General features: G+C 53.3%; 8 protein-coding genes, 3 long non-coding RNA genes and 1 other non-coding gene across 30 annotated transcripts; 6 read left to right on the top strand and 6 right to left on the bottom strand.

Moving 5' to 3' along the window:
* Nucleotides 1–9,621: 9,621 nt before the first annotated feature.
* CRTC1 (CREB regulated transcription coactivator 1) lies at nt 9,622–89,241 on the top strand. 9 transcript variants are annotated; one of them, XM_035702540.2, is made up of 16 exons: nt 9,623–9,800; nt 53,182–53,298; nt 54,517–54,564; nt 56,121–56,258; nt 57,270–57,331; nt 59,079–59,173; nt 61,620–61,705; nt 66,342–66,382; nt 66,896–67,116; nt 72,407–72,540; nt 75,538–75,690; nt 75,799–75,849; nt 77,943–78,047; nt 81,088–81,174; nt 81,787–81,967; nt 83,659–89,241. In XM_035702540.2, exons 1-16 carry the CDS (start codon nt 9,675–9,677, stop codon nt 83,868–83,870), a joined length of 1,857 nt encoding a protein of 618 aa, XP_035558433.1. In that variant the 5' UTR covers nt 9,623–9,674; the 3' UTR covers nt 83,871–89,241. The 9 variants fall into 9 exon arrangements, with proteins under 9 accessions (XP_035558435.1, XP_035558433.1, XP_048954042.1 ...); XM_049098085.1 differs by having other exon boundaries at nt 72,407–72,501; nt 75,538–75,849; XM_049098086.1 differs by lacking the exon at nt 77,943–78,047.
* On the top strand, nt 61,914–62,019 carry LOC112667009 (U6 spliceosomal RNA). The gene has a single exon (XR_003141004.1). It is a non-coding gene; the product is annotated as a U6 spliceosomal RNA (small nuclear RNA).
* Nucleotides 89,242–89,686: 445 nt separating the features above from the next.
* LOC112666762 (cartilage oligomeric matrix protein) lies at nt 89,687–97,361 on the bottom strand. The gene is made up of 19 exons (XM_025458120.3): nt 97,208–97,361; nt 96,883–96,968; nt 96,475–96,526; nt 95,853–96,022; nt 95,038–95,175; nt 94,682–94,756; nt 94,429–94,587; nt 94,217–94,321; nt 94,022–94,129; nt 93,635–93,794; nt 92,937–93,055; nt 92,669–92,721; nt 92,388–92,569; nt 92,047–92,225; nt 91,894–91,942; nt 91,360–91,556; nt 90,557–90,729; nt 89,966–90,105; nt 89,687–89,876 (listed from the first exon to the last, which is right to left on the bottom strand). Exons 1-19 carry the CDS (start codon nt 97,284–97,286, stop codon nt 89,830–89,832), a joined length of 2,271 nt encoding a protein of 756 aa, XP_025313905.1. The 5' UTR covers nt 97,287–97,361; the 3' UTR covers nt 89,687–89,829.
* Nucleotides 97,362–97,441: 80 nt separating this feature from the next.
* LOC118351582 (uncharacterized) lies at nt 97,442–109,119 on the top strand. Its single transcript, XR_004807232.2, has 3 exons — nt 97,442–98,505; nt 98,612–98,672; nt 103,555–109,119. It is a non-coding gene; the product is annotated as an uncharacterized LOC118351582 (long non-coding RNA).
* A 2,000-nt stretch (nt 109,120–111,119) lies between these two features.
* LOC112666764 (uncharacterized) lies at nt 111,120–128,534 on the bottom strand. Of its 2 annotated transcripts, XR_007404277.1 has the most exons (5): nt 127,218–128,534; nt 120,138–120,382; nt 116,441–117,037; nt 112,679–112,932; nt 111,120–112,194 (listed from the first exon to the last, which is right to left on the bottom strand). It is a non-coding gene; the product is annotated as an uncharacterized LOC112666764 (long non-coding RNA). The 2 variants fall into 2 exon arrangements; XR_003140959.3 differs by lacking the exons at nt 120,138–120,382; nt 127,218–128,534 and adding an exon at nt 117,414–119,325.
* Nucleotides 128,535–132,838: 4,304 nt separating this feature from the next.
* UPF1 (UPF1 RNA helicase and ATPase) lies at nt 132,839–169,584 on the top strand. 4 transcript variants are annotated; one of them, XM_049098081.1, is made up of 24 exons: nt 132,839–133,331; nt 146,816–146,958; nt 148,584–148,673; nt 150,893–151,060; nt 151,419–151,599; nt 153,181–153,342; nt 153,997–154,114; nt 154,266–154,364; nt 154,854–154,962; nt 155,130–155,289; nt 155,405–155,523; nt 156,011–156,175; nt 156,277–156,391; nt 156,836–156,979; nt 157,794–158,007; nt 161,103–161,220; nt 161,607–161,763; nt 162,476–162,618; nt 163,773–163,947; nt 164,514–164,595; nt 166,183–166,344; nt 166,455–166,696; nt 166,992–167,114; nt 167,707–169,584. In XM_049098081.1, the coding sequence occupies exons 1-23, from the start codon at nt 133,101–133,103 to the stop codon at nt 167,109–167,111; spliced, it is 3,417 nt and encodes a 1,138-aa protein (XP_048954038.1). In that variant the 5' UTR covers nt 132,839–133,100; the 3' UTR covers nt 167,112–167,114; nt 167,707–169,584. The 4 variants fall into 4 exon arrangements, with proteins under 4 accessions (XP_048954038.1, XP_048954039.1, XP_025313911.1 ...); XM_049098082.1 differs by having other exon boundaries at nt 132,840–133,331; nt 153,997–154,081; XM_025458126.3 differs by having other exon boundaries at nt 132,841–133,331; nt 166,479–166,696.
* Nucleotides 169,585–169,935: 351 nt separating this feature from the next.
* GDF1 (growth differentiation factor 1) lies at nt 169,936–171,709 on the bottom strand. Its single transcript, XM_025458129.3, has 2 exons — nt 171,372–171,709; nt 169,936–170,765 (listed from the first exon to the last, which is right to left on the bottom strand). The coding sequence occupies exons 1-2, from the start codon at nt 171,694–171,696 to the stop codon at nt 169,981–169,983; spliced, it is 1,110 nt and encodes a 369-aa protein (XP_025313914.3). The 5' UTR covers nt 171,697–171,709; the 3' UTR covers nt 169,936–169,980.
* A 240-nt stretch (nt 171,710–171,949) lies between these two features.
* Nucleotides 171,950–188,853, bottom strand: CERS1 (ceramide synthase 1). 2 transcript variants are annotated; one of them, XM_049098083.1, is made up of 7 exons: nt 188,580–188,853; nt 186,063–186,222; nt 181,903–182,083; nt 180,126–180,287; nt 179,666–179,813; nt 179,312–179,422; nt 171,950–172,082 (listed from the first exon to the last, which is right to left on the bottom strand). In XM_049098083.1, the coding sequence occupies exons 1-6, from the start codon at nt 188,838–188,840 to the stop codon at nt 179,312–179,314; spliced, it is 1,023 nt and encodes a 340-aa protein (XP_048954040.1). In that variant the 5' UTR covers nt 188,841–188,853; the 3' UTR covers nt 171,950–172,082. The 2 variants fall into 2 exon arrangements, with proteins under 2 accessions (XP_048954040.1, XP_048954041.1); XM_049098084.1 differs by lacking the exon at nt 171,950–172,082 and having other exon boundaries at nt 178,077–179,422.
* A 2,948-nt stretch (nt 188,854–191,801) lies between these two features.
* Nucleotides 191,802–208,238, bottom strand: COPE (COPI coat complex subunit epsilon). 2 transcript variants are annotated; one of them, XM_025458137.3, is made up of 10 exons: nt 208,051–208,238; nt 202,456–202,518; nt 201,034–201,134; nt 198,282–198,434; nt 196,774–196,827; nt 196,278–196,359; nt 195,200–195,355; nt 193,312–193,380; nt 192,150–192,224; nt 191,802–192,014 (listed from the first exon to the last, which is right to left on the bottom strand). In XM_025458137.3, the coding sequence occupies exons 1-10, from the start codon at nt 208,174–208,176 to the stop codon at nt 191,967–191,969; spliced, it is 927 nt and encodes a 308-aa protein (XP_025313922.1). In that variant the 5' UTR covers nt 208,177–208,238; the 3' UTR covers nt 191,802–191,966. The 2 variants fall into 2 exon arrangements, with proteins under 2 accessions (XP_025313922.1, XP_025313923.1); XM_025458138.3 differs by lacking the exon at nt 198,282–198,434 and having other exon boundaries at nt 208,051–208,225.
* LOC125753153 (uncharacterized) lies at nt 191,947–195,204 on the top strand. The gene is made up of 3 exons (XR_007404276.1): nt 191,947–192,062; nt 193,680–194,209; nt 194,433–195,204. It is a non-coding gene; the product is annotated as an uncharacterized LOC125753153 (long non-coding RNA).
* Nucleotides 208,239–208,350: 112 nt separating the features above from the next.
* On the top strand, nt 208,351–216,012 carry DDX49 (DEAD-box helicase 49). Of its 2 annotated transcripts, XM_025458130.3 has the most exons (13): nt 208,356–208,656; nt 209,888–210,011; nt 211,056–211,141; nt 211,230–211,351; nt 211,651–211,838; nt 211,995–212,135; nt 212,857–212,932; nt 213,205–213,281; nt 213,436–213,533; nt 214,232–214,306; nt 215,124–215,212; nt 215,293–215,364; nt 215,462–216,012. In XM_025458130.3, exons 1-13 carry the CDS (start codon nt 208,479–208,481, stop codon nt 215,663–215,665), a joined length of 1,530 nt encoding a protein of 509 aa, XP_025313915.1. In that variant the 5' UTR covers nt 208,356–208,478; the 3' UTR covers nt 215,666–216,012. The 2 variants fall into 2 exon arrangements, with proteins under 2 accessions (XP_025313916.1, XP_025313915.1); XM_025458131.3 differs by lacking the exon at nt 214,232–214,306 and having other exon boundaries at nt 208,351–208,656.
* Nucleotides 216,013–216,604: 592 nt separating this feature from the next.
* HOMER3 (homer scaffold protein 3) lies at nt 216,605–224,321 on the bottom strand. 4 transcript variants are annotated; one of them, XM_025458133.3, is made up of 10 exons: nt 224,169–224,321; nt 222,411–222,492; nt 222,175–222,331; nt 221,792–221,923; nt 220,399–220,506; nt 219,428–219,549; nt 218,727–218,883; nt 218,293–218,406; nt 218,111–218,197; nt 216,605–217,074 (listed from the first exon to the last, which is right to left on the bottom strand). In XM_025458133.3, exons 2-10 carry the CDS (start codon nt 222,422–222,424, stop codon nt 216,883–216,885), a joined length of 1,083 nt encoding a protein of 360 aa, XP_025313918.1. In that variant the 5' UTR covers nt 222,425–222,492; nt 224,169–224,321; the 3' UTR covers nt 216,605–216,882. The 4 variants fall into 4 exon arrangements, with proteins under 4 accessions (XP_025313918.1, XP_035558427.1, XP_025313919.1 ...); XM_035702534.1 differs by lacking the exon at nt 224,169–224,321 and adding an exon at nt 224,122–224,140; XM_025458134.3 differs by lacking the exon at nt 224,169–224,321 and adding an exon at nt 223,533–223,662.
* Nucleotides 224,322–240,639: the final 16,318 nt, after the last annotated feature.

Below are 240,639 nucleotides of genomic sequence, written 5' to 3'. Positions count from 1 at the left end.
TCTCTCCAGGTTCTTCCATGAGCCTGGTGGCTTGGCCCCCTGCCACCAGACAGCCCCCAGCTCTTGGCAGGTTGTCTCCATCTGCTCAGTACTGGGATGTGAGATTGGGGATCTGGGGAGCCCCTCTCCCTGGAGGCCATGATGGGGGAAATACAGGGCAGGTCCTAAAGGAAGCATGAAGTCATCACCATTCCATATGGGCCTAAGAGCTCTGTGAATTGCCCCCAACCTCTGCTCTCATGGCTGGCCTCGCTGCGAACTGGCCTGTATGTTGGAGAATGCCTGCATTTCACGGATAGCTTTCTGAGAGGGGAGGCTTCCAAGATCACCCTCAAAATGCACTCGCAGGCTGGTGCTCCTGTGCAGCAGCCATCAGGGCCCCAGAGCAAGGCTGGATGTGTGGGTGGGGGGCAGTGTTGAAATAAAAACTTGGTTTGGAACCAGGAAGGAGCCCGTGCTGCCAGGGGCATTGAAACGAAAGCAGCAGCCCTTGGGGACTTACCAGAACATTCCAGTCCCTTTTCACCACCCCTCACCCCGACCTGAGCTCCCCCAAAAAGAACCCTTCCCTGCTAGAGGCACGGCCCCTTCAGGGGGGCAGTGAGAATCTTTTGCCAGCTGCAAGTCCCCCCAGATCAGCTCACACCTCAGAACATCTTGTCCCCAATGAGCTGGCAGGGGTGCCGGTGCAGGGGGTGGGGCTGCAGAGGGAAGGGGGGCGCTGCCGTATCTAACCGGGTCGATTGTGCATAACCGTCTGGGCTGGTTCATGGAATGTTCTCAGGGGCCCCCTGCCCCTCCCTCTTCACCCCCCCCCCGGAAGAAAGGAAAATTATTTTTCGTATTGTAAACTTTAAACACGAAAAAGCTGTTTTTAATTTAGCAGAAACTGGCTTGAATCTTCACTTTGTGAACGTTTGTGTCCTTCAGAGAAAGGCGGAACATGCATTTGCACACACATGCTTACACAAATGCACGCACATGCGTAAGCTTACATGCACACCTGCACTCATGCATTGTGACATGCACACTCACATAGTCACACATAGTTTTGCTCATGCTCAACGACATGCTCACATGCTTGCTCACACAAACACGCTCACACTCATCCTTGGACCAGCCTGGGCCCCTCTGCATAGCACCCTGAAGGGGTCTGGAGCCTGTCACCTCATCTCCTCCTTTCACCTTCACCCAGGGCAGCTTGGACCATGAATGGCCAGCCACTGCGTGTAGGGACTGAGCTTGGGGAAAGCCTGTCTGCTTCCAGATGGCCTGCTTCCCCACCAAGACTATGGATGCGGCCGGCAGGAGCCTCCCTCCACACCTGGGCTTGGGCTGTGGGAAAACACTGTCTCCCGGGACAGTGGGATTCAGGCCCGCTAGAGGCAGGCCAAGTGTGACTTCTGGGGCCTCGCAGCAAGTGAGGCCAAGGGGGCCTCTGGGGAGCTGTGTGAGGTGGGAATCTGCCCTGGACCTGGCCAGCTTGGAAACCTGCCCCTGGCTTTGTCTCCGAGAACGTAGCTCCTTCTCCTGTGTTCTCACAGGCCCCAGAGATTTTGCTTCTCGTCGTGGAGACTCGGTGCACAGGTTTTATTAGGGGCACCTGGCCTTGGAGGCACTGTCGAAGTGTTTACCACACAAATGAGAGGTCCTAGGATGGGAGGTGGGAGCAGAGCTTCATCCACTCCAGTGGCTGTGGGTACCATCTGCCTGCGTATCCCAAGGGCAAGAAGGCCATGATGCTGCTTGCACTCTTGCCTGCAACAAGGTACCAGCTTACATCTTGTGGCTGACCCTGCTAGTTGCCATCCTGGCAGCCATTTCTCCCTCCTTACCAACAGAGCCCTGATTTGGTGCCAGCAGCAGTGTGCCCAGCCTCAGGGGTTAATTTAGGATCTGGCTGAGCCATTCTTGGCAATGCCTTTTGCTGGGGTTGTTTTTGATCTGGGCACATTTCCCAGATCTGGCCAGCAAGCTTTAAGAAGAGGTCTGGGGTGGGGGTTTCTGGACACCCGAGAGGCCTTATTGCCCCCTTTCCTCCCTTACTGCTTCCTGTGAGGACACAATGCCAGGAGCTTCTGCAGCCATCTTGTGGCCATGAGGAGCAAGTTAAGTGAGGTGCAGAGATGCCGCCTCCCAAGGCGGAGGCCCTGAAATCACAGGGCTGCCTGTCCCACCCTGGAACCTCTGACCTCCAAACTCCTTTTATTTAAAAAAAAAAAAAAATTTATTTATTTATTTATTTATTTATTTGACAGAGAACATAAGTAGGGGAAGTGGGAGAGGGAGAAGCAGGCTCCCTACTGAGCAAGGAGCCCAATGAGGGGCTCAATCCCAGGACCCTGGGATCATGACCTGAGTCAAAGGCAGATGCTTAATCAACTGAGCTACCTGGATGCCCCTCCAAACTTTTATTTTATTTTTTATTTAAGATTTTATTTATTTGTTCATGAGAGACAGAGAGACAGAGACATAGGCAGAGGGAGAAGCAGACCCCCTGCAGGGAGCCCAATGTGGGACTCAATCCCCAGACCTGGGATCATGATCTGAGCCAAAGGCAGATGCTCAACTGCTGAGCCATCCAGGCTCCATTAAAAGGAGTCCCCCAAACTCCTTTTAATGAGAAATCACAATGCCTGTGTTGCTTAAGATACTAGTAGTCAGATATTCTAATACTTGTAACTCAGATTTCAAAATTACATTATAAATGTAATATGCTGGGGGGGGGGTACCCATCTTATATAAGTCGGTTTTTATTGCAAGCAACAGAAACTGCCTCTGGCTGATTTAAAGGGCAAAAATGTTCATTTCCTCACAGAAGTGGCAGGAAGGCTGGAAAATCAGGCTCAGAAAACAGTAGGAACTAAGGCGGCGAGGCAGCTGGGGTGATCAGCTGAAATCATGCCAGGGAACTAACTGGTTGGTGAGGACACTTCTGCCATTACCATGGAATCCAGATGCCTCAGTTGGCACTGCCATCTGCCCTTGGCACTCAGCCATAGCTGCCCCTGAAAACCAGATGCTCCCGTCTCAATGCTACTTTTTGCACCACTTGTTCCAGAATGCAAACATCCTGTTGGCCTAGCCCACATCCTGTGTGTCAATGCACCAGCTGCCCATGGAGTGGGGAAAAGGAGTATATCAGTGTACTAGCTGTTACTGCTGGGTAACAAACAATTCCATGTCTCAATGGCATGCAAGAGTGAATGTTTGTTTTTCATGTGCCTGTGACTAGGCTGGAGGGTGCTCATTCTAGGCTGCCCTCGGCTGGGCATGCTCTGCTTCCAGGTGCAAGGCTGTGGAAAAGGCAGGAGTCTCAGATCCACCTGTCTTACATCCTCCTCGGACTAGCTGCTGGCCAACTTGTGTTCTGCAGTGGTACCAGAGGACAAGTGGAATCATGTGAGCCTACCAGGGTCCAGATTTGGAAATCATATGCTGTTTTTTCTGCCCAGATGCCTTTGGCCAAAGCAAATGATATGGTCAAGTCTAGAATCAGGGCTGGGGACATATCCTCAGACTTAAGAAAGAAGACCTACATAGTGGTGTTGCAAAGGGCAGGACACAGGAAAAGAGGGGGACTGAGGCCCATAGTTTGATCAGTTGTACCATTGTTCTTGAGGCTTCTCTTGTCGGTGGGGCTTACTTGACCTTCTGGGAACTTCCCAGACTTGGATGGGGACTCAGATGCTGGGCCACCAAAGAGAAAAGCCTGCTCTACTGCTCCTACAGCCAATCTACCCCCTGGTGGCCAGTTCTCTTTTTTGTTATGTAGGTTGGGGTTTTAAGTGTCCTGGGCTTTTGGGCTGTAGGGAGAGGGTCTGTGTGGGGAGTTCAGTTGGGGAGTCTGTCCAAGTGTCAGGGCACCGTGGTGTCATTGGAAGGCCTACCCCAGACATCCCCTCAGCATGGGTGACTGCCAGGGAGGCACTAGACTATTGGTGCTGCTCCTGTCCTGCCATCCCATAAAGCCATCCCCTGGATCCCTACCCCCTCAGTTTCAGCTTTGGCAGCCCTGCCCTGATCCCCCCTCACTTACACTCAGCCTGGGATGGGGGGACAAGGGGCCTAGGTCCTTAGCTAACCTCTTCCTGTTCAATGGTAAAAGGTGAGTTCCATGCCTGGTATTTCTGGCTTCCTTCAGGTTCTTCCCTTTTGCTTCATAATCAAACCTGGCTCTTGCTTTGCCTTTCAAAACTTTGGTGAGGGCCTGGTTTGGAAGTCAAAGACGGGGTCTGGATGGTTTTCCTCTTTGCCTTCCCGCTCCAATGGCCCGAATTCACCTCTATGCAATGTGTGTACCCCGGATTGACTAAGATTCCATATAAGGCAGTGTAGAAAAGCAAGGCATGAAAACTAACATCTCGAGGTAGGGTTTTCTTTCCTAACAGTTATTGAATACTTGCGAGGAAGCAGGCGCTGAGCTAAGTGCTTTACGTGCATTATCTATTTAATCTTCCCAAGAGCCTGCAACGAGGAGTACCACCATCCACATTTAACACAAGCCAGCCTGGCTCAGAGAGGTGAAGTCACTTCCCCGTTGTCACATGGGTGGAGGATTGGTAAGGGCTGGACCATACAGGAATGCTCAGGAGTTTAGGTTTATTTTATCATTTTTGAAAAAGATTTATTTAAGTAATCTCTACACTCAATGTGGGGCTCGAACCCATGACCCCAAGACCAAGAGTTGTGTGCTCCTCCAACTAAGCCAGCTAGGCACCCCAGGAGTTTAGGTTTTAATTTAAAGCTTGTATTTAGAAGCTTAATGCTGAGGAGTGCTATGGCCTGGATGCAGAGGAAGGGCATTCTAGGCAGGGAGACAGCCTTTGGCAGAATGCAGCAAGGCTGGAGTGGCGGACGTGAGAAAGGGAAGAGTGGGAGATGATGCTGGGGAAGCTGGCCAGGAACAAATGGAGTCAGGCAGAACTCTGAAGCAAAGGAGAGAAAACCATGTCCTGCAGGCAGCAGGAAGTGGCTTAAAAGGATTCACTTAGCTCACCCTTGGATGTGCTGTGTAACTAAAGTGAAACTTCAACAATTGGACACTCCCAGCCCCTTTGGGTCAGGACTGGCTGGAGGAGGACCCAGGGTCGGGTGTGCCCTAGAGTGAGGAACACAGCTCTCCTTAGGGGTTAGGATGGGCTTTTGGTGTGTGTGGGGGCATTTAAGGTGGGTTTTGAGGGATGAATAGGAGTTTCCCAGGCAGAAAAATGATTCACTTAACAAACACTTCCTAATTCTCCATCTGTGCCTAGTTTTGTGTTAGTTCTGGGGACCCAGGAAAACAGAATGAATAGGCAAGTATAAAATCAGGCTTAGGAGCACCTGGGTGGCCCAGTTAGTTGAGCGTCTGACTCGTGATTTCAGTTCAGATCATGATCTCATGGATTGTGAGATTGAGCCCTGCATCAGGCTCTGTGCTCAGCAGGGAGTCTGCTTGAGATTCTTTCCTCCCTCTCCTTTTGCCCCTCCTTCCACTTGTGTGTGCATGCACACATGCTCTCTCTCATATAAATAAGTAAATCTTCTAAAAAAAAAAGAGGCTTAAAGTGCTCAGAGCCTCAAGGGATAAAGAATAAGCCTTTTTTTTTTTCTTTTTTTAAAGTTTTTACCTATTCATGAGAGACAGAGAGAGTGGGAGGCAGAGGCAGAGGCAGGCTCTGCAGGGAGCCTAATGCAGGACTCAATCCCAGGACCCTGGGATCACAATCCCAGCCAAAGGCAGACATTCAACTGACTGAGCCACCCAGGCGCCCCAGAGAATAAGCCTTAAGACTAAGCAATTGGTGTGTCTGTGTCTTTTGTGCATTATACAGGGAACTTGAGTCCGGGAATGTTTGGGTAGGGTGAACATACTTTCAGCTTCTGGTCTCAGTCGGTCTAGAGGGGAGCAGATAGGACCCTGGAAACAGCTGCCTTCAGAGAGTGGGGTGTTCCCAGGTCATGGGACACACATGCAGGGACATATTTCAGATAGGCCTTCAAGGAGGGTCTCTCAGAGGAGAGAACTGAAAGATGAGAAGGTGCCAGCTGTGAAGGTGCCACAATGACGCAGAAGCAGTCAGCAGAGGCGACAGGGCGTGCAGAGATCTGGAGGTGGTACAGCAAGGAGGCCAGACTGGCTGAAATGAGAGGCCAGGGAGGCGGAAGGGGGATGAGGGCCTCCTGAGTTGCCCGGAGGAGGGTGGATTTTTTTTCATGAGTGTGATGGGGATCATGAGATCCACCCTGATTTACAGAGGCCATGGGCTGCTCTGAGAAGCCTGCCCGGGCCACACTGGCATTAGCAGCTTTCTTTGATGAGTGAAAAAAGAAAAAATAGCAGGGTTGGGTTCTGCCCTGGTCACCAGACGCTTCAGCCTCGCCTTCCTCAGGGCTGGGGGTCAATGGAGCGGGAGGAGGGCTTGGGTCCCTGTCCGGCCATTGCGCAATAAGCAGGCTCACAGCTTCCTCTGACTCATCACCAGGGTTTAGGACGGATTGAGTTACCGCCTGGGTGTGGGGTGAATGGGGGTGAGTAGGGCGAGCACTGGCTCTTCACCTCTGCTCTGCGGGCATGGCCCGGTTTGGTGACCTGATAACCCCTGCTACCTACCAATTCTTTTTTATTTACTCTGCCCAGAAACCAGCTTAGTGCAGGCATATGTAAGTGATCAGGGTAACCAGCAATTTTTGAGCACTTGTTATAAGCCAGGCACCTGACATGTGTTAACAGCCTTTAAACCTTACAAAACCCAGTGCAGCAAAGGAAGCTGAGCTCTGTCATCAGGCCTGAGGTCTAGTCCTGGCTCTAGCACTTAACTTGGTACAGGCAGCTGCCATTCCTGCTCGGTCTCTATTTCCTCTTCAATCTTACAGGATGATGGCTGGAACTGGAAACCGTATCTGTAGAATGCCCAGCTCTGCACCTGACTCCCAGAAGCTGTGGTCTCAGTCAGTGCCAGAGACAGAAAATAAACCTCAAATCGACTTCAGAAAAAAAGAGAATTACTGGCTCATGAAAGTGCAGTACTGGGATCCCTGGGTGGCTCAGCATTTAACGCCTACTTTTGCCCCAGGGCATGATCCTGGAGTCCTGGGATCAAGTCCCACATTGGGCTCCCTGCATGAAGCCTACTTCTCCTTCTGTCTGTGTCTCTGCCTTTCTCTCTCTCTCTGTGTGTATCTCATGAATAAATAAATAAAATCTTTTTAAAAAATGAAAATGCAGGAGTATTTAGCTTCAGGCATGGCTGGATCCAGGAGTTCAGTGTCTCTAACTTTGGCACTGTTTTTCTCTGTGTAGGGTCACTCTCTTGGGACATCTCTCTTCAAGTAGTGACCTCTGGCACTGCAAATCTGTGTTATCCTTCAAACCAGTCATCCAAGCAAAAAGGGTGCTTCTCTTTTCAGTGGTCCAAGCAAAAATTCCAGAATTGCCTTTCTTTAGGCAAATAGGATCACATGCCTGCCTTGAACCAATCATGACAGCAAAGCCATGGGCTCTGATGATTGGCAAAGACTTGCAACTTGGGAAGGTGTGTTTGTGGGGAGAGAGGGTAATGAAGCCCACCCCATCCATAGATCATGGATTGAAAATTGCAGAATGTTTCCTGAAGGGCAGTTGTTGGCACCCAAAATGGGAGGGCAGATGCAAGCATCATAGGCAGAAAGGTCAGAAGATCATCAAAATGCTCAAAACCATATGAACAAAAAGGATAAAATAAAATCATGGTAGTGCCCAGGGCACTCCAAATTTAAATTTATCTATATATATTTAATATAAGGATATTTCACTAAACTGTTGTAAAGTGTAAACAAAAAGCACGTTCATAAAATACTGGTGTCTCCCTATGATCACCACAAGCAACCCCTCTAGCCATCCCCTCACCCTAGTAAAAACTGCTCTTTTTAAAAACCGATCTTTCAGGACACCTGGGTGGCTCCAGTGGTTGAGCATCTGCCTTTGGCTCAGGGTAAATCCCAGGGTCCTGGGATCAAGTCCGGAGTCAGGCTCCCCAGAGGGAGCCTGCTTCCTCTGCCTATGTCTCTGCTTCTCTCTGTGTCTCTCATGAATAAATAAAATCTTTTTTAAAAATTTAAAAATAAATTTTTCGGGATCCCTGGGTGGCTCAGCAGTTTAGCGCCGCCTTCAGCCCAGAGCGTGATCCTGGGGTCCCGGTATCAAGTCCCACGTCAGGTTCCCCGCATGGGAGCCTGTGTCTGTGTCTCTGCCTCTCTCTCTCTGTCTCTCATGAATAAATAAATAAATAAAATATTTAAAAAATAAAAATCAATTTTTCTTTTCTCTTTGCTTCTTTCTTTTAAGTGTGGTTTTTGTGCAATTAGAGCTATCGCACATTCCCCTGGCTGCTGCTCTTGGCTCCCACCCTGTCCATGCCTAGAAACCCCTGAAGCCTCCTGAATATAAACCAATATTTGATATTGGTGGTCATGGTCCCTCTGCTTGGGAAGGGAGAGTTAGATGTCAGAACCTTTCTTGTTTCCCTGGTTCACCCTCCTGCCACTGGGAAGACCCTGCTATCCTTCTCACTGTGGGATGTAGTCTAGGTGGGACTTCTGGGCCTTTCCTTTAGCTCCCCATGGCAAACCTATGTTCCTTCAGGATTAAGAGTCCAGAGAGTAGAAACTGGTCGAATGTAAGGTGATAGGGAAAGCAAGATGTTAAAGATGATCCCTATTTTTTTTTTTTTAAGATTTTATCCATTTATTCATGAGAGACAGAGAGGAGACAGAGACATAGGCAGAGAGAGAAGCAGGCTCCCTGCAAGGATTCCGATGTGAGACTCGATCCCAGGAGCCTGGGATCACGCCCTGAGCCCAAGGAAGATGCTCAACCACAACCACCCAGGCGGCTCGATGCCTGGGATTTTGGGCTGTGGAGGCTGCTGGCAAGGTTCAGGTCTCAGTTCAAATGCCTCCCTACTTCCCTGACAGTGGTGGCTGGGAGCCTCCCTTCCTATCATCAATATCCTGCCAGTCCATTACTAGTTTTATTTTCCACATCACAATTATCTCCATCAGAAATGTTCTTGGGTCATCTGTTGGTTGCTTATGTTTGTCCCCCCTCCCTAACTGCGCACCCCATCAGGTCAGGGACCACATCTGCTTGCTCACGCCTTTTCCCCAGTGTTTCTGGCACATACTGGCGCTCAATAAATATTCGTTGAATGAATGAATGCATGAATGAGCAACTCCCTGGACTGGTTGGTCTCAAACAGTCCTAGTCCCGGCTCAGCATCGGGGTGCTACCTGTCCTTGTGGGTTGCTGGGCCCATCCTTGTAAACTGGAAGGTTTTGGGTCCGGCAGTCTCCTTGGGGGCTCCGGCGCCCCAGCCGGTCCGCGAACCATGCTTGTCCAACAGCCAGGCGGCCGCTGTCCAGCGGGCCAGGAGTCTACTCACTACGCATGTGCCCAAAACCTACTCTCGCTCCCACCTCCCGCCCCTCGCCTCCTCTGCTGGACCCAAACGCGCCCCTGAGACGTGCGCATGCGCAGTCGCCCCCGCGCCGCGCGCCGCTCCCGTACGCCTGCGCCGCACTCACGACCACCAACGCGCCTGCGCACTGCCCGCCGCCCGCGGGCCCGGCCGGCGCTTGCGCGGTGGCACTGGCGAGTGGGGGGGGGGTGAGGAGGTGGAGGAGGAGGAGGAGGAGGAGGCGGCGGCGAGAAGATGGCGACTTCGAACAATCCGCGGAAATTCAGCGAGAAGATCGCGCTGCACAACCAGAAGCAGGCAGAGGAGACAGCGGCCTTCGAGGAGGTCATGAAGGACCTGAGCCTGACGCGGGCCGCGCGGGTAAGGGGGCTGTCCGCGCCGACCCTTCGGGGCCGGGAAGAGAGGGAGGGGGCGCGTGTCCGGCGTGTGCACGGGGCGGGGGGCGCGCGGCGGGGGCGGGGCGCGTGCGGCGGGGCGGGGCTTGGCACAGCCGGAGGGTACAGGTGTCCCTACGCCCCGGACATCGTGGGCGGGAAAGGTGCCCCCACATCACCGGTACCTGAAAGGGTTCAGGTGCCCCCACATCATTGCTACCTGGAGGTGGGGATAGGTGTCACTACATCATTATTATCCGGAGAGGACGGTGGCCTCTACATCATTACTACCTGGAGGGAATAGGTGCCAGCCACCACATCACTGTACCTGAGGAGGGACAGGTGTCTCTATATCCCTTCTACCTGAAGGGGTCACATGCCTCCATATCACTGCTACCTAGGGGAGACAGGATGGCACTGTGAGGTGTATGAACTGGGCGCTGCTTGTAAGCATCATTGTTGCCTGGGGAGGGGGATAGGTGTTTCCATATCGTTGGTACCTGGTGCAGGACAAGTGCCCCCACATCACTGAGATCTGAGGGGAACAGCTGTCCCCACATCATTGCTATCTGAAGGGACAGGTTCTTTCTACATCTTTGTCATCTGTGCCTTCACTCCCTGGGTGTTGGAGGAAGGACAGGTATCCCTATTTGCAGACTTGAGGTGGGATAGGTATTTCTCACTTTTGGATTATCTGAAGGAAAGTTTTGGTGTTGTCTCCTGTGGGAACCTGGGGGTGGTTAAGAAGGCAGATTGTTCTCCATCCTGGAGTTTGGAGTGGAAACTGCTACCCCTTCCTCAGGTAGCCCATATGGTGGGGACCAGGTGTGCTCCTCCCACTGAGATAAGGGACAGCTGGCCAAGGATGGCTCCTGGTCTCTCAGGACCAGGGTGGAGGGACAATTCTTCCTTAAGTTGCTGGGTGTGTTTGGCCTGCAGAGGCAGGCCAGGTTACCTGCTCACCTCACCTGGGAAGCTACTGTTGGCCCCTAGAGGAGTGGGAGGCCTGGCCCTTCTCTGGGCCCAGCTCTCTGGCCACATGACTGCACTGAGGTACCAAGCTTCTCAGGCCTTAGTATCCTGTTTTGTCGAGTGTGTCTGGCAAGTCCTTGTGGGTCAAGGAGGAGAGCACGCTTTGCACAGGTGGCAGTAAGTCTCTGCTGCATTCCTATAGAGTGGTGGGACCCTCCCCCCTGTCCTGCATCTTAAGGCCTCAGGGAGGATTTGGATGGGAGCTGCAGACATGCATATGGCTGGTTTCTGGACTCTGCCTCTGATCTGACTGTTCTAGGCAGACATACCTCTGTGACAAGAGCCTCAGTCTCTAATTCTTCAGGTGCAATTTTCAAGTCAAACTCTTCTAATTACTCACCTGTTTCTCTGTGAGATCACGACCATATAGGCTAGAATGTGTATCTTCATTTCTGTGTGTTTGTTTGCCACATGTTGTTGGGGTGCTCACCATTGACCAGGTACTGCCTGTTCTTGCTCTAGCAGCTCATGTTTTTGCTTAGCATGTAGAGAAGGAGATGGTTGGTGATTGAATGAATGAAAGCAAGCAAAGCAAGCAAGTGAGCATGTACCTTGAGTGTTCCTGTAAGTCAGGGCTTCTGAGGGCAGGAATGTCCACTTTATCTTGCCTCATGCAGAAGGTGTATGTAGTGTAACAGGAAGAAGGAGGTCATATTAGGTTGATGGCTGTCATCACGACTGGAGGTCTGGTTTCTGCATTGAGGTTGGAAATGTATTATTGTATTTAAAAAGATTTCTTTAAAATAACAGCTTTATTGAGATATAGTTTGTGTAACATATAATTCACCTGTTGAAAGTGTAAAAGCCAGTGGATTTTAGTATATTTACAGGGTTGTGCAACCATTGCCAGTGTCTAATTCCAGAACACTTTAATCACCCTCAAAAGAAATCCCATCCTCATGGGCAGTCACTCCCATTCTGCCCTCCCCTGGCCCATGGCAGCCACCAGTCTGCTTTCTGTGTCTATGGATTTACCTATTTTGCACGTTTCGTATACATGGGATCGTACAACATGTGACCTTTCGTGTCTGGCTTCTTTCACTCAGCATAATATTTTCAAGTTTCATCCACATTAGCATGTATCTAAGAATTTCATTGCCCTTTTTTTTTAAGATTTTATTTATTTATTCATAAGAGAGAGAGAGAAGCAGAGACACAGGCAGAGGGAGAAGCAGGTTCCATGCAGGGAGCCTGATGTGGGACTCGATCCCGGGTCTCCAGGATTACGCCCTGGGCCGAAGACAGGCACTAAACTGCTGAGCCACCCAGGGATCCCCATTTCATTGCTTTTATTTTATTTTTTTTTCATTGCTTTTATTTTTTTTTTTTTTTTATTTTTTTTTTTAAAGATTTTATTTATTATTTATTCATGATAGTCACAGAGAGAGAGAGAGGCAGAGACACAGGCAGAGGGAGAAGCAGGCTCCATGCACCGGGAGCCCGATGTGGGATTCGATCCCGGGTCTCCAGGATCGTGCCCTGGGCCAAAGGCAGGCGCCAAACCGCTGCGCCACCCAGGGATCCCTTTTCATTGCTTTTAATAGCCAAGTAATACTCCATTGAATGCGTGGAGCACATTTGCTTATATGTCATCTATTGATGGAGTTAGAAAAGACTTGTAAAATATGCAGTCATTCTCTCAGTCCTGGTAACCATTCTCTGTTTCCTTCCTCCCTCTCTGTTACCTTCCTTTATACTGGGAGTTGGGCGTGACCCTGGGCGGAGGTGAGCTTACACTGGGTCTCATGAGACAGAGCAGTGTTCCGTATCGGGGGCGATTCTGTCCTGCAGGGACATTGGGCAATGTCTGGAGACATTTTGGTTGTTTCGTCTGGGGGAGGGGGTGCTACTGGCATCTAGTGGGTGGAGAGCAGGGATGCTGCTCAACACCTCACGATTCATGGATGGCCCCCACCACAGAGAGTGATGCGGTCCTAAACGTCAGCAGTGCTGAGGCTAAAAACCCTTCAGTCTGGAGGAGATGTTGAGTGGGCAGGGGTACAAGCTTTGTACCTGGGCAGATAGAGTTCAGAGCTCTGCACCCACTTGTATGGCTGTGGCATCTTGGATGGGCTGGTAGCTTTTCCCACACCTGGGACCAGGTTGAGCAAGCTCTTTACAGGCCTGTTTGGCTGTTGCATGTGATGAGTGGCACATCTGCAGTGCCTGGTGCAGGTGCAGGTGAGCGAACCCACCTGATGCAGGCTCCCTTTCTGCCCTCCTGTGGCTGCAGCCTTCCCCTGTAATATATGCCAAAGTTTTACCTATACCTGTGAACAGGTGGGATGTGCTTCTTCTCATGAATTCTTTAGGGTAGCATACCTACTCTTGGAATGAGTAGAGCCTTAATTCATGCTCTCATGTGTCAGTGCAGTTCTTGGTGGTGATAGGCATGCCATTACTGTGTGAAAGCCAGCAATCATTCAGCCTGATGCATAAATCCATGCTGTGATCTTACCCAGGGGCAGGGACCCTAAGCACTAGGTTAGGTGTGGACATGAGGTGTGATGTCAGAGAGACCACTTTCAAGTTGCAGGGAAGAGGAGTGGCTATATGGATATTCCATTCTTGTCTTGAGACTTGGGAGAGCCCAAGATGCCGGGAGAGCTGTGGTGCTCTGCTGTGTGACTTTGGGCAGTTGTCTTAACCTCTCTGGGCCTCAGAATCCTGACCTCTGAGCTTGGGGCAGCACATTTCAGGGACTGTCCAGGGACTACGTTGGGTGCTGGAGAAACAGCATCTGAGGCATGTGAGGGCCACAGTCTTGGGGAGCTGGTGAAGTTTTAGTGGGGACAGGTGAATTGCTGCAAATGAACAACACAGATGTTCTCAGAGGGATGCAACAGAGTGATGTGTTGGGAGTGGCCAGGGTGGGAAGCTGGTACTCTAACAATGAGAGGCAGCCCCACTCCCTCTCACTGGGGAAGAGTGCCCCAGGTGAGGGACAGGCAGGCACAGAGGCCCTGAAGTGGGAAAGGCTTGGCAAGGTTGAGGCTACATCAGAAGACAGTGAGGCTGGCCTGTAGAGAAGCAAGAATTGGAGTGAGGTTGGAGTGACTTGGCGAGCCTGGATTTCACCGAGGGAGGAGCCCTGCAGAGGTTTGTGATGGCGAATGGCCTCCTCCTTTGCTTTACTGAGGTACGATTCCGAATACATTCAATCTCCTCCTTGAAGTATACCATTCAGTGGTTTTTAGCACATTCACAGAGTTGTGTGACCATCAGCAGTCAACTTTGGAATGTTTCCGTCTCCAAAAGGAAGCCCTACGCCTCCTCCCCCAGCCCCTGGCACCCACTAATCTGCCTTCTGTCTCTATGATTTGTCCATTCTGGACGTTTCATATACATGGAATCATGAAACATGTGGTCCTTCATGTCTGGCTTCTCTCCCTCAGCACGATGTGTTCAAGGTTCATCCACATTGTAGTGTATGTCAGTGCTTCGTTCTTTTTTTTAATTGTGGTGTTATATATATGTATAAAATATTTATAAAAATATATGAACAAATATATGTATCAGAAGATTCACCACCTTCACCATTTTTTAAGTGGGCAGTTTCGTGGCATTAGGTACATTCACAGTGTTGGGCATGTGTGCCATTTCTTTTTTAAGGCTGAATAATACTCCATTTTGTGGCCCTGCCACATTCCATATATCCATCCATCAGTAGACATTTGGGTTGTTTCCACCTTATGGCCACTGTATCACTGCCATGGACGTTTGCACCCAGGAGCTTGTGTGGGTGCAGGTCTTCTTCTCCCTTGAGTATATACCGAGGAACGGAGGTCACGTGATAGGTGCCAGATCATAGAGTGACTGTCCATTTAACCATCTTAGGACTCTTCCTGTCTCACAAAGATGGTTGTGAGCTGAACAGGCAAGGAGGTAAGAGGGGAAGCAGGCAGACAGTGCAAGGCTGCTGTGGCACCTAGGTTTGGGATTGAGGAGAGGTGGCCAGAGCAGAGAGATCTCTGTGGCAGTGACCAGGATTACTGGCTTTTGTGATATTTTGGCAGCAGTCTTGCCCGGATGTGCAGGTAGATCTCATGTAGGGGAGTGAGGGGAAGGAATGGGGTGTGTCACCTGCCTGCCAGGGACTCGGGATGCAGCAGGCTCTGTGTGTGACTGATCGCTAAGCATCCCGGGGAGCACCACTTGGGCCAGAAAAAGCCCACACGCTAAGCAAAGCAGTCCAGTCTGTGGTGGCCCAGCCAGGGCTGCCAGTTATGGCTGAGCCGAAGAAGGGTGTTCTCCTGGCCCTGCCCTGTTACGGGGGTGGCTTTGCACAGGCTGGAGGAAAACGGGTCCCTGGGCGGCAGGCATAGCGCAGTGGTGGCTCGGGTTAGCTGAGCGTGAAGGCCGCCCCCAGTCCTGGCCCCAGTCCTGGCTTTGGCACTGTTTGCCTCTGTGCCGGCTGCTTCAAGTGTCTGGTGCCATCTGCAGCCTCAACACACACGCATGCAGGACTCCCCGAGCTGCTCTGTTTGAGAGGAGGGAGTGAGCCATCTCCCGCCCCCAGAAAGCCCCAACAGGCTCAGTGCTCTCCAGGTTGTGAGCTGCACACTGTGTATTGGGTTGAACAGGATAGGGGCCTCTAGAAAGATTTGCCCACGTTCTCACCCCCACAACCTGTGGCCGTGACCTTATTTGGAAGAAATGTCTCTGTCAATGAAATAAGAGTAGGATCTTAAGATGAGATCATCCTGGATTTGGGGTGGTCCTAACTCTTGTGATTGACGTTCTCATAAAAAAGAACATGCAGACGCACACAGGAGAAGGCCATATGATGACAGAGGCTGAGACTGGCGTGATGCTCCCATGAGCCAAGGATGCTGGGAGCCCCCAGAAGCTGGAAGAGACCAAGAAGATCCTCCCCTAGAGCCTCTGGAAGGAATGTGGCTCTGCCCACCCTTGGATTTCCAAAGTCTGGTCTCCAGAACTGTGAGGGAATAAAGTCCTGTCATTTTACACTTCTCACTTTGTGGTCCTTTGTGATGGTGGCTCCAGGTCGCTCTCCCCATAGGCTAAGGCAGAGTCTGGGTGCCTTGTTGAAACCACCTCGGGACAGTGGGCCTGGGAGTTGTCTGCAGATGCACACATCTGGACATCTCTGGCCTGCTCATACAGGTCGTGCGGCCTTCACCATTGAGGCATAGAGTGGACCCTTGATTCATCCATTGTCAGGGCCTGGGGATCCTCACTCTGTTGCTGGTACGAGCCAATGGTGAATAAGCCAGGGGGATAATAGTAGGAGCAAGGCCCAGGGGCAAGATGAGAGTTTAATCCTAAGGCAGTGGGTCAAGTTTGCTCTTCTTGAGCTCAGCCCTGCTTAGAGAGGAGCTGTCGTCTTCTCCACCATATAGATAGGAAACTGAGGCCCAGAGTGGTATCCTAGCTTAGAAGAGGTAGAGTTGGTGCTCAACCCTGGGACAATCACACACAACGTGTCCGAAACAAGGAATTAAAATCACAGACTAGAACCTCTGTTGCTTGCCAGAGCACGTTTAGTGCCACTTGGGCCTTGATTTCTCTGAGATGTGATTGTTTCTGCAGCTAAGCATGTTGGAAGATGTTCCTCCTGTGAGTTGGACCCGAGGAGACATATTTCTTGCCATTGAATATTGTTGTCACAGAGGTGGTAGCTGAGGGGTGCAATATATGCACCTTTGTTTGTGACTCATGGCTCTTCTCTCTGTGAAAGTCACTGCCTAGGTCAGGTTGGGTGCTCCATTCCACAGCCTGCAAGGGACAAGCTTCTAAGCTCTCATTTGGAAGGACACTTCATGGGAGCCCCAGCCCTGTTCCCAGTCTTTCCATGCATGCTTCCCACAGGTGACTGTTGAGTGTCTCCCACCAGCCTGAGGTCCTGTGCGGAGATCCCCTCCTTAAGCTCACACCCAGGCCCATGCACACTACAGGTCCAGGAAGCCCTCCTGGATTCCCCAGAGCAGGGGGCCCTACCTCTGTACGCCCTGACCACCTGCCATCACTCTAGGGAATCAATATGCTTGGGAGTTCCTTTCCTGAGCATGTGCCTATGAAATGAAAACGGGCTCAAGCAGACACTTGCTGGGCACGGTGGGGGGTGTCACTGGCTGAGGGACAGCACCTTCTCACTTCCTTGACTCTGACCCATAGTTAGAAATTAGTGTTTGTATGGCATCCCAGCACCCAACAACAAACATATAATCGAAATAACTTTTCTCTAACAGTCTTACCCCAACTGTGTGTGTGGAAAATTGATAAAATCAGTTCCTTCTATTTAATTTGGAATGCCATTTGTAAATAAAGTTTTATTAGAACATGGTTATGCCTGTTCATTTATGTCTTATATATGGCTGAGTTTAGTCATTTCGACCGAGACCACGTGGTCTACAGAGGCAAAAATATTTACCATCTGGAGCCTTGTAGAAGTAGTTTGCGGGTCCCAGGACAATGGATCTTACCCACAGTTTGAGACCTAATTTAGAGCAACAGGGAAGGTTGGAAGATGGTAGGTGGTGGTTCTGTCACTTTGAGGGCCTCTAAACTACCTGTGAGTTAAAGGATGAAGACTTTTGGGCTCCTCTTCAGATTCTGCTTCTGCAGATCCAGGTGGGTGCCTGAGTGAGGACCTGAAGACCTGGTCAACACAGGCCTTGCTGAGAGTCCTGTGCACTGCCGTCACCAGAGCTGTGCCATGCAGAGGGAGAGGGTCAGCCTCAGTCAGGGGTGTGAACCAGCTGTCTGGCCCTCGGTTGATGGTATCTGTGGGTCCATAGAGCCAAGGAAGTGTTCCACTGTCACTGTTCCTAAAGCTGGCCTGGGGGACTGTGCAAGGTAATTCTTGTCCTTGCAGTTGTCCTTGTGATCCTGGTTGGGGTTAATTAGATTTCTCTGGGTCAGAGCTGGGCCATCACAGGCACTGTGGAAGGCTACATGTCAGCCCTTTCCTGCTGCTTTCTGTGCTGGGGGTTTCTGGGTTTAGCTCAGGGGTCTGGGGCTCCCCCTGGTACTACTTTGTGATATGAGGCAAAGGTACCTCAGGGGTCAGGATTAAGAGTCCTTGATGTTAGGGATTTCTTTCTAAATTGGACCCTCTGGGAGCACCTGGGTGGCTCAGCGGTTGAGCATCTGCCTTTGACTCAGGTCGTGATCCTGGGGTCCTGTGATAGAGTCCCGCATCAGGCTCCCTGCAGGGAGCCTGCTTCTCTCTTTGCCTATGTCTTTGCTTCTCGCTTTCTGTGTCTCATGAATAAATAAATAAGTAAGCCCCTCTGAGAAATGGCATGCTGATATTGGGGATGAAATCTAGTCTGGGGAGAGATTGGCCTGAGCACAGTGCCAGGGAAGCATCAGAGATAGATGGCGCAGGATACTCACCCCTGCCAATTCTGCCTCCAGGGGCATTTGGCAACATCTGGGGACATTTTTGGTTGTCTTGACTTGGGATGAGAGGATGCTATTGGCATCTGGTGGGTGGAGTCTGGGGATGCTGCTCAGCACACTGCACTGCCCTGCAGTGCCTGGACAGCCCCAACCTGGAGAATGATCCAGCCCCAGGTGTCTGTGGTCCTCAGGTTGAGCAGCCATGCCTTTGCAGCCCTCAATGTGTCTGGATTGTGCAGGTGCAGAAGGGTGGGGTGGAGGCCCTGGTTCCATGAGATACTAGCATCAAGCCTAGTGACAGGTAATAACACCCCTGGGCACCTGATGGTGTATTCCCCAGCTGATGGTTTATAGAGGGGGAGACTGAGGCTTAGAGAAAGTCACAGAGCATTAAAGACAGGTGAGTTGGTATTTGACCTGTGTTGGACTAACCCAGTCTCTGGTACCTTTTCTGTCTTCTCATGCTGTTCTGGGAGTTTTCCAGCTGGTCAGGGGTGAGCAGAGCCTTCCAGGCTCTTGAAACCCTGTGCTTGAGGAGTGTAGACTGCATGGACAGAGCAGCGGATTGTGGAGGGCCCTGGGCCAGACCCTGGCTGTGGGCCATGGGGAGCCATGGAAGGTTCCAGCAGGATGGCAACATGAGTGACATGAAGATGCAGGGAGTGGCAAAATCTAGACTTGCTAGAGCCCATGTGCAGTAACCCATGAAAAAACCTGTTGCTTCTCCTGCTGCACAGATGAGAAGCTGGTGGGAGAGGTGCTTGGCTCACCGTATGGAGGGGCTGGGTTTGATCCCGTGTTTGAATTGGGTCTCATGTTTTTCTTAATGCAAGCATAGAGGACCTTGTTGTAGGCTGAACTTCAGTCAGTGTCCATCACTTGAGGATCATGGGGGTTGTCCCAGATTTTTTTGCAAACCAGACATTCATTAGATTTGTCCCTTTGCATGCATAGCACCCACATGTGTCATTTTGCCCCACAGCGGGGAGAGGGCATGTAGCAGCTTGGGCTGGGCCATGGTGAGGACAAAAGGAGTGCTGATTTGGGACGTTCTGAGGGTAATAATGTCAGAGTTAATCAGGAGGTGAGAGGAAGGAGGGCAAGATGGGACCTCCCTGGCTGCGATGGGGGAACCAGAGAGAAAGGGGCAAGGGTAGGGGAGTCCCACTTTGCCTTGGAGCTCATGGGATGGAATGGCCCCCTGTTTCTGGCTGGAGTGTCTCTGACCCCCTCCCCTTCCTCCTGCTACCACATCCAGCCTGACCCCAGGGCAGAGGTGGGTACCTTGCCCTGGCTGGGTGTGGCTGTGGTGCTGCTGGCCGGATGGGGGTCCAGGTGCGCAAACAAGGAAGCCACTGCCTGCCTCACAAGCCAAGGACATGGAGAGAGTCAATATTTATTATTTGCCAAATGGAAACGGAGTATAGAAACTGTGGGGGGATTCTGTAGAACCTGGTGCCTGGCCCAGGGCCATTGCTGCTGGGCTTTTTGCTTCCTCCATGGGTGAGTTTGCACCCTCCCTGGGTGAGTTTAAACCTGGGTGTGCTTTCTCTGTGCTCTGCTCCCTCGCTGTGAACCAGGGGTTACAGTGGCCTCTGGTCCGACTGTGGTCAGATTTAGGTTAATGCATGTAGCACTTCCAGAATGGAGCCAGCACATAGATGCTCACTGCGTGGTCACTGATGCTAAGATTCTGGAGGTGTGTGCACAGTGAACACATGGTGGCGCTCAGTGGGCACTCTTCAGATGGCAGGCATTTAGCAGGCACACTGTGTGTACTTAGCAGGTGCTCAGCAGCACTTGGCAGCAAGCACACAGTGGACTGTTGGTGGGCACATGGCAGACATTCAGCAGGCATTTAGCTCAAGTACAGTATGTACTTAGCAAGCATTCAGCAGGCACACAGTGTACGTATTCAGCAAGCATTCAGCAGGAATTCAGCAAGCACACACAATATACTCAAGAGGCACGTAGTGGGCATTTAGCAGGTGCTAAGCAGACACTGGACTGTGAAATCCCTGAGGGCAGGTTCATTCTGGAATTGGCTAGATGCAAGTGTCCTTTAACAGGGCCAGTTTCCCACCACACAGCCAGGCTTCTCCCCGTCTTATGTAGCAGGAGTATGTTCCTATTCTCAATCTGGGAACATGTATGAGGTGCTGAGGGGGCATGGAGCAATGTGGGTAGCGTGGTGGTCTTCCTGGAATTTCAGTTTGGGAGAAAGTTTGAGTGTCAACCAGGTATGATGTGTTATGGAATGGACTGCAGACCCATGTGGTCTTGGGTCCAGTGGGCCTGGGGCAGTGTGGTGCCCTGGGAGAGGGTGTAAAAAAAGCATCAGGATGGCACAGTGGGATCTCTGTGCAGTGGCTACTGTTTGGACTGGAAAGTCCATTCCTTTAGTCAGTATTTATTGAGCACCTGCCTGGTGCTGTGTCCTGGGGATGCTTTGCAGAACAAGTCACAAGAAACAGTGGCCAGCTGGTCCCCAGGCCTGAGGTCATGGGTCTAAGAGAGTGAAAGGGGTGGGGACCCTTTGGGGGAGGTGATGTTTGAGCTGAGCCCAGGGGATGAGGATGAGCCATGGGGATGGAGAGCATGAAGCCTTTCAGTGAATGATAACTCGTGGGCCCTGGTCAGTGGTCAGGGTCTGGTAGTGGGCTGCTCTGGGAAGATTTTAAGCTGGGCTATGATGTGAGATGTTGATCTAGCAAAGATCCCTCTGGCTGCCATATGGGAGTTGCAGGGACCTGAGAGGAGGCTGGGGCAGATGCCTCCCCTCCTTCCCCCTCGCCCAAGATCATTATAGACCAACACTTGCTGACTTGGGAGATTTTTTTTTTAAATCCAAGAATCAGGAATCTGATTCCCCAGGAAGGTGATGGGGGAGTGGGTGTATATTAAATAGCTTCGACTCTGTGCTCCGGTGGCTCCTGGACTGAGGAAAGGTATTTTTGCAGCAGAGACCTAGAGTCCTAACTTCATATGTGAAATTTCTCTTTATCTGTTGTCCCAGCCTGATACCCCAGTGGTTATGGGGTTTTCACCCCAAAGCTGGGGTATGGCGTTTTGTCCAGAGGAGTAAGTCTCTGCATTGAAGGGCAGATTTCCTCAGTTAGCTGTTTAGTGGACCAGCACCCATTCCCAGCTGCACCCTCAAGAGTTCCATGGTCTCTTCACTTCCTAGGCTTCACTGTCCAGCAGTGGAGTCCCCTGAGAACTTTTTGCAATCTGCCTTCCCTGCCTGCTAGGCTTGTAGGGAACCTCTCTGCCACGCTTTTTTTTTTTTTTTTTTAATTAAAAACAAAAGAAATTATTTATGTTTCAAAACTTCAGTGAAAATTGAAAACAAAACCCAAAGCATTTCCCATTTCTTCTGTGCATATGACACAGCTCACCTGGGCACAGAGGGTGGGTGGGTGCATGCCAGCTGGTCATTTGCCTGGAAATCTCTGGCAGGAAGTGTCGGCCCAGGCAGGCAGAGTGCCCGGGGCTGGCTCTGTGGAGCCAGCCAGTCCATTGGGTGGGGGGGGGGGGGGGGGGGGGGCTGGATGGCTGGGGGCACGGGGCGGCAGAGCACATATCACAAGGGAGTCTCTGTGTCCCCTCCTAGCCTGGCTACAAAGCCTTTCTCGGTAAGTTCAGTGTTTCTCAAGTAACTGAAGAGACAGGCTCCTGTGGCTCTCTTTCACGGGTCCTTTTGCACCTGTGAGCCTCGTGCTTTCTCAGTCCCTCTGTCCTCCCAGGCAGGCGGGGTTTGATAGCTGTAATTAGGATGGGAGCGGCTCATTAAACCATCACAGAATCAATGCACAGCCCGGGGAGTGATTTGTAGGCCCAGCAGCCTCAGTCTTTGCCTGCAGGTGGCAAGGAGACGCTAATTCCCTCACCGCTGGCTCTGCACAGGCAGAGGGAAGAGCCCTGAGGGTCCATAGCAGCGCCCTACTGGGCGCCTCTTGTGCCCAGAGCCTGCCCACAGCCCCCTCTGTCACCCCGGCAAGACTAGCCAGACTCCCTCTGGCTCAAGCCCCGCTTCTGCTGGCTTCCCTCAAATGACTCCATGTCTCAGTGGCTCAGTTTCCCATCTGTAGAGTTGTACAGCTTAGGACATGCCCACCCTAAGTGCTTTGCTCCATGCCTCCCCAGCATCAGGGTGCCTTTATGGGGCAGCTGTGAGGGCAGGGTCTTACCCTTTGGACCCATATGCTGGGGCTTGACATGTGACCAATGCTATGACATGGCTTATGAACCATTTGCTTGGTTTTATTTGGTGGGCAGTGGGTATATTCATTTCTCTTCAGGTTTTTATAAAGATTTTATTTATTTGAGAGAGTGTGAGAGAGAGTGAGTGCATGTGTGTGTGTGCTGGTGCTCTTGAGCATAGGGGAGGGGGTGAGGGAGAGGAAAAAGCAGACTCCTTGCTGAACAGGGAGCCTGACATGGGACCCTGGGATCATGACCTGAGCTGAAGGCAGACGCTTAATTGACTGAGCCACCCAGGTGCCCCCTTAACTTTTTCTTTTGATAGTTTTAGATTTCAGCAAGGAGTATAGACCGTTCATTTCCCTACCTTTTCACCACCTGACTCTGTGAACATGTCATGTGACCAGGGTGGGATGGTCCAACCGGGGCAAGCATTGTCAGCACACTTCTATTGACTAGATAGACCCGGACTGTGTTTGGATTTCCCCCAGATGTCCCTGATGGACTTTTTTCTGATCCAAGTTCCTGTCCAGCTTCCGTGTCGTATTTGGTCATCATGTCTCCTTGGTCTCCAACCCATGACCATTGCTCAGGGTTTCTGTGTCTTCCATGACATTCAGCCTCTTGATGAGAAGGGCTCAATCTTTTTGTTGCTCAGGGTGGTTTGTCTGATGTTTTCTTGCAATTGAGCTGGGGTGATGTGTTTTGGGCAGGAATCCCACAGTGCTGATTTTCTTTTTATATTTTTCCTTTCTTCAAATTGTGGTAAAACATACATAAAATTTACCATCTTACTCATTTTTAAATGTGTGGTTCAGGGCGCCTGGGAAGCACCGTTGTTTAAGCATCCATTTCTTGATTTCGACTCAGGTCATGATGTCAGGGTCCTGAGATCGAGCCCTGTGTGGGTTCTGTGCTCAATGCAGAGTCACCTTGGGATTCTCTCTCTCCCTCTGCCCAACCCTCCTACCCCTGCTCATGCATGTGCACTGTCTCTCTCTCACTCTCAAGTAAATACGTCTTTGAAAAAAAATAAATGTGGCTCATGGGTGTTAAGCACATTCAGTTGTGGTGCTACCATCTCCACTGTCCATCTTCAGAACTTTTTTTCTTCCTACAAAACTGAAACTCTGTCCTCATTAAGCACTAACTCCCCATCCCCTCTCCCCCTGCTTCTGGTGCCCACTCTTCTATTTTTCTGTCTCTATGAATCTGACCATTCCTATGAATGGACTTGTGGTATTTGTCTTTTTTTTTTAAGCCCCCCCCCTTTTTTATTTGACATAGAGCATGCGCATGCTCACAAGCAGGGGGAATAGGAGAGGGAGAAGCAGGCTCCCCGCTGAGCAAGGAGCCCAGTGTGGGGCTTGATCCCAGACCTCCTGGGATCATGACCTGAGCCACTGAGGCACCCCGGTATTTGTCTTTTTGTAACTGGGTTGTTTCACTCAGCAGAACATCTTCAGTGTTGCAGTGCGTCTCTATGTTGTAGTGTGTTAGAATTTCTTTTCAAGGTTGAGAAATATTCCATCTTATGTATACGTCACATTTTATCCATTCCTCTCTCAGTGGGCACTAGGGTTTCTTCCACCTTTTGGCTCTTGAGAAGAATCCCGCTGTGAACATGGGTGTACATATCCCTGCTACCATTTTGGGGGCATATACGCAGATGTGTGATTGCTGGATCATATGGTAATTTTCGGTTTAATTTTTCGAGGAACTGTGAGACTGTGTTCCACAGTGGCTGCACCATTTCACATTCCCACCAGTGATGCACAAGTTTCCAGTTTCTCCATATCCTCACTGATACTTGTCCTTCTATGGTGTTTTTTTTCTTTCTTTCTTTTTTTTTTTTTAATTATATCCTTGTGGGTGTGAGGTGGCTCTCGTTGTTTTGATGTGCATTTCCTTAATGATGAGTGATGTTGAGCATCTTTTTATGTGCATATTGGCCATTTGTAGATCTTATTTGGGGAAATGTGTACACGAGTCTTTGCCTGTTTTTGAATTTATTTTTTGTTGTTGGGTTGTAGGAGTTCTAGATACACTCTGGACATCAATCCCTTATCCAGTATATGATTTGCAAATGTTTTCTCGCGTTCCATGAGAACGGGGCGTTTACACTATGTCTCTTGTGTCCTTTGTTGCACAAATGTTTTTAATTTTGATAAAATCCAATTTATATATTTTCTCTTTTGTTGAGTGTGCTTTTGGTTTTATGGCCAAGAAGTCATTGCCAAATCTAATATTATTAAGCTTTTCCTCTGTTTCCTTCTGAGTTTTATGGTTTTAGCTTTCAGTCTTTGATCCTTGTTGATTTTTATATATGGAATAAGGTGTTGGTCCAACTTTATTCATTGCATGTGGAGATCCAGTTTTCCCAGCACCTCGTTGAAAAGCCTGTCCTTTATCTGTTGAATGGTCTTGGCACCCTTGTCAAAAATCATTTGACAGTGTATGTAAGAGTTTATTTCTGGGCTTTCTCTTCCATTGGTTTCTATGTTTCTTTGCCAATACCATACTGTCTTTGTTACTGTAGCTTTGTAGTGAGTTTAGAAATCAGGAAGTGTGAGTCTGCCAAATTTCTTCTTCTTTTTAAAGATTGTCTTGGCTCTTTGGGGTCCTTTGAGATTTTATATGAATTTTATGTTAGATTTTTCTATTTCTGCAAAAATCATTGTTGGGATTTTGATAGCGATTGCACTGACCCTGTAGATTGCTTGGGGCAGAATTGCCATCTTAACAATATGAAGTCTTGCTCTCCTTCTCCCAGCTGGGTGACCCTGGGCAAGCATATACCTGGGTCTTGTCAGGTTCCCAATGGCCACTCCTCAGATACACTTTGGGTGGGAGTCAACTCTGTCAGTGCATGAACAAGCCTTTAGGACTGTACCTGCACAAGTTGGTGCTAATGGTGGAAGTTGTGTCTGCTGACTACCTTGAGGAGCTACTAACTTCGAGGAGAAAAGAGGCTATGGGAGGGTGGGGCCAAGCTGGGAGGGCTGCCTGGAAGAGGAGAGTTCTGTGGTGAGACAGGAGAGGGTAGAGAGAAATGTTTTTGGGAAGAAGAGGAATGATGTGTACGGAGGCACAGAAGCTTGGAGGGGGATTGTCTGATACATGACTGTGATGTAAGGTGAATCTGGGTAGGGGAACAAGTGGTGAGAGAAGAGAGCGATGGGTGGGAGTCAGATCTGGAGGGGCCCCAAGAGCAAGGTGGGGAGCTTGGACACAATCCAGAAGCTAGCCAATGTGGTAGGGAAAGGGAGACCCAGGATTAGCTTTGGATTTTAGGGAGAACTTGAGAAAAGATTGGTTGGGGTGGTAGCAAGAGACCAGGTGTAGGAGGCATGGAGTCCTGGAGAGCTCAGGAGCTGTGAGAGGTACTTGCCAGGCCGGTGAGGGTGAGGGGGACACAGGCTGCAGCACAGGAAGATCATGGTGCCATCTGCGAGGGCCAGGAGGAGCAGGAGTGTAGAATGGAAAATTTGGGAGGACGCGAGCCTGGTCTAGGGGCTGGTGGGTTAGAGGAGGTTCCTCTGAGCATTTGGAGGGTGTTCTGAGGTCAGGGCTAGGTGGCACTCAGGAGTTGATGGCTGACACTGAGGAGTGGCACATGAGGTACCTGAAGGCCTGAGCCCTCACAGAGTCATGTTTGAAGGAGTTGGGAGGGGACCACGAAGCAGAGGCTAGAGGAGGTACCATGGGATGAGGGGCAGGAGGGGGTTCCCTTGTGAGGGTGGCCATGGGTGCTGGGCTCCTCCAGTCAACAGATGTGTGACTGGTACCTCCAGTCAACAGATGTGTGACTGGTACCTGTCCTGAGCCTGCTGGAGCTGGAGGTGTGCAGGGGCTGTAGCTGCTTCTGGAGCAGCAGCAGGTGCCAGGTGGGGCCTGGGGGCAACCACAGTGAGAACAGTAGTACCCTGAGTGCGGTTGCCTCTGGGATGGGAGAAGGTACACCTTCCAGGGCACAGCAGCTGCAGAGGCTTGGTGTGGGGGACATGTGCTTGAGAAGCCAGGCCCAAGGGGACGGGATCCTGGGAGTGCCCCAGTTTGGCCTCATGTCCCCACGGGCACATTGGACTTCATCCTGAGGGTGGCGAGGGGAACCCTGCAGTGGGGGGCACACCTGTTGGTTCAGGAGACAGGTAGGGTGCTGGGAAGCGAGGACAGCTGTGACACCTTTCATAATCATCTAGTAGCCATGTGATCTATGCTGGCGTCAGGATGTGAAGGAAGGAGACATCAGGAGGGAGGATGTCCAGCATCCACGTGGGGGCGAAAGAGGGAGAAACAGTGTCTGGTGGGGGGCTGTGTCCACGAGAGGCTCTGGACAGGAATTGGGGTGAGCTGTTGTGCCTGTGCACACCCTCCTGGGGACCCTTTGGGAAGCTGTAAGTACATCCAGGGGTGCTACCTGGGAGCACTTTGCCTCCAGGAGAGGTGCCTCTAGGTTCTTCTTGCCCTGGGCAGTCTTCCTTTGTTCTGGCAGTGGCTAACCATCCATATGTCTCATTGGGCCCCATCTTGGAAGGCACTGGGGTTGGGGGTCCCATCTGCTCTGTGTTCCATCTACCAAAAACGAACCATCACTCCCACATTACCTGCCCCATACTGGCCCCTCAATCTACCTCCTCCTGGCACAGAAGACACTGTGCAAGAGAAGGTGGCTTGGGTCACTTTGGCTTAAATCTTTCCAGTGGATTCTCATCATACTTAGAGTGAGGCCCTGAACCCTCCCCCCACCCCACCTCCTTGCTTACTGGTGGGCGGCCTGGCCCCCTTGTCACCTCCATGATGGTCCTCCTCCCATCATGGTCATTCTGACCCCAGGGCCTTTGCACTCGCTGGGCCTCCTGCCTAGAATCCTCTTCCCAGCTCCAATGTCACCTCTTTGGCCACCTGCCTGTTTCCCCCGCTCCCCTCCCTCCCATTTCCTGCTTGTTTTCAGCACAAACCCTCTTACTCGGAAATCCTCAACCTCCTTCCTTTTCCACTGGTCTGTCTGTCCAGAGCGCACCAGGACCTGTTTGTGACTTGTGCTTAGGGGCAAGCTCGTGAACTGGTAGAGCTTGTCCCCAGCTAGCATGGGCCTGCTGGCTTCCTCTGCCAGCCTCCTTTCCAGGAGCCTTGGGTAACGGATTCCCTTTGTTTCCAGTTGCCTGCCCAGGCTTCCTGTCCTGCTGGCCCCAGGAAATGCCCTGTGGACCTTCCCTGGAGAGGACTGACCCTGCTGGCTGTGGCTGGGCCAGACATGCAGAATTTTCAGGGACTGCTAGAGGGTAAAGATGGGAGCCAGTATGAGCAGTTTGGCTTCTGTGTTGTATTGAGCTATTTCCTCAGGTGGGTGCTTTGGGTAAGGTTGTAGTGTGGGCTGTCCTCCTGGAACCTCTGGCTCATGAGCAAGCTTGTGCCTAGGCCTGGCTGCTGACCCCTCTCCTTTTACTCGCCCCCCTTCCCCAGGGCTTTGCAGGCCTCTCAGCATCTACTTGGGCCTGGGCTGCTAATGGTTAAATGCTGAACAGGCAGCAGTGGATTTCTTTGGGGTTTTGGCTCAGGGTGAGACCTGCATTCCGGGCCTTGCTTGGCCCACATGCAGCATCCTAGCTCTGCACCTTCCCGTCCCAGTTGGCCTGCTTCTTGGGATGGGGTGGGGGCTCCCTCCCTCCAGGCCTTGGGTCAGGCCATGCAGCTGCCGAGCTGGAGTGAGGGCAGCGGGATGAGCTAGGCTTGGAGGCCCTGGGTCTACAGCCAGCTGGGTGACCTCAGGCTGTGCTGACCCTCTTGGAGCCTGGAGGTTGGGTGTGGGATGTGAGGGGACCCATGGTGCCTTTATGCCTGGCCCTGTGCTGGCTGATAAAAATTCTCCAGCCAGGAATTCGGCCCTGAGTTGTTGGCACTTCTGGTGTTTCAGGAGAAGCCAGCAATTCTGATGTTTAAGTTAATTAAAAAAAATTTTTTTTTTAAGTTGGCCACCAGTTCACATTCTTTAAAATGCTTCTCAGACCTCAGGAAGGCCGCAGCTGCAGCCACCCTGCTCCTGCCTGCCAGGTGGCGGGCTCTGATGTGGGCCAGTGGACCCTGAGGGTATCTGGGTTGCAGTGGACAGGCGGCTGAGCCACTCCTGGAATGGGGGCCTTGTGGGTCCACCTATTCCTGGGCTGCCTGCAGAGGGGAGGTGCAGTGACCAAGAAGCCACGTGGCCCAGGGTCTCTGGCAGGCCATGCTCTTCTTCTGAGTATATACATGGGACCACAGTGGCTTCCCAGTTAGGTGACACTGCTCTAAGGGCAGAAATGCAGTCCTTGGTGATAGTCCCCTACCCTTGCTGTTGTCCCAAAGGCACAGGCTTGGGATGAGATTCTGGGCTCACCTTCATGCTCATATGCACTTTGCCCTTGGCTAGAATGTTTGGAATGCTTTTCGTTTCTTCATGTTTTTTTTTTTTTTTTAATTGTAAAATTCACATAATAAAATTCACCATTTTTTAGCAAGTAATTTCGTGGCATTTAGTACAATCACAATGTTTTTTTTTTTTTTTAAGATTTTATTTATTTGAGAGAAAGAGAAAACATGAGCAGGGGATAGGGCCAGAGGGAGAGGGAGAAGCAGACTCCCCACTGAGCGGGGAGCCGGACGCTGGGCTCCAGCGTTCCTAGGACCCTGGAATCACGACCTGAGCCAAAAGCAGACACTTAACCAACTGAGCCACCCACACATTCTGTTAAACTCACAATGTTGTACAAGCACCACCTCTGTGTGGGTCCAGAATAATTCCATCACCCCTTGGGAAACCTCAGCCCTATTAGCAGTCACTGCCCCTTTCCCAGCCCTTGGCAGTCACTTGCTCTCTGTATAGATTTGCATGTTCTGGATGTTTCATGTAAATGGGATTGTATGATACATGGTTTCTGTGCCTGGCTTCTCTCAGTATGATGTTTTTGAGGTTTATCCTCATCGTAGCCTATGTCAGTGTTTCATCATTCCTTTTTTATGGCTGAGTAATATTCTACCATGAGGACCAATTTTGTTTATGTTTTGTTTATCCATTCACCCCTTGATGGACACCTGGGTTGTTTCCACTGTTTGGCAGTTGTAACTAGTGCTGCTGTGAGTGGTGTGTGTTTGTGTGTTTATTTGAACACCTGAGTTCTTTTGGGTCTATACCCAGGAGTGGAAATGCTGGGTCATGTGGTAATTCTGTGTTTCACTTTTTAATTTTTTTCTTTTTTTTTTTTTACTCATGAGAGACACACAGAGAGAGGCAGAGACACAGGCAGAGGGAGAAGCAGGCTCCATGCGGGGAGCCTGACATGGGACTCGATCCCAGGTCTCCAGGATCACGCCCTGGGCTGAAGGCGGCGCTAAGCCGCTGAGCCACCTGGGCCGCCTATCTATGTTTCACTTTTTGAGGAACCACCAGACTATCTTCCAAGAGCAGACTGGTTTTTCAGACTACTTCTTCCATGCTCCTGGCTGCACCCTTGCTTGAGACCTGGAGCTCTCTGCCCACTTCTGGGTCCTCCACCTGCCCTCCCCAGTCATTACTTATTTAATTGGGTGTGTTATTACTTTACATTGTTGAGGTTTGTGGCATTTGCTCATGGCCCTGTAATTGTAAAGCTCATTTCTGGTTAGTCTTAGCTCAGTGTCCCAAGGAACTGATGAAGGCTGGGATTGCTGCCCTGGTGCATCTGGAATATTCCATTCATGTGCTAAGAAGTGAAGGCCAAGGATGTTACACAGTCCACCCAGGCCAGAGCCCCAGGGCATGGACTGAAGTGGGGAACCTCTGTGTGCATCCAGGGGTCTTTCCCAGATGCCTGTGCCACAGCTGCCAGTGAGCCCCCAGCCCAGCTATGCCCCGTATTCATGCAGTCCATTCCCTGTCCTAGTAGGAGGGCCTCCTGAGTATGGAAACCCACCCTGGAAATAGCAGCCATGTGCCTCCTCTGGGCAGCTTGAGCTGGCCTCCTCTCCTTGCACTGGGGCCCACCCAGAGGCCTTGGAATTGGGGTGCTGACTGGGGCCCACATAACCCTCTACTGGCCTCCAGCCTGTGTCACGGTGCCAGGCAGGCCATACACGTGGCAGACTGAGTGCCCCAGAAATCCCATTGGTTCAATTTTTGGGAAGATGGTGCAGCATGCATGCTGTCATGAGGGAACACCCTCAGTTTGGCAGCCTCCTAATATGGTCCTGGTAGTATGTTTGCAGCAAAAGTGACGCTCTGAGAACAGATAGGGCAGCCTCCTGTCCACTGATCAGATGTCACTGCTGTTGGCCTATGCCACACCCACCAGAAGGGTTTTTGCAGAGTTTTCAGTATCTCAGAATAGCGGGATTGAGGCTTCTGTTCCCAGCTCTGAGGGGTAGTGACAGCCTCAGGGGCCTCCATCCCCCTCCCCAGCACCACATCCTGCTTCAGTGCCTTTGAGGGCCCTCCCTGCTCCCACTGGGCTCTGCTGTGCATAGCCTAAGGGCAGTCTTGGGGAGGGTCTCCTGGGAACATTAGGGGATGGTTCGGGAACTATGTATTATTAGTGCCTAGGGGCCACCGCAGCAAATAACCACAAACCTGGTGGCTTAAAACAACAGGAATTTATTGTCTCATATTCTGGAGGCAAGCCATCTGAAATTAAAGTATCACAGGGATTGGTCGTTCCTTCTGGAAACTCTAGGGGAGGATCTTTCCTTGCCTCTTCCAGCTTCTGGTGGCTCCTGGTGTCCTCAGTTGGTGGTGGGCCCCCTCGCCCCAGTCTCCATTTTCCCCTGTGCATCTTTGTCCTGACTTATTAGAAGGACATGCATCATTCATTGGGTTAGTGCCCACCCCACTCCAGCATGGCTTTTTTTTTTTTTTTTAAGATAGATTTATTTATTTATTTATTTATTTATTTATTTATTTATTTATTTATTCATTCATTCATTCATTCATTCATTCATGATAGACACAGAGAGAGAGAGAGAGAGAGAGAGAGAGAGGCAGAGACACAGGCAGAGGGAGAAGCAGGCCCCATGCTGGGAGCCCGAAGGGGGACTCGATTCCGGGACTCCAGGATCGCGCCCTGGGCCAAAGGCAGGCACTAAACCGCTGAACCACCCAGGGATCCCCCTCCAGCATGGCTTTGTCGTCTTAACTTGATCACATTGCAAATAACCCTGTTTTCAAAGTCACGTTTCAGGTACAGTGGTTAGGACTCGGACATCTCCTTTTGAGGGGATAATTCAACCCACAACAGAAGATATATGAATGAGGCAATACCACAGTGAAGGCTCTAAACACAGAGCAGGCAATGAAACATCCCCCTTAACCACCCATGTCTTCCTGCCCCACCACACTTAGTGCGTGGGCATCATGCGCCACGCACTTTGCTTTTATCATGGTATTTTATACCCCAGAACAGAGTGCTGTTTGCCTGTGTGCACATGGACCCCCAGGGCTGGTGTCTCTCTGAGCTGGCCTGGGTTTTGAGGTTTGTTTCCACTGAGTAGTGACTACGCTTGCCCTGCTCAGTGCCGTATTGTGTTCCTTAGTTGGGTTTGCCATGGTTGGTATTCCTTCCCAACGTGGCTTCCACTTTGCTGCTGTTTGGAGCTGCCACCTGCATTCTTGCAGTCCTAGCCTGGGGCGTGTATGCAGCTATGTGATGGAGAGGGTTATGGAGGGGGGGACCATGCCCAGGGCCCGGCCCCATGCTGGGCTGCTGTAGCCAGGGAGAAGCCTCAGGGGCTCAGAGGATTCCATGGTGAGCGAACAACGGCCCACCTCATGGGTCCCACAGCCCAAGGTGGGGGACCTTGGTCTGAGGGTCCTTGTTGGAGGTGGTGTTGGGTGCAGCTCCTGTGGAACCCCGGGGTAAGGGTGTGTTTTGGGGAGCAGGGCCTCCATGCTGGCAGAGGCTGCTAGGGAAGTGAGAGCCAGAGGGCCCAGTGAGGAGAGGCGCTCTAGGACCTGCCTGCTTAGGTAGGCAGTTAGGTGAGACTCTGGCTGCCACCTGCAGAGAGGATTGGGGGCTAAGAATTGATTTGGGCACCTAGGCAGGAGGCTTCTGCATTTGTGGGGCTGGTGACAGTGGAGCTTGGACCAGTTGGATAGAGGTGTGGGAGAAGGTGACGGCTTGGGGTGCTGGGGTAGGTGTGGGAGTGAGCTGGGCAGACTGTGAGAGATGCCGTCCTGGGGGAGGACATAAATTTGTGCACGTGTCAGCATGCACCAGTGAATGAGCATGAATATTTGTGAATAGGTGTGCACATGGGAGTGTGTGGATAAGTAGTGTGCACTTGTGTGTGCATGTATGCATTTGGCAGCTGGGTGTGTATGAACACATATATGTTGGAGTGTGTGCCTGAGTATGCATGGGTGCTTCTGTGCACACACAGGAGTGAGATATATCCATATGCTTGCCTGTGATATCTGTACAGCCTCCTCGGGAGGATGGCAGGCGCTGGGTGGGAGGCGTGAATTTGGGGGGCTTTGAGAGAATCCTGACAAGCGTGAGGTGGGGGAAGAAATGAGGACTGCTTGGTTTGGGAGTGGGTGTCCAAGTGGGCTTCAGTCAGGAGTCAAGGGGAGGCCCCCCCCCAGCCCTGGCACCTTTTCCCTGGGGGTCCTCTAGTTCATGGGGGTCCAGGGTGTGTGTAGCTCAGGACAAGGCTTGTCTCTTCCAGGTCCTCTGTCCTGGGTGCATTAATAGCCTTTGGGCAGTAGTCCTCAGGGTCAAGCACAGCCCTAGAGTCCAGCTTCAGTCCTCTCAGTGGTCCGTGAAGAGGATCAGAGTTGCCGCCACTTACTGCACGCAGGGGCAGATCCACTGTGTGCTGGCAGAGCCAAGGGGCCAGGCCTTCCTCTCATTGGCAGCCCCCGTTAGACCCCAGGCAGCTGCAACACCTTTCCTGTCCTCCTGGGCCCTGAGAGAGGAGCAGATGAGGCTTCGGGATGAGACGAGGCTTCTTGATGGAGGGGGCTAGGCATGCCGCCTCCAAGCCCAGGCATAGCCATTCCCAGAACTGAGGGGAGTAGGGGCAGGGGGTGGGGCTGGCACAGACAGAGGCCTAAGGTGGGGGGGTAGGGGCTTGGACATCTCGAGAGCTGGAGGTCCTGGAGGAAGCCCGGGAGATGGGATGAGGAGCAAGGGAGAAGATTGCAAGGCATGGCCAACCTGGTGATGGGGTCCGGTTTGATTTTCATTGGTGATCTATTTATTATCAAGGTGACTTTCAGATAGCATAAAATTAACCATTTCAAAAGAACAGCCGAATGCCATTTGGTACATTCACAGTGTTGTGCAGCTACCACCACCATCTTGTTCTGAAATATTTCTGTGACCCTCAAAAGGAGACCCCTCCCTCAGTCCCTGACACCTGCTAATCAGCCTTCTGTCTCTAGAGACTTGCCTGTCCTGGACATTTCATGTAAATGGAATCATGAAACATGCAGTCTTTTGTGACTGGCTTCTTTCACTGGGCATGGTGTTTTCGAAGTTCATCCAAGTTGTCGCGTTTGTCAGGGCTTTGTGCCTTGTTACGGCTGAGTGATTCCACTGTGTGGATGGGCTGTGTTCTGTTTATCCGTTCATCTATTGATGGATCCTTGGGTTGCTCCCATCTTTTTTTTTTTTATAATTTTTTTTAATTTTTTATTTATTTATGATAGTCACACAGAGAGAGAGAGAGAGAGAGGCAGAGACATAGGCAGAGGGAGAAGCAGGCTCCATGCACCGGGAGCCCGACGTGGAATTCGATCCCGGGTCTCCAGGATCGCGCCCTGGGCCAAAGGTAGGCGCTAAACCTCTATGCCACCCAGGGATCCCTGCTCCCATCTTTTTGACTGCTGGGAACACAGGTGCAAGTGTGGACATAGACATTCATCTTGGTTTTGTTGTGGTATATGCTGAGGAGTAGAATTGCTGTGCCCTGTCATGACTCAGTTTAACTTATTTAGAAGCCCTTAAAGTGGGCTGGGTTTTATTTTAAATACGATGGCAACCTACTGGTGCGTTTAGAACAGGAGTGGGAAATGATTTGAACTTCATTAATCAAGAAAAGGAAAAGGAAAAAAAAAAAAAAAAGAAAAAAAAAAAGAAAAGAAAAGGAAAAGGAGGGTTCCTGGCAGCGGTGTGCAGAGAAAGAGAAGGCTTCAGGCAGAACTAGGGAGGAGGTCCTGGTGGGTGTCCTGGTGCAAGATGACATGGGCTGGGATCAGGGTGAGAGTCGCACATAACTCTGGAGGTTGAGCTGCCAGGACTTTCTCATGGAAGAGACAAGGGGGAGAGGAAAGGGGGGCCCCAGGGCGACTCCACAGTGTTCGCCTGCCACCTCGGTACAGCACTTAGGACCTGTTCCAGCCCATCCTGGCCAGCCCTCTGGCCTTATCTCTTCATGGTCACTCTGCTGTGTTGCCTGTCCAGCTACTGGAGCCACACGCAGTTCTGTGCCGGGCCCATCTCACCAGTCCAAGCATGTGGTCTGAGGATGTTGAAACAGCCATAGGGCTGACCCTGCCTTGTCCCCATGCTTAGGGCAGGTGCTGCCCAGGATAGGGGTTTGAGGGGGGATCTGGGCAGCCTCCGGGATCCTGCCTTCCAGACCACAAAATGGCTTTCATTGTCATTATGTAACTCTGTAGTTGTGCTGTGTCTAAAAAATGGAACATAAAGCTATTTTGGGCCCATGGTAATGAGGGCATCTAGCTTTTGTCTTATCTTCCCATGGCCCCTGCCAGCCATCCTGGAGGGAGGCAGCACTGTGAAGGAGCGGCTCGCAAGAGGTGGCTTCATCCCAGAACCTGAGCAAGGCTGTGTGTCAGCATGTCGATACCGTTTTCAAAAGTCATCTGCTTGGCATCAGCCCAAGGCAGCTGCTGGCCGATTGCCCTGTGACACCTGGGTCAGGGGAAGCCAGTAGGTGCTGACTCCCTAGCACAACAAAGGCTGACTTCCTTGTCCTTTCTGGGACCCCACACCCCGGAGCAGGTCTGGCACCTGTCAGAAACTCAGCCTGATGTTTTCAAGATGGGATGGGCCAGGGGAGGCACAGGACCTGTCTCAGTGGCAGCATCCTTGTCTGGCTCCCAGCCTAGGCCGAGGGGCCCCTTGGTGAGAGGCAGCCCCTATTTCTAGTGGCCGGCCTTCCGGCTGGTGATTTGTGTTATCCAATTGGTAACGAGATTTAAAATTAAACTGCGAAGGATCTGTTCCCTCAGCTACAAATAGAGAAGTGTACTCGCGCGTTTCAGAAGCTGTGTGCACCTAAGGGTGTGTTCAGAGTTAAGGCAGAGAAATGACAAGTTTTAAGTTTTCTCTTTCTTCCCACATACAACACACACCTATGTGTGGGGTCTCATGTCCATCTCAGTGTCCTGGGGCTGCTGTAATAGATAACCACAAAGTGGGTGGCTTCAACAACAGAAATTTATTCTCTTATATTTCTGGAGGCCAGAGGTTGAAAAATCAAGGAATTGGCAGGGCTGTGCTCCCTCCAGAGGCTCCCTAGGAGAGGATCCTTCCTTGTTTCTTGCAGCATCTGGAAGCTCTGGCATTCCTGGGCTTGTGGCTGCATCACCACAGTTTCTGCCTCTGTCTCCACATGGTCTCCTTGTGTGTCTGTGTCTGCTTCTCCTCATCTTTTTTTTTTTTTTTTAAGATTATTTATTTATTTATTTATTCATGAGAGTTACAGAAAGAGAGGTAGAGACACAGGCAGAGGCAGGAGAAGCAGGCTCCATGCAAGGAGCCCCATGTGGGACCCAATCCTGGGACTCTAGGATCGTGCCCTGAGCCAAAGGCAGACGCTCAACCGCTGAGCCACCCAGGCGTCCCAGCTTCTTGTCATCTTATAAAGACACCAGTCATTGGATTAGGACTCACCCTACTCCAGTATAATCTCATCTTAACTAATGTCATCTTCAAAGATGTCTTTAAGTAAGGCCACATGCCCAGGTACAGGGTGGTTAGGACATGGATGTATATTTTGGGGAGACACAATTCAACCCACAACAGATCCTCCATCAGGCAGGTCCCCTGGCCCCCAGTAAGGCCCCCTGAAAGTTTCAGTGACATACCTGCCTTACATTCAAGCACATGGGTACCTGGGTCCCAGTGAGGCCAGAGTCTCAGCTGAATGTGGATGCAGTCTCTGCTGTTTGGGCACAGAGCCGTGGGTTTTGTGGACATGCACTATGGGCCCCTGGTGTCTGTACATAAGCTCACTGCGTCCCAGTCACCATGTGACACTTCTGTGTGGGAATCATTTGACCACTCCACCATCTTGCCAAGGAGGCACTCCTAGCCCCATGTTGCAGATGGGGAAACTGAGGCCAAGTGATTGCAAACTGGGCTGTGGTCTCTGGCCAGGGAGTGGCAGATCAGGGGCATGGCTGGGCACAGACACAGGCCATGTGCACACTGGACAACACCCTACTCCCCATAAGCCTTACAGCAGCCCTGGTGGAATGGGTTGCATGGTATCCCCCAAATATATATGTGCAGGTCCTAACCCTTGGAACATGTGACTGAGACCTAATTTGGAAAAATGGTCTTTGGAGGTGTGACTAAGTTAAATACTTTGAGATTAGATCATCTGGAGTAGGGTGGGCCCTGAATCCAATGACTTGTGTCCTTCTAAGAAGGCCATGGGAGGATAGAGGTAGAGATTGCTGTGATGTGGCCACAAACCAAGAAACACCAAGGATTACCAAGAGCTCCCAATTTTTAAACAGATAAAATAAATGTTTTTTGAGATTTATTTATTTTATTTTATAGAATGCAGACATGGCGGGGGGAGGCAGGGGGGGGAGAGAGAGAGAGAAAGAGAATCTCAAGCAGACTTCCCTGCTGAGCGTGGAGTCCAATTCAGGGTTCCATCCATGACCCTGATGAGATCATGACCTGAGCAAAAACCAAGAGTCAGACACTCAACCACCTGAGGGTTTATTCTTTTTTATGGCTGAATGATATTTCACTGCGTGGATGGACCATGTCTTATTTACCTCTTTGTTGTTGGGTTGTTTCTACCCTTCAGCAGTTATGAATGGTTCATCCACAGTTTATAAATTTGTTTGCCCCTGACCTTCAGTCTCCTCACGTCTGTTCCTGTCTGCCCCAGTGTTCTGCCCCTGATACTGGTGCTCAGGAAGTACCTGTGAGCCAGGTATGGATGCGAAGGCCCTGGGAAGGGCGGGCATCCACCCTACTAAGGCCAACAAGCATAGAGCTCTATCCCGCTGTGGGGCTGTCCAGCCTCTGGGGATGTGGAGTGCCACCACACTACAGTTTAAAGTGTCAGATGTTTGTGGCTGTGACAGGTTCAGGGCAGCATTCCCAGCAGTGGGCTTGGTGCCTGCTGGATGGAGGACCTTGTGGGGAACTCTGGGGCATGTGCTTATCTATTTGATGTTTCCTGCCGTGGGGCTCTTTGGGGTGGGGATGCGTAAAAGAGCCATTAGCTTTGGATGGTCAGAAGGGCTTCTGAGCAGGAGGGATGTGGGGCCCAGATGAGAGGGTCACCACCTGGCCACCATTCCCTCAGAGCCCGTGGAAGGCAGGGTGTGTATCAACAGTAATGATATCCCTCGAGGGAAGCATGGCACAAACACAGGTCCTTGGCGGCATCCTCAGGGCCTCAGGTCCCCTGTCCACTTTGTGGAAGTTGAGACTGTTAGATGTTGGGCTGGGGCAGAGATGTTGTTTTTTGTGCTTGGCTGGAATTAAGTTTCATTTTCATGTTGAAAGGAAGAGGTAGGGACTCTTGAGTGTCTCAGCGATGGAGGGCGGCTGCCTTTGGCATCAGAGTTCCGAGTTCTGGGATTGGAATCCAGTCCTGCATCGGACTCCTTGCGGGGAGCCTGCTTTTCCCCTTACTTGTGTCTCTGCCTCTCTGTGTCTCTCAAAATAAATAGATAAATCTTTAAAAAAAAAAAAGAAAAGAAAGGGAACAGGGCCCTGGCTCAGGGGCGCCATGAGTTTGTGTGTCCTGGGGCTGCTGTAACAGGGACCACACACTGGGGGCCTTATAGCAGCAGGAGTTTAGAATTCTACAGTCTGGAGGCCAGAAATCTGAAAGGAAGGGGTCAGCAGGGCCACTGGAAGAGGATGCTTCCTGGCTGCTCACTGCTTCTGGGGGCTCTGGCATTTGCTGGTTTGAACTGTGTGATGCCAGTCTCTGCCTCTGTCTCCACATGGCCTTGTCCCTGTGTGTCTCTTATAAGGACACTTGTCATCAGATTGAGGACCCACCCCTATAAAACAGGAAGATTGCTTCATCTCAAAATACTTACCTTAATTATACATCTGCAAAGACCTTTTTTCTAAATAAGGTCAGTCACAGATTCCAGAAGTGAGGACAGGGAGGTAAGTTTTCAAGGACACAAAGGAAGAACCCACTGCATGTACTTGAGTTCACCCACATTGAGTGCTCAAATGACACCCACATGAGGCAGGGGGAAGCTCTGGCTGGATTTTGCTGTTACTGTGTTCTTGACTTTGTCAGTTAGGAGCTTCCAACCCTGTTGCCTGCCCATCCCCATGGGTGCATTTCCCTCCCCATGGTTACCTGCCACTCCCATCTTTGTGCCCTTTTTGAGGGGGCCTGCCTGGTGCTGGGGGGCCCCTCTGTCCTGAGTATACCAGGCTGATGTCTGTGACTCACTGTCCATATGTAGGATCACACTTCTGCCACTCCCCAGGCCCCTCAGCCTGAGTAGGGGAACCTCCTCTCTAAACTTTGTGGGGCCACTGCACCTGGAGCATCCCCCTTCCCCGGCTCCATTCAACTGAGGTTGAAGGATCCCTCTCCATGATCTTCAGAGAGCCTTTCCCATTCTCCAGCACCCCTTACTGTCCAGATCATTGCATTGGCCTGTTTATGGATTTGTTTCAGCCTCTGACCTGGAAGGGATATCGTGGAGTGTTAGCCCCGCTTTGAGCTCAGGTAGCCTTGGTCACCCCAGTTATATGTTTCTCCACAGCCCTTCCTTTGTTCTGGAGAATTCCTTTCCTGTCCCAAGGGGCATTTGTGGGACTGCTGGCCACACTGCTCCTCTGCCCTATCTCCCTGTGCACTCCAGTGTCTAGCCCCACTTGGGGATGTCCCTGGAAAGGGAATGGCCTGGCTTTATTCCAGGTCTGCCTGTGCCTGCATGAACGGACCTCTGCAGAGAGCGCCGTCCCTCCTCTCCACCTCCGGCCTAGGGGCACGTGTCCCCTGCTCCTCTCCAGAATTGAAGGCTCCGCCCTGGCCTGGCCTAATCTTGCAGCACAGTTTAGCTTCTTGCTCTGACAACAATGATGCAGGAACATTTTTGTGCATAAATCTGAATTTTGGACGATCTCCCTCAGGAGAGCTTCCCAGAAGTGGGATTAGTGGGTCAGAGGGCAGGAGCGTTGTTCAGGCTCCTTACAGACTGCCAAATGACTCTCCAGACGCTGCCGGCCACCTGCCTGGCAGGGTCCCAGTTGTTTCCGCTGTGGCTGATGTGTGCTGGGTGGGTCCGTGTGCTACCCGGCTTTACCCCTTAGCTCTCAGGTGATCAGCAGAAGACATGGAGGCTCAGGAGGGGAGGGGAGGGGAGGCCCAAGGGCTGGCTACAGGGGAAGGACCAGGGCTTGAGCTTGAGGGTGTTGCCATCATGAGAGGTTCTTAGCACGGGGCCTGCGGTGACACAGGATGGGGTGACTGTGATGGTTTGAAAAATGTCCCCCACCCTCAAATTTGTGTCCAGTCAGAATCTGTGAAAGAGACCTTTTTGGAAATAAGGACTTTCAGATGTCATCAAGTCAGCATGAGAAGGGTGTCCCCGGGATCCCTGGGTGGCGAAGCGGTTTGGCGCCTGCCTTTGGCCCAGGGCGCGATCCTGGAGACCCGGGATCGAATCCCACGTCGGGCTCCCGGTGCATGGAGCCTGCTTCTCCCTCTGCCTGTGTCTCTGCGCCTCTCTCTCTCTCTCTCTGTGTAACTATCATAAATAAATAAAAATTAAAAAAAAAAAAAAAAAAAAAAAAAAAAGAAGGGTGTCCCGGAGAAGAGCGGTCCCTAAAAGCGACTGGTGTTCTTATAAGAAGACAGCACAGAGACACACAAGCAGGAGGCTGTGTGAAGGTAGAGGTAAGGGTTGGAAGGAGGTATCTACGAGTCCAGGAACATTGTGGACCACCAACAGCTACCAGAAGCCAGATTAGAGGCCTGGGACAGATTCTCTGTCAGAGGCTCCAGGAGGATCCAACCCTTCCCACACCCTGATTTCAGTTGTCCAGCCCCTGGAGTGCTGAGGGAATATATTCCTGTTGTTTCAAGCCCGCTGGTTTGTGGTTGTTTGTTACGGCAGCCCTAGGAAACTTGTACAGTGCCCGAGAGTCGGAGTGGACAGAGAGAGAGCCTCTGGACTCAGGGTCCCTGCTCTTGGAGAAGCACTCCCTTTCTTGGTGCCCTGCTACCTGCACCATCCTGACTCCCTCCCTCTTTCTGGCTCTCTTAACTTTCTTAACCTTGTTCTAAACTTTATTCCCAGGCTTCTTCAGCTTAATTAGCTGCACAGAATGAATAGTGGCCTAGCAAAACCCGGAAAGAGCTGCAGTGTCCAAGTGGTTTGGACTTAAAAATGTCAGAGATCTAGATCTTATCAACTCCTGAAAGCAAGTCACATAAGAACGAGGTCATAACCAACAGATCCAAGTGACTTGTTTAAGCCTGATCTTCTTTAGAAGTTGACTTGATTCTGTTTGCCTCAGACCAACCCTGTGGCCTCCCCAGAGCCTCTTGGCGGGCCAGGGCCGGGCAGCCCGTGGAGGCTGGGAGAGATTCCAGAAGTCACAGGTGAGGCCAGCTGCCGCTGGCCTTTTGGACAGAGCGACAGAGCCTTGATGTGTACTGGGGTCAGCCGCTTGTCCCAGAGGATGCTGGCCAGCAGTGAACATGCTCAGCTGTGCTGTGGGAACCTGGCACTCAGACAGGTGGGGTGTGGGGTGGCTCTCGTGTTCTGGTCATCCTCTCCCCTTGGGGGCCAGTCGGCTTCTTCTCCTGTGGCCACTGTGACGTGGAACCAGGGCGAGCAGACATCCTGGAATGTAAAAAGCCGCCTCAGCAGTCCAGGGTCATCCGTGGCCTCCACAGATGACAGCAGGAGGCGGCCTGTGTCTGTAGGTGGCTGTGCTGGTGGCACTTTTGGGCTGTGTATGGACCTCACAGAGTACTGCCCTGTCTCCTGCTCGGGGCCCTCATGTCTCCCCCTGACCACCAACACTTCCCAGACCTACCTGGGCTTGTATAAGGCAGAGGTGGGTGAGTGAACATTCCACTTTCATGGCCTGCTGTGTGTAGCCTCCTGTGGGTCCGACAGTGACATGCTGCAGCCCTTCAGTCAGTATGTGGGTGTGGGAATGGTTGGCGGAGTCATGCTACCCAGGTCCCTGCTCACTGGATCCCACCCCAGCCCTGCAGGACGTGGTACCCAGACATAGGCTGGAGGCATGTGTAGTCAGGGCTGAGCACTGTGTTTGGTGAAACCCCACCTCCATGTTACCCCACTTAGTACAGCCCCCAGGACCTTGGCATGGGGTTGGCATGAGGTTATGGGTGGGAGCCCCCATGACCTAACGGAGGGTGTGTCTTGGCCTAGGCCCCTCCACAGTTGTTAGTGTGCAGGGACACTCCTGCTTGGTGAGCCCGCTGTGGTATTAGCAATCGCTGAGTCCCCAGCCAGGAGTTCACCACCCCTTGTGCCGCCCTGCTCTGGGCTCCAGTGTCACTCTCCCTACCTCTCTACAGAGCTGGCCTGGCCTTGTCCTTCCTCCCTCTCTCCCTGGGCCTTCACCTCTACCCCTCCTGTTCGTTCCCTCTGCCTGGACCCTTTCGGCTTATTCTTTGAGGGGCCCTGTGGTTGGCCCTCCCTGATTGTTTAATTTTCAGATCTCCTCCTACCCCAAGCTTGGCTGAGTGGCCCTGCTTTCCCCTGGGTCCCCTGTGGACTCTACTCTGCAGTAGTTCATTTCGTGGGGCTGCCATAGCAGAGAACCATAAACAAGGAGGCTTAAAATGACAGGAACTCTCTCACAGTTCCGGAGGCTGGAAGTCAGAGATCACAGTGTGGGCAGGGTTGGCTCCTCCTGGGGATCCTGAAGGGGAACCTGTCCTAGGCCCTCTCTCCCAGTTTCTGATGGCTGCTAGCAGCCCTTGGGGTTTTTTGGCTTATGGCTGCATCACTGATCTTTGCCTCTACCTTCACGTGGCCTTTTTCCTGTATCTGTGTTCTCTTCTTTTTAAAATACATGTATGTATATATGTGTGTGCATGTGTGTGTGTGTGTGTGTATATATATATATATATATATATATATATAAAGAATACAAAAGAATATATATATATATATATATATATATATATTCTTTTTTAAGTAATCTCCACACCCAGTGTGGGGCTTGAACTCACCACCCTAAGATCAAGAGTCTCAGACCCTGCTGACTGAGCCAGCCAGGCACCCCCTCTGTGTCTTTTTTTTTTTTTTTTTTTAAGATTTTATTTATTTATTCATGAGAAACAGAGAGAGAGGTAAAGACACAGGCAGAGGGAGAAGCAGGCTCCATGCAGGGAGCCCGATGTGGGACTCAATCCAGGGACTCCAGGATCATGCCCTAGGCCGAAGGCGGCACTAAACTGCTAAGCCACCCAGGCTGCCCTCTGTGTCATCTTATAAGGATACCAGTAATAGGATTCAGACATCTCCTTAAACCAGGGTGACTTCATATCAAGAGTCTTCTTTTTTTTTTTAAAGATTTATTTATTTACTCATGAGAGACACAGGCAGAGAGAGAGGCAGAGACGCAGGGAGAGGGAGAAGCAGGCTCCTCGCAGGGAGCCAGATGCGGGACCCAGTCCTGGATCCCAGGATCACGCCCTGAGCCAAAGGCAGATGCTCAATCGCTGAGCTACCCAGGTGTCTATTTCCAAACAAGGTCACATTCTGAGGTTCCAGATGGGTGTAAATTTGGGGGCCAGGGGTTAGCCCAGTGCAGGGGCTGAGCTGATCCACCTTAGGCTGTTCCTGCTTTGTCACACTCCCTTGCCTGAGCTGCTTTCCAGGTATTCTCATCCATCCTCCAGCCCATGACCCCAGTGAATAGGCACATAATTTTATACTTGGACAATTTGTGGTGCCCCTGATTTTCCACCCATTATGTCTCGGCAGCTCAGCAGCCCTGGGGGAGCATGCACTCTTTGTCACTCTCACCTCACTGACTCTTGGGCTCTCCAGGGCCAGGCCCCAAGGTCTCTCCTTGAAGGCCACTGCACCCTGCACCCTGGGGGCTCCTGCTGGGACATTCCTGGGGTCCCTGGGTTTTGTCTGGGACTGGTTAGCTGTGGGTGTTCCCAGAGGACTCAGGCTGAAGTTTCCAATTCCAAATACAGCTCTCAGTGGTCACTTCCTGAAGCTAGGCGCTGGTCCCTGAGGTGTCTGTGGAGGCTTGGCAAGCAGGGCTCCAGCTGTTAGGGCAGACCAGCCTGCCAGACAGACACAGGCAGGCAACATATCCATGAGGGGGTGCTGTGGCATGAATTGTATCCCCCAAGTTCATATGTGGAATTCCTAATCACCAATATGACTGTATGTGGAGATGGGGTCTGTGAGGAGAAAGTGACAAAGTTGAATTGGGGTCATAAGGGTGGGGTCCTGATCTGATAGGACAGGCATCCTTACGAGGAGAAGAAGAACGAGGAGAAGAACGAGGACAGTTCTCTCCACCCACACGCACCACCCAGAAAGGCCGTATGAGGACACAGGGAGAAGGTGGCCTTCTCCAAGCCAGCAGGAGGGCTCTTACAGGCACAGCACCCTGATCTCAGACTTCCAGCTTCCAGAACTGGAAGAAATAAGTGTCTGTTGTTCAAGCTGCCCAGTCTGTGGTATTTTATTATGGCAGCCAGAGTTAATACAGAGGGTTATTTTAGAAGTAGGGGGTCAAGAGGAGCTTCTTGAGGAGGTGATATTTGAGCTAAAACCTAAATGATGAGAAGGAGCTCCATGGAAGGTTCCAGAAAAGAATGAATTGGGTGCAAAGGCCCAGAGGCAGAAAGTGGGAGGGCCTTGTGGACCTTGCTAAAGAAAGACCCTGGGTTGTAACCCCCTCCTGTCACCTAGTGACCTGGGGACAAGCCTGTTGTCGCTTAGTGTTTCAGTTTCCCCCCCTTATAAAATGGAGGTGAAGCCATGTCCCCTGTCTCAGAGCTGCTGCAAGTCCCCACCCAGGTTTGGCTCCCAGCCGGCTGGCAGGGCCGGGGTCTTGTTCACAGAGAAAGAGGCCCCTGTGAGCCAGCTGTGCTGCACTCAGACCCCGAGGGACCCTTCACACATCCCAGCCGGAATGTCTGTACTCACCAGCCGCCACCAACAAGGGAAACAAAACGTGCTCACAGAGGACCCTGTGATTCAGCCAGGGTTGGGAATTTGGCAGCGGCAGCAGAGCCTGATTAAAGGCATTCCGAGGCGCACTCGGTGTTTGTGTATCTGGTTCTGTATTTACACTTTGGGAACGAGTGAGGAGGCAGCTGGGGAGTGTCTCAGTCGGCCAGGGGGCCGGGGGCAGGGGTGACTCAGCCTGGAATCCACGCTAGGCCACACGCCTGTGACGCTTTCATTCATTCCCTCCTTCATTCAGTATTCCCTCCCGCGCTCAGCAGACGTTAGATGAGCCACTCCAGCGTACCAGCACACTTCCTCAGGGTCAGCTGGGTGTTCCTCCTGTGCAGAGCCCTCCTGCGGGGGAGGTACCAGTGAGGTGGGACCCGGGCTGCAACAAACTTAAGAATTAACTCACAGTGTACCAGAGACTAACTAAGATCTAAATCTAGAAAACCTGGAAGGAAGCACAGGTGTGAATCATCCTGAGGTGATGGATTTTTAGATATGACAGTAAAACAGTAAGCAGCAGGGACACCTGGGTGACTCAGTTGGCTAAGCATCAGACTCAATCTCAGCTCCAGTATTGGTCTCAGGGTTGTGAGTTTGAGCCCTGCATTGGGCTCCACACTGGGCATGGAACCTACTTAAATAAACAAACAAACAAACAAACAAACAAACAAACAGGCAACAACAAAAAAATAGATCATTTGGATTTTATCAACATTAAAAATGTTCATGCATCTGATGGCCAGGAAGAAAGTGAAAAGACAACCTCTGGGGCACCTGGGTGGCTCAGTAGTTGAGCATCTGCCTTTGGCTCAGGTGATGATCCCGGGGGTCCTGGGATCGAGTTCTGCATCAGGCTCCTTGCGGGGGAGCCTGCTTCTCCCTCTGCCTATGTCTCTGCCTCTCTTTCTGTGTCTCTCATGAATAAATAAATAAAATCTTTAAAAAATACCTACAATGAAGTTTTTGCAAACCATGTAGCTGATAAGCGGTTAATACCCAAAATATATATATAAAAGTTATCCAGAATATATAAAGACCTCTTGGAACGCAACAAGGAAAAGACAGCCCAGTTTAAAAATGAGCAAAAGACTCAAATAGACATTTCTGCAAAGGTGATATACAAATGACCAATAAGCACACGAGCAGTTGTACCGTATCATTAATCATCAGGGAAATGCAAATCAAAACCACAATTAGAGACCACCTCACACCCATCATGTGGCAGAAACTAGAAAGTGTTAGTGAGGATGTGGAGAAATTGCAACTCTTCGGGTGCTGCTGGCAGGAATGTAACATGGTGCAGTGGACAGCAGTCCATCAGTTCCCGAACAAGATAAATACAGAATTACCATGTGACCCAGCCGCTCTACTCCTAGCTGTATTCCTAGAGATTTGAACACAGGGACTGAGACAGGTACTGGTACTCACCTGTTCAATTTGCAGCAGTACTAATCAGAATTGCCAAAGGGTAGAAACAACCCAAATGTCCATGAGCAGCTGAATTGGTAAATGTGGTCCATCCCTATAATGGAAATATTACTCAGCCACAGAAAGGAAAGAATCTTGGACATATGCTACCGCACAGATAAACCTTAAAACCATTGTGCTGAATGAGGGACTCCTGGCTGGCTCAGTTGGTGGAGGGTGTGACTCTTGATCTGGGGGTCATGAGTTTGAGCCCCACATTGGGCATGGAGATTACTTTAAAAAAACCAAAAAGTCATTGTGCTGAGTGAAAGAAGCCCATCATAAAAGGCCACATGTTATGTGATTCCATTTATGTGAAATGTCTAGAACAGGCAAATCCATAGACTTAGAAGGCAGGTTGGTGGTTGCCAGAGGCTGGGGAAGGGGGGTGGAGAGTGGCTGATGGGGACGGGGTCTCCTTTTGGGGTGGTAGAAATGTTCTGAACCTAGATGGAGGTGATGGTTGCATGTAACATTGCGTATGTACTGTATGCCACTGAATTTTACGTGTTAAAGTGGTTCATTTTATGCCTGTGAATCTTACTTCAATAAATAAGTTTAGAAAGAAAAAGCAGTCATGGACCTTCTTGGTCAGATACTTATGTGTACACAGCTGTCTCTCCCAGAGCCCTAGGTTTCTTCTGATCCATTCCAGAGAGTGTTCACTCTCTACTTCCCTCTCACAGTGGTTCTTTGCCTCTGCACTTGGGCAGCTGGCTGGTCTCCCTTGGGCCTCGATTTACCTGGGGGGACAAGTAGTCCTGTGTGGGTGCAAGAGGAAAATCATCCCTGTGTGGGACCTTGAGTGCATTCTGCACTCATGTGTTCATCCCAGACAAGTTTCTTCACGTGGATGCCAAGCTACTCCATTGTGCCAGGGTCCTTGTGGGGCTGACTGTCTGATAAGAGGAGATAGACCTCAGTCAGGTGGGTTTGGACAGTGAGCTGTGGGAAAAAGTGATCCTTTGGAAAAGAGATGCACAGTGTTGGGCTGACCCAGTGGAGGAGTGAGTGCCAGTGTGAACACTGAGGCAGCAACCAGCTCTGGTGGTGGAGAACAGAGGGCCAGACCATGCAGGCCCTTTTTGGTGGTGATGGGGAACTAACATCAGGTTGGAGCACACAACTCCTCCCTGGCCCTCTGCAGCATAGCCCCCATGCCTGTCTTGGCTTTGCAGAGGACAGAGCTCAGCCTTCAGCAGGTCTGCTCCCCTTAATCTCATTAGAAGGCCGGCCAGTTGCCATGGTGATTGCTGGTAGGGGTTGGGGGTGGGGGGAAGCCAAGGCCAGCTTCATCTAGAGAGTGAGGACTTGGGAGGGGCTGGCAGGTAGGTGTATCTCATTGCATCCTGTGCAGGGTCCTGGAGAACTGGGGGCTGTGCTGGGGAAGCATGTGTGCGCGTGTGCGTGTGCGCGGGCGCACGTGTGCATGTATGTATCATACCATGCCTTCCCAGGGCCACTGGCCCCCATTCCCCAATCTTGTGGCTTCCCCTCTGCCAGGCTATTAGGTACCAACGGGGTTGGGGGATGTGCCCAGCAGGGGTTGTGGGCATGGATGGAGGTGGGGGATATGCACTGTGCTGACATGGGAAAGTGCGCTGGCTGGGAGAGGCTAGAGAAGCCACCATTTACATAGGGCTCTGCAAAGGGAGTGGGGGTCAGGTTGGGACAAGGAAGAGGGCTTTGTGTGGGTTAGTGGAGGGAGGTGGTCCAGGCATGGGCTGTTGTATCAGGAAGTGGGAGTACCCTGCCTGGAAACAAGGGTCCTCGGGCTGAGACAGGATCCGAAATGGCTTCTTACAGAGACATGTGTTGGGTCTCACCTTGATGGAGTCAGGGTGGTAGACTTGTCATTGGATTGACGTTCTGACTGGAAGCTCCCAGAGGAGCTAATGTGCTCTTATCCATGATGCACATGGCCTATGACACTATGTGGCGCCAGCTGCCTACCTGTCTGCAGGCCACACAGGGATCAAGTTCCAGTAGTAGAGTCTATATCTTGTTCAGCCATTTCCAAGCTGGGTGACCTTGGGCAGTTCCTTTGCCTAGCAAGTCTTGCCTTTCCCATCTGGAAAATGGTATGTGCTGCTGCTCCCCTCAAAATGCCTGTCTTGGGTTGAATTGTATCCCCCAAAAAAGCACAGTCCAGAACCTGAGATCGTGACCTTATTGACAGAAGGGTCTTTGCAGATATAATTAAGGGGGCTTAAGATGAGATCATTCTTGATTAGGCTGGGCACTGAGTCCAGTGACAGGTATTATAAGAGAAAGGAGAGGGACATGTGAGACACGCATAGGGGAAGGCCATGTGTGGGTGGAGGCGGAGACTGAAGGGATGTGGCCACAAGCCCAGGAATACTGGAGCTACCAGAAGCTGGGACAGGCCTGGGACAGACTGCCTTAGAGCCTCAAGAAGGAACCAGAGCAGCCCCGGTGGCGCAGCGGTTTAGCGCCGCCTGCAGCCCAGGGCGTGATCGTGGAGGCCCTGGATCGAGTCCCACGTCAGGCTCCCTGCATGGAGCCTGCTTCTCCCTCTGCCTGTGTCTCTGCCTCTCTCTCTCTCTCTCTCTCTCTCTCTCTCTCTCTCTGAATAAATAAATAAAATCTTAAAGAAAAAAAAAAAAGAAGGAACCAACCCTGCCCACATCTTGATGTTGAACTTCTGTTTCCTGAACTATGAGAGTAAATTCTTGTTTTAAGCCACCCTGTTTGTGGTCTTTTGTTACGGTAGCCTTGGGACACTGAAGGTAGGACTGTTGTGGTAGCTTAAATGTACTGGGAAAGGCTCTGTGCCCATAGTGGGGGCTCAGGGACACCAGGGGTGCCATCTGTAATGCTTGGGGTGGGGAGACATTGAGCACAGGGTGGCCAGGGTCTGTGCTACACTTCTTGGCTGTCTATCTTGGGTGGCCTCCGCCTTGAGGTATCTCTGACCCCTCAGGCCTGCCGCTGCTTGTTCAGTCAGTTTAAACCTGAGAGAAAGAAGCATGGAAGGGAATATTGTTCTGGAAAGATCTGAGGCCGCAGCCGGCTGGTAGGAGGTAAGGCAGACACGTGATACTACTTACTGGGGGTCCAACGTGACCGCACATAGTCCTGGCAGTGGACACAGTGTGACCAGCAGACCTTGAGTCTTGGGTCCCCACCATCTGGTGGGGACTGGATGTGAATGGTGGACAGGGTCATGGAACAAAGGTGTTTCTAGTACAGCAAACCTGATGGGACACACTTAAGGCTTCACACAAGTAGGTCTGGGTTAGCCAGGCGTGCTGCACCAACTGCCACTTTCCTAATTTTGCCCCTGGAAGGCAGGAGGGTGGCTTTAGGGGAAGCTGGGTAAGGGCTGTAAGGGAACAGTGTATCATCAGTTTTTCTGTAAATCTACAGCTTCTGCATTGAAAATTTTATTTAAAGCAACATAAACCAAGCTAGAGACTGATGTGATAGTGATTTGAAGGTGCTGCTTCTTGGGTAGAGTGTCAGGGAGGCCTGTGGGATGGGCATGGGGCTGTTAGAGGCCCAGGACCTGAGGGCACACAGACTCAGGGTGCTTTGAGGCAAAGGAGTGGGGAGAGCAGAAGGCAAGGAAGTAATGGCAAAAGCATGGGTAATGGGGGTGCTCACCCACCCTCAGTCCAGGCCCTCTGAATCTGGAGTGGGGTCCACTCATAGTTGGGGAGACTGGACTCACCCCAGGCTATTTAACCACAGGCCAAGGGGAGCAAGGGGGAGCCCTGGGAGATGTGGGTCTCCTATTCTAGCACATGTCCTCCAGGACATGATGGCCTTGTCTGGGTCTCACTGCCCTTTCCAACAGCCATGAGGATGGGGTGGGGGGAGGCAGAGGCATCCAAACCCTACTTTGACCTCGAGCCTGTAAGTGTTGGGAGCTGTGTTGGCCTCTAAATGGGCCTGTCACCTGGTTTGGGAAAGTCAGCCCTTGAGAACAGGAACAGTGGCATTCACTCACTCACTACTCACTCACTCACTCACTCACTCACTCACTCACTCACATGTTCGGACATGTATTCTGTGAGCAGGTGCTGCTAAACCATAGGCTCTGGCTTGGATGCTGGGTTTACAGAGCCCTTTGGCAAGATTAGGGCAGGTGCCATTGGGGGGGGGGGCTGCACAGTGAGGACTCCTGGGTAGAAGGATGCAGGTGGGGCTGTGGCTTGGCAATAGGAAGAGGCTCACACTTCAACATTCAGCAGCTTATCAGGTCTTGCCTGGTGGTGTCACTCTGCTGTCCTTCCTTCCCGTGGGGCCTCTGAAGCGACAGGTCCTTGGGCAGGGGGCCCCAGGCTGGTATCTTCTCACTTCAGTACCCTGGGGGTTCCTGGCCAGGCCTGGGAGCAGTTAGCTCCTGCAAAGTTAGGGGGACCCCAAGACCATGCTCAGATCAGCAGTTCACTTGAGGCACACAGGACTCCCTGGAAGCCATTACACTTCCAGTTACTGTTTACTACAAGCAAAAGGACACAGATGATAATCAGCAAAGAGAAAAGGTGTCTGGGGTGGCACCCAGCAGAGTTCCAGGCATGGAACTTCCAGTTGTCCCCTCTCTGTGGAGTCGTGTGGACAGCTTTCACTTGTAGCACCAATATGTGACAAGTGTGTGACAATATGCAGGGTGTACTACCATATGGAGATGCTCCCTGAACCTTGGTGTCCATAGTTTTTACTGGGGCTCACCCACATGGAGCTGGCTGATTACCACATGGGTGACCTCCGTCTCTAGCCCCAGTAGAGGGCGAGCTGATTCCACATGACCCAAGTCTCCTGCCCTAAATCACACTGTTGGCATAGACCACCCCAGGCCCCAGGCAAACAAAGATCATCTTGTTAGGCAGGATGTTCAGAGGGCTTCCACCTCAGGAGCTGGGGGACAAAGGCCAGACTTCTCTAGGTCAGTTGGACACTTTCCTGTGCAGCTAATATGTAACCAGGGACAGGCACAGGGTCCCCCAGAAGTAGTACAGGGCCCCGCACACCTTCCACTCCAAAACCAGAAGCTGTACTCTCAAACCTGACAGTCCCGTGGTAAAGTGTGGAGGTGGGTAGGAGGCCATTGCTAGAGAGAAGGGTGCACACAGAGGCAGGGCCCGGGAGGACTGGTGTCGCAATAGCATGTGAGCATGAGCATCCTGTCACTTCCCAGTCCTGTAGATTGTCCCCAACACCAGGCTCTTTCTGTACTGGAACATGGTGGTTTTGTGGGGTGCTTGGATGGGATGCTGGGGCTCCCTGAGCTGGCAGTTCAGCCTGTGACAAAAATGCATGTGGTGTAAGTACTTCCTATTTCACATGCCAGGCATTCCCATACACTCCTGGACAAATAGGAGGGGGAAACCGAGGCCAAAAAGGGGGCCACGTGGTCCTTGAGAGTTGGATGCAATGCTGGCTTCTGCCACAAGGCTCAAACACAAGGAAGCACTTGGATGTCTTGGGTCTAAGGTGACTTGTGCTCAGGCAGTGGTGGGGGCCCCAAGCTGCTTGGTCTCCCCCTTCCCCTGGCCAGGGGCTGGCCTATTCCATCTTGAATGACTGTGGGGTGGAAGGAACACAGTGGGATGTTCACAGTGAGCATCTCCAGCCATCGGAGACAGACCTTGGGCCAGGCCCTGCAGACCCCAGGAACCACTTGTGAAGGATGAAACAAGGAAGGCAGTCTCCCTCCTGACACCACTATAGCTTATAGGAAACAGCTGTGTACCTGGGTGAGGTGCTCTGCTGGGCGGGCGGCCAGTTCCCGGGCCTCACCTCCCTGTCCAGTATCCAAGGCCCCCGAGGAAGCAGGGGATGGCGTGGGAGAGCGGGGCGGTGCGGGCAGCCAGCTCACAGAGTGCTGCCAGGAGCTGTTTGTGAGGGAACGTGAGCCGGCCTTGTTGTGTACACAGTGTGGACCCTAGCAACCGCCCCAGCCAGAGCCAGAACAGACACCCACCCTCCCGAGTGCCCAGCCACCACCCCCCAGACATGACGCCTGCCTCCCCGGGGGGGTGTGGCAGGTGTTGTGGACCTTCAGCTGTGAGGGCCACGAGTGGCGCTGACCACGCCAGGGACATCTGCTGTTGTTCCCAGGAAAGTGGAATCAGCTATTCAAGGGGGAGGAGGCCAGGTCCCAGCCTCACCCCAAGGCAGCCGTGGCTGGTCAGGGAGCTGGGCTCCTGGTTCAGAGGTGTGGCCCCATGGGTCAGATCCCCATGTGAGTGACGGGTGGAGGCCTCCACAGGCATGAGGCCATCCCAGATGAAGGTTCTCCACTGGGCCCAGCTCCAGTGGGCCAGCAAGCCAGGCAGAAGGAGCCTGGGGGCTTGGGCAGGACCCCTTACAACTCGGGCGGGGTCTGGCAGGTCCGTTTGCCCCATGTATGGTGCCGGAGGGATCACACATCCTGCACTTTGAAAACCAGCACTGTGCTTCTGAAACGGCCCTTCGGATTCAGGCCATTGGAAAGACGATTTCTCCTCTGTCCGGGCGTCAGTTTGCAGCCTCTGGCCCGTGCCCCAGGAACGCAGTCTTTGGCTGATAAGAAATGGTTCCCCAGGGTGGGTGAGGGGCCTCCCCCACAGGCTCTGGGCTCCAGGTCTGCCCCATACTCTCTTGCTCATTCACAAACAGTGCAAGTAAACCAGCAGCGCCCCCTCCCCCCACCGAGTTCAAGGGGGCAGCTCCCCACAGGGCATGCTATTGGGCTTCTGATTCTGCTGTTTTGGGTGGAGAGACACCTGGCTCCTTTGAGTATCTGAGTCACAGGGTCCCACACCCTCTGGATTGGTGCCATTGACCCCATCACTTGGTTCCTTCCTGGTCCCCCTGAGGTGGCGTTCTTCATGATGTACTCTGGAGGGCTTCAGGCCCACATTGTAGCTGCTGGCTTCTCTTTCAGCTCCAGCTCCAGAAGTCTCAGTACCTGCAGCTGGGCCCAAGCCGTGGCCAGTACTATGGCGGGTCCCTGCCCAACGTGAACCAGATTGGGAGTGGCACCGTGGATCTGCCCTTCCAGGTGAGCCCACATCCCCCCTCTCCTGCACAGCCTCCCACCTGGTGTACATCATATCCGGGCCCCACTCTGGACACAGAGCGAGCAAGCGTGTGTGTCAGCTGCTGCGGATAGCTGGAGTCACCAAATAATTGTCGCAGCCTGTCTCGCCCTGCCCCCACCTACTCTTTTCCTGTCCCTGGGATGGCTTGGTCAGGCCTTGCCTGGATCCCCCCTGCCTTTCCCCTGTCAGCAGAGCCCGCAGCGAGGCTATGGTCTGGCCAAGAGCGTTTCGGCAGCCGCTACACCTGTTGGCCGGCTGTGCGGCATCAGGAACCGCTCGGGGCCTCTGGGGCTTGGCTCCATCCTGCCTCACTAATCCGCAAGCCCAGCAATTCTCAGAAGGAGGCCCTGTGGCCTGACCCCACTTGTCTGCAAACGTTTCTTGGCAGAGACGCACACAACACGGCTCCCGCAGGCCACACAGCCGCCGTGTACGTCCTTATCATAAATAATGAGAGATAAGGCCCACCGCGTGGGTGCAGGGCTGGCCTCTTATCCCAGGCTGTGCCCTGACCCTGGTCTGCAAGTGGAAGCAGGGGTGAGATGAGCCTGGAAGTGGAGCTGAGATCCGGGGCCACCCCCAGCTTATGTGGGCTCTGTAGGGACAGGTCCACCAGACGGCCACACACCCACCCCTTTGCTGGGACAGGGCCTCAGAAACAGCCACGTCTGTCCATGTGTTGACAGGCCAGGTGGAGCGAGGCCTGTCCCTCGTGGAGCTCAGTCCCCCCACCCACTCGAGTCACTCCCCAGCTCCTACTCCTCCCATACCATTGCTGGGGTGCAGCAGGACACTGGCCTGGGGTTCCCTAGACTGGCTCAGGTCCACATCCCTTGGGCTTTTCAGAGCATAACCCTTCCCAGATGGCCTCCTTGCCGGAGCAGACGTGTGGGGCTGTTGTGCTGATTCTGAATATGCTCCAAGAGCCTGACCTCTTTGTCAAGGCCCTTCCTAGTTTGAGTTTTCTCCCCTTCTCCTGCCTCTCCCCTTCCTGTTTCCCCCATCCCCTTCTCCATCAAGGAGGGCATCTCTCTGGGCACCCCTCCCCCAGCATGGCCCTGGCTAGGGCTGGCGTAAAGCCCCCTTGGGCCAAGGGTATACTGGGGCCTGTTGGGCATCCTGCTGGGGGGCCGGACGAGGCAGGAGTGTCTCAAAGTCTCGGTTCTTTGCATTTTCAGCCCAGCGGATATCTGGGGGAGGCCCTGGCAGCGGCTCCTGTCTCTCTGGTAAATGAGCCCCTGGGCTGAGGCCTCGGCGTCCCTGGCACGTGCGTGGGTGCTGGGTATCCTTGCGTGGTCGCCCCAGTGGCCTGGCGGGAAGTGTCCTGTCTGCCAAATGGAAGTGGATCTGCTCCGTACCTCCCCCTGCCCTGTACGGGGGGGGGGCGGGGGGGAATGTGTGTGGTTGCGCCGAGAGCTCCCCCACCTCCCCCACCCCACCCCTGCCTAGGGGATCCGAGCATGGGCGTCAATGCTGCATGGTTCGTTCTCGTGACACATGCACATACAAGTGTGTGTGTGGATCCTAGGTGCAGCCTGGTAAGCTGGGCTGTGGCTGGGCCCGAGCTTCTCTCTGCCTCTGGCTCTGCTTCAGCTGCCTTAGTTTCCCCTCCGGCCTTCTAGGCATCTCTGGGAGGAGATGGACAGCCCCTGCCTCCGGTGTTTGTGCCTGGATGGCAGGGTTCCCACCTTCCCTCAGTCCCTGAAGTCTCCAGGCCCAAGGCCTTTTTGAAGGCAAAAGTGCAGAAAGACCCAAGCCGGCAGGGCCCTTTCTGTGTCAGAGAGGGACAGGGGGCCCCAGACTCCAGGGAGAACAGTCAGCCCTGAACACTGGGCCAGGCGTTTGGATGGGTAGGGAAGAGCAGTGATTCCAGCCAGTGGCAGTCTTCCGGAAGGAAATTGCTTTTGCCTGGCTGCCCAAAGAAGACAGAAGGGCCCAAGGGCCAGATGGTGGGGGTTGGAGGGGACCCGCTGCCTCCAGAGCTGGCTAAGGTTGCCAGTCTTGCCCTAGTCAGATGGCAAGCGGCCCCATGGCACCAGGATGGGCAGGGAGCAGGCTCCCAGGAGCCCCAGGGGCATGGAGCAGAGGGAGCAAGGGCTGGCCGGAGGCCTCGTGCCAGCCCCAGGTGCTGGAAGGAAGCCCCTTCCGGCCAAGCTGTGGGCCAGGGCTCTGGAAAGTGCTTATGCTTGGCTCCAGTGGTGAAGGGATGAGATGGTGGGGGAGAGCGTGGGGGGCTCATCTCAAATCAAGACCAGCCAGGGCTCAATAAGGAGCCTCTGGGGATCCAGCACTTGGCCAGGTGGGCCCCTTGACGTCCTCGGCTGGAAGCCCTGGGGGCTGTCTTTTGGCAGGCCCCTCCAGGGATGACGTAGGTGGGAAGAGGAGGCCAGCCAGGCCCAGAGAGAGAAGGCGGAGGCCTGTCTGCACCTGGCAAGGCTGGGGGGCGCTTGGGCCGTCTGCACCCCTGGCACCCCAGCCGGCACCGGGCCCCGAGCTTGTGCTGCTCTGCCTGGCCCGTGCATGCCAGCTGCACTGCACGCCTGCCACCCAGCACCCAGGATTCCCAGCTCTCCCCTACCCCGGCAGTGCTCAAAGGCTGGGGGCCCTGGCTGCAGGAGGAAGCCTGTCCAGGCTGCAGAGTGGTGACAAAGGGTGTTTCAAGAGTGGGGGGCCCTGAGGTCAGATCCTGGGGGCAGACCTGGGTTGGATCTCAGATCACAGCTGATAACTGTTTGGGTTTCTCTCTCTTTTCTGGTCTCCTCCCCTCCCCCTCCTCGCCCAGACACCCTTCCAGTCCTCAGGCCTGGACACCAGCCGAACCACCCGGCACCACGGGCTGGTGGACAGAGTATACCGAGAGCGTGGCCGGCTTGGCTCCCCACATCGCCGGCCCTTGTCAGTGGACAAACATGGACGGCAGATATCTTTTACCCAGAGGACGGGGGTGGGACTGTTGGTGACTGCAGGACCTGGAGTCTCACTGACTGAGCCTCCAGCCCTGGAGCTGGAATGAGGGCTGCTCCAGCCCCCCAGGATTCCCAGGCAGCACCAGGAGAGGGCGCAGTTGAGGGCCACTCGGGAGGAGGCAGGGTGGCTAGCTGGAGGCCTTTGACTAGGACAGGGGGACACAGGAAGCAAGGTTGTTGGAGCGCGCAGCATGCCGTGAGGGTTGGGGAGGGTCAGGTCAGACCACACTGTGTCTGCAGCCTGGCTGGGCAGTGGAACCCAGAAAGGCTGTGAGAAGCGTGTTCACATGTCTGGGCCATGTGGAGGGTAGCCGAGCCCAGGCAGCAGGGCTGGGGTGGGGGGTCTGAGCCAGACCCAGACAGATCCAAGGGAGGCTCCATCTGAAGACGAAGAACTCTCCTCTGCACCTTGGCCAAGCAGAGATTGTCGGGACTTTCTCCCCCACCCCCAAGTCCCAAGACTTGGCTGCCCCTTGGTACTTGGCCAGCCAGGCTCCTCCATCAAGAAGAGTCTAAGTGGCTGCTCTCTGGACCCCCCTGCCACTCTAAGCATTCTAGAACAGAGAAGCCTGTTACTTCCCAGTCCTCATTTATGTGGCTGGGGCAGCCCAACCAGCTGGGCCCCAGACAGAGCCCTCGGGCCTGGGGAGCTGCCCTGTCAGCCTAGAATTAAAAGTCAAGACCCAGGTCAGCTGAACTAGACTCCCCACTGCCCCCCATGGGCCCCAATTTCACAGGCGAGGCCCCTCTTGGAAGGGGTGCATCCCGCACGTGTGCTTGCAGGGGGTGAGTGCTGAGTGCTAGGTGGACAGGGCCGAACCCCGGGGGCTGCTTGCAGCCAGGCAGGAAAGGCCCCCGCCCTGCGGCCCCAGCTGTTTGCAGGCTCCCAGCAGCCTGGCCACAAGGTTCCTGGGGCTCGAGGTGGGGCCTGAGCCAACAGTGCTGTCCCCTTAACTCACACTCAAGCGGACAGCTGCCCGTACGGCACCGTGTACCTCTCGCCGCCCGCGGACACCAGCTGGAGAAGGTCAGTGACCCAGAACCGGCCCTCAGCCCTCTTGGAAAGAAAAACAAACTTACATCATGCTTGTGCTTGGAAAACCAATATACAGTCACTTTAAAATGACAAAACTAAGAAGTATCCAGAAGTTTCTAGAAATCAACTCTGTCCCTCTAACACCAAGGTCATAGCTTTGGAGTCTTCCAGGGATTTTTATTTTTTTTCTTCCATGACTTTTTTTTTCTTTTATAGACAGAGTTGGGATTAGGTTGGATATTCAGTATTGTAACTTGTCTTTTTTCATGTATTATTATATTATGAGTAGTTTCCCACATTGCTGAACAGTCATTGAAAATGTGATTATAAAAGTATTATACATTTATTACCAGAAGATTAGGAATACATATACGTTTACCTAGAAGGGGGGAAAAATTGATAATACCATTTTCTACAAAGATCTAGAATAACAACATAGTTAATACCTATAGTAAATAGGATGGTTGCACACCATCCTGCTATTTACTTACACCAGAAGTGTATACTTAAAAATGGTTAAAATGATAATTTTTATGTTACATATATTTTACCACACGTGAAAAAAATATAGGTGATTTCACCAAAGATCAAAAGTAAGTTGTTTAAAAAATGCATATATGTGTATATATATACATATATATATGAACTATCATATGTAATGTATAATTTAATAATTAATTAAATTCCTACCATACATGTATTATATATCAGGCCCTATTTCAGCCATCATATTCATTAACTGATATAAAATGCACAGAGCTTTGTGGAGTAGGTACTTTTATTCTCCACATTTTAGATAGAAGGAAAGTGAACACAGACGGGTCAGAATACTTGTTCAGGGACACACAGCTGGTGGGGGTCTAGGATCCGGATCAGCTTCTCACTGCTTATCTGGCCCCAGGGTCAGAGAGTCAGCTGGCCCAACCCTTTGTAACCTGCTCTTCTCGAACTTTCTTCCATGTCACTTTCAGTGGCTGGGATGTCCCTTTTGGATTCATACTGCTCTTATTTCATGCCCAAATTGCCAGTCACGTGGCTGGACTTGCCCTTTGTTCATCTGCCCAGCTCCCCTCGGGTGCCCACAATTCCCTGGGGACCTGAGGAGCTCTTCTGGGGATCTTCTCTCCAGGCACCTGCAGCTGGGAGTACATTGAATTACTCTATTCCTGATGCAGAAGGCAGAGCTCTTGGCAGCCCTCCTGCCACACCCCTTCCCAGGGACTGCATTCTTTCTGGGTAGTACTCTGAGCCTCATATCACTGCCTCCCCTTCTCATTACACCCGGTTTGCAACTGAGCATCCTGGGGCAGGGGGCAGGGTTGCCCACTGGTGTTTGTCACCAAAAGGGGACCCAGTGGGCTGGGACTTGTACTCCCAAGGCTGGGCCACCGTGGGACCATGGGGTCCCCTCTCCAGAGAGTTTCAGCAAGAAGGCACCATCCTTTCTCCCAAAGCAGAGAAGCCCACAGACCGTATGGGAGTGGGGAAGGTCTGGTTAGTAATAGAGAGACATCTCTTCTGCAGTTTTTTGTCTTCACCTGGCTTTTTAGATGAAAATCATGGTCACTCCTGTGGCCCTTTTGAGAACACTGTCCTTAGTGTTTTATGCAAAACAGCTCACACATATAACCCCCTATTCCCACCCTGTCCTGTTCAGCATGTCATGGATGGAGTGGGGCCAGGACAATTCCATTGTCCCCTTTAGAGCCAAGGCTCACTGTCTCTCTTCTCTCCTCAGGACCAATTCTGACTCTGCCCTGCACCAGAGCACAATGACACCCACCCAGCCAGAGCCCTTTACAGGCGGGTCCCAGGACACACACCAGAAAAGAGGTATTGGCAGGGCACATGGGCATGTTTCCTCAGTTCAAGCGAGTCCAATGGGTGGTCCCTGTGCTCCCAGAGGTCACAAGCTCATAAGTGGACAGATCTGCAAAGGCAGGGTCAGTGGGTGCTACTGTGGGACAAGGGGAGTGGCTTGAAAATTTTCAGAGACGATGCTGCCTGAGTTGGGTTTTGAAGAGCGCATAGGAGTTTTCTAGGCAGAGAAAACAGCTCCTGCAAATACATGTTGGCTTCCATTCATGAATTCAGGGCATGGCCACATAGTATGTGGGCCTTCCTGGTTCTTTCATTGTAGGGGGCAGCAAGCCCAAGCAAAAAGGAGGCATTTATCAACTCATGACCAAGCAGTCCAGAGCCAGATGTTCAGCTTTAGGTGCAGCTCAATCTATGACTTCCCACTGGACCATTTTCTGGCTCTGCAGCTCAGAACCCTCCTTGTTCACAGACCCTGGGCCCCTTCTGCCTACTGTGGGGGGAAATGGGGCTGGTTCTTTCCCACCTCTTGCTTAGTCTCCTCTCTAAGTGAGCTCTGCACATGCAGATTGGTAGGGCTGTCCACATGCCATCTTCCAGGGATCACTGCTCATCGGACGGGAAGGTGAGATTATAGAAGGAACTGTCTCTATAATAAAAGTGCTGATTCCAAATGCCCCAGGAGTGAAGAGGACAGGGCACCTGGTGCTTTCCTCTTCCCTCCTCTTTCCAAAACTGGGAGCAGATCTGAGGATACTGTCTCCTTGGTGGGTTCCCCAAGAAAATGAGACTTTCAAGATAGGCTTTCCAGGGCAAGTGTCATTATCCCTTGGGACTCTGTGACCATGGAGGGGAGCTGCAACCCAGGGGCCCTTGGCCGCTCAGAGTCCAGTTGTCCTTGAGGTGGGGAGAGGGGAGACATGTCACTGCCCTTGTTTCTTTAGGAGGGACCCAAGCAGTGACAGGGTGGAGGGTTAGCCTGGCTTCCCTCCCACCTGCTACAGTTGGTCTCTCTAGGTTTTAAGAAGGAGTTGAGCAGCCGCAGTGGCACAGCGGTTTAGCGCCGCCTACGGCCCTGGGCATGATCCTGGAGACCCGGGATCGAGTCCCATGTCGGGCTCCCTGCATGGAGCCCGCTTCTCCCTCTGCCTGTGTCTCTGCCTCTCTTTCTGTGTGTGTCTCTATGAGTAAATTAAAAAAAAAAAGAGTTGACCCATCTGCCTGTGTTCAGTATGGCTCTATTGCAAGTAAAAGACTAAACCTCCAAGAGGCAGAAAGAAACTGGGTCTCATAAAGAAAATGTTTAATCCCACCTTAACCAAAAGGTCCAAAGAAAGGGGCCTTCAGGCATAGCTGGTTCCAGGGCCTTAAAGGATGCCTGTCTAGTTCCTCAGACCTTCCCTCCCCTCCTCTCCTCCTGTGGGGCTGGCTGGCATTGCAACTAATTTGCTACAATGAATAGATCAACCAGCCCCACACTGACATTGAACATCATGGGCTAGGAGGCAGGTGACTCCAAGGTGGTGGGTGGGGCAAGGAGGGAAGGAGGATTTCTCTGCTGTTCTCTGCAACCTGAAGGCCTCCAAGGCCTGGGTTGGTCCCATGGGCAGCAGAATTGATACATGTTCTCAGCTCCAGGGCTCCTATTTTCATTTCTTTTTTTTTTTTTTTAAGATTTTATTTATTTATTCATGATAGACACAGAGAAAGACTGAGACACAGGCAGAGGGAGAAACAGACCCCAATGTGGGACTCCATCCCAGGACCCCAGGACCACGCCCTGGGCTGAAGGCAGGCGCTAAACCACTGAGCCACCCAGGGATCCCCATTTTTTTTAAAGATTTATTTATTTATTTATGATAGACCTAGAGAGAGAGAGGCAGAGACACAGGAGGAGGGAGAAGCAGGCTCCATGCCGAGAGCCCGACACAGGACTCGATCCCAGGACTCCAGGATCACGCCCTGGGCCAAAGGCAGGCGCCAAACCGCTGAGCCACCCAGGGATCCCCGGGATCCCCATATTTTCATTTCTTTTTAAGTCACAGGGTCTCTGACTTATTTATTTTTTTTAGATTTATTTATTTGACAGAGTATGCATGCACTTAAGCAGGGACAGGGACAGAGGGACAGGGAGAGAGAGAATCCCAAGCAGACTTCCCACTGAATGCAGAGCCCAACTTGGGGCTCAATCCCACAACCCTGAGATTATGACTTGAACTGAAACCAAGAGTCAGACACTCAACTGACAGAGCCACTGACTTATTTTAAGTGTTTTTGTTTTGCTTTGAATCAAATTCTTTCTTGTGCTTTAGTGCAATCCCCAGAAGTTACTGTTGGGGCAGTTACATTTGTGTCAGGATTGTGATTGTATATGTCAAAGGAGCTCTTCGCTTGGTGCAACATAGCTTCAAAGTAAAAAGGTTCTGATTATCCTTCTCTCCCCCACCCCACCCCACCCTAGTCTTACTATTAACAGTTCCAGGAATGGAGGAAACCACATCAGAGACAGATAAGAATCTTTCTAAGCAAGCATGGGACACCAAGAAGGTAAGAGTCTAAGGACTTTCAAAAACAATTTTCCTTCTTGATCTTTTTATTCAAGCATAGCCTGGCCGAAAGTGACAAAATAGCACATCAGGGGAGTTTTGCCTTCCCTGAAGTGTGAACCTTACTCAGATGACCGGTTGTATCGGCCTATTTAACATGGACGACAGGCTTGTTACACTGGCAGAAACCATGAAAAGTTAAAATACTTGTTTTCTTTGGCAGCACATATACTAAAATTGGAATGATATAGAACTTAGCATGGCCACTGCACAAGAATGACACGCACACAAATTCATGAAATGCTCCATATTTTTTTTTAATTTTTTTTTTAATTTTTATTTATTTATGATAGTCACAGAGAGAGAGAGAGAGGCAGAGACACAGGCAGAGGGAGAAGCAGGCTCCATGCACCAGGAGCCCGACGTGGGATTCGATCCCGGGTCTCCAGGATCATGCCCCGGGCCAAAGGCAGGCGCCAAACCGCTGCGCCACCCAGGGATCCCTGCTCCATATTTTTATGTGTGGTATTGGCTGTTAACTAGACTTACTATGGAGATCATTTCACAATATATGCAAATACTGAATCATAATAACCGAAGACTAATACAATATTATAGGTCAGTTATAGCTTAAAAAAAAGTTGAAGCTCTGGAGATTTAAGTGGTTTGTCCAAGGCTATAAAGATACTCAGGGTTTAGAACCTATACCTCCTAATTCGTAACCTTTGATCTTTCTGCTAACCCATAGTATTGGGTAATTGTCAGTGTTTATACATGTTGACAGTCATCCTTAAAGTTACATTCATCTGGGATGCCTGAGTGGCTCAGTGGTTGAGCATCTGTCTTTGGCTCCAGGTTTGATCCCGGGGTTCCGGAATCGAGTCCTGCATCGGGCTCCCTGTGAGGAGCCTGCTTTTCCCTCTGCATATGTCTCTGCCTCTTTCTGTCTCTCATGAATAAATAAATAAAATCTTAAAAAAAAAACTTATATTCATCTGCCCAATAACTACAACTTTTATTAAACTACAAAATCTACTTGGAATTTCCAATTGAATTGGAATTTCTGTATTATTTCCAGGTCCAGAAACAAATTTCTCACGTTCTAGAATACAGATTTCAAAGAATTTGAATAGTACAGAATGCACTTAACACTAAAGTTATTTTGAATATTAAAAAAAAAAATACCTACAACCTGTTGCTGGTCAAGTTGTGGTGAATGGGGCAACAACATGAATTGTTCATCCCCCTCCAGGAAATCGTCAGGAGGTGACAAATGAGCACACACTGACGTGTTCCTCAAACGTGTGTGTTCAGAGCTTTTAAAATCAACTGGAGGGATCCCTGGGTGGCGCAGCGGTTTGGCGCCTGCCTTTGACCCGGGGTGCGATCCTGGAGACCCGGGTTCAAATCCCACGTCGGGCTCCCGGTGCATGGAGCCTGCTTCTCCCTCTGCTTGTGTCTCTGCCTCTCTCTCTCTCTCTGATGACTATCATAAATAATAAATAAAAAATTAAAAAAAAATCAACTGGAAACAACCTGAATGTTCAACAGTGGGGGATTCATAAGGAAATTATCCTCAGTCCCTCATATGGAAAGCTCCACATATGTGGAGTTGGGATTTTTTTGTTTAAGATTTTATTTATTTATTCATTAGAGACACACACACACACACACACAGAGAGAGAGAGAGAGGCAGAGACATAGGCAGAGGGAGAAGCAGGCTCCAATGCAAGGAGCCCGACATGGGACTCAATCCTGGGACTCCAGGATCATGCCCTGGGCCGAAGGCAGGTGCCAAACCTCTGAGCCACCGACATGGGACTCAATCCTGGGACTCCAGGATCATGCCCTGGGCTGAAGGCAGGCGCCAAACCTCTGAGCCACCCAGGGATCCCTTTTTTTAAGATTTTTATTTATTCATGAGAGACACAGAGAGAGAGAGAGAGAGAGGCAGAGACATAGGCAGAGGGAGAAGCAGGCTCCATGCAGACAGCCCAATGTGGGACTTGATCCCAGAACTCTGGGATCATGCCCTGAGCTGAAGGCAGATACTCAACTGCTGAGCCACCCAGGCATCCCATGGAGTTGGGATTTTTTGTTTGTTTGTTTTAATGTAGGCCCCATGTCCCAATGCAGGGCTTGAACTCTTGACCCTGAGATCAAGACTTGAACTGAGATCAAGAGTCAGATGTTTAACTGACTGAGGCACCCAGGCACCCCTAGAGTTGGGATTTTTGAAGGAATTTTAAAGGCATGAGTGACACTCCTCCCATCCAAGCACTAACCAGGCCTGACCCTGCTTAGCTTCCGAGATCAGATGAGATCGGGTGTGTTCAGGGTGGTATGGCTGTAGAGGTCATGAGTGACACTCCTGATAATACACTGTATGGAAAGAACAGGATAAAGCTATTTAGAAATGCATACAAAATTTAGAAATGGACATTTTATTGCACTTTTCTTTATTGTGCTGTGGTTTTTACAAGTTGAAGGTTTGTGACAATCCTGTGTTGAGCATGAGTATCAGTGTGGTTTTTCCAACAGCAATTTTCTCACGTTGTGTCTCTGTCACATTCTGGTGATGCTCACAGTTCACATTTTTTCATTATTATTATTTTTGTCTTGTGATGTTTGATCAGTGATTACAACTCACCAAAAGCTCAGATGATGATCAGCATATTTAGCAATAAAGTAATTAAGGTACATAAAGTTTTTTTTTTTTTTTTAAGACATACTGCTCTTGTATACTTCAATTGAGGGATAGGGTAAACATAACTTTTATATGCACCAGGAAATCAAAAATTCATTTGACTTTACTGGGATATTTGCCTTATTGGGGTGGTCTGGAACTGAACCCACAGTATCTTCAAGGTATGCCTGTCTATACCCAGATGCCTAGGGAGACCTGCAAAGGGGGGCGTGTCGTCTTGCGTGGCAGGTGTGGGTGCCACCGACAGCCCTTATCCCTGTCTGCATGTTCCAGTTTTGCACAGGGAATACAGATGATTTTCATATTCGGGGGAAAAACTCACTTAAAAAGAATTCTAACAACCCCAACAAAACTGAAAAGCAATTGAAATATGTAGTTGCAGAGGGATGGATAAGGATGGACATCAGGGTCCTGTATGTGCTGCTGAGCCATATAGTGAAGATGGTGAGTGTTGGTGCAAACACACTTGACATCCTGGGAGTGAGAAAAAGTTGGCAGGACCCAGCATTGTGGCTCAACTTCTAACTAGTATGTGAAATGATGTGTCTGCAAGATGTCAGTAAAGGAATTCCATTGGATTTGTTGGGAGTGGGGTGAGGCTGGGATTGGGGGGCAATGATGGGTGAATTTTTAATACTGTTTAGAAATCTACTGTTATCTCCATAATGTTCATGGAATGCTTTTGAAAAGATTCTTTAGAAAGCATTGTCATCATGCTTTGCAAAAATCCGGTAATGAAGTGAGTGTTTACTCACAGAATTAAGGAGTCCGTGGCCAAGTAGAAACCTGTTCCTCTGGCATTCTCTGCAGAGACTTAACACTGCTGGTCACACACCACCCCTCAGCTTCCTCAGTCACTGCCAGCACACCGCCTTTCACCACCACGCGCACGCTAGGCATGCACAGAGAGGCCGCCAGCCCAGCCCTCTGCCGTGCATCCACCTTCTTATGTCTGGTAATCCCTAAAGAACACATCAGCCTGAGGGCCTGCGAGGCAAATGGGGAATTACGGAATGTGACACAGCTGGAGCCCTCCATCAGCACGTAGGCCCTGTCCAGTCATGTCTGCCACCATCTGAAGAGTACCCTCCTTTGTCCCTGAATGAGCATCTAGGGGGTCTACCTAGAGCCTGCAGTTCTCCGGTGGCATCATGGCCCCAGCTCGAGAGGAGGAAACAAGGGCCTTGCTGCTGGTAGGGTTTCCCTGGGACTCTTTCCATAGTCCACAGGGCAGCCAGAGCCTTCACCCTCAGGTGGTGAGGGCATGGGAGCACATACAGCACCATGGGTCCCTGTGGGAGCCACAGCTGAGGGACCACTGGTAGGTGGATCAGCTAGGGGCATGGACAGTGCCCTCTGTATCTTCATGCTGCCCCACATGAGGTACTTGTCTACTATACACAAATGGATGCTGGGCAGAGGCAGCTCTGTTCCCAGGAGCCCTACTGGCTCTGATCCGGAAATGGAATGGATTGGCCTCAGGGTGCCAGGGTTTCCAGTGGCCCCATTGCTGAGCTGGTGTCTAACAGCTGTGGCATGCCCCTGGGGTTTTCAGGTGTGAAGAGTGGACAAGCCATGTTCTTCCCAAATGCCTGCTCTGACAAGGGACTATGTCACCCCTCTGCTGTGTCCACCTTAGGGGCAGGCAGGGCTAGGCTGGGATATGCCTGCCTGCCTGCCACCAAGGTCAGGAGCTGGAGGTGGGAGCTGTAGAGGCTCCTCTTCATAGAAGACTTGGTTTTGCCCCTAGGCATGTCTGGGACAGGTCCCTTTGCCTTTAGGGCCACCTGGTTCTGGTTTGTGAGACATTCTGGGACCTGATAAACTCTTTTTGTTGAGCATCTTCAGCCCTTCTGGTAGAGTCAGCTGCACCCTGAGGAGCTACAGTGCACCAAGAGGTCTGCTCAGCCTCTGCTGTCTTCTCTTTCAGACGGGGTCCAGGCCCAAGTCCTGTGAGGTCCCTGGGATCAAGTAAGTCTCAGCAGGGCCCACCCTGCATGCCCAGGGCTCTTGGGGCTGTTCAGATGACCCCAGGACTTCCCGTCTGCTCAGGAGGCTGCAAGTCCTGAAAAGAGGGCTGCCCTACCGCTGGCAGCTATCCAACAAGCCTTGTCCGGGGCCGAGGGGTGTTGGGGGGTGCAGGGGAAAGGGGCCCACCTACCCCTCCCTGCTTGCGGTAACTGAGACACCCACACACATACATTCAGCCCCAGTTCGAGAGCTCATCAGATACACCCTGTCCCCTGGGCAGCAGGAGGACCCTCACCCCAGCCCCCTATCCTGCATAGAGAGGTTGCTTCCTAATGTCCCCTTGGAGGTGCAGGTTGACAGTCATTTCTGATCATGACAGCACCTAATCTCGGGGTACCATTTTGTGCCCCCTAGTGTTTTGGCACAGTCTCCCCCCACCCCCGCCATAGTTTCTAGGGGAGAATGGGCCGGGGCGAGAGCTCACCTCCCCCCTCTGTCTGGCCTTCCCCCCAGCATCTTTCCATCCGCTGACCAGGAAAACACTACAGCCCTGATCCCCGCCACCCACAACACAGGGGGCTCCCTGCCCGACCTGACCAACATACACTTCCCCTCCCCCCTCCCGACCCCACTGGACCCTGAGGAGCCCACCTTCCCTGCGCTCAGCAGCTCCAGCAGCACCGGCAACCTTGCAGCCAACCTGACTCATCTGGGCATCGGCGGCGCCAGCCAGGGTAAGGCCAGGCCGGGCGGTGGGAGAACTTCCTTCCCTGGCAGAGCTCAACATCTAGTGAAGATGACAGATGGGTTTGAATGGTGATTTAGCAGGGTGACATCTAGAGTGCTGGGCATGGAATGGGAGGCAGAATCTACCACAGGGGCTTGGCATTACAGGTAGAAGGCACAGCCTTGGCAAAGGCCTAGGGGGTGGGAAAACTCATGAGGTCCCCAGGGATCAGACAGTGGTTCTGAGGGTATATTGGGGGCTTCGGAGAGTCGGGGTGAGTCCAGAACATTCTAGGAGGGGAGCCCCCAAGGGTTTGACCAGCATTCCCCCTGCCTCCCCTTGACTTCAGCTCTTCCAAGAGGGACAGAACCAGTCCTGACCTGCTCCCTCCACACACCCTCCCACCCAGTGGTTAATGGTGTCCATCTGCTTGGGACACACCAGCCATGTCCATGGGAATATCTCACGGGCCCCTCACCGTCCTAATGTCTCCCAGGATGTGCTGCCTGCCCACCCACATCTGTGTGAAGCAAAAAATTAGAAGGTTGGCTCTGGGGATGCCGGTGGGAGGGCCCCCTTGTGCTGCCCCAATCCTGCTCCCCTGGGGACGAGCAGTACTGTTTTCCAGTAGCTTGATTCCTGTGTTCTCTTGCCTGCCCTGACCTGTTGATGCATCCTGTCAGCCCCAGAATTAGGACCCGACCCAACTTGGACCCACTCCACTTTGCATGGCCTCCACCTGCCTGCCCCCTACCCGACCCTCCAACTCCCAGCCTTTTCTTACCTGGAGTGGCTATCGCCTCATGGCTGTTGTCTGCTCGGGACCTTGCAGTGGTCCTCAGCTCCCTCCTGTTGAAAACCTGAGACCCCTGGGGCTTGGGAGGTCCACTTTATCCTCCAACTTGGTCTCCCGTCCCCATCCCTACCCCTGCCCCGCCCCCCCATCTCCTCTGCAGCCAGTGAGCTCATCTCAGGGCCTTGGCACATGCTGCTCCTCTCTTACAGTCCTTCTCTTCCTCCAGGTGGCTGCAGGACCCCCCGCCCACTCAATGCCCACTTATACCTCTTTTTCTCCATGAGCCGTCTTGGTTCCCTGCCTACACACCCTCACCCCCAGTCTCTCACCCTGCATTGCTTTGCTGCATTCACTCTGCTGCTCTTGAGTCACTGCTTTGCTCTCATCTGTTGCCGGGCCAGGCCTACCTCTCCTGTGTCCCCACTATGACCCCTATGTCCCCCCCCCCCGCCATGTTTCTTGCACCCATGTTGATGTAGAATGTATGGATTTGCATCCAGGAAGGAGATAGGGCAGCCCCGACAGCCTTATGGTGAGACAGGCAGGATGGGCTGTGGGGGGCTCCTCTGTGAGTCCACACATGTCAGGACTTGGCAGCCAGTGAGAGCACCACCTTGCTGTGCCCTCCATCCTGCCTGGGAGCCAATGCTCACTCTGTCCATCTGCCTGTCACACCTCTGCCCCAAGTTTGGTGGGCAGCACCATGCAGGATTTTCTGAGGGAGAATCACACGCTCAGATTCCCATTGGCCACAGCCCATGTGGCTGCCTGAGGAGAATGGACCATCAGGAGGGGCAGCGGTGCCAGGGCAGGGCCCCATTGAATGCTCTAGAGAGACTTGCCAGTGAGGTTGGCTGGCCTGAGAGCTGGGTTAATGTGGGGAGCAGATGAACTTGAGGAGCTTGGAGTCATTCCTGGCTTTGGTGCTGACAGGGCCAGAGGCAAGTGAGGGTTGTTGAGGATGGTGCAAGTGTTTCTCAGTTTCCAGACAAGGAAATGGAGGCCAGAACAGTGTGGAGGGGAGCAGGACCCTAGTCTAACAGCACCAAAGCTGTTTTTGTTTTGCACTGCTGGCCCCAGGCCCACCCAGGCTCAGCCACCAGGCAGAGGGTGCCAGTCCCCACTGTGCCCCTGACCCAGGGAAGGCCTAAAAGACCAAACGAGCAGAAGCAGGGGAGCCTGAGACCCATGACCCCCTGAGATGTGGGTGGACAGGCAGCACATCCACACAGACCTGTGCAAAGCAAGAAATCAGAAGGTTGGCTCTGGGGATGCTGGTGGGAGGGCCCCCTTGTGCAGACACCACTGTTTCCTGGCCCCCCATCTTTCCCCTCATGTCTCGCCGTGGCCTCCAGAGCACCACCCCCTCCTCCAGAGGGTCCTTGGCAGCCCCCCAGCGCCCACCTGGGAGCTATGCACCTCTGGCCCACGCCGAGTCTAAACAAGCACAGGAAAACACAACACATGTGAAAGCCATAGACGCAGGAGCAAGCGCAGACCCCGAGCGTGGGGCCCAGACCCTGGCCCGCCTGGCTGGGAGCGTCAGCCCCGTAATGTCTGACATGTGTTCAGTTGTTTGCGAACCTGCCGCTCTAGCAGCTCGCCTGGCAGGGGCTTTGCTTTCTGGGCACATTTTAAATCAAGCTGAGCCGCTGGCCCCTGGCACACGTGGAGATCGCCTCCCCGCCCCCTGCCCCAGCCCACCCGCCAATCGAATGTGAGCCCTGAGAAGAATGGGAGGCTTCCGCCGCCAGGGAGACAGCGGCCCCTCTCGTCCTCTTAAACATTTGCTGAGGTCGTTTTCCTGGTTGTTGGCCAGAACCTGGAGGAGGGCAGGCCCAGGTCCTCCTCCTGGCACAGCTCTGAGGCCTGCCGGCCCCGCACACAAGGCTTGCGTGCCTCAGGCTGGGCCCCTGCCACCTGGCCTGCCCTCCCCTGGCAGCTCTCCCTGCCCTCCCCAGACTTCCCTTCCAGCTGGCCTCACTCCTTTTCCCAAAGGTGATCCAGGTTGCCAAAAGGAATTCAACAGCAAGGCATCCATCCACCCTCCTGGCCCAACTGGCCTCTCCTGGGGTGGTGGCCGCCCAGTGTGAGACCAGGAGCTCACTCTGCAGCCCAGCAGAGGATTAAAACTCCCTTGTATTCTGGATAGACAGAGGCTGGCAGCCCAAGCACCACATCCAGCCTACCGGTGTTTTTTGTCTGGCCCACAGTTGTGTGCGTGATGTTTGAATCAACATTTAAAAATCAGGAGAGTGCATTTAAAACTCTGGATTCCTGGCTTCTCTTGAAGAATCAGAAGGCCCAGCAGTGGTGGGTTGAGGTCCTGTGCCTTCACATGGTCCAGTTTGCCACAGGCCCCTATTGCCCCACTGACCCTCTCCTGACATTTGCCTCTGCTACTTATTACCAAGCCCTGACATCTCCCTGGATGTGGGTGTTTTCAGCCTGAAGGACATAGGAGGCAGTGGACACTCGGAGAAGGAGAGGGAGCAACCCTGACTGACCTGCCCCTTGCCCCAGCCCACCCGCCAGTCGAACGTGGTCCTGACTCTTCTCTGACCAGGCATCTCCTGGGCTCTTCCTGCTCAGGCTTCTTGTCAAGGCTCCCCCTTGATGTTGCTGTGTCTGCAGCAGCCTGATTCTGGTCCCCAAGGTCTGTGCATAACCTGGAATCTAGGGCTGTGCCTTGGGAGCACTCAGTGGTGCCAGACCCTCCTGAAGTGCCTGGCTAAGTGGAGCTGCCAGGGCGGCCGAGGGGAAGTGCAGGCGTGACCAGGCTTGCTGCACACAGATGACACAGCCCCAGTGAGCAGCGGCCCTGGGTGGAGAGAAGGCTGCCTGTCATCTCCCCTCGGTGTGTGCTGGGTGCGTTCCCACTGGCCTGTGAACCTGCTGTCTCACCCGCTGGAACAAGGTTGATCTGATGCCCTCAGCAGAATGGGCCCAGCTACCCTGGGTGAGTCAGGCTCCTGCATCTGCCTTGACTGCAGGCCAGACTGTCTTCAGAGCCTGCTCCCAGTCTCATTACAGCCCTTGCAGTGAACTCTTGAGGGTGGCTGTTATCATTTCCATCTCAAGGATAAGGAAACCAAGTCTGGGAGATCAGGCCAAGCCCCCAGGGCTCTCCCAAGCATCAGGAGGCCTGTTGCCTCTCTGGCACAGTGCCCCAGGATAACCCAGCAGGTTCCAACTGCTGCCATACTGAACTTGACCTCACTCAGCTCCTTCACAACAGACACATCTAGGGATAGGATTGCTGAGGGCAGGGGCCGAGGTGAGGAAAGGAGCAACATGGAGCCCTCCTGGCAGGGGCTCAGTCAGGAACAGGGGTATTGGAAGAAGGTAAAGAGTAACTGAGTTTCTAGCAGGGCTGATGGTCTAGCATGGAAAGCACATGAGGTGGGGGAGGCCTGCCAGATACACAGGTCTGGAGGTGGAAGATCAAGCTGAAGGAGCAGTTACAGGACAGGAAAGTACAACTTTGTTGAAGGACGATAAGGAGAGCATGAGGCTCTATAGAAACTACAGTGTCTGGACAGGACCCAGCTTTTTTTTTTTTTTTTTTTTTTTTAAGATTTATTTGAGAGAGCATGCACGAGTTGGGGGAGGGGCAGAGGGAGAACTTGACTTCCCACTGAGCAGGAAGCCTGATGTGGGGCTCCATTCCAGGACCCCAAGATCATGACCTGAGCCAAAGGCAGACACTTAACTGAGCCACCCAGGTGCCCCCAGGACCAGCTTTCTTGAAGCTAACCAAACCCTAAGCTAGTTTAGGTATAAGAAAAGGGAGGGGGGCAGCATTGATTTTTTTTTTTTTTTAAGATTTTATCTACTTATTCATGAGAGAGACAGAGAAAGAGATAGGCAGAGACAGAAGCAGGCTCCATGCAGGGAGCCCAATGCAGGACTCGATCCTGGACCCAGGGGAATCCTGCCGTGAGCCAAAGGCAGACACTGAGCCCCTCAGGCATCCTGAAAAGGCATTGATTATCTTGCAAAACCAGGAAGCACCAGTATGGCTGGATCAGGGGCTCAGGTGCTGCTTTTATCCCTCAGCCCCTGATTCTCTAGCTGGCTCTTCTGCTTGCAGCCACGTGATGCTCCCTCTACACAGTTCCAGACCTCCCCCCTTGAGTTCCATCCAGAGTCCCAGGGCAGGCTCTCATTGGGCCAGTCTGGTCACCTGTCTGTCTGGGAGCCAATCATGTGGTGGTCCAGAGACAGGGAAGTGCTGATTGGCAGGGCCTGTGGGAGACACCCCTCTTGGAGAGATGGCAGGATTAGTGGGAGAGTGTTGGGCAGCTTGGGGATGGGTCAGGAAGGAGAGCAGAGCCCACATAGGTATTGAGGCCTTGGAGGGGGCACCATGGCTTTGGTGATCAGGACACAATAGATTCTGTCTGTTGGATTGGGCTGTTCTCAGCAGTTATCATGATGTGTGAGCAGCCTTCTGGAGGCTAGCGTCATGCCCACCCTTCTCTTCTGTCCTCCCTTTCAGGGATGAGCACACCAGGCTCCTCACCACAGCACCGCCCAGCTGGTGTCAGCCCGTTGTCCCTGAGCACGGAGGCGAGGAGGCAGCAGGCCCAGCAGGTGTCACCCACCCTCTCCCAGCTGTCACCCATCACTCAGGTGTGAGGGCGTGGTGGGGTGGGGGAGGTGTGGCTGGTTCTGCCCCTTTGAGAGACCTCCCTCTACTTCCTGGGGGCCATAGAAGCCTGAAGACAAAGGTTCCCAACACTTTTGGCTTTTGTCAAATTTCAAACACGGAGAGCATGATTTGCTGGCCTGGAGTTTCCTGTATCTGTTGTGGGCAGATTGTGTGGGTGTTTTTTGTTGTGTTACTTTCCCTCGAGGATCTAGTTGAAATTCTCCAAAATAAAATGTTTAGAGAGGTGGATTTTTTTTCTTTTTTCAATTTACCATAATTTTGTTTCATATGCTTTTTTGGTATCTCATGTGTGTCTAGGTATTGGTCTCTTTCATCTACGTTATCCAGTGTGCTGGCATACGACTCTTCATAACACAGGCCTTTTTATTTCTCTATCGTCGATAATAACATACCCACTTTCATTTTTGATTTCAGTAATTTGATTCTTTTTTACTTAGTTTAGAATCATAAAACAGGTTAGGAAGTGTTCCTTCCTGTTTTTTTGGAAGCATTTGAGAAGCACGAGTGTAAATTCTTTAAATATTTCGTAGAATTCACCAGCAAAGCCACTGGTCTGAGCCAATTTTCACTGAGAGGTTTTCACCTCCACACAACACCCAGTGGTCATCACAAGTGTGCCTCTTAATCCCCATCACCTATGTCACCCATCATCCCACCCACCTCCCCTCTAGTAACCAGCAGTGTGTTCTTTATAGTCAAGAGTCTGTTTCTTGGTTTCTGTCTCTCTCTCTCTCTTTTTCTCCCTTTGCTCATTTGTTCTGTTTCTTAAATTCCACATATAATTGAGATCAAATGGTCTTTGTCTTTCTCCGATTGACTTATTTCACTTAGCATTATACTCTCTAGGTCCTTCCATGTTGCTGCAAATGGCAAGATTTCACTTTTTTTTATTTTTATTTTTTAATTTTTATTTATTTGTGATAGTCACAGAGAGAGAGAGAGAATGAGGCAGAGACACAGGCAGAGGGAGAAGCAGGCTCCATGCACCGGGAGCCCGACGTGGGATTCGATCCCGGGTCTCCAGGATCGCGCCCTGGGCCAAAGGCAGGCGCCAAACCGCTGCGCCACCCAGGGATCCCAAGATTTCACTTTTAATGGCTGAATAATATTCTATTTTGTATATATCATATCTTTATCCATTCATCAGTCAATGGATACTTGAGGGGCTTCTATAATTTGACTATTGTAGCTAATGCTGCTATAAACATCAGAGTGTTTGTATCCCCTTGAAATAGTATTTTTGTATTCTTTGGGTAAATACCTAGTAGTGTGATTGCTGGATTATAGGGTAGTTCTAGTGTTAACTTTTTTTTTTTTTTTTTTTTTTTTTTTGAGACAGAGAGAGAGAGAGAGAGAGGAGAAAGAGCAAGAGAGCATAAGTAGCAGGAGCAGCTGAGGGAGAGGGAGAAGCAGGTTCCCCGCTTAACAGGGAGCCCAACACGGAGCTTAATCCCAGGACCCTGGGATCATGACCTGAGCTGAAGGCAGACGCTTAACAGACTGAGCCACCTGAGCGCCCCTAGTTTTAACTTTTTTGAGAAACCTCCATACTGTTTTCCATGGTGGCTACATCAGTTTGAATTCCCACCAACGGTCCAGGAGTGTTCCCCTTTCTCAGTGTCCTCACCAGCACCTGTTATTTGTGTTTTTGATTTTAGCCATTCTCACAGGTGTGAGGTGAGGTCTCATTGTGATACTGATTTGCATTACCCTGACAATGGGTGATGGTTGAGCATCTTTCCATCTTTGTTGTCTACCTGTATATCTTCTTTGGAAAAAAGCCTGTTCATGTCTTCTGCCCATTTTTAATTCGATTATTTGATTTTTGGGTTTTGGGTTTTGTATGTTCTTTGTATATTTTGGATACTAGCCCTTTATCAGCTGTGTCACTTGCAAATATCTTCCATTGGGAGGTTTTTGATTACTGGTTCAATCTCCTTTCTTGGTATAGATCTATTCAGAATTTCTATTTTTGGGGGGGGTCAGTTTGGTAGTTTGTGTGTCTCTAGGAATTTGCCCATCTCATCTTACTTTTTAAAGATCCCTAATATATAACATTTTTGTTGTTTTTTTGTTTCTTTTTCTTTTCTTTTTTTTTTTTTTTTTTTAACATAACCTCACTGGCATTATCCATCTCCAACAAAACTGACAGGCATTGCTTTGTATCTTCTGATAGACCTAGGCCCAGTTCCCTTCTACTTGTTCATACCAGGATCTAAATCTGGGCACTATGTCCTCAGTCTCTCCATCTGTGACCCCTGTTCCTTTGCTCTTCTCCCTTAGACCTGCTTTCCTTTGCTAGAGACTCCATTTTTGTTCATGAAGTAACCATCGTTTCTTAGAGGCTGGGCGTTCTGCTAAGAGTTAGATCCTGTAGCTCCTGGTCACATGCAGTCTCCTGTGGAGGCTTCCCTCGAACCAGGGAAAACTTTTCCTCTGTCCAACTCCAAGAAGACTTGAGCTGGTCATTACCAAGTGGCCACACCAGCACATGTATCATCCACACCATCTCTAACTCCTCCCTGCCCAGAATGGGCTAGGCACAGGCTGCTTGCTGGGTTGCTGGGAGTGTGGCACCCTGGGCTTGCCTGCAGTGAGCAAACTATGGGTCAGTGAGGCCAGGGACCTCCTGAGTCTGAGGGGGTACAGAAGGTGGGGCCTACCTCTTGGTGTGTGGAAAAGACAAAGGAAAACTTTGTTGGGTGCAGAGCACTTTCAACTGGATTAGAAGTCCAGGCCCTGTCCAGCCACAGGCAAACCTGTTACTCTGGCCCTGGACAAGGCCTGCCCTCTCTAGGCTTGTGCTTCCCCTATCTGGGGTCTGGATGTCACTTTGTTTATCTGTGATATCTTTGTTGAGCGTGTTAGGCCATAGAGCATCCCTAGGGACCAGGTATTTCACAGTCTGGCCCCTACTGCCTAGTAGCCTCCCACCTGACACCCTCCTCTTCCCCCAGGCTGTGGCCATGGATGCCCTGTCTCTGGAGCAGCAGCTGCCCTACGCCTTCTTCACCCAGGCAGGCTCCCAGCAGCCACCGCCGCCGCAGCCCCAGCCCCCTCCACCGCCACCGCCCGCATCCCAGCAGCAGCCGCCCCCGCCACCCCCGCAGGTGCCCGTCGGCCTCCCCCCAGGCGGCCCCCTGATGCCAAGTGCCAGCTTGACGCGGGGCCCTCAGCTGCCCCCACTCGCGGTCACGGTACCGTCCTCTCTCCCCCAGTCCCCCCCAGAGAACCCGGGCCAGCCGCCAATGGGGATCGACATTACCTCGGTAAGCCTAGGATGGGGTTTTGTGGGGCCTGGCTGGGGGGCTCATGCAGGAGGATCCAGGGAACTGTGGGAGACCCCCATTGGGCTCCCAAGGCCCAAAGACACTCAGGCATCTGACTGAAGCCTCCTCGAGACTCCACTTGAAGGCCAGGGTGGCCAGGGGTCAGAGCTGAGGCAAACACTGCTGGGCTGAGGTCATCCCATGTATAGATGAGGAAGTGGAGACTCCAAGCATAGATCCTTTGCCCCAAACTTCACCCAAGACGGGCCACCCTGTATCTGGCTGCCAAGGTTCCCCCATGGCCCCTGCTGTCCAGTACTTCAGCGCTTGCTACTTGCAATGGCTCACCTGGAGGCGGGGAGGACACAGAGCTCTCAGGGCCTGGAGAACAGATTCTGGGAGCCAGAGAGATGGAGGGGAACTTGGAGGGGGAGAAGGGATAAAGCCCCCACTGTGGTTCATGCAGTGCACAGTGCCCTGGGCCAAGAGGGACATTCAACCCATGGGACCCCTTTCCTGGGCTCAGGTTAATGGGTGCTTGGTTTGACTTCTATACCCCAAGCCTTCTTGATTAGACTTTTGCCCTGGTGGGAAGGGGGTGATCACAGCTACCTTGGGCCATATCCAAGGTACGGGGACTATGTTTGGGGTACAGCAAGTCCTCTCCATTCAGCCATTGGCTGCCAACCCCAAGATAAACGTCATCAGAATATCATGTGCTCTGCAAAGACGAGGTCCCCCTGAGCTAGGCAGGTGGGTGAATGGAGACCTGTTTCCAAACTTCTCTGACTCCTCATAGGGCAGACCCCAGGGGTACCCCAGACAGGAAAGTGTGCAAGTTTTTTCTTTGTCAGAAACACAGCTGGTGTGGAGGCAACTCTGGTGGTGGAGCCTGCCAGGCTACCTCATTCCCTGACACCCTCCAACAGTGGTGCCTCACGTTTGAGCTGGGCAGACAATGGAGGCATGGGTGTCCGGGCCAGGTACACAGACATTACCTCCCCAGGCTCTCAGGCCAGTGAGTGTGCTGCCCGGCACCCCACCAGGGACATCTGGCTCCCTTGGGATTGTAGCCTCTTCTTGAGTACCTGCTAGCGCAGGCAAGCAAGAATATCCCTCTTTTCAACTCTGAGAAGCCCCCAGCCAGTCATTGCCAAGTGACTGTGCTGGCACCTCCAAACACTGATACCTTGCTCATCCCCCATGTATCTGTCCCCCACCGCCACCCCTCCGGGATAGGTTCAGTCCCTATCCCAGACTACTCAGAACAGGCCACTGAGGAAATCGGGGTGATCAAGCATTTATGGGGCCCTGGGCTAGGCATCCAGACCGCAGTAAACAATAGACCCAGAGAAGTCAGACAGTTTGTCCAGAGGCACACAGTAGGTCCTGACTCAGCCCATCTTGCCCCTGGTGAGAAGCTAAGGCCCTCTGTCCTTCAGTTGAGGTTGCTGCCCCTTGGAGGTCTCTGGACAGTGTACCAGTCAGTTTTGTCCCAAGTGATGCCAATGATAGTGATTGCCCAGGACTGGTTATTCTGGGGCGTGCCCCAGATGGCCTTTGCTGTTGGTCCCAGCACCCCCCGTGGTGGACAGGATGTGCTAGAGCACAGAGATGGAGCTCAGAGAGCCGAGGGAGCTGCCCAGAGTCGGCAGCAGAAGGCAGCACCTCCCTGCCCCAGTCTTCCATGCCCGCCTGTGTGTGGGTGTGTTTGTTGTATGTACACACATGTGGCTGTGTGTGCATGTATGTGGGTGTGGGTGAGTGTGTGCATTCATGGGGGTTTTCTGAAGCCTGCTGAGTCAAGGTGGACCCCGCCGTCCCCCTCCCACAGCCCTCTGTTTGATTCCGTGAAGCTGAGTTCTCCGACCAATCCCCCCAGCCCTCTGGGTGCTGGGTTTGGAGGCAGGCACCCAAAAGACCCCAGGCTCAGACAGGGCTCAGGGGTCCACACCTCTTGCAGATACTCCTGACACTCTGTTCACCTGATGGGTGGTGGGAGGTGTCTTGGGGGGATGCCCAATGGGGAATGGCCAGTCCCAGGATGCCAGGCCTGGGGCCCCTCGCGCGTCCTGACCTGTCTGTTGTCACAGGCGCCGGCTCTGCAGCAGTACCGTGCTAGTGCCGGCTCCCCGGCTAACCAGTCTCCCACCTCACCTGTCTCCAATCAAGGCTTCTCCCCTGGGAGCTCCCCGCAAGTAAGGGACGCCGCCTCCCCTCTCCCAGCACCCTGCACTCCAGCCTTGCTTTGCATCCCCCATGTATCTGTCCCCCACCACCTGTGCCTCACGCCTCATTGCATCCCATCTTGTCCACTCCAACAGGGCAGGGAGAAGGAGGCACTGCCCGCCAGGCCCAGCCCAGGAGCTGCCATGTCCCCACTGTCTTTGGGGCCTTCGCAAAGTCCTATCTGGAGGTGGTGGGCCCCTCACTCGCATTAGTCACCTTAGTTTTGGCCACACCCTGACTTCTTGCCCAGCAGCTAGGGACACCTCAGCGTGTGTGGCTCAGAGCATGTGTCAAACAGCCCGTGCACACAGCCCCACCTGCACCTGCCCATACGAGACTTCCAGAAGTTGGAGGGGTTCTCCTCCTGCTTTGGGACACAGCTGAGGTGATGGCTGGCCTGTGGTTGGGACCCTGACTCCTCAGATTCTTCTCCCCTCTGCCTCAGGACAGGAAGGCATGTCCTGAAAGGAAGCTCCTCTGAGTGGCACCACAGCTTCTCAGGGGTCTGTGTCCCCATCTCAACAGATGAGGAGACTGAGGCTTGCCTCACGCCACAGGCAGGGCTTGACCACATCCATCAGACTTGGGTGTTCCCCCAACACAATTGGACCCCAGTCCCTGGCACACATACATGCATACCTACCCCCATCCAGGTACCTCAGAATTCCCCTTAGCACCACTCACCTGGTGGCTGAATCCTGACTGGAGTATTCCACCAGAGGAGAGGAGGTGCCCACAAAGCTGACATCTGGGCTCGAAATTTCCATACTGCAGAGCCTCCTCAGGACCCTGCCTCTCTGTCCCCAAAATGTCACCAAGCTGAGAGACTCCCAGGAGCTGCTGCGAAAGAGCAGTGCCCCAGGCCCTGAAGCCTCCTTCTTGGCCCCAGGGACAATAGGATTTTCCTTCCCTGCTAAGGAGGGGAGAGAAGCTATTCCACCAGACAGGACCATGCAAGAACAATGTCGGGCTCCCTTGTCCCAGGGGATGTGCCCTGCTGTCCTTACTTCCCCAGTTCTCAGAGGTGCACCCAAATTAGGCCCTGTGTTTTGAGATGGTGGGCGTCATGTTCAGGAAGGCTGCCCTCATGGTTCCACCTGCTGTAGGAGGGGCTCTCCTAGGACTCCTCTGCAGTGGCCTGGGGTCCTGCTGGGACCATCAGTGTGTAGCTTCCTGCTCCATAGGCAGGTGGGGAGGCATCAGTGAGCTCAGGGCAGGCCAGAGGTCAGCCTGGTGTCTGCAAGCTCTCGATACATCCATGCTAGCTCCCAGCTCTTGTGGCTCCCAAAAAATGGCTAGTCTGGTCATGGAGTGTCATGGGATGCTGAGAGATGGGAGAAGGGGTCCAGGCAGGGGAAATGGCAGGTGGGGCCTGTTTCTGGGTCCTTGAGTAATGTGCCTTTTTACACAGGCAGCAGGACAGAGATTCAGGGGTGGAGCAGGACAGAGATTCAAGGGTGGAGCAGTTGTCCCAGGAGAGATTTGCCAAGACCAAAGGGGGTTCATCCATCCTAGACAAAAAGTGTGTTGCTGTCTCGTCAAGCCTATGTCTGTGTGTTGGTCTGTCCATCCAGTCACTGGTGCTGCAAAGGAGGCTGTCAGGTTGTCTGGACTCAACCAGACATGGGCTTAAGAAGACCGAGAGACTCACTTGGGGGGCAGACCGTGCCGGGTGGAGGCTGGGTGGCTTCGCACTGCAGCTGCATCCCCAGGTTGCATTCAGTGGTCCTGTGGGCCTGGGCCTCCCCTCCCCTCCCCTCCCCAGCCTACCCAGCCTCAAGTGGACGTTGTTATCTGTCTGACTGTACCGTGGGCCTTAAGCAGCTGGCCTTCAGTACTATGTGCTGTGTTCCTCCCTTCCATTTTGAGTGGACCTTTCTGCAAACTCATGGCAGCCTCACAAAAGAAGTCTTAACCTAGGTCCCCTGCTTGTGACAGGCCTCTTTGACGCCAAGGCCATGGGGATGGAAACATATCCCAGAACAGACCTGCTTCCTCCTTTGTGGGGAAACCTAGCCACAACCTTGCAGCCCCATTTTCCAAAACTGAAGCTGACTATATTGAGGGCAAAGGTGACATTTTTGCCAAATTGGCTGTTTTTCTGCTCTCAGCCTACTCACCAAGGAGGAAACAGACTTGGGTCTGGGCTGTGGTTGTGTTTCCTGAGGCCTGGTGCCTCATGTGAGCTCTGGCCACACACTGGCTGCCTCTCCTCCCTCCCACGTCCCACCAGGCTCCATTCTGCCATTTCTCTCTGGCAGGGGCTCCAAGCTCCTTTTCTTGGCATCTCTACTGCCTGTGAGGGTCCCTAGTCCCCTGCTCTTCTCCCAGGAGCAGACCTGGCCCCCAGCTGGCCTTAGAAGAGCAGGAGATTGGGCTCCCTGCCCACCCATGGGCCCTGGGGTCCCCCAGGCAGGCAGCCATGGGCAGGTAGCTTTCTGTGTGCCTGTCCTGTGCTTGCTCAGCTGGCATCTGGCTCTGTGCACCCATCCTGTCCACGTGTATATGGACTGCCACCATGTCCCATGTCTCCCTGGGGGACTTACAAGGGTCACCAAGTGCACTTCCCATGCTGAAATTCAGAGCACCCCACGCACACACCTTGGCCCCAGTCAATGCTTTTCTCTGGAACCTGTCAGGGGGGTTTCTTGATTCCTGTGGCCCCCTTGTTTTCTATCTGATGGAGACATGATTCACTCATACCTGAGCTCAAGTAGAGGAGATGGTAGAAGGTGCTTTGGGGGATATTGGGGTACAGAGGCCCCCCAGGAGCAGGTAGTGAAAAGAAACATCCTGGGATTGAGGGGGCACTCCTCCATCCTGGAAGGTGTGGACTCTCCCAGGAGGCCTGAGATAGATGCTCAACCTACTTTATCCTGAGCATCTTCCCCGGGGGGTTTCAGGGGCCTCCCTATGGGTACAACCAGCCTGTGGGAGATCCCCTGCCCCAGCAGTCCCTGACCTGGTCTTGGGGACCGTGATGACAGCAGGCCTCTTTTCTGTCTGCAGCACTCCTCCACCTTGGGCAGCGTGTTTGGGGACTCGTACTATGAGCAGCAGATGGCGGCCAGGCAGGCCAATGCTCTGTCCCACCAGGTGAGCGGGTGCCCGGGTCACAGCGCCCACAGCAGACGCTTACCCGGACCCCGCCCGCCCCTCGGGCGTGAGCTTCGCTCCTAAGGCTCCCTCCTGTCCCAGGCCTTGGATAGGGGTGGCTTGGCTTTGCCTCCCCAGGCACCTGTGCCTGGCCCACAGAATAAGGCCAACAGCAGAGGGGTAAGGAGGGTGGGCAGTGAACACTGACAGGGACAGGCAGTGGCTATAGCATTGGCACCTCAGCGTGGGCTGTGCATGTGGGTTTGCCGGGAGGTGGAGCTGGCTTTGCGTAGAGGTCAGGGTCAAGGGCATGTGGGCATGAGTAGGGTTGGCTTCTTCCTGGAGCAGGTCACTCACCCATCCATCCTTCCATCAATCCATCCATCCAGCAAAGCCCTGAAGGGGCCGTGTGTGGACACACCTGGGCAGGTTCAGAGAGGGAGGAGGGGGAGACCCTAGGGTAAGAGTTTTATATTCAACAGCGCCCTCAGTATCTGAGTACAGGCGCTGGGCTTGTTGCAGAGGAGTTGGTCCCAGTTGCTGCAGGACAAGCCAGCCAGCAATAGCCAGGGGCTCAGCAGGGCCAGCCTCATGCTGTGTGCTTCCCCCCAGCTGGAGCAGTTCAACATGATGGAGAATGCCATCAGCTCCAGCAGCCTGTACAGCCCGGGCTCGACACTCAACTACTCACAGGCGGCCATGATGGGCCTCACAGGCAGCCATGGGAGCCTGCCAGACACGCAGCAGCTTGGCTACCCCAGCCATAGCAGCATCCCCAACATCATCCTCACAGGTGAGGCCACCTGGCCGTGGCATCCTGGATGGGCATCTTGGGCAGAGTGCCTCCATGGGGCCTGGCAGCTTCAAGAGGCCTTGTTCTCAGGGGAGATGTTGCTCCTGCCCTGCAGGATGAGTTGTATTAAGACTGGTTCAAAGAAGGCCAGACCCCACCAACTTTGACTTGTTGCTGGGCTGTGGAATAGGCCCCGGGGGACACACTGGACCCTGGACCAGGCTTCTTGTGCCCCATGGTCAGAGCAAGAAGAGGACAGAGCCAGTCACTCACCCTGCCCTGCTTCTGCTACCCAGGTCCCTGAACCCCATTAGCTGAGTATAATGGTGACTAGGGGGTGAGCCCTGCTTGCTAGGGCTTGTCACATACAGCCAGCATACATGCAACCACTCACACACACTGCAGTGAGAATCCCCAAACAGCCTAAGCACAGCACCCAGATGTCTAGGGACATGCATAGCACATATGTAAGTCCCTGCTCCATGTAGCATAGAACCCAGACCCTTTGCTGCCCCTGCCCCATCCTGTAGATTCTGGGTTTTACTGAAAGAAGCGATTTCCTTACAAGCCAGGACTGTCTCAGGATTAAGATTGACACCCCCTCGTGGTCCCACTAACATCTCCAGGATGGAGATGCCTGTGCCCAGAAGCGCCCCCCAACCACGACGTGTAGTGCTTCCTCCCTACCTGAGGGGTGTGAGCATCAGTCTGCAGTAGATGCTTTGGGGGCAGTAGCTTCAGATGCACAAGAAAACTTAGGCCCTTCTGCCCCCCAAAGCCTAGAAAGCCCAGGGCTTTTTTTTTTAAAGATGTTTATTTATTGGAGATCCCTGGGTGGCTCAGCGGTTTAGTGCCGCCTGCCTTCAGCCCAGGGTGTGATCCTGAGGACCCAAGATCGAGTCCCATATCGGGCTCCCTGCATGGAACCTGCTTCTCCCTCTGCCTGTGCCTCTGTCTCTCTCACTCTGTGTCTCTCATAAATAAATAAATAAAATCTTTAAAAATTCATGAGAGACACAGGCAGAGGGAGAAGCAGGCTCCATGCGGGAAGCCCAATATGGGACTCGATCCTGGGACTCCAGGATCACGCCCTGAGCTGAAGGCAGATACCCAACCGCTGAGCCACTCAGGCGTCCCAAGACCAGGACTTTTATGCCCTTGTCTCATATTGAGAAACTAAGACCTTTCTTCTCACTGCAAGTGGAAGAAAGAGTCCAGGTTTGAATCTGGGTCTCGCAGGGCGGCGGTGGGGGGGGAATCACACCCCAGCTTGCTTCTCAGTGATGCACATGGAGGAAATATCCTGGTAGAGCAGGAGAGGCCCTTGCCCCTTACCGCTCACACTGAATGTTTGTGACATAGGTGTTAGCCCAGGGCTTCCCAGCCTTGGATTACTAATACATGGAGCTGGATCTTTCCCTGGGGTGGTGGGACAATCCTGTGCATTCTGAGGTGCTGAGCAGCCTCCCTGGTCTCCACCCACCCAATGCTAGCAGCATTCCCTCTTCAGTCAGGACAACTAAACATGTCCCTAGACATTTGCCAGTTCCTGGCAAACCCCCAGGTCAGCACCCCTGGTGTGGCCCAAGCCCCTCTTCCCTGAGCATTTTAAGGGGGGCTTGGAGGCACAGGACCTGAGAACAGGGAGCCAGGGCCACACTGAGACTTTTGTCCTGTGCCCTCCCCTTCAGTGACGGGAGAGTCCCCTCCCAGCCTCTCTAAAGAACTGACCAGCACACTGGCCGGAGTCGGTGATGTCAGCTTCGACTCCGACAACCAGTTCCCCCTGGATGAACTCAAGATTGACCCCCTGACCCTGGACGGACTGCACATGCTCAACGACCCTGACATGGTCCTGGCCGACCCGGCCACCGAGGACACCTTCCGGATGGACCGTCTGTGAGCTGCACATCTGGCACATCGCCGCCCAGCCCCCGGCTCCATCACCCCGCCGGTCAGTGGTCCCGACGGCGTCTCCCTGAGCCCAGGGACGGCCGCGCTCCGTCCTTCGCAAACGGCCGAGCTTGTGATTCTGAGCTTGCAATGCCGCCAAGCGCCCCCTGCCCACCCGCCCGCCCTCAGCTGTCCACCTCCCTCGGGAGGCCGCGTGTCACCCCCGCGGATCCTCCCTGCGCGTGCTCTCTCGCCCCCCACCCTGGGCCATGAGCCGTCCCCCTGTAAAATGCGGAAAGCGTGTTGGGCAGGGCCGCCGGCCTGGAGGGGGCGCTGTGGTCCACGGCGGCGGTGGGCTGAGGTGCATTTTCCGACTGTTGTCCAGCTCTCACTGCCTTCCTTCGTTCCTGGCCCCCCTACCCGCCCGCCACCCCCAGCCCAAGGTTAGGTAGCGAGCCAGCCCCACCCTGCCAAAGGGAGAAGGTGCCAGAGAGAGGGGCAGACACAAAGTGAAATAAACACTATTTTGACTGCTGTCTTTTATATTTCTGAGCACATTCAGAGAATGCTAGAATCCGTCCCATGGAGGTAGACTATACAAGGTGTGAACAGAGCATGCAAAGCAGCTAAATCTTCCCGGGACCGTGCTCCCGCTTTGCCCACCCCCAGCCAGATCCCTCTATGGCCACCTTTGCCCTGAAAGTGAAGCCCCTGGCCAGGATGAAGGGGGCCTGCCAGGGCTTGCATGTGGAGGCAGGGATTATTTCTGGGGGTTGTTTTCATCTCTCAACTTGTTTTCATCTTTTCTTCTCTGTACCGTGGTCACTGTTACTGTTATTTAAAGAATGGGGTGGGGAGGGGGTGGCCAGGGTATTTTTGTTGTGTTTTTGTTTATTTGTTTCTTTTGGTTTGTATTTACACTTTGGTTGTAGATGAGTAGCTGACTCCTTCAATCCAATACTTGCCTGAGAGCATGTTTTTATTCCAGAAATCCCATGTTATATATTTTTTAAGCTAACTGGAAGCGATCTGCTGCCTGCCGGGTCTGAGCTGCGTCTCTGGCCGTTTTAGCTAAGGCGCACGTTATCTCTAAATGGAAGGGCTGAGTGAGGGCGGGTTGGGCCTGGTAGGGTCTCTGGCAGAAGCTCCAAGTGGCCGGAGGTGCCTCCACTCCAGCCATGTGGCAGACTCCCAGGAAGGAGCCACGGCTTTTATTAAGGGTCTCTCGAAGATCCACCTCTGCCTGGCCATCCTCAAGGTGCCTGCCGGTCCTCAGGGAGGACTAGTCCCAGACCCCGAGGCTGGCAGCAGCTGCAGCCCCTCTGCCCTAACACCCCCCCCGTGATGAGGCTGCCCTCTCCCTCAACCCCACCCCCGAGAACCGGCTGACATTTGTCCCCTCCAGCCACCCCTTTCATGGCTCCTCCTGGCAGGGCTGGATTCGGAGGCAAAGAGCAGTGTGTTTGTAGTGGCAGCTTTCCAAGTGGCTCTGGAGGCTGAGGTGACCATCTGGGCTTGGCCGCCATGCTGGGGGCTGTCCATGTGCCCGGCAGGGCCTGGGGGTAAAGTGGCAGGGTGTCTTTGTTTTCTGTCCGCTGCTCTGAGGTGGGAACTTCTGTCTCGTCCCTTCAAAGCTGGATCTCGAGCTCTCGCTGGCTCGTTGGCCTGCAGGCTGGGCTGGCACCTTCTGCTCGGTGCATAATTTATCTGTGGTGTTACAGCCACTGCCTCTAGGTCTTGAGAGCCCTTGGCTCCGTCCTTGTGGGAGCCAGAATTGATCCCAGCGATATCCCTCCCTCTCGTTCCCGGGCCAGGCTGTTAGCACATGGCCAAGCGACTGGGCGGCCACAGGCGCAAGAAGGTTCCTTCCTCAGTCATTTGGTCCCTGCTGCCCTCATGTGGGCTTGGGGACACGGGGTCAGTCCGTCCCAGTCGAGGGCCCAGCCTCTTATTGAGGCAGGGGCTGGGAGCAAAGAGAATTTTTTTTTTTTAAAGAAAAACTACATGTACATAGAAGAGTTTGATTATCATTAGACTTGTGTGTAGAACTTTTTAAAAAAATGGCCTTAATAAAATTACAAGCAACCTTCCTGGATGCAATTTTCAAACAAGGCATCGGGGACCCTGTGAAGGAGCCTCATCAGCCCATCCTTCCTGTCTGCTCGGCGCCCAGTCCTCAGTGCAGATGGGCATGAGAGGGAGGGCCTCCACCCCCCGCGGCCTATGTCCCACATCCCTTGGGCCGGGGGCACAGGTGACATTGTATTTACATGGCCACTTTGGCCCATGACGGGCATAGGTGCAGTTTGCCTAGGGAGGGGGTCCCAGCCAGGAGCCAGTGGCCAGATGTCCCTGTGTCCCCAAAGGGTTCACACTCCTGCCTGGGCCTGGTCAGGCCTCCTGAGGTCTACAACGGGGGATTGTGCTTATTTCTTAAATATTGCTTCTCTACTAAATATTCTTGAATTGCCAAGATTTCCTGAAACAGGACAGCCTAAGGGAACCAGCCCTTTGTGATGTGAAAATACTGTGATTTTAGGCGAGCTGCGCCATGAGGGGTGGGCCGGGGCCCCTGAATATTGTATATAGACCCGCCGCCTGTGTGCTCGCTTGCTTGCTCGCTCGTTCGGGACAGGCCTGGAATGCTCAGCCCACGTGAAGTCAGAGGCCAAGCCAGTCTGTCCCCCCGCCACTGCCCCCCAGTCCTCCCAATCTCAGTCTTCTTAGCTGTGTGAACTTCTGCCCCGGGAACAAGCAAGTATGTTCCCGCCTGCCTCAGTTTACCCTCTGTTCCCCAGCCCCCAAGACAGTGAGTTTATTACCCCCAGGGACACTTGTGGCCCAAAGTAGAGCCTGGGATCAGCCCCTCTCTGTGTTCTCCAGAGAAGAGGGCTTATGCCCCTGTCCCCTCAACACGTACCCATCAAAGTCACCCTACACAGTGTCCAGGGCTGACGTTGGGGAGGAGAAGGGGTCTTGTCAGACTTGTGTTCCCTGTCACAGGTACCCATGCCAACCTCCATCCCCACTGAGTCCTTCCAGGAGGAAGGTAGGCAGCGCTCTTCAGGGCGTCCTGCAGCGGCCTCCCTGTTCTCACATACCCTGCTTCCTCCCGGCACTCTACTGGGCAGGAAGGGCTGGGGGTGGCCTGCCCTTTGGGGCAAGGGGTTCTGAACACTCAGTGGAAAGCTCAGGAGGCAGATTGACCTTTCAGCAAACGTTAGAGGCCCACAGCTAACGGCATCCAAAAACTGTTTGCGCTCCCCTGTGGGGGCCAAGCCAGAGCAAAATTATGGTGGGTCCCATCTGCCCAGCCATTGCGGTCCATAGGACTCCCTGGGACCAGCCAGGCCTAAGGGAAGGACAGCCGTGTGTGTTTGTGGCCCTTGCCACAGCAGCACCTCCACATAGACCTCCCTGCTGGCTTCTGAGCCACCCGCCTGCCCCAGGGGTATGCATTAAGGGCAGGGGTCCTGCCTTTGCAGCTGCGTTCTGATCTTGTCTATTTCTGGGGTTTGGAGGTTGGGAAGAAGGGTTCTGACTGTGTGTGGCCTGATTTCTTTGGGTGGCTGCGCTCCCTGGAGGCTGCCTAGCCAGGTGGGCCCTGTTGTGAGGCTCATGTGTCATAGTGGAGCAGGCAAGGCTGGATGTCAGACACCATGAGACCCCCACACAGAGGGTGAGAAGGCTCTATGTCCATTCCTATGTCTAGGGGTGGGTGTACGGTTTGCAGGTTGTATGCCAGGTGCTAGCTGCAGCCTGGTCAGGCAGGACGGGAGCAGGTGCCAGGTCTGTGGGGGAGCTGGGCGGGGCTCAGGCAGCATGCCTTCCCCCGCATCTGGCATCCTGGACCTGATAAGCCCCTATGAGGGGCTGTCCTTCGATGGGCCCTCAGGGGAGCTGAGCCCCCCTCCCCAGACCTCTACATCTCCGCCAACCCTGAGCTGGTTCAAATATCCTTCCAAACTCCCACCCCCAACTGGATTCTGGTTTTTCTGCATTCCCAAAGAAGCATCCCCACTCCTGGATACAGGCTGGGTGTGGTAAGGCCTGGTAGTATTAGGGGGCCCTCACCCCCTACCCTGGTCCTGACAAAGCAGCAGCAGCACCCATCACCCTCCCTGGGTTCTCATAGAACCGTGGTTAAGAGGCCACAGTACTTACAGTGTGGGGGTAGGGTGTGGGGGCTGCAAGGTCGAGGGTACCCAGTGCTCCTGGACTTGTCCTGTCACTGCTTGTGGGTGCTCCAAGTAAGGGAGCTGTGGCCACCTGAGCCCTTCCCACTTGGCTTGCAGAGCTCCGGGGGTGTGGGGAATGCATGCTTCCCCCACTGCTGGAGGCCTGCCTAGGTATGGGGGCATCCAGATTTGTCGCTGCTCCTTTCTCCTTGGAACCTGGGCCCCCACCTCCTGGGAGTCTCACGGTGTGTGACTGGGGGTTCCTGGAACATTCCCCCATCAGGCTCTGCCCAGCCTGCACTGTCTCAGTCCATAGTTTCTCTTGGCCTTTGGCCTCCAGGGTTCCTGGTTGGGTGGGGTTCAGGTACCTCTATAACCCTCCGTGTGCCACAGGCAACTGGCCACAGACATATTCTCTCCAAAGTGGCCACTCCCCAGGAGGGAGGTGAGGTGACCTGCCCCCACGCAGGCCTGGGCGCTAGGGTACTCTCAGAGGTATGGGGGGTGGCAACTGGAAAAAGATCCTTGTGACCCGGGCCTCAGTTTCCCTCCTATCACTGGCTCAGACCCATGGGTCTTGAGTCCTTAAGCTTCCCTGGCAGGGTCAGGAGTAAGGGCTGAACGTCAGAGTGATGCTGGCTCCAGACAGTTCCCTCTGCCTTCTGTCCTCTTGGCCAGCCCTCAGTACCCTGTCCCAAGATGCCAGGGACACGTGGTACATCCCGGGAGTGGTGTTACCCCCATCTCGCAGGGTTCTGGAGTTTGGGGTCAGTTGATGCCCAACCCATCCAGCCCATCACTTCTGACCTCTTGCCCACTTGGGATAGGTGGACACAGCCGTGGCCTTTGCCACCAGGCCCTGAGAAGGGGGGCTTTGGCAGCCAAGGTCCACTGACCCCGCTGTGCCCCGCCATAGAAAACTGCCCCCCTGGGCGGCACCACTGATATATGCAAACCTGCTGGTCCGAGCCCTGCTCCGCCTGTGTTCCTCTGTCCCCAGGCTGGCTCTGCCCCCCTCCCCAGCATGTACACTCTGCTGTGGATGTCCCGTGGGCCGTGGGTTGGGTGCCCATGGCGGGTGGGGGCGGGCGGCTCAGGGCGCACTCGGCCGGCCCCTGCCCATCCTCTCTGGCGTGGACGCTTTTGTCTTTGTACCTTTGCATCCTTTGTAATGAAACATAATAAAAATCCAATGTTTTCGTCTCTGCCTCCTCCCCTTTTTTCCTGCTCCTCACCCCACACTGGGGATGAAACATGGACCTAGTAAGGTATACCTGGTGGGAACCACACATAGGTGCCCCCCCCCACACACACACACAGACACGAATATGGGCACACTGGCATGAGCCCTTCACCCCCCACCCCTGGCCAGCTAGTTGGGCCTGTTTGGAAGGGGAAGGACCCACCCCCTCCAGGATCCTGGGGCAGGCACTCAATGGTGGGGATCCAGGCCTGAGACCTCATGTAGATAGGATGCAGCAGCAAGCCTAAGGCCTCCCACATCGGGGTTGGACACTCCTAGTCAGGCTGCTGGGCCCTAGCCAGTCAGGAGGGGCGTCAGCAGCAAGCTGAGTTTGGGGTCCCTGCTCAGCCCTCCCTCAGAGGCCCCACCCCCAATCTCTCTGCAGTAGAGACCACAGCCAGCCACTCCACCACACACACTTTATTTTGTCCTTTCTGAGCCCCTCTAGGGCAGCTACCTCTTGGAGCCGGGTGCCAAGCTCCCTGTTTGTTGCAGTGAGGGTAGCCACGATGGTGCCATCTTCCAGCAATGGGTCCCCACCCCCATCCCTAGGCCTGCAGAAGCCTCTGAGTCTCGTAGTCCTCTGGTATGGTGTCTGGGGAGAAAGGGCAAGCAGGTGAGTTGGGGTGAGTCTGGGCGGGATGAACTCCCCACCCTCCTTGGCAGGACGCTCACTCCCCTCACCATTGCACCGGTAGCGCAGATTGGCCCAGATGATGTTCTCTTGGGAGAAGCAAAAGACCCCCAGGCGGCCACCCCGCATGGTTGTGTCCAGGACCACGTTGCTGTCGGCCACCAGCTCAGGACCCTCGTAGAACCGCACTCTATGAAGAGGATAGGACAGTGAGGCAGGGCCCTGGGCTAAGCTCTCCCCTCTGAGACTTTGGCGTCTGCCCTGGAAGATGGGTCCCCCCCTCCTATCTGGGAGTAGGGGCCATGTCCCCCCCACCGCCTGGACCACACTCAGGGCAGGTAGGGCTTCTGACCTGTGTGAGAGGATGGACACAGCAGGTGCTAACCAGAGTGCCTGGACTTTCTGGCAGTGCAGAGTGGGGACTGAGAAACAGGGAGCTAGTGGGACCCTACCTTCTATGTGAGGACCTGCTGTGTCCTGGGTCCCAGGAGAAGTGTCATGTCCCAGAGCCAAACATAGTTCATTCTAATTGCCCATATCATTTCCATTTTACAGATAAGGGGACTGAGGCCCCCTGAATCTCTAGGAGCCAGGACAGAGCAAGGGACTCCTGGTCCATTGGCAAGGGATGAGATCCCGACCTGATGTAGCCCACTTGGGGCCGATGCTGCAGGAACCAGCGGTAGGATGTCTTGTCCTTCCAACCCACGTTGCGGGGGTCCTTCCACAGCAGCCGCACCTGTGATGCTGTGTCCCCTGTGTGCCAGAGTGCATTCCGCAGCTGCTCCCCGGGGCCTGTGGAGGACTTCACAGCCTACCAAGCCCAGGGACAGAGGAACAGGGTCAGAGACTGCACAGGCTACTGGAGCCCCAGAACCCTGCATTGTGGGACAGGTGGGGAGCCGTACGTCTTGGCAGTGGCGGGTGGGTGGTTAGGGTGCCTGGATGGGAAACCTGCAAGGAAGCCTTCTTAGGGGTCACGTGGAGATTTGCAGGTGGGATATTGGGGGCAGGGATGGTCCGGGATCTCATTAGAGTATTTGGGAGTCCACGGACAGGTTTGGGGTCTGAGAGGATTTGGAGGGGGTCCGCAAGAGGATTTAGAGACCTCTAGAAAGTTTTGGGTGTCCATGGGATAAGAGGATTGGGGAATTTGCTGCAGCGTTTCAGTGACATACTAGGGCCCACAGATCCTGCAGTACAATTTGGAACCTGAAGGAAAGTTTAGTGTTCCATAAGAAGGTTTTGGGGCCCAAAGGAAGATTGGGGGCCTGGGAGGAGTGTTTGAGGGCCAGTGGGAATCCAAAGGGGGGTGGCTGGGAGGACTTTGAGGTCTGTAGCTTGATGCTGGGGACAGGGCTGTAAAGGTTTTGGGAGTCCGTGGAAGGATTTGGGGCTTTCTAGAGAGCACAAAGACCGAGAGGTCAGGTAGGGCCACAGACACCTTGAGCTGAATGCCGGGTTCAGCTACGGCCCTGAAGGGATTCGCCTGCCAGTATGTCTGCTCCATCTGTTTCCACATAACCACGTAGAAGCTGGAGCTGTCCTGGTAGCCAAAGATGAAGCCAGCATAGTCATCATCTGTGACTGTGTTCACGTGGAACGTGCCTTCGAAGTCCACGCCATTGAAGGCCGTGTAACCTGGGGGAAGGAGGGTACCAGTGAGGTTCCAGGACGCTATCCCTACCCCCACCGGGGGCCCTGGTGCGTCCAACCCCGCCCCCGTGGCTTCGGAGTCCAGCTTGCCTCCTAGCCCCAGATCCCCACCCACAGACCCACCCCATCCCCACCGCCGAAGGCAGCATGACCACGCCCCTGAGTCGGCTGACAGCCTCTAGCCACACTCCTTCAGAGTCCAGAACAGTCCAGCCGCTGACCCCAGACCCAAGCTGGCTCTGCGGTTCCTGCGTTCAGACCCGCCCCTGGCCACGCCCCCTATCTGGTTGGCTGCACCGCCTAGCCCCTCTCGTTGTCTCACCCACAGCCAGGCCAGGGTCGCTGTTCATGGTCTGCACGATCTCCATACCCTGAAAGGAAAAAGGGCTTCAGGAGGGCCGCGTGGGCCCTCGGTTCCCCCGCCCCCAGCTTCAGACCCGTTCCCACCACCTTCTGCCTTGGGCCCGGCCCCAACCTGGTTGAGCACCACCCAGTTGGGATCTATCTGCGCGTCGCCCTCGGGGTCCAGTACGACAGTCTGGAAGGCCCGGAAGTCGGTGAGGGTGACCTCGGCATTCTCCGGACACACATCAATCTTGTCCACCACCTTGTCCGCGTCGAAGTCGCCCTGGCACGCATCGCCCACACCGTCCCCTGAGAGACATAGGTGGTGGGGTCAGCGCCAACATCGCTCAAGGCCTAGTCATGCCCACACCTGCTGTCGGTCCCGCCCACACCACGTCCCAGCCCCGCCCATAACTGCCAAGGTTGCCACACCAGCCTCAATCCCACCACAGGCCCCATCCCCTGCCTTACGGTCTACATCTTCCTGGTTTGGGTTGGGCACAAGACGACAGTTGTCCCGACTGTCGGGGACTCCGTCATTGTCATCGTCGTCATCGCAGGCGTCACCCTGGCCATCGTGGTCTGAGTCCTGCTGGGCACTATTCGGTACTGTAGGGCAGTTGTCCCGTGAGTCCTGGTGCCCATCCCCATCCCTAGAATTGGTGAGTGGGACACAGAGTGAGATTTCCCAGAGTGCTGGGTCGGAGCCTCCCACCCTCGGTCCCCACTCCCACCCCACATGGCCTCCTTACTGGTCTTGGTCGCTGTCACAAGCGTCTCCCACAAAGTCGTGGTCTACATCCCTCTGGGGAGGGTGGATGCAGGAGTCCGAAATCAGGGCAGGGAAATTCACAAGCCTCCCACCCACACCCAGTTCCAGAGCCAACGTCATCCTGACCCCCATGGGACACCCCCACCATGCTTAGACTGGATTTCAGTCTTCTTAACTAGACTAGAGTCTAGACTAGTTTAGAGTTCACCTCGGGGATCTAACCCAGCTGGTGTGTAGCCCGCTCTCACCTGGTCTGCGTTGCTTTTCTGGGGACAGTTGTCACAGGCATCTCCTACACCGTCACCATCACTGTCCTTCTGGTCTGAGTTGGGTACCCTTGGGCAGTTGTCCACCGTATTTCGTATCCCTGCAAGAAGCAGGGGGACAGCAAGGATCCCAAGATGGGGGAGGGGCAAGGCTGACTTCAGCAAGGCAGCTGCAAACCTGGGACTAGCCTGGGACAGAGTCCCACACCTCTCCTGGCTCCCAGTAGCTACAAAGTTAAATCAAGTGCTCCTTTACGGGCCCAAGCCTCAGACACGTAATGAATGGACGATGGGTGAGGGGACTGGCTGTCATCTCACAGGCAAAGCTCAAGGGGACCCTCCGCTGGCACTGTGAATGCACCACCCTACATGTCTGCCCCAGGTATAAAATGGGCACCTTCCTGGCCTTAAACTCCAGATTCACGTCTGTTTTCCTACTTACTACTCCCTGCAGCATCTGACACAGGGCCCACGTTTCCCCCCCTCCAATGTTCCTGCCTTTTACCTTCTGCGTCCTGTCCCAGCTTGCGTTTTTCTGCCCGCCAGAACAGTCTATGGTCGTCCCCAGAGCCCAGGCGAGCTCACCCACTGCAGCTTCCAAAATTAGGCGAGCTCCGCCCTCAGGCAAGCCCCACCCCTCGGTGCCGGTTCCCTCTTCTCCCCCCTGCTTCAGCGCTCACGGTCGCCGTCGATGTCGTCGTCGCAGGCGTCGCCTTTGCCGTCCTGATCTGTGTCCTTTTGGTCGTCGTTCTTCTGGGACCGGCAGTTGTCGCAAGCATCACCCCACTTGTCGCCGTCCGCATTGCGTTGGTCTGGGTTCCGCACCAGCTTACAGTTGTCCTGGGGGACAGGGCCGGTTAAGGGGGCGGCGGGGGCGGGCGGGGGGGGGAACCAGGCCCGGAGGGGCAAATGTCACTCCCTAGACCAGCCCATCTCCGAGGCCCCGCCTCCTCCGCGGAGCCGCCCTCATCCTTCCCGGACCCCCGAGTCCACATCCTCTGAGGCCATTTCCCTCACCCAAGCCACATCCCCACCCAGCCTTGCCTAGGATCCGACGTAGGCCCCACCTGCTCGTTGAGGACCCCGTCCCCATCAGCATCCGGGTCGCAGGCGTCTCCGATGCCGTCGCGATCCACGTCCTCTTGCCCTGAGTTGGGCACCGTCACACAGTTGTCCTAGGGGCGGGCACAGCGGGCGTGAGGGGCGTGGCCAGCGAGCCCCGCCCATCACCGCCCAGTGCACGCCCTTCAGACCCCGCCCACCTTACGGCACTGGCGTTCTGAGCAGCGGAGCTTCTCGTCGGGGAAGCCGTCCAAATCCGTGTCTCGGCCGCAGAGGAGCCCGTTGCCTGCCCAGCCAACGGCGCACTGCGGGTGGGATAGCGAGTTGGCGCCCCGGCGTGATCGCCACCCATCCCAGCCCACCTCACCCCCTCATACCCAGGCCACGCCCCTCCCTGCTCGCCCGCACTCACCACGCACGATCGCGAGCCGTCGCGTTCCAGGATGCAGTCGGCCTTCTCGTGGCACGGGCTGGGCGTGCCGTCGGGGCAGAAGCGCTGCGAGCGCCGCTGGCAGCCAGACGCCTGGTCGCCCACGAAGCCGGGCTGGCAAGGGCCGCACTGGAAGGAGCCCTGGGCCGGGGCCGTGGGCAGTGAGCTTGGGCTGCCTGCCGCTTCGCACCCACCCCCAGTGTCTCCATCCTTCCCCACTCCTCCCGGGCCTTACCCGGGTGTTGACGCACACGGAGTTGGGGACGCAGTTATGCTGCCCGGTCTCACACTCGTTAATGTCCGTGCAAACCTGGATGGCAGGGGGCGCAGAGGTCACACACACACGCACAAACCCTCAGACCTCCCACCGGGTTCACGTCCCCTCTGTATCCTACCTCTCCCCTACATTCCTCCTCCAACCTCAGCCATCCTAATGAGGACCCTTACTCTGTCCATCCCCCAGGCCGCGGTCCCCACCCCTTCCCGCTGAAGCGAGGCAGGAAATTGGCCGCAAGGCTGGAGGACCAGTTTATTGAACAAAATGAGCCCCCCCCCATTCCCTCCTGGCGCCCACCCCTCCATGGCCCTCACCTGCTTGTTGGCCTTGGCGAAGGCCAGCCCCACGCCCTCGTGGGCGGGGCCGCTGTACCCCGGCGGGCAAGCCTCGCAGCGGAAGCCGGGTTTGGTGTTGATGCAGCGGACGCGGGGGAAGCAGGGATGGGCGTTGCACTGGGGGAGGAAGGGCCACGGAGAGTCAGAGGATCCGGGAGGTGGGCCCCCTCGAGAGCGGCGCCTCAGGGTTTTGGGGGCTTGAGCTTAGAAAATTCAGGCCATTAGCCAGCACTTGGGGGGGGCTGCCTTGTGGGGCAGAGGCCACCATCCCAGGGGTGAGACACGACTTTGCCTTGATCCGGCCAGGGGAAGGGGAGCGACCTGGCGGAGAGAGGGGCGAGCTGGGAGTGGCGTGGGCTGGTTGTTCAAGGGCGGGGTAAGGAATTGCGAGGGCGGGCGTCCCCAGCAGAGGGAGGAAGTGGTCGTCGGGGCGTGCGTGCCCGGCGGTGGAAGGGTCTTACGGGCGGGGGCCTCGTGGTGGTAGAAGGGTCGCTGGGGCTTGTGAGCCCCGGAGGTGAGGAGGGTCTTTGGGGAGGGCCAGTCCAGGCGGTAGGAGAGTGGTCGGGGCGGGCGTCCCTGGCTACGGAAGGGGTTGGCGGGACCGGCGTCACTGGCGGTGAGGGAAGTGGCCGGGGTGGGTGCCCCCCGCCGGTAAGGTCGTCTGGACGTACGCCCCCCGAGATGAAGGGGTCCTCCGGGTGAGTGCCCTCATCGGGGGAGGAGATTGTTGGGAAGGTGGGTAGTCGTGGGGCAGGCGTTAGGGGGATCGTCGGGGCGGAGGGGGGCGAGCGCACCTCGTTGACGTCGACGCAGTGCGAGCCATTGCCGGTGAAGCCCGCGGGGCAGGGGCCACAGCGCGCGCCGCTTGCGGTCTGAGTGCAGACCACGCCCGGGTAGCAGAAGCCGGGCGCGCACTGGGATAGGGGCCGCACGCTCAGCCCCGGGGTGCGCGCGGGCTGCATCCCTGCGGGGAGTGCAGGAGGGCGGGTCAGGGCCCCGCCCCGGGGGCAGGGTCTACCCGGACCACGTCCCTTCCTGGGGCCGCCCCTGCGGGCGTGGCGAGATCCCGGGCTTTCAGCCCCCGCCCCCGCCCCGCACCACGCTCCCTGGCCGTCAGGTTTCCCCTGTATCTCCGTGCCCGTCCGTTTCCGGCTTCTCCCTCAGCGTCTCCGCATCTCCCTGCATCTCTCGCACGGCCTCTGCTTCTTCTCGCGTGTCCGCCATCTCCCTTCCCATAGTCTCTGTGTCCCCTCCTTCGTCTCTCTCCATCCCTCATCCAATCTCTCCATCTCTGTCAGCCTCCGTCTCTTCCTGTCTCTTTTCCTCCTAGTCTTTCCTCCGCGGTCTCTGTCTCTGTCTCCCCATCTCTTCTCGAGCTCCCGCCTGCCGCGTCTCTGCCGCCCCAGCTGCGCTCACCGCACGCGTCACACTCCATCACTGTGTTTTTCAGAAACGTGATCTCCTTGACCTGCGGTGCAAGGGGCACGGGGTGTAGTCGGCGTGGACCTATCCGTCTCTTCCTCCCTTGGGTCCCCCCTCCCCTCCCTCAGACTCCTTCCAACACCCCCGTCCCCTCCCTATCCTCCCAGCCCCTCCCCTCCTTCCCTGGGACTTCCTTTTCTCCCTTACAGACCCCTGCCTTCTCTCGCCGAACCTTCTACTCCTGGAACTCCCCCTTCCCTCTTTTCTATAGCTTCCTCCCCGGATCTGGTACCCAGAACCCTCTCCCTCTCCACCGGGACCTCCTCCCATCCTCCTTCCGCCTCCTCTTCCAGGCCTCTCTCCGCGCCCCCGCATTCCCTGTCTGCCCACCCTGGCCCGCACCTGCTGCCGCAACAGCTCCCGCACATCCTGCAGCGCCGCGTTGGTCTCCTGAAGTTCCCGAAGCATCTGCGGTCCTAGATCTGCACCTGCGCCGACAGGGGGCGCTGATGGGGCGTCGGGGTTTGGGGACCCCCAACCCCAGTGCTCTTGGAGCCTCGGCGGGGACCCGGGACGCCCTCCGTTCCTCTGCCCTGCTGCCTGCTTTCTCCGTCCTGCACGTCCCGGCGAACAGTCCCCGGGCCCCTAGGAGCCGCGACCCTAGGCCCCATGGGTCCTCCGGTGTGGTAGGGGATCGAGGCCACGCGTGGGGGAAGGGTCGGCTTACCTAGTGGTATCTGGCCCTGACCCGACACGCCGAGGGCGGCCAGGGTGAGCAGGAGAAAGCAGGCGGCGGCAGGAACCATGGCGGCGGCGGGGAGCTGGACTGCAGCTCGCTTTCTGCTGCCCACGAGGCCCGCGGGGCCTATTTATCCGGGAGGGCGCAGCCGGCTCCGGGACGGCCCACCCGCGGCCCTGCCCAGCGCCCAGCCGCAAGGTAAACAGATGGCGCTGGCCTCTGCGTTCAAGGCCCCGCCCGGTGTTGCCAAACCTGGACATGAGGGGGAAACTGAGTCACGGGGGAAACTGAGTGTAGAGGTCGGTGGGGCGGGTTATCAGGTGTGATCACCCCCCAGCCCTCTTACAGCCGTATTTATTGCATGACTGCTGTATGCCAAGGATGGGACATAGCTGAGTGCGAGGCGATCCCCATGGCGGCTCCCCTCAACTCACATTTGGGAAACAAAATCAAGAGAGGCTAAAGGTTAGGGCCTCCACCCCCCGCTCTGCTTAAGTCAGGCTGACTGGCCCTCCACTCCTTACTCAGCTGCTTCAAAATGGGGCGAATGATATCCTTCTGTGCCTCAGTTTCCTCCCCTGCACAATGGCGGTAATAAGTACCATTGTTAATGGTTATCATTATTACAGGAAAATGGGGCTCAAGTGAGAGCAGAGACTCTCAGTTTCCCTGCCCAGGTCTAGAGAGTTGCAAGTGGCTCTGGGAGCAGATTTATGGTCTTCTCTCTCCCTGGTTCACTGGCTAGTGAGTGGGGGGTGGGGGCAGCCTGGCTGGGAGCCCAGTCAGTTTCCCAATCTGTGTAGTGGGCTGTGTGGGAGCCCATCCTCAGCAGGGGAGTGCACAAATTAAAGAGCTCCAGCTGGAGGAGATCTGTGGGGGGTGGCCAGGGCTTCTGTTAGTGGAGACTTCGCCATACCTTCCGAGCTCTGCTCCAGCTGCTGTGGGAACAGCTTGTAATAAAAATAAAAATTACTGCTAATCAGGAAAATCGTCCCTCCCAGCCCAGCCTTGCTCTTGAGCTACAAAACACCTCAACTTTCTGGAGTTAACCCTCTCCACCCCACCCTCCAAGTGCTTAAAGACTCTATTGTACAGATCAGGAAACTAAGGCCCAGTAAAGGGAAGTGGCTAGCCTAAGGCCACTGCAAGGGGCATGAGTGAAGTCAGAGTAGGATCATAGCCAGATCCGTTCTCTTGGGAGGCTGCAGAGAAGTCACTGAGGGTTTCCTGGAGGAGGTGGAAAGAAAGCCTGAAGGAAAGAAAGGACTCAGATCAGCAGGGGAAAGGTGAGAACAATTCCAGCAGAATTATGGCTTGGAGGTGGGGAAATTTCAGACACATTTATTTATTCCACAAATACGCATTGAGCACCTACTGTATATCATGTCCTAGGCTGGACTCCTGACATAGGATGAAGAAGCCAGACTGGACTCCTCCCTCCACAGGAGCCCAGGTGGGTGGGGAGGAGGCTGCATAATCATGCAAAGGGGCCAGAGCTGTGATGGGGATACACAGGCACCGGTGGGAGCTCCAGTGAGGTGCCTGGCGTAGCCTGGGGTTAGGGTGGGGAATCTGGGTAGGCTTCTCAGAGGAGGAGAGAACATAAACTGTGACCAGGAAGCTGAGGAGGACATGGCCAGGCAAAAAGATGGTGGTAGGTATTCCAGGTAGAGGTACAGAATATGCAAAGGCCCTGAGACAGAAATGAGCCTGGTTTGTTAGAAGGAATGATCTCAGGATGGAGAGATGTTGGGGCTCAGGAGATGCGGTACCAGCAGTGCGGAGTCTGGCTGCCTTCTAGGGCAATAGGGAGCCACAGAGGGTGAGTGAGAAGGCTGGGAGCCTGGTGGGGAGGTTGCGTGGGAGAAGTCAGCCCCAACCTGGGCATTTCTAGTGAAGCCTGTGCCTTGAGAGTGCCCACCTTGCCTGTTGCCTGTGGCGGGCCATGAGCTCACCTCCTGTTTTCCTTGGCATCCACCATACCTGGGGGCCGTTCCCGGCTGGCTCTGGAATTCTTGGGAAAACCACAACTCCAGCAGGGCCTGTGGGCTTGTGTGGACCTCATGCTGCTGAGACAAGGGCGCATGGAAGTCAGGCCCCTGCCACAGGCTGGGCACGAGGCTGGAACTTGGATGCACGTGCCCTTGTTCATGGCCAGGCCATGGGGGAGATGCAAGGAAGGGCATCCAAACAGGGGGAATGACAAAGGCAGAGACCCTGAGGATGTCTCAGTTTGCAGAGCAGACAACAGAGGCCCAGACGAGCATTCTAGTTTCATGCTCCTGCCTCCTGGATCTCACCAACCCTGAAATCCTCTTTCCAGGCAGTGACTCCTCTCGTGCACACTACACCATTCTCACGTTACAGAATAACTTACTCTAGGTGTCTTTCCGGGTCTTTGCAGCTACTGTTCCCCATCACCCCAAATACCTTCTTCCATCCTTCAAGTCCAGGCTCTATTGCCTCTTCTTCCATGAAGCCCTCTGTGCTCTTCCTGGGCCAGGCTCAGGGGCTGGTGGCTCTCTGGGACCCCTAGCAGAATACTCCTGGCAGAGAAGGTTGGAATGGCCTGACTCCGGGAACTGGGATTGTCTATGTTTTGTTCTCTCACAGCCTGGGGATCCCTCAGTGCAGAGTGAGAAGAGGCTGCTGAGCTGTGAGGGTACCTCCTAGGATTAGCATATCACTTCTAATTCCTTGTCATTAACATAACATCATTACTGTTAATAGGAGTAATACCTGCCCCCACTGTACTTTAGGACAGACTTGGAGGCCACATGGTCTAGGTTCAAATGTTGGCTGGGCACAGCCTTGCTGTGTGATTTAGGGCAAGTTGCTTGACCTCTCTGTGCCTCAGTTTCCTCACTTGTAAAATGGAGGTGATCATTGTTGAGACAACTGAATGAGCTAACCTGTGCCGGATGTCTGGCTCCAGTATTAGCCTTGCTATGCAATAGGGAACTTATACACTGTGTCACTTACAACTCAGATTGCCCTTATTCACATTTTCCTTAGAGAGGAGACGAGACAGCTCGAGGTCATACAGCAGGAATTAGAACTGGGGAAGGCGGGAGCTTGAAGGCCTTTAGACTTCCCCCCACCATTGCCCTTGGCCCCGGAATCCAGACAAGAAATGCTGGCCGAGGCCCCTCATTAGCTGTGAAGATCCTGCTGCCCAGGACCTCCTGGCCTGAGCCTCTGGCTGGCGCCCCAGCCAGCTCCCCTTCCCATCACACCAGACCCGGTGGTTCCGGGACCCTGGCCAGGCTGGGGCAGAGGGGCTGGTGCTTGTGTGATGGGGCCCCCGGGCCCTTCCTGGCAGGGGTTTGCTGGGCCAGGAGACATGTGGGCGCCCCCAGCTTACCCAGCCGCCTCTCCTCGTGAATCCAGAGGGAAAGTATGTCGGGAAGGCAGCTGCCCTGCCCTGGGCGGGCCCAGCCACAGGCCCAGGGTCTGGGGAATTCATCAGGGCAGTGAGGGAGGCCACTTGGCCACGGCTGCATCCATAGCTGACAGCCTGACCCAGCCTGCCTCAGACGGCCCCACTGGACCCATCTCTCCAGAAGGATCAAGTAGTTGGGGGTGGGGGAGTGGGTGCCAGGGTGCCACCCAGCACTGGAGTTGGGCACACCTCCCTCTGACTTGCACTGGAAACTTTAAGAAGCCCTGCCTACACTCCCACTTTCCATCTGCCCCAACTCTGTCCCGATTCTGCCCCAGGTTCTCAGAAAGGTGCTGATAAAGAAAGGAGACAACAGTAAATATAGTGGCTACAATTTTATTGAGCAAGTGCCAAGGGTTCAAAATCTTGCCATACCACTTCTATGGGTTTCCCCTCTCTGCTCCCCCTTCCCTGGCCCCAGGAGGCAGGAGCTCACCATCATGGGGGCAGCAGGGCACAGCGACAAAGGTCTTGTTCTCTGGCTTGGGAGCGCTGGGTTGCATATCCCACCCAGCTCTGCTGTGGGGCCTGAGGCAGGTTGCTTAACTTGTCTGTGCCTCAGTGTCTTCTTTTTTCTTTTCTTTTTTGGAGGGAAGGCAGAGCCACTTTCAAAAGTGTATTATAATGTGGATTTTGAATTCTCAAGGTTAGTGAGTATCCTGAAGAGTCACTGCAGGGGGGAAAGAACCTCATGAGGAACCAACTGGAATTGACCAATGTGCCGTTCAGTGGGCACTGATTTTGGAGAATGAAGTTACAATTTTCCAGAGACAACTGTGGCAGGGCAAATGATCACCGTGCTCTTCTCTCCTCTCACGTTTAATGAGGGTTTTGTAGGTAATAGTAAAACAAGCCTGTGTCTGTATTACAGGGAGAGAGACAGCCTGTGCGGCTAACTACACGAGTTTTGTTCTTTTTCTATTTCTCTGTTTAATGAAGTGAATATTAGAAATGACTAAAGTTTTGTGCACAGGAGCAATAAAAACCCCAGTGAAGTGGGGGCAAGAAGAGTCCCTGCATCTTGGGATCGTCATGAGAACTGAATACATTAGTTGATAAGAAGTGCGCTGAGGCAGTCACTAACGTCCCCACTCTACAGACGGGCAAACCGAGGCTCAGAGAGATAGGTTCCTTCTGTGGCCTCAATTTGGGCACTGGATGCTCAGAGAGGGCAGTCACACACTCCCCTCCCCCATGAAGGCCATAGGGAGAGTGTCCCCCATCCAGTCTTCTGCAGCTGTTGGGAGGATGGGTGGGTGAGCAACAGCATGGGAACCAGAGCCCTGACCCCAATTCCTCATCCTCCTTCCTCCTACCCCTCTCTGGCCCCCACCCCAGCTCATTAACAGGAGGCCCTTGTTCAAGCCAGTGATGGATGGGGCGGGAGGCAGAGGGCGGGGTGTGTTTACCCACTGGCTGCCTGGCAGGCAGATGCCCAGACCAGGGCATGGGCCAGTGGGGGAGGGAGGGTACTGGGCAAGGAGGAGCCCCAGCCCCAATGTAGGAAGACTGGCACAATTGGGTGCCAAAGAAATGATTGTTGATCAGTGGGATGAGATGAAACAATTTCCCCACCATACAGACCCCTTGCCTCATAGCCAACAGGGAAGAGGTGGTCTTGGCTTCTCAGCCCCAAGGTGGGTGGCCTCAAAGGTGGACAAGTGCATGCAGTGGCACGGAATGCTTGCTGTCCAGAAGTAGGAGCTGGCTGGGCCAGAGGAGACGCAGCCCAGGGGGTCAGGGAGACTACTGTGGGGGGAAGTTGGTGCCAAGACCAGGGCAGGTGAATGGACTTTGGCTGTTGAGCGCCTCAGGCATAGGGCACAGCAAAGGCAAAAGCCCAGAGGCGGGAGGGGTCTGATGCATTGGAGATTCACCGAGGAGGCAGGTGTGGCTGGAGCAGAGGGGTGAGGGAGCAGTGGAGGGGGAGGAGGGCTGGATCACAGAGAGGGGTGCAGTGATGGGTGCCCTGTGCAGGAACAGAGCCATGAGCCATGTTTGGGCTCCTCGGGTGAGTCGGTGGGTGGATGAATGGATGGATGGATGGTTGGGTGGACAAATGGGAAAGATGAGTGGATGGGTGGTTGGATGAGTAGATGGATGGGTGATTGGATGGGTAGGTGGATGATAGATGTTTGTATTGTTGGATGGGTTGCGGATGAGTGGATAGATAGATGGATCATGAATGGATGGTTGGATAGATGCGTAAATGGTGGATAGGTAGATAGATGGAATGGATGGGTGGGTGGATGGATGGACAGCCATGTGGTTGGACAGATGAATGAATGAGTGAGTGGATAGGTGGGTGAATAGGTGGATGGGTGGCTGGCTAGCTAGGCTGAACCCCCTGGGAGCTTCTCTGGCTATGTGGCAACCCCGTTCAGTGATCACTATAAGGAGTCCATGAAAGAATGAAATTGAAGTCCCTACCTGAGACAAATGGAAGTGAACAATTAGGCCTCACTGCAGCCTCTCTGGCTGCCTCCCTGTACCTTTTACCTTTCAGCTTCTCCCATCTCAGGACCTTTGCACAGGCTGTGTTCTCTTCCTAGAGCACTCTTCCTCCTGCTTTTTACCCGGCCAACCCCTACTTAGCCTAACTTAAAGTTTACTCCCTCAGGCCAGACCAGGCTTTCTGACCTGTTTGTCCATATTCCTGCACCACAAAGGGAGATAAAACCCTCCAGGAATGGCCAAACCACAGCAATGGTCAGGATAGTCTGAGAGGGAGCTATGGGATGATGACAAGTACATGGAACCCTCTGGAAAACGGGTGATGTCACTGTTGCTGTTGGTCCACATGGTGCTGGGGGGAGGGTGCCACTGGAACACCCACCCCATGAGACTTCCTGACTCTGTTTCCCACTGGTTTGAATGACTTACTCTTTTCTAGAGGCATGAACTTCCAAATAATCCAAGAGTCATGAGCCCACAGAACAAGGAGACACAGAACTAAGGAATGACAAAGTCATAGTGTCATGGGTCAGTGGGGACATGGGCCCACAGTATGCTAAAACCACAGGACTGTGGCATCCTAGAGCCGCAGGATCATGGTGTCACAGAGCCACAGACCCAGGGTGATGTGGCTGCCCGTCAGTGGAAGCTCAGAGCTGTAACGGTGGAAGCCACAGGACTCCAGGGAGGCTGAGGCATGGCACGGGGGCATCCCACATCTGAGGTGCCACAGGAGGGAGTCTCCGAGTTGACCCCAACAGAACCACTCTCTTGGCCATACCCTCGGCCGGCCGGCCAGGGAGGCTCCTGGAGGCCATGGGAGCTATGAGGTGCTCTCTTCCCTCAACTCTGGAGCAGCCACGGAGCAAAGGACCACGCCATTTGCTGACGCCCGGAGCCCGACAACCGCCAAGCACTCACTGAGTCCCTGTGCCAGGGCCAAGTGAGGCTGTCCAGGTGCCTGGAAACAGTGCCAGCCTCCGGCCAGGCGCGCCGGGACGCTGAGTGCTCAGCAGCAAGTGGAAAAAGAATCAACGAGTTACTTCTATATCCATATCCTTCTGGAAGCCAATAGCAACACGGCACAGAGGGGCGGCTAGAGCCTGGCCACATCCCTCTCTGGCCGGGGCAGTAAACCGGGTAGCTGTCCGCCCCCCTTGCTCCCCAGCACCCGTCGCTGGCCACACCAGTACTCCTAGTCCAGCTCAGATTCCACCAGACACATCCGCGTATTAATGAGCTCTCCTGAGACAGCAACTGTTCACCCAGCAGACCCTGCACCTGACCCCCAGAAAAACCAGTCTGTTTTGGAGAGGAGAAGCTGAGGCCCAGAAAGGGAGACTGCTGGCCCAGGATCACGGAGGGCAAGAGCCAAGGCTTGAACCCCACCTTATCAGATGCTAAGCATGAGCTCATCAGCACCTGCCAGGCTGCCTCTCGGGGCCCCAGCCACCTTCCTCCTGAGGCCCCAACAGTTTGCTTCCAGAGGTGGCACAGCATGGAAGGCAGGAACATACCCTGGCAATTTCTTCCCTTTGCTGAGCTCAGGACATCTTGTTCACAGGCCTGTGATGGGCAGTGAAACGTCATCCTAGTGAGTGCAAACTGGGAGCTGCTGTTGCTGGCGTGGAGAGAGCTTGCCCCCCTCTCATCTTACAGATGGGACAGCAGTGGGCCAGGGAGTGAGGTTTGGACCTTCCTCAGACCCCCAGCACCTTTGGTGAGGATCTTCCCATCATGATGGGAACATGGGCGAGAACAAACATAGCTGACTTTCTGAAATGCCAAATTAGAGGGAGCGGAAGCCCATCTCTGAAGGGCTGCCTTTAGGCATGGCTGGACCCAGAGCCCCAAATGAAGCCTCCAGGATCTGTGTCTCTGTCAGCTGTCTTCTTCCTTTAAAAAAAGAAGGGCAGCCCCAGTGGCACAGAGGTTTAGTGCCGCCTGCGGCCCAGGGCCTGATCCTGGAGACCTGGGATCGAGTCCCATGTCGGGCTCCCTGCATGGAGTCTGCCTGTGTCTCTGCCTCTCTCTCTCTCTCTCTCTCTGGGTCTCTGTGAATAAATAAATAAATTCTTTAAAAATAAATAAATAAAAAAAGAAAAAGAAGAACCAACAAATTTGTGGTAAAATACGCAGGACATAAAATTTATCATTTCAACAATTTTAAACTGTTCAATTTAGTGTTTTTTATTGTGTTCATGATGCCTTGCAATAATCTCTTCTATCTCAAAACATGTTCATCTCCTCCCAAAAGGAAACCTGGTCCCTATTAGCAGGCACTCTCTGTCCCCTCCCCCAGCCCCTGGCAGCCACTAATCTGTTTTCTGTCTCTACGGATTTGCCTGTTCTAGACATTTCATATAAACAGAGCCATACAACATGTGTCCTTTTGCATCTGGCTTCTCTCACGGAGTGTGTCCTCAAGGTTCATCCACGTTGCAGCTTGTATCAGAGCTTCGTTCCTTTTTATGCCTAAAGAGCATTTTATTTTACGCATGTGCCGCGTTTCGTTTATCTGTTCTCCAGTCGATGGACATCTGGGTTGTTTCTACCTTTTTGCGATTGTGCATAATGAATGCTGTGAGCATCTCTGTGCCAAGTGTTTGAATACCTGTTTTAGTTCTCTCGAGTGCATAACTGGCGAGTGAGATTCCAGAATCATTTAACTCGATGTTTGACTTTCTGAGGAACTGCCGCATCATTTTCCACAGTGGCCACACCACTCGACGCTCCCACCTCAGCAATGCCTGAGGGTCCCGGCTTCTCCACATCTTTGCCAACGATCCTTTTTTAGGTTTGTGATGATGGCCATCCTAGTGGCTGGGAGGTGGTATCTGATTTGCACCTCTCTGCTCAGCTCTCTTCCTGCCCTTTGGGGCGGCCAGGTGGGGCCAGGTTTACGTTTCTCCAGGCCAAGGTCTAGAGGAAACAGAACACCTTTCCCCCCTGATTGGCCCAGGGGAGATCTCCGGGCTGACTCTCACTGGTCCAGCATGGGTCCCATGCCCCTCCCAGAACCAATCACCATGGTCCAGCCTGACCAGCCTCTCTAGGTGTGTGTGTGTGTGTGTGTGTGTGTGTGTGTGTGTGTGTTGGGGGGTTGGTGGTGGTGGTGATGGTCAGTCCCTCCTGGATGCCACTCTGAATAGGCAAACAATAGAGACTGGATCCCCTCTCCTCACTCCTGCCTCAGTGGGCTTTCTGGATCACAGGCTGTTAGGCTCAACCTGCTTTAATGGGGGTGATTCTGGTAGTGGGCCAAGCTCCCATCCCCTACCTCCATCTCCAAACACTATGAGAGACCCCTCTTGTTGCCCTCTGCCCTTAGGAAAGGTGGCGGTCCCGGCTCTGACCCAGGCTTCCCTGGAAGGGTGCCACTGGGGGCAGCTCCAGGCCCAGCTCCAAAACCCTTCCCTACTCTGGTGGCCTCTTGACCTCTCCCGGGTACCAGGCAACCTTGAACATCACAGGAAACGGGCTTTGCCCAGAACGGCTGCTACCGCCAGCCTGTTATTTCCAAATGGCTGGCGGGTAGTGGAGGAGCCCACAGGAGGGGCCTCCTCACCCCATCGCCAGTTCGAAGGCAGCTCAAGTGATGTTCCGCTCCCTTTGCTCCCAGCCCTGCATCAAGCCCCAAAGGGCTGAAATGGAGAAATGCAAAATTGAAGGGAATCTGGAAGATCTGGGCGGTGACCTAGACCCAGGGCTGGGAGGGAGGGAGGCAGGGAGCAAACAGAAACCCAGAGAGGGTCAGACATTCACTCAGGGCCACATAGTAAACAGGAGGCAGACCTGATTCCAAACTCTACCTTTTTTCCCTCTTTTAAAAAAAATTAGCTTTTATTGTAAAAAATACGTAGCATAAAAATTGCCATCTGAATCATTTTTAAATGGCATCAGGTTCACATTGTTGTGCAGCCATCTGCAGAACTCTTTTCATCTTGAAAGGTGAAGCTCTGTCCCCATTAAACGACACCTCTCCACTCCTCCTGTCCCAGCCCCTGTCACCGGTCTGCATCTTCTTCATCCATGCAGTGAACTGCTTCCTCCTAGCAACTGGGATCAGGAAAACTAATTTTTTTAAAAAAGATTTGATTTATTTATTTGAGAGAGCACAAGCAGGAATGGGGGAGGGGCAGAGTGAGAAGCAGACTCCTCGCTGAGCAGGAAGCCTGAGGCAGAACCTGATGCAGAGCTTGATGCAGGGCTCGATCCCAGGACCCTGGGACCGTGACCTGAGCTGAAGGCAGATGGTTAACTCACTGAGCCACCCAGGCGCCCCTGGAAAACCTGATTTTAAACAGCCAACTTGCCCCTTTGCCCTGGATTGGGACCACCGGATGCTCCAAGCTGAATGGTAAACAGTCCGGCATGGAGAAGCTGTCACGGGAATAAAGATGACTCTCAGAGGTAGCTATTTTTCTCCCTATCATAGAGTTGGAAAAACGAAGGCCCAGGGAGGTGACCACCCCTGTCCAGCGAATCTTCCGTCTCATCCCCCCTGCCTGGGAGGCTGTGAGGGCAGAGCCAGCCTTGGCTTGTCTGACATTCAAGTTCCCAGCACCTGGCAGGGGGCTTGGTATACAGGAGGTGCTCCAGGAGAACTTGAGCATGACGTGATTCCACAGCAATGCCCCATTTTCCAGATGAGAAACTGAGTCACCAGGGTAGAGAGGGATTGGGATCCAGCTTAATGCCCTCTTGACCCCTGCCCCTGCTCCTGAATGGGCCTGGCCCTTGGGGAAGTCTCAGGCCTGTGGGCTGGCGGGGGTCCCAGGACCTGTTTTTCCACCCAGCACTGGGGTTGAAGCTGGGAGGGGCTGGGTCTTGGTGCTGGTGATTATTTTTTTAACCTTTGTTGCAGCCAGAGACTCAAAGCTGAAGCCGTCCTGCCCCCACACCCAACCGGGTGGTGGCCAGCGAGGCCACACGGAGGCCTGACCTACTGGACGCCTGGCTGCTGGGCCTCCCCAAACCGCACGGTCACGGGACTGCATCCAACTCCACATCTGGACTTTTTGATTTGGTCCCGGTTTCCAGCTGGAACAAAAGGACCTGGGGTGGGCCCTGCCTGCTTGCACAAAAATTGGGCGTCGGGGGCTTGGCCTGCCCCCTGCCCGCCTCTCCCTGGTGGATCCCGTCCAGGCCCAGACAGCAAAGGCCACTCTTTGCCTGTAAAGCCCATGGTTCTATCTGGAGCCTGGCCAGCCCAGCCCAGGCACATGGGTCCGACCAGACACCACAAGCACACGGCCAAGGTGGGGCTGTTGGTTCCTGACGTCACCTCTCCAAGTCTTCCTGTCTCAGGCAACGACCCCACCATTCACTCAGTGCTGGGTCTGAGACCTGGGTGGCGTCTGAGTCTCCTCCCTGCCCCCCTGTGTCCAGTACATCAGTAGCTCTTGTCTCCTCAGCTTCCAAAATATACAAATCCAACCACTTCTCTCCTGCCATCCAGCCCTGGTCCCTGTCCTCCCGACTCCTGCCTGGACGCTGCCCCAGCCTCCTCCCCGCAGCAGCCACAGGGCATGTCTCAGAATCATAAATCAGATGGTGTTCCCCTCCCTTGCTCACACACCCTTCATGGCTCCCCATTTCTCTCATAACAAAACCCACCTTCTCTCTGTGGCCTGCAAAGCCCCATGTGATCCGGCTTCAGCCCATCCCTCCAGCGTGCGTCCTTCTCCTTCACTCGCTCCGCTCCAGCCACACCAGCCTCGTTCGTGTTCCTCCAGCACCCAAGCTCTTTCCTGCCCCAGGGCCCTGCGAGTCATCTCTTCTGTTTGGGATGCTCAGCCTTCATATTTACATGATGCTTTCCTATCATCCTCCAAATCTCAGCTTAAATGTTAGCACCTCGGGAGACCTACCTCAACCCCTGAGCATAGATACCTCTACCCAACTTTCTTCCAAATACTCTCTAGTCTTTTTTTTTTAATAATTTTATTTACTTATTCATAGACACACACACACACACAGAGAGAGAGAGAGAGAGAGAGAGAGAGAGAGGCAGAGACACAGGCAGAGGGAGAAGCAGGCTCCATGCAGGGAGCCCGATGTGGGACTCGATCCCAGGTCTCCAGGATTACACCCCAGGCCGCAGGCAGCGCCAAACCGCTGCACCACCAGGGCTGCCCTCTCCAGTCTTTGAAATGGTCATCCTGGGGCTGCCCGGGTGGCTCAGCGGTTTAGCGCCACCTTCAGCCCAGGGCATGATCCTAGAGACCCGGGATGGAGTCCCACGTCGGGCTCCCTGCATGGAGCCTGCTTCTCTCTCTGCCTCTCTCTCTCTCTCTCTCTCCTCTCTGTGTATTCTCATGAATAAATAAATAAAATCTTTGAAAAAATGAAATGATCATCTTCGTGTGTTCATATGCAAATACAAACTGTGTTTTATTCCCAGTGAATTCTATCTTGCCTGACACTTAGTGGAGTTGTGTCTTCTTGGGGACCTAGGGGCATGCCAGTCACAATGACAAAGTTTGAGAAACATCTATTCCTCCAAGGCCCCCTGACCTCCCCTCAAAACACCCCAGGATTTATAACCAAGAATTGCTCTTAGTACATGCCAGGATCTTTTGGGTTTGATGAGGGGAAGGGACACACAGGCAGCCATAGGGGGCCAGGAGGAGGGACCTCTAAGCTCCAAATGGAGGAGGGATGAGAATAAGCCAAGTCAGAGGCCACAGAGGGTGCTTGGGGTGATGGGCACCAGAGTGAGCAAAGGCCTGGAGGTGACAGAGAACGAGACAGCGTTCTTAGAACTGGGTATAGTGGGGCCGGGCCCACATGGGGTGAGGGGAGTCGAGATTTTAGCGCAGGATGGGGTGCCAGCACCTGGGAGGACAGCGTCTGGACTCCATCCCAGGGCAATGGGGAGCCATAGGAGAAGGCACATCAGACCCGTACCCCGTTGCCCTGTGCCAGCCCTTGGGGGCTCCCTCCCCAGGCCTCAGCACCCTGTGGGTTCAACACGCTCATGCTTGCAGAGACCATCTCCAGTCAGCTTTACACAAATTCCTATGGAGAACTGTCTCCGACTGGTGAGGCCACCCGCCATCCCCGCCACCACAAGGTTCAGGGAGGTCCAGTAGTCCACAGGATTCTCCTAGACCCAGATAACACACTGACAGCTGCCTGGTCCTGCCCAGGTCCCTCAACCGCCCCTCAAGATGCTTGGGTCCCCCCAAAGCCACGGGTCTGGCCACCACCTCCCGGGCCTCAGTGGCTGCCGAAGACCTCTCTCCTTCTTCCCCTGAAATTTTCCTTACAGGCCCTGCCAACGCCTCCAGGAACATATTAAAGGAAAATGTTTCCAGTCCAAGCAGGGCTGTTTTACGGCTCTCGGGGCCAGGAGTCTGACCGCAGAGTGGAAAGGCCTCGTCACGCTGCCGTTCCTTCTGCAGAGCGGCCTGGACCCCGCCCGCCCTCCTCTGCCCTCCTCGGAGGTCGGGGCTCTGCAGAGATGCTCAAGCTACAACAAAGTCCCCCTCGCCCCTGCCCCCCCAAGACTGGAGAAGAAATTCCTTAGAGGCCTGGGCTGAAGCCAGGGACTGATGTGTTTCCCATGATTCACTCAACAAATACCTGCAATTACTCCCCCTGTGCACCAGTGCCCCATCGGGTGCCGGGGATGAAGTGGGAACAAGAGGGACCTGTCCGGCCAGAGCCCTTGATCATCCTGAGACAGTGCTGTGGACAGTACTACATGTCAACATGGCTAAGCCAGAACGCCCCGTCCAACTATTAAACACCAGCCTGGGTGTTGCCACGGAGGTATTTTGTAGATGGGATTAACATCCAGGCTGTTTGACCCCACGTAATCAGGGTGGCAGTTAGCCCAAAGGTCTCAAGAGCAAAACTGAAGTTTCCTTTGGGAGGAGCAAGTTCCACCTTGTCCAAGAGAAAGCCAGACCCTAGCTGAAGTCGAGACAGATCTTAGGAACATAATTATTATTATTTTTAAAGATTTTATTTATTTATTTATTAGAGACACAGCGAATGAGAGAGAGAGAGAGAGAGAGAGACACAGGCAGAGGGAGAAGCAGGCTCCATGCACGGAGCCCGACGTGGGACTCGATCCCGGGTCTCCAGGATCACACCCCGGGCTGAAGGCGGCGCTAAACCACTAAGCCACCGGGGCTGCCCAGGAACATAATTATTACACTAGGCAAACTCAACACCCATTTGATGTTGGGGGACAGGAAGGTAGGTGAGGGGGGCTTTGTAGTCAAGGAAGTGAACCAGTACAAAACACTGGAAGTGGAGGGGCAGGTGCTTGGCCCTTGTTAAACCCAACTGGGTTTGCCAACTGTGCTTCTGGAAGTTTGGCTCCCATACCCCAGAGGCTGGGAGACAGGGCCCACCTTCAGGTGTCACTGGATCAGATGGCCAGTTCCTTGAGCAGCCTTGAGTGTTCTCAAGCAGGTACTTTAAGGGAGCTAGGGTCATCCTAGGGATGTGGCCTTGAGCCTTTAGACACCATGTTTGTGCTTTGTTCAAATCTTTATAGGTCAAGGTTTGGGCCTAGTCAAGAAGAGGGTTCAGAGGAGCCTGGCTTGGGTTTAGTTATGGAGAGTTGTTGTTTTTTTTTTTTTCCTAAGATTTTTATTTATTTATTCATGAGAAACACAGTGAGAGAGGCAGACATAGGCTGAGGGAGAAGCAGGCTCCCTGCAAGGAGCCTGATATGGGAATCGATCCCGGATCCTGGGATCATGCCCTGGGCCAAAGGCAGACACTCAACCGCTGAGCCACCCAGGCGTCCCGGTTATGGAGAGTCTTGGGCAGCCTGTGGATTGTGGCATCAGTGCCGCCCTGTGTCTCCAGTCTGCCCCGCTGCCCTACGAATTTCAGACTGGTCAGTCCCCACAGTTGCATAAGCCAGCTCCATGCAATAAGCCTCTTGATATACCATATCCTGTTGGTTCTCTCTTTGGGAGAACATGCTTGGGATGCCAGGCAAGGTGCTCAAGCCCCCACTGAGTCATGGAGATGGTTATGGAGTTAACAAATGTCTCTCTGGATGAGATGGATGGGCAGTCATTGAAGGCGCCTCTTCATTAACATCCAGAACCTGAGAAAGGAAGAAGAGAGGAGTAGGACGCTGAGGACAATCCCTTTGGATGGTTCTCAGGCCTGAGCCAGATGGAAGGGGTATCAGGTGCTATGACAGCCCCAGTTCCTCCCCATAGTGACCTGCAGTCCTTTCCTTGAGGCACTGTTCACTGCAGAAGGGGGCACCCAGACATTTCAAGGACTATCGGACATAGAGACTGAGTTGACACTGATCCCTGGAGACCACAAGGTACCATGGCCATCTAGAGCCTGAGGTCTTGGCAGAGGGGGCGTCTTGGTAATGGACAGTGTCCTGGACAAAGTTCAGCTCACAGTGGACCAGCTCCTTGGTTTCCCAGTGTGTGATTAGAACTGATGAGAGTTGGTGGGCCTTCCTCTGACCACTGAGGTCCTGGCCTGGGGGATGAGTGGGGAAGGCCATAGGAGGCCTCTGAAGCTGCCCCCACCCCAGCCAGAGCATTAAAAGGTACCCAGTATTGCACCTGCAGAGAGGCCACCGCCACAGGCCTGAAGAATGGAGGGGTGGCTCCCTGTACATCTCCATTTACTTTTCCAGTTCGGCCTCTCTCGGCACTAGGTGGGCCCCGGGGAATGAGCGTGGACCCCCACAGGCCCGAGCGAGTCGCTGCCCTCACCCAGCTGCTGTGCTGTGGGGAGGAGCTTCGCCGGAGTTCATCACTGGTACATGGCACTTGCACGTGGCACATGGCCACTGGGTTAGTGAACGCATTCTTTTCTACTCCAATTAGAAAAAAGGATGAAGGAGAAAAAAAAAAAAAGGAAAAGAAAGAAGGATGAGAAATAGTTCACGTTCCCATGAGCTAAACAAGAATATGCATTTATACTTTTTGCCCCGGGGCTAGGATTGCCAGATAAGATACAGATGCCTATTCTGTTTGGGGGGGGAGTGGCGGGATGATGAAAAAGTTCTGGAACTAGATAGTGGTGGTGTTTATACAACATTGTAAACGTACTAAATGCCAATGGATTTGTGCACCTAAAAATAGTTAAAATGGCAAATTTTACATCCTGTGTACTTCACTGCAACGAAAAAATAAACAGAAATATAGGAAGCCCAACTGAATTTGAATTCAGATCAACAATGAATTTTTTTTTTAAAGGATCAGTATGTCCCAGAGGTGTTTGCTGCTGAACAGGACTAATTATTAGGGAAATGCAAACCAAAACCACAATGAGATATTTCCACATCTGCATCCGGTGGCCGCTGTCAAGAAAACAAAACAAGGACGCCTGGGTGGCTCAGTCGGTTAAGCGTCTGCCTTCTGCTCAGGTCATGATCTCAAGGTCCTGGTGTCTAGCCCCACATCGGGGTAAAATCTTTAAACACATTATTTGAAAGTGGAGAGGGATGCCTGGGTGGCTCAGTGGTTGAGAGTCTGCCTTCGGCCCAGGGCCTGATCCTGGAGTCCCAGGATCGAGTGCCCCATCGGGCTCCCTGCATAGAGCCTGCTTCTCCCTCTGCCTGTGTCTCTGCCTCTCTTTCTGTCTCTCATGAATAAATAAATAAAATCTTTAAAAAAAAAAAAGAAAGTGGAGAGAGGTGATGGTTACACATCACTGCAAATGTACTAAATGCCAACTGAATTGTCCGCTTTAAAAGGGTGAATTTTATGTTATATAAATGTCACCTCAAAGAAAAGAGGACAAATAGTGCTGTGAGAATCGATAAAGTGTTACCTGGAGGATACGTTGTAAGTGGGAAAAACAGCACATGCTGGGGCAGAGGCAGTGTACCCTCTTGACCCCCATGCCTGCAAAGAGGTAGACACACGTCTTTGTGAGCATGGATGATGTCTGGGGAGGGACCTTACGTCCAGGGGCGCCTAGAAGGGACTAGAGGTGGTAGAGGTTTGAGGGGGCAGATGGAGGCTGACAGGGCCATGAGACCACTCAGGTGCCACCCGAGAAGGAGAGGAGGAAGGGGGGTGGGGAGAGCCTTAGGGATGGGAGCTGTGAGAAGGTCCAGGTTGAAGGAGTCCTCATCTGGCCCTGCCTCATGTCAGCATTGCTCTCTGTTGCTCATAAGCTGGGCTATTCCAGAAGCAGTGGTAGCTGGATCAACCTCGTAAGTGAGGGTGCCTGCTGCTGGCCTATGTGCCACTCTTTTTCTGACCCAAGACCCCTCTGTTCATGAGCCTGTCACCTGACAAATGACCAAGGCAGCCAACATCACCTGGCCAAGTCTTGTGGCTTGTGTGGTGGTTCCAAGTTCCTTGTGGCAGATGCTTCCTGGAAGACATTGAGGTCCTGGAGGACCTGCCTCTGTCCTTTTCCTTGTGGCCCCAGCCCAGGAATCCATGCACACTCTTATCCCGAGTCACCTCCCCCTCCCTCAAAGTGGGTGGCCAGGGGTGCCCTCACAGCTCTGCTTATGGGGAAGGATGTCCCTCCACTGTCCTTCAGGCCCCCCTGCATGAGGCTGGACCACAACCACTGCCTTGTCCTCATGTGCCACACAACTCCCAAGACCCATGCTGGAGGGTTAGCACGGTCCTGAGTGTAGGGGTGCCAGATTTATCAAGACAGACACATGCACACCCAGAAAACAAAGGTTTTTGGGGATTGGGTTTTTTTTTAGATTTTTAATTTTTATTTGTTCATGAGACACACGGAGAGAGAGCCGGAGACATAGGCAGAGGGAAAAGCAGGCTCCCTTTGAGGAGCCTGATGCAGTACTTGATCCCAGGACCCTGGGATCATGACCTGAGCCAAAGGCAGATGCTCAACCACTGAGCCACCCTGGCGCCCACCTCCAGAACTTTTTCATCTTCCAAAATGAAACCCCACTAAACACTGACTCCCTATCCTTCTACTTCAGCCCTTGGCACCCAACTGTTCTACTTTCTGCCTCCATATATCCAATTGTTCTAGCAACCTCATGTAAGTGGAACCACACAGTATTTGTGGTTTTTTTTAAATATTTTATTTATTTATTCATGAGAGACACACAGAGAGAGGCAGAGACACAGGCAGAGGGAGAAGCAGGCTCTTCACAGGGACCCCGGTGCAGGACTCGATCTCTAGACCCAGGATCATGCCCTGAGCCAAAGGCAGATGCTCAACAGGCTGAGCCAGCCAGGTGTCCCATATTTGTTCTTTTGTGACCAGCTTATTTCACTCAGTGTAATGTTCGAGGTTCATCATGTTATAGCCTGGGTCAGAATTGCCTTCCTTTTTAAGGCTGAATAATATTCCCCTGTATGGATGCACCACATCTTGGTTATCCATTGATCTGTCAATGGACACTTGAGTTGCTTCTGCCTTTTGGCTGTTGTCAATAATGTTGCTGTGAATATGGGTGTGCAAGTATCTGTTTGAGACCCTGCTTTCAATTCCTTTGGAGATCTACCCAGAAGTGGAATTGCTGGATTATTTATTCTATTTTCAATTTTCTTAAGGAACTGCCATATTGTTTTCCACAGTGATTGTACCATTTCACATTCCCACCAGCAGTGCACAACGGTTCCAGCATCTCCACATCCTTGCCAACACTTATTTTTTTGTGTTCTTTTATTTTTTTAAAGATTTTTTTTAATCTTTTTTTAAATTTTTATTTATTTATGATAGTCACAGAGAGAGAGAGAGGCAGAGACACAGGCAGAGGGAGAAGCAGGCTCTATGCACCAGGAGCCCGATGTGGGATTCGATCCTGGGTCTCCAGGATTGCGCCCTGGGCCAAAGGCAGGCGCCAAACCACTGCGCCACCCAGGGATCCCTTTTTTAAAGATTTTTATGTATTATTTTATTTGAGAGTGAGAGAGAGCAAGTGGAGGACAGGAGCGGAGGGAGAGAGAAGCAGACTTCCTGCGGAGCAGGGAGCCCAATGTGGGGCTCGATCCCAGGACCCTGAGATCATGACCTGAGCCAAAGGCAGACGCTTAACCGACTGAGCCACCCAGCTGCCCCTTAAATAATTTTTTAAAAGATTTATTTATTTATTTTAGAGAGAGAGAGAGAGAGAGAGTGCACCCAAGCAGGGGGAGGGGCACAGGGAGAGAGAGAGAGAAAATCTCAAGCAGACTCTTACAGTGTGGAGCCTGGCTCAGGACTCGATCTCATGACCCTGAGATCATGACCTGAGCCAAAATCAAGAGTTGGCCACTCAACTGACTGAGCAGCCACCCAGATACCCCTCGAATAATTGTTATTGGTCCCACACAAATGCCCCATCCCCATTAGCTGTCATCCAGCTCCCCCTCCCCCAGCCCCTGACACCCACTAACCTGCTCTCTGTGTCCATGGGTTTGTCTGTTCTGGACATTCCATACACATGGAATCACACACGATGTGCCCTTTTGTATCTGGCTTTTTTTCCCTCGGCACGATGTTTTCGAGGTTCATCCATGATATGACATGTATCAGAGCTTCAGTGCTCTTTATGGCTGAGAAACATTCCTCCGCGTGCATGGACCAGTGTTTATCCACGCCTCTGTTCCTGGACACTTGGGGTGTTTCTACCTTTGGGCGATGCTGCTGTGAACATACATGTACAAGAATCTCTTTGAGACCCGACATTCAATTATTCTGGGTACACACCCAGAAGCAGAGTTTCTGGCTCATAAAATAATTCTATGTTTAACTTTTTGAGGACCCGCCAAACTTCTTTCCACGGCCGCTGCCCCGTTTTGCATTCCCACCGGCGGTGCACGAGGCTTCCAGTCTCTCCACATCCTTGACAACACTTGTTATTTTCCACTTTGGACGACGATCGTCCTCGTGGGTGTGATGAGGTCCGTTCCCCTTCTGATTCTTTGGTCACCTCCTGACACGCTACGCCAGTTATTGATTCAGGATGACTTTGCTGGCCGTCCGTCCCCCTGCTGGAAGAGGCCACACAGCTCGCTGTGAACTGGGGACAGTGACATGGGGTCGGGGCCTGCGAGAAGGGGTGATTTAGTTTCCCACCCCAGCACCTTCAAAAATAGCCACAGTGGAATTCCATCCAAAATATATCCCGGCGTGCAGCCTGGTGCGGGAATAGAAGGGGGTCCCCAGGGGCTGCCTTCCTCCTTGGAGCCTGGCCGGCCACAATGGGAGCCTTGAGTCTCTGTGGGAACCAGAGCTTTGAGGCCAAGCCCAAACCCACCTCTCCAGACACCCCAGCGCATACCCCAAAAAAGCAACGTATGGTCAAATTAGAATCAAGGTGGCCGCACACTGTCCTCCCACCCAAGGCCTGCTGTGACCCATCGTTACCTTCAAAGAGGCCGTTCAGAGAGCAGAGAAGAGCTATAAAATAGACACACATGCCTATTTTTCTGTTCCCCACCGGCGTCGCTGGGGCCTTGGCCACACATCCATGTTCCACAAAGGGCTCCTTTGAAGCAAGAGTGGGGCCGTAGAGGGGTGCCCACAGAAACCCACAAGAGCCCACTGTTCTTGGGGGGGTCCCTAAGTGGGGTCCAGGTTTGCTGGAGCTGCCTCCCTCCCAGCAGGAGCAGGGTGAGGGCCACATGTGCGGAAGTCAGGACCCCAAGAGAGGGGCTTTCAGAAATGCTGCTGGCTGGGCTGGGAGAAGCAGCTGCATGATCCGAAATATGCTTTTTTTCCAAAGTCGTGGAACTTCCCTGCAGCAGCCACTGCCGCTGCTTACCCTTGAGGGACCTCTCTTGGTACGAGAGAAGAATTCCAGTTTCCTGGCCGCAGAGGCTGGCAGGGAACCGGAGGAGGGGCCGGACCAGGATGTGGGGCAGAGCTGTGAAGTCAGGACCTGGGCGGGTGGATTCAGGAGTGCAACCCGAGCTCAGCTCTGCTAAAGTCACCAAGTGGGATGGGCCTGGGATTGGCCAAGACCTACCCAGGACCCTGCCTGGGCCAAGAGAGACACACACCTGTGGCGGAAGCTCCATGGGGCTTCGGCATGGTCCAAAATGATTTTTCTTTTAAATTTCAATGATGAATTTTTTTTAACATTTTTAAAAAATTTTATTTATTTATGATAGTCACAGAGAGAGAAAGAGAGAGAGGCAGAGACATAGGCAGAGGGAGAAGCAGGCTCCATGCACCGGGAGCCCGATGTGGGATTCGATCCCGGGTCTCCAGGATCGCGCCCTGGGCCAAAGGCAGGCGCCAAACCGCTGCGCCACCCAGGGATCCCTCAATGATGAATTTTTTAAAAATATTTTATTTATTTATTTGAGAGAGAGTGAGATCGAAAGGGATCACAGAGAAAGAGGGAGAAGCAAAGTCGCTGCTGAGCAGGGAACCTGATGCGGGGCTCGATTTCAGGACCCTGAGATCATGACCCGAGCTAAAGGCAGATGCTTAGTTCACCGAGCCACCCAGGCGGCCCTAAAGTATACAGTTTGATACATCTGGCATATGTCTACACCTATGAAACTGTCGCCTTGATTAAGATAGTGAACACAGCCATCACTCCCAAATGTTCCCTCCTGCCCTATCTCATCCGTCCCTCTCGCCTCTCCTGGGCAACCTCTGATCTGTTTCCTGTCAGTTTACAGTACTTCACACTTGCTACAATGGCAAAGAAATGGAATCTCGCAGTGTGTCGCCTTTGGGGTCTGGCTTCTTTCACTCGGCTAATGCCATGGAGGTACATCCGTGTTGTGGCACGTCTCCTTAGTCCACGCCTTGTCATCTTTGAGAAGTATTTCATCGTGGGTTCACCCATCACCCCGATGACGGATGGTTCGGTTATTCCAGTACAGGATGATTACAAACAAAGCTGCTGTGAGCAGTTGCACCAGGCCCTCGATGGACCTACTTTTCCTTTCTCTCGAGGAAACCCCAAGGAGGGGCAAGGCTGGCTCTGTGGTGGGTCCATGATGAACTCCTGCAGAAGCTGCCAAGCTGCCTTTCCAAGCGGCTGCACCATTCTGCATTTCCAGCAGCCTGGACGTGAGTTCTGGTTCCTCCCACCCTCGCCGGCACTTGCTAGTGTCAGCTTTTTTCCTGTGAGCATGGGAGTAGGGGATCACGCTTGACACTGTGTTCTGGGTTGTGAGGTTACAGTGGTCTTATATCCTACTTTTCTGTTCTGTCCAATTTGTTTTTTCTTTCCTAACAATCAAGAATATATTCCTGGGCAGCCCGGGTGGCTCAGTGGTTTAAGTAACACCTTCAGCCCAGGGCCTGATCCTGGAGACCCAGGATCGAGTCCCACGTCAGGCTCCCTGCTTGGAGCCTGCTTCTCCCTCTGCCTGTGTCTCTGCCTCTCTGTGTCTCAAATAAATAAATAAATAAATAAATAAATAAATAAATAAATAGATAAATAAATAAATAAATCTTAAAAAAAAAAGAATATATTCCTTTTACAGTGGGGGACCCTCCATCTCATACACACAAAACTTCCAGTTTTCTCCCCAATAGGAAAAACATACAAAAATTAAATGCCCATTAGACAGCAGCTTTGTTTTGGTCAGAAGTCTCATTAAAGGTACCAGGTTTCGGGACGCCCAGGCAGCTCAGTGGTTGAGCCTTTGCCTTCAGCTCAGGGCATGATCCTAGGGTCCAGGGATCGAGTCCAACATCAGGCTCCCTGCATGGAGCCTGCATCTCCCTCTGCCTGTGTCTCTGCCTCTCTGTGTGTGTGTGTGTGTGTGTGTGTCATGAATAAATAAATAAAATCTAAAAAAAAAAAAATTTTTTTTTTAAGTTACCAGGTTTCATTTTCAGGTGATAGAAATATTCTGGAGCTAGATAGAGTTGATGGTTGCACAACACTGTGAACGCACTAAATACCCCTGAATTGCCCACCTTAGAGCTGCTGAAGTGGTAAATTTTATGTTATGTGAGTTTTTTAAATTCAATTTTTAAAAAAATTTAATTTTTTAAAGTGGTGCATCAGAATAACCCGAGTACCTCTGTCATCTACCACTTTGCATCCGGTTGTTTAGGAGAAGTGACCAACTGAGATGATGCCCAGGGTGGTCGGGATGGGGCTCCCGGGAGGAATCTCACCTCCTGGGTGATGGTCCTGGTGTGTTATGGTGGCCGTGTTGAAACCAGCTGGTCCTTCCTCCGCCAGTGGAATGTTCACGTGCCCTGCAATTTGCCCAAGAGCAATTGAGGGATGTGTTGGAGGTGTCCACAGCTGGGCAAACCTGGAATCTACCTCCATGCTGAACGAGGTCAAAAAGCCATCAAGAAGCATGCCCTGAGGGATGGATGTCAAAGCGGCCTCAACTCAGAAATAGAATCACCACCTGAAAAAGAGTAAGTCCCTCTAAGATCACAGATAGCATGATGACCTTTATAAAGTTAAACACAATCCAACTAAAAAATACACGCACTTTTTTTATACGAATGGAGCCCAACGTGGGGCTTGAACTCATAATCCTGAGATCAAGACCTGAGCTGAGGGATGCCTGGGTGGCTCAGCGGTTTGGCACCTGCCTTCAGCCTAGGGTGTCCTGGAATCAAGTTCCGAGTCGGGCTCTCTGCGTGGAGCCTGCTTCTCCCTCTGCCTCTGTCTCTACATCTCCCTCTGTGTCTCTCATGAATAAATAAATACAATCTTAAAAAAAAAAGCTGAGATCAAGAGTCAGACACTTAACCGACTGAGCCACCCAGGTGTCCTATGTGCATTTTTAGTGACAAATAGAGGTATAAAAAAATAGAGCACAAGGGTTGAATGGAGGATTCAAGGCGAAGGGTGCTCGGTGGGGGGTGTTAGTTCCATGGAGCTGTTGTAACAAGTCACCAAAGACTGTGTGGCTTTAACCCCAGGAATCTGTTCTCCTCTTTCTTGAGGCCAGATACTCAGGAACAAGGTGTCAGAGGGACCATGCTCCCACTAATGGCTCTACGGGGGATACTTACTGGCCTCTCCCAGCCTGTGGGGGCTCCAGACCTTCTTAGACTTGCAACCACATCACTCCAATCTCTGCCTCTGTGTCCACATGGCCTTCTCCCTGCATGTGTCTCCTCTCCTGTCTCTCTCTCTTTTTTAAGATTTTATTTATTTATTCATGAGAGACACAGAGAGGCAGAGACACAGGCAGAGGGAGAAGCAGGCTCTCTGCAGACAGCCCGAAGTAGGACTTGATCCCAGATCCCGGAATCATGTCCTGAGACAAAGGCAGATGTGCAACCACTGAGCCACTCAAGTGTCCCTCTCCTGTCTCTTATAAGGACACCTGTCATTGGATTTAGGGCCTACCCTAAATCCAAGATGATTTTATCTGGAGGTCCTTCACTTAGGTACTTCTGCAAGGTTCTGTTTTCTTTTTCTTTCTTTCTTTCTTTTTTTTTTTTAAGTTTCCGTTTTCCAAATGAGGTCACATCCATAGGTTCTGGGGGTCAGGACTCAGCCGTTTTTTTTTCTTTTTTTTTTTTTTTTTTTGGAGGAACACCATCCAACTTATTATAGGAGGCCAACGTTAATTATTGCTTGTTGGGTTTTTAAAAATGACTAGTAACCAAGTAAACAAAAGTGGTCACAGAACCTCTAGGGATGAGAATATGGCCTAGACCAAGCATTATTTATTTCTCATCCTTTCCATGTCATATCTTAAAAAAGCCCTCCCGGTTAGTGTTGAAATGCAGATGCCTGGGGCACCTGGGTGGCTCAGTTGGTTGAGCATCTGCCTTCAGCTCAGGTCATGATCCCAGGGTCCTGGGATCGAGCCCCTGCTCAGCAAGGAATCTGCTTCTTCCTCTGCCTCTGCCCCTCCCTGCCCCCATCCTCCTCCTGCTCTTGCTCAAACGTGCAGTTTCTCTCTCTCCCAAAGAATAAGTTAGAAAAAAAAAAAAAAACTTTAAAAAATGCAGATGACTGGGACCATCCAGGACCTTCCCAAGCTGAGAAACTGGTGGGGGGTGGGGTGGGGTCCTTGGAGATCGAGCCCCTCCAATCTGAGATGCCTGCATCATACAGGACATCCCAGGCCCCTCTGAAAAGCTCCTAGGCTTCCTTCCGGGACAATTTCTCCTGGACAAACTTTTTTAAGAGTATCCAGATGAATCCCAACCTCCTATCCCCCAGTGTTGGATTCAAAGACAGTGTGTTTCCTGCTCTGCGCCTCAGTTTCCACTCCTAGAAAATGGGCCAATGCCACCTACTCTCAGAGTTGCTGTGGTGCTGGTTGTCAGGTGACACTAACCTCTATCCTCCTCTTGTTCGTTTCGCAGCAGGGGTTTGTTTCTCAACCTCAGCACTTTCAACATTTTGGGCCGGATTTCCCTGGGGGCTGGGGGAGGAGTTTGCCCTGTGTGTTGTAGGACTTGTAGCAGCATCCCTGGCCTCTACCCACTAGATGCCAGTATAGAGTTGCCAGATTCAGCAAATACAAACGCGGGATTCCCCGGGGTAAATTTGAATTTCAGATAAACATATAATGATTTTGAGAGACACCTAACTCTGGGAAATGAACAAGGGTTAGTGGAAGGGGAAGTGGGCAGGGGGTTGGGGTGACTGGGTGATGGGCACTGAGGGGGGCACTTGATGGGATGAGCACTGGGTGTTATGCTATATGTTGGCTAATTGAACTCCAATAAGAAAAAATTTTAAAACCCTATAAATATGAAAAAAACAGGAAAAAATATAATGATTTTTTAACCTAAAAATATATATTCCAAATATTGCACGGCACATACTTACACTAAAAAACACGGACAAGGTAGTGCCAAGGAAATTCAATGGGAAAAGGATAGTTTCTTCAACTGATGGTGATGATGGGACATCTGGATGCCCACATGCAAAGAATGAAGTTGGGTCTCCACCGTATATATATAGTGGTATATATACACCATATAAATCTCTGAGACCTTGGATTTGGCAATAATCTCTTAGAAATGACGCCAAAAGCACAACCAACAAAAGGAAAAACAGATAAGGTAGACTTTATCAAGATGACGCTCTCTGGCATCTCTTCTTATAAGGACACAAATTCTGTCGTCAGGGCCCCACCCTCATGACTTCATCTACCCCTTAATTCCCTCCTATTCCCTCCTAATACCATTGCTTTGGGGATTAGCGAGAGATTCAACACATTCTGTGAATTATCTTTTCCCTTTCTTCATGGTGTCCTTTGGTACAAAAAAGTTTGCAATTTTCTTTTTTGTTTGAGATTTTATTTATTTATGAGAGACACACACAGAGAGAGAGAGAGGCAGAGGGAGAAGGAGGCTCCATGCAGGGAGCCCGACATGGGACTCGATCCCGGGTCTCCAGGATCAAGCCCTGGGCTGAAGGCGGCACTAACCACTGAGCTACCCAGGCTGCCCAGCCCTTCATTGGTCTAGTTTTCTTTGGCTGCTGATGCTTTTACTAAATGTCAATGTCTAAGAAATCTTAGTCTATTTCAAGATCACACAGATTAGCCCCTGTGTTTTCTTCTAAGAGTTTAATGGTTTTAGCTCTTCATTTAGATCTTGGATCCATTTTGAGTTAATTTTTGTATATGATGTGAGAAAGGGTTCTGAAGTCCACAATCTCCATCTTGCTCTCTGTTTTGTCGGTGGATATCCAGTTGTCCTAGCATCATTTGTTGTAAAGAATGTATTTCCCCATTGAATGGTGGATGAATCAAGATTCTCCAGAAAAACAGACCCAACAAAACAGAAAGTGAGAGAGAGGAAAAGAGGTAGAGGGAGATGGAATGAGGGAGAGGGAGAGGGAGATTGAGACTTCATTTCAGACAGCTGGCTCACTTGATTATGGAAGCTTGGCCGATTCAACACCTGCTGAGTAGGCTAGACACCTAGGAAAGTTAGCACTTTGAGTCTAAAGGCAGTTTCCTGGCAAAATTCCTTTTTTCTTGAGGCCAGTCTTTTTCTATTAAGGCCTTCAACTGATTGGATAAGGACGACCCATACTATGAAGAGGAATCTGCTTTACACAAAGTCTGCTGATTTATCTGTTCATCTCACCTAAAAAAATACCTTCATGGAGACACCTAAAACAATGTTTGACCAAACATCTAGGTACCGTGGCCTAATGAGGTTGACACAGAAAATTAACTGTCATAAGTCCACCTCTTTTTTTTTTAATATTTCATTTATTCATTCATGAGAGACAACAACTCTTAGATGCTCTGATATAAAGTCAATACGTCATGTCACATGAGAAGGGGATAAGAGAAGGAAGAAAACATAGATATTTGCTATCTACATTATACACACACATTCATAACAGAAGAAGGAAACAAATACTTATGACAATTACAGTCCTCATTTCTGTAACTGACCATGTGGGCATAGCCAATGGGCACCACCCATTCCATATTCCCTTTGCCCTCGGCAAGCACCTGAGTGATCATGCGAGCCAAATCTTCATGCCTGAAGGGCCATGAGTGATCCTGGCCAAATTGCGTTGTAATTTTCATTGACCTTAATGGTAACACTAAGGGCATGGTAATACCAAGAGATAACTTCGGGGATCTCCTATATTCCAGACATGCTCTTCCTTCCTTACTTACACTGCAGAGTCACTGGCCATTTCCCCTTGATGGTCAGGATCAATCACTCTAGCCAGCACAGGAACTTTCTTTCTTTCTTTCTTTCTTTCTTTCTTTCTTTCTTTCTTTCTTTCTTATATTTATTTGAGAGAATGAGAGGGAGAAGGAGAGAGAGAAGCAGACTTGCCATTGAGCAGAGAACCTGATGTGGAGCTCTTTCCCAGGACCCTGAGATCACAACCTGAGTCAAAGGCAGAAGCTTAACCAACTGAGCCACCCAGGTGCCCCAGTAATTCCCTTCTTTACCTGTTAATTCCAAGGCATGAAGAACCTAGAGTGACCAAGTAGTCATCTTAACTTGTAGTTCAGTGGGATCATTGTTTCTCCTGGTCTAAGCATTTCTCCTTTTTTTTTTTTTTTATTTATTCATGAGAGAGAAGAGAGGCAGAGACACAGGCAGAAGCAGAAGCAGGCTCCATGCAGGGAGCCCAACGTGGGACTCGATCCCGGGACTTCAGGATCATGCCCTGAGCCAAAGGCAGGTGCTAAACCACTGAGCCACCCAGGGATCCCCGTGTTCCTCCCTTTAAAATGAAGACCTGTAGGCCAGAAAAGCATAAAGTCATAGGGACAGGAAGCAGAAACTTTGCTAGTGGGTCACTAGGGGTGATAGTGAGTGGTGCCACTCCCATCACCACCTCTCGATTCCTGGATCCTTGAGTCCTGGTTGGGGGGAAAATAGCACCATAGATTGGATACTGATTCAGAGCATATGCAGACTCCTGGAGAACCGTGCCCCAGCCTACAATGTAATGCTACCTCGTTGGCACTGAGCCCAAGTCTTCAAATGTCTATCCCACTGCGCTACCAAACCAGCTGCTTCAGGGTGGTGGGGCACATGGGAAAACCAGTGAATTCCATTGGCATGGGTCCATCGCTGTGCTTTATTTCCTGAAAAGTGAGTTCCTTGGTCAGAAGGAACACCATGAGGAACACCATGATGGTGGATAAGGCCTTCAGTAAGTCCACAGACAGTAGTTTTGGCAGAAACATTGCGTGCGGGGAAGACAATTCCATGTGCAGAATAAGTGTCTGTCTGGTAGGACAAAATGCTCTTTCCCATAATGGAACAATTGTACTCAACCTGCCACTAGGTATCTGGCTGATCACCTCAGGGAATGTTGCCATCCCGGGGGCTCAGGGTTGGTCTCTGCTCCTGGCAGGTTGGGCACTCAGAAGTGGCCATAGCCAGATCGGCCTTGGTGAGTCAGAAAGTTCATGATGCTGAGCCCATGCATAACCTCCATTCCTGCCACACGGCCACATGGTTCATGAGCCCAGTGGGCAATAGCAGGGGTGGCTGGGGAAAGAGCCCGCCTGGAATCCATGGTACAGGTTATCCTATCCACTTGACTATTAAAATCCTCCTCTGCTGAGGTCACTCTTTGGTAAGCATTCACACGACACATAAATATCTTCACACTTCCTCCCATTCAGTGAGGTCTAGTCACATACTTCTTTCCCAGATTTCTTTGTCATGAATTTTCCGATCGTCTTCCTTCCAATTCTCTGACCATCCAAACAAACCATTTGCAACAGCCCATAAATCAGTATAAAATTGCATGTTTGGCCATTTCTCCTTCCAAGCAAAATGAACAACTAAGTGCTTGAAGTTTTGCCCACTGGGAGGACTTCCCTTCACCATTGTCCTTCAGGGATGTCCCAGAGGGATGGTAGTGTTGCAGCTGTCCCCTTTAGGTGGGGCCTGTATATTGTATAATCCAGGTCTAAGATATCTTCCTCTAGGGGTGTCTGGGTGGCTCAGTGGGTTAAGCATCTGCCTTTGGCTGGATCATGAACCCAGGCTCCTGGGATTGAGCCCCAAGTAGGGTTCCCTGCTTAGCGGGGGTAGTCTGCTTCTCCCTCTCTCTCTGCCCCTCCCCACTGCCCATGCTCTGCCTCTGTCTCTCCCTCTCATGAATAAATAAATATTCATTTTAAGATTTATTTAAATAAATAAAATAAATCTTTATTTTAAAAAATTTATTCATGAGAGACACAGAAAGAGAGAGGCAGAGACATAGGCAGAGGGAGAAGCAGGCTCCATGCAGGGAGCCCAATGTGAGACTCGATGCCAGAACTCCAGAATCCTGCCCTGAGCCGAAGGCAGACTCTCAACCTCTGAGGCACCTAGGCATCCCAATAAATAAATAATCTTTTTTATTTTTTTAACGATTTTATTTATTTATTCATGAGAGACACAGAGAGAGAGGCAGAGACACAGGCAGATGGAGAAGCAGGCTCCATGTAGGGAGCCTGATGTGGGACTCAACCCTGGGGACTCCAGGATCATGTCCTGGGCTGAAGGCAGGCACTAAACCACTGAGCCACCCAGGGATCCCTATAAAATCTTTAAGAAAAAAAAAAAAAGATAGCTTCCTCTGTTAGCTGATGATGTTCATAATAAACTTCACATGAAGCTATAGACACAGATATAGGAGACAGAAGGCAACATAGCACAGGTGGGGACCATGGACATTTGGGCTACTTCTTGCAGCTTACTTATTTGTGCTTTTGGGATCTGCTTGGACCAGATCTTATATATTTACCACTACCATTGAGTGTTGCTGTGCATACCCACCTTCACAGGTTGATGTGTCAGACAATATCAAGTTCATGATAGGTAGCTCAGGTCACGTGGTAACTTTGTGGCCCATGGTGAAGTATTCAGTTCTTACTAAGGCCCAGTAGCAGGCCTAAAGTTGTTTCACAAAAGGAAGGTAGTTATCTGCAGAGGATGGCAGGGGTTTGCTCCCAAATCCTAAGGGCCTGCACTGTGGTTCACTTATGGCTTCCCTATCAGCCACTGCCACTTAGAGTACCATTGTAATTGCTGGATCTCATGGCTCAAGCGGCAGAACAAGTTGCAAGGCAGCCTGGGCCTGTTGCAAAGCCTTCATGTGCTCCGGGCCTCCCCTTAAAACTAAGTTTTCTGAGTCACCCAGTAAACAGGCCACAGGAGCACACCCAAATGAAGAATCTGTTTGCCTCCAAGATCAAAGAGGCCCACTAGGTGTTGTGCCTCTTTTTTGGTTGTGGTAGGAGCCAGATGTGACAACTTATCCTTCACCTTATATCTCTCACGCCATTGGATCACTAGAAATTTCACTGAGGTAGAGGGTCTCTGAAATTTTGTCAGATTTACTTCCCATCTTCTGATATGTGACTATCTTACCAATAAATCTAGAGGATTTTCTCCTTACTCACTAGGCTCAATCAACACAATGCTATCAATGTAATGGCCTAGTGTGGTACCCCGTGGAAGGGAAAGACAATCAAGATTCCCAATACCTAAATTATGACATAAGGCTGGAGAGTTGATATACCCGAGATGGGACAGTGAAGGTGTACTGCTGGCTTTGCCAGCTGAAAGCAAACTACTTCTGGTGGGCCTTATGGATAGGATTGGAGGAAAAGACATTTGCCAGCCCAATAGCTACACACCAGGTACCAGGGGGTGTGTTAATTTGCTTAAGCAATGAAACCACATTGATAGAACAGCTGCAGTTGGAGTTACAACCTGGTTAAGCTTGCAATAATCCACTGTCATTCTGCAAGCTCCATCTGTCTTCTGCACAAGCCACAGAGGAGAGGTGAATGGGAATGTAGTAAGAATTACCACTCCTGCATCTTTCAGGTCATTGGTGGTGGCACCAATCTCCGGAATCCCACGAGTGCAGGATTGCTTCAGTTTTACCATTTTCTTAGTAGAGACAATTCTAGTGGCTTTCCCTTTGCTATTTCCCCCATAAAAACCATTACTCAGAGGGATCCCTGGGTGGCTCAGCGGTTTGGTGCCTGCCTTTGGCCCAAGGAATGATCCTGGAGTCCCGGGATTGAGTCCCGCGTTGGGCTCCCTGCATGGAGCCTGCTTCTCCCTCTGCCTGTGTCTCTGCCTCTCTCTGTCTCTCATGAATGAATAAATCTTAAAAAAAAAAAAAAAATTACTCAGGGAACTTATGTGAAGATTCTGCTAAGTTTATCTATTCCAATTGTGCATTCTAGAACCGGGGAAATAAGCACAGGATGGGTTTGGGAACTCAGTGGATCCATATCTCACCTCCAGAAGGCCCTACTCTGACTGGTGTACAGCAGTGACATTTTGGGTCTCCTGGAATTAGTGTCATTCAGAGCCAGTGTCCAGTAATCCCTGAAAGGCCTGATTATTGCAGTTTCCCCAACACACAGTCACGCTAGTAAAGGGCCGTGGGTCCCATGGGAGAGACTGAAAGATTAATAGTGTAGTTTTCACTAGTGTACTGGAGTCCTTCCTCAGCCTTCCCTTTTTATTCAAGGGACTTGGGTTTGTGAACTGGCTCAAGTTCAGAAGTAGATGGAGGGTCTGTGGCTCTCTGTTTTGATGGTTCAAGATTTTTTTTTTCACTCGATCTAGAACTCTTCTGCTTATACAAAACAAGTAAGAATTTAGTAAGCTTCCCATCGATTTTACTTCTGGGAGTACCATGATCAACTAGTCCAAAATACAGAATAGTCTATTGCTCAGACTATTCTGATGGCTCCTTTGCCTCTGCTATCCATTTTGGTAACCACATCTACCTTGCCTTTGGTTGTTGAATGCCACTACTGGGCTCCTACCACTCCAAAGTCCAATTACTCTCTCTACATTTAGGTTTCCCAATTCAATGGCAACAGTTGCCACGGTAAGCTCTGGTCTACAAAGGGGAGTGATCAGAGAGCTCTTCAAGGATGCTGAGGCTCCCCTCTACCCCTGCCCCCACAAATTCACTTCTCACAGTCACGCTGAAAGGTGTGTCATCTGGACCCTCTGAGGGAGGTCTTTTTTTTTTTTTTTTTTTTTTTTTTTAGGGAGGTCTTAAATGACAATCCACTCAAACATTTCAATCTCTGGTAAGTCTTTGACTTCTTTTCTCTATTGTAAACCACAATTACTATTAAATTGTTTATTTCTCCTTTCAATTTTATCCCAATTTGCTTTATGTATTTTGGGACTTTGTTGTTAGGTGCATATATCTTTATAATTATTATATCTTCTTAATAGATGAAATCTAAATAAAATCTTAATAAAATAAAATGTTAATTAAAAAATAAACATTTTATTTATTTATATTTTTTTAAAGATTTTATTTATTTATTTATTTATTTATTTATTTATTTATTTATTTATTTATTTATTTTTATGAGAGACATACAGAGAGAGAAACAGAAACATATGCAGGGGGAGAAGCAGGCTCCATGCAGGGAGCCTGATATGGGACTTGATCCTAGATCCTGGGATCATGCCCTGAGCCAAAGGCAGACACTCAACCGCTGAGCCGCCCAGGGGTCCCTATTTATTTACATTTTTAAAAAGATTTTACTTATTTGAGAGAGAGAGAGAGAGAGAGAGAGAGAGAGAATGAACATGAGCCAGGGGAGGGGCAAAGGGAGAGGGAGAAGCAGGCTTCCTGCTGAGCAGGGAGCCTGACTTGGGGCTTTTTCCCAGGACTCTGAGGTCATGACTTGAGCCAAAGTCAAAGGCTCATTATTCTCATGAATAAAATCTTTAAACAACAACAAAAAAATCTTTAAACAAACAAACAAAAATAACAACAACAAAACAAGTCAGACTCTTCATCCAGGTGCCCCTAGTTTAAATCCATCTGACAATCTCTGCCTTTTTTTTTTTTTAAGATTTATTTATTTATGATAGACACACAGAGAGAGAGAAAGAGGCAGAGACACAGGAGGAGGGAGAAGCAGGTTCCATGCCGGGAGCTCGACGCGGGACTGGATCCTGGGACTCCAGGATCGCACCCCAGGCCAAAGGCAGGCAGGCGCCAAACCCCTGAGCCACCCAGGGATACCCCCCCCTTTTTTTTTAAGATCGTATTTATTCATGAGAGACACACAGAGACAGGCAGAGACACAGGCAGAGGGAGAAGCAGGCTCCCCACAGGGAGCCCGCTGCCGAACTCAATCCCAGGTCCCCGGGATCATGACCCGAGCCCGAAGGCAAATGCTCAACCATTGAGCCACCCAGGTGTCCCTCTTTTTTTTTTTTTTTTTATTTTTATTTTTATTTTTATTTTTTTAAATTTTTTAAAATTTTTATTTATTTATGATAGTCACAGAGAGAGAAAGAGAGAGAGGCAGAGACATAGGCAGAGGGAGAAGCAGGCTCCATGCACCGGAAGCCCGATGTGGGATTCGATCCCGAGTCTCCAGGATCGCGCCCTGGGCCAAAGGCAGGCGCCAAACCGCTGCGCCACCCAGGGATCCCTTTTTTTTTTTTTTTTTAAAGAGATTTTTATGTATTCATGAGAGACAGGGAGAGGCAGAGACATAGGCAGAGGGACAAGCAGGCTCCCTGCAAGGATCCTGAAGTGGAACTCGATCCCAGAACCCCAGAATCAACCACTGAGCCACCCAGGTGGCCCTAATCCATTTACATTTAAGTAATTCCAGATAAGGACTTATTTTTGCCATGCTGCTACTAGTTTTCTATATGGGTCTATCTTCCTCCCTCCCCCACAATTCCTCCGCTACCACCTTCATTTTCAATAATGTTTTAGTATATCATCCAAAATGTCATTTTGCAAATGTGACTGTACGTAAAAAATAAAGAGGAAATCTTTAGAAGTGGAAATGCTAAGTCAAAGGAGGGGAGGAAAAGGCATTTAAATCTGTGATAGGTGTTACCAGATTGGTCTTAAATGCTTCTATCAATTCAATTGACTATTCCAAAGAGGACTTTGTGTTTTATTGAAACCATCCATTGGCTTGTTGGAATTTCCTCTTAAACTCTGTTTTTCTGGGAACCTAATTATTCAATTTCTCTATTCCCACATTTTACTGCATAGTAGGAGGCCAGAAAAGATGTAAAGAAAGAAAAAGGAATCTCTTATCATGTAATGACAGGAATATTGGAAAATGAGAAACCATACAGAATCAGGAACTTTTAGTGTAGCTGTGCAAACCAGGAGCCCTGTGAACTGACTTCAATTATTTAGAAGGCGCCAGAATCTTGCAACAAAAAGGGAAGTGGATGTGGAGAGGTTTTCCCAGTCACTATATAAAAAAGGAAGCTGAGGCTTGAAGTTAATAAACCAGTAGCTGAACTTGGACAAACTTTTACTGAGCACCTACTGTGTCGGGGCATTATTCTCCCCTTGGGAAAGATTGTGTAATGTGAACAAGCCAACTTCTGTGCATGTCGAAATGCTTTTTTATAAATACTTCAGGAAGTGAATAGTAGTGCATGTATTCTTCATCTCACCTTTTTTTCCCCAACATTTTAAAAAAGATTTTATTTTTAAGCAATCTCTACATGGAACGTGGAGCTCGAACTCACCACCCAGAGATCAAGTGACAGGCTCCACACAGAGAGCCATCCAGAAGCGCTTCTTCATCCCATCTTAATGGATAGGATTTCCCTTTCCCAGGGGAGGAAACTCTAGACTCAGAGAAGTGAAGTCACTTGTACAAAATCACACAGCTAGCAGGTGTCCAGGTCAGGATTTCACCCCAAAGCAAGCACTCCCAATCACTTTTTTTTTTTTTCCCAATCACTTTGGTATAGCCTCTGAATAATAAGATTAAAAATTATTAATTATGCAATTATAATTAATGTAACCTATAATTACAATATATTATTATAGCTATTGTAATAATTACTATATTAATTGACATTATTGTTATTATGATTATCGTCCGAAGCAGCAGCAACCACCATTGCCCTGTGGCCAACCTCCATGCTAAGGACTGTCCCATTCTTTTTTTCAAACAACGAATACTGAGCATCTATCTGTGCTATGCCAGGACCCCCATTTTACAGACGGGGAAATTGAGGCCCAGGGAGCTTCTCCCAGAGATGGAGGTACACTGTCCCTGCCAAGCATCCTCAACTGGGTGTTCCGAGACCACCTTTGTAAAGCAACCTGGTAGTGTTCAATTCACGTGAGGCACTGCAGCCACCCGCACCGGTGCAACTACCTGGGTCTCGCCGCCCCGCGCCGCTGAACAGCGGTTGGGGCGGGACCACGTCCTCGTGCGGCCGCCGCGACGGCGGTTGGAAGACCCGCCCCCTGCGCGTGCGCTCTGAGTGTTCCGCCGGCGCGCTCAGTTGCGGGCGTCCGGGCGCGGTTGGAGGCGTCCGCGAGGAGCGCGCGCGCCCTGCGCCGGCGTCGGGCTCGCGCACGCGCACCTGCGCCGGCGTCGGGCTCGCGCACGCGCACGGCAGCGGCAGCGGCGGCGGTTCCTGCCGGGGGCTGCGAGCGGCGGGCGGCTCCGAGGGGAGCAGCGGCGCTGAGGGGTTCGGCGACAGCAGCGGAGGCTCGGCACGCGTGGCTCTTGGCCCAGCTCGCGCCGCGGAGGGCGTTTCAGTCTGGTTCAGGAGCGTGGGCGCGGCGGCGGTGGTGGCCCGAGGCCTGCGGCCTAGGCCTCAGCGCGGCGGCGGGCTCGAGTGCGGCGCGGAGCCGGCCTGAGGGCCCTACTCGGCGGCACCATGAGCGTGGAGGCGTACGGGCCCAGTTCTCAGACGCTCACCTTCCTGGACACCGAGGAAGCCGAGCTGCTCGGCGCCGACACACAGGGCTCGGAGTTCGAGTTCACCGACTTCACCCTCCCCAGTCAGACGCAGACGCCCCCGGGTGGCCCCGGCGGCCCCGGAGGAGGTGGCGCGGGCGGCCCGGTCGGCGCTGGCGCGGGCGCTGCGGCCGGACAGCTGGACGCGCAGGTGAGCGGCACATGGCGGCGCCGGAAGCCCGGGCTGGGCCGCGGCGCCCGGGAGCCTGCTCGGGGTCCTGCCCTCTGGCCGGGTCCGGAGTAACCTGTCTCGGGTCCCCGACTCAGGCCCGGCCCGGGCTGACCTTCCCCGAGTCTCCCATTCCGGCCGGGCCCGGAGTAACCTGCCCCGGGTTCCCGTCTCCAGCTGGGCCTGGGTAGTTCTGTTTGGAGTCCGGCTGTGGTTGGGTCCGGGTGATCTGCTCAGGATCTACCTCAGGCCGCATCTTAGGTCACCTGCCCGAAGTCCCTTCCGGGCGTGTCCGAGGTGACTTGCCGTCGGTCGGTCCCTGGCCAGGTTGGGGATGACCTGTCCCCGAGTTTCCCTCCTGCTGCGTTCGTGCCCTGCTCAAGCCAGCGCCGGGGTGATCTGCCTGGGTTCCCCCACTGGCCGATCCGTCCTCCCTGCCCCCCCCCCCACCTGTGGTCCCAGCACCCCTCCCCCCCAATCATGCTTACTGAGCCGCGGGTTCAAATTTCCCCAGGCCCTGGGACGCTGGAGAGGAGAGGGTCGAAGCTCCTGCAGCAGAAACCGATTTTTTGCCACCAATCGAGACCCCCATACTCGTTGGCTATTAAGATTATTCAAGAGACAGGTTGCGTTTTGTTTTTCCTCCTTGTATTGCCTGTTGCTGAAACCGACCTGTTATGTAACTCCACAACCCTGCCTTGGAAAAGTTAGATTTGAGTTTGTTCCTCCAATGGGGTAGTGCTAGTGGGTTTTACATAAATGGTACTGCCACGTTGGAAAATGTTGTTTTTAATGAATGTTTTTAGTGAATGTTTAGGGGAAAGCTACTTGGATATTTTAAGTTTGGGTTATGGGAAGTATCACACTCACACTTCCTGAACCTAGGTCCCTGCTCTGGTGTGGCAGAGGGCACTGGCTGGGGTCTTGGGCTGGGATACCTTGTCACAGGTGTCCCTTGGTATGAGGACCCACCGTCAGGGCTGGGAGAGCCACACCATCTCATCCAGTGTGAGCTCAGACTGTCCTTGGGGGAGGAGGGCTTGCATTCTAGTTGATTGAGTCACTCCCGTGGGTAGACCACCCACTTGGATTTTCTTTTAGCCCCTAATAGAAGCAGAAAACATTTGACTCATTCTAACCTCAGATTCCTTAAAAATAGATGCCTGTTGGGTGGAGCATCAGGGAGAACAGGTGTGCAAGTATGTATGTTTTTTCAGTTTGGTTTACATATGGTGGAGGAAGGTAGAGAGGAGAGTTTGCCTGAGCGGCTGGCAGCTCATAACACCTGTAGTTTCATGTTCTGTAGACTTGTTTCCACAACTGTAAAAAGGGAGTATAGGAGTTTTGTTACTTTTAAACATATGTGAGACCTGGCCTCATGTTTGGGTGGACCGGTTAGCACTGTCTATAACTTGTGTCCAGCATGGCCAGAAGGCTAAGGAGAAAAATCTCTCCATTGAGCAATGTGCCAGGATTCATGGCAGCTCAGGATTGGGAAAGGTAATTGTTTTATTGCAAATTCTTTTTAAACTGTAACTAATATAAAGCAGCAGCTCTGACTTCTAGTGTTGTCCTTGCAGTTCTGTGTGATTAATTGCAGGGTGTGTCCTTCTCTTTAAGTTGAAATGATCTATTTTTCTGTACCTGGACACTGATCTATGTAAAACAAGAGCCTTAAACTCTCCAAATTAGGTAAATGTTGCAGTTTAGCTCATTTGAGTTCTCATGACATCAAAAGGGTTTACCCTTCCTTGCCTTTAATTAACTCTGACCCACTCACCTGTAGCTTAACTTTTGTGTTTGGGGAATATCCTTTTTATTGCAAGAGAAGGCCCTAAGTTTGGAGGCAGGAAAGTCTGAATAGAATTGGAAAGTGGAAAAAAGTTGATTATTTCCTGTGCCAGTTGGTGGCATTGGCTGCCTGCAACATTTGGGATTTTCCTTATTTGTCCTCAGGAGTTGGCTGTATAGCTAACTGTACGATGGGGCTTCCAGAAAGACTCAAAAAACCCATTCTGAATGCCTTTTGATTTTATCTTATTGGATAAGTGGCTGTGACTTATCAAATGCTGTGCAGCCACTTCTGTTTCACAGCTTTCCTGAGATAGAATTCATAACACCGTATGGTTTGCCAGTTTAGAGTATACAGTTCAGTACCTTTTAGTATATCCCCAGTTGTGCAGCCATCTCCATAATCAATTTTTGGACATTTTTCATCACCCTAAAAAGAAACCCCACAGATCTTAGCCTGTTGGTCCTCCGTTCTCCAACCCCAGGCAACCTCTAATCTTAATGTCTTGGGTTTACCTACTGTGGACATTTGATAGAAATGACAATATATGGTCTTCTGTGTCTGGCATGTTTTCAAGGTTCATCCATGTTGTAACACATGTCTACTCCCATTTCTTTCTGTGACTGAATATTTCACAATATAAACAGACCACATTTTATTTATTCATTCATCTGTTGGTGGATGTTTGGGTTGTTTCCATGTTTAGCTATTATAAATAATGCTGCTGTGAACGCTTGTGTACAAGTTTCTGTGTGGCTGTAGGTGAAATTGCTGGGTTGTGTGGTAGCTCTGTGGGTAACCCATCCAGGAGCTGCCAGATTGTTTCCCAACGTGCAGCCACATTTGATACCAGTTTTGCTCAGGATTTTTTTTTTTTTAAGATTTTATTTATTTATTCATGTGAGACACGGGGGGAGGGGGGCAGAGACACGGGCAGAGGGAGAAGCAGGCTCCATGCAGGGAGCCCGACGTGGGACCCGATCCCGGGTCTCCAGGATCACAACCTGGGCCGAAGGCGTCGCTAAATTGCTGAGCCACCTGGGCTGCCCGATGCTCAGTTGGTTTTACCTGAAAGCTTGTTTAGAGGCAGAATGTGTGTCAGTGCCAGAGTAGGAGAATGGCAGGCAAGGGTGACTCCTGCTGAGCTCAAATAACACTTGTTTTCTTGTTTATGAAATAAAACTGGTATTTCTCAAAGCCTTTGAGATCCTAGGATGACAAGGGCTGACATAGCCCTGTCAGGTGTCCTTAAGACACAAGGGACCATTTTCTTTTGATTATCTGACTCTTTGCTGGGCCATTCCCCCACCCCTCAAAGGGCAGGGAAAGGTAATTTCAGAAGTGCTTTGCATAATAGCTGGTGTTACAGTCGTTGGAATATTTCCTTTTGATGGTCAGTACTCTCAAGTTTTCTTCAAATATGGGTATTATGGTAGAAATCTGGGGATCCCTGGGTGGCTCAGCGGTTTAGCGCCTGCCTTTGGCCCAGGGCGTGATCCTGGAGTCCCGGGATCGAGTCCCGCGTCGGGCTCCCAGTGTGGAGCCTGCTTCTCCCTCTGCTGTGTCTCTGCCTCTCTCTCTATCGTGAATAAATAAATAAATAAATCTTTATTATTTTTTAAAAATAAATCTTAAAAAAAAAAGAAATCTAAGAGTTGGGTACACTACCCAGCTAAAAAAAAAAAAAAAAGAATGAAATGTTAATACACACAATGATGTGGATGCATCTCAGAATAATTACACTGAGTAAAAGAAGCATTCTGACAAAGAGTATATACTCTGTGACTCTTATTCTGTTCATATAAGGCTCTAGAAAGTGCTAACTAATAGTAATAAAAGGCAGATTAGTGGTTGGGGGAGGGAGAAAAAAAGGGAAGGATGACAAAGGGCATAAGAAGACTCGGTGATGGATATGTTCATTATCTTGATTGTGGGTGTTTACATACATGGATGTATGTCAATTTATAAAATTGTATCCTTTAAACATGCACTGTTGATTGTATGTCAGTTATACCTCAATGAAACTCAAGACCATGTGGAGATATCACTACCCACTCATAAGAGTGGCTTAGATTCCTTAAAAGGCTGGAAAACCACTTGGAGCAGTCATACCTTGCTGGTAGAATGGTTTACACCTCTGTGGCCCAGCAGAGAAACAAAGACAGTTGTCTACACCTGGGGCTGCTCTGAGTACTTATACCTGCTTTGTTTATGAGAGCCTCAGACTGGGACAACCCCAGTGACCATCAGCAGGTAAACAGGGGCTCTTCATCAGTTGTCTTTTTTTTCTTTTTTAAAGATTTTATTTATTTATTCATGAGAGAGGCAGGGACAGAGGCAGAGGGAGAAACAGGCTCCATGCAGGGAACCTGATGTGGGACTTGATTCCGGGACCTCAGGATCACACCCTGAGCTGAAGGCAGATGCTCAACCACTGACCCACGCAGGCATTCTTTTTTTAAAGTAGGTTCTGCCCAACATGGGGCTTGAACTCATGACCCTGAGATGAAGAGTCTCTCTACCAACTGTGCCAGTTTGGTTCCCCCATCAGTTGTAGTGCTGAGTACATACACTTGGGCTTGTTTTTCCTATTCAACTGGTAAGATACTTGGCTAGTAAGATACTTGGCTAAAGAGTTGCTAACTTAGTCTTTAAAACCATAGTCCTGGCTGCCTTCAGAATTCATCATGGAAGGCTGTCCTGACATATTCTTGAGCAGCCAGGTAAACAGATCATCTGCTTACTGGCTTGTAGCTTATGAAGAGGAGGAATGAGTTCAGTATAGTTCAGGGGTTCCTGAAAGTGGTGAGTTTAAAATCTGGGACTTTTTCCATCTGGTTTCATGAACACTCAGTTCAGCTGTGATATAAGCACACCTTGAGAAAATTGGAGATAAGACACGGGTAACCTTGCAGGAGCTCTGGCAAGTGTTTGTCTGGCACTTTCCCCTTATTGGATTTCCCTGGTTTGTTTCCAAAGGGTTCGGACTCAATGGGCAATTTGGGGAGAGGAAGGGCTTCTGTATCAGTCACATAAGTGAAATGACTCTTTCTTTATCCCAATTTCTTAACCCAGATGCAGTAGAATTGGGGGCAGAGTTAACGCTAGTACACTGTCAATATTAACTAAAAAAGTTCTCCAGCTCCCACAACCAAAAAAAGGAGACATCTCTCTGATAGCTTTATTGAGGTATGATCACGTACTATACAGTCTCTTATTTCTAAGTGTGCAGTTCAGTGTTTTTCTAGTAAATTGGCAGAGTTCAATCACACATTGTTCATTGTCTTTGATTTTCCTTCACTCCTCTTTTTCTTTTCTTTTCCTTCATTTTTGCTCCTGTTAAACTTTGTAGTCTCTCTTCAATAGCTCTAATGTAGGGAAATGGAGTGACCCTGTGTTCGGCCACTCCCAGTCACATGTTGGGGAGATTCACCACCCTGTGTACCCAAGCCCTCCACTTGAGTTCAAAGTCAGGAACCGTGGCCTGGCCACACTGCTTTCACGATGAGCCTGGGAACCCTCATATATCTGTTGTCAGGCCAACCTCTTCAGCTTGGTCCTCCTTGGCTCTTGCCCTCTCAGCAGTTGCTGCTTCCTTGCCTTGCTGTGCTCTGTGAAGCCTGGGTGTCAAAGTGAATCCATTGCTATCTGTAGTTGTTTTGTTAGAAATGCCCAGACTGCAGTTGACCTTAGGGGTTATGACAGCCCAAAAGAGGGAGTGGTTTGCCCTGCAGAGGGAAAGCCTTTGTGAATAGTGGTCCTTAAGTTGTTCAGGAAGGCATGCCTGCTAGGCAGAGGAGTGGGCATGGGACACTACTTTTGGCTTGGTTTAGATGGAGAGTGGGTGCAGACTGGTATCCCATGCCAAGGGGTTTGGGCTTGATCCTGGAGCCTCATAGAGCTGCTGAAGGGTACCATGACCTCACTTGAGAGGAAGGGCCCTAAGATGGTGGGTGGACCTGGCAGAGTGTGGACAAGGCTGGAAGGGGAGCTCAGGGAGAGTGCATTGTGCTTGGATATGTGCCTGTGTGCACCAGGGAGTGTGTGAGCTATCACAGTACCAGGCAGCCAGAGTGGCCACTCCTCCTGGGATGTGTTCACTGCACTGGATAACCTGTTGCCCCTGAGTCCTCATAAGGAATTATGGCTAGAGCAGGCATTAGCTCCTGTATGTGATTTTCATCGGAGCCCATGATCCTCCAAGAGTGAGGAAGGGCTCCACACTGGTGGGAGGTATGGGTGAGAATGGTGCTGGTCAGCTGACTCTTTGGAGGCACTACTCTGAGAGGAAGGGTGAGAAGCCCTGCAGGAGAGAAAGGCCCATCAGAGCAGCATGCATAGAGGCTGGAGGGGGCAGATTGTGGGTAGTTGTGGGTTGCCACCCTGGCAGGGTGGTCTTTCAGTGGTATGGGATAGTCCTGACCACAGAAAAGGTCCTGACACCCAGCTCTGCTCAGTGGGACCCAGAACAGTGTGGCCTGGAAGGTGCAGAAGGGCAGCAAATCTGGCTGAATCTTCAGTGTTCCCTTTTCTAGGTGTCTGGGTCTTATGCTCAGGGGGTCTTTGAACTCTTTTTGCCAGAGGAGCTTTCCTTGATAGCCGAATCCTGCTGCTTCCTCTGATAAAACACTGGGATGCTGAGAAAGGGTCATTGTTGGCTTTTAATATGCCTTGGTCTGGTAGCAGCTTGTGAGCTGGACTACAGAGCCAAACCAGGCTTCTTAGGATTCCTCCAGACTTTTGCCAGGATGGCTTCTAGACATAGGCTGCTTGCTGAGCTCTGCAGGTAGCTCTTTGTCACAACTGAGCATGGCACCCTCCATTCTGCTTATTAGCTCCTTGCAGAGCTCAGCGGCCAGGGATGACCGTGAATCTGGGGAGGTTGCTCTCTTTATCCTGGACTGGAAGGTATTTGGTTGGAGCTGTGCTTGTTTTCCATTAGTCTTTTTGAGTGCATGGCTCTATAGAGTTAATAACCCAGTTTTTAGGAGGCCACCTTGTCCATCTGTATTATGTAAAAATGTTGGTTATGAATTCTCTATGTAAAACAAACCTTGACCATCCATCTCCTCAATTCAGCAGTTGTGAAGATTTTCCTCTCCCCCTTTTTGTTCATTGCCAAATAGTTATAAAGTGAATCCAGCATGTCATTTTACCCTTCCTTCTGAGATTGAGCCATATGAGCTAGCAATACACACTCATTTTGACCTTTCCTATTTAGTGCGCATTTCTGGAAACAAAAAGGTGGTTTTTTTGTCATAGTACTGCTGTTGTCAGATGAACAGCACCGACAATAGTTTTTGGGATCATCTAGTACTCGGGGCTTCCCTTTCTCCACAGTCAGATTCTTCACTTGTCAGAAAATGTCTTGGCTTGATCTGGGCCCCTGTGAGGCCCAGCGTTAATATGATTGTCTTGTCTTTTGTTCCTGCTTTCCAGGGCAGTCCCTCTCTCTCCTTTTCATGCCCCTGAGCTGGGGTCTAGATGGGGTTATTGTCCTGTGAGATGTCCTCGCTTCTGGACTGAACCCCCTTGTCACACACTGCCTTCTCTCTGCAGGTATGGAGTGAGCTTATTTGAGAGTGGCGATCCCAGGGCCGGGCAGACAGGGGCAGCCCAAGGCTAGCTAGGGATGCCTCAGACATGTCAGGAATACTCAGCATTGAAATGAACCATAGGGCTAGACTCAGCATGCTGACCAGGAAAAGGGTCCATTGTAAAGAAGAGGCTGGTGAGGATCCTTTCTGTCCAGAAGCTGGGGACCAGGCTCTTGAGTTGGACCGTGTGACGTCATCCTCATAGGTCAGAAATGGTTGAATCTCATCATTTACATGTGGTTAAAACTAAGGGGTTAAAGAAGGCTAAAGAGACATTACAAGTAATGTGTTAACTAGGTCTTGAATGTAAAAAATTACAAAGGACATTATTAGGATGTTGGGGAATTGTGACCATGCTCATTGGATAGCAATATTCTATCAATTTCATCAGTATTTTTCTCCAGTTGGAAGCTGTATTATGATTATATGGAGAAAGTGCTTTTCCTGGGGCCTGTGACTCTGAAATGGATCAGGAAAATAAAAGTGTGTGTGTGTAGAGGGGGAGAGCAAGCATGGCAAAATGTGAGTGGCTGGTGGATTCAGGTGACGGGTGTGTGTTGTTCATTCTCTGTAGTTTTGGAACTTTCTCAAAAGCTGGGGGAAGGCCAGAACTTCTGTTATTAGCCTTTTCCTTAGGTAAGGCTTAGAGATTCTGCCACTCCCCTCTGCCTGGGGCCACACTGAGGGAAAGGGGACTTCCCACTCTTTTTACTTAAACTTTGAGATTAAAAAAAAAAAAATACTTAAGGGATGCCTGGGTGGCTTGACAGGTTGGGCATCTGCCTTGGGCTCAGGGCGTGATCCTGGAGTCCTGGGATCGAGTCCCATGTTGGGTTCCCTGCATGGAGTCTGCTTCTCCCTCTGCCTGGGTCTCTGCCTCTCTCTCTCTCTCTCTCTCTCTCTGTGTCTCATGAATAAATAAATAAAATCTTTAAAAAAAATAACACTTTTCAGACATTGAGGAGTCAATGTAGGTCTGAAGTGATTGCTCTTCCTGCTATCCTCAAGATGTGCACAATCTTGAGTTCTGTACTTAGTTGTATGGAACTGTCCCTGGGCAGAAATTTCTGCCTGCAGCCTTGATCAGCTCAGCAGCTCATAGATAAACTTCAAATAGCAGAGAAGGTGTACTTCAAACTCAGAGCAGAGGTGAGGGAATGAACTGTTTCCCCAGTGACGTGGTTCCTGGGGGTGGGCTTGGTGTGCCTGTGATTACAGGGGTGTCTTGCACCTCAGCCTGGCAGGCCTCAGGGATCCTGGCTGGAAGTGAGAGGTTGATAACCTCAGAGGACCTCAATCCTGTACTGGCCAAAGACCAGGACCCTACAGTCCTCCTGTCAGGTCACCTGGCACGGGTTGTAAGACCTCTCTGTGCTCTCTAGTGCTTTGTTTTAACTAATTTAATTATAGCTTCTGGGGTCAAATATATTTTTGAAGTTAACGTTTATCTTAAAGCTTTCCAGAGAGTAGAGGGAGAAACTAACAACCTAGCTATAGAAGCCAGTTTGTGTTGTGGCCAGATCATAGCTAGGCAGGAATGGGGCTGCATGGGAACTGGGAATATGTGTATGCGCTCATGTGTGTGCACGTGCACATGTTCCCCAACCAGGAAGCTGGAGGACTACTGGGGCTTTGGAAATCTGAACTCTTCTCTCCAGCTTCCCCGGCTTTAGTGGAGGTGTGGAAAGTCTACCTGACCTTGTATCAGTATCATACTGTCCCCCAGGAATTCTGAGATTAGACCTAAATTTCCTGCCCCTTACCTGAAGGGGTAAGTGTGGTACAGGGAGGGTCCCCACATGTCTGGTAGATGTATCCTTTGCTGGTTCACGCCTCTCTCCCTGGTTAGGGGAGGTGAACTGTGGGATCTGAGGCCCAGATAAGGCAAGAGTGGGTTGAAAGAGAGCAGCACCTGGGTAGTATGCACTTTTCTATATTACTCTATGTACAAAGTTTGATATTTCAGGAAAGTAAAGATTCAGATATCACCAAGGACATTTATTTATATGTAAAAGCTTATGCAACCTGATAAAAAAATTTAGGAGTTGTTCTGTAAACATTTTCTTCAGGGACTAGATAGTAAATATTCTAGACTTTACAGGAGTAAATATTCTAGACTTTACAGGAGAAGCAGAAAAATTGAGGATATTATTAGGCACTTAATCCAGCCATTTAAAAATGTAAGTACTGTTCTGAACTTGAGAGGTGGGCCCACATGCTGATTCCTTCCTAGACCACCTTCTTAGGTGATCTTGGGTTTTAAGGTGTTTTTCTGCTGAGATTAGATTAGAAAAGTACCACGTTTCTCTGGAAAGATGAAAGATGATCAAAGTTAAGTCATAAAAGGTGTCAGTATCCATTTATCTAAGTTCAGGTTATCAGATCTATAGAAAGAACACTTTTAGATCAAGTAAAAAGAAGTTTGAGTTTCTTAATATTCTTAAAAACTTTGTTACCTCGGGGATCCCTGGGTGGCTCAGTGGTTTAACGCCTGCCTTTGACCCAGGGCATGATCCTGGAGTTCTGGGATCGAGTCCTGCATCGGGCTCCCTGCATGGAGCCTGCTTCTCCCTCTGCCTGTGTCTCTGCCTCTCTCTCTCTCTCTCTCTCTCTCTCTGTGTCTCATGAATAAATAAATAAATCTTTAAAAAAAAAAACAAAAACAACTTTGTTACCTCAAGTATTTGGGAAAGCAGTGTATTGAGTTGAAGTGGGATCACAGATGTCGGTTTCTAATTGTTGCCTTCTGAAGTGTGATATGTATACTTCCTTCACTGCCATAAGGTTAAATCCAGGTGCCATAACTTGTCACATACACTGTGTGTGCCTAGGGGCAATCATACCAGGAGACCTTGTGAGTGAGCAGCGCTGGCCCTGTGAGTAGCCTCACACTTAGTATCGCCACTGCATGTGTCAGGGGAAGCCAGAGGGGTGACTTTTTTTTTTTTTTTTTTTTAAGATTTTATTTACTTATGATAGTCACAGAGAGAGAGAGAGAGAGAGAGAGGCAGAGACACAGGCAGAGGGAGAAGCAGGCTCCATGCACCGGGAGCCTGACGTGGGATTCGATCCCGCGTCTCCAGGATCGCGCCCTGGGCCAAAGGCAGGCACCAAACCGCTGCGCCACCCAGGGATCCCAGGGGTGACTTTTTGAAATGATAGCCAACTACCAGAATTTCAGAGGACAACACAACAAAAAAATCTTAACAATCAATTAAAAATGGGCAAAGGACTTCAGTAGACATTTCTCCAAAGAAGATACACAAGTGACCAACAAGCACGTGAACAGATGCTCAGCTTCATTAGCTATCAGAGAAATGCAGATGAAAACCACAATGAGATCACCTCACATTCATTAGGATGGCTATTTAAAAAAAAAACACACAAAAGAATGATAATGAGATCAATGAGTCTGTGGAGAAGTTGGAACCCTTGTGCGCTGTAGGTGGGAATGGAGAATGCGTAGCCTCTGTGGAAAATACTATGGCAGTTCCTCAAAAATAGGACACACAGAATTACCATAAGATCTAACAAGCCCATTTCTGGGCATATCCCCAAAAGAATTGAAAGCAGGGATTTGATAATTTGTATATATACTATGTTCACAGCAGCTAAAAAGTAGAAGAAACCCAAGTCCCCACTGAAGAATTAATGGATAAGCAAAATGTATATCCATAGAGTGGAATGTTATTCAGCCTTAAAAAAGGAACTTTTTTTTCTTTTTTTCTTTTTTAATTTTTTATTTATTTATGATAGTCACAGAGAGAGAGAGAGAGGCAGAGACACAGGCAGAGGGAGAAGCAGGCTCCATGCACCAGGAGCCTGATGTGGGATTCGATCCCGGGTCTCCAGGATCGCGCCCTGGCCCAAAGGCAGGCGCCAAACCGCTGCGCCACCCAGGGATCCCAACTTTTTTTTTTCTTTGAGCACACATGTGAGTGGGTGATGATGGGGGTGAGGGAGCAGATGGAAAGAGAGAATCTCAAGCAGGCTCTACACCTGTAGATCTCACAACCCTGAGATCATAATTTGAGCTGAAATCAAGAGTCAGATGCTTAACTGACTGAGCCACCCAGGTGCACCAGCTTTAAAAGAGGACATTCTGACACCTACTACAACATGAGTGAATCTGAAGACATTATGCTATGTGACATAAGCTGGTCACAAAAAGACAAATGCTATGAGATTATTTATATGAGGTCTCTAGGGTAGTCAGATTCACAGACAGAAACTAGAATGGGGGGCTTCAGGGGCTGGGGGAGGGGAATGGGGAGTTGGTGTTTAATAGGGACAGTTCCGGTTTGGGAAGATGAAAAAGTTCTGGAGATAGATGATGGTGATGGTTGCAGAATAATACGAATGTATTTAATGCCATTGAGCTGTACACTTAAAAATGGTTGCAATGGTACAGTTTATATTGTGTGTATTTTACCATAATTTTAAAAAGATATCAGGGATTCACAAATGCTAATGATTATGTTATAGCACTAACTTACCTGCATTAAAATCCAAAAGTTAATTTTGATTTTTCTTTGAAAAAACTTTTTCTTTTTTCGAACAAAGCATGGTTTTCTTGCATTTCAATTGGTTGTTGCCTACCTGAAAAAAGTACATTAAAGTAGTGGAAGAGGCTGTGAAATAGGGTTCTGGTCTGGGCTGAGACCATTATAGACACAGGTTTAGACCTCCTACTTACAACCCAAATGCACCACTGCAATTTTTGGAACACCCCCTGAGGGGCATAGCACTCCTGATTCTGGACTTCTGCATTCCCAAGAGAACTGCTATCTTTATCTCTTTTTTAAAGATATTATTTTGTTGAGAGAGAACACTCTGCGGAGGGAGAGGAGGAGGGAAAGAATCCTAACCAAACTGAGCAGCATAGAACCCGATGTGGGGGGTGGGGGGTGCACAATCCCACCACCTTGAGATCATGACCTGAGCTGAAACCAAGAATCCAACGTTCAACCGACTGAGCCACCCAGGTGCCCCTGAGCTGCTGTCTTTAGAATCTTACAGGTGCCTTGGCTGGAGCAGTGGACAGGGAAAAAGGCCCTACAGGCGCTGCTGGCTTGAGCGGCCCCACATGGCATAGCTCAGGTGGCAGGGGCTTTTTGAGGGAAGGAGACCAGTGTCAGATCTTGTCTCACAGAGAGACCTGGTGCCTGCCCTGGGGTTGTCCTGTCATTCCTCCCTGTCCTCATCACCACTCCACTCTCCTGCTGCCTGACCCAGCCTTGTGTGGGAGATGTGTCATCTCCTTCTGTGGGGAGAGATGACAAGGACTGTTGACCGCCAACCTGAGGTTCCTGGAGGTGGCTTTAGGAATGCCTGTTACTCTCTGGCAAACTGAATCTATGTGCCTCTGAATGGACGTTTGAGCTCAGGAGAAGTGCCTGTGAAATTCATGGCTTACTGTTAAAATCGCCTGTTTTATGCTTTTGCTGTTGTAACATACAAAAGGTAATATGTGGAGTAAGTTTATAGCCTCATTTCGGAAGATTGTCTTAAACATTGAACTTCTGATTCATAATGAAGAAGGGCTGCCCTCCAGAGAGGGAAACTGGCAGTGGAGGAAATACTAATGAGAGAACTGCTGTCCCACATCTCCAGTGTACACAACCTTTACTTCTGGCTTAGGCTTTGACAGGACCCTTCTCTGTGATGGGATTCCAGGCTGTCTGGCCTGACATGTGCAACTGTCCCCAGAGGGATTGCAACTGCTTTGTAAAAAGTCATCTTGCTCCTTGTGGCCCTCAGTCATGGGAACGAAGTGTTTTCTTCAGCATCCTGGTTGGGTCATGTCTCCGTGACCAGATGGGGTTGGACCTGGATATGCAAGAGGCATGGTGGATGACCTAGGCCACCAGCACCCTGTTTTTGACCAGGTAGGTTAAATAGGGAGGTAGAGAGTGGGAAAACTCCAATCAGAAGAAGCTGAACTGTTTCAAAGTAGTGAGCAGGCCAGTGCTTCATGGAAAGGTGCTTGTGGGGAGCACATTTGGGGAGAAGCCATGTGCCTGGGCTAAGGCCCGAGAGCTGCAGCCTTGCATGGTGATGCTGCTATTCTGCTGTAGGTCGGTGGACCAGAGGGCATTCTGCAGAATGGGGCCGTGGATGACAGCGTGGCCAAGACCAGCCAGTTGTTGGCTGAGTTGAACTTTGAAGAAGATGAAGAAGATACCTATTACACAAAGGATCTCCCTGTACATGCCTGCAGGTAAGGGCGGATGGCAGAGGCACAGACTCACCTCCCAGAGCTTTTGCATTCCAGGTGGATTTGCTGGCTTTAGAAGTCCATCTAAGACTGTAGACTGTGACATTTGGTATTACAAAAATAAGGAGGTTCTTCAGGCCTATATATACATAGTCCTTGTTACTGGGCAGGAGGATGGGATCAGCACCCTCATACCCTCATTCCCCCAGAGGGTAGGGGAGAGGCTTCCCTTCTCTGCCTTCTGTCAGGTCCTCGTGGTTCCCAGTACCTGTCCTACTCACTCATTTGAAATGAACTACTTATATTTGGTGTAAGGGTAAAAAGGGTTTACCTTGGGTTTAGAGGGTAAAAAGCAGCTAAGATTTCTCTTAGGAAGAGATGATCATAGGATACTTTAACATATCTGCCTCTCTGATCTGTTCAAAACTTCTGAAAAATTAGAATTGAATAGTCGGTGGATAGAACTACTTGTTGACCAAGTTTGGAATTCTCATTTGTAGCAGGACCTATCCCTTATATTTGGATGGACCCTTAAGAATGGACTTATTCGTGTTTTTTGTTACACGTAGACAGGGAAATTGAGACCAAAAGAGGTGATTGGTCTTGTTCAGGGCACCTGGCAAGTCAGTGCCATTTTGGGCCTGGGCTCCAGCACTGTCTTGCCTGTCTCCCAGGCATGCTGACCTTCTGAAGTCTGTGCCTGCCACAGGACAGAGTGCTGCTCTTTCCCCTGCTCAGTGGGCAGACTTTTCTTTTTTTTTTTTTTTAAACTTTATTTTGGCTTTTTGTTTTTAACTTTATTTTGGCTCTTTTTTCACTCCTTTACAAATGATTTTACGTATGTGTTAGTATTCCTGTTATCTGCACAAATCCTGGTGAAGTGGTTCTGGTAAAGCTGCAGGTGGTTAAAGTTTGACACCCCTCACCCTCCAAGCTATCCCCATGGTGTGGGGTGTTGGAGGGGGAAGGTTCTTGACTGGAGCACATTCTTGAGACTCAGTCTTGGTTTTATACACATAAAGAACTCCGTTGTTAGCCATTTTTTGTTTTTGATATGTTGATTTTCAGAAGAATGAGGCTGGGGGCTCTCTTGAGGTGCTCCTTGTAAGCTTGAGCTCAAGTCAGCCAGAGACCCTTTGCTGCTGGGTATGAGCAAAGCGTTCCCGGGAGCATGGCGCCCTCTGCTGGAGAGTGGAGTGCCTTGTGAATGCACCGCTCGACTTGTGTGTCCAGAGCCAGGGATGCTGATTTCCCTGCTTATAAGTCATGGTTCCTGAAACTTAAGGCCAAAGCGGGGTGGCTAGGGGTTGTTTTGGGGTATCAGACCTTGTTATTGGGTTCCCCTGGCATTTTCCACAGCTCTCACCCCTCACCTGGCAGGGGCTTTGCTATTGCCTAGGGCTTCTCTCGGAAGCCTCCACGGCCCCCTGTACCCCTTCCCTGCTTTGTCGGGGTTGGGAAGTCTCTGCCGCTAACTGATTGGATTTTGCTAGTGGGATTGTTGGGTTTGAGTATGTGTTTAATGAAAAATTTAAAAATGTTGTAAGAGGAAAGAATTTTACATCTTGCCAAATTAAAACCAGAGAGAGACCTTCCAGATTTAACTGTTGATGTTTTGACTTTTTTAGTTACTGCGGAATACACGATCCTGCTTGCGTGGTTTACTGTAACACCAGCAAGAAGTGGTTCTGTAACGGGCGTGGAAATACTTCTGGCAGGTAGATAATCAGACCGTGCATGTGTCTTTAATCAATGCTGTGCTCAGATTTGTGTGTAAATTATGGAAATGTTGAAGCAAAAGCACAATATAAAATCACGCTAACAAACCTGGTTTTTCCCCTCCTCTGTGACTGGTTTAACTTGAAACAGATGGTGGTGTGTGAATGCCTTAATGTATTTACCCTTGATTTATTCTCTGTGGTTCTTTTTATTATGCAAGTAGGGTTGGCTTAATTCTCCTTCCCCGTTTTTATTTATATTTTTCTGCAAGATGAGCTCCTGGCACGCCCGTTCATCTTCATTACTGGGTGCCTGGGGAGGATGTTCCCAAGACAGTAATGGGCATCCATGGGAGCCACTTCCTGAGAAGGCTCCCTCTGGCCTTAGCTCATCGGAGCAGTCCTGAGGCTAATACGGGCCAGATCCTGAATCATCGGATTAAATTAAGTTCACTTGACCGTCGTCTCTGGGCTTCCCTTCCTGCTGTTGATCAGCAGCAGCTGTGACTGGGTCTCTTGTTTCGTGTTTGGGGTGAGACCAGTTTTGTGCTGGTGCTTGGATTCCAAGAGAGGGTCCAGTCCTGGTGGCTTCTCCAGAGCTGCTGTGATGTGTGACAACTCACACCACTGTTCTGGAGAAGTGGAACAGTCTTGTGAGACAGGGCTCCAGGTTGTCAGCAAGAAAGGAGCATCTTCTGGGAGTCATGTTGTAGAGACATACAGTGACAAAACCCCATAGGCAGGTATATTTGCACAGAGTCCCCACCCTTCCTGTGTCTTCCAGGCTTCACCATTTCATGCGTGCTGCCTAAGGACACAGTGGTCAGATCTCTTGTCATCTTAGAGTTAGCAGTGCGAATTGTAGGGTTCTGAGTGAGGCAAGAAAGTGGGCTAATACTTAATTCTAAAGATTTGAAAGGAAAAGCATCTTCAGGGTAACCGGATTCATATCCCATTTTCAGAATGTTCTGGGTAATTTCAGCATTACTGTGTTTGCATTAGTTCCTCTCCTGCAGGAAAAGCAATTAAAACTTCTTAGCTGGCAACCCCAGCTTCCGGTCAGTAGAGCCAAGATCAGAGAAGTGAGCAAAAGGCCTCTAAGAGAAAACAGACTGTGAACCACACTGCATTTTTGCATGAGACCAGATTGTAAAAATTATGGGGCACTTAACCTTCAGGGAGCTTCCAGTGTAACCTGTGGGGCAGGTGCAGAAAAGACAAGAGGAAATCAGTCTGGTAAAAATGCCTGGTTGTGATAGCTTCAGAAGAGTGGATGTTCTCTGGGTGCACAGTGGTGACAGCTGGCTTCATGAAGCTAGAGAGAGTTAAAATGTGGCATCTGAGCTAAAGCTTGTCACAGAAGGGGTTTCCCCGAGGTGAGGGAGGGCAGCAGCAGGGCAGTCTGGAAGCCTGGCAGGTGTGCTTGGTGTCTGACCAACCCGCAGCAAGGCTGTAGGTAGCTGGGAGAGCCTAAGACAGAGCCAAGCACCACCTGTGGGCTACATGCCCGGCTGGATTGTCTTAGGGTGGAGTTCGCAAGCCCCAGGTGTAGGTGAGCTGTGTCCCGGAAATGGGAAGGACAGTAGAGTCCTGGCCGCCCAGCAGCAAGGAAAGAGCTGAGACAGTGGGGTTTCAGACAGTTCAGAGCGGGCCCTGTGCTTCCTGAGAGTAGCCCTGAGCCCCGCTGCTCTATATTTTTTACTGTCCTCAGGTTTCTAATACGTTTGGTTATCAAGTTTCCTGGCCTGCAGCAAATTAGGAGGGGCTGTTGCTCCTGGAAGCAGGCACAGGGGCCTGGAGAAGCAACTTCTTTGAGAGCAGCAGCAGCCCAGAAGCCTCAGCAAGCAGAGAGGAGCAGAGGAAGGGGCAGGCCTCCTGCCTCTCCGGGACAGCAGCCTTGGCCCCACTGATAGGTTCATTCAGGCCCCATACGTAGGATTTCAGAAAGCAGGAACTAAAAAAAAAAAAGAAGCAGGAACTATGTGAAACGTGTTAGGAAAGTTTTCCTTAAAGGCTGTTCAAGTCGGATTGATTTTTGCGCTCAGTGGGGAGCCAGTTCAGGGGCGGGCTGGCCCCCTGGGATGCCAGATGGATGAGGTGTGACCGCCCCTGCTAATGGACTGTGAACGGTACCGGAACTTTTAACGGGGGGCTCGAAAATTGGAAGTGGTGAAAAGCCAAACTTTGGGTGTTAACTATTTATCATTTCCTGGTTTCAGCCACATTGTAAATCACCTCGTGAGGGCAAAATGCAAAGAGGTGACTCTGCACAAGGATGGGCCCCTGGGGGAGACAGTCCTGGAATGTTACAACTGTGGCTGCCGCAATGTCTTCCTCCTTGGCTTCATCCCTGCCAAGGCTGACTCAGTAGTGGTGCTGCTGTGCAGGTGAGGGCGGAGCCCCCCATTCAGAGGGGGTGGAGGCACTTGGCCCCAGTAGGCCCTGTTCTGCCCATTAGAGAGGTGTGAGGATATTTGGGGGCTGGGGCTAGTTAAGAGAACTGGGAATGTTGAATAACTTTTGGGGTGTGTTCTGGTTAAATCATAAAAAGAATTCTGTAAAAACAGTGTAAGGAGTTTTAAGAGTTCAGAGCTCAAGTGCATGGGGAGAGGCAGTGATTACTAGCAATTTAAAGGTAATATGATCACATAATAAAATGCAAGGAACGTCACTTTGGGATAAAAGGTAAGCCTTGGGGGTGGCAATCACCCTCACCCTGGCTTCCCCTGCCCTTGGTTTCTGTAGGCAGCCCTGCGCCAGTCAGAGCAGCCTGAAGGACATCAACTGGGATAGCTCCCAGTGGCAGCCCCTCATCCAGGACCGCTGCTTCCTCTCTTGGCTGGTCAAGATCCCTTCTGAGCAGGAGCAGCTGCGGGCTCGGCAGATCACCGCCCAGCAGATCAACAAGCTGGAGGAGCTCTGGAAGGTGAGGGCCTGCTGAGAATGCAAATCTGCCTCAGCACTGTTCTTGTCCAAGGAGAGCTGCTGGGAGTGACTAGCTTCACAACGGGAGAGATTCTGGAAGGAACTCCAGGGAGAGACTGCCATCTCTACCTGGAATGGCCCCGTGGTGGAATCCCACAGGCACCTCCTGCCAGGCCTCTGGGAACGGATAGCTCCGGTTGCTGGAATTTTTCTCTTGTTGCAGAGGGTGAGGGTGGGTGGTGGGAAGGAGGAAGACCAGAACTGGCTGTGGACGGCTATGGGCGGCTGTGGGTGGACATGGCAAGAGGAGGTAGTCCTGGGGAGACAGGACTGTGAGGATTCTTTAAGATCTCGTTGGCCCTGTGACGTGTCTGAAGCCAGGGGTGAATGTTCAGGGAAGAAGGGATCTAGGTCACAAAGGTCAGAGAGGCAGGGCCCACAGCAGCTGGATGAGTGAAGAGGAGGGGCTTCCAGCTTGGGTGGTTCAGTGCCAACCCCATGTGACAGACCTAGTTCTCCAGGAAAGCCCTTCTCTGGTTCTGGTTCAGCTTTTGGTTTGGTGGGTTTTTGTTTTTGTTTTTGTTTTTGGTTTGTTTTGTTTCGTTTGTTTGTTTTGTTTTTTTGGTTCAGCTTTTGTGATAAAGTTTTTGTAATTGGGCTAGAAACTTTAATTAGGAGCCCATATAATCCAAAATCTTTTTTTTTTTTTTTTTTTTTTAAGATTTTATTCATGAGAGACAGAGAGAGAGAGAGAGAGAGGCAGAGACACAGGCAGGGGGAGAAGCAGGCTCCATGCAGAGACAGAGCCCGACGTGGGACTCGATCCCGGGTCTCCAGGATCTGCCCCTGGGCCAAAGGTGGTGCTAAACCGCTGAGCCACTAGGGCTGCCCCCAATAATCCAAAATCTTAAATGTGAATTTATTTTTACTTTGAGTGCAAGTCAGAATAGTTCTCAACTGTCATCTAGCAAGGTACCTTTCTACTTCAGTTTTCAGATGGCCAGAACTATTTCACCTTTTCTGTTTATAGCCACACAGCCTAGATATTGTTCTGTCCCTGCCAGGGACGAGTGTATCGCCCCTAATCAGGGTCAGGAGGAAATTGGGGTGGGGGGAAAAGTTGGGCCTCCTCTTCTGTTTACACAGCCAGAGGACTAGTGGTCTTTCTGGCAGCCCAAAAGAGGTATTCTCTCTCCCAGTTCAGGGACTAGGCATTTGTTGGAGAATATAGTCACTTGCTGATACAGGTGTGTCAGGCTGTGTACCTGGGGTGTCTTTGCTAGTATTCACCCTGTTGGTGTAGCCCTGGGCAAGGGAAGAATAGGGGTGACAGCTGAAGGGGGAGCAAAGACCCAGACCCGTGTCCACCTCCCTGTGCCACATACACTTTATCACATGAGGGCTCTCTTCAGTGGGGTGGACACCACCAGCCACCAGTGCTCTCTGAATGACAGGCTGACATTGGCTTGTTCTGATAGGTGGTGGCTATGGCCTGTTCTTCTAATGACTAGTGAGCCCGTGTGTACTTCCTTTTGTATGTAGGTGAAAATGGGGAAGAACAGTTGTGGTGCTTGTCTTCTAGGAAAATCCTTCTGCCACTTTGGAGGACCTGGAGAAGCCAGGCGTGGACGAGGAGCCGCAGCATGTCCTCCTGCGGTACGAGGATGCCTACCAGTACCAGAACATATTCGGCCCTCTGGTCAAGCTGGAGGCCGACTACGATAAGAAACTGAAAGAGTCCCAGGTGATGTGGTGTGTGCAGGAGGGTTTCGGTCATTTTAACCCAGCGTCTCTCCTAAGGTCTGGGGAGGGCGGTTTTCTCTGCAAACTGCGGACGCTGACATGGGCAGAGGCGCAGTGCTCTGAGAGACGGAATGGTGGATTGAGGGCAGGCAAGGGAGTGACCCTTGGGCAGACGCCCGGTTGCTCAGAGCTAAACACCGAGTGTTTTCTGATTTAAAATCCAACAAAAATCCCCCCTCTCAGTTGGGGTCACAGCCTTTGCCCACGGCTATGAGAGTCGGAGCTGAGGAGCCCATGGCACGCTGAGGGCACTCCTTGTACCAGTCTCCTGAAGAACACATGTAGGAAGCGGGAGCTCTGAGGATCGGCCACCAGCTTCCTTCTCCCTCCACGGTTCACAGAAAAGCCACCTCTGAGAGCAGACGTCGTGTGGGGGTCTCCTGGTCATCTTGAGCGGGTTCTGGGGGTCCTAATGGCTTCTCTCCCGGATGTGCCCTTGTTGGTGTTGCAGGCTGTTGGGTGCTGTGTGCTGCACCCTGACATCATGGCTCGTAAGGTCGCCATAGGGCACACACCTGTGGAAACCCAGACACGAGGAGTCCAGGCCCGTGTCTGTGTCTCAGGCTAACAGGGCTCTTATTTTTCATGTGCTCAGACTCAAGATAACATCACGGTCAGGTGGGACCTGGGCCTTAACAAGAAGAGAATCGCCTACTTCACTTTGCCCAAGACTGACTCTGGTAATGAGGATTTAGTCATAATTTGGTTAAGAGGTGATTTTAAGTTTTAAAATATTTGTGACCATAAGTAGCATAAAATTCCTAGTTTCACCCTTGTAAAGTGTCCCTTAATTTGAACTCTTCATGGTGGCAGCCTTGGCACATGTTGAAAACGCTAACTTTCTTGCTGTGTTTTCTCTGTAAGACATGCGGCTCATGCAGGGGGATGAGATATGCCTGAGGTACAAAGGGGATCTGGCACCCCTCTGGAAAGGGATCGGCCACGTCATCAAGGTCCCTGATAGTATCCTTTGTGTAAAGAAGGACGAGTTCATCCTGAGCACAGGTGGCCTGTGTGGGGGTCGCCTCGGGGAGGAAAGGGCTCCGCGGGTGGCTGGGGGCGGTGGGAGTCCCTCTGAGTGATGGGGTTTGCCACTGAGTCTTTTCTTCAGTTGTACTCTGAGGGTGCACCATGTGTATCAAACTGATCAAAGAGCTGCCTGGCCTGAGGCCAGGGCCTGCCCAGCTCTGTGCCCTGGGGCTCTGGAGGCTCCACCAGAATCCTGGCCTGCTCCATGCTGGGTGCTGCCCCAGTGCTCACAGGATTGCAGGAGCTGGCAGTAGGGGGGCGCAGACACCATGGTGGTGACTGTCAGTGAGAACATGGGCCAGGTGGGCTGGGTTTTCTGTGCTGGGCACAGGGGAGGGTCTTTTTTCTCAGTAGCTGAATGAAGGCTCCTCAGAAAGGTAAACCCAGCTTTTGACAATGATGAAACTTAACTCAGTGGCACAGATTATGGCGATGAGATCGCCATTGAGCTTCGGAGCAGTGTGGGTGCACCTGTGGAGGTGACTCATAACTTCCAGGTGGATTTCGTATGGAAGTCAACCTCCTTTGATAGGTATGTCCACCTTGCCCCTGCAGGTACTACTGCATCTGTTTTGCAGTGCTCTGCTGGTGGCACAGCTGCCGCCTCCACCATCTGGATGATTCTCATCTGCAGTTGCCAGGCCTCACACCAAACACTCCATGGTCGTGCGGGTCCCTGACCCTGAGTTTTCCTTCCAGGATGCAGAGTGCGTTGAAAACGTTCGCCGTGGATGAGACCTCTGTGTCGGGCTACATCTACCACAAACTGCTCGGGCATGAGGTGGAGGATGTGATCATTAAGTGCCAGCTGCCAAAACGCTTTACGGCACAGGGGCTCCCCGACCTCAACCATTCTCAGGTTCTCACCCATTCTGGGGACTAGAAGGGGCCTGGCTGGCAGAGCCTGCTTGGATGGGCAGCCCCCCTCATTCCCCAGGGTTGGGTGCAGCCTAGCACTTATCTGTTATCTGAAGGTTTATGCTGTGAAGACTGTGCTGCAAAGACCGCTGAGCCTGATCCAGGGACCACCAGGCACAGGGAAGACAGTGACCTCTGCCACCATCGTCTATCACCTTGCTCGGCAGGGCAATGGGTAGGGCTCAACACCACCCAAGGTGGGGGTGGGGGAGACCTGTCTGCTGGGATGCCTGGGGGCCCCTCTTACCTGGCACTCTGTGTTTTACATTATCTGTGTGAGTTCTGATCTTTGTGGTTGCTTTTAATAAGCAAGCGTGCTGCTCTGGTAGAGGCCACAGTGGGTCAGTGTGTTAGCGCATCTTGACTTTTGTACTTGTGTGCACCTTAGAGCTTTGAAAGTCTTTAGGGTGCAGACAGGAGGGTGAGGATGCAGGATCCTGTTAGTAGTATTGCTGCACATGAGAAATGTGAAAACTAGGTGGGAATAGGAAGCGCCAGACCAGTTGGGTTTTAGCTCCTTCAGCTTTGTTCATTCCTGGCTTTAGTCTTAGATCACGAGTGGGGCTCTGTTGCCTGTGATTCAGAACAACAGTCCTGGCAGTTAGCATTTCCTGAATTTCCTCTGGGTGAGCTCTGAGACGTTCATTCACATTGTGTTGAAGGCCTGTGCTCGTCTGTGCTCCGAGTAACATAGCTGTGGATCAGCTGACTGAGAAGATCCACCAGACTGGGCTGAAAGTTGTACGGCTTTGTGCCAAGAGCCGTGAGGCCATCGACTCCCCAGTGTCATTCTTGGCCCTGCACAACCAGATCAGGAACATGGACAGGTGGGTGTTGGATAGCCCACCTTAAGCACAGCACATCTCCCGTGCGCGGTCCCTGATGACACATGCCTCCCGTGCCTGCTGACATGTCACCATGCTTCCAGCATGCCAGAGCTACAGAAGCTGCAGCAGCTGAAGGATGAGACGGGGGAGCTGTCATCTGCTGATGAGAAGCGGTACCGGGCTCTGAAGCGTACCGCTGAGAGGGAGCTGCTCATGGTGAGCTCTTAGCCTCAGCACTGTTTTGTTCTGTTTGGCTGTGGGACTGTCCCAGTATGTGGAGCTGTAGATCAGTTTATTTTGCTTTTGGGAAAGAACTTCGATCCCTCCCATATTTGTCTTCTCAGTGGTTGCACATCTTGGTCTGGAGGTGGGTCTGGAACACTCTCCTGCTCTTTTATAACAAACCAACCAAGGTTTCCTCAGCTCAACACTGCCTCTCAGAGGCTGTTTTAGGCACAGAACCATGTCTGTGCTGAGAGATTTTTGTGATAAAGTACGATCACTTAGAGCCTGGACGTAGATGTTGTCCAGGTGGGATAGCAGCCTGTTTCCATAAGTGTCGGGGAGAGTGTGAATCTGTGTCCTGTCCTGTCTGCCCTTTGGGGCCTGGTAACATTTACCATGCAGGTGCCCTGATGCCTCACCTACTCTTGTCTCCAGAATGCAGATGTCATCTGCTGCACATGTGTGGGTGCAGGGGACCCAAGGCTTGCCAAGATGCAGTTCCGCTCCATTTTAATTGACGAGAGCACCCAGGCCACTGAGCCAGAATGCATGGTCCCTGTGGTCCTTGGTGCCAAGCAGGTGGGCCATTCACTGTAGTCCTGTTTGAAAATGTGTGTGTTCTCTTGTTCCAGTTCTGTGTGATTCTCAGTGCTGGGGTTTGTTTTTGATAATGCTTTATGTACCATGATATCCTGACAGAGCAGAGGGATGCACAGTTGAGGGGTTCTTGGAAGGATGAGTGCCCTACCCAGCACCTCTTTTGGGTCCTGAGTGCACATCTGTGTGTTTCATATGTGGGTTTCCCCGCTATCCACAAGTAAAACATTGCTTTGAAACCTCTCATAAGCCAAAATGAAATAAAGTGAGGAATATCTGTGCTTTCCGAAAGTTCACATCATGCCACTTGGCTTTTGCAAAAGCCAACATTAGTACCTGTTCTTGACAACTGAAAGAAATCTGAAGGGGATTTTTGCTTTTACGATGAAAGCCATAAGCATATTAATACAGGTCTTTTGTAAAAGAGAAGTGGCATAAGGTGAACTTTTTTTTTTAAGATTTTATTTATTCATGATAGAGAGAGACACAGGCAGAGAGAGGAGCAGGCTCCATGCAGGGAGTCTGATGTGAGACTCGATCCTGGGACTCCGGGATCACGCCCTGGGCCAAAGGCAGGCGCTTAAACCGCTGAGCCCCCCTGGCTGCCCATAAGGTGAACTTTGTTAGGAAAATCAGGATACTTGTATGTGGTGGGTGGTCCTGTGCCTGGTCAACGCTTACTACTTGAATCCACATGGCCAGGTGGTCGTATAGCACCCGGGTTAGTGCCCCCATGAGCGGGTGTCTGTGCCGTTTCATACTCAGGTTCCTCACCTGTGTGGGCCTCTCCCCACAGCTCATCCTCGTGGGTGACCACTGCCAGCTGGGCCCTGTGGTGATGTGCAAGAAAGCAGCCAAGGCTGGACTATCTCAGTCGCTCTTTGAGCGCCTGGTGGTGCTGGGCATCCGTCCCATCCGCCTCCAGGTCCAGTATCGGATGCACCCTGCGCTCAGTGCCTTCCCATCCAACATATTCTACGAGGGCTCTCTTCAGAATGGCGTCACTGCAGGTAGTGCTTAACCCAGAGTGGGGGGCCTAGAGGGAACGCAGCCTGGGAATGAAACCTGCTGTCGCTGCCCAGGCGGCCTCACGTGGCGATCACTTATGTGTAGGGGTCACCTCAGCTCCAGTGGTGTACAGGACGCAATGTCCACTCTGTGGGGTGGGCTAGGGGAGCTTATCCTTATAAAATGCAGAGTCAGTACGTGAGAATTCTCAGCAGGGGCATATCACACAGCATGCAGAGCAGGAGGTGGCAGAATTGACAGTTCCTCCCACTCCTGACCCTGTTGTTCTCAGAGCCCAGGCCCTGGGGGTTCACAGAACTGAGGTCAGAACTACTCTTGTAGTAACACTGAGGCATCGTGTGCCCTTTTGCCATGTGTATGGTTATGCTGAAGGTGCAGAAGCGTCCCTGGAAGGCTGGCTGTTGCTGCGGCATGAGTGGGGACAGTGCTTTTAGAGTGCCCGTGTGTTCTCATTGCCACATGCTTGCAGCAGGCAAGGCCCCAATCAACAAAGAGTACTCACTTTACTAACCCCTTGGGTGCACATCCTTGGGACCCTGTGCGTGACTAAGACACTTGGCAGTTGTGGTAGGTGCTTGGAAAAGGACACAGGGATACGTTTGTGGGCTGTCCTTCAGCCTGGGGTGTTCAACAGGTGCTTTCCCAGAAATGATCAAAGAGAGCCAGCCTGTGGCTTCAAGGAAAATAGTTGACAGTATTTATCACCAGTGGTAAAACCTTGAGAATTCAGATGAAAATCAGAATTTTGGAAAACTCAGCTGATCAAGTCTTTCTAATGCTGAGTGGCTTTTCTGATGAGATCTGTGGTGGACAAATGTCTGTGGAGTGTGGAGTCTCTGGAAGCTCTGCTTGACTTGGTGAGCAAGTACTTCCCATGCTGATGGCCAGCAAGGATGGTACAAAGTCTGAGGCTGTCTCCAGGGCAGGGCCGAGGAGGGCCACCATCATCGCGAGCCTGCAGGGTGACCTTCTATCCAGTGTTGGTCTGGAATCAGGCAGGATCTCATAATTGTGGGGAAGGTCATGAAACACTCTTCCCTTTTCCAGCCACATGCATCTGTGAGTCCCGGTCATGCTACTGGCAGGGCTGACAGAGACTGGCTGCAGGAGCAGAGTCCACCGTTCGGGAACGGAGTTGCAGAAACTCAATAGATAATATACTTTAGTGGGAAATGTTTTTCATAAAAAAGGATTTTGCTGATGTTTATTTTTAGAGGAATTCATACATATTTTGTGTTTCTAGGTTTTTAAATACAGTAAACTTCAGTAGAGTAAAATTATGGAAATGGTAGCTATTGGGATTCCTCAACTTTTCAGAGTATGAAAGAGTCCTGAGACTGGCGTTCTTAATGTTTGGTTCATGCCAGCAGCCTGCCATGTCAGCCTTGTCTGGCCTGCTGTCTAGGTGAGATGGAGGCTGAGAGTGCGTGCCCGGCCCGGCCACGAAGCTGCCATGTGGTGCAGTCCTGGGAGTTGATGGGACTGTTACCATCACTGTGATGCTTAGAACATTGCTGGTCCATTGGGTGGTAGGGCTAGGAAGAGCCAGGCCACAGGGAACTTGTTTGCTATTGGATGCTAGTTGGGAAAGCCACCACTTAGCACTGATTCTCACCTTTGCCGGTCCTGCTCTGTAAGACAGGGAGAGAGAAGAAAGAATCTGAAGCACTTCCCTGCCGAATGCAGAGCCCAACTCCAGGCTCGATCTCAGGACCCTGAGATCATGACCTGAGTCAAAAACCAAGAGTTGGATGCGTAACTAATGGTACCACCCTGGTACCCCAAGTACATATTTTTTTAATTCTTCATCAGAGTATAAAGAAGTGCCCAAATCCTAAGTGTTCAGCTTAGCGAGTCTTCTTTAAGTAAACACACCTGTATAATTAGTATCTGAACTCCAAAACACAACCTGACCAAGCATACAGGAGCCCCCTTGTGTCCTGAGGTGACCTCTGTTCAAGGCAATGCTGGTGCCCACCCAGACCCACTCTTGGGGTGGCTGGGCCTTAGCTGTAGGAGGAGCATTTGCACTACAAAAATTGGCGGGCATTAATAGATCAGCCCCTGCCACCACTACTCCAGTGGCTAAACATTTGCCAGAAACCCCTGAGCTAATGCGCCACAGAGCTAGCCTTGGCTTCTGCCTTTGCTAGAAGGATAGAAATGGACAAGGCCTCTTTCTCAGCTTGACATAAAATGGATCATTGATTTTTGTGGGTTTTCTAAAATTTTATTTATTTGAGAGAGGGACAGAGATAGGAAGAGAGAACATGAGTGAGGAGAGGGAGAAACCAGCTCACCCCTGAGTAGGGATCCTGACGGGGCTCCATCCCAGGACTCTGGGATCATGACCTGAACCAAAGGCAGATGTTTAGCTGAGCCACCCAGGTGCCCCGATTTTTGTGTTTTGATGGCAAAAATGCCATTTTTCTCAGGCTGCTCTGTTGAGTAGGTGCAACTCCATAATTCCCAAAGGGGTGAGTGGGGTGTGTGAATGGACAAACTGATTTTTAAGTTATAAGGAAATGCACAGGGCCCACAGTAGCCAAGGTGAACATGAAGAGCCCAATGGAGGTGTTCTCTTACACTACCAGGTGTCACGAGTTACTATAAAACTGCAGTTGCCAGGATACTCTGGGGACAGTGCCTAAGAGGCAGACCCATCTGTCCATAGTCTTTGGTCTATGACAGGATCAAATTGACTCAACAGTGTCATCCATAAAAGCCAATTGTAGGGACGTCATGACCCGAGGGTAGGCAGGCCAGAGAAAGGTTCCATAAACAGGCCAGAGAAAGCATCAACCAGTGAGATGTTCAGTGAGTGAGCCAGCATTGTGCACCAGGCAACTGAGTTTCACTTCATCCAGGGTGTTTGGGGGCCATAGACCTGTCCGGATGGCCACCTCACGGCCCCATCGACCAGGGTCTCTTGCCCAGAGCCTGCTGTCAGCTGCTCTCACATGTGCCTCTATTTGTAATGGTGTGGTCTCTGCATTGCTCCGTCTGTACTCAGTCAAAATATGCTGTGGCTTTTTCCTCTAATGTGAAGTGTTACCTCTTTTCCCTCCCATGACAGCTGATCGAGTGAAGAAGGGATTTGACTTCCAGTGGCCCCAACCTGATAAGCCGATGTTCTTCTACGTGACCCAGGGCCAAGAGGAGATTGCTAGCTCAGGCACCTCCTACCTGAACAGGTAAGCAGAGACTCGCCCTTGACATCTCCAGGCTTCAGTGGCAGCTTGGCAGATAGCCACTAACCACCACTAAGGTGTTCTTTCTTCTGAAGCTTTTCCTTTACTTCCTTATCCCCATTTTTTGTGGACACCTAAACCAACAGCATATTTCCACCTTCCATCTTCAGTGTGTTTTTCTATTGAGCAAAAGTTGCTAAGCCCACGTGTGAAGCTTTTCTGTCCCTCGTGACTCCCTTGGTAAATGATGGGGAGCCCAGCTGTCCGTGCAGCGGGCCTTCACAGGGCTGCCCTGGAGGTGGAGCCGGCCCCACACCTCCCATGGTCTCTAGCCTCAGTCTCAGGAGCCCACGGGTGCCGCCTAGGAACTGAACGGCGGGTTTTCTTAGGACGGAAGCTGCAAATGTGGAGAAGATCACCACGAAGCTGCTAAAGGCGGGTGCCAAGCCTGACCAGATTGGCATCATCACACCTTACGAGGGCCAGCGCTCCTACCTGGTGCAGTACATGCAGTTCAGCGGCTCTCTGCACACCAAGCTCTACCAGGTGCGCGCACCCAATCGGGCCTGCTGGGTCCCACCACAGAAGCGGACCTTGACCTGACCTCCAGGCCTGTGGCCTGTGAACCGGCACAGTTTGGGGGGCGGGGGGGTGCATGTTCCTTCAGGTTTTTCTCAGGATAGTTTTCAGAGCAAAACTTAAAGTAATTCCAAGTTGAAACATATGGCATGATTATGTGCCGGCCTTACAGTGGATGTTACATAGTTGTGAAAACGCTGTTCACTCCTGTATCAACACCTGGATAAAATGTCCAGGATGTATATCCTTTCAGGATGCAGGACAACGTAATTATTTCTCTCTGCAGAAATGGACCAAAATGTAAAGTAATGACTGAGTGACGATGGCAGTTGGTCTCTGTTTTGTTAACTTGAGTACAGTCTAAGGTTTTTTGTGCCAAGCATGTATGTGTTTATCATTGGGAAACAGATTGCCAAGGTTAAAAAGCAACCAGAACCCAGGAAGGCCAGGAAAGTGGGTCGGGGGACCATGAAGGCCCGGTGGGAGCAGGCTCAGTCAAAGGGGTTCCCTCCTTGCTTCCTCACAGGCACAGCAAGCAGGTGGCTGGTGCCAGGGCTCTGCAGGCTTCAGGTGCCAGGCTCTTTGGTAGGATTGGACAGTGCATCTCAACACAGTTCACACAGTTAGAGGGTCCTCGAAGGCAGCCAGCTGGCTGACTGTGACCATGTGTCCCTTGTAGGAGGTAGAGATTGCCAGCGTGGACGCATTCCAGGGGCGAGAGAAGGACTTCATCATTCTTTCCTGCGTGCGAGCCAACGAGCACCAAGGCATTGGATTTTTAAACGACCCCAGGCGGCTTAATGTGGCCCTGACCAGAGCAAGGTATGGAGGCCTGAGTCCCATTAGGCTTTGCTGGTGGCAGGTGCCTCCCTCCTGACACAGGAGTTCTTGGAGGGATTTTCCCTCAGAATCTGGAGCTGGGAGGGTCCACCCAGGAGCCGCTTCCCTGCCTGGTTCTCCTCTTTGTCTGGTTGTTCTTGCATCACAGCTGAACCTTGGGCTGCATACAGGGCAGGACTGGACTTTGACAGCACCAGAGGGTAGAATGTTCCCAAGCAGCAATTTAGAAAGAATGCATTCCTATGAGACACCTTTGTTTCCTGTCCTGGTGGGTTTCTGTGGCCTCAGTTTTGCGGCAAGGGTCATCTAGGCCCTTTTGACCTAAGATCAAAATGCAATAGTTCAGGTTGTGTTCCTGCAGAGAATTGAATCCATGAATCTAATCTTTTGGTCTTGTATGCTTCTTTGACCCTAGAATGTAACCTGTCTTGAAATAATGATGATAGCAAAGGAGACCCAGAAAATAAGGAGGCCCCTTGTCACCTTGAGTAAAACCAGTCCTCAGCTGCCCTGTATCAGCTGGAAGTTAGGCTCACTTCACACGTTGGTTTTTTCCCCTCTCAGGGCATTTTGGTGGTTATCTGTTACCTCCTACCCCTTTCTAGGGTGCTCTCTTGTTTGGTGGCCAATACTGGGGCATATGGGGATCCTGAGACAGCTGGGTAGGGTGAGCATCCACCAGAGAAGCCAGTCCCCAGCTTGGTCATTGAGTTCTGTGCCCTGGGCTTTTGGGGTTCCCGAGGCACAGAGCCTGCTGGGACTGGTGATGATCTCCCAGGAGGCCGATTCATGGCTGAAAACAAGGAGACTCCTCTGAGCTCATCTGCTCATGGAAGCATTTGATACCTGGGCTCCTCAGAAATTGTTTTCAGATATACCCGGTGTGCTGTTGGCAGTTCGCACAGTGGGCTTCAGTGCCAGCTCCATCCCTGTGACCAGCAGTGTACCTGTCTGCCCCCAGCAGGCCAGGTGTCTAGGCAGGGAGGGAGAGGATGCCGGGAGAGCAGCCTGGGCTTAACTTCTGTCACCTTGGATGTGGATTTTGAGTCTGTTCAGTCTTTCCTCATTGTTCTACGTGGTGTTCCACTCATCATGTAGAGCCCTAAACACCATATTTTCATGCCCATACCTTGCAGGTATGGGGTTATTATTGTGGGCAACCCAAAGGCCCTGTCCAAGCAGCCCCTCTGGAACCACCTGCTGAACTATTACAAGGAGCAAAAGGTGCTGGTGGAGGGGCCCCTGAACAACCTGCGGGAGAGCCTTATGCAGTTTAGCAAGCCCAGGAAGCTGGTCAATACCATCAACCCGGTGAGTACCAGTGTAGGCTGGCAGAGGGGCATGGAGGAAGACAGGGTCAGGAACCCTCTTCTCCCTCAGACTGGTGTTCCTAGCACGTGGCTGTGAGCAGTAGCAGGTGTAACCAGCGACCGGTGTGAGCTGAGGCTAGACATGCATGTCCATGTGCACGAGAGTGATGGAGCTGGCCTGTTGTCACAGAGCTCCCCCACCCCAGGTCTCTCAAGTGTTATAAGGCGCTCTCAGACCTGGCCTTTTAGGACACAAAGTCATGAGTGGTGTTTAGGAGTTGGACATAGTGAACCCAGGGTGCTCTAGGGGACTTAGAAGCCATGATGTTGCTTGAGGTGAAGCCTGAACGTATCTATGTTCAGCATCAAAGGTCAGGTCTGTAAAAAAAAAAAAAAAAAAAAGGCCAGGTCTGTGGAGTAGGGTGGGTGAGGCCCAGAGCCCACTGGTCAGCAAGCCCCTCAGGGTTGGCCTAGGCATGGCCTGGGAGGTGGCCGGGCCCTCAGATCTTAAGAGAGTTCATCTTGTGTCAAGGTGATAAATTCCTCACCTATCTAAACCCTCTGCAGGGAGCCCGCTTCATGACGACAGCCATGTATGATGCCCGGGAGGCTATTATCCCAGGGTCAGTCTATGATCGGAGCAGCCAGGGTGAGTCTGCTGCAGGAGGAGGGGTGGGTGGGGTGGGACCACACTGGCCCTGTGCATGTTGATCATTCCCACGCCTGCAGCTTTTGGCCCTATCACTCCTGGGGTGACCTCCCAAGCCTCAGTCCGCAGAAACTGCCTCACAAAGCTCTTTGTTGCCTTCCCTTGTCTGAAATCAGAGAATTGGTTGTCAGTTTCTGAATACAAATTTTTTTCTTTTTAAGAGTTTATTTATTCACGAGAGGCAGAGATATAGGCAGAGAAGCAGGCTCCACGCAGGGGGCCCGATGTGGGACTCGGTTCCAGGTCTCGAGGATCACACACTGGGCCAAAGGCAGCCTCTCAACTGCTGAGCCACCCAGGTGTCCCATAAACCTTTTTTTTTTTTTTTTTTTTAATACCAGAGCTCTGCTTATGGAGGTTTGCAGGCACATACTGCAGCCCTGCCTGTTTGCCCCTGTGCCCCATGCCATAGTGCTCCCTGCCTACCTTGCCCTTTGTGCCTCCACTCAGTGGGGGGGTGGGCACTCCTGCAGCTCCTCCAGGCCACCCATAGCCTCAGTTCTGGTTGCATGGTCCTTCTTGTTTCTGTGTACTCTCTGAGACCACACTTCTGGGTGGGGTCTCTGTCCTGAGGCTGAGCCTTAACCCCTGCTGTATGGAACACCTCCTCTTGCCTGAGCCAGTGTCTAGACGGTTCCCATTCATCTCCCAGGTCCCTGTCTCCTAAGGCCTTTCCCTGCCCTAGCCTCTAGAGAGGGTGACTGGCTCACCCAGGTGCTTGGTGCCACAGCCTGCATTTTACACTGAGCTTCATCTCCACCTGGGCTCACTGGCCATCCTGGGGCCAGGTACACCCCAACATTTCCTCTCTTGTGTGAAGTAGGAAAACCCCCTTTCCTTGCCTAGTATTCTGGTTGCTGAGCTCAAGTGACGGATGTCATTGCTACATCCAGTGAGTTGCTAGGTAGGGTGCTCTGGGCCCATCCTTCATCCTTGAGCTTACCATGGGCCCAGATAAGGCACTTTCAGCCTTGGGGGTGGTGGGGGGTGGCGGGGAGCAGATCATAAGGCTTTGCTGTCATGCCTTGGCTCCCTTTGGCTTCCCAGCCCCTGGAGCAGCTGCGTGCAGATGGAGATATGCCTAGCTCTGGGGCTACCTTGGGGCCTTCATCTTCAGTGCCATTCACTGGTCTGTTCACTCGGGTTTTTTCTTGCTTTTGGGTGGTGATGGAGAGTGGGGTGCGGGTTACACGAATATAAAATTTTCCCTTTTATTTTTTCAGTTGGAAATGCAACTTAGCTTTAGTCTTTTGGATGCTGGTAGGCCGTGATTCTCCTAAGTCCCCTTGGAAAAAAGGCTTGTTCCCAGGAGCCAGCCCCAGAGAGGCTGTCAAGAGTGGGGATTGAATTGTGAGATTCTCTATCAGGTGGCTTTGCTGTAGGGGTACACCAAGAAACACCATGGCACTCAGAGCAGTGACAAGATGAGATTGACATTCCAACTGTTCAAGCTGCCATTTGTGGGGTGGGCAATTGGCTCATTGGCATGTGGTGGGTGACACCTGCTGTCCACCTTGTGTCTTGCAGGCCGGCCCTCAAACATGTACTTCCAGACCCACGACCAGATCGGCATGATTAGTGCAGGCCCCAGCCACGTGGCTGCCATGAACATTCCCATCCCCTTCAACCTGGTCATGCCCCCCATGCCACCACCAGGATATTTTGGACAAGCAAATGGGCCAGCCGCAGGTGAGTGCCAGGTGGCAGCATGTAGGCAAAAAGCACGTTGGTGTTGGAGTTTGTGCACATCTGGGCTTTGGACAGTTGGGTTTGTTGGTTGGATGCTGACCTCCTTCAAGGAACCCTGGACTTCTGTCTTTCAGGCCGGGGTACCCCAAAAGGCAAGACTGGTCGTGGGGGGCGCCAGAAGAACCGCTTTGGGCTCCCTGGACCCAGCCAGACGAATCTCCCCAACAGCCAGGCCAGCCAGGATGTGGCATCGCAGCCCTTCTCCCAGGGCGCCCTGACACAGGGCTACATCTCCATGAGCCAGCCCTCCCAGATGAGCCAGCCTGGCCTCTCCCAGCCCGAGTTGTCCCAGGTGAGCCAGCAGCAGGGAAGTCAGGATGGCCTGGGGGGGCCCTCCACACAAGGACCTGAGCATGGCTCCGCACAGCACCCTCCGTAGGTACACCATGTGGGTGTAAGCTCTAAAACCTGTCGTTCTCTACACTGTCTTAGGCAGTTGGCCTGGGTTACGTATGTTCTTTGGTGAGGTAACCAGTGTGGATCTCCTGCCACTTAGGCTTCACCAGGTTTTCCAGAATCTTCTCTGGAGCAGGTTCTTGAGGCTGGAACAATACATGCACATCTTAGCTCCCAACTTTGTTTTTCAGGACAGTTACCTTGGCGATGAGTTTAAGTCACAGATTGATGTGGCACTGTCGCAAGACTCCACGTACCAAGGGGAGCGGGCATACCAGCACGGCGGAGTGACAGGGCTGTCCCAGTACTAGAAGGCAAGCTGACCCCTGCAGGAGGTCTTCACCAGGACCTGGACTTGATGGGAAATTTGGGAAATGTGTAGTAGGGGTCTCAGGTCCCCTGAAGCCAGCTCTTCCTGTGGCCAGTCATTTCAGCGCCCTGTTCATCTGCTCATGGTGGCAGGGGGATGTGAGCTTCATGCATGGTGCTCCTTCCCTGAAAGAGTCCTAGAGCTCCGTGAGGAAGGGTGGATGTGGGAGTCCCGGCCCCAGATACACTGGGCACCTCTGCAAGAGGACTTCTGGGCGGTGTTCAGGCCCTCACCTCTGGTTCCCCTGAACATAGTGTGGCCAGAGTTGGATGAGCATGGGCCTGGGTCCCCTTCCCCACACATGGTGTGTGCTGGCTAAGTGGGGTGCTGGTGCCACTGGCAGAAGGAGCCCCTTAACTCTCGGCTTCCTTTTCAGCTGGGGAGCACTAGTCTGGGCACCCAGCCAGCCTCTGAGGTCCCATTTCCCAGGCGCACCGTGGGGTGGGGGGGAAAGCCCTGTACCCTTGGTGGTGGGTGCTGTGTGGGCCTCTGCCTTCTCTGATGGCCCCTTGTCCTCCCTCCCTCCCTCCCTGCAGGTGGCAGCGGAAGAGCTAAGCTATGTGGCTTAGTCCATCAGCATCTTATTCTGGGTAATAAAAAATAAAAATAAATGGATACCTGTTTTCCACTGCTAAAACTGAAGCACCACTGTGAGCAACAGGAGAGGGAGAGGAGCACCCGAGGGAGGAGCCCGAGACAGAGCGAGCGCCCACTGCTGGCCCGCGGCGGCGAGGAGAAGGAGAAGGGAGAGCGGGAGGCGGGCGGCCTCGGAGGACCGCCCGCCAGCGAGCCCTGCCAGCCCCGCTCGCCAAGGAGGCCCAGCGCTCGCCGCGTCCACACCTGGGTCTGCGACCAGGGCGGAGGGAGGAAGACCCTCATCTCAGAGTAGCCCTTTCCTCTGTTCTTTTCTTTCTGTTTCTCTTTTATTGAAAGGGGACTACGTTTTAGCAGGAAAAACTTCGCATTTCTGTGCCGAGCAGGCTCCTTGCGGGGCAGCCGTGCCGGGAAAGCCCCGCGGAGGTGTGGGTTCTGTCCACACCAGCTCTGAAACTGCCCTGGTCACGCTGCCTGTGTTCTAAGAGCGTTTCATTTAAAGAAAACACGGTGTTTTGGGTTTTTGTTTGTTTTTTAAAAGATTCTTTCAAAGGAGTACTGAAAAATCTACTTTCCTGAGTTTGTCTCTCAAATCTTAGCGGCGGACCTGGGAGATGCGAGAAGCTTCCAGAAACGAAGTTTAAACAAACCAACACATCTCAAGATTAAGATCAACACCTGTGACGGGATCACGAGGAGGATTTTTGTTTTCAGTTTTAGCTTCCAGCGGCTTCTCCCTGCACGTCAGGGTGGTGAGAGAGCACCGTGTCGTCCCGGGCCAGGCAGCCCCACAGTCTCCGCTGGACTCTGAGAAGCAAAGTGCTTCCTACATGCGGTGGACTAGTGCCCACCCACCCCGGGACGGGCCTTGGGCAGGACTGGCTGTGAGGCCAGAGGGTGGGGAGGTGGCTGTTCCCCGGCCAGTGGCTTCTTCCCCAGGGGTCCTTCCTGAGGATTTGGTGGAAGACAGCAGCCGAGAGGACCCATCCCCAGGGAGGCACCCACAGTACCTGTGGCTGCTTAGACATGCTGAGCGCCCCACCTGCCTTGTTCTCTACCCCACCCTCCAAGCTGGGAACCCCTCTACCTGTGGGTACAGCTGTGGTGGGGTGGGGTGATTTCTGCTTTTTTTTTTTTTTTTTTTTTTGGGAAAAGGAGTAAGTTTCAAAAATAAGTTGGTTCTGTGCCGAAGGGGCTGGGAGGGGCTTGTCACATCAGCTAGCACAGGGGGCTTTTGTCTGGTTGGGTCTGGGCCACGACTCAAGAAGGAGCTGTAGCTGGGAGAGCCACCCCCAGCTCCTTGCACACCACGGTGAGGTAGTCTCCCTGGCAACCACCTCTTTGGGGACCATCCCTTGCCTACCTGGGCCCTGGTGACCCTGATCCCCTTCCCCAGTGTCCCTGTCCCTGTGAGGCTGACGCCCTTATCAAAGCCTCCAGATTCCAGCTTGTACTTGGGAGATGGGGACACACAGGCCACCTTCCTTCTGGCAAGGCCTCTTATTTATTACCATTGCTGTAGGGCTTTCGGTTTCCCCCTTCTTTTGATAGGCCACATAGAGGCATAGAGTTTGGATAGGTTTCCGCTATGACCCCTTGTGCGACACACCCCGTGGGCCACACCTTGTGCCCACCCGCCTGCCCTGTTCTGTTCCTTGGAACGCTTTGCCTCTGCTTTGTGCTGTTCGCTTTGTTCTCCACCTTCATAGCAGCAGTTATTCTGTTTTCCAAATGGAGCATCTGTACCAGCTTAATGTAACTTTTGATTTTGGGTCGATTTGTTTTAAGCTCTATTGTCACCAATAAAATCTTAATAAACAGCTGTTGTGTTCACACTGCGGCAGATAAACTGCAGATGGCAGAGCACTTGATCTGGGGTCTGGCTGGTTGGGAGCTTTGGGGGCACCTGGATGGCCAGGCTAGAACGGCCAGCTGTGCCAGCACAGGGACGGGCAGCCCCTGGTGGGTAGTACCTAGGGGTGCTGTGGGCAGCTCCCACCCTCGTGGGCAGGTTAGACATGCCGCTTCCTGGAGATGAGGATCTAGGAACCCAGCCCTGGGAGCACAGGGTAGGTGGTGTCACTGTGGGTCGTCCCATCACCCTGGCAGCAGGTCGTAGTGGATGCCACTGCCTCCTCTCCCACCCTCAGGTCACCAGACTGGAGACAGGGGAGCGGACCACGCAGTGTTTATTGTTTGGGCCCCGCCTGGCTCCGTCAGCGGCAGCCACACTCGTCCACCACCATGTCCTCGTAGTGCCGCAGTACCACGTTGTCGCTGTTGTCAAAGAAGAGCACTGAGATGGGCGACAGGCGCGCGGGCACGCAGCAGGGCAGGCCGGCGGCGCCGGGGGCAGCCGCGTGCATGAGTGCGCGCAGCACGGCGTGGTTGAGCGGGGGCGTCCCGCCGGGTCCCGACAGCGTGGCGGGCAGCGAGCACTGGCCCTGGCAGTAGTTGGCCAGGAAGCCGCGCGGCGCAATGACCCAGCGGTGCCAGCCCACCTCGCGGAAGCTCACGTAGAGCCGCCTCGTGCGACACGCGCCCCCGGGGCTGCCGCCCAGGGCGGGCTCGGCTTCGCGCCGCGGCCGGGCCAGTGGGTGGCACAGGCGCGGGTCAAGGGTCACCAGCAGCAGCGAGGCCTCGGCCAGGCGCGCGCAGGCGGCGGGGGCCCGGGGACGCAGCGCCAGCGCCAGGCGGAGGCTGCGCGGCGCCGACGCGTTGCGGGCCCAGGCGGCGCCCAGCAGCTCGGCGCGCACCGGCGTTCCCAGGGTGGGCACCGCCTGGCGGAGCAGCACCGGCCTGGCGCCGCCGGCCTCGCCCTCCGCCGCCCGCGCCAAGCTCAGCTCCCAGCCGGCCGCCGTCTCCGCCGCCGCAAAGCGCAGCTCCAGGCGGGCCCGGCTCGGGCGCTCGGCGGCTTCCACGGCCGACAGATCGAAGACGACGGTCCATTCAGGGCACTGTCCCGCGGCCCATGCGGGCTCCGGGGGCCGGGTGGGCGCACCTGGGGAGGCAGGGAGAGGGCTGGGCTCGCGCTGCGCCCCGTGCCCTGCCCCAACCGCCAAGGGTCTCGATCGCGGACCGGACCAGGGAGAGGTGGAGCGCCTGGGGCTGCGGGCGCCGCTAGAAGGCGTCAAATGGTGTGAAGCGGCGCGCGGGGGGCGGGGAGTGATGGGTGGGGGGCAGGGCGTCGCTTGCAAGGAAGAGGAGGCCCAGCGCCAGGCACGGCGGCCTGCGGCGGGCCCCGGGCAGGGTGAGAGATGAACGGATGCCTGGGGCCCGTGGGGAAGTGATGCCGGAGAGGTGGTATCTGCAGGAAAGGCATCAAATGGCGTGAAACAGCGGGGGACGGAGGGGAGAGGGGGGCAGGGCTTCGGCTGCAAGCTAGGGGCCTTGCCCGGTGCAAGGAGCCTGGCCTTCGGGCCACTCCGACCGGTCCCTGCAGGTGCCCACGGGGAGGAGCGGATGGAGTGCGGAGGCTCCGGTTGCTCGTGGGCCGGACTGGGCGGGTGGGACGTTCGGAGCTGCTCTGGCCTCCCCCACTCGTGGAGGGGCGCACAGCGGGGTCTCCGCCTCCTCGACACACGCCCCCAGCGCAGACCCCACTCACCGCGGTCCGGGATGTGGCGCACGATGTTTCCGGCGACCCCCAGCTCCTCCACGTGGCACGGTCTCAGGGTGGTCCCCTGGGGCGTCCGCCGCGGGCCCACCCTGGCCTCCTGGGGGTCCCGGTGGCGGAAGAGGCGCCACATGACGGGGGGTACGGGCCGGGGCTTGGGGGCGCCCCGGTGCACGTCGGGCAGCCCGAGAGCCTGCAGCAGGGCGGCGGCGGGGCCCGGGGGCGCGGGGGCGCGGGCTGGGGGCGGTGAGGGCAGCAGCAGGGCCAGGAGGAGGAAGAGGACGCGGCGGCCAGGAGGGCGGCGCAGCGCGGGCATCTTCCTCGCTGGCGGCGGCCGGACGAGTGCTCAGGGGCCGCCGGGCACCCTCGACTTGCAGGCTGGGGGCGGGGCCGAGGTCCCCGAGGGGCCAGGACGGAGGGCTGGGGCTGGGCGGGGTCAGGGTCCCCAGGGGACGTGGCCGCGGTCCAGAAGCCGGACGGGGGTAGACCCCGGGGGCGGGGTCTCGGGGTGCGGGTCCAGGGGGAGGTGACCGGGAGTGGCCGAGCCCAGGCGGGGCGGAGCTGGACAGAGCCGCAGTCCCGGGGAGGGGCGGGGTCGGTTCCGAGGGGGCGGGGCCGGGCGGGGAGGGTGCTGAGGGGTGGGCGGGCGATCAGGGAGCTCAGAAGCGCTTGTCCTTCACCAGGCCGTTCCGCAGCGGCTTCCTGGGGGCCAGAACCGGGCCCAGGTTAGCCCCGGGCCCCATGCCCCGCGTGCCACCCTGCCTCGCCTGCATCGCCCTCCACATCCCTCTTTCCTGCCAGACGGAGACCGACCTGGCTCCTTCCTTCCTACCCGCACGGCCATCAGACCTTTGCCTCCCGCCTGGCGGGCTCGGCGTCCCTGCCCCTCCCAATTACACCCTCCTCTCTCCTCCCTCCTGCGCTACCCACGGCCGGTAGAGGGCAAAAGCCTGATCTAACCGCCCCCCCGCCACTTGGGTCTGGATAAACCCTGCACTCCATACTCCTCCCTTCCAGGCGCTGCGCACAAGGGGCCGCGCTCCCTGACCCTCCAGCCAGGGAGAGCTCCTCCCCTGGCTCTGGTCGCCCTGTGATTCTCCCGCCACTGCCCTCTGCATCCGCCACAGCCCCTACTTTCTTTCCATGTTCCTAAAACAACTTAAGCAGTTTTAAAACTCTAATATAGTGTCCAGGTTAAGTCCAGAGAAAGGCCCCTAATTTCTAGATAACGTATGGTTTGCATAAAGATGTCTTCTGGGGGTGCCTGAGTGGTCCAGTGGGTTAGGCGTCTGCCTTGGGCTCAGATCATATGTTGGGGTCCTGGGATCCAGCGTCTGGTGTCGGGCCCCCTGCTCAGGGGGGAGGGGTGGGGAGTCTGCTTCTCCCTCTCTCTTCTCCCTGTTTTCTCCCTCTCCCACTCTCCCCAGTAAAATCAATATATAATACACACACACACGTCTTCTGCACCCAAATGTTCCAAAAAGGCAACACTGACCTTGCTCCTGTGTGCACTACCACTCTCCATAAATTCCATTTTCACTGCCTGCAACAGTGGCGGCGCTCGGGTTCTGACTGGGGGGTGTGCCCGGGGCCACCTCACCAGCTCCGACAAAGGGCTCCACCCCTGCTCCTTGGTGCCTTTGTCAGCACCTGCTTACTTACTTACTGCGGCTTACTGGCCAAGGCCCTGGCTATTCCCGTTCCCGCTTCGGGGAGCCCCTCATGCCTTTGCACATCGGTCTTTCGGTGCCTTTGCAGGAGTGGGTTCTATGGTCTAGCTTCCGCACAAACGTATTTCCTGGACTGGTACTATATTCTCACGGTCTAGACCTCAGAAAGCACGGAGAACTCCCATTTCCCTGAGCCACTCCTGGAAATCAACCTGGGTTTCTTGCTTCTGTGTCGAATTTCACACAAATCTTGCTGGTATCTCACACGGATCCTAGCACTTGGGGTGCTACCATCCCCCCACCCCGGGTCCCCTCACTTTGCGGAGCACTCTGGCTCAGAGACCCTTTCATAGAAGAACCTACTTCCCAGGAGATGACCTCAGTCACTTCAATTCATTCTTCCCTTGGGCTGGAGCCACGCGTGTCCCTTCCTGGGAGCGCGCATCGCATCCTCTGCCCCCTCTTCCGTGGCTCTTTCTCTCCCACCGGCAGGGGCCCTTGATCTGTGAGGTTACAGATAAGCCCCATGGGGGCCTCCTGTGGGTCCTTTGTCATCCGTTTTCGCCCGTTGGTTCTCTAGACGGAGCCTAGGTGGGGCTCCTGGCTTCTGACCCTTAGAGTTCAGCTGCTAGATGCCACCATTTCCCTTTTGGCCTCTGGTTTCATTTCACAGCTTCTGCTTCTGCCTCAACATCTGCTCCATCGGGAGTTTGCCCTCAGGCTGATTCGAGATACACACGTTTGCTCTTTTTCTCCAGATGATTACCAAGTACTCTGACAGCTCGTCCCTCCCAGTGATCTTTAGGACTATTTATGGATTCGGCTCTCTTCCAAGGTTTCCGTTCCTGTGCTTTCATTAGTAGGTTTAATACATTCAAGGATTCATACCTCACCACAAGCCTTTTATCAGAACTTTCCCGATGATGCTGGTTTATTTTTCTGTACAAGCCTCCAAGCGCCCCTCCCAGTGGGGCTCAAAACCCGTGTTAGTATCTGGGGTGGGGGGGAGGTGGCTTCTCAGTTCCATTGCACTGCTACGGGTAAAGAGAAGCAGAACGAGGGTGGGAGCTGGACGGAGATGAGGACAGGCGGCGTCTCAGGGGGATTCTGGACGTTTCCTCAGGCGTAAGGAGAGGGAGCGAGGGGGCTCCCTAGAGTTTGGCACGGTTTTCACCCTGAGTTTCCATCAATTGCAATGGGCAAATGTTCCAGGGAGATAGTTTGGGGTGAGAAGGGGGGCCGATTCCAGGCATTTTTCAGAGATGCTAGAAACATCAGGCAGACCCGGAGACGGAGAACGGCACGCTGGGGAGCCCCAGGAGCTGGGAGAGAAAGCTGGAAGTTGGGTGAGTTAAATGAGGGGGCTGCGGGAAGAGGATCCCCGGGGGGAAGCGGCAGGTAACTCAGGGCAGGTCAGCAGACGGAGTGAGGTGTGGGCCCTCGATGGCTGCTGGGACCAGCAGCCCCTGAGGCGACAAGGGGGGGGGCTCCAGCCTGAGGGGCTGGGTCAGGCTGAGGGGCTGGGTCAGGTCCTGGGGGTCCCTCCAGGGGGCAGTCCCTGAGGGTGGTCTGTTCTGGGAGGGAGAGAGGGGTGCTGCTTACTTGTCACACACTCTGTCTCCCAGCTCCTGAATCACGTCCCAGGGGTCTCAGTCATCATTTCCTTACTGTCCTCAAACCTCGCTGAAGTTTCGTCTACACGGCCTGCGGGATCCTGGTTCTGAGTCCCGGAGATTTCCCCCATGGCCAGGCTCGGTCAATTTTGAGAAACGTCCTGTGCTTAAAAAGAGTATCTGTTCACGCTGCTTCTGAGCTGCTTGATGCTCCGTCAAGCTGAGATTTAGGGCTTGTATCATGTGGAACGTTCCAGATCAAGGATTACATCTGAATTTCTTGTCTTGTCCTTTTATTTGCAACTTTCACATACCCTAGACTTGAAGTCTTTTAACCAGTAGAGAGGTGGATTTAAAAACAAACACAATCTTGTGGGGCAGCTGGGTGGCTCAGTTGGTTAAGCGACCGACTCTTGTTGGTTCAGGTTATGATCTCAGGGTTCTGGGGTCCAGCCTCGTGTGTGTGTGTGTGTGTGGGGGGGGGGGAGTTGGTGGTCCACACAGCAGGGAGTCTGCATGAGATTCCCTCTCTCCCTCTGCCCCTCCCCCCTGCACTCTCTCTAAATAGATAAGTAAAATCTTTAAACAATAAATTAAATAAACCAGGGATCCCTGGGTGGCGCAGCGGTTTGGCGCCTGCCTTTGGCCCGGGGCGCGATCCTGGAGACCCGGGATCGAATCCCACATCGGGCTCCCGGTGCATGGAGCCTGCTTCTCCCTCTGCCTGTGTCTCTGCCTCTCTGTCTCTCTCTGCGTGACTATCATGAATAAATAAATAAAATCTTTTAAAAATAAAAAATAAAAAATAAATTAAATAAACCAATTCTGCAACTGATTATTCCATGAATGCTTATTTGGATGTGTAATATTTGAGAACCTACCCTCTCGTTTTGCATTACTTATCCTACCTTTACTAACCTTCCTTTTTTGCATTTATTTTGTTCTTTGTTTTTTTTTTTTTTAAGACTTATTTATTTATTTATTCTTAGAGACACACACACAGAGAGAGGCAAAGACACAGGCAGAGGGAGAAGCAAGCTCCGTGCAGGAAGCCCGACGCGGGACTCGATCCCAGGTCTCCAGGATTACGCCCTGGGCTGCAGGCGGCGCCAAACCGCTGCGCCACCGGGGCTGCCCCTTATTTTGTTCTTTGTTCCGGGTTTCCCTCTACACCCCACTAGCAGTCATAGAGGTCTCTAATGTAGCCTAAATGTAATCCCCACCCTCCTGCCGAGTGCCAATCCCACTTCAGTATTTACTACTTCACTTGTCATTTTTTAAAAAATCTCAAACTAGGCATTTAAGTTTTTTTACCCAGATATGTGTCATTTCACCTGCTGGTCTACCTCTTGGGATAGCTTTCCTGTGTTTTGAAATATACCCGTCGAGATCTGTGGGTGGTAAACTTTCCTAGTTTTTGTTTCTGTGGGTGTCTTGTCACTTGAGTAGTCATTTGTTTAGTTTTAAAGATTTTATTTCTTTAAAACAAACTCTACACCCAATGTGGGGCTCAAACACAGGACCCCAAGATCGAGAGTTGAGGTGCTCTACCGATTAAGCCAGCCAGGCGCCGTCAGGTAAATGTTTTCAAAATTGTCTATGAAATTCCCAGTTGCTGGTTCCTTCTTTTCAGCACAGGACAGCTCCCTCCACAGTTATCCAGTGTCCCTCGCTGCTGTTAGTGTCATTGTCGCGTAGGCCATCATTCTTGTGGCTGTTTTACATTTCTTGCTACGTGTTTGGGGTATGGATGCCTTTTTATTTATCCTCTTTATGATTTACATCTTTACATCTGGAAAATTCTGAGCACTGCATCTTCATGTTGTCTCTGCCTCCTATCAGAACTCAGTGAAGCCAGGTCATTCTTAGAAGTCTAGCTATCATCGCTTCCAGCTGCATTCACTGTAATCTGGGTCACTTCTTCGCAGCTTTCAACTTCCTGATTCTCTCTTCAGCAGCATCTAACTGTCTGGACCTTAACATCCACCTCGGGACGAAGGGTGGTCCCCAAAGAGGTGTGTCCACCTCCTAATCTCTTGCAACTGTGAATGTGACTTTTTTAGGAAAAAAAAGTCTCTGCAGATGTGACAAAGTGAAGGAATCTGGGCTGAGATCAGACTGGATTTAGGGTGGGCCCTAAATCCAAAGACAAATGTCCTTGTAAGAGAGTAGAGCCAGAGAGGAGAAGGCCATGTGAAGACACAGAACAGATGCCAGAGTGACACAGCCACAGGCTAAGGGACGTGTGGAGCCCCAGAAGCTAGAAGAGACAAGGAAGTGTCATTTGCTAGGGACTTCGGAGGGAGCACAGCCCTGCTGACAACGTGAGATTCCTGGTCTCCAGAACTGGGAGAGACAAATTTCTGTTGTTTTAAAGGCCCCCAACTCATGATACTTTGTTACAACAGAACTCAGAACTCCCAATGCAGCATAACATCCAGTGTCATTTCTGACAGTCTTTCATGCTTTTCGCTTTTTTTTTTTTATTAAGACTTTTATTTGAGAGTAATCGTCGATTTGCAGAGATGTTGCAAAGGCAGTACAGGGAGCTGCAGTGTAGCCCTCGGTTGGCCTCCCCGAATGTTATCATCTTACATCTCTGCAAATCCTAGTGCATTTGTCACAACTAGGAAACCAAGGTTCTGGGACAGTGCTCTGAATGAAACGGAGACCTTATATGACTTCACCAGTTTTTCCACTGGATGTCCTTTTTCTGGCCCATGAGCCCACACAGCATTCAGTCACCATGTCTTCTTCGTATCCTCTGATCGGGGACAGTTCCTCAGCTGCTTCGTTTTCCATGACCTGATGGTTTGGAAGCATCCTGACCACTCTTGTGTAGCTTGATCCACATTCTCCTTTTTTATCCCATTTTATACCCAACTGCACTAACTCTGGCCATCCTGCGGGGAACTGAGTTCCACCAGTGACGCCCGCACAGGTGGATCATGGCAGTGTGCTCCCTGGTGTAGGCCCTGTCATTTACATTTGGAGTTCACGCCTTCATCCTACCAGAAATGCTGGCCAGGTGCCAGCCCCCCACCAACATCCTGGCTAGGCCTTCTCAGGGCAGACAGACTAGGGAGGCGTGCAGAGTGGGGCATGCACTGGTGTACAGCAGGAAGATCTTTCAGATTTTTAGTTTTGGCCAAGCAGGCACTGCCCTCTCCCACCCACTGCTTTAGCCGTTGCTTGTGCTGGAAGCCTCTGAGGGTTGGTCAGACTTCCTTGGTGAGACCTCACTGATGTCATGAACTCCCAGCTCACGTTCCCTGGACATCGGCCAATCTCATAGCCCCCAAACCAGATGCCTGATCCACCCCCACCGCCCCCCGCCACCGCCAGTGTGCACAGCCCTACCCCAACTCAGCCCCAATTTCCATCTCGGTAAATGGCAGCTTGAGCCAGAAGTCTTGGATTGTCTTTTCTTTTATTTTTGTTTCACCTAAAACAAGTCTGGTTGGTTCTACAGCAGAGTTGGGATCTGACCACATTCCTCCTGGCTACGGCCCCTGTGCCCTCATGCCCCGATGACAGTGACGGCCTCGTGGTGATCAGTCACCTGGGCCAACATGCCCACATATGATCCAGCTGGGGAGACCCCACCTGCTGCCCAGCCCTCTCATATCAGTGATCCCTGCTCACCTCTCTGGTCCCCCTCTGGCCTGGGTGCTGGATTTTGGTCTTAGCACCCCTCACCTGTAGTTCCAGGCTTGGAGGGTATAAAGTGCCTTTATTTATGCGAACTGGCCACAGAGCCCTCAGCTCTCCACTCTGGCAACCCCCAGTTCCCTGCTCTTCTTCTGTATTCCAAGAAGATTTTTAAAATCTCTGCTTCTCTCCTCCTCCTCATGGCCCATTCTGACCCACCTCATCGAGCTCTGAGCACAAAGCTTCCCTGAGACCACCTTTCCCAGGCTGGTCACCGATGAGCCCCCCAGAAGCCAAATCATAGGTTCTACTGACTCGGTGCCTCGTGAGCCATCAGCGGGCTCCCACCTTGCTGCTGCTCAAACACTCCTCGTGTTGTCTCTGGAGCACTGGATACCCTAGACTCCACTGGTCACCCAAACCTGCCTCCATTCATTCCTGGGGCCCCTCCAGGCTGGGGGCATTGGACATCATCTGGCTTACAACCTAGAGCTGGCGAGTCCCGGGTGTCCTACCTCTGCGGTGCTCAGTTGGGCCTTCTCCCCTCCTTCCCTGGACTCCCACCTGGGCCAGACTGGGTCTGAGCCCCCAGCCCCTCCTCCTGCTCAACTGACCAGTGGGCTGCCCGCTCCCCCTCCTCCCCACCCCCACTGCCACCTGCTTACGGATTCCCCTCTGGCCTGGCTCCCAGCTGCTGGTGCACCGAACCAGCTACTAGCTTGGCCCTCACTGCTCCTACCACGGAGACCGATTCTCCGCCCTCACCAGGCTGCCCCCACCCCCAGGCCACTCTACCCCCGTCCTGTCTGGCCTGACAGCATCTAACTCTGTGGCTAATCTTCCACGGCTTTATTGCAGTCTCTTTGGGATGGAGGCTCCAGGGGGCAGCGTCCGGGGCGGGTCATCCGCTGCCTCGTCTCCAGGGCCCCCAGAGTGCGTGCGGCAGGCCAGGCGTGGCTAAAGGAATGAACCGGGGCGGTGGCCCCTCCACACTCACTCAGCTTTGCCGGGCTTGGGGCTCTGGGCCTCTGCTGCAGTCGTATTCCCGCACGTCCTTCAGTTCACGCACCTGGCCGGTCAGCACCTTGGCGGCAAAAGCCACGATGTACTGTGGGAGGCGGGGAGGCACAGGTGAGCAAGTGCCACTTCCCTGACCCTGCCGCCCTCCAGATGGCTGTGTGCTCCTGCCACCAGCCCTTTGCACGTGCTGTTCCTGGTGTGAACATGCCCCTCTCTGGGCCTGCCTGGGAAGGGGGCCCTGCCCCCGGACCGCTGCTCAGGACAGGAACTAGGACAGGACTGCCAGCTGAGGATGGGGGTGGGGGCGAGGAGCTGTGGGCTGCCAACTCACCAGAAACCAGTAGAGGTTCATGAGGGTGAGCAACAGGAGGAGTGCATTGAAGAAGAAGTAGAAGGGGATGTCGGGCACTGAGCGCAGGCTGCAGTGGCACGTGGCGTACAGAACCTTGAGCGGAAACCAGTAGAGGCGGAACCAGAACCTGCGGGGAGGTAGGACAGTGGGAGCTGAGGAAGCTGCCAGGGGGAGGGGAAGGGGGAGGGCTGCCCCCTCTTCCCCCCGCCCCCCGACAGTCTCATCTGGACTCATCCATCTGGTCCTGCACATCCCCACCCATCCCTGTCCCCCTGCCCCAGCCTTGCTCACCCCAGTCCATCTGTCTCCCGCCTGTCCTTTCCTGCCGGACCCTGCCTCTGCCCCCCTGGGGCTCTTCCGTCCTCCCAGGCACTGCCCCCTCAAGCCCCACCCCTCAGTGTGCCCCGCCCCAGCCCCAGCTCCCTCCCTGCCCCCTCACCAGCTGACGCTGAAGCTGAGGCAGCCAAGGTCCGCCGCCAGGGCGTGGAGGCGGTGGTGGGATCCTCCGCGGGACTTGAAGTAGACATTGAGCTTGGTAAACTCCAGCTGCACGTCGCTAATGTCGTGCAGGAAGAGCACGAGGATGCCCACGTTGTGATACCTGGTGGGGGCAGGGGAGGAGTGGGACAGGAGAGCACAGAGGGCGAGTTACACCGGGGACCCTTACCCTGCACCAAGGCTGTACCCCAAGCTTCCTGTGGGCCCACGTGACCTGCCCATTTCCTCACCAGGCCGAGTGGGGGAGCTGTACGGCCCCCTGGGCAGCCCCACCTGCACCCTCCCCTTCCCTGCCTCACTCTCCCCGGGTGACCCAGGAGCCTCCCTGGAAGTTCCTTGTCTGCCCCTCCTGGTCTCTGTGACCCCTGACCCTCAGTGGCCTGGTATCCAGATTGTATCCATTTTGTATCCAGATCCCCCACAAGTTTATCCGTCCCCTTGAACAGCACATCATTGCCACACTGACCCTCCTAGCTCAGTTCATTTAACCCAAACATTGCTGCAATCTGCAGACCCTCCTAGGAAAGGCCGAGTCCCCATGAGGCTCTACAGCCTGAAGGCCATCCCCCCATCCCTCCCCAGCATTTCACACCCAACAGCTGCTTGGGCCACTGGACCTGAATTCAACCTGGACATGGCTGGACACCACTCTCTGCACTCCTGACAGCTCACGTGCCACAGGCCCTTTGCACATGCTGTTTCCATTGCCTAACATGCACCTCCCCAGTGTTCATGGAGCCTTCCCTCACCTTTCAGTCTTCGCTCTTATCACCCAACCACCCACACCTCACCACCCCTACAGTCCTTATCCTCCCACTTGATTTTTTTCCGTAGTTATCACCTTCAAACAAACCATTAGTATCTTTCTTGTCTGTTTGTTTGGGTTTGTCATCTGATTCTACACTAGAACAGTGCTATCTTATAGAACTTTCTAGAATGATAGGAATGTTCTAAACCTGCATTGTCCAGTATGACAGCCAGCAGCCACATGTGACCACTGAGCAGCTAAAATGTGGCCAGTGTGGCTGAAGAACAAATATGCAACTTTACTTCAGTTTAGCTAAAGCTGAAATAGGCACCAGTGGCCCCTCAGCTATTATACTGGAGGTGCAGCCAGGGCAGCCCGTCCAGCAGAAGCAGACTGTGAACTGCATATGATATTTTAGATTCTCTATCAGTCACTTTAAAAAAAAGAGGTAAAAAAGACGTCCAGCTAATTTTAATGTTATATTCTAATTCTAATCAACTCAGTAAGTCCTTTATTGTCATCTTAACATGTAGTTGATGCAACAAAAGGATTGGCAAGACATATTCACCCTCCAATGCCTCTGAAATCAGACTGGATCTTACACATATGGCACACTGAGGGGTGGACAGGCTGCATCTGAGGCCGTCAGGGGCCATGTGTGGTGGCTGTAGGGGGCTCTAGAATGTCACAGTGGGTGTTCCTAGCTGCACTCTCGCAGCACCCGGGCAGTAAACACCTGCTACGTGACTCGACCAAGGCTGTGTGACAAGGTTGGAGGGCTTAGAGGGGGATGGATGGGGTATGAGTGTGGTGGGGGTTCTCTGCACCTGATATACCCCATCCCTCTGGGATCTCTCCCCAGAACCTACCTCCCTGGATACCCACCATGGCCCCCTCTCTCTGCCCCATGCCAGCGTCCCTTCTTTGCTCATGCTGTGCCCTACACCCTCCTGCCCTCTCCGAGACTCACCGGAAGGCATAGGAGGAGACGATGAGGACCAGGGTGACGACATGGTGGATGAGCATGACCACCGAGTCCTTGCGCCAGGCGTCCATGTACAACGTGGCGTAGATGGAGTGGCCATAAAAGCTTCCCTGCAGCAGGTAGGCGGCTGCGATGTCCCGTGGTACCGCCATGCCCGGCGTCCAGTCTGGAGAGAGCAGGACTGTGTTGTCAGGGACCGCCAGGGCCTCCAGGACCCCTCAAGCTGGGATGCATCCTCCACAAGCCACGGTGTGCCACCCACTTCTGCAGGTGTACTGGCCACCGGTTGTCTGTTCTCATTCTCTACCCATTATTTTTTATGAATAGGTGTTCTTTTTTGGAATGGTTCTAGATTTATAGAAAAAAGTACTCCTATCCCTGTAATCTGTCCCCTGCAGGCGTTCCAACTCTGGATTGGCTCCCCTTCTTGTCTTACTCCTCAGGCTCTCTGGAAGCAGCTTCGATGCCCTCGTCCTGGCTCTCCCATCCCGGCTAGTCCCTCCACTGGATGGAGGTTGCCACTGGCCTCACTGTGCTGGGTGGGGCAGCTGAGGCAGAAATCAAACCTGCCAATGCTGTTGGGTATGGGTTGTCCCACCAAGTGGGGTGTGGCTCCCCTTCGCCTGCTCTTGCAGCCACCACGTTCCTCTTGGCACCTGTGCCCACCCACATTCAGGCTTCAACCCCTCCAGGCGACACAGACCCCCAACTCTCCCAGTCGCCTCTGCTTCCTCTCTTAGGACTATCACCAAGAGGGCTCTGCCTGCATCAACCTGGACTTCTCTGGCCACTCCTTCTCTGCTTGCCCCCAAGAATGGCCTCCCTGAGCTCCATCTAGGGCCTCCCACCTCCAGCCTCAGAGAGCTGGAGCCAGACCCCCATGTCCCCTGGAGCCTGGCTATCCCCTCAAAAGCCCCAGTGCCTCACCTCAGTGACAATTCTTCATCTGCGCCTTGACACCTCATGCAACAGGGATCCACATGGACCCCCATGTGGGGGCTCCTCTCCATCCATGCCTCTGCTCACTTCCCCTGCCCTCGCTACCCTGACCCGGGTCCTGGCACCACTGTCTCCCGCTCAGTTTTGTCCCAGCTCTTCCTGGCCTTCCAGAGCTGTTCCCGACTGTCCACTCTCCCCTCTGTGGCCTCAATGGCCAAGAACACGTGAGCCCATGACCCAGCAAGTCCACTCCTAGTTATGTGCTCAAGGGAGCTAAAACCAGGGCTCCTTGTACCCGCACATCCCCAGCAGCACTGCTGGCCATCACCAAAAGCAGCCCGAGTGCCCATCAACTCGTGTGTGGGTGAAAATGTGATCCAGCCACACAACAGAATATTACCCAGCCGTGAAAAGGAGCGCTGTGCTGGTTCACGCTTCCGCATGGATTAAGCTCAAAAACAAGATGCTGAACGAAAGAAGCCAGACACAAAAGGTGACACGCTGCATGATCCCAAGTATATGAAACATCCAGGACAGGTAAAGCCGTAGAGACAGAAAGCAGATTTGTGGCTGCCAGGGGTTAGGGGAGAAGGCATCACTGCTCGTAGGGATGGGGTCTCCTTCTGGGGGGATGGAGATGTTCTGGAACTAGGCACAGGTAATGGTTGCACGTCACTGTGAATGTGCTACATGCCACTGAACTCACTTTAGAACAGTGAATATTTAAAAACTATAGTAAAACACATACCACGCACACCCTGTCATCTCAGCCATACGTTCAGGAGCATTATCATGTTCACATGGTTGTGCAGCCATCTCCAGAGCTCTTCTCACGCTGTATGGCTGAAACTCTGTGCCCATTAAACACCAGCTCCCCATGGCCCTCCACCCCCACCCCAAGCCCTGGCTCCTGTCTCCATGAATCTGGCTATTCCAAGGACCTGACACAAGTGGACTCATGCAGAACCTGCGACTGGTAAATTATGGTTAACTTTATGTTAAGTATATTTTACCTGATTAATAATAAAAAAAATGCATCCCCCCCAGTGGATTAGATCTCCACCCACCACTTTATCAGGTCCATGGGCTCCCCGAAGTTTGACAGCAAAACGCACACTTCTGGCAGGGCCCTTCCTCTGAGTTCTGTCCTCAGCTAGGTGGGAATGCTGTAGCCAGTAGAGCCACCCCTCCAACTCCTGCTGAGTGCTTCTACCCCCACTTTAGAAGGAAGAGACATAGAGGCACCTCAATGCACAGAACCTGCTGTGGAAACAGGACACCGAATTTTCCACCAATTGCACTGACAAGTCTTTTACCATTGGGCAAGTGTCCCCCTCCAGCCTCAGGCCCCAGATCTGGGGTGGGACAGGGGCAGTGTGGCCCACATAGGGCTCACCATTCGGACTCCATCTGTACCTCCCTGCATGCGGAGGCTGGACTCCACCCAGGGACCGCTGGCCTGCCCTCCACATGCACAACCTACCTGCTGCTCTGGACGCTCCATGTCACCCCCACTGCATCCCCCTCCCTGGCCTCTGGAATCAGTGCCCAGGTGTCCCAAACCCAGCTCCAGCTCTCCCCGAAACCTCCTCCTCCCCAGCCCCGGATCCCAGCCCCCAGTGTCATCCCTACGGTCCCTGCTCACCCCTGCTTCTGACTTGGCAATGAATCCTATCAGTTCTCCTTTCAAAACATTTCTCAAACCAGCCACTTCTCTCCTGTTCTGGGCTCCGTCCTGGGAAGAGCCCCCCTCATGCCCTGGCTCCTGCCCTCAGCCCCCTACTCAGTTGGGCCCAGCAACATTCCTCCTCTGCTCACAGTGCCCCAGTAGATACCCACTATCCTGGAGGGGCTCCTCGCTGCCTCTGATCTGCACTGAGTGTGCCTGTCCCACAGTGGCCTTTGGATTTCCTATCTGTTCCAGGCACCTCCAGGTCCACACGCAAAAGTCACTTCTGGTGTGAACATCCATTTCCGTAGAACATTCCCCGCCCCCTAGAGTTTTCTCATAGCTGTTAACAGATTCCAGACTTCATTGTCACCACAAGGGATCGAGGTGGGGGGAGCTTTCTCTGAAGCACTCAGCCGTGTCAGGGCAGTGCCTGGTACACAGTAGGTACCCAGTAAGTGCACATGCAAAGCAGCAGCTCACCTGCAAGCAAGTTATCACAGCATAACTTATAATAAGAAAAAACCAGAAGCAACTCCATACCTGAAACTGAACAGAGATCCATCGTGGTTCATTCCCGCAAAGGGAAACTGAATGACAGCTAAACCCTGCCCTCTAGGATTTACAACAAGGGCAATGCACGTGGGGAGAGGGGCCATGTGGGCGACATGGTCCCACAGAGACAGACAGGTGCCCGGCAAACGCAGTGCTCGTCACTGGGACACCAAAACACAGAAGCTCTGTGCCCAGTCCTCAGATGGGGACGTGGGGCTTGGTGCCACCAAGAGCCTTCTGAAACTGTTTACGTCACATGGCAGAAAACACTTCCATGTGTGTCCCTGGTACACAGCCTGGGTGCTCAGCACAGGAATAGAGAAATCCTGACACTCCCATCACAGATCAGGTTTTCTATAACAGCCTGCCTGCAGGTGATAAAGGACACTGCAGTCACCTTCCTGCCTATCCCACCAGGCTCAGGCCTTGACGGCCCCCATATCCAGCACAATCAGTGGATGCGGCCATTTCTCACCATCTTTATCTCTTTGCCAAGCTGGTCCAAGACACAGTAGCCCCTCACTTCCCCACTGGGCCACTTTCTTCCTTATCCAAATCTCTCCTACCTGCACATGGCAGCCAGAAGCAGCTTTTTAGTATCCACAAACCCATCCCATTTAGAATGAAACTCAAACTCAGATTCCTCCTGCCTTCCTCTTATTCTCACGCACCAAGCACATACAGGCCCCAGGGCCTTTGCATATGCTGTTCCAGACACCTGGAGTGCCCACCTGGGTCCACACAAGGACATTTGGGCTCTTACCATAATTTGGAAATCACCTCATCAGGATAATACCTCCCTGAGCCCTGATAGCAACAAGTCCTAAACAGGACCCTTCCCTGTCCTCAGAGCCCTTTGAGCACCCTTGTCCTGGAGCTACGTTGGAGCTGGACATCCAGCATGAGATGTGTGATGAGTGCCCAGCTCCCCCATGGAGAGCAGAACTCTCCCCCACCCAGCTCTGTCTGGTAGGGCCCCTACCGTAGAAGACGGAGGGTGGGTCGTGAAAGAACGGGTAGTCGGTGCCAAATAGCAGGTAGGCACTGTAGCTCCAGGCGCCCAGATAGAAAAGAAACTTCCAGGCGCTCTCAGGCATCTTGGCGGCATCTCTAGGCTGGAGGCGACACCGCTTGGCCAGGGGCTGTGGGTGAGAAGGTGGGTGGCCATCAATACTGGGGCCAAGGGCCAGGGCCCACTCCTCCAGGGTGGGCAAAGCCAGGCTCAGGGGCTCTCCAGGCTGGGCTGTGTTGGGCGGGGGGGCCCTGGTACCCACTGCCGCTTGGAGGGTAACCAGAGCCCACATGTGCCAGCCAAGGGCTAAACTTAGTGCCCAGCTGTCCAGTGCTGTGTGGGGAGGGGAATGGGGGGGAGGACGTGAGGGAAACGTAAGGGAAGCCGGGATGCCGAGGAGGGGGCACGTGAGTACAAGCAAGGGAGACCAATGGGGCCAGCTCAGTGGAGTTGGGGGGCTTGGGGGTCCCAGAGGGAGCTGGGGCTATACCATGGAGGAGGCAGGATTAAAGAGAAGATGTGAGGGGCCCGTAGGGGTGAGCCTGTGAAGAGAGCACAGAGGTGAGTATGGGGGCATCGGGGTGAATGTGGAGAGGCTGGAACCCCAAGTGATCCCCATGGGGAATCATGGCACCTTGGGGAAGGGGTACCTCAGAGGGAGACTGGGGGTTGGCTAGACAGAGAGGGTGGGGAAGCAGGGAGTGAGTAGGTGAGAGAGAGCATGAGAACGTGGGGGGACAATGGAGGACAGAGTGGGGCAGGGCAGGGAAAGGATGTACAATGATAGGAGACATGAACCCAGCCACCTAGGGACACATCAGGGACACTGGAAGGAAGAGAGGTCATGCAACTGTCAGGGAGGGATCTGAGGGGCACAGCTCCCCTGGATTCCAGGAGCCCAGGTTCCCTCTCCCTGGGGGTGGGGCTAAGAGCTGCTGGGTCAAGCCCGCCCCCTTCCGCGGAGGAGAGGCTTGAGGGGGCCGGAGCACCAGGAGTTGCCATGGAGACAGCCAGAGCCAGTTCCAGTCACCCCTGGCAACCAGGCGGCTGCCAAGAAGATGAGCTTTGGAGGAAAAAGCAGCCCCTCCACCCGTTTCTTGGGAAGGGCGAGCCTCGAACTGCTCTCACCCCGCCCCGACCGGCCAGAGCTCTGTGGATTTCAACAGGGAGGGTGCACAGGATCTTGCCGTTCCCCCCACCTCCACCACCGCCAGGCTCCCCCATCGCCAGGCCTCCTCCTCCAGGAGGCAGCCGGCTCCACTCTGGTTGTCCCAGAGCGACCACATCCCCCTCCCAGGCTCGGAGTCTCAGCCTCCTGGACCCCGCCCCCCATTCCCCAGCCAGAAACTGGGAGAGTCGGGGGGACCAACAAAGCCTGATGGGGACCAAGGCGGACTTGTGGAGGGGCCCTCGTGCCTGCCTCCCCACTCCTGGGAGCAGGGCGGTGGCCGGCGTCTCCTCGCCATGTGGGTGATACGAGATGGTGGTGGGGACAGCGGCCGCCAAACAACACCCTACCCTTGACTTAACAAGGGCCAGCCTCTTCCCGGCCAGCAGAGAAAGGCCCCTTTGTTGACGCTGGGCTCTCTGTCCCTGCAGCCCCTGCCACCTCCAGCCAGATTGGGCGGAGTGACCCCCGTCAGTCCCTGGGGGAGTCGCGGCCAAGCTAGGGGCCCAAATGCCTTCCCAGCAGCTCCCATAGCAGCGACCCCTCCCTAAGGATGGGAGGGAGGCCAGGCGCCAATGTCACTCCCAGGGTCACTCTCCAGTCGGGGCGGTAGTCTCCCAGACTCGCTAGAAACTGGGCAACTCGGAGGCAGCCGTTCTGAAGGCCCAGGCCGTGCCACCTCCCAAGCCTGCGACCACCGGCGTGGCCGGGGAGCCCAGGCCGTTGCCTCCCCGGGTCGGAGGGTGGCGCTGACTGCAGACATGCGCCAGGCAGGGGCCGGGCAGCTCCCGCCTCTTCCCGGGAGCGGCGGACAAGTCGGCTCCGCAGCCGCACGGACCTCGGGCCCCGCTCCGGTTCCGAGCGCGCCCCGCAGCGCCCTGAGGCGCGAGGCGCAGGCGGCTTCTGTGGCCCGAGCCTACCCCGCCGCGCCCTCCGCCCCCCGGGCCCGGCTCGGCCTGCCCGAGAGGGCGCGCGGCGGACCGGGCCCTCCCACCGGCCGGGGCCGCCTCGTCCCGCCCTGACCCGCCAAGTCGGCCCGGTTCCCCCACCTCTCGCACGCCCCATCCGCGGGGAGGACCCCACGTCCCGGGCTTCCTCTAGCTCGGCCACACCCCCGCATCCCCCCGCCCCCCGCCCGGGAGGGACGAGCTCCTCCAGCCCGCGGCCCCACGTCCCAGCGACCCGGCCCTGGGAGGCAGAACGGGGTAGGCGAGGGCCGGGCTCCGGGTCCCGGGCCCTCCCGACGGCCCGGCCCCCGCCCCAGCCCCAGCCCCCGCCCCAGCCCGCGGCCCCACGTCCCGGACCCCCGCGGCACTGACCCGAAAGAGGCGCGCGGTGGCCGCGGAGCGCAGCGCCGTCCAGCCGAGCGCGCCGAGCGCCAGCAGCAGCAGCTCGGGCGGCGCCAGGTGCGCGTGCTCGGCCAGGCCGCGGCGCGCCAGCCCCCAGCCGCAGTCCGCGCAGCCCCGCGCCGCCGCCAGCGCGCTGCCCCAGCCCCGCTGCACCAGCTGCGCGTAGCTCGGCATGGGCTCGGGCCCCGCCGGCCCCGCCGCCGTCCCCGCCGCCGTCCCCGCCGCCGCCATGCCGTCCGCTCGCCGTCCCCGCCGCCGCTTGCGCCCGCCCGCGGTGGCCTCCGGAGCCGCGCGCCCCGCGTCACGCGCCGCAGCTGGGCCGGGGGCGCGCCGGCGGGAGCTGGGGCCGGGGGGGCGGGACCGGCGCAAGCTCCGCCCCGGCGGGGGCGCGGGCGGCGGGGACTCGGGGCCGGTCGCGGCGACCGAGACCCTGAGGGCGCGCGGGGGCTGGGTCTCCCGGAGGCAGCGGCGGCGACCGCGGGAGGACGAGACCCGGCGACGCGTCCAGGAGACGGGCCCGCGCTCCTGCCCATTTTCCAGTGGAGGAAATCGAGGCGCGAGGCAGCGGGGAATGGCATCTGTCAGTCGTCTGCACCCGTCCGCGCCGGGAGTGCCGTGCCCACCTGGGCTTCCCCAGCCCCCCGCGGCGTGGGGCTTGGTGAGCACCAACAGGCATTCCCCTACACCGGTAACTCTTTCCCCGGCCCTCCACCCTCGGACCTCACCATTCCCTGTCCTCAGGGCCACCTGCTATCCGTGACCCTGAGCACCTGGCAGGCCTCCTCTGCACCAGGTTAACACAGGCTTGCGGGGGTGGGGGAGTGGGGGGCTGAGGCAGAGGGACTGAGCAGGGACCCACCTGCTGGGACTCAGAGGCTGGATCAAGATGCTGGCTCCATTGGGACCAACCACCCTGGGTGATACTCTACAGTCCAGTGACCAGGCCCTGTGTCTGAAGCCCCCAACAGCCATGATCAAGGCCTGTGGTCACCTGTTGGGGATAGTGCCTTCCCTGACACTGATAGCCCCTCTCCCAGGAACTCCCACATTCCTGTGTTCTTCCTTCCTCCCACCTAGGGCATCATCCCAAAACCTTTAAGATGCAGAATGAAAATCAGTATGGGACTTGTAGGAGGCCTCTCCTGACCTTCAGGTGCTTGGGGGAAAACCCGCAGGCAGACTGAGGAGTCACACATCCTTCCCTTCCTTCATCCAGTTGAGCAACACATTCAGTTGGCCCTACCTCGGCCCTTCCCTTCCTTCATCCAGTTGAGCAACACATTCAGTTGGCCCTAGCTCGGAATGTTCACAAATTCAGCCACTTCCCTGCACCTATACAGCCTCCTGTGGCCCCTGGGTCCCCCTAGTGCCTCTTGCTTAGTACCCAGGCTTCCTCCTCATCCCAGAGGCCAGAGGGAGCCTGCTTGCTGTCCTTCCTCGCTCACAGCCCCCCATGGCTCCCACCATGCAGAGTAAAGGCCAACTCCTCACTGATTCACGACCTACTCATGCTCTCCTCTCCACCTTGCTCCCCATATGCCACACTGGCCACCTCACTGTTCCTCTAGCACCCTGGCACAGTCCTGCCTCAGGGCCTTTGGCCTAGAATGCTGTTCTCCCAGGTGCTAATGGGGACCCTCGCTCACTTCCTTCAGACTTTATCTACAAATATCACCTGCTCAGTGCACCCCTGACTTTCCCATTAGTCTTCTTCGCTGTTGTTGTCATCTGCTCACCGTACCTCCTACTCATTATTCTTGAACCTGCACTCTGTGGGCAGGGGTCCATCTGGCCACCCAGGCCAATAAGTGACAGGCCCAGCATGTTGCAGGGTATGAGGCCTGGCTGCCTGGCCTGGTCAAGTATTAAGGCTCAACCAGAGGCCAGAGACAGGATTGATGCAGCTTGCCTAGCAGGCAGAGGGGGACTTGAGGGTCCTCAACTGGCTAGCCATGCCCCCAGAGATCTGGCCAGGCATGTGGTGCAGCCCTGGACTTTCCAACTCCCCCACCCCCACCCTCCCACCCAGCACTATCTGTCACTATCTGGTCGCCATGGCAGCCATCAGTAACGGGAGAGGCACCCCCACCCACCAGTCCGGCCCCAGCTGTGTTGAGTTTCATCTTGATGGGGCCAGCTGGGAGGCCACCAATGGGTGGGTGCAGCGCAGAAGTGGAATGTGGTTCCTGGTGCTGCCAGCTGCCAGTGACCTGGCAAGGGGCTGCAAAGGTCAAAAGGTGCCCCTTCCTCATTCCACCTGAGGAACCCGGGGAGCTCATCCCCAGATCCCTGATCCCCACCCCTGACAGATGCCTCCGTCACCTCTCCCCCTTGCTGAGCTCCTCACCAGGCAGGGAGGGGACACAGGTGGGTCCTGCAGCTGGGAATCCTGTGCTCTATATCCTGTCCTGGCAACCGAGCCCTAGGTTCAGGCAGATGAGGCCACACTCTGGCAACCCAGGTCTTACCTCCTTCCTGGAAGAGGCCCAGACACTGACGACCTAGGGCCAAAGGCCACAAAGCCTTGTCCTGCTCACGGAGCCTCAGGCGCTTTGCATGGGCTGTCCATGCTGCCTTGAATGACTGCTCGCCCCCCCAGAACCTGGCCTGGCAGATCCTTCTAGTTATTTGGGTGGAGACAGATCAGTGGTGACCTCATCTGAGAGGCCCAGCCAACAAGTCCCCACTGCTTGGGTACCACCCTCTCTCCAGACAACAGATGCCAGCTACTGCCCTGGCTTTCTCTTATGGAAGGGCACTCACCATGGGTTCCTCTCTCCAGGTAGAGAGCTGAGTGCCTCGGCCACAACAACCAGGAGCAGGGGATGGTCGGATGGGGTGGGGTGGGGGTGCATGTGTTCCTTGCACACATGTGACTCAACTGAGAGGCCTGAGTACTTCCTACCTCCCTTGCCACCCCAGGATACTGGTTTTGAGTCCTGATGCTCCTCATGATGGCTGTCACTATCTCAGTTTCTCTGGATGTCAAGTGGACTTGGGAGACATAGCAGTGCCGCCGTAGCTCAGCATCATGGGGCAGCTGTTTCCGGGGTGGGGAGTCTGTGCAGCTCCTGTTCACAGGCCCTGGTCTCCAAGGCTTCCCTCCCAGGAAAAGCCCTGGGGGACAGTGCCTGGGACCCTCCCTTCTGAGTCGTGGTTCACACATGTCCCTCCCAGAGTGGCAGACATGGATCAGGTGGAGATATTTATTGACAGAAGGGGCCCTGGTCAGGCTGAGCCTCGAGCCTTCACCTCTAGCCAGAGCAACCAAGAGCACAAGAGGATGGGTGCCTGGCAGTGGGGGCAGCATGCCCAGCCTCGCTGTTCCCGGGCTTGGGAACCAGCCTGCAGCCGGCCTCAGGCGCTGGGAGCATACTGCAGCACCAGCCGGTCAAAGTCGTTCTCCTGCAATGTGGATTGGGGACAGTGGGAGCAGAAAGAGAAACAGAGAACGTGAGTCAAGACCTCAGTCACAGGCCTTCCCTGGCCCCGCCTATGGGGGGTCTGGGGATGTGGGACAGATCGCCAGCTCAGGCTCACCTTGGCCTGGTACTCCTTGATAAAGGGGTGGGACCTGTGTGCGTCCTTCAGCTGGGACAGGTAGCGGTTTGTCACCTGCAAGGGAAATGAGGCCAGAGGCCAGGTTAGTTGAATAGGGGGCACCCAGGTGGCTTGCACATGCAGAGCGAGAGGAGGGGTGAAGTGAGGGCTGCCCAGATGACCCTGGTCTCCCAAGCAAGGGCCCTGGTCTCCCATCACGTCCATCACCCCACTGTGAAATCAGGCTGATGACAGAGGACCCCCAGGGCTGGGGAGGGAAGAGGGGGCACCTGGCACAGAGCCCATGCTAGTGCACGGTTGGAGGATGCATCACCGGATTCAGGGGAGTAGGCTGGGAGGGACCTTAGGAGAGGACTAGGACTAGGAGGAGCAGAGGGCAGGTCAGGGGGAAGAGAGTTGGGAGGGGAGGTGAATTTGTTCTGGGCACACTATACAGAGAAACCCCAGAGATCTCAGTATTAGAACCTGGACCCCAGGAAGAGCCCTTGCTCCCAGCTCCCCTCACCTCCCCAGGCCCAGCTCAGACTCAGGGGGTGGGGCACCTGTCTCCCTGAGACTAGGGGTCCAGTGCTATTTCTGGGGTGAGTGGGACAGCTGTCCTGTCTATGCTGTTCTGCCCCAGCCCTGAAGCTGCCGGGGGGGGGGGGGGCTTCTATAAGGGATGGGTGACCGACTGTCAGGAAGTCCTGGGGTCGGTCCTTGGCCAACTGTGCCAGTCAGTCACCTACAGAGAGCGGTGCCCCAGAGTTCTCCCTCCCTCCCCACCCTTAGACAACATGGGCTCACAGAGATTGCTCCCCTGGGCCCCTTTTCTCTCCACCAAGAGATGGCACAGATGGGGATCCCAGCTCAGCTGGCCCTCTGAGACACAGCTCATAGTTCATAGGGCCCATGGAGCAGCTGGCCTACAGCCTGGGCCAGGGTGGGGCCCTAGAGGATCACCTGCAACACCAACTTCCCAGGGCCCCTCGCGCCAATGCAACTGCACTCACCACCACCACCACCCCTGCCCCCAAAAGGAATGCGTTTCCGCTCAAGATGCTGAGCTTCATCTGGGGCTGGAGCCGTATCACAGACCCCTGCCCACCACACGCTGGCACCCTGAGGGCCAGAACACTTCCCCTGCACCAGGGGACCCTACCTCGGGTGGCTTGCCCAGGTGCTGTGACAGGACGATGAGGTTGATCAGTGTCTCTGGGTGGCCACTGTCCTGGAAACACAGGGAACACCAGGCGAGCAGGGTCAGCTCCCCTAGGCCCCCGACTTGGCCTGCCCATCCCCATCTCAGGTGGGAAAATGCCTCCCACTGACCCAAGGTGAAGACATGACCCATACAAGGTCATACCCTCAGAGGTGGAGCAGGTGGGGGCTGCAAGACCCAAAACGTGCCTACTGGCCATTCTGCGAGGTGGTGACCTCAGGACCCTCCTTTCTACCTAAGTGACGAGGGGGCCCCAGCCCAGCCCCAACCCCAACCCACCTTCTGACTACCTTTCTTTTCCCCAACAGCTGCTTCCCCTCTAAGCCCAGTGTCTCATCTGCGGACCAGGATGCAAAAGAGCCCCCTTGCTTGCTGTGATTTGGGAGGGGTGTATTTATTATACCAACCTCAAAGTAACAGAGCCCAACCCAAGATGGCCTGAATACCATCGCTGGCAAGCTGTCCCTCTTGCTGCAAAAATGAGGTCTGAGACCACAGGGCAGACCCCGCCTGCCCCTCCTGCTCTCCAGGGGCCTTGACAAGAAACTGCTGGGAAATTACCAGAACATCCAAGCGGATGACCTCACTCTACCCACCCACACAGGGCTCTGAAGCAGGGACACTGCAGGGAGCCCTAACTGGGCACCTGGAGCAGAGAACAGCAACCCAGACTCGTGGTGTTGCAGGTTCAAGGAGCTGTATGGACCCCAGCCTCCTGCCCAGACCCAGCTCCATGCCAGGGCTGCCCTTCTCTGGGGAAACTCAACTTCTCTCCACCTTAGTCTCCTCAGCTGTTGTCATAGGGCACAGTGGCATGTACTCACAGAAGCAAAACGAGGTGAACACAAAAAGGAATGGGAAGGACAGTGAAAAGCATGGGGTGGCACGCAGGCACCAGGATGAATGAGGCCACGGCATGCCTCAGGCTGCCGGGGGGGGGGGGGGGGCATGGCGTGGCAGGGACAGGGCCACAGGGCAGCAAGCCAGCCCAGGTGGTGTCTCAGAGAATGAGGACAGATGGGTGTTATTTAACTGGGGACCCCACTGCCCTCTCCTTCTAGGGCAGAGACACCCCACCAGGCCAGGCTTTCCTGACCAGCCCTGCAGGCATACAGCAGTCCAGTTGAGTCAGACCCTGTCAAGGAGGCATGGTGGCTGCCTGGCAGGGCAAGGCAGCTCCAAGTAAGCAGCCTGAGGAGCACCTGACTAATGGCCCTGGCCCGCCCCTGATCTGCAAACAAACTTCTGATGGTAACTCGACCCCTCACAGAGATACAGGGAGAAAGCTTCCTACTGGTGTCTGTTTCTCATTGTATCAAGAAATGTTTTCCAAAGATGGAAAGAAACTTTGACATGTCCTCTGATTATAAAAATAACACACAAGACCTCACATGTTGGTCCGGGGAAGACAACAGCTGGGGCTTCCCCACAGGGCCTCACTCAAGGTCCCTCTTTTAGGCCAGGACAGGCCCAGGCAACACCTCACGTTTGCAGCCCACTCTCCCCTTGGTGATGAACAGCGGGCATCTCTTCCAAGTGCGGACTCAGGTGAGGAATCACATCAAGAGGCCCCAGCCAACATGATGGCAAGAACTTTTGCTCAGCTCAGGCCAACAGAAGCCCAGGCTGATGGGATCCTCCTACTTCTAAGAGAAACTACACTCAACATTTCTATTTGCAATCCTGATTCTTAGCTGGTTTGGTATTAATATAAATTCCCATGTGATCACACATCAGGCCTGTGGGGGTCTCCTTCTGAAGCAAGCCCAAGCCCTGCATCACCTGCTGCCCCCACTGGGAGCCGCGGTGCAGGCTGGGCCTGCCATACCTTGTCCAGAGCCTCCTGGAGCACCCCTTCGGCAGCCTCCCATCGGCCCTGGGCCATGTGGCAGGCCGCCTGCCCGTTGAGCAGCAGCAGGGTGGATGAGCACTTGTCAGCCATTTCCTGAAAGATGTAGTAGGCATCCTGCAGCTTCTCGCCACCCTGCGGGGACAGTTCCAACATCACCAGTTTGTCACCCTGCTTCCCAGCCCTGCCACTGCCCGCTCCCTCACAGAGCAGATCACTTTGCTGAGGTGATCCTGGCATGGCCAGCGCGTGGCAGGCAGTCCCTGGACACCCCTGTCACCAGCAGTCCTGACCTCGACCACCTGGGTTCTGAATGAAAGGTTCTGTCTGCCTGCTAAAGATGTAGTAACATCACTCTTACAGGGGACCCCGAGACCAAGACGTGAAAGCTTGTGGGAAAATGCAGAGCTGGTGAAGTGTGGGCAGGGTTCATCGGCTAAACTAGACACTAGAAACAAGCTTGTGTGAGGCCTCAGCCCCCCAAGGGCAGTGTAGGCACACGCAGACGGGGAACACATCTTAAGCAGCCCATACCAAAAAAAAAAAAAAAAAAAAAAGGCTTAGAGAAAGTCCAGTGCCAAAAGCCAGAAAAGGGGCCACTGCCAAGATGGGGGACGCTGCCCAGGCAGGGGGGAGATAGGGGCTGGGTGCAGGGGAAGGTGTTAGGAGGACACTGACCACTGCACAGTGCCAAAAGCCCAGGGAACAAACTGAGTGGGAGCCAAGTCCAGGGTCAGCCCTGGGAGGAGGCTGCACTGCCAGGCTGGCCCACTCAGTCCATCAAGTATGGTTCCAGAGCCCTCCCCCAGCTCATTCACTCTGGTTCTGGCCAAGCTGCTCAGCTCTGAGGAGGGAGGAATTGGGTTGGTTCTGAGTAAAGTAGGAAATGTGCCAGGGCGCACCAGGCTGGGGGCTCCCCTGGGGGATGTGCCCTGGCCCCAAAGAAGAAGCAGGTCCAATGTGTCCACAGAAGCCCATACTGGCACTCTCCCCATAGGACCGGCCAGCTCTGGAGGCAGGGGCTCCCTCCTTCCCTCAGCACAGCCCAGGAGCTCACCACAGCCAGATTGACCCACGCAGTGGCCAGCTGAGTGAGGGTCGCATCCTCGTCCTGGTCCTGCATTTTCTTCAGCTCCTTCCTGGGGACACAGAAGGGTTGAAGGGAGCCCCCACCCCCACCCCATTCCTACTCACAAAGTAGCCACGGGTGCCAGCTCATGGACCCAGCCCAGCCGCTGCCACCACACACTTGGGAAGCCCACCCTAACTCTGCAGGCCCTACCCCCCAAGTCACAGAAGGAAACTAAGGCATGGACAGCACCATTCCTCATCCCAGGCAACACCCTGCAGGGAAGGGCAGGTAAACCACAGTGAGTCATCCCAGTGGGCTAGAATGAAGTGACCGGAGAAGCAATAGTACCACTAATGCTCTAGGCTTTGGAAGGGGCTCAGGGAAGGTCCCCAGGGTGAGTGCCCCCTAGTGGGCAAAGACAGCCCTGACGCATGGGTCCCAGCTCAGGAGCCACAGGTGGGCATGCATGGGAGAGACTTACCTAGCAAGATCCAGGCGGTCCAGCTTCAGTAGGATCTGCACAGTCATGGCCATGCTGCGGGACAGAGCAGGCAGTCAGCAGGCATCCTCATCACCCTGCTGCCTATCAGGGCTCACTCTGTGTGGGTGCCACCTCCAGGAACATTCCTAGGAGAGCTGGGGCTGCCGGCCTTGCCTTGTAGAGGGCAATGCTGAACAGCACTGGACTCAGACCCAGGCACTGTACACTGGGCCAAACCTCCCACTGCTTCCCGGGACCCTGGCTCCCCCATTTCACCACTAAGCACTTGGGGCTGGAGCTTTCATGGGTTCTCAAGTCATCCCACTGACTACCCCAAGGCTAGGCACCATACCTGCACCCCACTCCTGGTATGAGGGGGACACCAGCCACCACCCAGTACCAAGAGCCCAGGGAGCAAGCTGAGCAGCCAAGCAAAGGGTCAGCCACCAGAGAAGGTGGCTCTTCCAGTCACAGGGGTGCTCCATGGGACAGGTGGGTCCCACACCCATGGCTTCCCTCTCTGCCTGACAGCTGTGACCACCAATGATATATATATAGTCACTAGTTTCCACATTTTCCCATCCAGATCAACCTGTGTAGGAATCTGAAAAACAGTCTACTGCCGGGGGATTCCTGGGTGGCTCAGTGGTTTGGCGCCTGCCTTTGGCCCGGGGCGCGATCCTGGAGTCCTGGGATCAAGTCCCACATCGGGCTTCCTGCATGGAGCCTGCTTCTCCCTCTGCCTGTGTCTCTGCCTCCCTCTCTCTCTATGTCCATCATAAATAAATAAATAAATCTTAAAAACAAAACAAAACAAAAAAACAGTCTATTGTCTTGTAAACTGTTTGCCAGACCTATATCTAGGCTGCCACAAATCCCTTTCTGGACTGAAGGGGGAATGTAAACAGATACAATAATGAATCTGTGGTGACCCACCCACCAAGGCACAGCATGCACCAGAGAGTTCACAGGGCAGGGCTGTCACACCCTCTGGGTTGGAGCCCTGGACACAGTGCCCTCAATGCAGCGCCGGCCCAGGGTCACTTCCTGAGGTGGTGCGTAGAGCATACGGTGCGCCACAAGGGGCTCCAGCACCCCAGCCCTGGAGTCCCATGAATGAGGGCTAGCCTCAAGGGAGGGCCTGGGGGAACATGGGGAGGACCTTGGAAAGACCAGAGCCCAGGGACACAGAGCTCCGTGGTGGGGGTGGGGGTGTAGAAACCACAGGCAGAAACAAAGGTGCTTTCAACTCTGCCACTGGGAAAAGAGGATTTCCAGCCCTGGGAGCCGTGTCCTTGGGAACAGCAGCCCAGCCGAACAGAAAGGAGTGTCTCCTGGCCCAAGAATGGGAGCTGCAGCCTGAATGGGAAAGCCTGGGCCCCACCAGTCTCTCTGGGCAGCCCCACACTGTTCCCATGACAATGGCCAATGGGGCCATGGGCAGCCTGGAGACCAGAGGGGCACCTCAGGCCTCCAGGCCTTCCCCCTGAAACAGGGAGGACACCCACCACTCCAGGCTGTCCCCCTGGTGCAGAGTACGCAGGGCTGCATCTGGGTTCTGGTCGTGGAAGTAGATGGAGGCAGCCATCAGCAGGAAGGTGGTGTTCGTCACGTCCACGCTCCTGCTCATCTCCCGGTCCAGCTCGACAACGATCGAGTCCCTGCAAGACGAGGCTGTTGGGGGCCTGCAGCCAGGAGTGGGAAGCCAGCCTCACCCTTGTGGGAGCAGACAGGTCCGGAAAGGGTGAGAGGGCCCCCAGGGGAACACAGCAGCTGCAGTCAGAAGAGGCTCTCTGTTAAGTCCCACCACCTTCCCATGTGGCACTTCTCACCCTTACACAGAGAAACTGAGGCTGGGTGGTCTCAGGCCTCATGAGGAGATGTGGTGCAGGAGGGGCCATGTCTATAAAGTGGCACAAATGATTGCCTAAGCTTAAAGACCTCCTGGCCCTCAGAGCTAGGGGGCCATAGTGTCCACACCACCCTGGACACAGAGGTACAAGCTGACTCGCCAGGGGTGCCTCTCTGGAGACAGGAAGCTACACAGATGAATCTCACACCAGTGACGTCGCTGCCTTGCCAAGGAGGCCGGCTGCTCCTGGCAGGTGGGTGACATGCTGGGCTGGGGGCCAGGCTGAAGTCAGGGCTCCACCAAGGATCAATCAGTTTCTCCACGGGCCACAGGACACCTGAACCAAGCTCTGCTTAACTAAACAGAGTCAAGACCCCTTGTTTCAAAAGGCTGATAAAGCAGTGAAGAAAGCCTCAAGAAGCTGAAGGCCCAACGTGGCCATCCTGACAGGGGCCCCCACCCCATCACTAGACCCACTTCTCCCCCCACAAAGGTACTCACTGTCCTCAGGACTGGCTGCACCTCTGAGCTGCCTAGGGGCAGTCAGAGGCCACTCTGGGATCTGCTGAATAGCTGATAGGAGAAGGGAAGCAAAGGCCAGGCCCCAAGTTGCCCAAGGATCTGTGTCTTAAGGTCCTGGAGGACGGGGACACAACTGTCACTGTCCTCAGGCCCACCAAAGAGCCTGATGGACAAAGGACTTCAAATCTGATACTATTTCCCACTCTGCACACCTAGACCATATACACGGTGTGACACAGAGTTGTCATGGAGCACTTGGGGCCACCCCACACTGAGAGTAGACATGCTACATGCTGCTGCTAATGTGACCTCGGTGTCGTATGCCGTTACTGTAACATATCATCGTTTACCTGCAGGTCCTGGGACTTTCTCCATAGCCAGCCTGCTGGGCTGGCTAGGGGGCAGCAGTTTGTGCTGGCAGGACAGATGCACCCCGAACCACTCTGCCTTCCTAAGCCCCTGCTCCTAGATGGTCCCAGGGCCCGTCTTCTTCTGAAAGAATAAGGCTCATGAAGCGTGGAGAGGAAGAAATGATAGCCTCAGGAGGCTGCCTGTCTTGGTGCCCTGGGGCTGCCATCACAAGGCATCACAAACCAGAAAGATGCAAGCAATAGGAACAGACTCACAGAAAAGAAGTTCTAGGAGACAGAAGCTCGATATCCAAGTATGGGCAGGGTGAGTACCTTCTGAGGCTCCTGAGGGTGAATCCATCCCAAGCCTCTCCCCTGGCTTCAGCTGGCTGCCCACAGTCCTCGGCACCCCTTGGCTTCTGTCTCATCCCAATTCTGCCTCCATCTTCACACAGCCCACCCCTCTGTACCCTCTCTGTCTTCTCTTCTTTGGTCTCTTATGAGGATACCAGGGTCCATCCTATATCTAGGACAATCTCAAGATCCTTAACTAATTGCATCTGCAAAGACCTCATTTCCAATGGTATTGCATTCATGGGTTCTGGGGGTCAGAATCTGGGTCCCCATTCAGCTGTCATCGCTGACAAGTAAATCTCCCTGAGCCTCAAGCTTCAAAGGTGAAGGAGCCCAGTCAGCAGACAGGGCACAAAACACTGTGCTCTATAAGAGCAGTGGCAGGGATCACAGCAGGTGGTCTCACCCACACCTGGGACCCAAAGTCAACCTCAGTGGCCCACAAGAGTAGCACAGTATCAACAAGTCACAATCAAGTCCTGGTCTAAGAAGTTCCACTAGGCAGAGCTTGGGGAAGGCCTTTCTGTGAGGCTCCTTGCCACTATGAGGGATGCTCCAGGGTGGTGGTGGGATCTCAGGGCTGGGCAGGGGGGCAAGGGAAGATCTACAGAGCAGAGTGTCTCCATGTCATGGGCTAGGCTGTTGCCCTATCCCAGGTACCCTGTGGGGAACATTTTACGTTCCTAATCCTAGGGGGCCTCACAACCAGCCATTCCTGGGGTGGGGGGAACTGAGGTGCACTGGAGCCATGGAGCCTGCCAGGTCATGCTGGTCCCCTATGCACGGACAAGGCAGGGTCACACAGCTTCCACCTGCAGAGGCAGAGGCAGAGCTCATAAGCACCTGGGCAAGTATCCTGGCCAGCAACAGAATGAATGGCTTACATAAATGTCCAAGCAGGATAGGAACGTGCTTTCTTTCTTTCTTTTTTTTTTTAAGATTTTATTTACTTATTCATGAGAGACAGAGAGAGACAGAGACATAGGCAGACAGAGGAGAAGCAGGCTCCATGCAAGAAGCTCGATGTAGGACTCGATCCTCAAACTTCGGGATCACGCCCTAAGCGGAAGGCAGACGCTCAACCACTGAACCACTCAGGCATCCCATGGAATGTGCTTTCACTGAGGCTCAGGGAGGTGAGAAGGTGGGGAGAGATGCCCACCCGTACCCTCCCATCCTCACCTCTGGCTGTCGTTGGCCAGGTACTCAGCGAACATGCGCACGGCCTGGAGCTCGGGGGCTGAGGAGGGCTTGATCTCATCCAGGACTACACCATACTTCCTCTGCAGTCAAGACAAGCACACTGTCACTGACCTGCTCTCCCCCGTGGGGCTTATACCTCAGACCCCAGAATACATGAGAGCTTTTTAGGGCTCTAGCATCACCCTGGCAGAGCCCTAGCACCTGGAACCAGGCCCACCACCCCCAGGGACCCCTCAGCCTGCCAGCTGCCAGTTCTACTACAGAACCTGCTGCGAGGCAGCACAGTGTCACTTGTCACCTGTCAGGCCACAATGGAGACCCCAGCTGCTCAGTGTCCAGTTCCCAGGGCTGAGGTGACAGGGTGAGGGGCCTGCCAGCTCTGGGGGGAATGCTCAGGGGCAGGGGGCAGGCAGGCAGGGAATGCACTTCTATAAATCAGGACATTCACCCCCTCCCTGCTGACATTCAGAACTGGTGGTGGTGGTAACTGCTGGGAGGGAACTGGAGTGATTCTGATGTTTTTACTGCCATATATAGGTGTTCTTAAAAAAAAAAGTATACATTGCAAGGAGATTCCACATACATCAGGGCAGCTCCTCTGTAGAGGCCACCCACATACTGTTCACCCTCAAGGTAAGGGGGCAGGAGAGGCTTGGTCAATGGGAGGGTGGGGTCCCATCAGGCTCCAGAACACTCCACAGAGGGAAAGATGTGAACAGAACCAGGAAGCCACTCAAGGCCTGAGGTGAGGTGAGATGAGGGCAGCTGTGGAGCCAAGTGCCCAGGACAGACCACAGTCTAAGGCTGAGGCTGAGGGGAGAAGGCAGGTGGGAGGCTGGCTGCCAGTGGGCCCTGGCGGGGAAAACCAGGGCAGGGCACGACTCAGTCCTGTCCATGCAAGCACCATCTGGACTGCTTGCACTCCCAGGGTAATGTTCCTAGAGCCTGGAATAAACTATGGCCTTGACTTAACAGCAGTGCCAACACTGGTACATCCACCAATGAAAGCATCCCACCAACCCCAGATGTGAGTAGGAAGAAAACCTGCCTGCAGACTAGGGGTGGGGGGTGGGATTCTCTTTCCTATCTCTTTCTTATCTACTGGGGGTGGGATTCTCTTTCCTATCTATCTCTATCCTATTCTGCAAACCCGAAGCTGTATTAAACAAACACAATCTACTGATGACAGAAGAAAAGGGAGAAATCCCCATACTGGTCCTTGGGCCTGGTGAGTCCACAACCTTGGGGACATGGCCACCTACTTGTGGAGGCCACACCAGCCATGGGAAGTTGCTGGACTCTGACCTCCTTTGTCTGCTGTCCCAGCCCCTGTCGCCACCCAGCACTCTGTTCCTTACTCTCCTGTCCCAGGAACACTGGAGGTCACAGGCCCACACTCACCTGTGCAAGGTACGCTCTGTACAGGAAGACATCCCTTTCCACGTCTCTCTCCGGGCTTGAGGGCTGTGGAGACAGAAGCACGTAAGGACACTTGGAGCCACAGGCAGGTCCTTGGCAGAGACCAGGAGCAAGCAGCTTCCCCAGGACTGGGTTCCAGCTCTGACCTTGTCCCCTACTACTACTACCCAGGGAAGGGAGCAGGGTAGAGCCCACGCCTCTCACCACTGGACATGCGGCCACTCATACTGACAGGGGCTCCCAGGGTGCAGCGGGTCAAAACAGAAGCTTCTCAATGGTACAGGTGGTCCGAGTTGTTGAGGGAAAATACCCCAGTGCTTGGGTTTGTAAAAGTAGAGAAAACAGGCCTGGGAGCATTCCTATCCAAAGGTGGATGGGTAATTCTGCAGAACAGATGGGACCCAGGAGACATGCGCAGGGGACTTTACTTTTTGTACTTCTATGCAATGTGTTCCTGTCCTGTTTTTGTTCCAAAACACTTTTTTAAACATGGAAGAAGAGACGAAGGTTGCCCACTCAGAGGGCCTTTCTGAGAGAGCTCAGCTGGGCTGCCCTGGCTCAGTGACATCTGTGTCCAGCCTGGGCCGTGCCGCTCAAGCCTGCCACCACAGAGCTGGGGAGCCCTGGAGAGGGGACATCACACACTGGTCACTCTGGGACTGTGGGGAAAGCCCCCTGAGCCCTGGCCAGGCCATAAGGCCCTGGGAGGGCCTCAGAGCCAAGAACGGAAGAAGGCTCATAAGGCCTCGGGCAGAAGCTGTGTGCTGAGTGCTAGGCAGATCTCCAGATCTAAGTAAACAGGAATGGCATCTTTCTGAACAAATGCTTCTCAGCCATTTGCTGCTTGGGGATAGCTCACCAGAATTACCTGAGAACAAAGCCAGGAGGTTCATACCCATCAATGATGGCCGATCCCAGAGTGGCCTCTGACTGCCCCTAGGCAGCTCAGAGGTGCAGCCAGTCCTGAGGACAGTGAGTACCTTTGTGGGGGGAGAAGTGGGTCTAGTGATGGGGTGGGGGCCCCTGTGAGGATGGCCACGCTGGGCCTTCAGCTTCTTGAGGCTTTCTTCACTGCTTTATCCCCAGCATTTGGGTGGTACCTACCATCTTGTGGATACTTAAGAAATGTCTGACAAACAAACATCATGATGACATGGTGACAGAGCACTACATCTGATAAAAAGCAATGATGTACCAGGTGTTCCACTTGGGGCCACCTCAGATCATGCCTGTCAGAGATTGCTGGGGCCACTGTAATGAATTGCCATAAACTGGGTGGTTAGAAAGAACAGAAAATTGGGGCACCTGGGTTGCTCAGTTATGTGTCTGCCTTTGGTTCAGGTCATGATCCCAGCATCGCAGGATCAAGTCCTGCTCAGGCTCCCTGCTCAAAGAGAAACAGACTCCTTCTCCCTCTGTTCCTGCCCCTGCTCGCATGCTCGCATTCTCTCTAATAAATAAAACCTTAAAAAAAAAATTATTCTCTCACAGTCCTGGAGATTAGGAGTTCAAAATCAAAGTGTCAGTAGGACCATACTATCAAAGGCTCTATAGAAGGATCCTTCCTGGGGATCCCTGGGTGGCGCAGTGGTTTAGCGCCTGCCTTTGGCCCAGGGCGCGATCCTGGAGAGCCGGGATCGAATCCCACGTCGGGCTCCCGGTGCATGGAGCCTGCTTCTCCCTCTGCCTATGTCTCTGCCTCTCTCTCTCTCTCTCTCTGTGTGACTATCATAAATAAATAAAAAATTAAAAAAAAATTTTAGAAGGATCCTTCCTGGCCTCTTCCAGGTTCTCCAAGAACTCCTTGGCTTGTGGCCCCATCACCCCAATCTCTGCCTCCTTCTCCTCCTCCATCTGCTTCAAACCTCTCTTTGCCTTTCTCTTAAAAGAGCACCAGTCATTGGATTTAGGGCCTATCCTAAATCCCAGCTGATCACATCCAGAGATCCTTTATGGAATTATATCTGCGATGATTCTTTTCCCAAATAAGTCACATTCACAGGTTCTGGGTAAACATATCTTTTAGGAAACACCGTTCAACCCAGTATAGGCTGCCCAAGAGGGTTTAGGCAGCACAAAGACCAGAATTAAGGCACATCAAGTGGCTCAGTGGGGACAGTATGCCCTTCTGGATGCATCAGGAAGAATGTCAGATTTCGTGCCAGTGTATGTTTCCACATCACCAAAGAGGGAGCAGTTCCCTAGCTCAGAGGCCAGGCTGCAGTGTGCCTCCACCCACAGGGACCACCAGTCTGGCTTCCATGAATGTTTCTCGTCCCTCTCTAAGTACAGCAGGTCATGATGGTTCTCCCTTTCAGCAGTGACGGGAAGTCTGCACATTATGACAAGAGAAGACTCAAAAGACATATCGCTATGATGTAAGCAGAAAAGACAGACAAGAGAAGCCAGATGGCAGAGTGTGAGTGTGACGCCGAATCTCACAGTGACCTTGGTGAAACAGGTACCACTGTTCCCATTGGACCAGAGGGAAGACAGGCGCACAGAAGTACAATGACTCAGCCCTGGCTGCAGAAAGACCATCACAGAGCCAGAGTCTGACCACAGGACTGTCTTGATCTTCTCACCGTCTGTTACCCAGGAAGGACACACACAACTGTGGTGGCAACCTGAATAAGGCACTCAACCTGCGATGTCCATCCAAGGCCCTAGAATCTGTGAACAGCTTCCATTCTGTCACAAAAGGGGCCTCGAGGATGTGATGAAGGTTATGGATCCTAAAATGGGGACGGTGTGCCCGGTTATGGGAGAGGACCCACCCTAATCACAGAAGCCCTTAATAGCAAGAGTTTTTATAGCTGAGAATAGTCAGAAATAAAGTACCAGCAGGAGAAAGCCAAGTGAGCCCAAGAGAGGAATATTCAATCTGACACCCTGTGGCTGGTTCTGACATGGAGAGACCATATTCAAGACTGAGGATTGGAGAGAAGCCTCTAGGAGGCAAGGCTGGCCCCTGGCTCAGAGCTATCAACCATTTGAGTCTGGAAGCATATTTTTCCTTAGAATTTCCAGAAGAGATACAGCCTTCCCAACACCTTGATTTTAGCCTGGTGCAAGCCATGTAGGACTTCTGACCTACAGAAACTGAGAGAAAATAAATTTGTGTGGCTGCAAGTTGTCATTTGTGGTTGTTTGTCATAAGAGAATCAGAAAACGAATACAATTGCACAAGTACTATTCCAAGTGTGACAGTCTCCTGAAGTCCATTTTAGGCTTTATACCCATGATGCTCAGGGAAACCAGGTACAGTGTCAAAGGCCAGAAGCATGAACAAGTAAGCCTTCTCTACTTCAGAGTACAAAGTCCTCCCAAGCCTCTGGCTGCCCGGGTGAAATAGTTAGCTCTTCCTTTGCTTGGTGCTCCAGTGGCCCCCTACATCTTAGGAATAAAATCCAAACTCTTACTGTGGCTCCTGTGAGGCCCTGCCTGTGGCCCTGCCCACTTCATTCTCCATCCTACACACATACACACACACACACACACACACACACACACACCCGGCCACTCACCCCACTTCTGCTACACTGGTCTTTTATGCTCTGACTCCCTGGAGCTCATCTCTGCCTTAGGACCTTTGCAGCAATTTATGGGGTTTGATGCTTCTTAAGATTCAGCCTTGGGTTCAAGTGATAGAGCGGCTGGGGCTTACCTGACCATTCCCAGAGGAAGCACCCTCCTCCCTGCCCCCTGCCTATTCTCCAACTCAGCATCTTTTCTTTTTTATTAATAGTGATAAAAAAAAAAAAAGAGAGAGAGTGGGAAATATCAGAGAGGGTGACAGAACATGAGAGACTCCTAACTCTGGGAAACGAACAAGGGGTAGTGGAAGGGGAGGTGGGTGGGGGGATGGGGTCACTGGGTGACTAGTACTGATGGGGGTGCTTGACGGGATGAGCACTGGCTGTTAGACTATATGTTGGCAAATCGAACTCCAATAAAAAATATATACAAGATAAAATAAGAGTGGTATGTGTGTTGTCTTTTTTTTTTAAGTTGATATATTTATTTTTACTCATCTCTACACCCAACGTGGGACTCGAACTCACACCACCATGATCAAGAGTCCTATGCTCTTCTGACTGACCATCCAGGTGCCCCTCCAACTCAGCACTTTTTATCTCACCTTGTCCCCTTAAGCAGTCAAGTTATGATATATTCACACATTTCTCTACTTGTCTAATCTCTTTAGGACACCAGCCTGTTGAAAAGAGAGTCAGGGGCAGCCTGGGTGGCTCAGCGGTTTAGCGCCACCTTCATCCCAGGGCGTGATCCTGGAGATCCTGGATCGAGTCCCGTGTTGGGCTCCTTGCATGGCGCCTACTTCTCCCTCTGCCTGTGTCTCTGCCTCTTTCTCTCTCTCTATCATAAATAAATAAATAAAATCTCTTAAAAAAAAAAGAAAAAGAAAAAGAAAAGAGAGTCAGGAGACCAGAAGGGGGAGCTTTCAAGCCCTGACACTCCAGGTTAGTGGCAGACCCCAACAAAAGAGAGGTACCACGCATTCCCCAGAGGAAGAAGCCTATACTTTACCACCCCCACAGGAAGATGAGAGATGTTCTCCTTGTCTGGCAATTGCGGAGCCAAGGAGACACTGTCACAGCTCAGGTAATGAGAAGCCGCAACACTCGGAGCTCAGTTTACTTCAATGGATTTTTTTGTTCATAACGAGCCCTCTCAACTCCCCCTTTCACCTGTGAAAGACAGCAGTCCTCTCCTCTGCTCTCTGGACTTGCCTACAGTTTTGCCATAGGTTACATGTCTCAGATTGCAATTATCCGTTAATCCCCAGCAAACCCATTTTGCTGGTAAAATAACTGACAGGTTTTTTTTTTTGAAGGTTAACAACCAGGGCAGGCAAGACCCTGTCAGGTTCACTGCTCTTAACGATTCTCTCACTCCCAAATTGTCTATAATGTACGTCCACGTCCCTCCCTAAAAGTTTCTGCTAAAGGACCTGCCACCCTCTCTCGTCATCCACTGGCTGGGCCCTGCCTAGCAGGGTTATTTCTAACTCTCAGATGGCCAAACTCATTCCCACCACTATCCATCACACCACCCCCGACTTCTTATTAACCGCTTGACTGTCTCCCTTGGGAGCTTGAAGTTTCTAAAAGAGTTCGGAGTTTTGTCTGTTTTATCACTGCTTTGAGCCCAGCACGAATACACTGCCTGGCCCAAAGAGAAACTCAACGAGGAGTGAATGAAATGAAATGAAATCCCTACTTCAGGGGTATTGTGGGTATGTATGGTGGCACACGTGGGCCCTCCACAAGTGAAAATCACTATTATTATCACTATAGTGGCGTAAAACGCATCCGTTACTCAAATGCCTTCCACGGCGCAGAACGAGCTCTTAGAGTGAGAAATAACAAAAACTGTCACGGCTCTGAGTTTGGTCATAAGACAAGGGTAACTCCTTACAACGCTCTGAAGAGATACGTTGGGGAAAAAACACCTCGAGGAGAAGGAAGATTTTAAAAATCAAAGCACGACCAGTGGCCACCAGGAAGAAACGCCTTTCGGAACCACCACTGTCCCCTCGCCCCCGAGCGGCCGCACCTTCACTCGCTGCGCCTCGTTAATGCACTGCTGATAGCTGCCAATGTAGAAGGCGTTCTTCACGTCGAACAGCTCGTCCACTTCCCCGGAGCCGCCGGAGGCCGGCCCGGGAGCCGGAGGCGCCATATCACTACGGTCCCAGTCGCTCCTCTTCCGGAGGGACACGTCGGCCGGAAGTTGGGAGTCCGTCGCCGCAAGGCACGCTGGGAATTGTAGTTTACTCGTTCCTGCCTAAAGATGAGCCAAATTGGACGGGAGTCGCAAGTGCGACTCGCTGGGCATCTCGGGAATTGTAGTTTAATTTGATCGCGCGAGCCAATGGAAATCGGGGAAACATGGTCAGCATACGGTGGAACCCGGGAATGGCAGTGTGAGCTAGACCGGGGTGGGACCGCGCAGCAGGCGATCCAGTAACCGAGGTTTCCGTGATGTCATCGGCGTGCGCCGGAAAGCAGGGCTCACACGGTGCACGCCCGGAGCTGGCGGGGAGGATGGCCGGCTTCGCGGAGCTTGGGCTGTCATCGTGGCTTGTGGAACAATGTCGGCAGCTGGGTTTGAAGCAGCCCACGCCTGTACAGCTCGGCTGCATCCCCGCCATCCTGGAGGGTAAGTGTGGCCCGGCCTCTTCCCCAGGAAGCCTCCCCACTCTGTCGGCTCCCTTGCCTTCGCGCCTTAGCCTTTGCCTAACCCACTTCTGCGAGGCGAGGGGTACGCTTGGGCGTTATGGACGAGCCTGGGTCCCAAAGGTAGACTGGGCAGTGTTGGCGTTTGGGATTCACAGCTGACTCCCTGTGTGTCCGCACATAAGTGATGTAATCCGAGAAACTCGTGGTCTCAGAGCACAGCACTACTATCTGAATTTTACAAATGGAAACTGAAGTTGTCAGGATTACTGGTAAATGCAGGACTCTGGTCCCGAGAGTAGAGGACTCTACTCTCTACTCTAATGGCCCAACCCGGTTTGCCATTAAAAAGATGCTCTTGGGATCCCTGGGTGGCTCAGCGGTTTAGCGCCTGCCTTTGGCTCAGGGCGCTGATCCTGGAGTCCCAGGATCGAGTTCCACGTCGGGCTCCCGGTGCATGGGGCCTGCTTCTCCCACCTCCTATGTCTCTGCCTCTCTCTCTCCCTCTCTCTGTCTATCATAAATAAATAATAATAAATCTTAAAAAAAAAAAAAAGATGCTCTTGGGGGCGCCTGGGTGGCTTAGTCCGCAGAGCTTGTGACTCTTGATTTCCGCTCAGATCATGATCTCAGGGTTGAGCTCAAGCCCCGCATTGGGCTGCGCGCTGGGTGTAGAGCCTGTTTGGAATTCTCTCTCTCCCTCTCTCTTTGCTCCAACCCTTCCCCACACTCTCTCTCTCTCTCTCTCTTAAAAAAAAAAAAAAAAAAAGATAGGCAGAGATGCCCTTAGGAAACCTAGGAAATAACAGGTTGAGGGTTGAATAAATGAAGATGAAGAAATCAGTAGGGATCCTAGGATGCAGATTGGGGGGGGGCATTCAGGTTTCCCCACACTGGGATGTGCTGTAAGGGCTTCAAAATGAGATAGTGAGTAGTAACATCTTGGGTCAGATGGATGTGGGTTCCATTCCAGCCTGCTGCTCACTGGCTGTGTGTCCTGGGCACATCTCTGAGACTCAGTTTCCCTTTTTGTTGGGTGTAGACAGTAATGATCATACACTCCTAGAATTTGTCAGTGTGCCCAGATGTAAATGACATAGGCCAGTATTGGATACATAGTAACTGCTCATTAAACATTAGCTATTGTAAACTGTGCTCAGTAGAACACTTGTGTATACTTGAAGTGTGTTGATGCTCCTTTGCCCTCTGCCCAGGTCGGGACTGCTTGGGCTGTGCCAAGACAGGCAGTGGCAAGACAGCAGCATTTGTCCTGCCCATCTTGCAGAAGCTGTCTGAGGATCCCTATGGCATCTTCTGCCTTGTCCTGACACCCACCAGGTGAGCTCCCCACAGGCTTTCCGGGTGAGTTAACCATCTGTGTTTTCTTAGGCAAGCACCTTTACCTCTCTAAGCTCACTTTCCCTCTTTTTAAAATGGGGACAAAAATCATTCCGGCCTCTTAAGGGAGGTAGAAAATTAACCAGGATAGTGTGTGAGAAGTGCTGAGCACAGGGTCTGTCTCATGGCAAGTTCCAGCTAGGCAGGAGCTATCAAGAGTTTTGTAGCCCAAGATAGAGACACATCTCCTGTTCTTGGGCAGACAAATATGGCAGTTGACATGGTAAGTCCTATAGCAGCAGGAGGAAAGGTAGGCACTGTATGCTGTGAGGGTGTGGCCTGGGGAGGAGGGAGTTGGGGAATATTTCATTCAAGGGGTTCCTTAAAGAATGACAAGGATCTCTCAAAGGGACAAATTTGGGGAAAGATATTTATTCTAGGCAGAGGGAACTGCTAGTGCATTTGAGCAGAGGTGTGAGAGAGAGGCAAGGCACAGAAAGGGTACTTGGGGCCAGGCAGGTTAGAGCCAACTTGAGAAAAGCCTAGAATGCCAGGAAGAGAGTTAGATCAATTCTGGGGGCACGTGAGCAGGAGAGGGCAAAACAAGAGGACAAGAAGTGGACACATGGGCCAGGGAGAGGCCTGGGCAGAGCTGGGGCTGAAGGGTAGGGAAGACAGAGCTTGGACACTGACCAGCCCCAAGGGAGGGGGCTTAGATCTTGAGCTTTGGTGACTGTGGGCTTAGATCTTGGACTTTGGTGACTATGGTGTTGAGGTCACAACTGAGGAGGAGAGGCCAGTTTGGGTGGGTCTGGTGGGCGAGGGGCTGTGGGATGTCTGGATCCCAGCCTTGTAAGGGGACAGGGGCCAAAACAGGGCTCCGGTGCTCAGTATCCGACCGAGCCCTTATCCAGAGGGAACTGGAAGTTGTGGTGTGTGTATAAGCAGGAGAGGGCCAGTCGGGAGGTCTGAGGGATGGGCATGGGATTGAGAGGCAGGCACAGAACCCCTATCTAACCCAGCCTGGCCCCTTCACACCCACAGGGAGCTGGCCTACCAGATTGCAGAGCAGTTCCGGGTCCTGGGGAAGCCTTTGGGCCTGAAAGACTGCATCATTGTCGGCGGCATGGGTACAGGGGGCCCGGGGAGGCTCTGGGTAGGGCTCCCCCGTGGCCTCAGGCCACCCACCCAGACCCACCTCTCACACTCCACCTACAGATATGGTGGCCCAGGCCCTGGAGCTCTCCCGGAAACCACACGTGGTCATTGCCACACCAGGGCGCCTGGCTGACCACCTCCGGAGCTCCAACACTTTTAGCATAAAGAAGATCCGTTTCCTGGTGAGTCAGCCTGGGGCACCAATTGATTGATCCGTTCAGGACACGTGTCCCACAGGCCATCCAGGAGAGCATTAGGAGAAGTGATAGGACAGCTGAGAGATCAATGGAGGTTGGGGGCAGGGCCTCTCTGAGGAGCAGATGTCAGAGACCTAGAGGGAGAAGGCTCCAGGGCATGTGTCCAAGGCTGGGCAGGAGGTGTGTGAGGGAGACTGGCTGAGCTAGGCTGGGCTGGGCATGTGCTCAGGCCCTGGACAGGGCTCTCACCCCAGACCTCCTACCCCCTACCCCTGGTGCTGCAGGTGATGGATGAGGCTGACCGGCTGCTGGAGCAGGGCTGCACGGATTTCACCGTGGACCTGGAGGCCATCCTGGCAGCCGTGCCCACTCGTAGGCAGACACTGCTCTTCAGTGCCACACTGACTGACACACTCAAAGAGCTTCAGGGACTGGCCACCAACCAGCCCTTCTTTTGGGAGGCTCAGGCCCCGTGAGTCCACAGCCCGGTGCAGAGGGGCAAGGCAGGGGCAGGTGGGTGGTGTGGGTGAGGGGAGGGGAGACACACCCAGAAGAAGTTAAGGCCCGTGGCCAGTGTGGGGCATTGGCTCCATTCAGCGGGGGGAAACTGAGCCCTGCGCATCCCCAGGGTGCGTACAGTGGAGCAGCTGGACCAGCGCTACCTGTTGGTGCCTGAGAAGGTCAAGGACGCCTATCTGGTCCACCTGATTCAGAACTTCCAGGATGAGCACGAGGACTGGTCCATCATCATCTTTACCAACACGTGCAAGTGAGCATGGGCCTGCCTCTCTCTTCCCTCAGATCCCCCAATCCCCTGTCCCCATAACCCTTTATGAAGGCCCAAGGTACGAGACACACAGCCAGTCTTTGCACTCCAGGGCCTCTGCTCAGACCAAAGGTTCTAGAGGATTCATTCAAGGAAGCTCTGGGAGGTCAAGCAGTTTGCTGAGGTTACCCCTCCTGAAGGCAGAGCCAGGATTTGGGGTTCCTCAGGCCCACTCTTACCCAGAAGGTCCAGGGGCCTCTGGCTGTACCCAGAATTCCCCAGCAATAGCTGGGAAGGCCTTTTCACTGTGTCTCAGTGTGTTGCTAGGCCCCGGCACATCAGCTCCAAGACCCAGGTCTGTCCTCTCTATAGTCCCAGGGGCCTTCAAAATCTTTTGAAGGTCTTAGAGGAGATTATTAGGAAGCGGTAGCATGAGTCAGAGTAGATATGCAGCCTACATCCCCTGGAGGAGACCCCCTAACTGGTTCTTGCCCTCCGAAAATTTATTGGCTTCCAGAAGAAAATCTGGATGTAGGTCTGACTATCATTGGCCTAGCCACGGAAGGGGTCAGCAGGCAGGATACTGCACACCCCTGCTTCTCCTTTACCGGTGGTGCAGAGCCACCTACTTTCGATCTTGGGGTGTGCTGGGATGGGAGTGCCTTCCCAAGACCCTGGCCCTGGAGAGGTTGACGAGAGGTTGACAGTGTGTCCTTCCCACCAGGACCTGCCAGATCCTGTGCATGATGCTGCGTAAATTCAACTTCCCCACTGTGGCTCTGCATTCCATGATGAAACAGGTATGGGATGAAACTGCCCCAGAAACCCACCTGCCATCCCTAGCCTTGCCCTGGCAACTGATTCCAGCCTCAGGACCACGCTCTTTCCTCTGCCTTGAACACTTCCTGCCACCCATTTGCCTTGGTCCATCCTTTCCATGGATGAACCCTGTGAGGGTGGGCCTATCCTAGACTCTACCCTGTTCCCAGGCCTCACACAGTAAGTGCTCAAATGTTTGCTGAGATGCTCCCTGACCCCTATCTTCCCAATTCTCTCCCCAACTTGGCAACAGAAAGAACGCTTTGCTGCCCTGGCCAAATTCAAGTCCAGCATCTACAGGATCCTGATTGCAACAGACGTGGCCTCCCGGTGAGCAGCCCCAGGGTGTTCCGTCTTCTGTGCTGCCCAGTGGCACCCCCACAGTGGGACCAGGGCAAGAATTGGGGTGGCTGAGTGACCTTGGATGAGTCCCCGCCTCAGTTTCCCCACATGGACAGTAGCACTGACTGGCCTCTGCCTCTAGGGGCCTGGACATTCCCACAGTGCAGGTGGTTATCAACCACAACACGCCCGGGCTGCCGAAGATCTACATACACCGAGTTGGCCGGACAGCCCGTGCAGGTAAGTGGACAGGGCGGGATGGCCGTTGGACCCATGTCCCTCCTGCCTTCCCCTCACCATGAGGAACCAAAGTCAGGAGTCGGTGAGAGAAGATATGGGGGTATAGCCTGCTGGTGAGAAGGAGTGTCCAGAAGTTTGGGGAATCATCCTTTTGAAAGCAGAGGCGGTGAATGCTCTGGTTTATGAGATCCTCTCATGCCAGCAGTGGGGAGAAACATGGATTCTGGAGCCAGACCAGGCCTGGCCCTTCTCTCCTGTCCTGTGGCCTCGGGCAGGTTCCATCAGCTCTCTGGGCCCATCTCCTCATCAAAGGACAAGTAATGAGAACGATGCCTGTTTGGTGCTGCTCCAGAGGTCACGGGCCTCAGCGGCTGTCATGCACCAGTCACCCTCATGGAAACAGGGAATGGAGAAAGTAGTATGGCAGATCTGGGCTGAGGCCCATTGAGCCTTATCACTGACAAAATGCTGATAGCCAGACCCCAAAGGGAGATCAGCCACATCACCAGCACCGTGTAATGCCGGCCTGGCAGCGGAGCCACCGCTGCTGGTGTCCTGTGTCTCCTCTGGGATGGACCTGCCCTAGCCCCGTTCACTGAGCCCTTACTGTTCCCACCAGGAGGAGCCCTGAGCCACCTAGTGGTCACAGCCTATTTGGCCCCTAGCTCACAGCAGGTAACTATGGTGTGTCCTTGCAGGGCGGCAGGGACAGGCCATCACACTGGTAACGCAGTATGACATCCACCTTGTACATGCCATCGAGGAGCAGATCAGTGAGTGGTAGGGTGGGAGAGGGGCTGGGGGGAGCCGGATGCCTCTGGGTAAGATGCCCACTCACCCCTCTCTGACACCTGCTGGGCTACTCACGAGCAGGCTTAAACTCCACTTTCCTTTCTGTGCAATCCCAAATGAAGGCTTTTAGCCCAATTAGCAAAACAAGCTTCCCACAGTGCCCTCAGCCACTGAAAGCCACATCCAATGGGAAGGGATTTTGGTTTCTTAGACAGGGATGTATGGATGGTCCCTGTGGTTAAGTCAGAGGCCTCAGGGACAGGGTCTGGGTGTGTTTAAAACCCCCCTTGGGTGGTTTAGCAAGTGCCCAGACCAAGAACTACTGGAAAATCTGTAATCATTGCACAGACTGTCCTAAAATTCAGAAGCCTCTGGACTTCAAAGGACAGTGTTTGAGTAATTTCTATACGCAACATGGGGCTCAAACTCATGACCCCAAGATCAAAAGTCACACACTGTTCTGACTAAGCCAGCCAGGCATCCCTAAAGGAGAGTGTTAAAATAATCTCTACACCCAACGTAGGGCTCAAGAGTCAAGAGTCCCGAGATCAAGAGTCACATACTCTTCTGAGTCAGCCAGGTGCCTCTAAAGGAGTTTATAAAAACAACAACAAACTTCCAGTCAAATTCATAGTATTGCTAATAGCAATAAAAAAGGACAGCCTATCTTCTTCAGGTCTACAATTCCAGATCTTGCCCATCTGACCTTTATATGATATGACCCCAAGCTTGTATACCCCACTGCATGGGGAGCTCACTCCTAAGCCAGGATCCCTCCTCTTGTCTGCCCTCTCTCAGAGAAGCAGCTGGAGGAGCTCTCAGTGGAGGAGGCCAAGGTGCTGCAGATCCTCACGCAGGTCAATGTGGTGCGGAGGGAGTGTGAAATTGTGAGTATGGGAGGCCTTGGGGCCCAGGGTGCTCCATTTGTGATGAGGGCCCCTATGACAGCCTCTCCTTCTCTCCCCAGAAACTGGAGGCGGCCAACTTTGACGAAAAGAAGGAGATCAACAAGCGGAAGCAGCTGATCTTGGAGGGGAAGGTGAGGGCTGAGTGGGCTGGTCGGGGTGTGGGGGGTAAAGGGAGGGCTTCCAGGGGGCAGATTGCCCAGCTTGGCCACCTGCGGGTCCTCCCACCAGGACCCTGATCTAGAAGCCAAACGCAAGGCTGAGCTGGCCAAGATCAAGCAGAAGAACCGGCGCTTCAAGGAGAAGGTGGAGCAGGCGCTACAGCGGCAGAAAGCCAGCAGGGCTGGCCATGGGGGGCGTCCACCCGGGGGGCGTCCACCCAGGGCCCCACCTGAAGCTCACTCAGCCCCAGCGCCCATCCACGGCCAGCCCTGAGCGCCACATGGTCATGTGCCTAGCCTGGGATTCCTCCCCAGAACGGACAGTCGGAGGGCCCCTCCACTCCCCTGGACCTGCACAGTCGCTGTCAGTGGGACCCAAGACACCCATGTTGTGCACTGCACAGCTCTTCCACCCTGCAGCTCCCAGCTGGCCCCTTCTCAGAGCCTCTGCCAAGCATCAGGCTACAGAGAAGGAAAGAACACTGACTACAAGTTTGGGCCCAACTCCATACACAGTGACGCTGGTCACCTCGGTTGGGAGGGCAGGGGGATGCTACAGGGCCCCAGAGCAAAGGCATGTTGCTTGCCAGGAGTCACTTAATAAATGGGTCTCTCAGCTTCCTTGGTCTGACTCTGTGGCAGTAGGGGCAAGGGAGGAGGGTTCAGCTACTGGTGCTTCCCAAGCCCCCCAGGACATCATGTCACCCCCACCCACCACTCATTCTTCATTTCCATCGGGCCAGGCCCAAAGCTTTGAACTATAGTGCTGGCCATTTTGGCCAAGTGACCTTGAGTTTGAGAAGCCCCATCTGGGCCTCTCTTTCCTTGTCTGAAAAATGGGCACAGCAAGGGCATCACCCTCCAAACGTGGCCATCAGGTTCAGTGAAATGACGCCTGGTGGAATTTGGGATTTGTAGCCAGAGTAGAGGGAGGGGATGCTTAACCAAGGGCCACCTAAAGGCAAAGTGGTCCAGACCACATGAGTTGAGCCCCAGGGGGTGGACAGAGCTATGCTGTACAGAGCTGAGCTCCTGGCTGTGTGGCCTGGGTGTGCTTCTCAGGCTCTGAAACTCATTCTTCTCACCTGCAAGTGGTTTACTAAGCCCTACAAAGACAGAGCAGCTGAGGTACATGGAAGAGGAAGCAGGAAGAGGGGTGCAGTGACGGCGGTCAGATGCCTGGGTGCCCACATAACACACACACAGGCACAGCCACTCTTAGAAATGTAATCTGGGCACCAGCACGCGCCCTGGGGATTCTAGAAATCTACACAATGAAAAGCCCCAGAACACCCCCTTGAGCTGTGAGCGGCCAGGGCCAGCTGGGGCACTACGGCCAGGCCCTCCCCAGGCTGGGTTGGGCCCCCAGTCCCTGCCAGGGTGAATGGCCCATTGTGCTGCCCGCAGCCCGGCTCGTGCCCCAGGCGGGAATCCTGCGTATAAAACCAGCTGCCACAGGCCCCGGCTCCCACGCAGACCCTGCAGCCAGGCTCAGGGTGTGCCCTCTGCCAGGCGGGCGAGGCCCTCTCGCAGCTCGCTCAGCTCAAACAGCCTGACGTCCAGCAGCTGTGCAGCTCGGCCCACCTCAGCCCGTGCCCGTTCCCGCTCAGCCCGGGCCTCCTCCAGGCTGCGCTCCGTTGCCCGCAGCTGATGCTCTAGCTCAGCATTGCGAGTCTCCAGGTCCTGCAGGGAGAGAGCAGGCAGGTTTTGGAGCCCCAACAAGTCTCTAGGGTCACCAGCCCTGCTTGGGGCATTCAGCATCTGAGTACCATCCCATCAAACTCCACTCTGGGCCCTGCCAAGCCTTTTAGTCTCATCCTCCTTGAAGGGATAAGAGACACTCCCTGAGCCCTTGGCCAATTTAAAGGTCATAGAACACACATCCCCCTTCTGCTCAAAACCCTTCTGTGACCCATTAGGCTGGGAACAAAACCCACATCACTCCCTCCTCTCCTTGTCCTTTCCAACTCAGCCTTGCCAGCTTCCTTGTGGTTCTTTGAACCACAATGTTGAGTTTCTTTCCACTTCAGGGCCTTTGCATAGGCTGTGCACGCTGTGCAGGAGACCAGAGGGAGCATCTCCCCAACTTCTCTTGGGTCCCCAGATCCTTTAACATCTTCACCTGCTGGACTCACGGGACATACCCCATCAACATTTTTCCGATAAAGTCTTCAGTGAAAGCCAGGCCACTCAGACCTGGGTTCAAATGCAGGCTCCTGACCTGAGGACTTGATGGGGTTAAGGATGGGAATTCAGCAGGGACTCAAAAATTGTTGAGGGGCTCCTGGGTGGCTCAGTCAGTTAAGCGTCTGCCTTTGACTTCAGTCATGATCTCAGGGTCCTGGGATCCAGCCCCGTGTCAGGCTCCCTGCTCAGTGGGGAACCTGCTTCTCTTTTTCCTTCTACCCCTCCCCGCCCAAGCTCTATCTCAAATAAATAAAATATTTGTTAATTGCTTTTGAATCAAAGAATAGGAAACATTGTCCTAATAACAGTTGTCCTTTACAAAACACTGGCTGCAACTCAGGCTTTCCATGTACCCGGTCTTCCCAATCCTTCACAACCTTAGGCAAATCTCTTCCTCACCCCTTACAGGTTAAGAAACAGGCTTGGATAGGCACACAGCTGCCCAGGACCCAATAGGAAAGAAAGATCCCAGGTCTGTCCCACACCAGGAGCCGCCTGCCCCTGTGTTGTCACCCCACCCCACGACACACACCTGCACTTTCTGCTGTGCCTCCTCACGCTCCGTGGCATCCAGGGCCTCACGGGTTCCACCAGTTTGGCTCTTCAGTGTCTGGATCTCCTAGAGAAGAGTTCCCAGGGTCTATTCTGGGGGTCCTGGCTCCCTTGTGGGATGTCAGGGAAGATGAAGCCCAGGGACACACACTCAGTGCTCACCTGGTCCTTGGTTTGCACTAGAGCCTCCAGCTGCTCCAGTGACTGGCCTGGCCCTTCCTTCTCACTGACCGAGGGTGGCTCCGCCACCGCTGCCTGGGCCTCCAGCTCAGCCACCTGTGTGGATAGGAAAGTCAGCCCCTGACACCCAGCCTGAACTCTCCTGGGGAATCTGCCCTTGCTCGGTCACACCCATGACTAGGCACTCATCCCCTCTGATTGGGGCCACCAACATGCAGCAGGTAGGACTTTAGGGTTTGAATGGTTGGCATTATCTCAGACCCATAATACAGAACAAGAAACTGAGGCTCAGAGAAATGACCTGCAGAGATCACACAGCCAGGCAGTGAACCCAAGGACGGATCGGACCTGCGGAGGCCCGGACTCCCCAGCTGCTGGGGCCACTCGGAGTCTCTGGGAGGAAGGGATCCTCTCACCCGCTGCCGCAGCCTCTCGGCCTCGGCACGCTGGGCCTCCAGCTGCTGCCTCCACTGGGCGGCGGCGGCGTTGGCTTCTCGCAGGGCGCCCGCCAACTTGTTGTTGCTGTCCTGCAGCGCGAAGAATTCCGCCTCCCACTGCACCTCGCCCACGGAGCTGCAGGGGTGCAAGGGTTGGCGGCGCGAGACCCGGCCCCAAAGGGTAGGGGCAGCGGCGGGGCGGGGCCGTGGGCGGGGCCTTGGCAGGGGCGGGGCCACCTGGGCGGGGCCTTGGCCGGGGCGGGGTCAAAGTAGGGGCCGGGTGCCCGCCCAGGGAGACGCACGGAAGGGGCAGCGGCGTCAGCCCCTCGGGGCGTGCTCCGAACCGGGCGCAGGTTGGAGACATCGTGGGTTTAGAATTCGCTCGGGGAAAAAAAAAAAAAAAAAAAAAGAATTCGCTCGGGGAGGCGTGACCGAGACAGGGTTAGTCCCCGGGAAGGATGAGGTCGGGCAGGGGCGGCCCGAGAAGGCGTGCTCGAAGGAGGAGCGCGTTGCAGGGGCGAGGTCGGCTCCAGGAGGGGCGGAAGCGAGCCAGTCTCCTCCCCTTCCCGGGCCTTGGGTACAGTCCGATCCCGCGGCCCGTCGCGCCCCAAGGGCTTCTGAGGAGCAACTCCGGGTGCCTGGCGTCCTGCCACCCCCTCTGCTCGCCCTACCCGCCTCACCCCTCGGACAGCATCTTCTTGAGCCGCTCGCGCTCGGCGGGGCCGGGGACGTCGGCGCTCTGGCTACGGAACAGTTTCTCGTCGCCGGGGCCATTGGCGCTGACGAGGGGACTTGGGGGCACCTAAGGGCGTGGCCAGAAGAGGGGTCACACTGGGGTGTGGCTTCGGCCAAGGACCGGTAAGGTCATGGTTGGGGCTCAGCGCTGATGTCACCGGTATTGTGACTGAAGGCCAGGGTCCTTTCCAGCCCTGGGATGCAAGCGCGCCCCTCTCCTCATCTACCCTCTGTGGCTCCCCATGGCCCCTGGGCCAGAGTTCCAGGCACTGTGCCCCCACTTAGCCTCCCTGGACTCTCACCAAGGCCCCAGGCACACCTGATTCAGGCTGGTCTAAATAAACCACTGAGATACTCAAAATCTGCAAAGGTGGGGGGAGCAATGTGAAACCTCTGTGCTATTCCTTCATAGCTATGTCCTTCCCTGGGGCCAAATTTCCACCTGCTTTTAAGATTCAGACAGGAAGCCCTCCACCAGGCCGAATTCATTATGTATCCCCCTCACTGCCTGGCCCGCGGGCTCTGAGGGTCCGGAGCAGCCTGCTTTTTCATCTCTGTCACCCTCTTTCCCAGCCCTGGGCCTGGCACACAGTAGGTGGTCAGTAAATTATGCTGAATAAATTAGTGGGGGAAAGCTCCCGGGACAGTTTCTCACTTGGCCACCCCCCACCACCACCCCCATTAGCTATTTCAACCTCCGGGTTTTTACTCCGCCATCTAAGCTGGTTTCCAGGCCTTCGGTGATCCAAGGCTAGGCCGGACCCCCAGGATGTGCTCCTGAGCCTTTTCTTCCAAGGCTCCTGCTGTAGGTGGAGTTTTATGGGATCTGTGAGCATTTGGTCCTGGGCACCAGCACAGTACCTGGACCCTCAGTATCAGCTGAGTGACTGGCAGGCATGGGACAGGAAATACTGACCTGGTGGGCAGCGAGCGCCAGGGCTGGACTGGTGAGCTCCCCCCCATCCTGAGATTTCTCCCTCGCCAGCCTCGCTGCTTCCTTTACTTCCTGGAACTTCTCAGCAAACTGGGGGTGGGGAGGGGAGCAGAACAAACAGTCAAAGCCAACCCAGCCCCCTCTCCCAGGGCCTCACTTGGTCACCCCCACCCAGCACCACCCTTGTCACTTTGAAAGGGACTTTAGGAGTCATGCATATCCTCTGGTCTCATGAACTGGAAGAGTGGTCAGGAGGCTTGGAATAAGTTGTTCCAGTGAGCAGACTGAGTATCATGGTGGAGGTAGGATTTAGGTGGAGGTGAATTCCATGGAGCCACCTTGAGAAAGGGATCCCCTGGAACGCCTGAGTGGCTCAGCGGTTGGGCATTTGCCTTCGGCTCAGGGTGTGATCCCAGAGTACAGGGGTCGAGTCCTGAATCGGGCTTCCTTTGTGGAGCCTGCTTCTCCCTCTGCCTATGTCTCTGCCTCTTTCTCTGTGTGTCTCTCATGAATAAATAAATAAAATCTTGAAAAAAAAAAAAAAAGAAAGAAAGAAAGGGATCCCCTTCCTCTCAGTCAGGCTTATTTCAGCAAGGAGAGCCTCAGGTGGGTGCTGTCTTTAATGCCCCGGACACTTGTGAATATCTTTTTAGAACACAGAGAAAGCAGGTCTTGGGCTCAGAGCCTCTGAGAGGCACCTGTACTCAGTGAAAAAGTAAATCACCCTCTTCTCATTCCTACTCTACCTATACCGATTTTCCAGTTAGGGTAGGATACACTGGTTTTCATTTTAAAATAAACTTCTTTAGTTTGAAAATAATTTTTTAAAGAAAATGTTTACACACAGACGGTCACTCGATTGGGGGGAAGAGACCAGTGCAAGTCGTTGGAGGGAAATCATCTCAAAAAACGGTTGAAGAGCAACTAAATACTCAGTGAGAAAAAATACTCCTGCTTTATACCACCCACAGAAATTAATTCAAGACCTAAATTTGAAAGGAAAATGAAAGCTTCTAGAAGCAAAGAGAATCCTCACGATCTCATTAGGAATCAGAAAGCACTACTCATCCAGGGGAACAATGGGATGAGACAATATTGAAGTCTGAAGACAGCAGAGGGTGGAGGGAGGCAATGATGAAGGTAGTGCTAGGGTGTGTGAGGGAACTCCCAGCTCATCCCAGGCACCCAGAGAAGGGCGGGGTGTGTCCAAAATTGGAGCAGATGGCCAGCAGAGCTGAGACATGAGCCAGGGAACCAGGAAGGGTTGTCTAATTCTCATGCCTATTCTACAGCACCTGCCCAGAGGCCCCCAGGGCCCTAAGAGGAACCCCAGGGCCAGCCCTGTCCTTCCCGCCATGTAATCCTGCAAGCCCACCTGGGTCAGATGCTGCTCAGAAGCAAAGCCAAGGCCATAGACGGTGTTGGCACGACTGTCTGCCCACTGCCCAAACTTCTGGGAGGTTTTGGTAAAGGTCATGTTGGGGGTGACGGTGCTGTTGATGATGGCCTGGGAAGAGGGAAGAGGGGGGAACACAATTCAAGCTTGATGAGACTGACAATAATGAACATGAGACCCCCAGGGTGTCACTTTGTATTAGCTCTTGGGAGGTTCTAGGTGTGAGCCATCTCAAGACAGAGACTGATTTAAGGGCTCCTCCCAACCCCCAGCCCCCAGGCACACAGCAGGGTAATGACTAGACCCAAACCTGCCTCTGAGACCTCAGGAGCCTGCCACCCCCACCCAGGCCCTGCCAGGACCTTGGCACCCCCAATGCTGATGATTCGGTAGACATTGCGGGTGGCATCATAGAAGTAGGAGACCGTGAGTGCGTGCTTGCCCGCGGGGATCCAGTTCCGCTTGGTGGCCGGGTCAATCTGGAACACATGTGCCCGTGTGCTGAAGATGGGCTGCTCCCTGCATGGGGAGACGGTTCTCAGTGGGGCTAGGCATCCCCCAGGGGGCTCAGGGCCAAGCTGGGGAGGCAGGGGCTCACCTGGCTGTGGACATTGGTCAGGTTGGGTTGGGTGGGCTCCAAGAGGCAGCCAGAGGGATGGCAGGAGCTGCGGGTTCAGCCTCTGGGGGGAGAGAGGGATTGTGAGTGTCTCCCCAGGACAGGCTTAAGGAAACCAAGCGGGTCCAACCTCAGGACCCACCACCAGCCACACCATTCATAGAACCTCAATTAGAAAGGTAAAGGAATCAGCAGATCATTCAGCAAAAACACCCTGTCCCTCTCCTTTGGGAGGAAGCCCCCACACACCCTGAGCAGGAGATGACTCTCCGAGAGGAGCCAGGTGGCCCTGGATCTCCCAGCATAAACTTGTCAGCATGCTGGTTACTGAACCCAGAGTGACACCCCCTCAATACTGGTGCTAGATAGAGAAGGCCAAGGTGAACTCCTACTTGGTATTTTCTGCCACATTCACTCATCACTCCCCAAACCAGGATCTCCATCAAAATGTGGGCCATCACCAGATGCCTCCTGGGAGACCAGTTCCTCCTAGATCCCACAGAGGGACCCCTCAGCTTCCACTCTAGGGCAGAGGCACACTTGGAGGCAGAGTCCAAATCCCCAGGGAGCTGCCAGCCTAGTTAAGAAGATGTAGCCAAACAAATTTACCCTGGTACCCACTAACCGATTGCCCATGACCACTCTATCCCAATACCATGCAGGGCTGGGTGGCATCAAGGATTGGGAGATCCCCAGCCCCTCTTGCTGCCTCCAGCCACGACCTCACAGATACCAGGAATGGCTGCCCTGGAGAATTCCTTAACCTCACCTCTGTGCCTCCAAAACCTGCATCTGGGGGATCTGCAGGGGACCAGGAGGGACCTGGGGAAGGGAGGTGGCCAGTGGGGGAAGGGAGGCCCCCCGCGGAGCGGCCTCCCTGGTCAGAGGAGGGTTGCCCCCCCACCCTGTCCTGGGCAGCTGCTGCCCGGGTCACAGGGTCTGAAACCGGAGCCCCTGTGTGGGGGAGGGGCGGCAGCGCTGGCCCGGGTTGGGAGCAAGTCCTGGGTCGAAGCAGGGTTCCAGGGTGCAGGGGTCCCAGAAACCCAGGCCCTGCCGGCCCTGACGGTCCTGCCGCGACTTGCAGCTTTGGGGAAAGTTACTCACCAACTAGTCATGTGCCTCGGTCGCCGCCGGCCGCGGGGCTCCCGGAGGAGGCCCGGACCCCGCCCGGTGCCAGGATCCCCAGTTGCGTGTGGGGGCGAAGCCCCACCCCATGCGCCCCGGGCTGGGGGGCCTGGTATTCAGTAAGGAAAGAATTCCCATCCGCGTCAGAATCGGGGCGCCCAATGCGCTCCCCGACTTCGGGAAGTGCCACCCTCGACCCGGGAACTTCCGAGATTCGCGCGATGCCCCCCGACTCCGGGTCCAGAACTTCGGGGATCCCTCGCACCACCTCCGACTTCTAAATTCCGGGGACTCCCTGCCAGCTCTCCAGCCCCGGGTCGGTGATTTCGGGATCCTCTCGTGCCGCCTCCCAACCCCAGGCCGGGAACGTCGGGGACAGCGCAGCCTCCTCCAACGCCGGGTCCGGAACTTTGGGAACCCCTCGCCCCGTGCCCTCTCCGACCCCGGCTCCGGAACTTCGGGGCCCCTGCGCCCTCTCAAGCCCTGGAACTTCGGGGCTCCCCGGCCGCCCCCAGCCTCCCGGCCCGGAACTTCGGAGACCCCCGCGCCCTCGCCCCGGCCCTGGCACCTGGGGGCCCCCGCGTCCCCCGCGCAGGCTCGGACAGCCGGGCTCACCCTGCGGGCTCGGCGCCCCGCGAGTGTCCGGGCGCGAGTCGGGTGCTGCCCCGCGGCGCCGACTCCCCGCAGCCGGGCGCCCCGCTCGCTCGCTGGCTCCGGGGCCCGCGCCCTCCGCGCCGCCCTCCGCGCCGCCCGCGCCTTTGTCTGCGCCTCCGCCGCCGCCCGCGCCGCCTCCGGTCCCATCGCGGCCGGTCCCGACGCGGCCGCCGCCCGCCCCGCCTCCCCGGGCCGCCGAGGCCGCCCCGCAGCGCCCCCTGCCGGCCCTCCGCGGCGGGGGGGGGGAAGGGAGGGGCGGAAGCCGGGAGCGGGGCGGGACGGGACTCCCTGGGGGCGGGGGGCGGGGTGAAGAGCGGGGAAGAGGGCCGGGGCGGATGGGGACAGAGACCCAGACCCAGAGGCAGAGACATGAGGGAGAGACACAGGAGGCAGACAGATGGAGGATGGGGCTTGATCGTCCTGTCGGGGCGGCCCTGGCCCTCGGGGCACTGCCTGAGGTCATGACCTTCTGCCTTTGATGGGAGTCCCTCTCCACCTGACAGGGATCTAGAGGCCGGGGCTCCTCTATCGCACGGAGCTGGGTGCTTGCACACAGTAGGTGCTCAGTGGGTGTAGCCTGGAAATGAAACAGACACAGGCTGGGCGAAAGCTAGAAGAGGCTGAGAGAGGCAAACAGTAGGCACTTAATGAGACTTGATCAGGGGTGCCCCGTTAGGAATCGTTCCTGCCTGACTTCCCCCCCAGCTCCAATCCCCTGTTGGGGAGAGGCTTCTATCCACCTTGTCTCCCAGGAGAGGAAGGTAACAATGCCAACATGGTCGAATTATCAGTATTGCTATGTTATAGGGTCTCAGAAGCCAGGGTAGAGCGAATATTGGGGCCCAGCTCCCACCAATTGTGAAAATCTCCTGGAGGTCCTCAGGCCTGGGTTTGCCATCACTGGTCAGGGGGAACCCTTCAGGCACTTGCCAGGAGAGGGTCCAACTGGAGATGAGCCAGGATCAGCCTCCCCAGGCCAGGGTCTGCCTGTGGGACCCACTTACTTGGCAGTCCAGTGGCTGCCCTTTCTCTGGACTCCTCCAAAGTCACACAGTGCCATCGGGTTCGTGGACAGAGGCACTGCAGCTCCCTCAAACCGAGGCCTACAGTTCCCTAAAGCCCTAAACCTCATGCTTGAGCTTTCCAACAATCTCAGAGATTTTGCTTTTTGCCTTCTCCGCCCCGTCTCATTTCCCTGTTTTTATTTCTGTTTTCCCCTGACCAGAATCATCTGGGCTGGTAGCTGTCTTCTAATTACCTTTAGGTGAATTCCAGGTCGCGTCATTTCTGAAGACTTATTTCCAGACCAAGATGGAGTTTACCTTGCTTCAGGCCTTTGCCCAAACTCTCCCCTACACCTGGAATGCCATTTCTGCTGGTGTATATTTGGCCTTGTCCTTCCAGGCTCTGCTCCACTGGCCCCTCTTGCCCTAGAAGCTACTCTATCTGGGGCTTGGAAGGGATCTCGCTGTGTACTGCACCAGGACCCCATCACTTTCTCTGGGACCCTTCATCCGTATTTTTTTTTTAAGATTTTATTTATTCATGAGAGACACAGAAAGAAAGGCAGAGACAGACAGAAGGAGAAGCAGGCTCCCTATGGGGAGCCCAATCCCAGGACCCTGGGATCACGCCCTGAGCCAAAAGCAGACACTCAACCACTGAGCCACCCAGGCGTCCCTTCCCTGATGTGTATTATCTGTGTATTACTTCCATCGTGGCCAGGTCTGAGCAGTCTTTGGAGGACTAGCCCATCCTGGAGCCCCAGTCTCACCCAGTATGAGAGGAACCGCTCACCCCTGCTGGGGAAACTGAGGCTCAGGCTCAGTTTCCCCAGCTGCTTCTAACTTCACAAGGCATCTGCACAAGCAAAGGATTTGGCTTCACTTTCAGGCCTGAAGCCACAAAACGCTTTGAACATTGTGGGGAACAAAGAAAATACCGTCTGTTCTGTGCAAAGAGTGACTTTTCCTTATTACCAAAAAAATAATTAAAAAAAAAATTAAGTAACTGGGAAAGGTGCCGACAGGGCCGAGGCTTCTGGAGGCCACTCAGGGTGTGCTGTGTTGGCCGGCTACAGAGCCAGGGCCATGTGGCTATTCTGTGGGGGTGGCCAGGAGAGGGGCCTAGGCTGACTTTATTCCTTGTGTGGGCAGAAGGCAACAACATGACGGAGAGTGGGGAGTTGAATCACTTCCCTGGGCCCCCCTCAGGGCTCCAGGAGAAGTTGGGATGGGGCTCGCCTTGAGCAGCCCTGACCTGATGTAGTGTCACTCAAGTACAAATTGAGGGAATGGCTTTGTCAGTGTGGACCTCACTTTTTTCACCTGGAGAATGGTCTGATGCTTGCAGGGCAAAGGGGTAGAGAGAGGAAGCAGGAGAATCTGGGGAACACGAGCAGCTCCTCACTCTCCTGTGGGTAGAGACAGTAGGGGGCTGCCCCAAGCTGCCACCTCTACCCCAGCCTGAGGCCTAGTCTGCCTGGGGATGTCCTTATAGAATGGGCAGAGGCCACCACCCCAGGGTGGCTGATAAGAAGCAATAGCTTTAAAAAAAAAAAAAAAAAAAAAGAAGCAATAGCTTTCCCTTGGGCATGAGAGAGGGATATAAGGGAACAAACTTCCTGTCACAGAAAAGGCCAAGCAGAGCCTCGAAAAGTTTCTTCAGCTCTAGGGATGCTGTATTTGTAGAGTGGCTCTTATGGGTTAGATTCTGCTCTCTGCCTAGTTAAATCTGACCCACCTCTGGATTGAAGCTAAATTGTCTCTCATCCCTGGAGAGTTCCTATCCCACCAGATCAGGGGAAGTCTGTCACTCTTTCCCAAAGCTACGTGCCCAACTTCATGATGTGGATGACAGTGGCCATTTGGTTACTGTCCACCTCTTCCATGGTTCTGTCCCCAGCACCTAGATCAAGCCTGACCTGCAGCAGGAACTCTTGAAATGCTTCAAGAAGGAGAGGATCCTCAAGCCCCAGTCTTGGTCCTTGGTGGCCTCCAGAGTCATGTGACCAACGAGTGACTCCCAGCCCTGCCTCTTAAGAACAGTGTGACCTTAAAGAAGCCATTTTCCCTCTCTGTGCCTTAGTTACCCCATGTATAAAAGGGACATAAAAATGGTGCTGCAGTTTACTTTAAGGATCCAACAAGTCCTTATGTGAAAAGGGCATGACCCTGACACCTTAATAAATTCTGGTTGTTATAAACATTATATTTATTCTTGGCTGTCTGGACATATGCTTTTGATCCTGAGCCAAATTCTGAATATTTTCTGTCAGGGGTTGAGAGATCAACTAGGTATGAGTTTTTAAGGACAGAAATAATATCCAACTTGGCATGATAACTTCTAAATCTTTAGCTATGGGACCTTATATGCTCCTCTAGCCACATTCATCCTCTTTCTCCATGTTCCCTCAGCCATGGCCAGTTGGGCCAGCCACCAGACCTTGGCCTCCTAAGAAGCTCCTATTCATCCCACCTCTAATGCTCCCTTCTCTGAGAAGCCATCCCATGTCTCCCTCTAAACTCTCCCCAACACCCTCCCTCCTTCTGACCCAACTCTGATCCTAGGGACTAGGGGTGTCTGTGTCTAGCTCTCCCAGCATGCAGTGGATGCATGGGGGTCATGGCATAGGAGAACTTGATGACTCAATATTGGTGATGTTTCATCACTCAAGAGAGACCCCACCTTAAATTCAGATCCAACTCAACTTCTGCACAAGGCCAAGGTTAATTCGTGAAACAAGCAGCCCCCGGAAGATGTGAAGGGGCTGGGAGGAGGGCATCTGACATTGGGTTTGAGCTCCCGGGAGCAGGGAGGGGTGGAGGGTGGGGGCAAGCAGCACTTGAGCCCCCTCCAAACTCCAAACCTGGATCTGTGGTTTGGTTCCCACAGACCTAATTACCCTCATTTGCCACATGCACTAATTACCTCTGCGGTGCCAGGTGGCTGGGCGGGGCTGCCCCACTTTTGGGAGGTAGGTCGGGGCCCGATTATTTTTGGCTGCGTTGTCCTTGAAGGCTCCGCCATCCTTCTGTGTGAAGGGCAGAAAGTGGGGCGGAGAGATTGCGGCCACATCAGGAGGGACAGTGGGGGACTCAGGGGTCAGGTTGGCCCAGGAGCTCCCTGAGCAGGGGGACTTTGGACCCCCCTGCCTCAGGGTCTTTGGCATCTAGCTGGAGGCTACAAGACCTGGAGGGACTGAGAATCATCCAGTTCAAAGGTGCACTGGTCTGGAGGCCTGTTTTAAAGGTGACACCAGGGGCACCTGGTGGCTCAGTGGTTGAGCTTCTGCCTTTGGCTCAGGTCATGATCCCAGGATCCTGGGATCGAGTCTCACATAGGGCTCCCTGCTCTGCAGGGAGCTTGCTTCTCCCTCTGCCTGAGCCTCTGCCTCTCTTTCTGTGTTTCTCATGAATAAATAAATTAAATGCTTTAAGTAAGTAAGTAAGTAAATAAATAAATAAATAAATAAATAAATAAAGATGGCACCACTGGTGGGAGAGGGCTTGGGTGGAGAGTCGGACGGGCCTGGATGCAAGTCCTGACTCCCACCAACTTGATGTGTGCTCCTGAACATGGGAGTTCCTCTCTTTCACCTTTCCTGAGGGATAAAAGGTGGGGGTTGGGGTGGTAATAATTCACAAAGAGTACTCTGGCAGAGGGCACAGCAGATGCAAAGGCTCTGAGGTGGGGATGGGCTGAATGTATTGGACGAATAGTGGGGATCAAAGGGAACCAGAGAGGAGTGAGTGGGAAGAGAGTAGGGGTCACCAAGAGCTAAAAAGGTCACAGGAGCCAGCTGAGAGCTCATAAGCAATGGTGTGGTGTGTGAGTTTTGTCCCAAGGGGACTGGGGAGCCATGGGAGAGTTTGGAGACAGAGAGGAAGGGACACAATCAGATTAACATTGTAAGTTCCAGGGCAGGGTTTCGGCTCTTGAGAAAGAATCAAGCATCTGTACGTGTGCAGAACGGGGGCAGACCCTTCCCTCCGTCAAGCATCCCTTTTCTCATCTGAGACAGTCCTGAGGCCAGACAGGCCCAGGACACACTGGACCCGCAGCCAGGGAAGCTCCCTGCCCCCGCCCCCCAGGCTCCCAAACCCTACATGGCCTCCTCTCTGCCTGCCCTCTCCTCCTACTCTCCTTCTGTGGCCTTGGAGGAACAGCTGTGGGAACAGAGAGCGGGAAGCCGTGGGGAAGCAACGTGGAGGGGCTCCGGGGGCCGTGTTCCCACTTGGTGACAGCCCACATGGGGCCGCTGGGTGCCGAATGTTCTTGCAGGAACCGGGTGACTCAGATGCTGCAGCCTCCTCCCTCGGCCTGCCAGGGAAGGCCAATCCCGGTCCCCAGGCACAGGCGAGAATCAGCAGGTGCCCCTCTGGGTGGCCTGCAAACAGCTCCAGCCTCCACTGCAGGATCCCCTTAACTGGATGCATTGCTCACTTTCCTGCTCTGGAGGCTTCCGTGGCTTTGCTGGAGGCTTCAGAGGGAGAATTGGGCTCCTCATTGCCACTGTCCTAATACCCGAAGCCATCTCTGAACCTTTGCCCTTAGCCTCATCACTGAGCCTTTGCACTCAGCCCCACCTGTGGCCTGAAATGCCAGCTCTGACACCTCCTCCTCCAGGAGGCCTTCCCAGACTCCCTCCACTGCCTCCACCCTGACCCCATAGGACTGCTGTGTCCCCACTGCAGACTGGGGGCTCCTTGGAGTCCCGGCTCAGGACAAGGCCTCTCAGGGACCCTCTTGTTGCCCAGTGCGAGAGGCACAAAGGGAAGGAGGAGGAATCTCCTTGGCCCTACCTTTAACTCCTTTTATTTATTTTTTTTAAGACTTTATTTTTTCATGAGAGACACACAGAGAGAGGCAGAGACATAGGCAGAGGGAGAAGCAGGCTACCCGCAGGGAACCTGATGTGGGACTGAATTCCAGGACCCCGGGATCTTGAGTTGAGCCAAAGGCAGGGGCTCAACCACTGAGTTACCTAGGTGCCCCACTCCTTTTTTTTTTTTCTCTAGAGAGAGAGAGAGAGAGAGAGCAGGGGGGCAGAGAGAGAGGGAGAGAGAGCATCTCAATCAGGCTTCATGCCCAGTGGAGAGCCCGATGTAGGGCTCAATCTCAAGACCCTGAGATCATGACCTGAGCCAAGATCAAGAGTCAGACTCTTCATCAACTGAGCCACCCAGGTGCCCCTAACTCCATTTTTATAGAAAAGGAAACTGAGGCTCAGGAAGCTTAAGCCAATTACCCAAATTAAAAGCTGGCTAAGTGGAAAAGCTTAGCCTCAAACTCAGGTCTGAAAGACCAGACACTGTTCTCTGCAGCTTTTGGAGGCTTATTTACCCACTGCAGGGGGACGGGGGCATTCACTTGCCTGCAGGCAGATTTGGTAGGAGCTGGGCTCAGCCTTCTAGGGTCCAACAACCTGTCTCCATGGAAGCAATGGGGCCTTCTCTGGGGGTTTATTTCTCTGTAAGATGGGGGTTCATCGGGGGTGCCTGAGTGACTCAGAGGTTGGGTGGCTGCCTTCGGCTCAGGTCGTGATCCCGGCCGGGGTCCTGGGATCGAGTTCTGCATCGGCTCCTTGCAGGGAGCCTGCTTCTCCCTCTGCCTGTGTCTGCCTCTCTCTGTGTGTCTCTCATGAATAAATAAACAAATCTTAAAAAAAAAGATGGTGGTTCATCTGTGAACTCATATTTATTGAACACCTACTAGGTGTCAGCACTGTGGAGGGCCCTAACCTCAGAGTGCTTCAGCTATCTGGTGAACATGACAGACAGAGGACTAAGTAGGATGATTTCTGATAGCAATTTGTAAAGGAAAGAAAACCAGGCAAAGTAATAAAGCAAAGACGGGAGGTCAGTGAAGGTTACTCTGATTTGGTAGTGATTCAGGGGAACAGCATGTGCAAAGGCCCTGGGGTGGGAATGTGCTCAGCTCCTTGGAGCACCAGCATCAGAGAGATGGGTGCGGCTGGAACAGGTTGACTTGGGAGGAGGGGAGGGGTTGGCGGAGCCATAGGCTGGGTTGCAAGGGGCCCTGTGGGTCCCAGCAAAGAGTATGGGCTTTATGGGGCTCCCTGGGTGGCTCAGCAGTTTAGCGCCTGCCTTTGGCCCAGGGTGCGATCCTGGAGACCCAGGATCGAGTCCCATGTCAGGCTTCCTGAATGGAGCCTGCTTCTCCCTCTGCCTGTGTCTCTGCCTCTCTCTCTCTCTATCATGAATAAATAATAAATAAAATCTTTTAAAAAAAAGAGTATGGGCTTTATACTCTGGAGCACTAGAGAGCCATGGGAGGCTTTTGACAGTTGGATTGATTTTAATACTTTCCTCCTCCATTATCACGATGCAGAAGGTATCCTGGGCTGTGCTTGACAAACAAATGACATTGTTATTAGCAGGATCATTATTTCTGTGGGGATGTCCACAGGCTCTGAGTTTATTTCCCCCCCAGGGCCTCAGGGAGGAAGTCCATCTCGGTAACCCTCTTTCCGCCTTGTCCAGCCTTCCTTTCTCTCCTACACGTTGGCCCTGATGCCGGCCTGGGACTTATCGCTGACACCCCCGGCTTCCCACTTTGACGGAAACACCTGCTTCCCTGAGAGGCCCCAGAGGAGGCTGCTGCCCCCAGGCTGGGGAAGGGAGACCACTGAGGGAAAAAGAAAAGCTTACACACCAGGCACCAACTGCACACACAGGGGAGGCTGCAATCGGGGGCCTTCTACGTGGGCCGGGGGTGCCTGGGAGCACGTGACCCCATGTGAGGCTCCAGGTGAGGCAGGTGAGGGGCAGGAAGGCAAACACACATACAGACCTGGGAGAATGGGCGCCCCCGGGGATTCCCCAGGGGCCTGGCCCCTCACCTGGGGGCGCCTCTGAGCCCAGCTGGGAAGCTGTGGTGGTGCCTGCATCCAAGACAGGGTGATGCTGGCCACAGGGACCTGCAGGTCACACCCGCCAGCGCCCTCTGCCAACTGGCAGTTGTAGGGCCCAGCCTCGGTCTCCGTGGTGTTGAGCAACATCAGGCTGGGCCAAGAGCAGGTGTCCAGGAGTCACGTAGCTGAAGGGGCTGGACCACCAAGAGCCACCTGCAGGGGCCGGGTGGGAGAAGTGGCTGCAGTGCAGGCGGCGCTGTGGCCGGCCACCACTGTGACATTCTACATTGAGGTCTCTGGGAGGGAGGTGGTGGTGGAGTGCTCACGGAGTGCAGAGCCCAAGGCCTCTCCTCTCCTCTCCACCCTCAAATCTATTTGTCCACCCGCCCACCCAGCCATCCATTCACCCATTCACCACCCACTCTCCCACCCATTCACCCTGCAGCTCATACCCCCTCCTGCCCACCCTCCCACAGGTGCAGGCATCATCCATGATTCACCTCCAGCTTCCCCACCCATGCGTCTGCACAGCTTTTCTCAGTCCAGTACACTCATTCTTCAAGCCCCCACTCTGTGTCGCCTCCTCTGTGCAGCCCTCCAGACTTTTCAGACAGAGCACCTGGCTCATGCCTAGATCCAGTGGAGCTGAGAGTGAATTGTCTGACTTGGTGTTCCCAGACTGGGGGCTCTTTGAGAGTCTGGGGCTGAGGCTTCGTGGGGTCTCAGTAAACCCAGTGGAAGGTGGGGACGGAGGAGAAGACCAGTGATCTGCCGAAAGCTTGTTGAGGAATCAAACAGGCTTCCATGTGGGGTGCAATCTCCCTCCTCAGTAATAAAGCCACTGGCATAGCAGCCAAATAAAAAGGCCACAGGGAAGGAAAGAATCCGGGCTTGACCTGCATCCACCTTAAGAAACAGTAAGGAGCTGAGAGCAGACAGCTTAACCCTGACATTTACACACTGTGACATTGGATAGGCTACTTTACTTCTCTGAGTCTTGGTTCCTCCATCTGGAAATCTCTCCATCTCATCTTCTTTTTTTTTTTTTTTTTTAAGATTTTATTCATTTATTCATGACACAGAGAGAGAGGCAGAGACACAGGCAGAGGGAGCCCGATGCAGGACTTGATCCCAGGACCCTAGGATCACTCCCTGAGCCAAAGGCAGATGCTCAACCACTGAGCCACCCAGGTGCCCCTCCATCTCATCTTTACACTTTACACCCAGACCCACCCCAGGCCCCACTCTTGCCGAGAAGCCAGGAGAAGCCAGGCTGCAGGAAAGGAGGGGTGACTGGGAAGGTAGAGAGCCATGCTGGGGGTGGGGGTGCAGGGAGGGCATGGGACAGTCACCCATACATCTCCTAACAGAAGCATCTTTACCTATTTTCTGATGGCCAAAGTAATATATGCTCAGGGTAAAAGCAGTTTCAGAAAATACAAACATAATGTAAATAATCTAAATAGTTCCCTTGTCATAGCCTTTACTCTTCTGAATGAATCTTTGTTATGCATTGATGATGTGCCTGGTACTCACTGGTAAGTTTAAAAACCACTGGCAAAAGAAACTCAACTGAGACGCGGTCCCTGCCCTCGACCTGGGCTGACACACACTCTGTAACAAACTGTTGACTGAAATTTTTACAATAAAAGCAACACCCAGAAATCATTGTTATGAACATGATGGCTTATTTCACTCTCAGTTTTTTCCTTTTTTCGGCCACAGTGGACTCCTAGTGTACACATGATTTGTCAGTGCCATGTTTCACACTGATCGACACCAATCTACCCTCTTGTGTTGACAGACTTCACTGTGGTCCATCTGGGGCTCTTCCGTGATTTATTAAATGGATCCCCCATGGTTGGGGTTCTAGGTTGCTTCCTGCAGGGATGGCTTTTGGGGACAGCCTTAAAAGTAGAATTAGGGGCGCCTGAGTGGCTCAGTTGGTTAACTGATCGATTCTTGCAACTTTGGTCCATGATCTCAGGGTCGTGAGATCAAGACCCAGGTTGGGCTCTGCTCTCAACTGAGTCTGTTCGAGAGTCTCTCTCCCTCTCCCTACCGGCCCTCCCAACCTCCCCGCCCCCCCTTACTGGCATGCATATTCTCTTTCAAATAAACAAACAAACAAATAAATAAAACTTTTTAAAAGTAGAATCATATTTTCAAGGCTTTTAAAAAAGATTTTATTTATTTATTCATGAGAGGCACAGAGAGAGAGAGAGAGAGAGAGAGAGAGAATGGCAGAGACACAGGCAGAGGGAGAAGCAGGCTCCATTCAGGGAGCCTGATGTGGGATTCGATCCCGGGACTCCAGGATCAGGCCCTGGGCCAAAGCCAGGCACCAAACCTCTGAGTCACCCAGGTGTCCTAAGGCTTTTAACAGATGCTTAGGGCCACACTGCTTTCCATACCATGTACCCATATCTCAATCTGTTCCTGGCAGCAGTGGGTGAGTGTGTCCATTTCCTTGAACATCTGACATTTACTAATAAATACTAGAGATGTTTCCTTTGGAAAATGTGATGTGGATTAAAATAAGAGACTCCCAGGACACCTGGGTGGCTCAGTGGTTGAGTGTCTGCCTTTGGCTTGGGGAGTGATCCTGAGGTCCCAGCATTGAGTCCTGCATTGCAGGGAGCCTGCTTCTGTCTCTGCCTCTCTGCTTGTGTCTCTCATGAATGGATAAATAAAATATTTTTTTTTGATAAATAAAACCTTAAAAAATAATGAAATGAAATCAGAGACCCCCAAGGAAGGAATAGGGAGTGACTGGTTAATAGGTACAGAGTTTCTTCTAGGAGAGAGAAAAAGTTCTGGAACTGGATAGAGGTGGTGGTTGCATGACACTGTGAATACACTATATGCCACAGAATTCTACTTAAAAGTAGTCATTTTTATTTTATGTGAATTTTGCCTAAAAAAAAACCAAAACCAAAAACAAATCAGAGGCCCCAACCTGGCATCTCTGTCTTCCAGAAAGTCCCCCAAACTCTGCTCCAATGCCACCTACTCCAGAAGCCTCCACTTATTACCATACCCAACCCCGCATACATCTTCTAGCACTTTCCATGTGTCTGCTTATTGTCCTCATGACTCCCACCACTCCCTGGCATTGATTCATTCGTGTATTTATTCACTCATTCAGTAGCCTTGCTGGGGGCATAGAGTAGGTCCTCAGTAAAAATTTGCTGAATAAATACATGTTTATGAAACAATAGTCACAGTCCAATTATTGCTGTCATGTCCAGGAAAAAGGCAAGGTACAATCTACAGCAAAGAGTGGGACCAGGGCCAGGCAAGGAAGAGCAAAATCCATCCAGAAAAAGACAACCAAAGTGTGGGGCTCCAGGGGGTGGAGGTGGAGCACACAGTTCCTCACCTCTCTCTGCTTGTGTGCATTTCCCTGAAATGTCTATTTTACAAACAGCTGGAGGGCAAATGAATCGTGTGCATTTAATCACACAGAGTGTGGGAGGCGGACAGAAACTTTTCCAAAGAGTTACTCCCAAAGGTAAGGGAAAGAAGATATCCTGGGAGGTGACAGACAGGGGGCTCTGGTCCTAGGGAGGGACCTTTGGGTCTTGAGTGGCTGAGCAGGATGGCTTGGCAGGGGGCACTGGCCAGAGGGAAAGGGTCATCCTCTCCCTGAGCTTGAGGTGACATCTGTCATTGTCTCCAAACATAAAGCCCAAGCCCTGGGGCCCCCTTGGTTGCATTTTCTGGTCAGCATTAACACTTTATGCACAGAGTTTTTTTTCTTTTTTTTTTTTTTTTTTTAATTTTTTTTTTATTTATTTATGATAGTCACAGAGAGAGAGAGAGAGAGAGAGGCAGAGACACAGGCAGAGGGAGAAGCAGGCTCCATGCACCGGGAGCCCGATGTGGGATTCGATCCCGGGTCTCCAGGATCGCGCCCTGGGCCAAAGGCAGGCGCCAAACCGCTGCGCCACCCAGGGATCCCAGTTTTTTTTTTCTTTTTAAGATTTTATTTATTTATTTGAGAGAGAGGGCATATAAGCAGGGGGAGTGGCAGAGGGAGAGGGAGAAGCAGACTCCCCACTGAGCAGGGAGCCCGATGCGGGACTTGATCCCAGGACTCTGGGATTATGACCTGAGCAGAAGGCAGATGCTTAACCGGCTGAGCCACCCGGGTGCCCCAAGGACAGAGCTTTTTAAAAAACAAAACAAAACAGAACCAAAAACCAAAATAAATGAATAAAAAATAAAAACAAACAAGCCAGCCTAAGCCCCTGGGGGGGACTTGTATGGAAGTAGCTAAGGTGTCTCACTGTTGTATGTCTACCTACCAGCCAGGGAACAGCCAGACATGCTTCCCTCCTGGACTCTCTGAGCTAATCACCCCTAAACAAAGAGGAAACTCTTTAGTCCTGTGAGGGCCCTAGTCCTGTCTCCATCCTGCCCTCACAAGCTGTGGGGACTGTGTGTTTTCAGCCTTGGGTTGCTTGTGTGAAAAATGGGAGTGAGCACAGTCATCCAATGGCAGCGTGAGAAGTCATCATATATAAACGGGACTTAGCGCCAGACAGCCTGCATGCAGTAGGTGCTCAATAAACACTGGATACGGTTATGGTTCTTATAGGCATCAAAACCCCTGTGATCCAGCTCAGGCTTCTCTCCCGCTGCTCCCTACAGTGCAGTGACACCAGGTCAGGTGCAGACCTCAAAATCCACCCCACCCCTTCTGACAACCACACCTTTGTCTATGCAGTCCCTCCACTTGGAATACCCATTCTCCTTCCCGTCTTGCAAAACTGCTCAGCCTTTGAGGCCACTCGGTGGCTTCTCTTGAAACAGACAGGACATTCCTTGCTTTGAGGCTACTTGATACATCAATTGTCATTACCTTTGTGGGTTTATAGGACAGTGGTTCCCTCTCCTGTGAAATGGGAGTGAGAGATGCCCTTGGCTTCTGCCCCAGTGGGCTGGCCAGGACTAGGGGACAGGGCTGCATGTACCTGGCAGCCCGGCCAGGGGGCTGGGCCAGGGGGAGGCAGTAGGTAGGGGCCCCGGAGCAGTAGGGAAGGGTCTCAGGCACAGCCTCTGCTCTGGCTTCCTCCCAGGACTCCTGGCTTCCAGTGGGTTCTGCACACTACGTCAGGGCCTCCTGGCGGGCATGGCTGCAACAGGGTCCTCCTTCTAGCACCTAATGGTGCTGGGGAGCCATGAAGGGGTATGAGTAGGGGAGGTGGGCCAGGCATGAACCTCTGGGGTGAGCCAGACTCGGGGTCTAGGGAGGAGTCCAGGTGAGGTCTGGGTGGGAACCTGGGGGCCGTGGGGACAGCAAACGGGATGAGCTGAAAAGTTGAGAAGGAGAATTGTCAGGACCAGGGACCTGTGTGAATGTGTGTTTGGGAGTGAGAGGCATCAGGGGCCCTCCCTGGTTTCAGGCTCAGGGGCCTAGAGTAGGTAAGGAGGATGGCCTGAGACCAGGGATACTCTGGGGACATGTGGCACTGAAAGAGGGACATTCAGGGAACTTCAGGACCCAGATGCTGGGTCCTTTCCCAGCCTGCAGTCCTGTGGATCACATGGGGCACACACTTAATACCTGTTTGCTGTAGGAAAGAATGGAGAAGGGAAGTCCTGGACTGGGCGGGGAGGGTGAGGTGATGGGAGAGGTTTATTCAGCATTCATTGAGTCCTACTGTGTGGCAACCCTGGGCTGAGCCTGGGATACTACTGGGAACAAGAAGAGACCTGGGCCTGTCCTCATGGTGCAATGACCCAGTGCAGAAGGTATAGTCAGAGAAATGAATGTCTAAGTATGAACAGAGCTATTTGAAAGGAAAAGAATTTGTTCTATGAGAGCTTATATCAAGGAGCCAGACCTGGGCTGGGGGAGTTCGGAAAGGCTTCTAGAAGGTGGCTTGAGCTAAGGGATGGAGGAATTCAGTGACAGGGGAAGATACAGGAGAAGGTGTTCCTGTAGAGGACATTGTATATGCAAAGGCCCAACGGTGGGAATGATGTACCTGGCAGTGTGAACAGAGGGAGGCAAAGAGTAGCCTGAGCTCACTTGTAGATGGAGGCATTGGGAGGGGGCCAAGTGGGGCAGGGTCTTGGTGGGGACTTTGAGTTTTATTCCCATTGGGCTGGAGGATCACAGGAGATTTGGAGAAGCCCCCTTAGGCAGAATTAGGGAGGCACGAGAGGGCTGGAGGCAGGGCTGGGGGCTTCTGGGAGGAGACTGGGGCAGCACCAGGTAAAAGCAGGTGGACTCGGGATATGTTCAGGGCCGAAGGGATATGTTGTACTGAGGGAGAGACTTTTTATGGGTCAGGCTGATGACCATGGAGGGGTGGTCTCTCTTTCTGGAAAGTCAGCTCCATGGAATCTATGGCCTGGGAATCCCGGGGCCTCTTCCCTAATGACCATGGGTCTTGGGCAGGTACCTAATGTCTGGGGGTAGGACACAGAGGTGGGCTAGTGCTCCAGGCTTTGCTGAGCGCCAGCCTGTCCCACACAGACCCTGGGGGGATCTTGGGTCTGCCCTGTGCTGCTGTGTGACAGGGGCAGGTGCACACCCTCCCTGGGCCTCAGTTACTCTGGCTACGTAAGAGGGCATTGACGCCAGGCTCAAGGATCGGGCGAGGATTCACTGAGATGAGGTGTGAAGAGTAACTGCTGGCGGGGTTTCTTCCGTCCCCCTAGGACCTGCCCAGTTCCTAACGCCACTGCTCTGGCCTTAGCCCACCTTGCCCACCTGTGGGGCTGGCAGAACTGCCACATCATCCCTGGGGTGGGACCACTCTGTCACATGTACTCTGTGCTGTCTCCTGATGGGGTCCTCGGTGGGACTGATCCCCTGTTGCCTAGCATCACGCGCAGGGCTCCCTCCCTCTCTGTCTTATGCCCCCAACCTGCACCAGGGCTTCCCTAGGGTCACCTTCTGGGGGTCCCAACTAAGGCAATGGTGACCCAATTGAATGGCACATGCACTGGATTTGCTCATTCTTTCTGCAGCCGTTTCAAGAAGACCCCCTCCCCAGGCCTTGCACACAAGCCTAGCCAGACCTCCCCACCCCCCAGCTCAGGGGCATTTCAACCTCCCAAGCTCACACTATCATCCACTTGTCACAGATGCAGAAACTGAGCCCAAGGACTGTGATGGCCACAGCCCCCTGGGAAAGGAGAAGCAGGGGAGTATTCTGGGTTTGAACACCCATCTGACTCCAGACCCTCTCCATCCTCTTAATTCCACCCAAAGCCCCAGTTTGTGCGGGCCTTGGAATGTGAGTTGGCGGTGGGGTGTCTGCAGGGGCAGATGTGAGGAGAGCCAGGCCCACTCCAGGCCAGGACTCAGTGCCCAGGGTTGGCGTCTCAGCCCCTTCCTCTGCCACACACCTCATTAAACTGCTGGTTGGCCACACTTTCCCCTCCCACCCAGCTCAGGCTGGCCCATTGGAGAAGGATCCTGCTCTTCTCCTGCCCACACACCTCCCCAGCTGTAGCTGCCCAGTGCCTGACCCTCTCAGCTCATTCCCACTCCAGCCAGGCTCAAAAATCTTGTCCTTAAAAGTGCCAAGCACATGCCAGCCTCCTGACCCCTGGAATACCTTAGGTCTGCTTGAGGCGGTGGCCAGTAAGAAATGTTTCTAGAGTAAGGGTGGATCAGCTGGGGATGGCTGTTGTTGACACCACCAGAGGGAAAACCCTCATTTGTAAAGCACCTATTCTGTCACCAAGCCCCCCTGGGTGAATCCCCTTTTGACCTCACTACAATCTTGCAGACCCATTTTGCAGACAAAGAAACTGAGGTTCCGTGCTGCCCTGTAACCTCAGCCTACTGGCTTCTCCCTCAGCCAGCCCCCTCAACCACCCCCTGATTCTGCATCTCCTCTCCTGGACCAACTGAGCCAATAACCTCAAACATTGAGTCCCTGCTGTACGCTGGGCGTCCAACCTGCATGCCGAAAGTTCGCCTTTCCAACGGCCCACTATAAGTGAGCAAACTGAGGCAAAAAGCAGTCAAGGGGCTTGCCAAAGCTCCCACAGCTTGGAAAGGAGGGCAGGGTTTTGAAGAGGGGGTGTTGGATCCACACCCATTGTATAGAGGGGTAAGCTGAGGTTCAGAGAGGCGAAGTGACACACCTGAGGTCACAAACAAGAACGTTCAGCTGCAGAGAAAGGTGAGGCACAAAGACTGGCGGGGTGCCGGGGGCCACACAGCTGAGGGCAGCGAGGAGTGGACTTGAACTCAGGGCGCCTGGGGGGCTTGGGAGGGTGCGGTGGCTAGACGCGGCACACGGGTGCTGAGGCCCGCAGTTGGAGTCTAGATTCCAGGGGCGGGTGGCCAGGTTGCACCTGGTGGTGCAGGGCTACTCCCACCAGGTAGGCGGAGCCTCAGGACGGGGCGGGGGACGGGGCTTGACCTCTGGTGGGCGGGGTTAGGTGGAGGTGCACCTGCGGGGTGGGGAGGCTGGCCTGGGAGGGGCCTGGGCGGGGCGGAGGACGTTTATGGGATTGAGCAAAAACTGGCGGCCAGATTCGGGGAGCTGACTGAGGGTGATAATGCACGGATTGAGGTGTCCC

The sequence above is a fragment of the Canis lupus genome, chromosome 20, assembly GCF_003254725.2.
Source record: "Canis lupus dingo isolate Sandy chromosome 20, ASM325472v2, whole genome shotgun sequence".
In the NCBI taxonomy this organism is placed as follows: domain Eukaryota; kingdom Metazoa; phylum Chordata; class Mammalia; order Carnivora; family Canidae; genus Canis; species Canis lupus.
The sequence above is the reverse complement of the archived record's forward strand: the minus strand, read 5'-3'. Positions and strand labels throughout refer to the sequence as shown.

Excerpts from the sequence above, each read along its gene's own strand:
- CERS1 (XM_049098083.1), bottom strand. The coding sequence starts at position 188,840 with ATGGCGGCGGCGGGGACGGCGGCGGGGACGGCGGCGGGGCCGGCGGGG. Across the intron at positions 186,223-188,579 it reads CCACCGCGCGCCTCTTTCGG|CCCCTGGCCAAGCGGTGTCG; the intron begins GTCAGTGCCGCG and ends TCTCACCCACAG. Across the intron at positions 182,084-186,062 it reads CCCACCCTCCGTCTTCTACG|ACTGGACGCCGGGCATGGCG; the intron begins GTAGGGGCCCTA and ends TGCTCTCTCCAG.
- COPE (XM_025458137.3), bottom strand. The coding sequence starts at position 208,176 with ATGGCGCCTCCGGCTCCCGGGCCGGCCTCCGGCGGCTCCGGGGAAGTG. Across the intron at positions 198,435-201,033 it reads CTGGCCAACGACAGCCAGAG|GGACTCGATCGTTGTCGAGC; the intron begins GTGAGGATGGGA and ends CTCGTCTTGCAG. Across the intron at positions 193,381-195,199 it reads TCCAGGAGGCTCTGGACAAG|GACAGTGGCCACCCAGAGAC; the intron begins GTATGGCAGGCC and ends CTGTGTTTCCAG.
- UPF1 (XM_049098081.1), top strand. The coding sequence starts at position 133,101 with ATGAGCGTGGAGGCGTACGGGCCCAGTTCTCAGACGCTCACCTTCCTG. Across the intron at positions 154,963-155,129 it reads AAGTCAACCTCCTTTGATAG|GATGCAGAGTGCGTTGAAAA; the intron begins GTATGTCCACCT and ends TTTTCCTTCCAG. Across the intron at positions 155,524-156,010 it reads CTTGCTCGGCAGGGCAATGG|GCCTGTGCTCGTCTGTGCTC; the intron begins GTAGGGCTCAAC and ends ATTGTGTTGAAG.
- DDX49 (XM_025458130.3), top strand. The coding sequence starts at position 208,479 with ATGTCATCGGCGTGCGCCGGAAAGCAGGGCTCACACGGTGCACGCCCG. Across the intron at positions 211,839-211,994 it reads TTTTGGGAGGCTCAGGCCCC|GGTGCGTACAGTGGAGCAGC; the intron begins GTGAGTCCACAG and ends GCGCATCCCCAG. Across the intron at positions 213,534-214,231 it reads TGGCCGGACAGCCCGTGCAG|GGCGGCAGGGACAGGCCATC; the intron begins GTAAGTGGACAG and ends GTGTCCTTGCAG.
- LOC112666762 (XM_025458120.3), bottom strand. The coding sequence starts at position 97,286 with ATGGTTCCTGCCGCCGCCTGCTTTCTCCTGCTCACCCTGGCCGCCCTC. Across the intron at positions 96,969-97,207 it reads TCAGGGCCAGATACCACTAG|GTGCAGATCTAGGACCGCAG; the intron begins GTAAGCCGACCC and ends CTGTCGGCGCAG. Across the intron at positions 91,557-91,893 it reads CGACCCTGGCCTGGCTGTGG|GTTACACGGCCTTCAATGGC; the intron begins GTGAGACAACGA and ends TCCTTCCCCCAG.
- GDF1 (XM_025458129.3), bottom strand. The coding sequence starts at position 171,696 with ATGCCCGCGCTGCGCCGCCCTCCTGGCCGCCGCGTCCTCTTCCTCCTC. Across the intron at positions 170,766-171,371 it reads GCGCCACATCCCGGACCGCG|GTGCGCCCACCCGGCCCCCG; the intron begins GTGAGTGGGGTC and ends CTGCCTCCCCAG.
- HOMER3 (XM_025458133.3), bottom strand. Across the intron at positions 219,550-220,398 it reads TGGCGCTCGCTGCCCACCAG|GTGCCCCCAAGTCCCCTCGT; the intron begins GTCAGTATTTCC and ends CCACGCCCTTAG. Across the intron at positions 218,884-219,427 it reads AAGAAGATGCTGTCCGAGGG|CTCCGTGGGCGAGGTGCAGT; the intron begins GTGAGGCGGGTA and ends GCACCCCTGCAG.
- CRTC1 (XM_025458121.3), top strand. The coding sequence starts at position 9,675 with ATGGCGACTTCGAACAATCCGCGGAAATTCAGCGAGAAGATCGCGCTG. Across the intron at positions 61,706-66,341 it reads AAGCATGGGACACCAAGAAG|ACGGGGTCCAGGCCCAAGTC; the intron begins GTAAGAGTCTAA and ends CTTCTCTTTCAG. Across the intron at positions 81,968-83,658 it reads CCCCAACATCATCCTCACAG|TGACGGGAGAGTCCCCTCCC; the intron begins GTGAGGCCACCT and ends CCTCCCCTTCAG.